Below are 259,482 nucleotides of genomic sequence, written 5' to 3'. Positions count from 1 at the left end.
AAGGAGCATTTTTGACTGCTTTTCAGACACATGGGCATCGAAATACATGTACCTTTTTGTCATACTGATCCAACTTCTTGGAATGGAATGAATAAAAATAATGTCAGGTTTCTCTTTTTCTTTTTTAAAATTTTATTTGTTTTCAAATTAGCTAACTTACAGTGTAGTTTTGGCTTCAGTAGATTCCAGTGATCCATCACCTACGTATGATACCCAGTGCTCATCCCAACAAGTGCCCTCCTCAATGCCCATCACCCATGTTCCCCTCTCCCCCACCCCCCCATCCACCCTCAATTTGTTCTCTGTATTTGAGAGTCTCTTATGGTTTGCCTCCCTCTTTGTTTTTATCTTCTTTTTCCTACCCTTCCCCTATGATCATCTGCTGAGTTTCTCAAATTTCACATATGAGTGAAATCATATGATATCTGTCTTTCTCTCACTGACTTATTTCACTGAGCATAATAATGTCAGTTTTTAAAGCTATAGATTCAAGTTTATGAATCACATCCTTGCTAACACGGAGACAACAAAATACATCATGCTACGTATTTGGGATATTTGTACCATTATGGAGACCAATACCACTCTTCATTGGGTGTCTGGTTAGTGCAAATAATGTGGTTAGCAATATACGGTTAATGGAAATTAGAGAGGTTCCATATTGGAAAAAATCCTGCAAAAGAAAATGGGTGGGGGGGGCAAATGTTTAATAGTGAACAGTGGTTGCAGTGTGTGTGTGTGTACACAAGAGGATCAAGCCACCCAGGGAAAAACAATAGTATGTGTAGATACTGATTGTGTAATGTGTACTTCCTTCAGAGACCTTACTATTTCAAGAAATGTGTCTATCCTAGATGTAAAGACGTGGGGTACCTACACATTCTTATGGGAGCCATTTTCTATGGGATCTTTATTTATGTATGCTGGGGTTTTTTTCTCATGGCACCATCCCTCAATGCTACCCTATGTCCAAACACAAGCACCATCCTCCCTCTTACAGCTAATTCCTGCTCATCTTTCAGGCTTCGGGGCTACCTCCTTCAAGGTCTTCTTGGAGCCCCCTCCAGTCTCACAGTCTGGGGAGGGCGTTCCTCCTCTGGCTTCCCAATGGGTCACACGTGTCCAGTCGTAGCACTTGCCCTACCTACCTCCACACTGATCTCGTGATTTGCTCACAACATGCAACCTGACGTGCAATCTATGTGTGCTGGCTAAATTAATTTCAGGTTTCCTGATAGGTACTTTGGGAAAATATGTTGTGTGTATGCGTGTGTGTGGCCTTGAGAATAACGCCACAATTCCTATGAGCCTAACATTAAAACAACCAGGGTGAGGAAAGTCTATATTATGACGGCTCTGTTCCTACCCACTGCCTTCAAGCGCCCCGCTCCTCACCCTGTCTGATGACAATGCATGCATTGAGATTTTTCCTCCTCACCTGGCTGGTGTTCTGATATTCTGAGGAAGATATATTTTAATTTTAACATTAAAGAGTAAAAATATATTGGGCACCACTTGACTCCCATCAGCCACGTGGAATGTCATGTTTTTGTCAACACGTTCAGGGCCCAGAGACTGCTTACAGAGCTGTCACGCGGCCTAATGCTCTCACACGTGGTGTGGAGATGTCAGAGCCAGCTCAGTGAATTTGTATTTATAGCCGGAATGGACCTTCCGAAAAGCTGAGAAAACTCCTGCACTGCCTACATGTGTGTGAATCCTCAGGGCCGTGTGAACACCACAGGAAAGGGCCTCTGTCCTTTGCTCCCCCTGTGACCCTCTACGTGGCCAGGCAAGATGGCGAAATGGCCGCCATTTCTTGAGAGCCAGTGTGTACCAGCACTTTTCTTCAGTGATCTAATTTAATGATCTCCCAAAAAAACTTATCTCTTTTTTGGATGTTTATTTATTTATTTTGAGAGTGAGCAAGCAGGGGAGGGGAGGGAGAGAGGGAAAGAGAGAATCCCAAGCAGGCTCCGCACTGTTGGCACAGAGTCCAACGTGGGGCTCAAACCCACAAACCGTGAGATCATGACCTGAGCCAAAACCAAGAGTTGGATGCTTAACTGACTGAGCCACCCAGGTGCCCCAAAGCTTATCTTTTTTTTAAATGAGGAATTGGGAGCTCAGGAAGATTAAGAAAGAAAGATTTGGGTTTTCTCCCCAACCTCCCAGCTGAAAAGTGGTAATTCTTGAACCTCCAAATCAGACTGTGCTCCCTCCTTCTATCCTTAGATGGCACTTGAGAAATTCTCCAGAGGACAGGGCAATGCCTCATCTGCATGGAGTCTCATTGGAGCACAGGGTGGCTTCCTGGCCTCCCCTGGTGTCAGCCACCCCAGCTATAGACTCCAACCCCTGAGCTCCAATCCCAAATCCGAAGGCTGAGCCTCAGAAAGGCTGGTCAATCTCTGCCAAGTATTTATTGATTGATTGATTATTTAAAACAATTTTTTAATGTTTGTTTATTTTTGAGAGAGACAGAGTGCAAGTGGGGGAGGGACAGAGAGAGAGAGGGAGACACAGAATCTAGACACCGATGGAGCACAGAGCCTGACACGTTCTCGAACTCACCAACCGCGAGATCATGACCTGAGCCAAAGTCGGATGCTTTAACGGACTGAGCCACCTAGGCGCCCCTTTGTCAAATATTTAAACAGACAATTTATGTGCTTTGAAAGTTACCTTTCTGGAGTGGCTGCTTTAGACTCATGTGTAGATGGTCAGAGAGCAGCAGTCTCTGGGACTAGGCCAAGACAGGGCACTAGAGGCCAAGGGGCTCCAGAGAGAAACGGAGAGCACCCTGTTTCTTGACTTTCTAAGTTTTGGGTTCTAAGCCCTCATGAGGCCCAAAGAACTCTTACAGTCAGCATTTGAGATAACCCCATATCCTGATAATGAACTCTGATTTTACTCAATTGAATCCTGACTATGTGTCATGTAATTTTGGTCCCCAAGTTGTACCCTATATCCAGAAGGTTCGGTGCCCCCTGGTTCACCGCTGCTGGGTGCAAACTGCCATTAATCACCATGGCTTCCAGAAGATTGCCAAGGGTGATTTAGCTGAATGATGCAGCCTATAGTCCCACTTGTGGTAGACTCAGTACAGTGCCTCCTACAATGGCCTCTACTTCCTGTCTCACTTCCTCATGTGCTAGTATGTGCCTTTCCCCTCAGACTACACTCATCCCGGCCTTTAGGGGATATGGATGTTTTACTGTCACCGTATTCAGGGTAGCTTTTGGCTCTGAAGCCTGAGCCTGGGCTTTCAAGGGTGCATCCTGGTGACTATCCAACTGTTAAGGCATGAGTGCTAACTACGGAGGACATCTTTCTCTTTAAGATTCTGGGGAATGTCTTTGATCTAGGTTGGGTCACCTGTCCACCTCTTGTTTAGGGGAGAAGAAGCAACCTTCATTTATGGCCCCCATCAAGATCATGACGAAGGGGACACCACTCTTCAAAAGGGAAATAGGGTGCTGTTATTTAAAAAAAAAAAAGCAAGGAAACATGGCCTCCACATGTCCACTGGTACCTGAGACTTTGATGTGTACCTTTGGCTCGTGCTCACCTGTTTCCTTATTATACCGAGGCAAGTGGGAAGGGTTGCTTTCTTCTTTCTCCACCTATGCTGCAGCTGCTTTTAAAGTTGGATTTCCCACCTTCAAATGAGATTCCCTGTTTTCCTAGAACTCCAACTCAACCTGCATTTAAAAAATAAATGTGTAGGCTGGCATTGTAGGGTCCCTTCAGGGCCTACCATGTCCTTTGGCACGAGCTGGATCCCATGAAGCCCTGAGGGTACCTATTGTGTGTGTCAAGCTTCTTTTGTTGCTTTGGCATTTCTCTCTCTCTCTCTCTCTCTCTCTCTCTTTTTTTTTTTTTAAGAAATATCTTGCCTGGATTTAAAAAACAAATTTTTTTTCAATGTTTATTTATTTTTGAGACAGAGGGAGACAGAACACAATGGGCAGAGAGAGAGGGAGACACAGAATCTGAAACAGGCTCTAGGCTCTGAGTGGTCAGCACAGAGCCTGACGTGGGGCTGGAACTCACGGACCGTGAGATCATGACCCAAGCCAAAGTTGGACGCTTAACCGACTGAGCCACCCAGGCGCCCCTAGATTTTTTTTAAGTCTATTTATTTATTTTTGAGTGAGAGAGAGTGGAGGAGGGGCAGAGAGACAGGGAGGGAGACAATCCCAAGCAGGCTCCACACTGTCAGTGTGGAGCCTGCCATGGGGCTCAAACCCACGAACTGTGAGATCATGACCTGAGCCGAAATCAAGAGGCAGACGCTTAACCGCCTGAGCTGCCCAGGTGTCCCTCATGGTTTTTTAAAATCTTCATGAAAGGTCTTCAAGTTCTGGGTGTCCCTCTCTTCCTGGGCAACTGTCGCATCCTAAAAGGCAGCTATTAAATGTGTTTTGGTGACCCTAAAGGCTTGTAGGCTCAAAGATCCTGAATGAGAAACAATGGTATTGTCTTCAGCTTGAAGAGGTTTGCTCCCAGAATGTCATGGTCACCCAGACTCAGTGATGGTGACGAAAGGCAGATGTATGTGGTCTGCTGGTGCTGAGAGACAGTCCATCATCAGCGGTCTCCCTGGCTGTGCGCCTCTTCCAGACCCTCCTCAGGTCTTTGCACAGAGGTGGGGAAAGAGCCACGAGTGAGGACCTTCGCAGGAGGTCACAGCCCCCTCCCCACCTTGCGCCCACAGACACATCCCAAGCCTCTTTAAGCCAGCATTATGATTTTCATCTCCAATTGTTGAATAAGTGCAACTTGAAGCTTAGATGCCTTATTTATTTGAAAATCAAATTTAACTCCTTCCCACACAGCCCAGATGTTCCCTCACTTTGCCTATTTTGATTTCCTCTTGATGGGAGTGATGACTGATGGAAATTAGGGCCCGTGGAGGTGTCCTTGCAAAACAGCCTCATGCTCCTTGAAGGATTCCTGACCTGCAGACTCCCCATCTCTTCGTCCACAGCTTCCCTGCCACCTCTAGACCCTGGTGATCTTGCGCCTGAACTTGGGAGATGTGTAAGCCTGCTAATTCAGGCATCCTCCAGCAGCCTGCATATGCCAGCACATCACAGAGACGGATGGAGAGCCAGAGTAAAAATAAACCTAAAATAAATGGTATTTGAAGACCTTGAAACAGATTAATTTAGATGTGGTTTGAAAAGGAGTGGGTTGGCTTTTTTTTTTTTTCTTTAATGTCTTAGCTGGGATTTGGGGATTTTTTTTTTTTTTTAATGATAGAGCAAAAAGTTCAAATTCTATCCCTTTAATTTCTTACTCTAAATTGCTGCAGAGTGTAATGAAGGCTCAACTTGGCTCAAATATTTTTCCTTTGTGCAGATCGGGCACTCAATTAATGAGAGGACACTCCCGCTGCTGGGTACAAGAAAGATTGTTCTCTTCTAGCTCCCACTGCAGAGAGGGGGAGAGGCAGATATTAAACACCGTTCAAAAAAAAAATTAAATAAGTAAAGTGGAGTCCTGGTCCTTGAACTACCTCTAAGAGATATCATATTACATTTTTTTCAGGGTTTCCTAGGAAACCAGTTCAGTGTAAAAACGTATTCTTTGTCTTCTGCTCTTTGCAAAATTGTTTGAACCATCATATCTCATAAAAGGTTGCTTCACAGGCAATTTGAACAGCATTTAAAAAAAAAAAAAAAGCGCTTAATCTGCAGTTTGCTGCCCCAATGACGGCTACACCTTTATCGGAGGTTTGAATGCTTGATTGTATTTGCTGTAAACGGATAAGATTATGCCATTATTTCTGAAGTGTCTGTGAAATCAAATCTTGTTGTCTTTTTTGCCTTCAAATCATGAGTCTTTCCCCCCCCTCCAACACACCCAAGTTGCACTAAAATACCTCCTAAAATAGTTTTAGGAGGTTCTTATCAGCACTTACACAGCAGAGCATCAGCGAAGGGAGAAATAAACCTCTCTCTCTCTCTCTCTCTCTCTCTCTCTCTCTCTCTCTCTCCTCTCTCTGATATTCAGCACACATGGGCTTGGTCTCCAGAGCTGATGTGCTTATGTGTCCCCAATGTCACCATCAGCTCAGAGTCCCCTAATGCTTGCTCTGCCATTATGATTTATATTACGTTACATATATTACATTACATGCATAAATTTCTATCATTACATAGTCAGTTGTTATCGTTGTGCAAACGATGAAGATTCTTGAAGGTGCGGTGGAGTGGGGAATCTCATGAGGGTCAAGGATTTAGGGAATTGGAAAGTTTGATTGCTTTTAATACTTGAGATTTCAGCTCCTAACTTTATGTCCTATGTGAAAAACCCTCGGAAAACAGGACGAGCGTCGCCAAGTACTGACGTGGGCGTGCACGTATGGACGATCCGTGGGGTGGGCTGCATGTTGTCTGGGTTATTGGAAGTGTCCCTAAGGGATTAGTGTGATTCCCATCCCTGGTGTCATTAATCACCTAGCTCCCTACAGGGTTGGCTGTCTCTTGGTTTCCAATAGGCTTTCTTTGTCATGTTAAAAGAAAAAAGAAAAGAAAAGAAAAGAAAAGAAAAGAAAAGAAAAGAAAAGAAAAGAAAAGAAAAGAAAGCATTCCCTAGCTCACCTCCCTTAATAAGACACAGGATGACTAAAAGCACTGGCTATGGGTTCCACCCAAATGTACACCCTGGGTCTGCCAATTACTAGCTCAGTGAATGTGGGAACGTTCTTTAACCTCTCCATGCCTCAGATGCCTTACCTTTCCAAAAGAAGGAACAAAGGGTAGGATTCTCATAAGGATTGAGGGGGCTAATGCTGGGGAAACACATAACCCAGTACTTGGCATCCAGTGGTGAGCGTGGGATTCATGCTATTGCTATTATGACGGCCACGGCAATTCCTTAGCAATAATATCGTTTCTGTATGGATGCGAGTGGAGACTCACCCCTTACCATCTTATGTCTGATGATAACTTAGTTTAGCAAATGATTTGTGGTGCACCTACAACTTATCCAGCTCAGTGTGGACTATGGACTTATAAAGGTAAAAATAAATAAATAAATCGGGGCGCCTGGATGGCTCTGTCGGTTGAGCGTCTGACTTTGGCTCAGGTCATGATCTCATGGCTTGTGAGTTCAAGCCCCACTTCGGGTTCTGTGCTGACTGACGGCTCAGAGCTTGGAGCCTGCTTCGGATTCTGTGTCTCTCTCTCTCTCTGCCCCTCCCCCAATCACACTCTGTCTCCCTCTGTCTCTCAAAAATGAATAAATGTTAAAAAAAATTTTAAGGGGCGCCTGGGTGGCGCAGTCGGTTAAGCGTCCGACTTCAGCCAGGTCATGATCTCGCGGTCCGTGAGTTCGAGCCCCGCGTCAGGCTCTGGGCTGATGGCTCGGAGCCTGGAGCCTGTTTCCAATTCTGTGTCTCCCTCTCTCTCTGCCCCTCCCCCGTTCATGCTCTGTCTCTCTCTGTCCCAAAAATAAATAAAAAACGTTGAAAAAAAAATTAAAAAAAAAAAAAATTTAAGGTAAAAACAAACAAACAAACAAATAAATAAAAATACAGTTCCTGCCCTTGATATGCTAACAGGTGAATGGAGAAGCATATCTTTCCAATACATGGTGCTACACATTCGAGATCTTTATGCTTTGGAGGGGAGGAGGGAAGGGGAGCCAAATACTGCCTGGGAGCTCAGGGTAAGCTTGGTAGAGACAGGTGGTGATGTAGCATGTGCAGTGGCTGATTAAAATTTATTTTTGTAAAATGTGTATGTGCACCTATGCACACATGCACACATATATTACATGTATGTACTATGCAACAAGATTTAGGTGTTCTTCTGTGTACAGAATGTGGCAGATTGCTGACTTCCTGCAGTATGCATTCCCGCTCCATTTTTCATTTTTGGTTTTTTTAAAAATTATTTTAGAGAGAGCATGCAAGTCAGGGAGGGTGGCAGAGGGAGAGGGAAAGACAATCTTAACCAGGCTCCACGCTCAGCACGGAGCCAGACACGGGGCTCGATCCCACCAAGTGTGAGATCATCACTTGAACTAACATCAAGAGTCGGACCCGCAACTGACTGAGCCACCCAGTTGCCCCTCCTTCCTATTTTTAAAGCACTATGTGTTCCCAAGTGTTAGCAGGTCACAAGGCAGTAAAGTCTACACTCCCCAGTCTCCCTTGCTGCCTGATGTAGCCACAGCTGTGAGTGTACTTGTGTTCCTAGGATGTGAACTAAGGTATTCTGTGCCACTACGGAATAGCCCCTAAAAATGGCTGGGTATGCTCCACCCACTCTTTCCTTTGCCTTCCCTGTTGTTGGAGAAGTTGGCACGAAGAGAAATGTCTTGATCAGAAGATTAAAGCCACACGTGGAAGATTACAGAGCTGCCCCACCAGTGATGGATCCCGTGCTGTGGGGCTGTTGCTTAAGAGTGACACAAATTTCTATCTTTTGTTCAGCTGCCTTGTTCTGGCAGTACTTTGTTGCAGAAGTTAAGTCTGTATGTGACAGAGTATGGTATCAGGCAGTGAATTAGGCACTGGGTTACCCACTTCTTGCCATCAAATCTGTTGCCAACGAGCAGTGTGTTTTTGAGCAATGTCTCAAAATGATTTATTCATCTCCAAAAAGAGGGGCTTTCAGCACCATGAGATAATGGCTATCACTTACATTTTTGGTATGATGCTTTACTCTTTTTTTTTTCTTAAAATCTTTTAATGTTTATTCTTGAAACAGAGACAAAGTGTGAGCAGGGGAGGAGCAGGGAGAGAGGGAGGCACAGAATCTGAAGCAGGCTCCAGGCTCCGAGCTGTCAGCACAGAGCCTGAGGTGGGGCTCGAACTTGGGAACCGTGAGACCATGACCTGAGCCAAAGTTGGACGCTTAACCGACTGAGCCACCGAGGTGCCCTGCTTTATTCTTACAACAAAGTAGTTTCTCTGTCTCTCTGTTTAAAGTTTAAAGTTTATTTATTTATTTTGAGAAAGAGCTAGCACAAGCAGGGGAAGGGCAGAGAGAGAGAGGGAGAGAGAGAGAGAGAGAGAACACCAAATAGGATCCACGTGGTCAGAGCAGAGCCCCTCGCGGGGCTTGGACTCACAAACCCTGAGATCATGGCCTGAACTGAAATCAAGAGTCAGACACTTAACCAACGGAGCCACCCAGGTGCCCGTGTCACAAAGTAATTTTTCTCTTAAAAGAAATGTCTCAAGTCTCTGGCCAGGAGATGGGACAAGGTTTGGGGCTAAGCAGTTACTTCCATCCAGGTTAACCGCAGCTGAGATTCTGAGGTTGGAATGGCCCTGGGACCAGGCAGGGCAGCAATGTAGGTGTGTGCAGGGAAAAGGGCCGTGAGAATCGGCTCAAAGAGCAAGTCAGCAAGCAGATGGGCAATCCAAGGCCTCCAGGCATCCTGTACTGGTGGCCAGGAGCCTCCTGGACAAAGGGGGTGAGGGACCTTATAGTTTTGTTCTTTGTAGTGCATTCTGGGTCCAGTCTGGGGTCCAGAGAGTCCTGCCCAGCGGCACCAGTTCAGGCTAAGGAGATAGGACTTCCCAGATAGCACAGGAGGCCCAACTGAGTGATGGTAAGTTCTGTTCTCCCCAGACCAGCCATGGGGGAATGGCAGAGGACGGCCCTGAGGTGTTCAGAGCCCCCCAGGCCTCCATGCAGGCATCCTGTGGCACAGATGGCTATACGTGTGACAAAGAGCCAGAACTCTATCCGGCCAAGCAGGGCTTTTGTTTAACCAGGTCTGGCTGGCTGCTTTTGTTGGCAGATAAGGAGTATTTAGGGGAGAGAGAAAAGAGACATTTTCATTATCAGCAGGATGGGGGACTCAGAGTCATTTATTTAATCTGAAGATTTCGAGGACTGGGATCTTGTGTGTGAATGCCAAGTTGGAGAAGAAGGACATGGTGGGATTTGGAGTTTTTCAGGCGCCGGTAAAACATTCACCTCAGTTGACTTTTACACACTCCTGTGGGGTAGGCAGCACAGCCATGATTTAAATCGATTTTGCAGCTGGAGAAGGTGAATTGTGGAGAGTTTGAAAGACCGCCCCGCAGTCACAGAGGCCAGCTCAGACTAGAAGCCAGGCCCACAGACTCACCACGGGTGTGCTTTCTAAGCGACTTTGTCTTGGGAGAAGCTGAAACTCCCAGTTGCCAGATTAGGGATGACTGTTCTAAGAGCCTCTGGGGACTGGCCTCTGTGGGGGCTGGTCTCGGGGCACCTCACCCTCACGACGCCACCACCACTGAGCCCTGGTCTGTCCCTGGCCCAGGCCTGTCTGCTGTTCTGGCCAAGTAATTAGAGAGGACCTTTTTGGATCACTCTCTCCGGAGGACAGAAAGAGCCCTTTGGTTTCTGGATTAGAAAGCTCCCCAGATTGAATGACGAGGAGAAGTTTTTGATCTTGCTATTACAGTCACCTAATTAAAACGAAATGCAGATGGTCCAACACCTAGTAATTTTCACCTCACATACTTTGGATCCAAATACAGCCCTTCCCTACTGACTTACACTGTTTAAATTACAAAGTCAGAAGGAAATATGACTGTTTACCTATTTCAATTCATACATATAAGTCTAACACGTTCTTTCTTCTCCCCAAGCAGGAAATGTGATCACAGATCTTCACCCTGGAAACAAAGAGGGATGAATCTTTGGTTCTTAAATAAAACACCGGTAAGAATTTAAATCAGCCAACACCTATGTCAAACTTCAGTAGACAATTCTGTTTCCTGTACACACAAAAAATGTATCCTTTCCCAGGAATGGAGAAGGGAGGTCTTCAGAAGAACTTTAGCATTTGATGTTGTCCTGGAATGCATCCTTTGGAGTAGAAAACTTCCTTCACAAAGTCAATCGGTTATTGACGGGCACCCTTCAGATCAGGGAATATCAGTTGTTTCAAAGGTTGCTACCTTTACTGAGTACATAATTAGATGGATATCACTGTGTAACAACTGTAATTACATATATATCTTGTACCAGTGCTACCAAAGTTGGTGGCAACAGCCCTGGTCTTTACTAAAAAGCATTAAAAAAAATTTTTTTAATGTTTATTTATTTTTGAGAGAGAGACAGACAGAGTGTGAGCAGGGGAGAGGCAGAGAGAGAGAGAGAGAGAGAGAATCTGAAGTAGGCTCCAGGCTCTGAGCCATCAGCACAGAGCCCGACGCGGGGCTCAGACTCACAGATCGTGAGATCATGACCTGAGCTGAAGATAGTTAACCGACTGAGCCATCCAGGTGCCCCAAAAGCATTTCTATGTACTGGGAAAAGGCTTTATGGGAACAGGGCTTCAAATGGCAAACAAACGAATACAAAGCAGAAAGAGAACAGTGCAGTTCTAAGAAGAATGGCCTTTTCCCCCTCCCTCTGAGTGAAATTGCCTAAGGCTATCCGTCATGGTGGCTAATGGAAGATGCTGGCTTCTTCTGAGGGCAGAAGAAGCTAGTTGCGTGTAGTACCTGGCTGGGCCACACTGTTCCCAGGGCAGGAGGGAGGCCAGGCGTCCCACTGCAGAGAGGTGGTCCTGCCTCTGCTGCATCCTGTGCATTCACACCAAGTAGCTTATTCATTCCAGGAGGGCTAGTCTGTGGCCAGAGCAACATGGAATATGGGCAGTGATATGGAGGAGGAAGATAGGTACTGAGGTAGAGGCCACTGCTACCTTCTGTCTCCTTCTGGGTGATTTTTTAAAATGTTTCATTTATTTATATTTTTGAGAGAGACAGAGAGAGAGCACAGGTGGGGGAGGGGCAGAGAGAGAGAATGAAATGCACGATATGAAGCAGGCTCCAGGCTTGGAGCTGTCAGCACAGAGCCCAACACAGGGCTCGAACTCATGAACTCTGAGATCGTGACCTGAGCCGAAGTTGGACGCTTAACTGACTGAGCCACGCAGGCACCTCTAGTTCTCAACCAAATGGTCCCATCATCGACATCAGAGAGGAAGTTGCTTTGTTGACCTGGTACCCATAGTGCTGAAGTGGTCAATGGTGCCAACGTGGAGAGCAAGAGTGATATTTCTTACTCGTCAATTACTTTCTATGAAGGGAAGGGGGAGCAAATTCTTTACCCTGGTAGGTATAGGGCCTTTCTTCTCTGTTACCAATTAACCCTGCGCTCTCTTAAGCTCCTTGAACTTCTCTTGTGATTCAGGTGGCTTGAGTAGGATGAAGAATCTGTAAAAGCTGGCCTTTCATCCCCTTTTTTCCCACTGAGGGTCTCTGTCACTGCCCCGGAGGTGGCAGGGTGCGTCTCCAGAAGGGAGGTCACTGACTTTGGCTTCAGCTCTCTCTTTTCCTGCTTTGTTGACAGTTCGTAATAACACTGCTGGCATCAGGACTTTGCAGACGCAGGAAGGAAGAGATGTGTTCTTTAATGATGGAAAAATCTTAGAGCACAATGCCCTTAAAATAGAATGTGTATGCCTAGCCTTTATTTCGGAGGCTTTATTGTTGTAACCGTGTCTCCTGGGAAATGCTGTGGGTGGCTTTTCCCCTTTGGTGAAGCGGAGTGATTGTGTAACCTGAGTTGTCCCCAAGGGGGCCAAGAGGGTGATGTCAACACACAGGTTTATGAAACATGACTCCATTTTCATGTCGATCGGTGATCCAATAGATTCCTTCTCTCCAAATTCCCCTCCCTGTAAAATGAGGATGCCTCAGACATGATGCTGTTATGAGGATCAAAGAATACCATGGACAAGGTTAGGTCTCCAAACTGTAAAATGCCACCAATGTAAATTGTCATTGTTACTGACCATTTCTCTTGTTGAAATTCATGCTTGTGCCCTCTGTGTGCAAAATGTTCCGCATCCACACCAGAGAACTGATACTAAGTTTGTTAAGATCGGCTCCCTTCCTTACCAACCCTGTAAATGTGGTTGAGGGCAGTTGTCATGCTGAACAGGAGAAAACAGAGCTTTGGGCTCTCACACAGATTTTACATCATCTAGTGCATCCTAGGAACCCCCTGGGAATCCCGCCTGAACCTCTTTCTTGTTGGTCTCCTGGCATTTGGTGTTGTGTCCAATGTCACCTTCATCTGTTTTTTTTTTTTTTTTTGGCTTAAAATCATCAATGAAAAATGCTTCTCATTTCATGGTTACCTATTTTTCTCCTTCATTAGCATCCCCTTATTTGGACCATTATTGCAGCCCATTAACAGGACCAATGACTTGTTCTAGGGATGATCTTAATGATTCCCGACGGAGTCTACTATGTGAAAGTGATTAGAAGAATCAAAAAGTTGCTGGTCATGGGAGTCATTGTCCACAGGGCTGAAAGGGACCCATGTCCAGGCTCCTCTGCAAAGTGTTGGCTTCCATTCCTGAGACTACGGTTTATGACACTTCATTTAAAAAATTGTTTTAAAAAATGTTTATTTTTGAGAGATACAGAGACAGAATGCGAGCGGGGAAAGGACAGAGAGAGAAGGAGACACAGAATCCAAAGCAGGCTGAGCTGTCAGCACAGAGCCTGACGTGGGGCTCGAACCCATGAACTGTGAGATCATGAACTGAGCCGAAGTCGGATGCCTAACCGACTGAGCCACCCAAGAACCCCTGTGACACTTCAATTTTAACTAGAAAGTGCTGAGGTGAAGCCCACATTGTACCAGGAAATGGGATGAAAGAACTTCCAACGGGTCCACCTTTAGCAAACACGGGTTCTGACCTCCGTGACATTTTTGGTATTAGACTCTGGAGGAAAAAAGCCTCATGGTAGCATTTGTGGGCACATGTGTGTGTGGATGTGTTTGCAGAGGAGGGATGGGGAACTCCCCACCACTCAGCTGCCTCTCTTGATTTGCTCAAATTTCATTTCCATTTGCTAGAGGGACATCTGCCCATTTTTCTGCCCAGCCACATTTAATGCACATCAGTGCAGCCTAGCCCTCTGTTGAGGTCAACCGCCCCCACCCCCAGGCGTCCCGGGGGGGTTCGAGCTAAAGATACACAATACTCTAAATGGAATATTGAAGATCCCCATCTGTCTGGCGGTCCCGATCAATGTGAGCCCTTCCTTCCCAATTCTGTGCAAGAGACATGACACCACCTGGTTTTAAGACAAGCGTGAGATGTGGGTTTCTAAGGGTTACTGGGTGCATGCACCCAGCTGTCACACTGCTCAGCCAGGATGAGGATTATGGTCTTAATCGTGTTATTTTGTTACGAAGGCATTCTTTTAAATTCCCCTCACCCCTTTGCCTCCAGCAAAAAAAATATACCAGTGCCTGAGAATGTAGGTGCCTTTTAGATCACTTTTCTTTGACTTGCTGAATGAATTTTTTGAAAGAGCTTTTGTTCAGGCTGTTCAAACCTAGGCGCTGTGGTTCTGGGGTACTTTGTGTGCCTTCTGCCAAATGATAAGACTGAACAACAAGACCTGTTTGTGTTTGCTTGACATGGCGCTTGAGGGAGGCAGGCAGGTCTAAGATGCCAGCTCTGGCCCCATAGAATGCCTGGCTTGTTGGCTGTGTCGGGACAGCCACTCCTTGGGGCCAGCAGTCTGAAAGCACCCTGTAGACACCACTAACCCTGCAGCAAGCAAGCGAGAGAGTAAACACGACAATTAAAAAGCTGGCTTATCAGAGGCACTCCTCGAGTCTGAGCGAGGACATCCCTGGGGCCCCGGCTAAAACACAGGCTGCACCTGTTCAGCCTGGGACTCCTCTTCACCAGACCAGAACAAAGCTGACTGGGGCAAAAGCCACCATAGCAGGTATCAGGTTGCACTGAGGGGATTGTCAGCTTCAAACCAGTGTGACTCAAGCTCCAGCCTGCCCCCTCCACTCAGCCCAGTTGAAGGCATTTGGGATCCCCCACCAGGGAAGGGGGAGGTGTGTACAAAGGGCTTCCTGAGAGGAGGGAGACCAAGTGAGGGGGGTCATGTCTTCCTGGCTAATAATGTTCTAATGTTGTAAATGAATGGAGGTAAGAGACAATGAATTTGTTCTTGGAAGAGCTGCTGTATCGCCAGCTTTGGGGTCATGGGCAAATCCTTTCATTTGGTGGATCTCAGCTTCCCCGTTTTTTTAAAAATGAAAGTCAGGGGCGCCTGGGTGGTTCAGTCGGTTAAGTGTCTCACTCTAGATTTCAGCTCAGGTCATGATCTCACAGGTTCGTGAAAGGGAGCCCCACAATGGGCTCTGTGCTGACAACTCAGAGCCTGCTTGGGGTTCTCTCTCTCTCTCTCTCTCTCTGCGCCTCCCCTGCTTGTGCTCTCCCTGTTTCTCTGTCTCAAAATAAATTAATTTAAAAAATTAAAAATGAAAGTCAGACTAGCTTTCAGTTCTACATTTAGTGACAGCCAGGCAGGGCAAACCTGTCGGTCACATAAGGAGAAGGAAGATCTTCAGTTTAGCAAAAGAAGGGACGGTTGCAGAGCAGATTCAATTCTCTTTTCTAAAGAATCTGAAGTCAGACATGGGAGATTTTGCTTGTGGCGCTCCCACCTACTTGGTATGCCATTTGGCGCATTGCCCGGTGGTCCACAGACTTTCTGTGGACTGATCCATTTTCCACATTGCTGCCAGGTAGATTTCTAAAGCACAAACACATGTGTTTCCTGCTTCATCCACTCCAAAGATACCCTGCGGCCCATCAGCTAAAAGCCTAGCGCATGGTAACCGGGCCCCTCTTCCCTTTCTCAGCCTTGCTTCTAGCAGGTTCCTCTCAACGACCCTGCTCAAGGCCCCTAAACCTTTTGTCTCCCAGTCACAGCACACTTGGCTACTTTGTACAAGTTATCCCTTTTGCCTGGTCTAGCTGTCCAGAGAACTCATTCTCTGAAGAACCAGCTCAAATGTAGCCCTTGTGCCCCAAACCTTTGGGCCACTTCCTCCTGGGCAATTACAAAGAGCCTGCCCATCTCTCCGTGTAAGTGATGAGGCAAGAACTACCTTCTAGTCAACTTGTGTGCCTGACATGCTTGACCCTCTGGATGGGATTCAAGAAATGTAACTGGCAGGGGCGCCTGTGTGGTTCATTTGGTTAAGCGACCGGCTCTTGGTTTTGGCTCAGGTCATGAACCCATGGTTCGTGGGTTCGAGCCCCGCGTCAGACTCTGGGCTGACAGTACAGAGCCTGCTCAGGATTCTCTCTGTCCCTCTCTCTCTGCCCCTCCCCTGCTTGAGCACATGCTCTCTCTCTCTCTCTCTCTCTCTCAAGATAAATAAATAAACTTTAAAAAAAAAGGGAAATGTAACTGGAAATACCCTAAGGTGACTGGATGGTTATACGTGTGAACTGAAACCCACCCTGCAGCTTCCCACATGCAGACTGACCTAAAACACTGTTTCAGAAAGTCAAAAGTAAAATACTGTAGCTGCGGACTTATGTAAATAAGTGTTTTAAAAACACTCCAGAGGGGAAAACCTTATCTAGGCATTTCGCAATGCTTTTCTGCAAAATAAAAATCAAGGGCTGCGTCCTGATATACCTCCAACCGTGTCTTCTGGGTTCCAAGAGAGAGAAATGCTAACAAGGAGTAAAATCCCGGCACCCTTCATCTTATTAATATGTAAAAAGGCTGAAGTCACATCTGTGCAAGGATCTATTTTTAGTGGACCCTACATACTAAAATCCTAGCCTTGATCTCTTAAACTATCAAGCCTACCATAAATGTTTGATGATGAACAAGCCCATAAAAAGAAAATGCGTAAAATGAATAGAGGGAGTCAATGCGTGCTCTGCCTTTTAATTACCGGCGGTTTCTGCTACAACTCCGCTCCAGGCTGGGTGCAGGCAGAGAAAACACATCAATAATTTGGGTGGTGGTGGGTGATGGGGGAAGGGTGTGAGTACTGTAAACAAATGGGTCTAACCACATCGTTATGGATGCTCTGGAAACCCGACAGAGATGGGAAGAAGAGTAAAGTCCAACCCCAGAAGGGTGGGGTTCCAAAGGGGAAAATTAAGAGATAAATAAAAGCATTCAGGACACAAATGATAATGTAGAACAGTCTTGTTTTATTACTTTTAAGTCATAAAGATCCTTTTCCTTGTTTTTTTTTTGTTTTGTCTTTTTTTTTCCTTTTTTTTCTTTTCTTTTTTTTTTCTTCCCATTTTACAACATACATTAAGTCATGAATCAGATGTTAGGGGATGTGGAGATGGAAGGAAAATTGGTGACGTCACAATATTTTTACAACTTTACAACAAATATAAATCTGAGTTTGTTGCATCTACCAGTGTCTAGCAAGGGTGGAAAGCAAAGGCACACTCAGGTTTATGGACCCTCCCCCCACGCGCAGTGGGGAAAAAAAAAAGGGGAAGGAAATGCTTAAATGCAAAAGACCAGCTCAATACAAGTGGGCATTTCAGGGAGAACACAGCAAGTGAGGAGTTGTGGGGATGTGGAATGGAAGTTTTGAAACAGGTCTCCATAACACGGCTGAGGCAATGATGCCCACGCAAGGGGGACAAGACAGTGGGTGCTGCGTGGCCAATGCTCTTGGGAGTCAAGTATGGGGGAGAAGGTAGCAAGGGGGTGTATACCCATCACTTTCCTAAGTAAGTTCTGCATTTCCAAAGAAAAGTCAAGGTAAAAAACAATTATCCCAGTTTCTAGAAAAGACTTCATGGTTTCAGGGCACGGAATTCTCAGGAGGTGAACATTGATTCCGCTCACAAAACAAAATAAAAACAGGACAACACAAAACAGCAAAAACCTAGCCCGCACGGCAGCAAAGCTGCAAGGGATGTTTACAGGAAAGGAAGGCCATATGCACATGTCCTCATTACACACCTAGGTCTCTGATTATGGAGGTACCACGTTTTCACCAGCCACCTCAAAATTGTCCAAAATAGTCTTTTTTTGAAAGCTTTTTTCTTTTAAAGACAAGACTAAACCCAGAAGATCAAACTGGAAATAAAAAGAAATAAAGAGGCCACCAAATATACTGTTTAACTGTTTAAGAACACAACAACCCAAAACAATGCTCACCGTTTACAGTATGTTGACAATTTTTTTGTTCATGATAGAGTAAACAAAAGTCCCCTCTGTGTGCTCCAGCTAATGAAAACCAGGGGGGAGCACACACCCTCCCACCCCGCCCCCGTACAAACAATAACAACACAAGAATGAAGAAAGTTTTTAAAAAATTAAAAATCTTCCACCCCAGTCAATGTTTTTGCAGCATCCGTTGTGATTGGCTTTGTACTTGGAGTTACTCATCCATCATAGCAGGGACCAGCCCGCCTGCATCTATTTCCACGTCATTTCTTTGTGTGCAGCGCACGTGTGTGCTGAGCCCATGGCTTGGAGACACCTCCCAGGTGCCTGGCAACCGCACACAGCATGTTCTCCAGCCAGAGGACACAGCAGAAATGAGGAGCTGGGACGTTAGACCCTTCTCTGCTGGCCAATGAGGATATCACCATGTTGAAATGATCTGAGAATATAAGGGAAGGAGGGAACGCTGGAGGGAGAAAGGGTATTGCCACCCACAACACTGGGGGCCATGCTTGGTAGCACAGCCAAGGGGTGGGTGGAGTTGGCACTAGAAGGAAGTGTGAATCGGAGGGCGTGGTGCCGCCCAGCTCTCCCAGGCTGCAGGATTATTACCATCACCACTACCTTCTTCTTCCATCTGCTAGATGCTAATCTTCCAGAGGGCTGGAGTGGGGGTGGGGGGAGGGAGGGTCAAATAAATATCTGCATTTATTTCAAAAGGGGGGGGGAAGTGGATCATAACGACAGTTTACAAGTGTACACAACTCAGGGTGTAAGGCACAAATTTACATGTGGAAAAGAGGCTATTCACAGATGTAACCCCACGAAAAACCCGTGTGAGCAAACCATTAATTTATGCAAGGTAGCAGCCAGCGTATTAATTAGTTCACACCTTTAGTGGATTTTGTTTGCGGTCTCACATGCAAGGTGAAATGAGATGGGTATCACAAGCTGGTGCCTTCACAGAAAGTAGGAACCACTGACAAAGCCATGTTGGCAGAAATGGGACGCGGATGTGTCATTCTAAAAGTTCCTCTCCCGGTTGCTTTCGAAGTTAGGATCTGGAAGGACTTTTAAGCTAATTAATTTTTTGCATGTTACAGGCCAGAGACCTGGCCAGCAAATTAACTGGTTGATTTGAATAAATATTCCCCTGTCAACTTTTTTCCTTTAGCTAGAGATCAGACAGTCCAAACACAAAGCTCAGAATTCCAGCTCCAACTTATTTACTCAGTGAATTTATTGTAAAAATAAACTCAATTATTCCAGTTAATGGATTTCACGTTAAATAGTTTAACTTTCAAGGGGCTTTCTGAAGAGCTGTTCATAGGATGGTATATGGAAGAGTCCTTTCCTTAAGGAAAAAAAAAAGGGTGAACAATAAATAAAGAGTTACTTGCGTTAACGGTCACGTTATTTCATTAAAAGAGAGGAGCAGAAATCTATGACATAGTTGCCCAACATGGCATTAATCTGCTAATAACAGAAAGCTGTAACACTGGTGGGCATTTCACAGTATCTGAGCATAGTAAACTTCTGCCATTGTTAAAGTCTGAGTTAGAATTATCAATGAATCCTTTATTTTTTTGTCTTTTGAATTTTCATGATTTTTAAAAATGTATTTGTGTTTTGCAGGTGGAACGCCAGCCCTGCTCGGCAGCGCCCGGTGCGGTCATGGACAAAGACGTTGCAGTCGTTCACCTGTGTGTGCGTGTGTGTGCGCGTGTGTGTGGGTGCGCGCGCGCGTGGGTGTGAGATCCTGTGCGCGTGCGCGGATGCGCGCGCGCATGCGTGTGGGGGTGGGGGTGGGTGGCTATGTGCTTTTGGCTCATGTTTGTGATGATAATTTAAGTCTTTCGTGAGTCCGACCTGTTGCACGGTGTTCGGGGAGAGTGAAGTCCGAGAATGGAGGTGAGTCCCGCGTCGCAAACCTTCACCAAACCACGTGGCCCAATTTCCCAGAGTCCCCCGGCATCCCCGAGGGGGACCCAGCGTCCTCTGCTCCGCCGCGGCCATCTTGGTCTGGTGGGTACTCAGGCAGTGGAGGGCCTCGCCGAGCTGAGCGCGCGCCTGGCCTTTCCCGCTGGTTCGACACCTGACCCCTCCCCCTGGGATTATGTACACGCGTCATTGGGCTTCATGGATGTGGAAAGGGGGGCAAAGGAGGGTTTGGGGGGTACGTCCGGCTTTAGCGAGGGTGTGCGCTTCAGCCCCGACCTCGTCAGCGAGTTGTAGGCGTTGAGGCTGGGCTGCCGCGAAACAGTCACGGCCTGGCCGGAGGGCGGCGCGCTGTGCACCTGGATCGAGTCCACCCGCTGCGGGGCGGGGGGCGGGTTGTCTCCCCGGCCAAAGCTCTGGTTTCTGGACAGGTGGGAGGAATTGGAGCAGTTAGTATTGTTTCTTTTGAGAGTGGTGGCCTGGTGGCTTCTCGTGAGCGAGTTCGTGGGGTAGCTCCTCTTATAGTCAAGGCCGTAGGAGGAGGAGTGGTGCATTTCCAGCCGCTTGCTCAGGCCGTTCTGAGACAGGGAGGCTCCCGGAGGGCCCAGGGAGGCCTCCCGCTGGGGGACTTTGGGGGGCAGGCTGTCCAGGTTCTCCACGAGGTTCACCCCGTGGTTGGGACTCTTGCTGCTGAGATGCTCCTTGATGGTCTTATACTCCAGGGTGGCCGCCTGGTCCTCCAGCGCCATCTGGGCCACCTCGCTCATTTTGGGCTGGTCCACGTACTCATGCGGATAGCCCTGCTGCGTGATGGGCAGGACCACCACGCTGGGGATGTGGCTGGGGGAGGCCCGGAGGGGCAGGTCCGTGGGGATCACGGGGGAGCCCATGGGGGGCATGTCCTTGGTGCACGCATTGATGAGGTTCTGGTTCCTCTCCCACTCGCGGCTGCCGCGGCTGGGCTTCCGCTTCTGCTGCAGTGTTGGGGTGGACTCCGGGGTGGGCAAGGCCGCCAGGTCTAAGTGGTGCTGATCAGCCTTGATGAGCATCTTGGCCGTGTTGCTGGGAGTGGCGAGCTTGCCGTTGTGCATGAGTGGTGTGAGGATGGCCTCCGGCTTCGGGTCTTTGGACTGGCTGTCCCCAAAGAGGCCGCTGAGCTTGGTGACGCTGCTCATGGAGCCCCGGCGCGAGTGGGTGAGCTCCTTCTCTTTGCGCTGCACGGCGGACACGTCTTTGCGCCTGTGGTCACAGACGCAATAGACGATGATGCCGGAGAAGACGGCCCCCATGACAAAAGCCAGGATGACCGCAATGGCCAAGAGGGTGACGGGCACGAGCTGGTCATGGCCTTTGAGGTAACTTTCCCGAATCACTCCTGCAATAGACATCGCATACAGTTTTAAGACATGAAAGCACACCGCGAGGCTTATTTTGGTTTGAAGTTCACCCCGTTAATTAATAACAGTAATAAGTGACAATAGCACCTCTGCACAACTTGTCTTGGGGCGCAGCTTGCCAAACGTTAACTAATTAACCCCTCCCCCCCCCCCCCCCCGTGAAGTATGCAAATAGACTTCCTTTGTTGCTTCTTTGTGTTCTGAAAAAGTGCTTTAACCTCTGTCAAGTATATGCTCTTTCTACTTTGTTTCAGCCCCTGGAATATGATGATTTTTCATTTCCAGAATTTGTTCCTCCTCCTTTCCCCCTTCATCTTTTTTCCATCTTACCCTCATAACATTGGGATAATGGAGATATTTTGAGTATGGGAGAGGAAGAGGCAACAATTTTATGCCCATTAAATGAACAAATGGCACAACCCTCTAGGTTTCCAGGGTCTTTTCTTATGACTTCTTTGTGGGGCCCGTGGCCTCTATCTGGAGAAAAGCTGTGTTTGCATTTCAGGCAACTGGAGGAAAGAGCACGTGTGTCATTTACAGTGAAAGAAAACAGTTAAAGCTCACATTACAAATGTTTATGCTGATTTTGTATCATCCTTCTCAAAAAAAAAACCCCCACAAAAACCCATGTGCACTCAATTTCAGGTAAATATGCTGAATATGTGAATGAAGCTCTTCCTTCCTTAAACTGAAAGAATATTTAAGGGGAAGAAAAAGACCATTTGGGCCCTGTAGTGGGTTTGAGAAGCGTCAGGTCTCATTATTACAGTTAGGGTTTGCTGCCACGGTGAGATTCTTCAGCAGAGCTAATCTCTTCAATTTAATAAAAATTATGTGACTACACCCGTCAATAATCTTACACTACATTAACCGAGATGCTGTATTTTTGAAGAAAGTTGCTTTCTCCCTGTTCCTGCTTAATCAGCCACCAAGCTGAGAGACTCTAATCAAATGGAAACACTGAAGCTCTTGGTTTTTAATACCAAGTGAGAATACACATCACAATTGTCAGATCTTAAGTGCTTGATGCGGTAGCTAAAAACAAAATCTCAAATACCTCAATTCCTGCCTCTGGAGAGTGAAAGAACATGAATACGTTAGAGATACTGCATGGGCTGAGGAAATATAAACATTGTTCCTATTATGGAAATGATAGTAAGACAGAAAATGTACCTTCTTTGGTCTCAGGAGAAACATTTTTCATCTACTAAATCAACTCTTTCTGGAATATGTTTAATGTTTTTTACTGGCAGATATTGCTGGCACAGAATTAGAATGAAGCAAAATGAAACTCTTACCCCTTCCTAAACCCACAACATGCAACCCTTCAACTTCTGCTGAGATACTTTGTAACCATCACAGCTGAGACCTTGAAGAAGTGCAACTTTGTCATGGGATCTTTCTGCTAAAATATTTTGATTGGTGAAGCCGTGGTTTTAAAACTCAGAAGCCTTTGCCTTTGGAAAAGAACATTCTCTTTCTCTTTTCTTTCTAAACATTCCTCCTCCCCTCAGTTGTGACATCACAGTTGGTTGCTGTGGAAATGACTGTCCTGTGACAAAGGATTGTGACTTCAGGGGCCAATAAATAGAAGCAGCAGATATCTCTTGAGAAACAAAGATTCTGTGATTAAACAAATGCCCTTGGTAATGAAGGGCAGGGCAGGCACTTCACCCAGGGAAAAAGTCTGTAAGATGGCAAGATTCTGAATAATTTCCAAATGTGACACTTCTCAAATATTTCCAGATTTATCTTCGTGAACTTTTAAGGTGGTAGAAACAGAGAAGCAAAAAACAGCAGGGGATTCAGCTATAACTCACACCTTTTATATCGTGGAGCTTCCCAAACGGTGAGGTGCCTTGCATTCAAATCTGTTTTAATACCTAGTCACAGAGGAACTGTGCTAATGAAAATTTCTTCCTTAAATTTGCATTTCCTTGTTGTAATGCTGAAATAGCAACTGATTTTCTTTCGGTTTTGATTATGTTTGGTGTTCTATTGAACATCATTTTTAACCACTTACATACAATGGCACAAAAATGTACACCTGTGAATAAAATGGGTTTGATTTCCCTCATTGACTTGGTGATCTCAGTGAATTTTAACCACAGGGTAGACCTCGCCCATTGGGTGGGGGGTGGGGGGAACTAGGTAAATTTTTCTTAGTGGGTATTTCATGGATCTCTTCTTGGCAACACTATTTATGGGGCTGTGTCTTCCCAATAAATGCATACTTATAATAGGTAGTTATCTACAAGTTGACTTTGGTATTTTACAATTTAAATTGCCTCTCAACTTGAGAGGAACTGGGAAAGAAGAATAAGGCTAAAGCAGTCCCATGTATTTTATTCATTATTTAATTGGGAAAAATGTAAAAGTTTCAAGGTTATCCAGGGCTGCTTTACTTTTAGTTCCCAAATATTCCTCTTTGATGTCTGAAGGTCCTTGACTGTCTTAATCTCATGGAAAGCACTTGCACTTTTACTGGGAAGAACATTTTTAAGGGAATAACATTTGAGTTCAAGTTTTTGGTTGTTAACAAATCAAGTAGGGTCTGACCTTTGAGAAAAATGGTGTCTCACCCCTCCCCCGTCCCCCTCCATCTCATTTTGTTATGTGAATAGTGCCCTTAAAAAACTTGCATCCCTTCAGTTTTGAGATCACTACCATGAAGCAGGTGGCTTCCCTCATCTGCTTGTGTAAATTCAGAAATCCCATGTCCAAAGTTGGAAATAGATCAGAGATTAAGTTGAAAGAGCAGTCAAGAAGACAAGTTCTAAGTTATTCTTGGAAAATGCCTTCCAAACTTTAAGTTTTTATAAGCTTTCTGCTTATATCGTGAAAAGGGCAAAGGGGCATTCATGGAAATGATTGCATCAACTTTGTGACATTGGTCACTGTCAAGAACTAAACACACTGGGTTTGTCAGAGGGGTGGGGGTGCAACCAGCACTAGCGGTCTCCGAAGGCCTGGGGTCTTAAGCTCCCACTTGCTGTTGTGTGACCTTTCTGGCAGGTGACTTATCCTCTCTGGGCCTCAGTTGTTTCATTTGCAACTCTTAAAGCCTTCCGGGGTTCTTGCAAGAATCTAATGAAGTGACGAATAAGAAAGAACTTAAATGCTGTAGTTTGCTGGACAAATCTGAAGGTCAAAAGAAGCCACAGAAGAGAAGTGGGTTAGTAGCTCACTGAGGGCATAAGAGTAATAGTCACAGCTGCTCCATTTCATTCCATTTGTTATGTATGGGTCTCCCTGGGGAGGAGGGCGGACCTGTCCTTCCCAGCTCCAGACCTTGTGCTGTCCAAATGCTGCCAAAGGGATGATGTGTTGAGGCAACGTAAGAGAGCACATACCTCTGTTTCAGGACTGCCTGTAGGTTCTGCATTGTGAAGTAAGTAAAACAACAAAAGCGGGAAATGTTGAACAAAACACGGTGATTATAGACTTCTGGTGGACTAATAATCTTGGATTCAGCTCCTTGAGGGCAGGGACTCTAGTTTATATGCATTTATAACCTTTACTATCACCAGGGATCTTAGTTGGGCACTTGATAAATGATTATTGAATAAATGGGTTTGCAGTACATTGTAGAGACCCTTTTAAGTGGGCCTCTAAAGTTGGTGGGTCATTTTTGGAGTGACCATAACCTGAAGTCACAGAACCAAATTAGATCTCCGTCCATAGAACAGAATATAATAATACTAACATCCATTAGACAAAACAAATTTATAAAGGTGCTCCGTGTATGTTCAAAATGATAATGAGGAACTATTTGAAAAATCAAAAGAAATTCATTCTGGGATAATTCCAAAAGAGATGTTGAGGGTAAATGAGTTATTTGTAACAACTGGGTGCTCTGGTGGAATTAAATAATTGAATAATTCAAAAAAAATACAACTCTTTAAAGGGAGCTGGCTGAACATCATTGCTTCTGATGTTGCATGGAAATCCTGGGGAAGTGGAGGGGCCTTTGTAGGGTGGCATACTCCATCTCCAGGTATCTCGCTCCCCGCACCCCCCCCCCCCCCCCCCCCCCACGCAACTAGGAGGACCAATAAGAGTTGGCTTCTCTATCCTGGGGCATTGAAATGCCTTCCTCTACCAACTCCTGGGCCTTTTACTCTCACCAGTCGAAAATGGGGCATATAATGAAAACAGTATCTGACACAGCCTTTGCATTGATTCATTAACCACCAACTATTTCTCACCAGTCATGAGGTGCTAAATGGTTATTCTTTCCACCTTCCTATTGCAGGAAGCAAGGCACACAATGGCTTAGAGATTTCTCTGAAATCATGTCTTAAATTGGCAGAACTGAGAAAGAATAGAATCTTCACTTTTTTCCCCCTGAGGTGAGAGAGTTTTTAGATGCTGGAGGGTTGCAGAGGGAGGTCTCAGAGGGAAAATTTTAAGCTCTTTGGAGGCTGAAGCCATGAAAAGATTATGAACAACCCCACCCTCCAGGCCCTGCAAAATGTAATTAAAATAAGAACAGTTACAAACTTCAAGGAAGTCCAACACAATTCTAACTTTTCCCACGATGACCACATGAAGGCATATTGAAATTTCAAACACCAGATTGTTATATATAATAAGGTTTCCGGTAGCCCTTCTCTTGGGTTCTCTACAATTGCCTAGTCTGCCCTGGAAGCCCAGTGCCAGGCTCTGGGACAGCAGACCTCAGAAAAGATGCCCTCTTGGACTGTAATGTTCTTGGTGCCTTCAGCAGGCATCTACTGAGCACAGACCAAAGCACTGTGCCAGGTTGTGGAGAGACAAAGGTGAAGGAGGCACAAACCCTGCGATCCAGTTAAGGGAGAGGGCAGGTGCTCACATGTGAGCATCCAAAGTGTTTGGAAGCATCAAGAGATACACTGCTTCTGCTTCAGCCTAGGAAGTGGCGTTTAAGGCAGGCCTTAAGGATGTGGAGGATGGCAGCTGAAGCAGCAGTAAGAACCAATGCACAGAGGGAAGGAAGTGAAAGCTGTGTTCATAATGGTCGATAGTTGAACTCCCATCTAGTCACTCATGCTATAGACACCAGCCACTTGGCTATCCTCTCACTTGCTTCTGGACTTTCACATAGTCTCTTCCCTCTGTCTGGAATATCCCTGCTCACCTCCCACTCCTCTGACCCTCTCCTTTAGGCCTCGGCTTAAAAGAGGAAGCCTTCTCCAACTTCTTCCAACTGGGTTAGCTCTTTCCTAAGTTCCCCAGAGACCTTAACTTCTCTCTCTTAACTCATCACTTTTACATTACTGTACGTTTGTTCTTCTCTAGGAGGGAGATATACCCCTAAATTCCCAGGCATAAAGGTGCTCGGTAAATATCTGTTAAATAGTGAATGAATGCATGAGTACTTGTAGAGGCAACAGAAGAGTGAGAGCTGATCACCATTTGGAAGCAGGCTGTGAAAAGCCTTGAATGACTGAAAAAGACATGGTGGACAAGCCAGTTTTGGAAGGAAAGTCTTGGTTAACTTACCTGCAATTCTAAGGGTTGTCTTGCCTGAGAAGGCTGACTTTCAGCTTACTCTGCTTGACGTTGACTCCATTATTCGAAAAAACTAATGGCTTCAGAGTCAACAGCTTTGCCTCAGAAGTACAGGTAGTCCGCCTGAGTTTACTATAACTTTTTAAAATTAAAACTTGTTCTCCACTATACTTATCCGCTGTATCCTACAGAAGCTGGGAGATGTCTGTTCTATCAAAGCATGCAACAAGACACACAAACGAAAGTACACAAAATCACTGCACCTGTTAAGCTAAATACCAAGGAGGAGCCCTCCCCATCCCCACCAATTACCTTGCTAAGTATAGGAGCCCCTGGCAGCTAGGACCTTGAAATGGTTAAGTGTGCACTTTCCCCTCTCACCCCTGTTCACTGGACTGCCTGTTTCGGAGCTGCTGTGATATGATGGATGTGTCTGTCTCCATAGTGAAGTGATTAATAGGCATCTGTGTAAAGCAGACCCGATGGCCACAAAGACAACAAAGCCTCTCTGTGTCCTTTAGAGACATATGCAAAGGCAAAAAGGAGAATGGACATTTCCTTCGCCGCGGAGCCAGAGAGAGTTTCGTGTTGGGTCTGAGAGCTAACAAAGATGGCAAAACACCAAGAAAAGCCCCCGGAGTAGGATCCCCTAAAAATAAACCCTTGATTTTCCTTTATAGTAAGACAAGCCTGCAATTTCCTTGAAATCCTCATAACAACTTGGGTGAATGGAATCTAACAACCCAATTTTTCTTGTTTGAAAATCTTATTGCAACAGAATGCCAGGCTGACAGTCCTACAAGGCACTATGAATGAATGAACCAATCATAGGCCAGGCATCATGGATGCTAACCACAGAGGACAGGCTGTAATCCCTGTTAAGGAGAGAAGAAAACAAATAGGGGAAAAACCCTCGCTGGAGACAATTTATCCTCAAAGCCATGCCCCACCCGATGGAGATGACCATACTGAAAACGCAGTGGGAACTCTCTGTGGTTATCTCGGCAGGAAGGAGCCTTCTTCTTGTCTTGGGGCATAACGTGATCCAGATGGCTTAAGAATAAACTGAACCGCCAGCAGCCTTGGAAATGGGCTCAGAGTTTATAACTCAAACTTTCCTTTTCCTTTTTGTTTTCCTTTTTTTTTTTTTTTTTTTCCTGGCAGGCTGAAGATTAGGTACTAGGAGGCGCCATGGTCTTCAAGATGTATGAAGTTAATGACTGATCATGCCAAAGTAGAGGCAGCTTCCTGGCTGCTTAATATCCTCAGTTCAGCAGCTGTTTTAAAACTCACACATTGAAATAGTGCTTACTGTGGTTGTCTGTGGGTGAATCTACTTCCAGTTCTCTCACCTTTGAAATTGAGGCATTTTTTAAATTGTTGTTGGGATGCCATCACAGGTAGAAAAGGGAGAACGAGCATGAAGTTCATTCCATTTCACATTTTTTAGAGGAGAAATAGCTTCATTTTCCCTTGTGTCAGTGGGAATCCTGGCATCTCTGATCCTTCTCTGCTGTACCCTTTTAGACACGGCACCACCAATGGGAATGCTACCTCCGTAGCATGGATTGAAGTCTAGATTGGGAGTCATGATGAGATAACTTTTAAAAGCCATATCCTGAAATGTGGGTCAGTGTTTTCACGTGTTAGAACTATCACTGTCTTTGTAAAGGTGATGATCATTTCAGATGGGCAAAGTTTTAGCAAAATTTGCATGGTTTATTTTCCTTTTTTTTTTTTTTTTTTAAAGGTTTTCTTTCTTTTTTTTTTTTTTTTTTTTTTTTTTTTTTTTTTAAACGTTTTTTTATTTATTTTTGGGACAGAGAGAGACAAAGCATGAACCGGGGAGGGGCAGAGAGAAAGGGAGACACAGAATCGGAAACAGGCTCCAGGCTCCGAGCCATCAGCCCAGAGCCTGACGCGGGGCTCGAACTCATGGACCGCGAGATCGTGACCTGGCTGAAGTCGGACGCTTAACCGACTGCGCCACCCAGGCGCCCCTAAAGGTTTTCTTTCTAATTAGACTGGAAACCGAGTGTCCAAGGAGTTTCTTCTGAAACCAGACAAAACATTTCTATTTCCGACTTTCTAATCCCATCTTCTTCCTTTGCTCTCACAAGGCATCAAAACCACAAAATGGGGAAGTGGATCTCCCACTAAAATTTCACTAATACTGTTAAATTCAGGTGATTCTTTGGATTATTTTCAGCGCTTTGATTTTTTTTCTCCACAAAGCAAAGACGACACAAATAGGAGGAAACAAGGCTGTTTGAATACTAAAGCTGCCAACTTAAACTTGCTGGAGATGTCATTCTTGGGATCTGGATTATGAATGAGGCTGGGTGTTACTGGTCAAGAACATGAACTGGTCAAGAACATGAACATAACGACCTGGGCTTAAGTCTTGGCTTTAGAACTAATGAGCTTTGTGATCTTGGACAAGTCACTTAGTCCCTCTGAGCATTAGTGGTGTTGGCTAGCAGATGGGTGTCATTGGAAGGATTTAATAGATTAAATGAATGAACGCATGTAAAGCACTTGGCATTGTGCAGGGCATTTGTTAATGGTCAATGTACTGTAATGGAAGTGTTTCTAGAATTTCGGACAGGTTACCTGCCTTGTACAGGGTCCAAGGTAGACTGTTTTAATGTGACACTTTGATAGGGTTTGATTGTGTCAGCCAAGAGTAGAAAAATCAAGATTTAAAAAAAAAAAAACGGGACACCTGGGTGGCTCAGTCGGTTAGGCGTCTGACTTCGGCTCAGGTCATGATCTCTCAGTTCATGGGTTCGAGCCCCACATTGGGCTCTGTGCTGACAGCTCACAGCCTGGAGCCTGCTTCCAATTCTGTCTCCCTCTCTGCCCCTCCCTCACTCATGTTTTGTCTCTCTCTTTCAAACATAACATATACGTTAAAAAATTAAAAATAAAAAAATAAAACAAAATATTAGAGAAGGACCTTAAGTAGGATAACACATAACAACTTGGAAAGTGTCCCAAATCAGTGCTGCTCGATACCAGCATCACCTGGAACTTGTTAAACATACAAATCCCCGGGTCCTACCCAGACTTTCTGAATCAGAACCTCTGGCGTTGGGGCTCAGAAATTTGTGTTTTAACAAGGCCTCCAGATGATTCTTATTTTCACTACAACTTGAGCAACACTGCCCTGCATGACACGAATGGTATGCCAGAAAACGAACGTTTAGTTTTAAAGTCCAGCCTCATGGACTACTGAGGCAATGCATTGCCAGACTTTCAACATGATTTCTAAAATAAATAAATAAATGCGGTGCTCCGTGGTCAAAGTATGAGGCTTTCGTGGGTCTCGGGTACGACCATTCTTTACTGCGGTTACCGTATTCTGACAAAGAATACGAAGTTGATGTGATTTTGTTAGACAAACAAATCCCTCACACTTTCCCTTGGTACCTGACAGAAGCTTGACATATGGCCGAAAACACAGCAGCGCTGCTGTAAGAGAACCAGCCCAATTTGCTAGAGCCGAGAGCTGTTGGAAAAATGCCTGTGGTCTCTTTATCTGCCCCAGCATGAAGACACAGAGGGGAATTTCTGAGGCTCCCCGTCTCTGTCACAGGGGCCATCAGGTAGTGGTTGGTACTACAGAGCCCAGATATGTCCTAGATTGGGTAGGCCCAGTCAGAACTGAGTCGCAGGGCCAGAGGAGGCAGGTCCTCTGGGGAGCTCACCTCCGTTGGAGGCCTGCAGTCTTAGGTCAGGTCACCTTGCACCGACTCCGCTCAAACAATGCATCGCCACCAAGCAACCTTAGATAGTGGTGGTTCAGGGCGTCTTTCCTCCTACTTTTGCATGATCAGGCGAGAATAAGCAGCTCAGGAAAATTCTCTTATATTTCTGGATTGAAGGAGGGACTGGAGCTCATTCCCCAAACCGAGGTCCTGCTTTATAATATTAAAAATGCCTAACACAACAGTGTACTCAGCAGAGCTTAGTGCCTACAGATCTGCTGAGTTGAACTGAATCTGCAAATCCATAGAATTATATAAGACATTTTAAGTTACATTAAATTTCTGCTGTGTGCTTTTTAAATCATGCAGTGTAAGACCCATCAGCACTTAGGGTATATTTATTGCCTTAACAAATGTCAGATGATTGTGTCCAGTGTTATCTATTATTTATGAATAACAAGAGCCTGCAGGACTGGAAACGATAAGCTTTAATATGTCCAAAAGGTTAGGCATAATGCAGATTGCTGCCCTATAAATTTCTTGACACTATTTTCCCTCCTAATAAAGCACTGTCAATGGTGACTATACCAAACTTCCATTATTTCTATACAGTTCATGACTGCCTCTGCCTTCGGTGAAGAAATGTAATTGCAGAAACATATTTAAAAAGAATGCATCCTTTAAAAATTATGAAGTTTAACAAATAAGTGGAGTGGGGAATTCCTATTATCCCATTAAAAATGAATCTGTTCACAAAGACGGTTCCCAGGCCGTAGGCTTACAAGAGCTTAAGAAACATTAATTAAAGATGACAAAGCTCCGCACTGCCCGTAATTAGCTTTCTGACACCGATTAAGATCCCGTCTGCTGTGCACTCGGTATGTTTGAGGATAGCCCACCTAATTTTCACTAGTGTACTGGAGGGCCTTTCTGTCATTCAAGGTGCTGGGAGACTTACATGTGCTGCAGCTTGTGTGGCTCCGTGCAGGCCGGCAACGCAGCCCAAACGCTTTGCAGGCCTCTTGACCTGTCCCTCGCACTGCCTGTGTCTCCCTGGGCCCGGTGCGCAAATACAGCTTTTCCGGCCTCTTTCTCTTTATGGTAAGGATATGAGTTATGCATTCTGAGCAATGCTTGCAGCTTTTGGGGCCGTTCTCATGTCCAATGTCAAGAAAGAGAAGCTGTCTTCAGGAAATTTCCCACTTTCCACTCTTTTGCCCTTACTGGACCACTTTGTCTATGGAGCAGTGAGGTTTGCAAAGTGAAACTTGGAACAAGCATTTTTTTTTTTTTGGGGGGGGGGTCTGTTTACTTTTAAACTCTGGGACATGAGCTATCAGTAAGTTTTGAGATAAAGCTAATATTATGTTTCCATTATTACACATGATCCAAAATACAGATGGACTCTTTACCATTTTATTGTTAGGACAAAACAAATTTTAGATGAACACCATGCAGTTGAACCAGTTAAAGAGCAAATTTTTAACGACTCCAGATGTTCAGTTAATAAGATCATGCCTAACTTAGTCCCTGTAGTCCTTGAAAGTTCCATTAAGCTGTCATAAAACTTTGCCATTGTGCGTGTTTTTGTGCAAAAGATAGGAGAGAATGGAAAAAGATTGAGGGGAAAGGGTGGGGGTAAAATGAATTCGTGTCAAGGGTGATGTGGCTTGAAAAGTGGCTACAGATTAAAGGTAAGAAGCACCTCTAGAACGTGAATTGGTTTTTTAAGTTTAAGTTGCTGATTTTAGAAGAAAAAATTCAAGTCTCCAGAATCATAATTTAAGCCCTTCATTTTTTTGAGACAATGGATGTTAGGTTAAAAAAAAAAAAAGTTTTAGTTGGGATCTCTAGAAAAGGAGAATTCAAATATTGGCGTGCAGATTCAGGCAGGCAGGGAGATGAAACACCTTTCTACATGGCTGACATTTAACTTTTTTTTTCTTCTTCTACCCTTTCCACAATAATCTCATCAAGACCTTAGATAAATTCAGCAAGTTGTCAGGAGGATACAGAATTAATTAGATCAAATCTCCGTCCCTGCCTACACTGCTGCAAGTACAATTCGAGCCTTCCACACGGGCTTCCCAGTCCTTGCCCTCCTCCCCAGCACATGCTACATGGAAACTTCCACATCACCTATGGGGAAGCCCAGTGCCTGACCCTCTTACTATACTGCTTTCCTCAGTTATTCAAAGGAAAGCCAGAGACTACAAATTGATTCCTTTTCTGGTAGGTGATGGAGAAGTATTAAATATAGTGAAAATAAATGGTGGCTCCTGAATTATATTATCATTCTTTCTCAGGTTCCCCCCCCCTCCCCCCACAGTTTCAAAGTCTGATCTGGGTGAAAACTCTGTGCCATGTGCAACCAAGTTTTTCATGAAAGAGGCAGAGAAGCCCAGATTTGGAGTTCAGCTTGCTGGGGGCTTTACCTAGGATAGAGCTCTTTGCTTGGCAAGGAACATCTACGAGGTAAATGCCAACGATGTGTAGAAATAGACATGTTAGATCCAAAACGAATGCAAAATTCCAATTCCCAAACTTACTGTGTATGTGTAACTAATAACCTAATACTGTTGAGTGATCCCTTTATTATTTGTCTGTCGTCCTCTTGATCTCTACCTTTCCCTCCCTCCCACCCTCCTTTCATCCCTTTTCCCCACTCATCCATCTTCCTCTCCCAACATTGCCTGTAGCTAGAGCCCAACCCCCTTAGCATGACTTTTAAGGCTCCAGACCACCATTTCAATGTCAAGTCCCATTCTGGACTCTGTAGACTCTCTCACTTTGGTCACAGCACATCACTTGTCTCTTTATCATTCATTACACTCTCTACTTGCCTAACTTCATGTCCTGGTCATGTCACTTACTGAACTTGAAATGTCCTTCTTCTCCCTTTTATCCTTTAATACTTTGCCAGGCCTTTCTCTAGCCCCGAACTTGGATCTGAGTTATGTCTCTCTTAATCCACTCTCAGAGCTCTACTGGCCCCTCTTTCCTTTACCTCTCTTACTCTCAGACTTCACTTTTGCCCCATTGGCTAGCCAGGAGGTCACCTGCATGTGCCCCCCTGAAAAACTATAATCTCCTTGAGTTGAGGACATATGTCGAATTCAGATCAGTATCCAATGTAACACTCATTTTATAGATAGCACCATTAGCTGAATGTCTGTTGAACATATGAAGAAAGAAATTAAGGTTTTTGGTTTGCCTTTCTTTGAGACTGGAGCTGTTGTCACCATTATTAAACATATTTTCTGGTGCTTTCTGAATTCCAGTTAATTTCCTCTAACGCCATGGAAATGGAAAACAAAAGCAGCCATATAATTTAAAAAAAATACATATGGTTAACATCAACTGTTATAGTTGGTAAAAACCTGAGGTTCAATAGAATTAGAAAGAATCAATAGTTTTGGGGCTCTTGGGTGGCTTAGTTGGTTAAGCATCTGACTTCGGTTCAGGTCATGATCTCACAGTTCATGAGTTTGAGCCCCGCATGGGGCTCTGTGCTGACAGCTCGGAGCCTGGAACCTGCTTTGGATTCTGTGTCTCCCTCTCTCTCTGCCCATCCCCCACTTGTACTGTATCAAAAATAAATAAACTTAAAAAAATTTTTTTAAATACAGAAAAGCATATAAATAATAATAATAATAATAAAATAATAGTTTTAACTATGCCCCTGTTTAGGAACAGTTTGTTTTCTGAGCCTTTCTCGGTTAAAAGTGGCATTTGGAAGCCTGTTTTCCAGTGATAATCTTTTAATTTTAAATCTATCACATTTCAAACATGTATGTAACTTCTGGTGATAATTCTCTGAAATTATATGTAATAATATTTTCACAGAATGAAAATTTTAATTTCTCTTATAAAGGTTATTCTAGGTTTTCTAAGAGTTAGAGGATAGTTGTAATCTAGAGATTAGATATATATTCACTGAAGTCAAATTATCAGCGGTCTCTTTGAATAGGATAGCCAGGTAATATACAGAATATCTGGTTAAATTTCAACTTCAGCTAAACAATAACGTTTTAGTATAAGAATGTCTCATGCAATCCATGGGACATAATTACAGTAAAAATCATTGGCTTATCTGAAATTGAACTAGGAATTCTGTATTTTATCTAGTAACCCTACTCAGTCACCGCTAAATAATGTCCCACAAACATTCTTTAGACCCATCTCCACCTTGGAGATTACAATAGTTTAACAGAGAGTAATAAAAATGATACTAAACCTTTATGGGGTGGGTATAGTGCCATTTACAAATTGAAATATTAATGGACTGAATTTCAAGAATTGTATCTTGTTTTTTCATCATCAGCAGCAATAGCAACTCAGAAACGTGTTATGAACTTTGAAGGCTAGCTTTCCTGTAACATTCAAAAACAGACGTAAGTGAACTTGAATTCAGAATGGTTGTTGGAACGACGGTGGGCAGTTCCCTGTCCGCGTCATGTCCCTGGGCTGTGAGCATGCCCATTGCCACCCGGTGCAGTCAGTCATGGAGTGTGGGGTGGGAGCTGGACCCCCTTGCCCCTGCCTGCTCTCTCGTAGTCTTCGCCATCAGACTGAGCCCTTTTCTCTGAATTCTCAGAGACTGCCCTCCCGTCACATTTAAAACTGACTGTGGTACTATAGGTTTTACTAATAAAAGCTATGCAAATTACCACAGGCTAGGTCTTTTTGAAATAAAGCTCAAGCTGTTCAAAAAAGCCTGACTTGGGCAGCATTTCCTCAAACCTTAGAATATGAATCCTGTACCAAACATACCTCACTCCCTGCCCTCCCATTCTCTGCACCCTTCCCGTCAAGTGGCAGGTTGAAGGGAAGGGCTAAAGAAAAGGGGCTGAGAAACCTTTATCAAGGGCTAAGTTCCTTGACATCAGCCAAGCTGTCTTCAGTTGTCTGATACTTTCTTCTAAAGCCTGCCGTGCACACTTTTGCCTTGCCCACACAGGCAGTGGTGGTCGGAGAGGCTTTCTGGATGCACTTTGGGGTGTGTGTGTGTGTGTGTGTGTGTGTGCGCGCACGCTTTGTCTGGCAGTCCACTGGTTCTTGGATGGGAACCGTGTCTATCTCTTGTGTAGCCTCTCACTCCTTACTGGCGTCCAACACTGTGCTATGGAGCCAGTAATAAATTTTGCTTGAGACGCCTCAGAAAACATTTTTGTTATGGTAATGTTACTGAGGAAATGGCAGAGAAAATCTGGCCCAAGTTGAGGAGTCAGGCAAAGAAGAGAAGCTTGTTTTTCTTCCTTTACTGTTGTCATCAGTGATACTTTTCCCCGTATGTAAGATCACCTACATAAGACTTGATAGGAGCCAAGAAATAACTTACCCCATTGAGAGAACTGGGGCCCTTGAAAATCCCTAATCCATTAGGTTTGAAGCATTGGAGGTTGTTAAAACGCAAGCGCACTCAAGGCCAGGCTCTGGTATCTACAATACTCACCCCAAACTGGATTTCTCAACTTGTTAATGAGGAAGGCCTACCTCTGAGGGGTTGAGAGTCAGAATAGGTAGGGTTTGAATGAGAGCACAGGGAAAAAAGGGTCAAGTGTAGGTTATTGCCAGGTCAGGGGAACACACTGTATCACGCACGGGTCCTTTCCAATTCAGAAAAGGAGACTGGCAGCAGAAATGCCGAAGCTCAGCTCTCCCTAGGCCACAACTTGGGGAATAACTCACTGCAAGCATCACTCGGGCGCTCACTGCTGGTCTAAAGTCTCACCAGACTCTTAACAAGGCTAGAGTAAGTGATTTCCTTTTAGTCTAAATCCATTTTGCTCTAAACAACTACTTGACCAAACTTCTCATCCCCACTCAGAGAGCTCAGTAGTTGGAAGAGCACCGGATCGTATCACTGCAGTGCTCAGAGCCCAGCCATCCGCAGCGTGGTGGTTCTACATCTTGTCTTTCCAAAGGCAGAAGAGAGTTTAATCCTCACCAGGCTCCTATAATTGCCCCGGGCCAGAGTTACCCAGAGCTTAGTCAGGCAACTACAGTACCACAATTTCAGTGATTCCAGTGAGACTCACCGACCATACTCTTTGCTTAGTATTTTTATATCCCTACACTTCCTGCATTCGTGTTTACTTAGTATTTTATTTAAATTACCTTTAAAGTAGATTTCAGATAGAAACTTTGTATCATTATCACAAATGGGAAAAAAAAGCACGTCACTTTTCATAGATAGGAAGTAACCATAAAAAAGTAATTAAAAGCAAAACAGTGTTAATTCCAGCTAGCTACAGCTGCCTGGCGAAGCCCCTAGCCGAAAGCCTGTTTTTTTCTTGTCAAAGCAGGAGAGTAGCACGTTAAGGGAGTTGTTAATGATAGAGCCTCAAACAGACTTCTTCCTCAACCTAACCCAGAAGACTGAAAGAGAAACAAAAAGGGTGTGATGTGACCTTCTTCCACAGGATTTAGTACTCTCAAATGCCAGGATCACCAGAGGCACCTAAATCATTGTCCTACTTGGGGGGGCCCTACTGCTGTAGGTGACCCTGCGTTGGAGGAATTGTTGATAAACTCTGTGATTTTAGCAAATTCTATTCAGGGGGGCGCCTGGGTGGCTCAGTCGGTTAGGCGTCCGACTTCAGCTCAGGTCACCGTCTTGCAGTTTGTGAGTTAGAGCCTCGCGTCGGGCTCGGGCTCTGTGCTAACAAACAGCTCAGAGCCAGGAGCCTGCTTTGGATTCTGTGTCCCCCCCCCCCCCCCCCGCCCCCCGCTCATGCTCTCTCTCTCTCTCTCTCTCTGTCTCTCAAAAATAAATAAATGTTTAAAAAAATTTTTTAAAAAGAAAAAAAAATTCTATTCAGGATTGTTAGGAAGGGTGGGCAATATACTCCTCATCATACTTTATGTATCTTACTGTAATATTATTTCCCCAAGTAAAATTGCTCACACAGATAGCTTGTACATTGATTAAAACATACTCAGCATCTACTGTATGTTTTAGTTTAAATTATTCATTTGATCTCGAATTTAAATTCTATTTCTACCTCTTTTTCTTGTCTGCAGTGAGTGTATCCTCTTGACTAAATGTAATTGGTGACATCTCACTTTAAAGGTATCCCGAAATATATAAGCATACGACAGTGCTGGCATTTCCACTCAAATGGGAACATCTCTGTATAGATTGACCATTTTATCTGTTTTCTGACAGCTCACAAGAACTCTCGCAAGTCTGAAGTAGGGGATTTCCTTCTGTTCTGATTTATTCTTGGGACCTAACACCAGTGGCCAGCATTTACATATTATATTGACGCTACACAGCTTTCTTGGCAGATCGGTACATGGCTAATTCCCTCACGTATCTTCCAGTCTTCTTGGAAATAAGGTTTTATAGTATTATTACTATTGGTCAGAAACAAGAGGCACAAGAGTGGCTATTAATTTTCAGTATTGCCTAACCTAAAAAAGAAAGCTCTTACTTCTTTTGCTGTGGAAAGGGAGGTGGGGGGAGACAAGCCAGATCTAAAAATAAAGTGGATTTTCTTTCTTATTCATATGTAACTAGAGCCCCTTTGTAACTACTCATTACCACCTCAATGGTTATAAGATGAATAAATAATATATATTTTTAAATGTGGCAAAACCAAGAAAGAAGTAGCCAGGGCTGCATCCAATTTATCAACTTGGTGATTAAAGGGCTGGCTCTAGCGGCTCCAGACATCTAGGGACCCAGAGATAAAACAGTGCAGTTGGCTGTGTTTTTACTAATGAATCTAGGGCTTGAAAGATATCAGGCAATTTTAAAGAAAAGCAGTAAGGACAAGAGACATTAGACAAGGCCAGTAGGGTAATGAAGGGCAAGGCCAGTTACTGAGAGAGAAAATTACTTCATTTTCTGTGATAATGCTTCTCCGAGCCTCACAGGCCTCTTCTCACGCTTTGTTAGTATGCCTGTATGTGTACATACAGCCTCAGAATGCTACTTACAGTGTAGAAGGAAAGAGCCTTGGAACATTCCACAGAAGGGCAGAGAGAGGGCTTGGGTCTATTATTTTGAAAGGGGGAGGCTGAGAACAATGGTAGCAGAAGGGGGTTAGATTGCAAGGTGAGGATTGGTGCTTTGACAGAACGTGAGGGACGCACAGGATTAAATCAGGACAAAAGACACAGCGAGGAAAAGAAAGAAAACAGCAAGCAAACATACTCTGGAAATGCAGCATCTTTTGGAGGATGAGGTGGGGCAGAGCGGGACCAGCCCAGTGGTGTTCACCATGTCTGCAGAGCAGAGCTGTGGGCTCCTTTGCTCACTGGCCTTTATTCAGCCAGAATAAAAAAGGCATGGGACACTTGACTCCTTAGCTAGCTGGTGAGCGGGACACATTTTCTGCTTAGTGGGGAAATGTGTGATATTTTAGAAACAATTCCAGAGTATATTTAGCTCCTAAAGCTGGGGCACACAAATGTCACATTCCCATGAGACAATTGACCCAGTGAAAAGAGCACCTGCCAGAGGCCCTCGCAAAACCCAGGAAACCCTCGCATCCCAGGAGATGCTGCACACACGGATGTGACATCATTAAGGCACCCACATCAGGGAATGAGAAGAAGCGAGGAGATCACAGATTGGGCCAAGTTAAGGGACGTCATAATGAGTCAGAAAAGAAACTAGACTTTTCCAACAGAGGAACGCCATCACCAAGTCCAACCACACAGTGCTTGGCAAAACAGAACAGAAGTTTGAAATAAATCGTGAACATTAAAACAGAAAAACAATTCAGAGCAAAATGGAAATTAAAATCATAAAAATCATGGTAAAAGGAACATTAAGCTACATTAAAAAATTTTTTTTTTCTGCATAACAACCCGTTGTCATTGCCCCATCAAATACATAATCAACTGTCAAAAACCAAACTCAAATTTGACAGGGCAAGGCAAGGAGTTAATAGCACAAGAACAGTGATCATGTTAAACACCCATGCAATCACCTCTGCCACCATTGTCTGACAATTTGTAGACTGCTTCCAGCTTTGTCAATATTCATAATAAGACCCAAGAGAATGAACAATGCCGAATTTTAAAATGATCTGTCAAAGTGTTAATTGGACTCTTTGATAACCTCCATCCCTTGGGGGAGTTAACGATTGGAGAAGATTCATGCCACCCGTCTCAGTGAAGTGAAGAGGAAATGATTGTAACCAACAGCTAGATATTTGGCTGACATATTTAATGCTTTACTGGAAAGGCCGTTTGGTTTTTCAGAAAGTTGGCAGTGGGCAAACACGAAGCAATTTTACAGAGCCGTCTCTTCTTGAGAACTCGGCCAAGACTCCCACATCTGCGATCTGGAGCCACACATAACAAATAATGGCACATGCTAGGGCTCGTGGCCTGATGTGATAGTTCTGTGCCACCACTGAGGAGCCTGGCGCTTTCTAGGGAATGGTAAAGGGAGGGATGCCTCCAACTTCAAGAGGCTGCTGAGACAAAAGCTGCTGTTTTTAAGCTTTGGGGCAGGGAATATGAAAAGTTATAGAAGAATAATCAAAGTGATTATGGGAACGTGCTTGAGCACAAGTTAAAAGGGCTACAATCTTCACTTTTTAGCACGTAGAGCAACAGAGCGTATGGCACTCTCACGACGTGAGTTGCAAAAAAGAGGGTGAAAATTGAGCATGTGAGTCTGCCTGGAAAACATCATCTAAAAGTCAAGATGGAAATACGTATAGAGAAAACCCTGAGGGAGGACATGACAGACGGTCTTCCAAAGGGTCACCATGGCTGGTCCGTCCTCGAGACTCAAACCCTTGCTTGGATGAAACCCTTGAAAACATATAGAAGTGAACAATTCTGAATGAGGGGAAACAGCTCGCAACATAACTGGGCTTTTCAGTCTCTGATTTACAAGACTGTTTTTTGGACAAGTAAAGGCCTCTTTGGTTGCAGCTGCAGCTAAAGTAGGATGTGTTACCAGAAGCAGCCACTGGCGAGGAAAGAGGACATTTCCTGTCTCTAGTTGAGCAAAGAAAGCAGGGGAGAATTTAGGACAGTTCACAGTAGAGTCCCTTTCATTGAGTGCAGCTTCCTTTCCGTTTTAAATGCATAGCAATTCTGCTTGATTAAATAACATATTTTTGTCTTAGCTGTTGTCCTCAAAGGGCAATTACAGTACGTTGCAGGACCGCGGCTCTATTCAAATTCAGCACCACGTGCGAGTGAGAGATGCCACCAGCCAGAAAAGGCTCTGCCCTGCTATTTCTCCACTCACCCATTAAAACGGGCCTTTACTATGATGACATGCACACGCCGGGGCCGGCCCTGCATTCCATCCAGTTAGGGAATGGGAGAAGAGGACCCAGCGTTGAGGCCTGAGCTCAGAGGAGCCGGGGTGGGGGGAGGATCTGCACTGGGCCAAGCTGCTCCCCTTTGGGATGGAGGAAGCTCAGAAGGATGTGTTATTTGTTTTGTGTGGTTTCTCCTCGCTGGGGGTATAATTTAGGATCGAGCCTGGTGCAGAGAGGTGTTTTTTGAGGAAGCTTGGGAGCATCGGGTGCTGGGGGTGCCTGAGATGCTGCTGTGGCTCAGCTGGAAGCAGTTACACAGCCCTCCTCACTTTTCCCTCCCTCTTCCCCCCCGAGGAAGAGGCATTTCCAAGGCCTTACCCTTCTGGTCTTGGTGATTACGGGAAGACACCGCCCCCAAAGAGTCTGTGCTGTCGGGTGAGTGCAGCAGGTCCTTCCAGTCCAGCTTTCCCGCCCTAGACTCATACCCCTCTTGAGCCGCTGCATCCGACGTGGTGGTGCTGGGCAAGAGGGAACTGGAGTGCCCTGTTTTCATCATAAATACAGTTAGGGAGAGCATCAGCGGAGACCCCCACATTCCCTCGGCACAGAGGCCAAGAGCGGGACACCCGAGCCGGCAGTAAGCCTGAAAGGAGACGGCCCGAGAAAGAACAGGCTTGAGGGGTTGGGGTTCAGCAGGAGACTCCCCGCCCTGGCCGTTAGATGATGAAGGGCCAGATCCTATCTGGGCTGCTCTCTGGGTGAGCCTGGGAGACTCCCTCAATCTCTCCGGGCCTTCGTTTTCCTTGTGCGCGAAATGGGCATGTTGCTTCCCTCCCTGCGTTGGGAGGATAGAATCGACATGGTGGTGAAAGCACCCAGCAGTGTCCGACACACAGAACACGCTCAAGAAGTCCTAGTGTCCGGCTTCGGTCTTCCCTCAGCACTGGTCAAGGCGGGACGGGTCTGCTCTGGGGGGTCACCATGTGTGACTGGCGGGGCAGGTGCATGGTAGTGTTACAAACAGCGCCGCTGTCCTGAGCCTTTCTCACGGAGGGTGTGTCTGGTTTTCAGCTTCGACTTGGCCTCATAAACTTCCTATTTCTGAGAGAAGTGCCCACCTGCCTCCACCACCGGTTCCCTGGGATGGCAGTGTCAGCTGCCCCTTGTTGCTCTGGCTGTGCCTTTTGTGTGTCATTCCAGCAAAGCCAGTTTCACGGTCTCATGACTCCTACCTCGTAAAGGTTGTTCTTGAGGCCACACTGACTGACGTGATTCAGATTAGAAAGGGAGAGCTTTTTGGGATCCAGAGTAGCCTACCACAGGAAAACATCAGAAAAAGAATGGCCAGGTTGGGAGTTAGGGCCGACACTCTGGATTTTTCCTGTGAACACATTCCTCTGCTTTCCTCCCATCATGCCACAAGGCTAAGTACAAGTGGCACCAGGTGCTCTGGTATAAACTGTCACGATGATTTCAAGAAGCCCCACTACCTGTTCTCTCTCGGAGAAAGAAAACTTTGCCTCTCTGTGATTTCCGAGTAGAGTCTATGAAACTGTCTTACCTATAGCAGCCTCTCGAACAATGTTTAAAAAGATATCAAGGCAACTACTGCAAATTTGTAACCGGTGCCTCTGGTAGAAGGTAGGGTGGATTCACAAGTGGTTCCAGCCTTGGGCTGCGATCACCACGTATGTGTTCAATAAAATACTGGTGACCAGAAAGAAAGATTAGAATGAGCAATACTCTGCATTCTTCTGTTTTACAGTTAGCATGGGAAGTTGGATTCCCAGGAGACTTTAATACTGCACGCGACAGGCAACATTTTGTTCGAAAGATGGCGGGGAAGAAGCAGGGAAGCTAGGTGGCTCACCTAAGCTATATTGATTTCTCTGGAAGCACCACCCTTAAATGCCACCACAGAACTTGAGTAACATTTAAGAAACTGCTTTCTATGTAGAGTTTGTTTGGCTTCTGCACAGCCTCAGACATCAGCTTTGTTGCACAAAGTCTGGTTTATATCCAACTGTTAAGAACATGTTCATTTCAAACTCAGGAATGCCTGCACCTAGACTTTATTTTTTTATTTTTTTAATTTTTATTTTTTTACATTTCTGGGTTTTGCTTCTCATCTCAGTGCTAAGAGAACAGAGAGGTAGGGAAATTAACCTGGACTTGGAAATACAGAATTTCTTTTATTTCTTTTTCGCTTATACTGAGGTCTAAAATGTAGCCTCCGTTTTCTACTCATGAATTCTGCACCGCTGTAACAAAATATATGGCCAGCCTAAGAGAGCATTCAGCACCCAGCATAAGCAAACAATGAGACATTGCTTTGTAGGGAGTTAGAAAGGCGGGAAGGAAAAAAAAAACCAAACAAACCCTTTTCTCCAAGTAGCAAGAATTTCTTTTACCTGAATTGATATGCATTTTGAGTACTTTCAATTTAACTGTGTTCAAGGGGCAATTTTATGGTAATGCCCTAAGTATGGTTTAGGGAGAACATTTCTTAATACGGTAATCTAGGGGAAATATATGCCTAAGGGACACATTCTCCGTCGAAAGATTTCCTGGACCATATGCTGCAAATACATGGAAAACTCATTGGTAATGGAAAGCTATGGCTATGAGAGGAAATTAATGTGGACCAGATGGTAGTTAGGTAGGAAAATGCTTTACACAAATGTGAGAAATCAGCTCCTTCCTATGGCTGAAGCGTTAGTCTAATACCCACCACATCCCCATTTTCTATATGTAAATCTAGAGAAACCATGCATCCGATGTACTCAAAATTAAAAAAAAAAAAGTCGAGCAGCATGAGGTTTGTATTCTTTGGAACTTATGCGTGAGGACAGGTAACACGTGCCACTGGTGAATCAGAGTCAAAGAAATTCTCAAAAGTTTTAGGACTGCCTTGTAAAAGCATCATTAAACAGCAGTCCTTAGTTTGAAATCAAAGAGGTGTATTAGTATTGCTACTTCTCTAAACTTAAACACGTTAAAAGGAAATCACTTATCTTCCTTTTTAACATCTGACGCTACAGGCTATATAATTTTTTGTGCATTCGTTACGAGACTCTGCAACCAAAATCATGCTACAAAAATAGGCAGTCATTTGTAGATACGGTATTACAAGTCAGTAGGTTTGGACCTATAATTTTGTCCTGTTAATCCACTGTGAAAGGTCATATTTTAATCAGTGGACCTTATGACATCTTCTTCTTCTTCTTCTTCTTTTTTTTTTTTTTTTTTGAAGTAAGCTCTCCACCCGGTGTTGGGCTCGAACTCACAACCCTGAGGATCCAGAGTTGCACGCTCAACTGACTGTGCCAGCCAGGTGCCCCTGATATATTATTCTTATAATATATAATGAAATAGATAGATTTAGAAGTTAACTTTAATATGCATCATATTGTTTCTCTATATCTACAAGTCTTTGTGATTCCAGAGGTTAGAGACCCTTCAAACTACTATAACTTATTAACAATGACTGTAGCCAATTAGACACAAAACAAGAGACATTAAATCAACACAGGAAAGGGAGAAAGAAGGAAAATAGTCAGGGTCCAATTCACTAAAAAGGGGGTTCTCACATATGTAACTGGTGTTGCACAGAACTTTTGCCAAGCGGAGAGTTTGCATGGTTTATTGTAATGATTCCTTTTTCTGGGTTAGGCAGTTCGAGCTTTGTGGCTCTCTTTATGAACCTGCACTCAGCCCCTGAACATTTTATGGGGACATGCAAAGGACACAGCTGGAAACAGTGGGTGTATTTTGGACTTTGTGGTTGGCTTCCTAGTCTATATCCATGCAGATAAAAATAGTAATTTGGTCCTTCCTTTTTAGTATATGTGCTGCCGAAGCGAGCACTGGTCCTTCCTTTTTAAAAAACAATTTTTTTAATGTTTGTTTATTTTTGAGAGAGAGGGAGTGAGAGAGACAGTGACAGTGTGAGCGGGCAAGGGGCAGAGAGAGAGAGAGAGGGAGACACAGAATCTGAAGCAGGCTCCAGGCTCTGAGCTGTCAGCACAGAGCCCGACACGGGGCTCGAATTCGTGAACCACGAGATCGTGACCTGAGCCAAAGTTGGACGCTTAACCGACTGAGCCACCCAGGCGCCCCATTGGTCCCTCCTTTGATGGGAGAAATACAGTGTCTAGTCCAGTGCCTGGCACCACAGAAGGCACTCAACACATATTTGCTGAGTGAATTAAATCTATTCTAGGTTTTCTAACGGCCAAGTAAGCATTTCTTACAATAGTTTGTGAAAAGAAAGTCTCTGTGTTTTCTTTCATAAGTACTGTCTGGATGAGTTCTCATTTTGGCGGTCAATCATCTAACCACTTAACACTGGACGGAATTAGCCTAAAACGGACAGGGTCGTTAAGGAAAAGTCCAGCTCTTCTTTTTCATCACAGAAATCACTGATCAAGAGCTGAGGACGAACAGGCATTATGTTAATATGGAGGAATTAGTAAGTTCCTTTCCTTTTGTAAAGGAAATAAGAGAGAAGCATAGATTGGAGAGTGATTTTTGTTCACAAAAAGCATCCCATGATTTGATTATTCTTTCTTATATGAGAAATTACCTGGGAGTTAAAATTGGTCTTTGTCCAGTTGATGAATGCTAGGGAGGTTGCTGGTTCAATTAGACTTAAGACCTGGATTTCTCAATATCTGATAAAGATTATTCAATTACAGGAAATGATTGCAGAGTATGATATTGGAGGAAAGTAGATGCTAAGTGGGTTCTCTTGTTGACGGGCGAGCTAAGCTAGATGACATCTGCCTCCTGAGAAATTTTTCTTCATCGCTGGTCTTCAGTATACTGGCTTGAGTCACAGATGAGAGAAGGCTAAAGGTGGATGAATTCTGTGGACTCGTCTGCTCCCCACTGCCTCCCTCCACCAGGAGAACAGGAAGGAGAAACCAGGCATTGTTTTCCATAACTGCGCAGCTAGCTCATTTAGGACCACATGGTCTTTAGTACTTTCAAAGAGGCTTTTTATTTACGCCAGTTGGACACAGGGAGGAAGAGTGGACATAGCGCTATTAAACATGTTTGTTTATTTTGAACTATTTCTTCAGATTCTAAACCTGCCTTGCTCTCTTTTCTTTCCCTGTTTCCCCCTTCCTTTATTACCTCTACAAACACCATCCTAGAACTGTAATTGTTACAGATTTTTAACACAAAAACTATAAAATGTGCATCTGTGAAACTCTTAGGTCCCCATTATAATGCAAAGCTTATTAAATCTACCATCACACGTGTTTTTCATATTATATTTCAAAAGCACACGGGGGTGCCTGGGTGGCTTAGTCGGTTAGGCCTCCAACTTTTGCTTTCAGCTCAGGTCATGATCTTGAGGTTCGTTAGATTGAGCCCCACATAGGGCTCTGCGCTGACACAACAGAACCTGCTGGGGATTCTCTCTCCCTCTCTCTGCCTCTCTCCCCTCCACTCACACTCAGTCTTTTTTTCTCAAAATAAATAAACATTAAAAAACACACGAATGGTTTATCCTCGCAAACATTAGGGAGAACTCTGAGAATGGCAGTGATGCACTTCTAAAGTTTTCTTCTAAAGAACTCAGAATGTTTTATTTATGGACTTCATGGCTTTGTTTAATACAGTGTGTATTTCAGAGTGGAAACAACGGGAGGAATGCTGTTTGCACATCATTCCCCCCACACCACTCCTCCCTGTATACATTCTGAAGAACTGTCACTGAAAATATGTCTAAATAGTCATACTCTTTGTGAACTTAAATTTCGATGGCTAATTTCCATGTGATATTGGAAAGGTTTGCCTAGTAAGGGCTGGTGTCTGCATGATGTCTAGATTTTTTTTCCCCTGCAGAGGTTACTGCCCTGAAAGTCAGCATTTTAGGGAATGGTATTCTTACCAGTCAAGAGCTACAGCCTATTAGTTACAAGCACTGTTCTTTTATCTTGGATGAATTTGTGTCCAAAAGCAATTACTTCTCCCTCAAGAACTCATTAAACATATTCACCGAATTCCCTAAGGTTGGCAAGTTTCACGTTATGTGGATTAAAAATGTAGGAACCAGTCTCATACGTCAGTTGTCTCTCATACAGTGATTTTTGAAGCACTGTGAAATTAAGAAATAATTTTAGTGAATTGGGGCCCTGAAGTAACAAAGAATCTGGTCCGTGATGTTTAGGGATGAAAACTATAAACTACCACAGGATGAGTGGCTTAAAATTACAAAAAAAAAAAAAAAAATCTATAAACTGACCATATACTGTGTTGTAAGACATTTCATGATCTGGAAGAGGAGTTGAAATGTCTATAAAAAAATAATGAGGATAAAAAATTAATTAAAAAAGAAACCTAAGGTTTGAAAATACTCAAGAGGATTAGTGGAAGAGGATTTCCCACATAGATTTCCATCGATATTAAATCATGAGTAATATCTTCCTTACCATTCAGGGCCACGAAGGAATCTGGAAGACAAAAGGGAGGAGAAGGTTACTTAATGTGTAACACTGTGCTTAGTGTGACTTACATTGTAAGTAGGAATGAGCTAATACAGAATTATGCTAACATATGATCCCCACTACTAAGTAAGTGCTTTTTAATTTCTGCTTGTAATACAAGACACTTCGTACTGGGTCCGATTTCATACCCTCCTATCTCTTTTCCGAGTGAGTTTCCTCAGAGTCACTGCCTTTGTTTTCAAGACTCAAAGAAAAAGCAAGAGTTTGTAGAAACAATGGGAACTGCCATTCTATGTGCCTTACTCTGTACAGTGGGGTGTGTATGTGGGCGAAATAAGTGACACTCGGACCACACTTGCAAAACAGTTTTCTTTATATTCTCTCTCATTTCATCCTCTCGACCATGCTGTAAGGAACTGTCCAGTATCACAATGTTCTGAATTCATCATAGGTTTTCACTGGGAAATTAAAAACAAAAATAAAAATACTCATATACACGTACAGGCAACGCACACATGTGCATGTGTCTGGGTCTTATCACTGGCTCATTTAGCTTGCTTGCTATCCAGCCTCTGACACCAACTCTTCATGATTCCCCCATTTCCCTTTACAATCCTGTTCAAGAGTCACCATGCACATGTTATCTGAACCCTCTGCGTGCCTCTGTGTGAATAGATGTGTCTCATAGAAGCAGGTCATACTCCAGCAGGAGCACAAAGAGCAGAGAAGCCACTAGGAAAGGCAGCAGAAGGTCAAGTGTACCTCCTGCCCTAAGCCGGCACCCTAAATGTTGCACTGGTAATAGAGTTCAAGGTTAGGAAGCACATGAAAACACGGAGGCTTGAACACTGAGATTGAAGAGTAAATCGCTGGCTTGGGGCATGAGGATCTCCCCCGTGTTAGGTACAGAGGCTTCCGTAGGTTCCTTGGCCCGAACACACACATGTGGTGTGAGCCCTACTGGTGTTGTGGACACGTGATGGAGACAGTTAACAACCATTTTCACATTTCTCACGTGTTTAGTTATTCAGTTCCCGTTGACACTCCTATTTTCTACAGATGCCCATACCACCAGATCCTAAAAATATGAAGCAAATTATTCACTGAAGTCAGCTAATTTAAGTTCGCTCACATAGACACATGCACAAACTGAAACTTGTTTCCCTGAAAATGGAACCATGAGGCACCAATGTGATTGAGATCCACTGATCAAACCTCAAACTGTCTCACTGCACACAAGTAACACAGATCTTTTGGTGATGCCACTGTCTCCCGTCTTGATTTCTGAACTCATAAATTCTGTGTTTGAAGACATAAGAAGAAGCTTTTGCCAATATCGAATATTTGGAAACAAAATAAATACAGCAAAAAATTTGGAGATGAGGATGCCCATAGCCCTCTTTGGTTATATTTGATCTCCAAAAAAAGATACGGTAGAAAGTTGAATGGTACCTTAGAGTCAGAAATTTCAGTACTTATGGCTCAAAGATTTAAAACACTGCAAACTAAGTATTTTCTAAGAGAATGGCATTCTTCTCTAAATTAGCATGAATAAACATTTTCGGGAGAATACCCATATTAATCAGATCGCAGGACAACTGGGCAGACATTTGACCAGGACCTTTTATACTCAGTTCCAACTAAAATGTTGCCATTTAATAATTTTGGAAATGAACTTGGGGCTAAGCATAAAAGGTTAATTCCTATAAAAAGGTTATTTTGAGTCACCCTTTACTTGAGTGGGTTCTTTCTGAAAATTTTCTTTACTGCAAATGGTAATAGACATAAATCTCATTAGAAAAATAATTACTTTTGTTAGTCGATAAGTTCAAGAAGAACAAAACACTCCCATTCAATTAAAAAGCTAGAGTATAGCAATCAATCTTTTTATTATTTGGTTAAAAATTGCGGGGTAAAAACACGTTTTTTGAAACTAGTTTTTTAATGGAAATGTTGATCTAACTTCTCTGCTATAATTACTATCCTCTAGAGTGAATACCGTGGAATAGGCGCCAGCATTTGTAGCAACGACATCGACAACACTGGCTTCATAACACGCTGTTTCCTTGATGTGTAGAAGATGATTTCTGTTACTTATGCATATTTTAGTGCGAGCCGCACTAGGGCCACATGTGGGGTGACGTTTCTAGGCCGTCCGATAAAAGGGTCTTTGCACCAAGATGTGCGTGGATAAAAAGCTTTACTTACTGTGACAGTCTCCCAGGCCATCTGTGTTGCCACGTTCTATGTCCTGTTCAAAAGTCAGTCTTAAAAAAAAAAAAAAAAAGAGAGAAAGAAACAAATTCAACATCATGAGTCGTTACTCCAGAATGAGTCTGAAGTTTCACTAAAGAAACCAACACAGTTTGATAACTTGAGCAGCAGGTGCAGAAACAAGAAGTAGATAACAGCTTCAAAATTTGTCTCCGAAGTTTACAGAAATGAGTCTTCTGTGACTCTCCGTGGTTTGAGCAGTTAATTCTGATATTATTCAGGGAGTTAATTAGTTTGCAGATTATTTATATCCTTCTTTTACAGATTGAGCATTTCTTAAGCGTTTAAAAAGTTTAAATGTCAACATAACTCTTTATAAGTGATACAGAAGTCTCTAAATTAAAAAAAAGAAAAGGTCTTTTCCTGTGTACTTTTTGTTTGACCCCAGCACTGCCTTCCTAGACCTTTATTTTCTTGCCTAGAAATAACCTATATGAGAAAGTGTTCAAAGGAACAACTGGCTGGTGGCTACGGAGCTCCCTTGAGGGGATGGGACATTGTGGTACATTTGGCTGAGACCACCTGAGACTCTGTGGCCCTGTGACTCTGGAGTATTACCCTCATGCTGACTTTTCTTTCAAGTCTCCTTGGTCACCGTCGGGCTGAATGAGCTTTATAACAAGACCGATTGTAATATATATATTTTGATTTTTAAAACAAGCACACTAGAATCATCCATGGGAGAACTGTCCTTTTGGGGGAGAACTCTGTATCGCCTCTCACGACGTAATTGAAACTCTGTTTTGCAGCTGCCTTTAGAGTTTATTTTATGGACCATATAGGAAAAGTATCTTGAAAGTCACACCTTGATCTAATAATACACCATGTTTGTTTTCCAGTGTTTTTTTTTTCTATGTTAAAAATCAAATTCGGGGCGCCTGGGTGGCGCAGTCGGTTAAGCGTCCGACTTCAGCCAGGTCATGATCTCGCGGTCTGTGAGTTTGAGCCCCGCGTCGGGCTCTGGGCTGATGGCTTGGAGCCTGGAGAGCCTGTTTCTGATTCTGTGTCTCCCTCTCTCTCTGCCCCTCCCCCGTTCATGCTCTGTCTCTCTCTGTCCCAAAAATAAATTAAAAAAAAAATGTTGAAAAAAAAAATCAAATTCATATTCAAAGGATAAGGATTTTCAGTGGTAGTGAAAGCCAGTATTTATCAGTCCCTGAAGACCACTCTTCAAGGAGAGTTCCACCATGTTTTAAGCAATGAAATATATATGTAAATCCTTAAAGGAACAATTTTGGCATTCACATATTGACTTAAAAGTGATATTTTTAAAAGTTTGTTTTGAGAGAGAGAGAGAGAGAGAGCGTGCACACGTGAGCAGGGGAGAGGCAGAGAGAGAGAGGTAGAGAGAGAATCCCAAGTAGGCTACATGCCCGTCCTGGAGCCCGACCTGGGGGCTCGATCTCATGAACCGTGAGATCGTAATCTGAGCTGAAATCGAGAGTCAGAGGCTTAACTGACCAAGCCACCCAGGTTAAAAACTACATATATATTTTAATATTTATTTATTTTTGAGAGAAAGAGAAAGATAGAGCGTGAGCAGGGGAGGGGCAGAGAAAGAGGGAGACCCAGAGTCTGAAGCAGGCTCCAGGCTCCAAGCTGTCAGCATAGGACCCGACACAGGGCTCAAACCCACGAAGCATGAAATCATGACCTGAGCCGAAGTCGGACGACCAATGACTGAGCCACCTAGGCGCCCCGACTTAAAAATGATTTTTAAAAGTCAGTCTTACTACCTTTGGTCACACTTTGAATGTAGAAAAGAGATAGGTCATTTGTTAGCTTCCCCTCCTGTGCTTTGAGATCTTTTCTCCTTCATTTCGAGGGTCCCCATGAAAAGATACAAAGCTCTAGTATGTCAATATTGCTACTTGTGGAGCTGATATAGTGATACATAGTGAGTCGACCCTTCACATTAGTCAGATTTCCAAGTCAGACTTCACAATTATCATTGGCTCTGTTTGTGGAAATACTTTCCCTCAAATTTTGCCTGTGGCAGTCATCAGATGTGCCCTCCTGTCTGTCTAGCTATTCTGAGATAGGAGAAGAGGTCCAGAGTGCCATGAAGACCTGGGGAACGTGACGGAGTGGCTAAGACAGAACTGTCCTGCCATATGGCACCTTCCTTGAGTTGCCATAACTTGTCAAAAGACGTGCACTGGATTTCACATCCACTAAAATAACGAAAAGAAACCTTTTAACTAATGCCATTCAAGCCCTTAAAGTCAGGGTAACAATTTTAAGCACCCAAATCACAGGTGCGATAGGCTGGCCCGATCTAGCTGATCTATTGGAGAGCTGCCAAGAATTGATTGGCTCCTTAACGAGTAATAGGGTCGACTGTTCCTCAGTGCAAGAGAATGGTTTATTGGATGCATATGCCATACTTGCAGTACAAATGCGTCGCTTAACAAATGCTCCGTGAGCTCTTCTCGGCCCTGCATGGTCAATTAGAGGAGTCACTTTTGCTGTGGCTGGGCAAACCGCAGCACTAATCTAATTGGTACCCTCCTGCTCCTTTTCTCTGCTGCTCTTATGCTGCAGTGATCAAGGCGTGCATCTTCTTGTCCCGCTCTCCAGGGAATACTTAGAAGCCCACAGTGTTTCGTTTCTCTGTGTTTTTAATCAGTCTGAGGATGGGTGATTAATCAATCGGAAATCTGCCACATGTGATGGCGGGGTGTTGCATGAAATGGGGAGAGGCAGGAGGACCGCCAACAGCCCCACTGATGAGGTCTGTGCACAGAAGGCTGAATGGCAGCGGCATGTGAGAGCACAGTCAATCGTACATCTAGAACACACTGCGGCTGGGGGCCACTTTACGCTTTTCCACACTTCCGGTTCCTTACCTGCTGCTGGGTGACAGATGGGCACAGGAACCTCCTTCCTTTACCCACCCACAGTATGGGTCTCTGGAGGCGATACAGGTTCTGCAGGAAAAAGATGACCATGAGCTACCCCGGACTCCCCTCTAAGCACCGTGCCCTCTCATGGTTGGGGAGGCAAAATACATACTTTTTACACTTCCCGTGTCGTTCACAGCGGCCCAGGGGAAGCTTTATCACACAGGTGGAGAATGCAACGTACAGAGAGCTGCTGGCTTTGTCTAGTTGCATGCCCATAATCCTCTTGTCCTCTACCCCATCGTAGCTGCACCTGATTTTATAAGGCAGGATCATGAGTCAGTTCTCTTTTTCCGGCCACCCCGCCTCCCGGCCCACAAGGTGATCCCTTAATCTGATCTCACTGAAGGTGATACAGATCCTAAAGATGCCCCCCTCCTTGGCCCTGTGTGGTGTGTCTCTATATAAATGCACATTTATTGGTAAAGAGAAAAATAATGCTTTTTTCCCCCCCGAAAAATACTAAAAGCCTCCTAAATGCTTAGACAACTGAAGTCTGCTCTTCTCAGATTTTCCTTTGAATGAAAAGGATCACAGTGACAAAGAATGAGTAAGAAAGAGCCCAACAGTCTACGTACTTTTCAGGGTTGTAAACGCTCATCTCCTCCAGGAAAAGGCTGTCATTTAGGAAACCACTGTTTCCTATCCTGGCCAAGAACTTCAAGATGATCCCCTTCTCTGATCCCAGGAAAACCACAGTGTGATTCTGATAGGGCCCAGCAGCACTGTCCACTGCAATTTTGGTCAGGCGGTATCTAAGATGACAGGATCACAGTTTTTATCTTTGTTGGTCTGTCATTCAGGGGTCCCCTTTTCCACTTCAAACAGTTGTGACTTCGCTTTCTAGTAATGACCTCAAGAAAAATGTATGCATATAGATAATGTTCTCAAGCTGTTCTGGTCCTTTCCATATGTGGAGCATTAGTGTGGCTCCAAGGGGAGGAAGGAGGTATGCATTTGCGGAGGCCAAGTTACAGAGCAAAGAGACAGCCCAACCATCTGAAACCACTCAGCAATTATCTCTTCCATGAGCACCAGGGAAAGGCTGATGTGTCCCGTGAAGAGGGGAAGAAATGATAATGGAACTCATTTAACATTTCAGTTAACATGGAAGAGAAGAGCACGGCTACCAGTTTTACATACTCTTCCTTGGAGGTGCAAAGCCTTGTCAACGAAATGTCAGACTGGAAAACTTTCCAAGTGTGTGTAGAGGGGCTGACAGTTCTGAAGGATGGGCAGGTAGGGTGCTGATGATACCATTAATTGATATGAGGATGTACAAGCCAAACCAGGTCCACTTAAAGCCAAAGGTAAAGGGCATCATCTTTCTCTGGTACCTCTCAGCTGTTCACCATGCCATGGATACTGATTTGTGCCAAGCACCATGGCAGAAACCAGAAAACATGAACCCTTCTGCAAGTTGTATACCACAGTTTTCATTTTATGGGCAAGAGCCATTGTAATACTCTAATATCTTTCAGTAAAATCACTGTTTAAAAATGGTGGTGGGACCCCTGGCTGGCTCAGCCAGTTGGGTGCATGACTCTTGATCTCAAGGTCATGAGTTTGAGCCTCACGTTGGGCATGGAGCCTACTTAAAGTAAAAACGGTGGTAGGGTTGAATGACATTTTGTTTGATGACTGCCACTGCAGGGTGGTACTTGGGAAATCATGCTGGATCATTCGGAAATCAGGTCTAAATTACAAGAAGGAGAATTTAACACTATCACAGATTTCTAGTCAACTATCCCCTCTCTTCTGGCCACGACTTGAGGTTACAAATGGTGCAGTATGAATCCCTCATACCATCATTCTTGTCCAAATGTGCCGTTCATCCCTGGCCTGACAGCTAACAACCCAGGGGCAATACTCCGATGGAATCTGGAGCATGTTTTGCAACCATGTCCAACCAAGCAGGTATCCACAGCCATTGACTGGTTCTCCTTCACTGCTTCTCTGCTTTTGCACAGAATAGGCTAACCCGGAAGGAGATATTTTCATTACATCTAATCGCTGGCATGTGTCCAGTTAGCCTGAAAATATCAAAACTCTACCCACTGGGAATGTGGTTATGGGGGTTTTGTGGCAGGCACCCAACTGGCCAGCCTTTCACAGCTGAATCAATGCCCAGGATAACAGAAGATGTTTGTGGCATTTCAAATCATGATCCACTGATAGGTTTTATGAGCATGGGACAGAGTAGGGAAAGATCCACTTAGGACATGATTTGCTTGACACCCACCTGACCATCGTCCTCAGGAACCATGGCCTGTTGATGACGGAAGGCACAGCCTCATCCATGAGTGGGTGCGTTTTGATGAAGTTCAGGGTATCATCAGGAAACTCATTAGAGGTTGCATATTTTTCTAAGGACGATGAGCCAGCGCAGCAACCTGGCCTAAAAAGAGACAAAGGGAGGGAGCTTATTTCGTGCCTTATGGCAAATTCTTTGAACGAACTGCTTCCCTAAGCATCTGGCACGCAGGAGAATGTACCGTAGGCTGAGAAGAGGAAGTTGAACAATGCAGAATGCCACCAAAAAAATATGCTTGGATTTTCTCCCTGCCGCCTCCTCATTCCATAGAGAAGCTCCAGCGAGGGCAGTTCAGCATCAGCTGGGGGCAGCTTGGCTTCCCCCCAGAAGCACAAACAAACCTCATAAACAGTGATGGGAGCTTAAAACAAGTGAGGAAGTATGTGCTTTGCACCTGTGCCAGAGACTGCTCTACCTGTCCTAAAACCCTGCTGGAAGTTCTTGAGGCATTTGTTCCACACAAAGAGAGAATTAGCTGACGCTTCCACAAATGTCAAAAACAAAGGCATTCATAAAGCCGCCAGGCAGCAGTATATACCAGCAAGGCTCCACCTCACCCTCTCTCATTACCTGGGGGTCAGAGAACGGGTGGGTTTTGTTTTTACTGTTTTCATTTTTTGTTTGAGTTGGGCAGGTATATGAAAAGCCAGTTACACTGAAGATTGTCTCCTGAAAGGTCATTTCTTTATCTTTGAGCAATGACAGTGGAAATTCATTGCTACAAGAAACTCTGTGGTCTCGGGAGTCAGGGGACAACTTAGTAAAGTCAGGTCAGGGAAACACCGACCACAGCCCTTGTCCACAGCCCTGCTCTGCCTATGGGTTCCGGAGAGTAAAACTAGACGCTGACAACACTGGCGTGATCTGGCCTCATGTGCACGCTCTTTTGTGGCACCGACCAAGCCAGCTCCACGAGACCATCCTGATGTCGGCAAGAGGAGGGAGAAAGCACGTGGAAGGGCGGGGAGAAACACATTGCCACCAGTAGAAAATCAGAGTTTATGTATCCTGGTGATGGCTGGCTGTCGCCGTCTCTACACACCGAGGAGACCCTGTTATTTAAGGACTCCCTGAACCGTCATTCCTCAAACTTAGCTCCCCTTCCTGCTTATCTAGAAAGTAGCTACACAATGCCAGGCAGGGACTTAGCGAATCTTTCTGAGGTTGCCAGAGTGTGCTTTCTGCACCTAGTCTGCTCTCTGTGGGTAACAGTATATACACACCCCGGATAATTCAGGTGATGAAGATGCATGAACCTCAGAGGTTTCTCCCCTGGGTTTAGTGGTTCATGTTATCTGAGTCCGCTCGATTGGATGAAGTGGGCTACTTTGTGTGTGTGTGTGTGTGTGTGTGTATGGTGGGGGTGGTGATTGGAGGTTGGAGGAGAGAGTTGGAAACCAAAAGGTTTAGATATTGGGCTTCTTTGCAGAGGCACACCAATTCCATGGAGGAAGCCAGATGCACAGGATGTTTCTATGGAACTTAGATGCCAAATGTTGTAATGAAAGTTTGAAGCGTGTGCCACATGATGAGGGCAGGCATGGGGTTGGGGGGGTGGAGTTTCATCCTGTCTGGGTGGGAGAGAATGAATTAGCTGATTTAGTGTGAAGATTTGATGGAGGTTACATAGGACCAGGAGGTCTCCGTGTGGTCTCGGGACAACACGTTCCCCACAAAAGCGATTTGGGGGCATGTTTCGGTGGAGGGATATGCGCTGTGTCTGGATCCAAAACAGATTAGAACCTGGTAGACCAGGGAAAACCTGATAACACAGGGCGCTCACTGGTCTCTACCCGCCGTTGCCCTGGAGTCCTGGACTGAGCTCCCATCCAGCCTGGTCACAAACTCCAGGGATCACCATTTATAGTCTGCATTTTATTAGAGTGCAGAGACATGGGTCTGTGTGGAAGGGAAGGGAAGAAGGGTGGAGTAGTGCAAATGATCCACGCAGGTCTGTGAACTTGCACAATACACTCTCTAACTCTCTGAGCCTCAGTTTCCTCAGCCACACGCCAGTGGGGCTGGCTGGACCAGATGCTTCCCATCAGCCTAGGATGACCTTGGATAAGCCACAGAGGTAGAGGTTAAGCAAAAGACTAGAGTGTCATTGTTTTGAATGGGTTAAGGGGATGAAGGCAAATGGCCTGATAGATCTTTCTGTTGCTCTGGTAGTTGTATTGCCGTGGCCAGCATGGAAGGCGCTGGTGGGCAGTTCTTAAGATGTTCATTGTCTGGGACCAAGCTGCCCATTTCTTGCAGTTCAAAACGGTCGTATAAATATTTACACGTACCTGGGTTTGGGCACTCTTTCATCAGGAACTGGTGTCCAAGTGGAATCTGGAGACTTCTGTTCTTTGAACCTCCCAGTGAACACATTGGCAATGTCAAGCATGTCATAGGCACAAACTGCAGACCCAGGGATGCTGTAACAGAACATTTCATACAGTGTTCCTCTCACAACAGTTAACGCGTGCAGCTTGGAAAACATACTACAGAGCCACTTCCCTGTTACTGGCGGTTGGAATTTAAAGTTCACACCCTGATCACTGTGAATGTAAAGGATCCCAGTATATAAAACGAATGTTTCTCTGAATCACATTTGCATCCGTGGCCTTAAAGAAAGGACTGGTTGCAGCAAACTCAGAGAGAAAAAAGACCCCTACATGTTTGTATGGCCTTGGGAACCGCATTTGCTTGGAACTGGTAGTTTAGAAGGTTGATGAATTCCCGGAATTTTCAAGTCACTAACCCAAAGAGAAAATCTTTGGAAAACATTTTTCATCTCTAATATTGGTGCATTGTCCACATATTGCTTCTATGAATTTGGTTTCTCCAGCCAAGGACAGTGAGAACGTATGTGTGGGGAAAACATGCTTATTTTATGTTAGTCACTGTTGGTTTCAATTTTTACTTCCTATTTATTTGCATGAGAGTAAGCAATTTAAGTCTCTAAAGCATGAACATTTTGCAAATAAAGTGCTCTATTAAGTGCTAAATAATAATAATGGCGGTAATCTCTACCTATAATTGCCTCCTTCCTTGCTACTCCTGAAAAGAATTGGGATTTTTTTTTAATCAATGGAGAGAAGGCATGAATTATTCATTAATCTTGGTGAAACTCTTTGAACCCCCACCCCCTTTTTTTAAAGCTTATGTATTGCTAGAGAGAGCAAGAGGGAGAGCATGAACGTGTAAGTAGGGCATGGGCAGAGAGAGAGAGAGAGGGAGAGAGAGAATCCCAAGCAGGCTCCACACTCTCAGCACAGAGCCCAATGTGGGGCTCTGTCTCAGGAACCACGAGATCATGACCTGAGCTGAAAACAGGAGTTGGGTGCTTGACAGACTCAGCCATCCAGGTGCCCTGAACCCATGTTTGTTTTGAAGTATGGCTGTTCCTTGATTTTGATCAAAAGAATTTCAGGCACCAGCTGGCCAAGAGTTTTAATCAGGGCTTCAGGTAGTGGGGCACTGCATAGGCAGGAACATCCTGGGCAAGACACGGGTGCTTTGTATTGTGGGAACATCATCCAGGGCAGAGAGAACGATTTAGTCTTGATTTTGCAAATGTTGAAGGTTTTGGAAATCACTTCTTACACGATTAGGAGAATTTTATGCCATCTTTAATTTCATAACACAATTACTGAAGTATTACTAATAAAGCAAGAATTAGGGAGAGGATTAGAAAGCTTATGTAAGACAAAGTAGCAGGATGGATTTTAAAGTATGTGGAATATGTATACATCGTGCACAGAATTGAATAGATAAGACTGTGATCCCCATTGTTTTTGATGTCACAGCCCTAGCCTTATGTATTTAATTTGGTAAGACTCTCTTCACATCTCCCTTTCCTAAAAAGTTCACATATTTACTTTAAATATTATGACATATAGGGGTGCCTGGGAGGCTCACTCGGTTAAGCGTCCGACTCATGGTTTCGGCTCAGGTCATGATCTCGCATTTTGTGATATCAAGCCCCGCATGGGATGGGGCTCTGCACTGACATTGTGGAGCCTGCTTGGGATTCTCTCTTTCCCTCTCTCTCTGGCCCTCCCCCACTCACTCTGTCACTCTCTAAATAAATAAATAAATAAATAAATAAATAAATAAATAATATTATGACAAACAGGATAAATATTAAAGTATTTTATGAGGCACCTCATAATAACTAAGGATACCCTAGGGTTTGATAATCTGCCCATGGTTAGAATTGCTTGTGAAATCCTTTCTTTTCCGTTCCTGCCTTTTCTCCCTCCCTCTTTCTGTTCATCTTTCCTTCATTCCTTTCTTCCTACCTTCTGTTCCTTCAGCATATATATTGACAGAATCCAACAGTAAATGCCCAATAAATAACATAGGCTCTCAGCTGATATACACTGGATGGACTGGCAGACCTGGCTGGGAGCAGGGCAGGTATAGGCTTGGCACATCCAGGAACTACCTCTTAGCTTCAGCCCGTGAGGCCGTGGAGCTGAAGGCGAAGACGGGCTTGACCACTGGGGGGCTGGGGGGGGGGGGCTGTGTGCTCTGCTGGGGAACGTGGGCTTTTTCCCATTGGTAAGGAGGAGCACCTCAAAGACTTGGAAGAGGCCTTCATGACCAAGTTTGCATGTGTGGAAGACGGGGTGGAAATGGATGAAACCAGAACCACTAAAACCAGAACCACTACAACTCTAATTTGCAGATGAAAACGGGTATGTATATTTTTGTCAGTTTCTGATTTTTCTGAATACTGTTTCTGAGGCTGCATAGGCATGTATTAATTGGGTGTTTCCTAGGGGCCTTTAAAAATTTTTTTTTATTAGTTTTCTTTATTTTTGAGAGGCAGAGAGAGACAGCGCATGACAGGGAGGGGCAGAGAGAGAGGGAGACACAGAATCCAAAGTAGGCTCCAGGCTCTGAGCTGTCAGCACAGAGCCCAACGCGGGGCTCAAACTCATGGAGTATGAGACCATGACCTGAGCCCAAGTTCGTTGCTCAACCTACTGAGCCACTCCTAGGGGCCTTTTAAGAAAATCCCTTACATAGAGTTTCTCTAATACATGAGAATCTACTACTGTATTGTAATTACCCAGTGCACCCTTGACACCCACCTCGGCCCCCTGGCCAAACAAACTAGAAACACGCTCAAATTCTACCAGCCCCTGTATTCCTGAGTACCAAGACAGTATTCTTTTTAAACAATCCTAGCTACGGGGATTCCGAAGTATGAATAGTTACAGCCTAAATTTTTGTATCTTTTCTGTTTCTCAAGTCTAAAACCGTCGTGGATGGTTAAGACTTACTTAAATCGAACTGAATACTTTTTTTGCAGCATGGATTCATATTTGTACGTATTCAGTGGAGAGTTCTTGACTCTTGCCCTCTTTTTAACTGAGGAACATCAGAGCATCTTCCGGCATGCTCTGTTTTGGACTCTTCCTAGTTCTTACACATTTCTTCCTGTATGCCACCCTCCAGTCTCATCATGCATTTATCTGTCATCTAGACTCGTATCAGGTTCTTAAAAGTCTCATCCAGAATAACAAGTGTAACAAAAAGTATAATCCAGAATGAAACCATGTATTCTCAGATTTTATGTCCATGCCCACCAGTCACAATCATTTTTACGCAGCAGTGCCAGGACTCTAAAGTTCAGGAGAGCTCAGTACCAGAGAATCTCATGCCTTTCTTCCTCCTGTTTTTTAATCTCCACACATTTCTGCTGCCCCAGGAACACTTTTTAGTGCATCATTTGATTACTCAAAGTCTCAGCGTAAATAAACACAAATATAGGAATGAATAAGCTGATGTTCAATATTTCTAGGCACCGTGTTTGATGACTTCCAAGTCCTCACTCAAGCCCCCCAGAGTCCCTGGTGGTTGGGGTCCAGGTTCCTCTGACAGGATAATAACCAGGGTCCCTTGTGGGGGGATGAGAGATGGACTTGTCTGAACCCTAAATTTCACTCTGTAGCATTTAAGTAAATTTTCAGTGTTTTGGCTTTAAAAGTTACCGATTCAGTCATAGAAATAGTAAAAGTCAAACAGAACGTTAGATGAACTCGAAGAGGGAAGTGGGAGGAGAAACATTCTTGAGTTCTAAAGCTGCCTCTTTCGACTCCTGACTTGGACCAGGTAATATAATTGAGTTTAGTTTCTTCAAGTGTAAAAAGAGGGCAACGGTATTCAGTTTCCATTATTACTGGAGAGATTTTGAAATAACACATAAGAAGTGTTTGTACGCCAGGCATATAAATAGAAGATATTGTTATAATTTATTTAATTACTTCCCCTAAAATCCTAAGCTAATATTGCTTCTAACTGACTATTAATTTGATGAAAACGGAGCACTTAAGCATCAATTTTTGCATCAGTTGTGAATCTTGTGCATTAGGAGAGAACCCCTAGGGGCAAGGGAAGCTGGGAAGGACGGATTAGGTCAGCAGAGTGAGGGCATGGTTACCTGTTGTAAGGTGTGGAAAAGGTTGCCAGGACAACATCACGGCCATTAATACGAATCACATCTGTGACTGCCTGGAGTATGTTAAAATAAAAATGAGAGTCTCCGGGAACTGAGCAGTTCAGGCGAGCCTTAAGGAAAGACGTCCACTGTTTTTCCAGGACTCTTTGGGACCCTCCCATGTCGTTCTTACAAACCTGAGCCACTCTTGGAAAAACTACCTGCAGAGGAAAAACACACAGGAAAGATGAAATGCACTCACTTCTCAAGATGTTAGTAGAATTTGCCTTTCTTAGAAAACAGAAGCAACAACACCACGGTGCTTAATTTAATCCCATGTTTCTAAAATTAGTAGCAAAAAAAAGCGGGGGGGGGGGACTCATTGGAACAGCATGTTTTGAAAGATAAGGCTGTGGCATTTAATACAGAACCATAAATCCTTCAGGGGATCAGCTCCCAGCCAGATAAACTCATTTCCATACAGACTGCTTAGCTTTTTATTTCCTCAAACAAAAGCACACTCTGTATGCAGCATCTCTGCCATCCTCACTGGCTGTCTCTGGGCCCTGAATCTCATACTCTGAATTCCTGTAACCCTGCAGGCCACCCTGGCACTGAGTCTGTGCCCTCCAACTTAGTGACCTTGACCTACTCTCTGGTAAAAATAACTGAAGTGGACATCCTGTAAGTGTTCTGTTGCTTTTTGCAGTAAAAGACGATCAGGGCTCTCCTTTTGCTTAAAGATACTGGTTATCTACTCTCTGTGGAACAACTGAGTTAAAAAGAAAACAAAAACAAAAACAACAATGAGTTTACCTGGAAGGAAACCACATCTCAAGATACGTGAAACTCAGTGTGAAATCACCCAGATAGATATCTGTGGATTACATTTTCAGTAGAAATATTTAAGAGGTTCCCTGCAATCTGGGACTGGTCTGGAAAAGCTTACAGGGCTCTGAGGCAGAACAGCGTTTCACATCCACCAAACTTTGGCCGAGTCTTCTCAAAGCGATGACCTTGCGATTAGATTTATGGTTCTTATATCAAGGTCATCCAGAACAACACGGGGCCAGGGGAGTCATCCACGCCTCTTACCTTTCCCATGGTGTTGTACTCCACTGCTATTTCCCTGAAGAAGAAGTAGATGTAGTCTCCATAATCCACTGCTTGGACAAAGTACGGTTCTGTGGACACATGGCACTTTAATTGGGGACATGTCACACAGAGTTAAAAGAACTTCAATCAGCTGCGACCAAAGACATGATATTAATTAAAAGTGTAGGGCCATTAGACATTGGGTTAACACGAACCATTTCTCATGACCACACCAGCAAGCGCTGGTGATTTCAGAAGGCATTTGAGCCTACAAAATTCTGTCTTTCAGAAGTGGTTGCAATTAACAATGAAGAATAAATGAATTTTCATATGTCTGTAATTTTATTTTCCACAACGAATGCTCCTATTACAGAAAGGATTTTTTGTACGCATCTCCTCGTGAACCCTGACTCATGCCGGGTTGGGAATAGCGTTTTCCCTGCTCCCCACCACCTCTGATCCCTGTTCCCTTCCATGAATGGAGTGTTCAGTTCTTTTCATGTTAGACTCTGAAATGAGCGCTTGAGGCAGGAAAGATGACTGTGGTGTGTTCTATTGTAGTTGCATTGGTAGTTGTGTTAATACTCCAGAAACTCATGGGAAATGAGAAGGGGGAAGTAAATAAATCATTTGGGGCAAAAGATGCCATTTCCACCTTCCTGTCTGTCAGAAGCTATTACCAAAATGAAACTCCAGTCTGGTCTGTCCAGACTCTAAATCTCCCTCAAGATATGAGTCCCCACCCCTCTCTTAATTGTTGGTTCACCTTTCAGCCATTTGGAATCATGCTTGACGGTCCGTAGGGTTGGGCTGTCTCCCAGACTCCGGTAAATGACCGCATCAATGGCAAGGAAGTCAGTCACTGTGGCTGAGTATAGTTTTCCATCTTAGGAGAGAAAGAAAAGAGGTGAACGGGGTTGGGGCACTACACTGGGCGTGGGGGAATAATAGAGACATCCCCCAGATTGCTTTCCTACATCAGGCAAATGAGATAGGACAACTGGGGAACATCCAAGAGTCGCTGGGAAAATACTTGGCCCACATTCCTAACCATTGTAAATTAGGATCTTGAGAGATGAAACATTTTTCATTTTTAAATTGCATGGCAATTTCTAAGCAGCAGCAGCAGCAGCAGCTCAGGGAACGGGGTAAATGAAAAATGTTGTTTGCTTCACCTGATTAGATGGACCTTGACCGAAATCTCAAGGCCAAGGCCCCCTGGACACTGCTACTGCCACCACACCATGGCAAACTGGATTAGATGGGAGCCCAGGGAAAGACAGAAGCTGATTGTATCATCAGAAATTTTAAGTTTGTGCAGAAGTGATAGAGTCCTTCGCCTGGGCAGGTGAGGGGAGTCGGGGTTCATAAGCAAAAAAAAAAATGCTGACTGAATGGCTCCTTAGATCATGAGAGTCACTTCATTCATGAGAGCCACTGAGCCCTACCAGTCTAGCTGAAATAAGAGATATTTGCTTCAGTATTTCAGAGTCATGAACTGAAAATGTTCTCACACTCAAGAGACCAAAGCAAGGAGAAAAGGGGAAGGGTCCTGATACCAAGTTGAATCTGGCCTTTGAGAATTCATGCTTTTTTGGGGTATGTGCTTTAGGGTATATTTAAGGCGAAAGAGGATGAAGAAAGTTGAAGATTAATCCCTACCACTTTGGGCTCTTTTCCTGGATTAGTAAACATCCTGCACACAAGTAATCAAATGGGTCCTTCTAGAATAGTAAAATCTATGCAGTATGTGAAACAAACAGTAATTATGTTCAAAAATAGAAATTAGTTCCTTGGTTCATTTTTTGAAAATTTTTAAACATTTATTTATTTTTGAGAGAGAGAGAGAGAGAGAGAGAGAGAGAGAGACTGTGAGTGGGGGAGGGTCAGAGAGAGAGGGAGACACCGAATCTGAAGCAGGCTCCAGACTTTGCACTGTCAGCACAGAGCCCTGCACGGGGCTCAAACCCACGAACTGTGAGAGCATGACCTGAGCTGAAGTCAGATACTTAACCAACTGACCCACCCAGGCACCCCATTTCCTTGGTTTGTTTTTAATGGTTACCTATGTTGAGTTGTATGTCAGAGTGGCTTATATACACTGTAGTTCCATTAAGTGTAATTTTTTTTTTTTTTTTTTTTAGAAAAGTTTATCCGGACATATCTAAGCAGAGGTCTTGATGTCTGCTTTTGATCTAAACTGAAATTTGCTCAGGTTCAACTTGGAGCTGTCTTGACATCTTCATTATTGACAACCATTTATCAGTGAAGATTGGTTAGATTTGAACCACAGATGGCAAACCTCTCTGTTGATAAACAGATCTACAAAAATCACAGCTTATCTTAAACAATCATGGCTCCGGGTCATGCACATATGCCGGGTGCTGGTGGGCAGTGGGAGGGCAGTGTGTGTGGATTTTCCTCCCATCCACTTTCCATTACACCTTTTCTCTCTCTCTCTTTTTTTTTTTTTTTAATTTTAGAGCATGTGTGAGTGGGGGGAGAGGGGCAGAGGGAGAGCGGGGAGAGAGAGAATGAATCTTAAGCAGGCTCCACGCTCAGTGTGGGTTCCAGTGGGGGCTCGATCCCATGACCCCGATCATGATGAGCTGAAATCAAGAGTCGGACACTCACCCCACTGAGCCACCCATGTGCCTCTTTGGTTATGCGTTTTGTTCTACATTCATCACTGGGTATCTCACCAGGACTTTTATTTCTAAAACAGAGCAGTGTTCTGCCCCTCGTGTTAGCATGACAACCATTCAGCTGCCAACAAGGATCTTCTATTAATAAGGGCTGAGCTTTTATGGGATTTCAAACAGTCCATTGAAAACCTGTCCAAGTGTACCTATAGGGGGAGGAAGAGGGGCTCTCACAGTGTCATCTCCTGGGGCACGCTCTGCGTAACTGCTGGAAGGTTGGTGGCCTTAGCCGATACTCTGACCCCGTCCCCTTTCTATCTCAGGCTACAAGTCCTCTCTTCGGTGACAGTTAAATTTCCCACTGTAGCCCACATCCTCCATGGTGCCGGCAGGCTCAAGGGTCAGAAAGGTGCTGCAGCTGAAGTTACTTGAGAATCCACTGAAGCACTCTCCGCACGGGTCTTGCTCCTGGCCTGTCAACTGACAGGTTCACAAGGCTTTGTGTTTTGTACTGCGCCCCCTCCTGCTAACACTGTGCCCGAACTTTGGGGGGCGAACCCGAGGAACCCTTCCTTCCTGACACAGGCTGTTTCTCCAGTCCGTGACTGTAGATTCAGGCCCCCAAATGCAGGACACTGAGGAAGAGGTTCGAAGAGCTAATCTTGTTTCATCATCAGAGCCCTGAAGTTCCTCAGGGCACAGATGTGCCAGTTTTTAGCTGTGGTGATGGAAATTATAGCTAACCGCTTTATTACGTGCTATAACAATCACTATTATACCAACACTTCTCGGAGCTACACCCACCTCCACACAGCTGGCAATGAATTCCTAAATAAATTCCTAATTAAAACACACACACACTCGAGAATCCCAATCTGGAGATGATGGCTTATTTGCTGCTGCTTTAGATCCTTTGCAGGGGAAGGAAGGGGAGAGGACGAGGAATGTGTATCACCCTAAGCTAATCAGCATCTTCCGCTGCCCTATTATCTTTCCATCACCAATGAGCACGTACCCTAATCCGGTCAATGACATTTGCGATGTTTGCTGGAAACTTGGGGGCATGTAGCCTCACTGCTTGGAGATCTACCTGAGGCTCTACCTTGTCTCCTTCCTTTCCCTTTCTGTATGTGGACAGGAACACATAGCCATATGTGTTGTAGCCATAACTGGGGACAGCAGTCCCCGACTGTGAGGGCGGCTGGTCTCTCTCAGAGAAAGAATTGAGATTTTGAGAGCACAGAAGTGAAAAGGCCCTGTGTCCTGGATGATGTCACCAGGCTGTTGAATCATCCCACCCCCAAAGTCAATCCTACCTTGAAAGATCAATCCACACTGCTGGTCTGAGGTGGGATCTTTTATTATTTGAACCTGAACATGCCCTAGCGGCCAATGTTGCACACTCTGTGCAAAGCTGAAGCAAAGTTATCCTTCTCTGAAGGCACAAAAGCACAGGTAAGAGTGGCAGACACTCATTTCATGAAGCAAAAGTACAGTTTCCACATGAATTTCAAATGGAAGAAGGCGTTCTTAATTACAGTATTCACCAGAGAATCGAAACACAACTGTGACTCTGCGAATCCTCCAGAGCAGATTCGCGGTGACAGGCCCGTGAGAGCAAATGCAATGAGAAGGAACCAGGTGGTTTACCTGCAAACAGGGCAACATTGGCATGTTTGGCATCATAAGGGCATCTGGCCATTCCACTGAATTCATCCCCGAAAGGTTCCAGAGTATCCATCTAAATGAAATAATAGGACTTAATTAGGAACAACAACAACCAACAGTAGTCATGGCATAAAGCACATCATGTGTGCTTTAATTCATATGCCTAAGTGCAGATAATCCTGAAATGCCTTCTGAGATAAGTCTGTTGGTTTCAGATGAGGAAACTGAGGTTTAGAGAGATTACAGCACTTGACGAAGGTTCTCTAGCTTGGAGAGTCTGAGAGTCATGTTTGCTTGACTCTTAACCATTGTAGTAAACAGGTTTCCGTATCCTTTTGGAATGGCCTAGAAACAAGTGTCGTTTCCTTGGAAAAGGAATGTTTAAGGCAATCACTGGGAAAACTTCCTCCCTTCCTCCCTTGCTGCCTCTAAATGATCTGTTGAGTCATGAACTCTATAGAGAATGATCTGTCTTTGGTTTTGTTTTGCCTGAGGAATCCTGCCCCTTTGGTTAAATCCCAGCAGAAGATGCTGGAATCCCCCTCTGGTTAGCTTGCAGGACAGTGTGGCATCAGCAAAGGAGCAAAAACACCAACGCAAGCAGAGCTCAGGTGGCCTTTTGCACCAACTTCAGAAACATGTCCCAGCCTCCAATCATGTAGATCAGAAGGAGAGGCCTAGAAGGTGCGGGGGTCACACAAGTGAAGTGCAGTGAGGAGTGGGGCGGCCATATGACATGCATCCGTGTGCCCACCCTCAGCCTTGTTCCTACGTGCTGGGGGTTGTAACTGGTCTGTCAGTGAAGTTTGTTTGGCCATCTTAGTATGTTAGGAAGGAAGGAGGGAAGGGATGGAGGGGGGGAAAGAAAGGAAGGAAGGAAAGGAAATCAAAGGAAAGAAGAAAGATAAGCAGGCAAGAGCTCAATTTTAAAATGAGACTGCAGATGAAACCTGACTTCTTATTTTTTTTTTTTTTTGACCAAGTCGAAAATTCAAGACCTTTTTATGCAAGTGGCAGCAACCAGCTACAAGCTAAGTAATGGCCACTCTGCCATTTTCCCCAAACAAACATATGGTCTCCAGCGTCAAGGCCTCTTTACCCATAAAATACACGTACACCCTGCTTGTCTTACTCCTGCAAGTTACCTGTGTAGCTTCATAGGCATTTGTGAGTGTGGTAAAGCCTTGCTGGTGGTTCAATTACTCATCAATTTCTACTTCCCTTTCCCCCACATCGCACTGAACTACATTGCCCCCCACCCTTGCAGTCAGGTGTGATCACGGGATGAGCTCTGGCCAAGAGGACATGAGTGGAAGGCTGTGTGCCACCTCTGGGTCTTGCCTCTCAAAACCTTCTGGGGTCCTCCACTCTTGCTTGCTTTCCACATTCTGCCCCACTAGATACAGAGGATCCGGTACAGCCTTCCAGGATCCTAGGAGCTGGCAGAGGTAGGGGCAGGAGGAAGCTTAGCCTTCTGATTAGCCTAGTGGAACAGACCCTCTGTCACTGGCCTGCACTCAGCTGTGATGCGAGCAGGAAATTTGCTTCTCTTGCCTGGCCACTGACACTCGTCAGAGGGCGGCTCCACCCTGACCAGTACTTGGGTGGTTCCCACCTTCTGCCTTGAGTTCTTTTTCCTCACACCGCGGGCTCTCACGGCATTTAAATCTTCATGCCACAGGGTCCGTGAAGTGATCTCCCCCACCTCGTTGATGTTTTTATAACCTTCCGTGGTTCAATCTTCTCTTTATAGTTTGAGGGGATCTTGTTTACATCTGGCGGTTTGCTGTGTTTGACAACAGATACGAAACTGGGAGAATCTAAGACGGCAGTGATGCTGAGGGGGGACCCACCGAAAGGCCGTTAGCACTAAATCAGGGTGCCTTAAATCACGGTGTTTGGAGGTGTTGCCCAGGAAGGCAGGGAGGTGCTTCCTGAACAGCTGTTAGTGTTGTCCTGTCGTTTATGCTTTTTGCCCTGAACCCCCCAGAAACTGTTTCAGAGATATGTCAGGCCTTGTCTCCTGTAACCACTTTGAGATAGCACCTGTCTCCTCTCTCTGTATATCTCCTGCACCCTATTTGTTTAGCTGAGACATCTGTAAGTGTACTCCTCTCCCTTTAGCACATTTTTATGAAAGTCTTTTTTTTTTTTAATTTTTTAATGTTTATTTATTATTTTTGAGAGAGAGAAAGAGAGCATGAGCAGGGGAGGGATAGAGAGAGAAGAAGACAAAGAATTTGAAGCAGGCTCCAGGCTCCGAGCTGCCAGCACAGAGCCCGACGTGAGGCTCGAACTCACAGACCATGAGATCATGACCTGAGCTGAAGTCGGACACTAAACCAACTGAGCTACCCAGGCACCCCTGAAAGTCTTTTTTTTTTTTTTTAATATATTTTATCCCAAGAAGAGCATCCTGCTGAACTGTGACAGACTTTGTGGTCTGTGGGTCTGGCAAGTACTCAAAGGTAATGCTTAGTACACAGTGATGCAGCGGAAATGCTTTTACCCCAGGCAGTGCACACTGTAATCCTGGCAATGGGGAGGCAATATACAAGGGAGGATTTAGGTTTTTAAATGAACCTACTTCCGAAAAAAAAGAAAAAAAAAAGTAGCCTCAGCTATAGCCAAAGGCAAGGAGCAGGGAAGTATTAATGTTTCGGTTTGTGAGTCTGGAAGGGTCCAGAGACAAAACGATGCCATGGTGAAATCCTCTTTCCATGAAGTTAGAACTAATCCTTGTAGTAGTCTCCAAATCTCAGACTTAACAGCAGCCCCTGGGAAATTAAATCACCATAGGGTACAGATAATTACTTCTGCAGAAGTTCAAGAGGTTTGGAGAACAGGAGGGCAAAAGGTATGGAGTGAACTTTTAGATTTGTGGTGGGTGGCCTTCAGAATTCTTTCCCAAGTAATCTTGTTTGGGGGCTGTAATCTCTCTGAAACATCCAGCTTACTTCCGTTGAAAAAACTGTATGAATTAGGGCATGGTGGAGACCAAAAGAGGTGGAGACCAAAAATTTGTCACCCTCCTGCTTCAAGTTGATGCTTCTGTGCTGAGACTTGGGGCTTTTTGGGGGTGGGGGAAGATTGGTCATCGGTTTTGCTTTGAACCTTTAGTGTTGATCTGTTCATAAACAGCGCTTAAGGGAAAGAATGTCTGTTCTCCCTGCAGCCAAACACATCATGTCTCATATCATCCACTGTGCCCTGGGTCTGAAAAAAACACTGCTCTGACTGATGTCAGGGGTGCTTGCTACCATTCACAGTGCTAGGCATGGAGACAGATGGGACTGTGCGGGAAGAACATCCGTGTGTGCTTTCTTGGGAGGCCCAGGCTCCAGAACATGCCTCAGCAGAGGTGACTGGAACAAGCGAGAGGTGGACGTATCGCCACAGGTGAGGCATTCCGGGGAATGGAACATGTGTGGGAAGAATGAGCTAGACCACTCCCGGTCTGTGTATCACAGTGCCGAGAAAACCTGTAATTTGTCATAAAAGATAGCTTTCCAGCTAGGGAATTGGTTGGGAATTGTGAAAAGCATTAATCTTAATGAGTCCTAAACAATGACATACGGGGACAGAATATTAAGTGGGAGAATTAAAGTCACAACATCAGCTGCACGCTGTCACTGGCCCGAGCTAGAGTTTGGATGGACTGCCTTTGTTACAGACCGAATGGATCCAGCTCATTATTAAAAAGTTTGCTATTTTAGGGGAGTGTGTTTTACATCTATTTAGATTTTGTAAAATACTGCATTAAGTGATCACCCACCTTGATACGGAATTCTCTTACTTTCTGTGCCTGAGGCGCATGCCTCCCCTGCGTCACCCTAATCCCGGCCTTGCTGGTGCCCCTTCCAAATGTAAGATGGACGATGAGCCTGAGGGTCACACAGACCCTGCCTCTGATGTCCGTGCTGAGGCTGAGGGTGTTTTAAAACTGTCGAGACAAAGGGTGGTGGGCCCTCTGGTTTTGATATCCGCCCGTTTCTCATTCTCTTTTGAGAGAGAGAAATGAAAGCACGGGAGGGGTAGAGAGAGAGGGAGAGGGAGAGAATCCCAAGCAGGCTCCACACTGCCAGGGCAAGAGCCCAACACAGGGCTCAAACCCCCGAACTGAGCCAAAGCGGGATTGCCCAACCGACTGAGCCACCCAGGCGCCCCTATCATTTCTCATTCTTTATGCCCCTCAGGGTTCACTTTATGCCTGGTGAAACCCAATGTGTATTTCTCCCCATGTCTCTCCCTAAATCAAGGCTCACCCATGCATTTTCTTATTAGCTCTATTCACGTCCCATTGGCAGGCATTGCCAACCGCAGAGCCGGGGGCCCTCCTGATGCTCCAAACTGAAGCCTCGGGCGCCTTCTCGCTACCTGCCTCTGCCAGCCCGCCGCTTTTCTGCTTCTGTTCCCTGTCTGAACCCGTGGCAGCTCCATCCATTCGCTCACCCAAGAGACAGCCTGGCAGTCCTTCTTTACTCCTCTCTCTCCTTGTCCTGTGCTTCTCATCAGTTTTTACATCCTCCTGGCTTTGGTCACTTAAGTATTTCTTGAATCTCTTCTCTTCCCTTCATCCCTGGGGCCACCTCCCTCTCTAGCCTGTTGTTTGTTATTGTCACCTCACAGCCCGGCACTTCAAAATCAAATGAAGTTTCTCAAGCTCAACACACTGTTTCTCACTCAGTGCCTTTGTTCATGGTGTTCCCTCTACCCGGAATGCCCTCCTCCCTTCATTTGGCTAACTTCTGCTTCCTCTTTAAAACAAAAATTAGGCATTCCATTCACTCTTTACCCCACCAGAATTAACAGAGCACCTGTTTGGAGGTATTGGTCAGATTCCAGACTGTCACAGACATGGTCCCTGCCCTCACAGAACTCTAGGCTGTCTTCTGGGCTGGAGGTGCTCATGTTCCACATGTGAGAACAGCAGGGGGAGCATTTGAAGAGAAGGGTCATCTACATCCTTCTAGAAGCTTTGTCTGATTTCTCACCTTAGGCTAAGGTTAGTACCTTTCTCTTGTGCCTCCATAGTGCCCTGTGTTATGTCACAGCAACAAGCCCATGGAGTTGGGAATTCTCATCTCCCCGTCTGGCTTCCTTAAGGACGGAGGCCTCCTGTTTGTCCTTATAACCCCAGTCAGTGCCTGGCCATGTGAGCAACTCCGTACATGTTCGCTGAAAGGAAGACTGTGGCAGAAAGAAGGGGCAAGGAGAGCTAACAGATGCCGAGCCAGGACCTCGGATCACTGGCACGTCTTCAGCTGGCGGCTCCTGCTTCTTCAGCACTGCCCCTGTCGCTGCTCAGAACCGACTAGATGTATGAATGCTTCAAGAGTTCATTTTTTTTTCCCCTTGCATAAAGGCCAGAGTAGGTAAGGCCACAGTCAAGTAAGTGGAGTGCTTAGTGGAACTAAATTTCCTTGTTCTTCGAAATCTTATCTAAAAGAAAGTCTACAGTTTCCATGGCGTGCTTTTGAGATGCCTTTTAAAGTAGGAATCATTCCCAACAGAAGTGTGTTTTTGTGCTCAGAGAGGAGATGGTGGGGTGGGAGGGAGGCAGGGAGGGGGAGAGAGGGGAAGCCCACATGGTGCCTATGGGAAAGTCTGCTGGTGTTCTGAACAATGGGGAGTAGGGTCTTACAGAAACAAACTTTGCTGGGCAGGCCCCTGCAAGGTGTGTCGTTGAATCCTGCATAAACAGGAAGCTTAGAAGCCTGCTCAGGATCACTCGCGGGGAGGGACACACGAAGTCCCAACAAGCGAGAGGCACCCGACGGTGTTGAATTACCCGTCTTAGGTCGCTGCAGGTACAATCACAGTAAATTATGAAATACCTCCGGCCCCGTGTGGTTCCAACAGACAGAACAGCAGTTACCTTATAGTTTCTGCAGGAAGGGTTGAAGGCATTAGTTCCACAGACAAACAGAGTATCATCACTTTTCTTTAGAAGAACTTTAATGAAGTTGTGACACTCGTCCTGAAAAATAATTCAGACTCATTTGTGTCCAGTCAGTTCAGTACAGAAAACCCGTTCTTTCCTGTGTACCGTGATCTGCCGACTGTAAGGTTAGAACAAAGGTGGCTGTGGGGCTCCTCTGTTACACACCCGAGTTCCTCCTGATTGTCTACCAAAAGGTGATGCTGACCGCAGTTGCTTTTTTAACAGTGAAAACGCGGCAGGCGTAGAGAGGAGCGAGCGTGTGTTTACGCCACAAAAGGACGACAAGCCTGGAAGTGCAGCCTTCCATTATATTAATTTTAACACCAGATGTCCCGGGGTCCCTTGATGTTGCAGGGCTCCCGGCTGAAGTGTGTTTTTATGTTGGTCTAGGACTAAGACACAGCCCCCCGCATGTCTGCGGCAGCTTTTTTCTGCACGCTTCTCCAGCCTCCCTGGGGGCTCTGGGTGTGCGCGGTGGGCTAGTGGAGAGTGCACTCAGAAGAGTGGGGGCAGCCAGCTTTGTGGCCGTAATCCCTGGCGCCCCGACGTAGTTCATGATGCGGCCCTAGCAGCTGTCGTAATATTTCATCACGTTAAAAGCAAACTATTTCTGCAAATTAAAGCCTTCAATAAGTTGATGGAAAAAGCAATTACCGAGGGAAAAGGGACTCTCACGATCCATTCCGCATCACGGTCTACGGCTGGAGATAACCGTCAGAAACTTAACCCAAAGTGGCAGCTGCAGGAGAAATGAAAATTGCCTACCTTATGTTTCCCCTTCATTCTGCATGTGTCTACATCAGCCTGTCTAGATTTCCATGTCAGTTTCTGCAGGGACCAAGAAAGAAATCAATTAGAGTCCAGGGGTGGTTGGTTGCATTTGATTTCAGAAGTAAGCGTTCCCTTGGGGAGACGGAGGCTGAACATATATTTATTGAAAGCTTTCCGCACCCTTTCTCCATGATTAATTCACCATAACAACAAAAGATCAGAGATGAGAACTGTTCATCTAATTTTGAACTCCTATCTATTCATTAAGCTACGGAATGATCTTCTTCTCTTTTGAGATAAAGATGAAGGAGAAAGGAAAGAGGAACAAACAGCAGTGTGGAAATTTCACGTAGAATATCCCAATCAACTCGCTAAATTATGCTCGTTTTGATAAAATACATGTCCTGGCCCTTTCCTTTCAGTTGACAAATCAGTTTTCCTAAAGCATGCTTTTTCTTTAAAATATGGAAGTCATTTACTTAAACATAAAGGGGACATTCACTTTAGGTGGACAAAGATTGAATTCAGGTTACACCCCACGTAAATTCATGGACCGAAGGAATCGTCTACTTCTATGGCAGGTTTTAATAACTAAAACACCTCCATGTGGAGTTATATAGGGGAAGCTTAGGTTGTATTTTATGTCTGTCTGAAATGGATAATCAAATTCCTGAGCCACAACAGTCAAATCCTAATACTGTAAGACATGGAAATGTAACATGGAAACATTTGTGGGGCAAAAATTTTACATAGGAAAACTGATATTTTCCTGGACAAACATGGCAGTAAAGGAATTTAGAAATGACCTAAAATTCCCAAGTTATATATGCACACATATTTAATGAATAAACTATGAAGTATGTAACTGTTTCTGAACATGTATTAGCCTCAAATTAGGATTCCACAAAATGTTCCAAATTATTGGCCATGTCATCTCAATCAATGCAGTTAAAATACGTATTCCCTTCAAGAACTATCCTAAAGTCCTTCATGCTAGAAAGATGGTTTTAAAACTACTTACTTTGCTACAATAAATTTCTTCTGTGTGTGAGGTGTCCATATCAACAGTATAAATATGATCCCTGTAAACAATGAAAAATTAATAGTGTCAAACACAAGAGTCGAGATAGTTAATGTTCTCCTGAATGAGTATATATCTCATTCAAGGCAGATAAATCCATATCCCTGTTATTAAAAAACAAGACATTCACACGCAAGAAAAGGGGAACCGCTCAGCCTCTGAGAGGTGCCGATGGACCCACTCTGCTATTTCTGACAAATCATGGGATCTTTCTGGAGGGGGCACCTTTTAAAAAAACCTTGCTGTAGTGTCCCTCATGCCAGAACTACAATATCTGTATGTGTGTAGTTCAGGAGAGAGGACTCTGAAAGTTAAATTGACCCCCAAAGCCAGAACACAGATGGGTTCATGTGCCTTTACAGCATCTTCAAATCCACAAACCGATCACTTGCATACCACACTTGTTCATCACCAGTGGGGAGGGGCGGGGGGGGGGGTGAGGAGACCAACAAAAAGCAAATCTCTGGCTGTTTCCCCCTTTACAAAACGTGTTTTCAGCCTTAGCTTTGACAATTTGATTGACAAGTTGGGAGATGGTAAAGGTGAAATTATTTCCAGAAAGCACTATTTTCTTCACACAACGATGGTCAATTAAGGTCTAAAATGTACTTGAGCTAAAGTTTACATTTCTTGCTTCTGTTCACCTTCCTGTTTTGCTGAGAATTTGGTTGTCTTTACGATTTGCTGCCCATCTCCCCCCTGGAAGGGAAGAAACAGAATCAGCAGCTCAGGTGTGGGGCTATATTTAAACATCCCCTTCTGTGTGAGCGGAGTACAAGGGCGTTTTTGTCTGGAATTCAGAAGAAAGAAAAGAAAAGAACTATGCTCAACTGGAAAGATGGGGGGCTTGTGAGGGAAAGCAAAACAGCTCGTTTTCCCTTGAAATAACATTGACTTTTTCTAAAATGCAGGAAGTCCTGAGGCTGGAAAATTACCCACAGCTTTAAGCCAGGACCTCAAGGCTCCCACATGGAGACTTTCAAGCCCCCTCATTACTTAAGAGAAAGTGGAGGGAGGGGGGAGGAAAAAAGGAAAGAAAAAAAGAAAGGAACGATCTGCTGTCAGGATTCACTTTAATTTTTTCCCCCCACGGTTCCTTGGAAATCTGTCTGCTACTGCTTTTAGGAAAAGTACAACAGAGAGAAACAGAAATCAAAACTGGCTCTCTCATGTGAAAATAAAAGTTGGGGGCAAGGCTGTTGGCTTATAAAATTTCCTTGCAACTGTGAGCGTGTGACCCTCTGTGTGTGTGTGTGTGTGTGCACACGCGCGCGTGCGTGGTCGGGGAGAATGGTGAGCCTGTTTTGTTTTTTTTTTTTTTGTTTTGTTTTGGTAAATTGCTGAATTGGGAAGTTCTTGGAACCTCAGTAGGGTGCCAGAATCACCCTGCCCTTTAATTTCAAGGCAGTTTTATTGCATTCTTTTATTACTTGTTTGACTTTATTGGTGGTGCTGTGGGTCAGGCTCATTATTGGGATGGAATTGCTTATTACTTCAGTATCAGGTTTGCAGTGACTCTAGTGTTTTCCTTACCCTGCCTCCCCTCAAAACTTTTAAGGAGGAGCTGAATATATGAATTGTAAATTAACAACTGATTAATATGCATTGGCAATTCCTCAGAAAGCTCTCGGATTGCCCCCTTCTGGCATGGCCTGTTTATGTTAATTAGCAGTTTCAGAGATTAAACAAACAAACAAAAAAAGGATCTTCAAAATGGATAGTAATAAAGCCGAATTGAAAGGGGTTCCTGCCATCAAGGCTCACTCAATCTCTAGGTTCTGGATAGGCCTTGGCTTCTGATTGCTGACTCAGATTGTCTGGAAGAGCAGGGAAGCCTTTTAGAAATAGAATTCCCTGAATGAAACCTTTTGGGCAGTGGCAATCTTTTTCAATATCCAAGAGATCCCACTGCCCAGCGAACAGAAACAGCGCTTTTATGCTAAATCTAAGACCAGAATGGAGGGCTATTCCCAGCTACCCGTGTGTTCATCTCAGGGTTCACAAGCCACTCTGACTGAATTAAGTTATTTGAACACAAACTGACTTAATCCAAGGACTTCCCTCTTCCTCCCCCACAGTGAGCAAAACTGAACTGAAAGTTGCCCTGGTTTGAGCCTGGGGGAAGGATATGACTTTAAGTCGGGTCCCTTGCTGCCTAGGAACCTGGATCCCTCTGGGCAATGCTGGGAAGTTGAAGGGCGAGGAGAGACCTTAAACATGGTGGCCAGGGAGCTCCTTGAGGAGTTTTCCTAAGGGTGTGGATCGAAGGGAAGGGGCTGTGTGTGTAGAGTGGAAGTCAAAATGTCAGTGTGAGGGCGTTTTACAAATTTGACCTTTCACAAAAGGCAAGTCTGTTTCATAGTCTTTTTTTTTAATTTAATTTATTTTAAAGTTTATTTATTTATTTTGAGAGGGAACGCCGAGTGGGAGAGGGGCCGGGAGGGAGAGAGAGAATCCCAAGCAGACTCCACACTGTCAGTGAGCCTGAGGTGGGGCTCAAACCCACACACCCTGAGATCGTGACCTAAGCCGAAGTCGGACATTTAACCGACTGAGCCAGCCAGGTGTCCCAAGTCTGTTTTATAGTCTTAAAAAAGCATGAATGTGTTTCTCTCCTTTTTTCCCTTACGTTTCTGGTCTCTTCTTTCTGGGGGGCGGGGGTTAGGATAACACTGTCTTGGTTTTAACAAGCTGGAATAACGGTCACTTTTTAAGTTTGTGTAGCACTTGGCTCATAACTCAGGGGCCACCCCGGACCTGCAGTCCATACCTGCATTAAATCATCAGGTGTAGGGACAGTCCACTAGAGACTCAGTTACAAAGTGAGTCATTCACAGAAGATTCTTGACTCAAGAATCTCACAGATCCAAAGCATAATCATTTGTTTTGACCTGCCCATAGATAATTGGGTACAAATGTAATCTTCCAGTCCTGCTACATTTAGGAAACTAAAAATGGTATTTAAGAAGGACCTGATACTCTTTTTTTTTTAACATTTAAAATGTTTATTTTACTTTTATTTTAGGGAGAAAGAGCATGATTGGGGGAGAGGGGCAGAGGGAGAGACAGAATCTAAAGTGCCCCATGGGATCGATGGGCTCGATCCCATAACCCTGGGATTATATCATGACCTGGGCCAAAATCAGGAGTCGGATGCTCAACAGACTGAGCCACCCAGGTGCCCCAGAAGGACCTGATATTCTACCAGAGAGGCACCTGCTGAGGCCCTTATGAGAATGCTTTCCAGTGAATACCCACACTGGCTGTGTTCTTGGGCAACAGCGGTTAGAAGGTTACTGCCAGATAAATAGGATCAACTTTCCTACTCAGTAGGTGCCTAGTACAGGAAGTAAATTCCCAGAGTGTAGAGCAAGGCCAGCCCATTTCAAATCCTGCCTTTGCCACCGTGGCCCAGGCATTTCACCTTTCTGTACCTTGCTTTCTTCCTGTAAGACATGAGGATAATAATAGCTCCTTCACCTAAGGTGTTTTTTTTTTCCTCCAGGATTGAATGAATTAACATTTATAAAGAATTTACATAGCATGATTTATATAGAACGTACGAGTAGTATATACCATATAAGTATTTGTGAAGTAAAATTGTTAAAAAGTGTTTTGGCATTGCTCCCTAGGATGTTTTGTGGGATACTCGAAGAATATTTTAATGTGGCCAGTGGTTTTTGGTTTATGTTGCCTAGCTTGTCATTTTAGAACACCTAAGTGCTTTGGAAGAATCAAGCACTGTTGTTATTTACCTGTTCCTTATCTATGTTCACGGGCATACAAGTATCACAAACACACTGTCTATGTTTTCTTCCCACTGTGAAGTGATTAATCAGTCTAGACCCAAGTTAAGATCACAGTGGAACCCCACAAGATAGCGTTCTTTGTTGCTCTTCATTTAGAATTATTTTGAATGAGCTACATACCTCCAAAACTGAGGATCATACATTGTTAGAATCCAAAGGAACTTCTCTTGTTTTTAAAAAAAATTTTCTTAATGTTTATTTATTTTTGAGAGAGAGAGAGATACAAAGCACAAGTGGGAAAGGGGCAGAGAGAGAGGGAGACACAGACTCCAAAGCAGGCTGTAGGCTCTGAGCTGTTAGCACAGAGCCTGACGCAGGGCTTGAACCCACGAACCTTGAGATCGTGACCTGAGCTGAAGTCGGACGCTTAACCACCAGAGCTTAACCTGCACCACCCAGGTGCCCCAATCCCAGGGGATTTCTTAGGATAATCTAATCCAGCGTCTCATTTGACAGAGGACACTTATGGCCAGAACAGTTGTGGTCCAGGTAAGTTAAGAACATAATGAGGAAAAAAGCCTAAATCCACGTGAGCACTGTTGAAGCTGTATTCTTACCCTGCCATTCAGCCTTAAGACATGGTCTATTTAGATGACAATACCCAATGGATGAGTATTTTCTTACTAGATCCAAATCAAAAACTTTCTACTGCCATTCTATGGCAGTAATGAGATACACCATATATTCACTACAAAAATACTAACAGGCTTAATACACATCCACACCCATATCTTTATAATAAATGTTTACAAATTCAAGTTAATTTAACAAGTATCATACTGGTCGCTGGAGTAGATATTTGTGTATATGTTCAAGAGAGTGGATTCTTTGAGTCTAAGCTCCAAAATATGCAACTATTTCGCTCTAAATCCACCTACAGTTAAACAGACACAGAAAATCTTGCAAGAATGATGGCTTGACAAAGTAAAGTAGCCTTCAAATTAAATAACACATTATTTGGGAACGTCATGATCTTTTAAGACGAGGCATCACAGGCACATTCGATCTTAGGACCTTCGTCGGATGCTGAGGACAGACATGAGGAAAAGGCAACTCACCTAGCAGCAATGTAGAGGGTTCTATTCATGATCATAATCATCTGGATGTCCAGCCTGTGCCTCTGTGTGGTGTTCCGTCCTGGCTTGTGGCCCACAAACACCGGATACTGTTTTGTATCTGTGAAAAGAAGAGATGGGGCAAGAGAGGGAAAGGAAATCAAGCCAAGAATTGACAGGGCAGGGAGAGGAGGGGGGCCCGGCCACAAAACAAAACCATATTTGAGTCAGTCCATGCCACCACTTTCCATTTCCAATGAGTCTGTTATTTTAGGAAAGCCTGTGATAGACGGTGCTCTGTAAGGGACGATCAAGTTACAGTTTCATTTCCAGATGATAATAAGCCTGGACTTCTGTTTCTGAGTGTCACAATTTCTGACTTGTCCCTCTTTCTGGGGGTTAAACTTGCAAGTGAACCCTTTACATGAAGGTGCTCTTTTCTTCCTGTTTTCTTTTCATCTTCTTTAGAGTGCTAAGCCCGAGGGGCAGCCTGCCAAAGATCTTGTCTCCGGACAAAACTATTTCAAAGCAGCTTTCCCATCAATCACCACAAAGGCAATGTGGTCTGGAGGCGAGAGCCCTCATCCAGGAGCCAGAAGAAAAATACAGTCTCCACAGGCGTCCAGTTGGAATAATCTACTATTGAAGGCAGCCCTGCTAGGTTGGTTGGCATTCTAGGAACTGTGGGAAGTTCACTCTTGAGTTAAGCAATTGGCTTAATCTCACAGAAGCGGGGGGCTTCAACAGGACAGGGTCAAACGGAGTGTAGCCAGTCGGGTGATCTGGAATTTTCCCTGACTTGGAGAGTCAATGAATATATTTCTGCTTTCCTACAGTTCTCTTTAGCTGAGAGTGGGCAATTTGCAATAATATCTGACCTTTAGAAATACCTACATCTCAAAAATCTCTCTACCTTTAAACCTATAATCTCCAGAGCACTGGCAGTCCTCCAAAGAAACTCAGGAGGAAAGAGATGAGTCACGTTTAGAAATGTTTTTTGGGGGGGGTGTAAATAATAATTTGAAAACCATTCAGATTTATGCTCAGATCCCTACACTGTAAAAAACATGTTTTGAGAGACAGAGTGTGCACATGTGTGCGAGAAGGGGAGAGGCAGAGAGGGTGGGAGGGAGAGAGAGAGGGAGAGAGGGAGAGGGGGGAGGGAGGGAGAGAGAGAGGGAGAGAGAGAGAGAGAAAGAGAGAGAGAGAGAGAGAGAGAGAGAGAGAGAGAGAGAATCCCAAGCAGGCTCTATGCTGTTAGTGTGGAGCCCGATGCAGGGCTTAATGCCATGAACCATGAGATCATGGCCTGAGCGGAAATCAAGAGTCAGATGCTCAACTAAATGAGCCATCCAGACACCACAAACCCCCCACCCCGACACACGCATACACATTAAACCCCTGTAGTATCTGAGCAGTACTCACAGTGGGTATCAGAGAGTAAAATATACCTTGGTATATCAAGCTTGGTATGGGAGTATCTTGTGCTTCCCCCTCTACTGCTCTGAAATTTCATTTACCCATTCGTCAAGGAGCTCACTAAAACAAATTCACATCTCCCTTCTGTCAAGAATGTGAGTGTCCATGGACATTGGATTTTCAGCAGCACATTTGTGCTGGGGGACTTCTTCACAGGGGCACCAAAGATAGAATACCTATCTTAATTATGATTAGAGATTAAGAAATGTGTATTAAGGTTAGGGCCCTTGAGTCAGGTGGACTGCCACTTTAAGAACAATGATTTCGAATGACACAGTTTGGTCCTTAATCTCGCCCTGACTTTTGTTTGCTCTTTATTTTCTCTGTCAGGTCTTGCCACTTCACCTTCGTGTAAAATTATTTCTCTTTTCAACCTAGACTGTCCAGCAGAAAGCCAGGCATTGATGGATCTCCTTAGTATCCCATATAAATGCTAAACACCTTCCTTATGGTTTGTTGAGTGTTTGTTTTGGGATGATTACTGGGAAAATAGATATTTGGGTAAAAGACTCTCTTTCACCTTTACTGTGATAAAACATTTTGTCTTTTGGAGAGAAGGGAAAGAAGTAGTTAATTGCCTGTTCCATCCCACACTCAGGTAGGACTTCCCTCCAGTAGTCAACTGAATTCTTAATTGTGTGGTTTTCTCCCCTTGACACCGAGGCAGAGACTAAAAGGAAAGTTATACATAGTTAAAATAGATCCTCTGTGAATTCAGAATCACTCTTAAGGCTAGCAATGATAGCTGTTCTAAGTGTAAAAGAAAAGTTAATTTGTGTCCCTAAGTCCTCCAGAACTGTCTTATTTCCTGTTCTTATCTTGTAAAATGCCCACGCACTAACTACATACGAAAACATCACCACTGGCAATACACAGAAGGTAGTGACATTCTCCCATGGCAGGTTTTCGGGCATGATCATGAATGGCCTCCTTGCAGTGACTTGAGACTTCATCAGAGGTAGAGAAGCATTTCACATCCACACACACATGTTCACACGTGTCTCCACACCAGTATTTAACAGAGTTACAGAACAGCCATCTCACCAATTTGACGAGACGCCTCTGTCACCTGCAAGTTAAAGTGACTAACAGTCTCCTGTTGTATTAGATTTTAGAAAATGTTGATGTTTTGCTGGCTGATGCAGCCTACAGTGCCCACCAAGGAAGAAAAGGACAGTGAAACTGTGGATACTTACAGTTGCCATGCGAAATACTGATTGGTTCAGAATCTTCTGGGAAACCAGCCCCAGCAAAGTGTAGCAGTGTGAAATATAGCAGCAAGGCTTCTGACCTCATAGTAGTTCAGCGGGGAGACTTTATTTCTCTACTTCACCCTGCCAAAGAGCAAAGAAAGAATTTTTTTTTTCAAGTCAGCTTTATTCACCTCCATGAAATGAAATGGCCTTGAAGATAAATTTAAGAGACCAGGGGCCTCGCCTTCATATCTTTTCCATTGTGAGTTCACGGATTATTGTGTTTTACATAAGAAACCTGTAACCACTACCCACTATGCACCCTCCTTCCCCATGCATCCGAGCCCTTTTGCAAAGCCCCTTCCAAACACGTGGCCCAGAGCCCGAGTTCCTTTGTCCTGAGCCATTTTAAGGCCATTATAGGTGGCCGTTCCACAATTACTGCATTCCAAAAAATGGACAACTGAGCACGCATTTTTTTTTTTAACGTAAATACTTTTCTTCTGAGCAGGTATACGGCAGCAGGCCATCCCTCAGACATGTTTTGTTTGGCCAGCTCAGGATTTTTAAAAAATTTAAAGTAGTTGTCAGTATTGGAAAAACTAGGAGGTTTCTTTCTTTCTTTTTTCTTTTTTAAATTTTATTTATTTATTTTGAGGGCGAGAGCTTGAGAGCATGCACGCCAGCATGAGCGGGGGAGGGGCAGCAAGAGAGGGAGAGAGAGAATCTCAACCAGGTTTCACACCCAGCAGCACAGAGTGGGACGTGAGGCTCATACTCATGAACCATGAGATCATGACCTGAGCCAAAACCAAGAGTTGGATGCTTGACTAACTGAGCCACCCAGGCACCCCCCAAAATTAGGAGGTTTCTAGTAAAAATCAGAATATCTGACATACTGACCTAAATCACAGTTCCCTTCAGGCATCACACCCCAACACACACACACACATACACACACACACACACACCAACACACACACACATACCCTATAATGGGGCCCTGTTTGCTAACTTCTGTTATCTGCTTGACCCCTTAGTTGAGATGTTCACCCTTGGTTTATACAATTCCACAATAATTCTAGAGTGACCTTAGACATAAAATCGCACAATCTATGTCTAAAAAGAAAGAAATGGATCCTTTAGACTCTGAAGGATACTGTAGGGAGAATCTGAAACCACATCCTGTAATGGTATTGTTGATTAAAATCATCTCTCTGTATATTTTAGTCTCAAATACTGCCTTGCAGTGAAACAGTAGTGAATAAAAATGCCAGATATACTGTTCTGCGCAGGTGTATTTTCTTAAAGATGCTCTTTATGTGTAGAAAATTCTCCTAAATCTTAGAAATAAAAGCAATCCCACGTAGGGCTGCTGGATACAGTGAAAGAAGACTCATAATACAGTAAATATCACATAATTCTCAGGCATATTTCAAGTGAGTGTTGATCTACTGGGAAAATAATGTAAAATGGGGATATCTTTTCATCTTTCCAAAGTGGTAAAGCCTTTGAAGTAGCCTGCCAAAGATGATCTTTTTGAACAAAGCTATTTTACAGTAGTCCATCAATCATTTAAGATTTGTGTGCAGAAAAGTCAAACTTAGTAACTTAGATGTCTTTGAAAGTTAATTTGGCAAACAAACTGCTAACTTAACGCTTTTTAGAACACCACTTAATATTAGATACCTATGTCTCTCTTCTTCATGCCAAAAAAAGCATTAACAAGTCCCAGACTGTTGCATCGCAACTTACAATTTCACAGACACAGCTGGGTCTTAATCATTTCTTCAGTTGAAAAGTACACATTAATTAATTTGCTTTATCTTGAAGAAGAGGCAGAGAGCTTGCGAGCAAAGCCCGAGCAATTCTGTATCTCCCATCTCTGATGTGTGGATTAAAATTAAACCTTAAATGAGGACTTGCTCACAAGGGCAATCCATTACCAAGAGACGTAAACATGTATTTATAGACAGGTTAAAAGCAATCGTCTGTTCATTCATTCACTTGCCAGTTCTTCCTATTCTGGAGAAACTGAACCCAAAGGGAAGAAGCTCTGAGGTCCCCTTATTTGTTTCTCATGGCATCTGTTCAGTTTAACACTAAAGAAGAGAAATCAATAACAAGAGTAAGTAAGACATAAACCAGATACCAGTCAACTGTTGCAGTTTTAGATGAGAAAGTACACAGGGAAAAGGAAGTGGCAACATGTACCCAGGGCTCAAGAGCAGTATTATCGTAGAATACAGAAGCATATTACCTCGGAGAGTTTGCTGCACATAATGGAAGAATAATGGGAGCCTCAGAACGCTGATTCTCATTGCTTTAGAAATCTTTGGGAATATATGTATACGTTTGCAGACTAATTTGTCTTGACATGACAGATGAGTCCCTAGCCTTCCACAATTGGCATTCCTCTTTGTACAAATGTCCTACAAGCTAACGAGACCGAGTCCTGCTATTTTAATGTACCTCCCAATTTTCATGTTTCCCATCCTAAGAGGGCGTGGGGTAGACACAATATGCACAGCCCCAGGAGCCGGCAGGCAGAGCAGTGCTTGCAGAAGAAACACATTATGCACTTCCATGACTTCTCTGAATCCTTCACACATAGCCAGGACCATGGCTGAGATGGGTTATTTACATGTCCCCCGGTTTACGGTAGGGCTGTGCGCCAGGAAAAATAGCCATTTTATGTGTCTTTCTCTCATCATATCATCAGGTTGTTAACATGTACATCATACGGGAGAAAGTGTTCGGGCAGTACCGCGGGCAGTCTGCACGAACACTCCACAGTTGTCTTCAGCTGCGGTTTTGATGTATTATCCCCTTCCTACCCAACCTTGGGCTCTAACCCTTGCAGATATGTAGGAAATATATTTTCTTGTTGAAATGATTACTTTGTGGGGCGATCCCAAGTCAATCACGTTGTCATTTCCCGTTCTGCGGAACGTGAGCTGTGTCTCCCTACTAAGACCACAGCAGTACAGAACCAAAGACCAAACAGGAGCTTGGCGCTGAGCTTAAAACTCTTAACCTCGCTGGGATACTGCAATTAAAGAGGTTGTTTAAGTAGGTTTTGAAACTTTGAAAAGCGCTACCCACAGAGAGCATATTTATAGGTGTCTGCAGACATTTGCCGATTTCCCTCTCTTGGACGCTGCTTACAGAGTCCAAATATGATTTAGGTTTCAGCAAATATCCAGACAATTAGATAATGGGAAGGCTTTCAATGTGACGATTCCAAGCAGAAACATCTACTTTGAAAGTAAGCTTATTCTGTCTGAATTTTCCATCTAATTGTCTCAACTTTCTACCATTCTTAGCCTGAAGAGAAATGGCCTTTGTAAAATGTACCATTACTATGAAGTTATAATCCTAGTCTTCTCCAACCCACAGTATTTGTGGAAAACCTTAAGAGCACTCTTAATTTTAATAGGCATCTGCTCAGTGAATTTATTAGATCTATTTAGATACATCTAAAACTGATGAGCTGACTTTACTCTGAGTCACATGGGCAGGAATTGTGTTGACTTACTACATGGTGTCAGCTCAGATACCAATTCTCTTTTACTGTAATTTTTCCCCTACGGTTTTTAAGACCAAATTGAGTAATGGATCCATGATGTGTGACCCGTGTGGCTGAACAGTCTGTGCAGAATGCTTGATTGGCCAGGAAAGCAGCCTTCAGTATTCCAGATCGAGGGCCAAACAAAAGGGGCTCAAAGGAAACCTGTCTGAAAATCTCGTGACTGCATTTGTGTTGATACTTGGTTTTTCAAATGATCAAATATTTTCAGGAATTGGTGCTTCCGTCTACCTCCCTCCCCCGTACCCTTGTCATACAGCAGGTCACCGTGGCAGCAAAGCATGAAACAGGATGTCACTAGAATTGGGAATGATTATGAAGTCAGAGAACGAGAATTGCCACATCTTACTTCTGATTCATCAGGTTGATTTCATAAGCACCGAGAGGATTGGGGAGCCATGACAGGCCTATGCAGCCAGAGTACCACTTATGCTTAACCCCTGATACTAGTTCCAATCCTCTGCCCAACTGTTCCCCCAGTTCCTGCCCTGGAAAATTCTACTTGGGCTCACACACTGCTGGTATCTAGGACTTGGCCAAAACTTGGCTCACAGAGCAGGGAAACAAAAACAAAAACAAAAACAAAAACAACTAAGTTGCCAACATTTAGAAAAGAAAAATAGCAGATTTAATGTACAACTCTGGATTTCTGGCTTCTTAAAGATAAATCTGAGATCTGGCTTAGCTGGCCAACATTCCACATGGCCAATGCTCTGGAGCCAAGCAGCGGCTGCCCAAAGTACAGCGGCTAGCCCTCTCCCATTGGAAACATTCCCACCACATTCTGTTGTCTTAGGAAGGCTCTTCACCCGCTAACCTCGCTTCACCTGTCTGACCCTTGAAGCCTCGGCTCTGAGGGCAGCCTCCATGCCCAGGAAAGGCACATCACCTCTGCTGCACGAATTATTCTGCTTGTTTTTACCGTATCCGCAAGCAGTGGTATGTCAGTCTTAGCCAATGAACCCAGTGGGACCCAGTGTCGGTACACGCAAATGAATGGGTGGATATATGCCGCTCGTTTTAGAGACTCAAGGGGGCTGCTCCACACGCTGCCAACCCGTGCACCTGCAGCACAGTGTGCCTGCCCCTGCACCTGGACTTGGCTGTACGGATACAGCTTGTATCACAGTCTTCTAGAATGTTGGCATCCAGTGAATGTTTTAATAATACGCGGTAATGGTGAGAAAGATAATTTACCTGGAGACTTGCAAATGCAACATGTTCTGGATAAGAGCTCTTAAGTGTGTCCTAGAAATAAAGAGGAAATGGTGGTAGTGGCAGGGTTCCCCCCCCCCCCCGCCGCCATGAGGCAAATCATTTACTCCCATGTTTCAGTCATTCTTTTCAAGAGCACATTTTCTACTGACATCATAAGAAGTTTTAAAGGTAATCAATAATTCTCGCTGTCATTAATAGAAGGAAGGGCACACTAACAGGGTCACCCTGGGCAAGTCACATAGCCTTGCTGGCTCTGTTTCCTCACCTGTGAAAGGAAGGGATATCAAATGTAATGGCCTCTGGGACTCCGCCAGGCTCTGTGAGTGCAGGTGACTTTGCCCCAATGAAGAAGGGAGTGGGTATGTGGCGGTGATTAGGGCCGACAGTATGGAGTGACCTTGAGCCTGGATGCTCCTGTTGTGAAAAGTTCCTTGAGCTGGAGCAGAGGAATCCCAGCATGTGATGCTGCCTGCTTTCAACATCAGGACAAGCAAGGTTCAAGTCCCATAAGTAGTTCTAACCTGGCCACAGGGACCATACCTATTACTATTTAATCCCATTCAGATAGTTGGGTTTTACACTAAGGGTAACACTTCTATTTTTATTGCTCTAGCTTAAAAAAAATATTTTTAAAATTGAAGTGTAAACTGACATATTAGTTTTAGTTTAGATCTACATCATAGTTATTTGATATATATATGATATATATCAAATAGCTATGATATATGTAATATATATCATATATATCAAATATATCATATATATTATATGTTATGTGATATATATATGTGTGTATATATATATGATATATATATATCATATATATATGATATATATATATAATTTTAAGTAGGCTTCATGCTCAGCGTGGAGCCCAGTGCGGGGTTTGAACTCAAGGCGGTGAGATCAAGACCTGAGATGAGATCAAGAGTCAGATGCTTAACTGACTGAGCCACCCAGTGCCCCTGATTTGATATTTTTATACATTGCAACATGATCCCCATGTTCAGAGTAGTTACCATCTGCACCATACAACATTATTGCAATATTATTGAGTATATTCCCTGTGCCCTGCATTACATCCCATGACGTGCTTGCTTTATAACTGGAAGTTTGAACCTCTTAATCCCCTTTGTCTGTTTCACCCGCCCCCTTACCCGTCTCTCCTTTGGTACCCACCATTTGTTTCCTGTATCTATGAGTCTGCTTCTATTTTGCTTGTTCATTTGTTTGTGTTTTTTAGATTCCACATATGAGTGAAACATGGTGTTTGTCTTTCTCAGTCTGACTTCCTTCACTTAGCAGAATACCCTCTACATCCATCCGTGTTGCAAATGGCAAGATTTCGTAATTTTTTGTGGCTGAGTAATATTCCACTGCACGTGTGTACACACATACACCCCACTTCCTTGTCTTTTCATCTCTTGATGGACACTTGGGTTGCTTCTGTATCTTGACTATCGTGCTCCAGCTTCCTGACATCATCACCTTTGTCTTTATAATGTGATTGTCTTTAAAAATCTGAATTGAAATATGTGAAAACAGGCTATTGCTCATAATGTAGGAGGGTAGAAAGAGCAGAGGGTCAAAACATGGGCTTTTGAATCCCACTTACCAGCTGGGACCTTTGACAAGATAAGATGCCGAAGATCACCGGGCCTCAGTCTCCTCATCTTTGGAGTGGGTAAAAACAGCGTCTTAAGTTGGGTTGTGAGATAATGCACATAAAAAGCGGTAGCCCTCCATAAATAAATGTTTATTCTTCTGTTGAGAGACTAAAAGATTACCTTTTAATAGCTTTTCTTGGAACTCCTTGAATTCTCAGGTGGGCCCCAGATTAGCAACTGGGGTGTTCTCCTTCTTTGGTGGGAGAGGAATCCCTCTCGCCTTTCCCCTTCCCTTTTCCTCCTGCTCTTGCTCCCCTCTTCCTCCTTCCTGGTCCCTGAGCTTCCTATCTCTGGAGGTGGGCATCCGGGAGAGGTGGAGAGCCTGCCTCAGAATGGGGTTAATTCACTCTGTGTGATTTGTTAAACGTGCATCCCAGCACTCACTGGAGTGCAAAGGAAAGTAACAATGTGGACAATAGGAAAGGGATGGGGTGGGAGTGGAGATCTATCGAGCACTGTCTGCATGCAAGGTAACCATGCATGTTATTTTAGTTAAACATCGCAGCCACCCAGGGAGACAGACCGTATGGTCTCATGCACACAAGGAAACTGAGGCTCCGGAAGGTTAGGCGACACGGCCAGGTGGCACACCGTCACTATTTACGACACCAGCAGTAAGAACGGGAAGTGCAGACGCAAACCCAGGTCTGTGTGACGCCAACGTTGATGTCCTTCCAGTACATCAACGAGAAAGGAGAACAGAAGGAAGGCTGGAAAGAGAGAGCTGCTGACATAAATAGAAACTGCACTTAAGGTAATAGTTGAATATAGGTCGATGCATCTCTGCTCACGTGGACAGAGTGGCTGAACGTCCCTAATGGCTTCAGTAATAAAACTATAAAAGGAGTACACGAGTTGCTTCCAAACATGTCGGCATGCAAAGGCTCATTCCACTTTACAGCGCTGTGATTGCAGGCTTAACGTGACAGAAAGACGCAAATGCTTCCAAGCCACAGTTTTAGGAGAAATTGATTGTCTCATGACAACATTGTGTTAAGTGGAACCACTTGCCAGCTTACAGCCTCCTCAGCAGCGATGTTGTAAAGCCGATACATCATAGAGAACAATGTCTGTTATGAAGGGTAAGAACAAGGCCGCCTGCTTCAGGAGCTGATAAGATAAATAGATCTGGACACCCCTCAAGTCAGGGGAAGGAGCCTCTGCCCAGAGAGAGGCGGGAGAGCAGGTGCTGGTGCAGAAAATCCAGCTTGCTGAATGCTGGAGACTCGTCTCCCAGACACCCAACTGCTGATTATTCTCGCACCATCTCAAGAATTACAAGTGTTGAAACAGCAGGTGTCCCTCACTGGCCTGGACAGCCCTGTTTCAAGGGCTCCGGCATTAAGAGGCTGCTGCTGTCCACAGGATGCATGGCCGGGGCCACCAAAGAACACTTCCCAGATGGAATTAGGAGCAACGTGGCCCCGGTGATCCTGGTTGAAACCATTCAACCCAGTCTTTAGGGACCACGTCTGGCCACCTGTTGGGTGATATTTGCATTAAGACATAAGGTTCATGCAAATGAGAAAGATAGCCCTGGCTTCTTCATCTTTTTTTTTTTTTTTTTTAGTTCATTTATTTAGTTTGAGAGAGAGAGAGCATGAGCAGGGGAGGGTAGAGAGAGAAAGGGAGAGAGAAAATGCCAAGCAGGCTCTTTACTGTCAGCCCAGAGCCCGACGTGGGGCTAGAACCCACGTGCCGCAAGATCATGACTTGAGCCGAAATCAAGAGTCGGACACTTAACCGACAGCCACCCAGGCACCCCTAGCCCTGGCTTCTTAATAAAGACTCCGCTCTCTCTCTTTCTCCTCTTCTCAGCCATCAGCAGAGACATAAAAGCACCCACTTCAAGGGAAATGTCACAGACCTAACTTCAGCACATCTTGGAGAGTGATGTTGGCATTCAGTGGAGCATAATAATAAACACTGTGTATAACAGATGTTCCATCTTAGGTCTAAAGCCACTGTCACAAAGGAGCAGAAAAACAGCTGTGAATTCGGAAGTCTCCTTAGGAAAAAAAAATTTATTGGAAAAAATAAAGTTTGGTTGTAAACCGATTGAATCTTTTAAGGGGAGAAGGGATGTCTTAGCTTTCAGGAGGTTCTGTGTTACGACCGTTTTCTTTGTCTTTACCAACATGGCCCCCTCCTCCCTGACACCCGCCTTCCCCAGCCGCCCCCCTGCCGAGCCAAGGCATTCAGTGCACTTTGCTCAGATGTTTCCAATATACTCTTCTGCCTCACCAGGGCTCCGTGGGCATAGTCATGACCTTAGCAGGCCCGAGAATACCGTAGCCAAGTGTCTTGACCTCAGAAAGCTGCAACAGTCCCAGCCATGCTCATCTATGTCACACACCAGCTTCTGGCCAACTCCATGTTTGCAGCCTTTACAGTATTGCTGAACTCCAGTATCTGCCCGGAGGCAGAAACAAATCCCCCCTTTGTTTTACCATTAAGGAAACTGAGGCCCCGAGAAGTGAGGTCACTCGCCAAGTGTGGCACAGCTCAGAAGTGGCAAAGCTGAACAGCAGTCGAGGACTCCTGACTTCTTCCTTGAGCTCTGTCCCTACATTACAGTGCTTTCAGAAAGGAAGCCAAGACTCATTCATTTCTCCTGGGCTTCCTGCCTGATGTTCATTACTTCCATTGCCCGATTCCCTGCTTGCTCTCAGGAGCCAGGCTCTGTGCTAGATGCTGATGAGACGGAGATGGAGAAAAAGGTCTCCTCACCCCCTAGGAACGTCCTCTTTAGTAGATGGACCCGACAGCTCCTCCCCATTGCCCTGAGCCACCCAGGCATAAACAAGTATCAATAAGGTTTCAGAAAGACAGACAAGTCCCGTGGGAGAAGAATACTGTCCAGAGGGGGAAGGTGTTGCAGAGAGAGGTATGGGGCTGGGGTGGTCACCCAGAGCCTGTGGTTGGAGAAAGACTTGGCATGTGGCACGGTGGTTCACTGTGGACCAGAGGTGCCAGAGGAGGTGCCAGAGGGAACTGAGAGATCTCAAGGAGGACCCGGTCTGGAGAAGGGTGTATTGAAATGAGCAACTCCGTGCTGATTGGATTTTCAGACACCATTTCACTCTTTGCTTAAGGAATTCCAAATATTTGTCTAAAGTAATGGATGGATATTTTGCACTTCACCCAAAGTTCAGTTTAAAGAATTTTAGCTGAGAATGAAGATTGGACCAGATTCCTTTTCCCTTCTAAGAATAGGACCCAGGAAGCAGGAGGGTGGCGGGGGGCGGGGGGGGAGCTCTCAGTAGAAGCTCAGAATATTGGTATTAGTTCGTTCGAGGTGCGGATTATGTGAGTTCTTTTCATATTACTCTCCCTAGTTTTCTGTACATCGGTAATTTCATTAAAAATGAAACAGGGCAAAAATAACGGGCCTAAATTGGAGGCACTTTCCTGTCACCCTTAGAAAGATATCTGCAGAGTGACGTTGCAGAGAGCGAACTAGAGACATGAGTGTCTGAAGTTTTCCACGAACCTTTGTCAAAATCCTGAGCTGATTTAAACTAAAATAGAGCAATTTCTGGCCTTTGACAGGACGCGTCTCCCCAATAATTTCTCCTCTGTTTGCTCTCAGTGTAGTTAATGGAAAGCAGGCTCTCCCAGCCACAACCCTCACCTTGCTGCTCTTCCCTGGGCCTGGGATTTGCCCCAGGCATAGCTGGCTGCTGGGATAGTGTTCTTTCCCCTTCTGGAGTGGAAGCCGGCTTCAAACATGGCTCAGAGAGAAATGGAATCCACCTGCAAGCCTCCTCCTTTGAGCTCTGAACAACAGCCCCAAATAACAACATCACCAGTCACAGATGATTGACACTTTGAGCCCTACAAATTTTTATTGCTTTTTTTTGTTTGTTTTGGTATAACAGTCTCCAGATCAGGCAGCGGAAACCATTTTCTTGAACTACCCTTGTTGCATCAGGTTCTCTGGTGTTTGCCGCTAGCATGCTAGCTTTCATTCTTCCTATTCCTTGTCTCTTTCAGTGAGGTCCGATGCTCTTCCAGTAACGTGAAAGCCAAAACTAGACTTTGTGAAAGCCAAAACTAGACTTTGTAGTTGACTACAAGCTTCTCATTGTATATAGAGAAACATAATATCATTTCAGGATCTGCTCCATAATAAAACGCGCTATTCCTGGCTGGTTCTTATCATCAGTGAAATATCTACGTACACAGTGGGTTATCTGTGTGTCTACGTCTAGACACATCCAGGACAGACATGAGATGGAAGCATTATCCCTGGACTTTCCTCAGTTTTCTTATAGTCTTTAGGAAATTCATTTCATTTATTAAAAAGAAAAACAAGTTCTCTTTATGTCCTAGGGAACCGGATGAAAACTGCAAATTTAAAGTTAAATACATTTAAATTTATTATTGCATTTGGTAGACATTGCTGAATTTCTGAAACGAATGATACCTTTATTGCCTTTGTTCATATTCTTTATTAGGCTGGCTTGATTTACTTAGAACAGGTATCCGTTTGAATTGGGGTAGAGAGAGCACCACTTTCTGGCTGCCTTTCAAATCAAGCCAAATCTGGTGATCACACTCCCTGTCATCATTTATTTATAATGTGAAATCCTACCCTCAAAATTAATAACTATTTTCAAACATCCTGAAAATATGCTTCCTTAAGGCCAGAAAGACTAAGTTCCAGGAAATTATGGGTTTGTTTAAATTTCTCTGCCACTTAATGACTCGATTCCTTACATAGGTGACTTAAAGTTCACTGCACAGAAACAGATTTAAAAAGTCCTGTTCATTGAGATGAAGGTGGTTGGCATCTGGATGAACTATTTTCATAGCAGTAGTTGTCTTGAAAAATGCCTCACTTTTTCTTAAGTTTACAGAAAAACAAGATTTGATTTTCTGTTTCTTAGATCTAGATGAAGCAAGTCAGTTTTGAATTATAGGTATACACTCCCTTATTTGCGATTACAAACGAAACCAAACCAAGAGAACAGACCCACCTGAAAACTTATAAGTTCTTCCCCATTTATTTGGTGACTAAATTTGACACAAATTGGCATGACGCCATTTATAGTCTTTATTTATTCTTGTTAGTATGAATACTTACACATGTCAATGCAAAAAACATTTTTTTTTTTTGCAGAAAGGATTTTAAAATTGAAATGTAGTTAACATACAGTGTTGTATTAGTCTCAGGTATGTGACATGATTCAACAGTTCTAGACATTTCTCAGTGCTCACGGTGATAAGCGTAGTCACCACCTTCCATCAAACAACATTACTGGCAATCTTATTGGCTGTATTCCCTGTGCTCTGCTTTTCAGCTCTGTGACTTAGTTATTTTGTAACTAGAAGTATATACCTCTTAATCCCCTTTGTCTATTTCACCTCCCCCATTCCCACCCCCTCTGGCAACCACCAGTTTGTTCTCTGCATTTAAGAGCGTTTTCTTGTTTGTTTTGTTTAAATCCCACATAGGAGTGAAATAATATGATATTCGTCTTTCTCTGTCTGACTTACTTCGCTTAGCATCATACTCTCTGCGTCCATCCATGTTGCAGTTGGAAAGATTCCATTCTTTTTTTTTTTATGGCTGAGTGATACTCCATTGTGTGCGCGTGTGCGTGTGTATACACACATCTTTATCCATTCACCTCTGGGTGGACACTTGGGCTGCCTCCGTATCTTGGCTATTGTAAATAATGCTCCACTGCAAACAGTGTTAATGGCTTGGTTACTGGATGTTGCCCCCACTGGGGTATATGTCCCATGTCACTTTTCTAAAATATGAAAAATTAAAAATTCTCAAACACATCTATTGCAAAGGTTTTGAGAGAGAGACTGCAAAACTATATTCCTTTGTCCCTGAAGAGATTAAAAACAGGATGAAAGGGGCGTCTGGGTGGCTCAGTCAGTTAAGTGTCCGACTTCAGCTCAGGTCATGGTCTCGTGGTCCATGGGTTTGAGCCCCACGTTGGGCTCTGGGCTGACAGCTTGGAGCCTGGAGCTTGCTTCGGATTCTCTGTCTCCCTCTGCCCCTATTCTGCTGACACTCTGTTTTTCTCTCTTTCTCAAAAATAAATAAAATGAACATTTAAAAAAATAAAAAAAAATAAAAAGATGAAAAATAAGGGCAAAGGAGGTGCTTTACAGCATGATTCCCAGCACCGGCTTTGCTAAACCCAGGAGTTCTCTAATGTCCCAGGTGTGCTGTGAGGGGCTCGCAATGAAAAAAATGTAGTCTCATTTCCTCTTTTTTAAAAAAAATGTGTATCCTATTATACTTGAAACAATAATTCAGAGGTTAGGAATTGCTGACTGAGCCACCTCGTCTTGATTTCCTCCGTTCTGTGCTCATAGTGACGGGTTCCTGTCCATACATGGGGCTGACAAGAACAGGCTTCCATAGAATGAGTGCAGCGGGGTGATCTTGGTAGAGAGGGTCGCAAGGACTGGTGGTTGAGTAGTGGCATCTACCACTGGGGCGAGTGGCAGCCTCACCTGGGGCAGCAGCACCCCTCGCCCCGTCTGGGTGAGCTTCATTTTCCTTCCCACCCGCCAGCCAACGACCCCCTTCTCTCTCTCTGGGTGTGTTAAAGGGGTAGACTTCACTGCCATTTCTGTGCAGTTGGGGGTGGTTTCTCCAAAGGAGCCTTCATAGTGTGTGCGGTCTGTAATCTTTCTCTCCCCTGTGGAATGACCCCGGCCAATGGCTTTTTCCAGTCCCTGTAATCAGAGGGAACTGTGGGCTGGCAGTTGCTGCTTGAGGTACTTGCCTTTAATTTTTAAATACCTGCAACTGTCCTTTCATAGATAACACCAGTCCACTGAAGGGCTCATTAATAAAGTGAAGCATTTGAATTTCAAGAATATTTTGGGAGGACAGCTGTTATCTTGGGCAACAGGTGGGGTTTGCAGAGGGGGAAGGCATACTTCTTCCCTTCTTCCCTGAGAATCTCCCCGCAAATTGTAGCCCCCCCCCTCCCCTGCCAATGGCCCACCTCGTTTGATTCTCACAACGTGGGCACTGGGCATCAGGCACAATGCTGATCACTTCTACTTCTGAGCCAAAATGGAGGCGGATGGCTAATGGTGGATAACCAGGACACAAAGTTAATGACAGCAATCCAGATTGTCTGGAGGGAAAACAGTCCATGGTTATCACCAATTGACCCCCCGATCTAAGAATGAGTGAATAAGTGAATGAATAAACAAATAAACTGCAAATCCCATAATTAATAGCATGGCAGACAATCAGTATAATTACTGTCTGTGAAAGAGACCAGAATCAAGAGAAAGTGAAATTATCCAGGAAGCTTGAGTGTGACAGGCAGAAGCCAAAGGAAAGTGCTGAGGGTCAGACAAAAGAGAAGTGAGGAAACCCAGCCCAGCAGACGTGCCCAGGCGGCTGGTCACCCCAAGACAGCACAGAGTTCCCTGCACGCACACACATGCACGGCTTTCTTGGGGAGGAAACGGTGGCATGGGAAATGCATAAATGGCTCTGAAAAGCTACCCATCATCTGGTTACTGATAAGCATAGAGGTCCCTGTGGGTCATACAGGCTTTCTCTCTGGTAAGGATGCTAAGGTCTGAGTAGTGAGATGGAACACACACGCGCGCACGCGCGCACACACACACACACACACACACACACCCAGAGCTGTAGAACACCTGGAGAGGGACTAATGCATGAACTTCTTTTTGAAAGGGAGAGTCCCCAGGTTCACTGTGAATAAGTAAAAGACTAAGGCAGAATCATTTTCTACTCAAATGGTGATATTCTTCCTGTTCAGTTAACATAGTCTTCAGTTCTCCAAAGAGTAAAAAAAGAAAAGTCATTCTGAAGTGTTATGCAAGAGTAGGCAGATGTGTTCCTCGCATATCTATTTAATCAGCCCTTTCCAGCAGCACTAAGGCGTGGAAGAAAGGCAGAGGCTCCTCCAGAATTTTCAGTGAGGTGGGAACAAGGTGCTGTATGCCCCCCAGGGCAGGATTACCTAGGCTCGGGCCCCACGTCACCATCTGGCGTGAGGACATACCTCTTCCCTCACACTTTGTGAGGTGGCCTTGGAGGCCGAGACTCGTTCTTGGTAATTTTCCCCATTTTTTGCAAGTGGTTTTATTCCAAGGGGGCATTGTTTTAGTGTGTCACAGATTCGTTCCTTAACGTGTCGGGAGTTGTCAGTGGGAACGGGACACCTGAGATGACAGCATACAGGCGTGCTGGCAGGGAGAGAGGACTTGACTTTCAGCATTTGGTTAAATGAGCAGCGGTCCCCCTTCACTCATGGATTCATCCATTTATTCCCTCAACAAATGGTGGAGTCTCCTGTGCAGGCAAGGCACGGAGCTGGGATGTGGGGGATCCTGAGATCAGGGACTCAGTGGTTGGTTCTGCCCTTACAGAGCGCCCCCAGACTGCCTTGGGAGGCAGCATCGGGTCAGCAAAAGTAGAGAGCAGCGTAAACGTAAAATACTTCAAGTTCAAAGGGATGGAGAGGTAACATCCAGATATTGATTTTATCACCAAACACATGCCATATCTATCCACCTCTCTACTCACTCCCTATGATGGTCTTTCAAAAGCGCAGTCAGGTCCCGCCTTCCGCTGCATAAATTCTCTAGTGGCTTCTTACTGCTTTCACGGTGTAATTGAAACCGCCTCTCCTGGGTGCAGGAAGCACCCCCTATCTCCCCCAACCCCATCTGGTTCCATTCCACCATTCCACACTCTCCTCCATCCGACCGACCTGGTTTTCCTGGTTTTCCATTCCTGCCTTCTGGACCCGGACCTGCGGCTCGCCCCCTGCACCACCTGGAACATTCTCCCAGTCTTCAGACAGCGGTTTCACCTTTGTCGTTCAGAAGTCAGTGAAAATGTCCCTTCCCTAACAGACCTTTCCTGACCTCGGAAAGCAACCCAATGCCTTTTTTTTTAAATCACATTCTTCCAAATTTCTGTAGCAGATTTATCCCTAGTTGGTATTTCCACATTTATATTCTTATTTGATTTTCATCTATCCCACCCCCCAACACCAAATAGAATGTCACCTTGGTATGGACAAGCTTGTCTTGTTAGTCACTGTATCTCCATGTGCAGAAACAAAGCTTACTACACAGTGAACTTCTGACACATACTCCTCAAATAATGAGTACATGTTACCCCAAGAAAGAGCATCAGAACAACTTCTGACAAACCAGAAGGGGCACCTGGGTGGCTTAGTCAGTTAAGTGTCCAACTTTGGTCAGGTCACGATCTTGCAGTTTGTGGGTTCGAGCCACGCGTTTGGGCTCTGCACTGTTAGTGTAGAGCCTGCTTCAGATTCTGTCTCGCTCTGTCCCCTCCCCTGCTCATGCTCTCTCTCTCAAAAATAAACTAAAAGGTGGAGACTCAAGGAGTGAGGATGGGTGTTTTTAGATACCTAGAGAAACCTGGAAGACAGTTATGAGGGTAGAGCTAAGATCAATGGGCAGAAACCATTAGGAGGTCATTGCTGCTCCAAATAATGTTTCTAGTAGTCCCAGTAACACAAACATGGACTGGCCTCCCCAGGGGGGTGGGAGGCCGGATGAGTGTTGAAGTAGAAGGAATATTGTCTGGGGCAGTCAGACATCGGATGTGGGGCTAGACCAGACAACATGTAAGGTCCCGATGGAAACCCTGATTGCCTCTGATTCTTGGATCCTCTGACAAGTTCTTCCTCCCACGTACTGAGGAAGCACTGCTTAGAGCAGGAAACCACAGATGGTCCAGGAAAATCCTGCTGTTGACTCAAGCTTTTGCTGGAGGCTGCCCATATAGCTCTGTGGATGAAATAGCCTGCCTGGAATCAAACAACCAAAGAGAAAGTCCTCAGGCTTTGGCAGGGCCTCATTCATTCAGGATCCCAGTTTGACCAGCTTGTGTAGAGATAGGTCGGTTGCAAGGCCAGAGATGGCGGTAACCTAATGAACGTGATGGGCACCCACCCAAGGCCTTCTAGGGTGGGAACGTCCAGCATCCATACTGCCCCACCTCATCTCATCTCTGCAAGGCTCAGAGGAGGTCTTGAAGTGTGGGATACGAAGTTAAGTTCTGGTGTGTGGCCTTCCTGGGGGTGAATGTCATCCACTGGCTTGTTATTAAGGCTCTATTGCCAATGACATACAGACCCCAAGAGATGATATAACTGCACTCTTGCCTCAAATCCCTTCCCAGTGACTCATAACTTTCTCCTGACACCAGAACAGCTGGGCCAGCCAGCTGGAGAGAACACATACAGATGTTACTGGCCGGGGCTGGAGGGGGCTATGGGGCACTCATCTGTGCAGCCAGCCCACAGTGGGCCTCAGCGGGCTACAGAGTGAGGTGTTTCTCCCTTCACAAACAAGATGCAGGCGGGATGTCGGCTGGGTCGTGGCCTATCATCCTTCAGCACATGTGTCTTTTCAGCACAGTGCATTGCAGCTCTTTTTCTTCTGCAACTCAGAAAAGTTTTATTTCTTTGGGGACTAGCAGATCCTTGAGCCAGTCCAGCTGGAGAAGGTATGAGAGATAGTACTTTGGCCAGAACGTACCACCCACCCGGATATCTGGGCTCAAAACAGATCTCAAAGTAGGGAATGTGTGAAAAGTTCAGAAGTTACGGGAGGGGGTAGTGGAGGTGGGGGGTGGGGCACAAGAAAGAGATGATCTTTGTTTCTGGAAAAGAAAAAAGGATTTAAAGCAAAGACATAAAAGTAGATGAGTTGATTGTACACCAGAAAACCTGAAATGTGAATGTGTAGAATCCTCAGTACAAATGCCATGCTTAGGCAACGTCTTGCACGTTGGAAGTCCTTGCTAAATATTTGTCGAATAAAAAAATTTTTTTTAAGTTTATTTATTTACTTAGAGAGAGGGAGCACGAAAACACAAGTCGGGTAGGGGCAGAAAGAGAGAGAGAGAGGGAGATAGAATTCCAAGCAGGCTGTGCGCTGTCAGCCCGGAGCGTGACGCGGGGCTTGAACTCACGAACTGTGACATCATGACCTGAGCCAAGATCAAAGTTGGACACCCAAATGACTAAGCCACCCAGGTGCCCCTAAATATTTGTCGATTTTGACTCAAGAGGCTTTGGGTATTTTTAAATATACCACCTTGCGTTCTATGGTGATTGTGAAAGGGGCATTTTTTAAAATGCAAATTTAGGGGCGCCTGGGTGGCGCAGTCGGTTAAGCGTCCGACTTCAGCCAGGTCACGATCTCACGGTCCGTGAGTTCGAGCCCCGCATCAGGCTCTAGGCTGATGGCTCGGAGCCTGGAGCCTGTTTCCGATTCTGTGTCTCCCTCTCTCTCTGTCCCTCCCCCGTTCATGCTCTGTCTCTCTCTGTCCCAAAAAATAAAATAAACGTTGAAAAAAAAAAAAAAAAATTTAAAATGCAAATTTAAATCCACCCCAAGACTGATTTTTTAAGTGTTGTGAATATTTCATTTCTGCCATACAAGCAGCTAATAGCACAGGTTTGTCTATGAAAGAGGGGGACTGGAGGTCACCTGTGGGAAAGGGACTCACTTTTTGTGTTGTACTCTTGTAGTTTTTAAAAAATTCGTTCCTTGTGCATGCATTTCATTTGTGGGGGGGACCCCAAAACTAGTTATTTCTTAAAAATCTGTGTCTCCCGAGGCAGACCCAGGACTCAGGCCTCCTGCTATGTGCCATTTCCCAGAATTTTCCCTAGGACCTCTCTGCCTTCGTAGTCTGCTCAACCAGTGATAATATTCTGGAATACAGGATGAGAGTGAGGGGCGTTTACAGGCATTGTGGTGTCTGTAGAGATAACTTTGTGAATTTTATCTGTGACACAGATGGATACATACGGTGGCTCGTAGTTTACCCAACACCGTGAACCCGCCTGCCTGCACGCCATATGAATGTCTGCCTAATTTATTAGCTTTCAAATAAAAATGTAACCAACTTAGAAAGGCAGGGCACAGTGAGGTCAAATTCAAAGAATCGAAAGAGCTCAAAGCAACTACCCTTCATATTTTCTACAAACAAGACTCCAGTGCTGAGTATGGGAACCTGATTTTCCCTCTATTTGCGTGTTCATTTCCGGGCAGGCTCCTACCCATCCCACTCCCCATGTCCTTTGGCGTCCATGCCCTCTCTTGGCATTCACCTCCCATGTCACAGGAAGGCCAAAGTCGGCTTCTGGAGCATCCCTAAATGATGTCGGGCTTTTTAGAAGCAGAATGGGTGTTCTCTTCTGGGAGTGGTCACCTTAGACTACATCAGAATGACTGTTGCCAGAGAGGAGGGGACATTGACTAGAGTAGAGAGAAAATAAGACTTCAGCAACAGAGCAAAGAGGGCACTGTATTGGAATATGATCAGGGAAAAGCATCCTTCATTCTACCCCAACATCCCTTTCTGGGAGGTAAGCTATAAGGCACTCCTCCTCCCTCTTTCCTTTCCACTGTTTTGTTTTGTTTTTGTTTTTGTTTTTTTTAAACATTTATTTATTTTTGAGAGAGAGAGAGAGAGAGAGAGACAGAGCATGAGTGGAGGAGAGGCAGAGAGAGAGGGAGACATAGAATCTGAAGCAGGCTCTAGGCTCTGAACTGTCAGCACAGAGCCCGACGCAGGGCTCAAACCCACGAACCGTGAGATCATGACCTGAGCCGAAGACGGACGCTTAACTGACTGAGCCACCCAGGCGCCCCTCCTTTCCACTTCTGTACTCCACACTGAGCCAGGTGCTGAGCAGAGGGGGGCCAAAGGCTTATTTCTCCATTCTCCCCAGGGTCCTTTTCAACCACTGTGAAGTTGCTTCTCTCACTGGGGAGGGAGACGGTGGTTTCAGAATCCCAATTTCAGCTCCAGCTTGAACTGCCCTTTGGATCATATGTGTTCCCTTTTCCTCACCCCACCCGCGTATGCCTCTCTGTGCACAACTAAGTGCAAACACATACCATACTGTGAGTATAAACCGGTGTTTTCCACACTCGCCTGTACTTTGAAATCTCCTGGAGAGCTTTGCAAATCAAAGGTGCCTGTGTCCCACACCCAGAGATTGTGACTGCATTCGTCTGGGGGTATGGCCTGGGCTTTGGAAATTTTCGTAGATCCCCAGGTGATTGTAGTAAGCAGACAAGTTGGGCGCCGCTGATATAAACAAATGGGATCAAAATTACAATCCTAATCCTTCAATTTCAGTGCCTTCAGCTCTGCTCAGGGATAACTGATCATGATTCAAAAAACTTGCGCCAGCTGCATGGCATGGCTCTTAAAATATCTAAGTCTATTTTGTGCCCACCTGCCCTCATGCCAAACCACTAAGAAAATATAATTTGATCCATTAAAAATGACAGGGAGCAAGGAAGAGACTTCTAGCATGGGGCTTATGATGTATTTTTAATGTAAACACGGACAATAGGTAGGTTCTCTTTTATGACAGAGTTGAAATAAAACAGACCTCATTAGCCCCCGCCCCCCCACCCCCCCAGATGCTGTGGAGTAGAGGCCATGTGAGTACTGTGTTAGGAACCCTATCTCGCAGCCTTATCAAAACGGCTTTTCTTCTTCAACTGTGCCCTGGTAACCTGGGAAATATAAATTTTGATTACTGATTCCTGCATTGTTAGTAACTGACGATATATCATCTGTAGCTGGTCACCAGTGTCAGCCCAGACTTAATTATCTTAGCTGAGGAGAAAGTAACCCCACGAAAGAACTGCTTTCCAATTAAAGCAGCATAGAATATGTGATTTGTCTCTCTGGTGATATTCAATTCATACTCCTTTTCATGATATCTGTATTGTCTTCTTTTCCTCATTACAAGCTCACAGTTGTGAATCTTGGGTTACCTTGCAAGAAACACATAAATATCAAGAGGGCAGGTGTCAGACCTTTAAAAAAATCATGAACAGTCACCACCAAAATACAACAGTAATCACAGTTTCCACTAGCAAATGCTACAGTTAAGGTTAAAAACCTCTTTCAATATCGCCATTTATTTTTACAGGTTTCTAACCTCTGTAGAATGTGTGATTATGTACACAGACACACACACACACACACACACACACACACACTGTTAATTCTTAGAAGATATTCTTTAGGGGTCACATGTTCTATGCTTTGTCTTAGCTGTTGTTTCAGTGACAAGGAAAACAGTTTTCTACTAGTACAAGAACCAATATTTTGGGTAGAGACTTAGGCAAAACACCTAACTCTTCATCTCCCTTGTCTTGTGTGTTTTCTACTGCTGTTCTTCCTTCATTCCAACTAAATGTCTGCCCACTTGCCTTTCTAGCTATTTCTTTATCCCAGGAGCAGGTACAAAAGTCCGTCTTCTCTGAGACCAACTCGACCCTGACCACTTTGTAAACACCGGCTTTGGAGTTTGGTGGTTTCAGAAAATAATTCCTGAGCACTTGCTGTGTGCCAGCCATGTTCTAGGCCCCGAGGCTTGCTCAGTGAACGATGGAGCTTATATTATAGTGGATTTCCGTCCTATTCCGTCTATTAGTGGCCACATGGCCTTGGGTTAGTTGATTTAATCTCTGTCAGCCACGGGTTCCTCCACTATAAAAGGGGGCTAACGGTGCTTTCTCTTCATACAGTTATTTTTAGGATTAAAAGTAAAGAGGCATGTAATAAACGTATGCTTCTGTTTTCTTCTCAGTCCCCTTTGAGCCTGAGGCTGGCATTTGGAAACTCTTAAGTGTCCCCACATTTCAGCATTTTGGATTTTGTACACGTTCACAACACTTGTTTCCCCAAAACACTTCACCGTTGTTTGCTTTTTCCCCTTTACCCCCAAACTTCCCAGCCACGGCCTTCTGCGTCTTATGTTGCTGATGCCCACATTTTGTTGCACTCATGGATGGCTGCCATTCTCAGATGACGGTACCTGCAGTTTGGTGCCTCACCAAAACTTTACGGAAGTTTAAATTACTCGTTTCAGGAAGGGAGGGGTGCACTTTTTTTTTTAAGTTTATTTATTTATCTTGAGAGAGAGCGAGAGAGAGAGCACGAGCTGGGGAGGGGTAGGGGGAGAGGGGGAGAGAAAGAGAGAGAATCCCCAGCAGGTTCTGTGAGACCAGCACAGAGCCCAATGCGGGGCTCGAACTCACAAACCACGAGATCAATACCTGAGCGGAAACCAGGAATGGGACGCTTAACGGAGTGAGTCCCTCAGGCACCCCAGGAGGGGTGCACTTTTTACAGTGTAGTTTTTGGGGCCACATCAGTGTCAAAAAGGAGCAGTCTGTCGTTACTGGTGTTCGTCATTACAACCTGGCTCGTATCTGTCTCCCCAACTACAATTACAGGCACCTCAAAGGGAGAGACGCGTTTACAAAAGACCACAGATTGAGCATTTATTGTCTGTTTTTGTGAGCAAGACACTGTCTCAGGCACCGTGGCCAATAGGGAGAGGAGGGAGGGCTAATGTACAAGAACTTGAAAGGAAGCAGTATTGAGAGCCCTTGGGCATCTTCTCATCCTAGCAGTCCGAGGTGAGGGGCTTGCCCTGGCTTTCCTGGCTGTGCCCAGGGTTAAGAATATACACCAGGGTTTCCATGAACCACCCCTGCCAATAAGGTTGAGCATTTCTCACAATTCAGTTGATTTGGAGGAGTTTACGAGAATGGCTCCTACTGGATTGTCTTTTGCCTTCTTTTCTCCTCTTTCATTGTTTTGCATCCTACACTGCCCTTCCCTAGGCTGGGTTTTTTTCCCCAGTGCCTTCCCCATTGTCCCCCTACCTCCTGCCCCATCCCACTTCTCCTTCCCATTCTCTTTCCTACCTTGGAAGTTCCTACCCTTCCTGTAAGACCTTCTTCAACAAATACCACCTCCTTTGTGAAGTCTTCCCTGATTCCCCACCCCTCCCAGCCCCTGTTAATCACTAATCTCTCTCTCCTTTCTTCCACATGAAAGTGCTCTATCAGAGCAATCAAACTGACATTATTTGTTTAGTAATCTGCCTACCATTAGGTAGTGAATCAGTGAATGAATAATCGAATATATAATCTCTGTCCTCAGAGAATTTACAGTGTATGGGGGACACAGATACATCAGTAACAAATTACAAAATAAAGTACAAATACATATGCACTGTTAGAAAAACGCTAGACGTTTTAAGTTTTAATTTTTCCAGAAAGGCTTAGATTTACTCATGTAGCTCATCTGGTCATAGACTGGAGCCTTGAAGCAGTTACTGCAAATTGCACCAGAGTTTCTTGTTTAAAGGCCTTAGTGCTAGCTGGTCTCAGAAGCTCTGTTACGTATACATACCCTGGTAACACACATCAGACTGACATAGCGTTTGCCTTTTACTTGCACATACAGGCTGTTGAAATATACATGAAATGTTAAGAGGATGGTATTGGTACGGTAACCAGAGCGCCTCCACGTTCTATGAAATCCCTGACCTAGTTATGTTACTGAAAGCATAGCTTTAAGTGCACATAATGCCCAGCACACGGAAGAAATTGTTATCTCGACAAAAGTAAATTTTGCATTCCCCAAGTTCTGTATTATTAAATCTGTGATCTTAATATTGCATTAGAGTAGATATTTTATTCAATTGTGTGGACAATGAAATCAGAACTCAGAAAGATATAGCTGGCCCAGAATCCCCTGGGTGTGAAAAGATGGTATTTATTTTATCTACTCCTGACAATGAAGTTTCAATTGTTACTTAAAGCTCCTACTAGCAAAATATCCATTCAGACGGGGGTTGATCCTTCACAGTCACACTTGACATTAAATATTTTGTCATCAGAACTAAGCAATTGAACATTCCTGCTCTAACAATGGGTGGAGTTGGATCTTCCAAAATGTTGGATAAAGAAAATTAAACATGGCCAAAAAAAGACAGTTATTGCCAAGTTAAACAAATGGATTTGGGGCTTGCTAAATAAATAAACTATTTCTGATGATTCAATGCAAGAAAATATGTGGACTTTTCCCCTATGTGTAGGGAAGTATTTCTCACCTAAGTGCTTTGAGAAGGTGATCTTTTATACCTAATAGGCCATGAACAGGTGAAGGTATACATGAGGTTGGAGAAGGAATTCTTTTCCATCTTCCTCCAGAGAACTGAAGTTCTAGCTCTGTGCTAGAAGAAGAAGGGAGATAACATGTCCTCAGGTCTCTTTATCAAACCAGTTGGTTCTAATGAAATCTAATTGTTCGTCTTTAACAGTCAGGGTTAACAGCATGGCATGAAAGCCAGTAACAACTTTCAGTTAAAAGTCAACCCTGAGACCACAAAACCTTAGATAAGATTAAATTTTAACATGCAAACAGCTCTCCACTGATAACACTCAAGTTTAAATACCACAAAGGCATATTAAAAAAGGAACAAAGACACCACTTTGAGAACAAAACAAAGGGAGGGGGGGTGAGAAATACAGATTTTTCTTTAATTAGCAACTTCTGCAGGATATAAGTTGCAGGTACAGTTTCCTGGAGGTCCTATCATTTGAGTGAATCTAGCTGTACAGCAGTTTGCACTCTCCAGGCTCACGAGAGGTTAAACACCTAATCACCAAATGGGTAGCCCTCTCTCCAGCTTCCTTTTCCTTTTTTCATTTCCTCTCTTAACAATTGGATACTATTCTTAAGTGATTAGCATAGCGCACGGTCTCTCTTCTCATTTTCCAACTTCATCCTTTGGAACCAAAAGTGAATAACAAGCCTTCGTGAACTTCCTGCCATGTTTCTCGCTTGTGAATAGAATGTGGATTTCTGGAAGCGCCCAGTTAAAGTATGCCATGTAAGCCCCAGTGTCCTGATGAGCAGTGCCTCTCACCCCACTCTGTCCTCATGGGCCTTTAAGGTGTGGTGCTGATATTGCAGAAGCAGTTTGATTATGAGGCAAGCCGGCTCAGGTAAATTAACTTAATGAAACAGATGACTCTGTATATGTCTAAGTATACCTTTGAAACTGACGAGGTTCGGATTTCCACTCAGCTAATGAGCCTGTGATAGGACCTCGGCAGAAGTGTCATCCTTCTGCCACTAAAAGCCTTTCTGCAGCCCTGCTTCCTATCTTTCTGTCGGAAAACTAGGCAGAACCTTACCAGCTGCCAAACTTCCAAAACGCAAACAGCAGTGGTTGCCTATCTGAGTTGTGATTGATGATACACAAAAACGCATGGACACTTCACAGATAATTCTGGCCCACAACAAATTAAGGATTTAAACCTTTGTGCTCGGTAGATAGCCAGTGTATTGTTGGGGACTGCTGTGGCTCTATAATTATATCCAGCCTGATAATCATCCATTCTACTGCTGTGAATGGCTGGTGCCCAGGGACTTTAATTTCACTGTCCCCCGCCACCAGATAATGCCTGACCCTGTGTCACTTTGTGCAGAACACTGAAGGAGACAAATGAGTTTTTCTCAGACTCTGTTAAATTAACTAATGGATTCTGGTTGTGAAGCTGGCATAATGATAAGCCTAGGCTCTGTTGGTACTGGGTGGACCCGTAGAGAGTCTCTTAAGGGTGTTATTAACCTCGGGCGTTAAAATAAAACAGCAAACACACACACACACACACACACACACGGACACGAAAGCGTTAAAATAAAACAGCAAACACACACACACACACACACACACACACACACAGACACGAAAGAATCTGGCCAGTGTCAATGGAGAATCTGTTTAGTATGAATAGTGATAAATTGAATGCTTTATATTTCAACCAGTTATTTTAATATCCTGAGACACAGCTATAAGAGAGCTGTTCCAAACTAGTCTCCCTCTAAGAATGAAGTAAACAATATTCATCAGCATCTCCCTGTTTTCCTTGAAGGCTGTATTTTATTCTCCTAATCAGAGGTGGCTTATATTCAATATGGCTGCACATCCGTCCACTTGAAATAAATGTTGTCAGTCTTAAGTATCTTTGAATGAAAATAACTACTAATTACTTTCATTCTCATCTAAAAGGCACTGTTACTTCCAATCACTGGTATAGGACATCATATTGTAGAGCAGGGTAACTGTACAAAATCTAATGTAGCTATAGAGACACTCCTTGTCACACATGGTCTTAATTTTTAATATGTATTTTTCTTTCAGTTCACTAAAATATTACGGGTTTCATTTTCATGCAGCTGAAAAGATAAATGTCCTTTCCCATGTTCCCATCAGAATTCTGTGTGTTCTGGGAAGTTAAAAAATTATAACTCAACTGTTCCATACTGTATTAAGACTGAAATTTGGCATCCCAGATGCGAAGTTGTTTCCAAGAGGAAACAGAATCTGGTACTTTTTTTTAGAGGAAAAAACATTTTAAAAGTTTAATTTATTATTCAAAAAGACTCTTACTTTTCTGCTTTGTTTTAAACAAAATTGTATACACTCTTGTATACAATTGTGTCCCCTTTGGATTTACAAGGAGTGAAAACTCATATTAATCTAAAATTTTTACCTTTTGGGGGTGCCTGGCTGGCTCATTTGGTAGAGCATGCGACTTGATCTCAGGGTAGTAAGTTTGAGCCCCCTGTTGGGTATAGAAATTGCTTAAGAATAAAATCTTAAAGGGGTGTTTTGGGCCGACTGGTGGCTCAGTCGGTTAAGTGTCTGACGCTTGATTTCAGCTCAGGTCATGATCTCATGGTTGTGAGTTCGGGCTGCACGTTGGGCTCTGTGTTGGGTGTGGAGCCTGCTTGGGATTCTCTCTCTCCCTCTCTCTCTCTCTCTCTGCCTCTCCCCTGCTTGGTCTCTCTCTTTCTCTCTCAAAATATTAAAAGAAAATACAAAATAAAATTTTTACCTTTAAAAATAGGCTAGGGAATATGCAGAAGTTGTAGAACTTTTCCCAGTGACCAAAGATACCTGCTTACCATTATTTTAGGTGGCGTATTTTCAGAAGGGCTCTCTCTGCTCAAGAGGAATTTATTTTTGCAAAAATAATAATACTTGATGTGTTTACCACGCATCAGACACTGATCTAACTCCTGTAATGGCTCACTTAGTCCTCAAGACACTTTGAGATGCCTGCTGTTATTACCCCCATGTCCCAGGTGAGGAGACTTCCCCAGGCCACATACTGGTAAGTGGGGTGGATGGACTAGAACCCTGGGTGAGCTGACCCCAAAGCCTACATCCTGAGCGATGGTGCACCCTGCCCTCTAATTAGAGTATTTCCCAGGTCTTAAATGCGCTAAACCTTTCATAGGTGCTTATTAGTCTGCGTACAGGGCATTGTACTAGACATTGGGCAGTGAGGATGGGGAAGGTCTGGAGGGGGGAGAAAAGAAACAAAGTTTTAAAAACACATGATTCCTACTGCAGTTTTCTGAGCCAGATGGAAAGGACTCAGTGACTGTAATATGATATAATGAACCCTGCCTTTTCCAACTAGTCCTTCCAATTTGAGAAATTGTGGGAAGATTAGTGTCCCTGAGGCATTCGGGTCCTGGTCGGGGGTATAACTGCATACCCAGGCCCAATCTAACTGGAGACATTTCCAGGGCCAACCCTTCTAAAATCACCCCAAACCCAGTGGTAAAGTCCTCACCTACATCACAATCCTCGTTACTTTCCCTCAATCTCCTGTGGACCTCAATAACAATGCCTTTGGATGTGGTTGCTTTGAAACTGCTGGCTCTCAGTGCTCTGTCACACATAAGCCAATTGTTCAAGTGTCATTAGCACAGACCCAGACAGAGATGACAGGTATAAACAGTTTGTAATTTACAAAGTGCAGGATCAGGTTTCTCCTTGCCCTTTGCCAGCAGCTCACAAACACACCTCAGCTTGGCCCTGAGTGTGACTGTCCACATGCTTTTTTAAAAAAAAAATGTTTATTCATTTCTGAGAGAGAGAGAGAGAGAGAGAGAGAGAGAACGAATGAGGGGGGAAGGGGCAGAGAGAGAGGGACAGAGGACCCAAAGCAGGCTCTGTGCTGCATACCGTCCACATTTTGACCACACTATTTTAAAATGAATCCTATGCACCTATTAAATGTACCTATTAGTTAACATTTTGGTCTTTTGAGTCCTTTTAACTGTTCACTCAAACTGCAAAGCTATTGGTTAATGTCTTCTTTTTTTAATAGTTATTTATTCTTGAGGGAGAGAACTCAAGCGGGGGAGGGGCAGAGAGAGAGAGGGAGGGAGACACAGAATCCGAAGCAGGCTCCAGGGTCTGAGCTGTCAGCACAGAGCCCAACGGGGGGGCTCGAACCCATGAACTGCGAGGTCATGACCTGAGCCAAAGTTGGATGCTTAACCCACTGAGCCACCCAGGCGCCCCACTATTGGTTAATTTCTAAGGTAACAATTCAAAATGCCCCCATGCCAACTAAATGAACACATGTGCCATAGAATACGACTGTTCTTCTACTCCATGCTGAAGGTTTTCTTCTTTGTCTTTCCTTTTTGTAACCTGTGGTGCACCTGTGCATTGGACATGGTGGGTTTGAAATGACTAGCCTCTAAAGAGACCCTGCCTTTGGTGCTCTGTGCGCAGATGCGGGATTTCTGACAGCTCTTCAACCTGCTTAGCTGCCTTCTGCATTTCTCAATGCTGACATGTTTCAGTAAAACTTTTGAGTAACTGGAATACTTGGGGGAGGGAGCGATTCTGGGTGAGTGATTTCCTGGCTAAACTGGAAGTTACTTAGAAAGCCCTTGTTATTGAAGATCTTTCCAAAGCATATCAGTGCACTTTCCTCTGGAGTGAGGCTGCACGTAGCTATCTGGAAGGGCTACAGAGCATACTTAGCAAAGCTACAAAACAACTCTTCAGCTCCTCGTCCCTTTCTCCTGCTCAAAAGCAGTCCCTCTCTGGATCGGTGAGGCAGCTGGGAGGCCAGACCCTTACTACTCTCTGCCAAACCTCTTTCCCATCTCAGGGCAGAGACCTCACTTCTACCAGGTGGATACAACCAAGGCCAGGAGGCCATCAGCCCTCCCTTTCCTTCCTGGCACCTCCAGGCTTCACGCCCTCTATTCTCCACTTGCATCCAAGGCTGCCCCTTCCTTCCCTGGCACTTGGGGTCATCTCCCCACTCTCCCCAAGGAGGCTGATCGGCTCTTTGCCCTTTCTCTCCCAACCCACTGACACGGCCAGAAACCAGCAAGACAGAATCCACTGGCTTATCTCAGTAAGCCTTGTTGATTATTCGTGGATACAGCCGGAGTTCCTTTCCTTCTGTCCATCCCTGCTGCCCCCACTGTTGTGCTGAATTCACATGTACAGAGCATAAATCAGACCTGTCACCCCGCTGCTTCCCAGTGCACTTGGAACTACCATGCTCCTGTGGGCTTAGCTCCTGCAAGGAGCAGGATACCCAGTGCTGAGCCCCACATGGAGCACATAGTTATTGAATGAATATGAATGAACACATCAAGACTTTATACTTTAACTGTAGAAGCCTTTTCGAGAAGGACTACATAAACCCAAGCAGAAACCTAACTTCAGTAAGGAACGACTAAAGAAATTCACATGTTAAGCTTTCTAGCATTTGAAATGCCTTACTGATCCTTACTCGTACATAAATCAGGCCCCCCATCCTGGAAGAGAGAAGCATTTAGTGTAATACAAATACCCGTCTTTGGCTAAGGAAATGAGGCTCTAAAGAAAAGCACAGACATTCTGTTGAGAAACAGTGGCCAGGGTGGCCCAAGGGAAGGAAGAAGGGCAGCGTGGTGCACCGAGTGACGGGGGTCCGTACAAAGAAGTAAGCTCGTGGGGGGTAACCTTGCCCAACCGAGGCTACAGTCAGACAAAGGAATAAGGTCATTGACCTGGCCGGGAAACAGGGATGCAAGTCTGCACACAGTCAGAGTTGGCTTTCCCGTGCTTAGGGCAAGGGGACAGGAAGGATTTGGGTGGAGATGAATAGAAATTGCAGTGATGAGCAAAAGGCACGGAGTCAGGAGGAGTTTGTTGTGAGAACATATGAGGAAGCAGCAGGGGGTTCTTGATAGGCAGGTGCTCTTTGGATGTTGAATGATTTGAAACTGATCAAGGTCATATGGCAGTTATCCTGACTTTGCAAACGGGATTCATTGAGTTTATGGTGTTTCAGATAGGAATGTGCACTGCCAAGAAAGAGGGCTGCCCTCAAGCTGAGGGAGAAAATGGGTGGCAGCCCATGCATGCATTAGCATGTAGTGATGTCCCGCTCATCCCAGCAGAGCTGATGCGGAGCCGAGGGAGAAATAAAAATATGTGGCACCTGAGGCGCCTGGTGCCTCAGTTGGTTAAGCCTCCGACTTCAGCTCAGGTCATGATCTCATGGTTCGTGGGTTCAAGCCCCACAATGGGCTCTGTGCTGACAGCTCAGAGCCTGGAGCCTGCTTCAGGTTCTGTGTCTCCCTTTCTCTCTGCCCCCTTCCCCACTCGTGCTCTGTCTCTCTCTCAAAAATGAATAAGCATAAAAAAAAAAGAAGAATACACAGCACCTTTCCACACTTCTGTGTTGTATAGATCTACAGCTTTTGTGTAGGTCATGTTTATAACTACAGAAGGGGAGCTCCTGCCTCAGAGGCTCCTCCTGTAAATGATTCTGTAACACAGGCTACACCCACTTCCCTCGAGTTTTCATCAATCCAGATTTTCCTCCACTGAGATGGATTAGAACAGGCATCCTCCAGAACATTCTAAACCAGAAAGAGACACTAGTCATTTTGCTCAGCCTTTTGTTTTTTAAGGCTTTTTTAAAAAAACATGAAAAAAACTTGGGGCGCCTGGTTGACTTGGTCGGTTAAGTGTCTGACTCTTGATTTCGGCTCAGGATGTGATCTCAGTTTGTGAGTTTGAGCCCTGCATCGGGCTCCCCACTGGGTGTGGAACCTGCTTGGGATGCTCTCCCTCCCCCGCTCTCTGCCCCTTCATTGCTCACTCTCTGTGTCTGTCTCTCAAAAATGAACTTAAAAAAAATTTTTTTTAACATGAAAAAAATTAAATGCCACCCCTGAAATAGCTCCGTCAACTCAATCCTGGTTACTCAGAAGGAAATGATGTCAGATAAAGTTGCCCACCTGGCTTTTAGCTCACCCAGCTCTGTCTGCAAGGGAGATAATAATTTCCTTTGCATAGGCAGGTTCGCTAGAATCGTCAGAAAACACGGAAGGCACGGTGGTGAAGCAGCAGGCAGCCCTAGGAAATTCGCCCTCATCGCCCTCCGCCTCCCTGTTGCAATTAGATTAGTTCTTTGGTATTATTTTAAGAGTGATTGGAATTTAATTTTAGTCAGGAAGAGTTGAGCCCGTTGTTTACTTACAAACAAACAAAAGAATCCTCTCCCCAGCACTAGGATTCCTGCTTGGCTGGTTTTAAATAGATGAGGCTGACCAGATATTTACCATCAGCTTGGTGAAGAAAGAGACATTGTCCCAGGGAACCAAAGTCATGGGAACTGAGTCCACACAGTGATGTATTGCTAACTGGGAGTAGACTATGACCAATCAAAGTCTCACTGTACATTTCACAGAGGTGGGACCGAAACAGGAAAAGAAAAAGTCCCTAAGTGCCAGCACGTTGGGAAGACATCATCATAATAAAATTGTGAAACAAATACTGGCAGGCAAACAGCAAAACAACAGTAATGACAAGCTGCAATATGCTTATCAGGGTTTGACCAAGAAAAAAGGGCCCCCGACCTTTCAGCGGACCCTGGCAAAAATCCCAGGTCCTGCAACTCCCAAATAGCACCATGTGCACGGTTTCCTTCAGGTACTGCATTGTCAGCGGCCAGATGTTCTCAGCAGTCAAGGAACAGCTGCACAATGCAAGCAGCCTCTGAATGGCCAGAGAGCTTTTTATTCAGGCCTCGTGTGATTTAAAAAAAAAAAAAACAAAAAAACAAAAAAAACCACTGGTGTTCTTTTGTGCCTTACAAAGGCAGTACTTTTCTGGCTGCAAGTTCAAGACTCATGGGCTATTAGGAGAGGCAAGATGGACAATGTATTAGCATGTGTGGAAAAGAAAAGAATAGGTGTGCCTTAAAATCGAGTCCATAATAAGAACAGCCCAATATTTGGAACACCTACCTGGCCAGAAGCAGTTTGGATATCAGTTAGAAGTTAAGTGTTTTGATTCCTGTGTTTTTGATGAAAAGCTTTTGGCAACAATCTCCCTCTCTCTCTCTGTCTCTCTCTGTCACACACACACACACACACACACACACACACACACACTCATAGAAACCTATCAATAGGAAACCACGGCATGCTTTCATAATAAATACGTTTCTTGAGAGGAGGGTGGGAATGGAAGATAAAATCACAGGACAGTTCGAGCAGGAGCTCATCGAATCCAGTCCCTCGGTCTGCAGAGAATCCGTTCTTCCAGAGAGGCCAAGTGGCTTGTGCAAAAAACACATAGACGCTTCACGAATAACCAAGCTCTGAACACCCCCATGGGGAGGACGCCCTGGGGCTTGCATGTGGTACCCTGTGTGTGGGACAGTGTTTAGGGGTCAGCACGGACCAGATCATGAGTTTTTGTTGTCATTCAGTCTGGGCTTGAATCCCTAGACTTGTTGTTTTCCAGTTGTATGACCGAGGGAAAGGTTCCTGTACCTACCTAAAAAAGTGGAAATGATAGTAACACATGCCTGTGGGGTTGCTGTGGAGATTAAATGAACCAGTAGGAAGCGCCTAGGTAAATGTGGGTTACTATGATCATTGCTATTATTATTAACGGTAGGGTTTTTGCCTTCTTGGCAATTTTAACACGTTTAGGAAAAAAGAAGGAACAGGGAGGACGTGCAAGATGACCACAAACAGGGTCACCTGGGTGGCTCAGTCGGTTAAGCGTCCAACTTCAGCTCAGGTCGTGATCTCACAGTCTGTGAGTTCAAGCCCCCGTGTCGGGCTCTGTGCTGACAGCTTGGAGCCTGGAGCCTGCCTCCGATTCTATGTCTCCCTCTCCCTCTGCCCCTCCCCACTTGTGCTCTCTTTCTCTCAAAAATAAATAAAAACATTAAACAAAAAAGGCAACCACAAACATATAAGAACACTCATATGGGTAATAAATGCAAGACAGATCACACGAGCCAAACGTGTCATTGCTTTATCTGCTCTTAAAAACACAGGCCACAGGCTTTGTGGGAATAGCTATCTTCAGTCGTCACCAATGAATCTTACATTTCTCCAGTCCATCTGCTTGGGCTCAGTGATTTGAGTTCGTTTATTCCAGAGTTAGTAACAGGCGCTTTTTGATTCTTTAAAAACATCTTCCCTTCCTCAAAATAATGTATTGTTGGGCATTACAATTTTTTTTCCTGGTGACTGGTGGGTGTCCTGAAGTGAGTGATGGGGATGGCCAAGATGCAAACCTTACCGCCCCCCTCCCCCCCAGCGATTGTCACCCTCACACTCTGGGATCATGAATTCTTTCATATCTTCCATATCTCATGGCTTCCAATGCTCTCCTAGCCCATTATTTTGCATGAGTTCTCAGGATCGTTCCGTCCAGAGGAGCAAAATTTCACTTAAGGGTTGCTAGATGTGGTTTTGCTTTCAACAACGGTTTGTGATATTTTTGCCTGCTATCTCAGTTGACATATTCTGTACCTGTTTGGATATACTTCATGGGTGCTTTACGTTCATCTTGGAGGGGCACTTGGTTGGCCCAGTCACCGGAGTGTCCAGCTCTGGATCTTGGCTCAGGTCACGATCTCGCAGCTCATGAGTTTAAGCCCCACATGGGGCTCTGTGCTGACAGTGCAGAGCCTGCTTGGGATTCTCTCTCCCTCTTTCTGCCCCTCCTCTGCTTGTGTACGTGCCCCCCCACACACACACACACACTGTCTCTCTCTCTCAAAAATAAACTTTAAAAAAATTTTGGTGTTGGCAGTGTTTTTCCATGGAAGTCATTCATAGGAAATAACGTTTTCAATGGTGGGTTCTACAATCAAGCAAATTTTTCTTCATTACATATAAGGTGTGGTTTTAACTATCTGCAACTTATCCTCACGTGCTACAGCCCAATGCCCCCATCTCTAGGAGTCAGAACAAATAGCATTTCTTTCTTCAGCACCAGACAACTTTTTTACAGTGAGATTTTAGTTGTGATCATCTGGGCAAACACGATGTGGTAGTTGTGCCTTCTAAAGCTGGGGTGGCATTGGGTTACTTTTGGAGTTTTTGTTTGGTTTGGCTGTTCTTTCTGGAATATGGGTCACATACCCCCCCTTTTTAAAAATTTTTTTTAACGTTTTATTTATTTTTGAGACAGGGAGAGACAGAGCATGAACAGGGGAGGGTCAGAGAGAGGGAGACACAGAATCTGAAACAGGCTCCAGGCTCTGAGCTGTCAGCACAGAGCCCGATGCGGGGCTCGAACTCACGGACCACAAGATCATGACCCGAGCCGAAGTCGGCCACTTAACTGACTAAGCCACCCAGGCGCCCCATAACCCCCCCCTTTTTTTAATGTTTTATTTATTTTTGAGAGACAGACAGACAGACAGACAGAAGCAGGCTCCAGGCTCTAAGCTGTCAGCACAGAGCCCGACGAGGGGCTCGAATTCGTGAACTGCAAGATCGTGACCTGAGCTGAAGTCAGACACTTAACCAACTGAGCCACCCAGGTGGCCCTAGGTCACATATTCCTAATTCTAAGGCTGTTCAAAGTCTATAGACTGTGGAGTATGCACATTATCTGACATGCTATGGAAAGCATTTTTCCTGTTTTGTGGTCTGAGAACAAAACAAATCATCGACGGTCATTGCTCAGAAGAATCGTCTTGCCCCTACGGCTGGCCAGCATGCCGGACCACCATCCATAGTCTTAGGTTTCATTCCAAAGAAATGACTCCCAGTCTTCCAACGTGTTAACCTATACCTTTCATTGCATTGCATTTTACTTTTTAAAACTTTTTAAGTTTATTTATTTATTTTGAGAGAGAGAGTGAGAACGAGTAAGGGAGGGGAGGGAGAAAGAGGATCCCATGCAGGCTCCGTGCTCAGCACGGAGCCCAACGCGGGCCTCAGTCCCACAAAAAGTGAGAACACGACCTGCACCAACATTGAGAACCAGACGCTTAACCAACTGAGCCACCCAGGTGCCCCTCATTGCAGTACATTTAAAAATTTCTCGGGGCGCCTGGGTGGCTTGGTCGGTTAAGTGTCCGACTTTGGGACTTCGGCTCAGGTCATGATCTCACGGCCCGTGAGTTTGAGCCCCGCGTCGGGCTCTGTGCTGACAGCTCAGAGCCTGCAGCCTGTTTCAGATTCTGTGTCTCCCTCTGTCTCTGCCCCTCCCCTGTTCATGCTCTGTCTCTCTCTGTCTCAAAAATAAATAAACGTTGAAAAAAAAAAATTTAAAAATTTCTCTAATGCCGACATGTGTGACTTTTTAAAAAATGTGTGCCTGATTAATTCTCCTCAAATCACACATAAACATAAAATGACTAATGATTTCCTTCAGTAACTGATGGGTTTCCTTCAGTAACTTGATTTTCATTACTAGAGTTGGTGACACCATTTCTGTCAGTGGCAGATGCCCACCTTGAATTATTTAGAGGTCTTTGAAGTCCACAGACTTTATATTTTAGTTTCTATTTCACTTCTGGCCTTTAACCTTTTGATTTTTATATAAAAGTTAATTATTTAGGTCATCAGTCACATCAGTTGTTCTTTCCAGTGCGTCATAAATTAACACTAGACACAGAATGCATTATATTGCTTTAGCTAATTTTTAGTGTGTTGAGTAAGCGTTCTTGAGAATTTTCTGATCTCCTTGTTAATTGTGTTAAGTCTTACTTCCCATTACAGGTTCATCTTGTTTCTTTGTGCTAAACTGTTTTTTTTTTTTTTAATTTATTTATTTTGAGAGAGAAAGAGCGAGAGAGCACGCACACAGAAGTGGGGAAGGGCAGAGAGAGAGAGACAGAGAGAGAGAGAGAGAGAGAGAGAGAGAGAGAATCCTAAACAGGCTCCATGTGGTTAGCACACAGGCTGACACAGGGCTTGAACCCACAAACCATGAGATCATGGCCTGAACAGAAACTAAAAATTGAACGCTTAACTGACTGAGCCACCCAGGTGCGTCTAAACTTTGTATTTTGTTAAGTAGAACTCCTTTTCTTCTACTGTAACATCTTGGTTAGGTAAAATACCCATCTTCTTTACATGCTCAGTCTGATATTTTCTTCACATAATAAGCTACGATTCAAAAACTCATTGTTTTCAAGCCATGTGGTTATGCTAACACTAAGATATATATATAGCAGTACAATTAATTGGAAATTATAATTCTATTAATATATATTAAATATGTAAGTAATTAATACACAATTAGAATGAATTAATCTATAGTAATTGGAAAAAGCATCCATTATCATGCTTTTCATTCGCATTCGTTTCAAATGCCGCTTTCCATGTGGTAAAGTGAGTAAAATACTACTATGATAAATGCAGGCCAACTGCACTCTGTCATTAAAAACTTTGCAGCAGGGAGGCCATTTTCTGGCCCGCACCTGTGTGTTGTCTCCACCAATGGAGACCACTGGATACACTGTCTATCACTAGATAAACTCCTGCTTCAGGCATTCACACAGATCCCCTGATTCCTAGCTTTTTTCAAGTCATTTCTGCTGGGAGGGGCTGGTCCCTTGTCAATACTCTGAAACCGAGAAGAAATGAACTCTTTTTTTTTTTTTTTTTAAACTTTTTTTTCAACGTTTTTTATTTATTTTTGGGACAGAGAGAGACAGAGCATGAACGGGGGAGGGGCAGAGAGAGAGGGAGACACAGAATCGGAAACAGGCTCCAGGCTCCGAGCCATCAGCCCAGAGCCTGACGCGGGGCTCGAACTCACAGACCGCGAGATCGTGACCTGGCTGAAGTCGGACGCTTAACCGACTGCGCCACCCAGGCGCCCCTAGAAGAAATGAACTCTTTATCTCCGTCTCTCACTGTCAGAACCATGACGTGGCAAGATGAGGGGGTGAGGCTTTGAAGCTGCACAGAGTTTTGCCCCACGATTCCCTGTTTGCTTGTAATCAGGCATATTTCATGGAGACCGATGTGTGTATGCGTGCGTTACATACCTAATTTCAAGAATGAGGGAGAGACAGAGGGAGAGAGAAAAGCTTGGCCCAAACCATCATTTTCCACTTGTGTCTTCCTTGGCCGTTTATTCTCACCTGACTGGCACCAAAGCCAGCCAACAACTTCTACTTCAGATCAGCATCTTTTGGCACTTAGGTGACAGCGTATTTCTGCATGGCTGAATGCAGACAGGAAAAAGTCTTGTGTAAATAATATTTTCCATTAGCAACATTGAACTGATGTCAAAGCCCTCAATCCATCTCCAAGACGGTGAAGTTCACAGTCATGCGAACAGTAAGACGGCGACGTGAATGACTCACAGTCGAGACTGTCCTGCCCCACTTGATACTAGCTGGGGCAAAATAAAGGAGTCAGATGTGGGTCATGTCTTCCTCAGGCTGCAAAGACTTGATAACATTCATGTGGATCAGCAGCAATGGGTGGTAGGGGGCGGAGGGCAAACACAGAAACAGTTGAATCACAAGCAGGCCTGGCTACACGACATGCTAATTAGTGATGATCGCCATGCCCATTGCATTTTAAATATTCAAAATCGGAATTCAAATGAACGCCACAGGTGTTTCATCTAAACATGTTGTGTCTGTTTTCAGAAGTCCTAGTACGTCTATGGTGTGTTGGGAAGGAGAGAAGCAGAGTCCTCAAAACTATTATTGTTGTATTTTTTAAACGATAACTAGCATCCGAGGTCATTCTCAAAAGGCAGCAACCCCAGACTAACAGGACTCCATAAAGGGTTAATTATGGTGAGTGTTCCTGTGCTCAGAGGCCACCCACACAAGTTCGTTTTGTCAGTACCAAGCTCGGAGTTATTGTCATTACAAGTTCAAACGCTAATTAACAGAGTGAACTTGGTAACATCTTCCACATGAATGGGTATCTAGGGCAGAAGAAAACTTTTAAGTTCTTCAAGATGCCTTAGTTATCCAGGTAGGTAGTCTCGTGTGCAGAAGTAGCAGCTCATGTCTTGTGTTGGTAAATGCATTGATGGTTGCCCATTTGCTCGGGTGGGGCGTTTGAGATCATGGTTTCTTCCATCCTTTACAGACCATATTTGCTCACCAGATCATGTAAAGTTCTAGGAACCACGCTACTGTAACTGACCCATATTCTGGTGTTTATAGAAGTCAGTAATCTGGCCACCTCTTTGGCAAGTCGAGTATCTGCTATAGGACATGCAGCATTTGCCTTTTCTTCATTCCCTATGGAGTTTTTATTTCTTCCCAGGAGCCCTGCCTCCCAGCGTCTTGATATACACTTATCATTTTTGGTAGCCTTTTTAAAGGACCTGACTGTCCCTTTGTCTTTCATTAACAGAGGTCAGAAAACACTTGTTTTCTCCCTCTTGTTTACCTTCGACTCTAGGGAATTTGCCACCAAAACGTGTCCATACATCTGTTCAAAGAAACTAAGGAAGCAAACAAGTAGATAAAATTAAAAAGGGCAAATATCACACACGAGGATGCCAGAAGAATTTGGACTTCTTTGGAGGTGGAGTTTGACAGTTTGCAGATCCTGGTAGATCAGAGCAAAACTTACGGGGGTCTTCATCACTTTATGCTCTGAACAGAGCTGGTTTCTGCATCGTGTTTGGGGACACAGGACCTGTCTCTGGCTGAGTGGTGAGAAATCCACGGTGGTGAGGGCCTTCCATTCAGGACTACTTCATACACTCTCTGTCTTCCACTCCCTAGACTGGTAACTCCAGAGGCTGCTGCGTCAATGCTGCTTGAACCCTTGCCGTGACATTTTTTTTGTTGTTATTTAGGGAGATGGCATCATTTTTCATTCTTAACATTGAAATTCTGTGCGTGTATGTCCGTTTGAATACTCACAAAGCCCAAGGAGCAAGCATATCATAAAGTTGAAGTTTTTATCCCCCTCTACACCCAAACAAATACTAGATTTTCTCTCTCTTTTTAAATGCTTATTTATTTTTGAGAGAGTGAAAATGGGGAAGGTCAGAGAGAAGGGTTCAGGGGATCTGAAGCAGGCTCTGTGCTGACAGCAGCTGAGCCTGATGTGGGGCTCAAACTCATGGACCACGAGATCACGACCTGAGCCAAAGTTGGATGTTCAACCGACTGAACCACCCAGGTGCCCTGCTTTTCTCTTTCAAGATGATGCGAGTTTCACCTTTTAACTACCATGGGATGATGCTCGCTTTTCCTGTTAGGCTTATCACTGAATTTCTTTAAGTCAGAGAAGTGTTACCTTCCTATTTTATAGCTAACTAAATTGTACAAACGTTTCTGGAAAACTCTCAGGACCCCTGGATTCAGTCATACCCCCTTCCTTCCCATGTGGCACATGAGTGAAAGGACCCAGCTTATGGCAGGTTCCCCACCACCTGGAACTCCCTCCTCTACTCTCACCTTTTCTGGGGTTATCTTCAAAACTGCACAAGGGTGTCAGCCTCCTGGTTTTTTTCTCTTGGTTTAGTTTCTGCTGAAAATAACTTTTTTTTTCTTTCTGGAATAATTCCCATTACTCTTGAACCAAAATAGGCTGTATACGCTTACCCTTAGCATCTAGGCTTGTTACATTTCTAAGTAAGGGCCAGAATTTCTGTATTACATTCAGAGTGGTCAAGACCGATCAACACACAGTCAAGACGGATCAACGTGTGATAACTAGTAGATCTTCCCCCAAAGGTCTATGATTGGACTACTTTCCTGACCTTCCAGGGCTGTTGAACGCAGATTAGGTAGCAGAAATACCACCCCCACACGCTGACACTAGTCTGTGCTGGAAGAAGCAGAAAAGTAAATAGGACAGTAGGATAAGGCAAGCAAATGCCTGGAGATAATGTAGTCAAGCCTCACTGCTCCTAATCAAGTCTCCAGCATGGTCAAATTCACGGCCACAGCAGCCCCTTTCACTTTTGTGTTGGATTTTGCAAGTTCTCTCTTCTCCTCTACTTCTCTCTTAAGTTCTTTAATCTTTTGGGCAACTCTTGAAGTACATCTGGAGGATCTTTGATTATATGGCAGCCCGTGTTCTCTGCTGCATTTCTCATGCAGATGAAATGTACCTTGTCGAGACAGGAAAAAAGAATTCCCTTTGGTCCCTAACATTTCCAAGAAATAACTTGGGTACTGGAAAAGCTGGAATAGACTCAAGGCTTTCTTTCAGTAATACGTTTACACTTCTGGTTTATTCCCGTCGAAGGCACTCCTTCCAACTGGGTGGCCTTTTCTTATCAAGGTTGGTCTCTGGAATCATTGAGGAATCTCCTTCCCCATCCTCTTTCCCAGGCCCGGGCACAATCTAGGGCATGGATGCAGTGTGCAGTTTCCTTGTGTATTTCTCAGAAGAGGCCTCTCACTGACTCTCAGGATGGGTTCTCCCTGCCAAACAGGACTGAGATCATATCATCAAAACGTTTACAAGGACAAAAACAGATTTGTAATTACTGTGATATCACCATTTCTAGTCAATGTTTCTCCAGCTTGGGATTTACTGCTTTTAGACTTTGGCACAAAAGGTGAAGTGGCAGAGGGTTTATCTGCAGCCTAACCCTTTGCTGTTATAATAGGAAACTATGTGAGAAGCTTTTTCCACACATGGACTTGATTGACCTAGAAAATGGCAGCCAGGGTAGGAAAGTAAAGACAAGGGCCAGTCTAGTCTCTCCCTGTATGCCTGGAGATGCCATTCAGATGTGGCAGTGGAATGCTCCGTGGAGGGCTGTCTTTTTATCCTCCCATCTTCCTGGCCCTGTCTAGCTCTGCTGTCCATGGAAACCACAGGGGTGATGGCAGAAACCCTCATTTGCCTTTTAGAATCAGAGAAACACAGTACTGAGCTATCTCGCGAGGCTGTTACGATTAAGATTGTGTTTGTAAAGGTTTCTTTATTTGGAGAGACAGAGAGAGTGGGTGTGCGAGCAGGGGAGGGGCAGAGAGGGACAGAGAAAGGATCCCAAGCAGGCTTCATACTGTCAGTGCAGAGCCCAGCTTGGGGCTCTATCTCACGAACCATGAGATCGTGACCTGAGCCGACATCAGGAGTCAGCCGCTTAACCGACAGAGCCACCCAGGCGCCCTGGTTCAAAGGTCTATGAAGTCTTTTAGAAGCAGGAAGCTTTCGTAAAATGAGAAGTCATTTCAGTAATAAGCATGTGCTGGAAACCCAGGGCGGGGTCTTGGTTTCCTGGAGTCAGAGGTCTGAAACCTGAGCATAGCCATAATCTGAAAGGCCGTTCAGATTGGTGTCATTCTCCTTATCTCCCAGCTGTCTTACCTCAGCTCCATTTGCCTACGTGGCCTTGGGGCCACTAGGCCAACACTGGGCTCCTGTGACTCTAGAAGTGCAAGCCCGTCAAGGTGCAAGTAACTACTTCCCTGAGACACTCTGATGGCATGCCTTATGAAAGACAAACTGCCGACAGATACGCTCACATCCCTACAGTGCAGTCAGCCAGCTGTCTCGAGAACCTGCTCCATTTTCCAAGACAGCCTCATGTTTTGTAATCCACGCTCGACGTGTCCTCATAGCTGACGTCTCTATGTCCTCTTGGCCAGCGCCTCTCAAACGTGAATGTTACACCGGCCACCCTGGTAACATGCAGCCTTTCTAAGAAGATCTGAGTTGGTGCTGCCACTGGCTGACAGGCCCCACTGCCAGCAGAGCAAGGCCTCAGACCCCTTGTCGTCTGGACCGGAGCGCTGTGACGACGGAATCACTGGGCGCTCTCTCCCGGAGCCGGACGCCTTTCCAGATGGCCTGGAGACCAGATCCTTATCCTCACACCACCACCCCCCCCCCTCCAGTTGACACCGTGGCAGAGGGAGAAATACAGCTTTGCAAACCCAGCGTTGGGCTCTAGACACGGGTCCTGAGCCCACCCACCCAGTTTTCCCTGATTCCACCTCCTCACAATGCAGCCAATTCCCACCTCTTTTTACTGTTCATTATCACTAGTCTGAGCAAACACAAGCTTCAGCCTGATAAGCAATCAACTGACTTTTCCATAAATATAGATTGCCATGAGAAACAAAAAGAAAAGGGAACAGGATGGAAAGGTGTTACATATTCAATTTATTTTCGGTTCTGAACCTATTTTTTCTCCCCCCAGACTTGTTGCCTGATTTCCATTAAGTCATCCTGTTTGCTCCCTGCTTTGGCTTTACCTTTGTGCTGCTACTCTAGGAAGATTTTTAAAGGATTTAAAAGAAATCTATTAGCTTAGAAGAAAACCTGTCCTTTTTTATTCCAGTGGTGTTACAGAAATGGTAGGTAATAGCGGGCCTGTGTACCAGGTGTTCTGTGGAGAGCCACGGCATAGCGATGCTGCTGAAAAGCCTCGTGTTCAGTTCTATGGAAATATTTGCTTTGATCCTGTTCTCCCAGGTCATCCTAATTGGATTCCTAGCCAAGGCATGTGCTAAACCCGCTCAGTGTATTCACGCTACATTCCTATTTGTTTGTTTTTCAGTATTCAAACATATGAAAGTAACTCTGAAGAATTAACTCCTAACCTGTCGACAGATGTGTGTGTGTGTGTGTGGGGGGGCATGTTATCAGAAATTAGCGGTTGGTATAAATTCTCAAGGTGAAAAGGCCTAGGTTTCAAAGCGGTTGCCATTTTCTTCTCCTTATTTAACTATTTGATTAATATTAATGTACTGATTAAGAAAAGGCCTTTGTTTTTATCTATTAAGGAAGCTTCTGCAACAGAAGCTTTTATTTCATAACAGTATTACTAAGAAGCAAGCATTAAGACTGGCTAATAACGTCTTTGGATCTAAACCAGAGGAGAGGATCCAATGATGTAAACTGCTATACATCTGATACTTCATAAAAGAAGCTGAATAATCCCTTGAGTCAACACCCATGAATGCAAAGCATTCTGCAAATAAGGAGGGAACATGATTAGCACCGTTAATTAAGGGATATTATACCGAGAACCTTGCAATATGTAAGTTACTCTTTGAGAGGGGCTAAAATGTGTTTAGGGGCTGCAAATGAATGCCATCTGCAAAAGCGTTCCACCTTATCACTGTGCATGCCCCAGTGCTGGGGCACTCTGGTGGCGTGGCTGTCCTGGTGATTGTGTAGGACCATCTCCCCTATCACTTACATTTGCACCTGCACACAGGGATGTCTGGCAGCTCTGGAACTTGACTGTCTAGTTCTGGGCTGATGGGTCTTGAGTTAGTTCCAGAGCTCTTGTCGGTATCCACACAGCCAGGCTTCGAGTAGCACAGCTAGGGCCAGTTAGAACGCCTTCCCCCTTGTTGACAGCTTTCTTCTCTGCTGTACTCGAGGTTTGATTTATGGACCTTAACTCTTGCTTCCAGGGAAGGCTGGCACACTCTCGATACTGTCCATTTAGCTGTCACGTCCATGTCGGCTCAACAGTGGTTCTCGAGACTCATGGCGCATTTCAGTAAATATCACATTGCTTGTCACACTGGAGCGGAAGACTCACATTGGGGTGGGGTACGGAGGAAAGTTTCAAGCTCCTGCTGTGGAGGACAGACGCGGTGCATGTCATTGTATACAGACAACTTTGCAAATGGGCTCTGGAGAGTCACCACGGCTGCTGACACATCTCCGGGTTTTCAATCGTCAAGAATTGCAAAACAGTCCTCCCCGTGTTTGTATTACACTCAAAGCTCTTTTCAGCGTGTAGTCCATAAATATAATGGTATGGACCATGGAGGCACTGCTGTTGTGCTTAAATAATACATTTTGTTTCTTGATAACTGCTTCTTCAGCTGGAGGGTTTTAAGATATGTTTCCTAAAATCCCCTTTTCCCTGGGAAACTGAGGCCACGGAACGAACGGGCCTGCCCACAGATTATACCAAGTCAACAGAAGATAGAAGAACACAACTCTTTTCTCCTTGGCTGTACCGTAGTACTTAAAGTACTTAAGTACAGTACTTAAAGTACAGTAGTACTTAAAACAGTACTACTCTGCACCGTTCTGTTCCATAAGCCACAGTGGATAACCACAACGGTTTTGTCATTATCCAGAAACAGTTTAAACTCTGTTCTTACATGAATGCTGCCTTGGAAACTAAAGGAGTAATTGGACAGGCCGAGTCTTCTCTGTGTGCAGTTTTGACTTCTAGAAAGAAGTGTACAGTAACTAAAGCCTGATGTTGTACGTACGATATTTTAAACCACTAATTTAAACGCTCTTGGTGCTGGCTGATGGGAAGCCCAAATAAGCACTTTTCAGGCTCTCAGTGGATCAACTAACTGAAACTAAAACTCTTTATAAGCTAGCAACAAAATGGACATGGTCTGTCCTCTTAGGGGTCTCTGAAAATTAGGGGAGGAGAATCGCATACTAAATTCCCTTAAGATAGCCAGGGATCTACTAAGAGGTTGCTTTATAACCTTGTACCCTTTGAAGACTGAGGAATTAGTGTCAATGGGAAAATTCTGTGTGTGACCCATAGCGTATGGAGATCTCAGATACTAGAACACAATTGAGGCTAAAGCCTCAAGAGAGATAAGAAGCAGAAGGATCTGAATGATTATGTTTATCTTCTGGAGAAGTCTAAACTTCCGTGAAACCCTCATGACATTTAGAAGGCAGGGAAGGATGGGGAGCCACTGTGGGGGTGGCTTCTGCTGGGACCCACAGTGCCCCCCTGTTGCCCAGCCTCTGACTGGGTTGGGGGGGTGGGGCAGGTCGCAGAGGCTAATTTTCTCTTCACCTCTGCCAACACTGACCAGAGAAACAAAATGTAAACAGAGTTGGAACTGGAGACACGTGATAAAAATGATTTTATTTACAATAATAAGTGAGAAATGACACTCTCCTCTTCTAATGAGGTATGAATATCCAGATAGTGTTAACAGAGTGTGGCACGTTAGTGCTTTTCTATTAACGGCAGAAATGCAATCCATCACGTATGCAAAATTCACAAGAGTTTTCCCCCGTGTCACTTGTACCGCATATCAGCTATAAATTTTCAGCGCACGGAATGGTATCCAAACAAGAATCAGAATGCTCAACCAACGTTCATGCACTTTCACAGACGCCTCGCCGCCAAAGCCTACCTACCTACCTTCGGGGTGGTGACAGCAGGGACTCAATTCGGTTGGCTGTGACTCGTGTCCCTGCTCACGGGCATCTTACGATCGTATTTAAATCAGTGATGGATCCTAACCTTGTACAAAGAGAAAAATAAGCAATGGCATTCCTTCAGGATTTGAGTGGAAAGGGGTTGGCGGTTGAAGAGTTTATCAGTCCAGAGGCATTTTCAGCCATTGTCATTTAAAAACACATGTTATAACCGTCCCTCAGTTATTTCAGGTCATTAATTTCTTTTTTTTTTTTTTTCAGTATATGAAGTTTATTGTCAAATTAGTTTCCATACAACACCCAGTGCTCATCCCAACAGGTGCCCTCCTCAATACCCATCACCCACCCTCCCCTCCCTCCCACCCCCCCATCAACCCTCAGTTCTCAGTTTTTAAGAGTTTCTTATGCTTTGGCTCTCTTCCACTCTAACCTCTTTTTTTTTCCTTCCCCTCCCCCATGGGTTTCTGTTAAGTTTCTCAGGATCCACATAAGAGTGAAAACATATGGTATCTGTCTTTCTCTGTATGGCTTATTTCACTTAGCATCACACTCTCCAGTTCCATCCATGTTGCTACAAAGGGCCATATTTCATTCTTTCTCATTGCCACGTAGTACTCCATTTTGTATATAAACCACAATTTCTTTATCCATTCATCAGTTGATGGGCATTTAGGCTCTTTCCACAATTTGGCTATTGTTGAGAGTGCTGCTATCAACATTGGGGTACAAGTGGCCCTATGCATCAGTACTCCTGTATCCCTCGGGTAAATTCCTAGCAGTGCTATTGCTGGGTCTTAGGGTAGATCTATTTTTTAATTTTCTGAGGAACCTCCACACTGTTTTCCAGAGTGGCTGCACCAGTTTCATTCCCACCAACAGTGCAAGAGGGTTCCCGTTTCTCCACATCCTCGCCAGCATCAGGTCATTAATTTCCATGGTATTTATTCCTGTGATGACTGCTGAGCCCCTTCGGTTTTATCTTAGCAAAATAAACGTATCTGCTACTAAAGGTTAGTTACAAGTTTCACACGGTCAGCAGGTCTGGATTATTTTAAGAAAGGAGAGATTACCAAGGGAAGGATCCTGTCCCAGGTTATCCGACACCACCATACCACCTTTTAGTCCGTGAACTTGAAACCAGGTCTGTGAAATAATGCTCTAAAGGTGCTAATGTTAATAGTATCTAATGATACAGAGAGCCCCGTGTCAGGCTCCATGGGCTTGAAGCCTTGCCTTTAACTGGGTTTCCTGAATCACTGCAGAAGCAAAGACGATATGGAAGGCAAGGTTTTCTCCAGTGACCTGTCCGCATGTGCCCAGCAGACACCTCTGGGGCCCCGAGACCTTCCACGGCATCCTGGTGCTGTGCACCTGACAGCGTGAACATCGTCTTTGGTTGACCTGGGCTTTTTTTTTGCACTGTATAAAAACGTATGACACCCTTTGGTCTGCACCAAAACCTGGGCACAGAAGCTTGATTGTCTGATCACCTCACACACGAGGAAAGTCCTTCTCAGAATGACTGATGAAATCAGAGGCCCCCAAGACTAACTGGTCATTACAGTCACCTGAGGGATATTTGACACTTATGGGTTCCCAGGCCTCAACCCTGGAGATTCTGATCAGGTAGTCCTCGGGCAACCCAGTTTCCCAAACAGCTTCGTGCCTACAATTCTCACCCTTAAGGACGGGAATCCAATATTGTCAAGAGAGGAGTTGGGTTAGCCCTGTTTTTAAATATTGGCATCCACTGGCACATTCAACAAGTAACTCTGAATGCAAACGTAATTAGGCTATAGTCTCTGTTTTGGGCGATGGGAAAAGCGAGGGGCTTTATGGAGTTTGTAAAGCCTCATTTAGGTGAGAGACAGGCCATGGCCAATGAAAATGTACGCAGAAGACCCTCAAGGAGGAATGGGGAAGAGGAGGGTGACAAAGCTTTGGGTGTAGAGAAGATGTCAAAACAGGCAGGCAATAGAAGCCAATTCAAGTGTAGAATCGGTTCTGCTTGATATTTTCAAATGAGTACACGCACACACACACGCATGCACACACACACATTCTTTTTGCAGCTTATGCCTCATCAGCATGCTTACATGAACAGATTTTGGGGAAAAAGAGTAAAAATAGGAAATACTTATCTAGCACTTACTATATAACAGGCCCTTAAAGCAATTTATACATATTGACTGGTTTATCCTCACAGCAACCCGGAGGCAGATACTACTACTACGCCGTTTTACAGAGGGGGAAACTGAGGCACAGGGAGGTTAAGTGGTTTGCCTGAGGTCATGCACCTAGTGCGTGGTGAACTTTGGACTTGAACCCAGGCCTCTGCCTTTCTCTGCAAGTGACCATGGACTCACTGCCTCTCTTCTCTCCTCTCTTGCACAGTCTCCTTCCCTCCTACCCCTAAGTTTTGACCTGATTATTGAATTCAGACATAATAGGTATCTCAGAGGATGTAATCACAACAAGCTTGCTCTATCAGCTTCCTGTTTGCAATTAAACGCAGGCCCCCTACAACAGCATCATCAATAATCCCACTCAGGAATTAGGATGTCTGGACTGACAAGTTAAAGTATCAGGAACCATCAGCTTTCTGACAGCTAGGGTAGGGCTTTAAAACAAATACCTGCCTGATGTTCACCACAAGGACTCTCCCCAGAGTCTGTCACAGGATCGTGTCTACAGATCTGGACTAGGTCATTTCCATTAACCTGAAGAATGGTGACAACAAAAAGTGCAGACACCCCTCCCCCCCCCCCCCCAGCCCCCGGTCACTGACACCAGTCACAGAATTACTGATTCACCTGGAAAGACCACTGCAAGGGGAGCCACGGTCTTTGTTCCTATTCTTTAAAATTTCCCAGAATGTGTAAAATAACTCTATTCAGAGCCCGAGGCTTTCTCTGATGTTCACATTTCTTTAAAAAAAAAAAAAAAAAAAAAAGATTTGGTAGCCAACTGTCCTTTTCAACATGTTTCAGTTTGCCAAGCTGAAAGTTACAAAGTGCAAGAGGTGGGCAGAAGGATAAGAACACGCAACTTTACATCGACTCTCTTTTTATTCAAGAGGAGAATATTTCTCCACTTTTCCCAAACCAGGGCAAAGACAGGTGCCACCGTGTCTTGTAAGGACAAAATGGGGTGGTGCGTATAAAAGATCCATGGGGAAGTCCGGCACCAGTGACTTAGCCCCTCCCCATGACAGATAACGGTTTGGTATGAAATGAAATCCTCCGAGCTTGGGCCTGTTTTCCATCGCTCAGCATAGCTGCACCAGGCCATGGAACAAGCCAGGTAAGAGCCCCAAAAGGTGGAAGGCGAGAGGGCCTGTGTCTTAGATGGGGCATTAGTCTGTATCCTATCTACCAGGAGACGGGTCCACCCACATCAACTTCTCAACTTGCAAGGGCAGGTCAGTTTCTCTCCCCAAACCCTTTTTACCCCAATGGGGGGAAAATCACTTACCCTTAGTTACAGGAAGGTGTTAATAATGGGACGGTTTTACCAATGCACTAGAAAACGATTTCATAAGTAGTGCCACATGTTGGCCAGAGGTGACCGAAATGGAAACCTGTTCATGCAGCCATTGCCAAAATACACTAGAAAGTTGAAGTAAGATTTATGTGGATCGGGTGTAGGGATAAATAAGCCACGATGGAGATCCCGTCTCCAGGAGAAAAGCAGCTCCCTGCACAGACAAGGGTCCAGGAGGAGTTGGCTGTGTTGGAGCCAGCACTCATTCATTGCCAAGAATACTTGTGAGTCACCGAAGGACACTTCTCCACTTGGAAAACAGGGGCAGCCTTACTAGTTTGCAAACCGCCTTGAAACCTATAGAGGAAAAATAAGTGTATCTCATGCATTCGAATAGCACATTATACGTTACGTAACTCTGTATCAGACCTGTTTTTTGGTGACTGTATCGGGAAGCTCTTACTAATACATTCACTTGAAACACAAGTCACCTCATTTACCTTTAAACACTTGCCAAAGCACCAAGTATAGTTTTAGCTGGATTTCTTACAAATCTCCCGCAAGGGAGGCCACTTCTGAACTCCTGAGTCCAGCCCCTCAAAGGTATTCGATCTTAAACACACCATCACGTTGACTGCTTTGGCTGGTCACGCGTGGTGTTGTTAGTGTCTGTTTAATATGGCAGCTGATGCCTTGTGGTCCCTTGGAAGTGGGCGAGAGCAGAGCCTTGGAGAGAAGTGGATTATAATTGCCTGCCGCAGGACTGTGTGGCGCTGCCTGTGACAGCGGCAAATGGGGAAAAGAGGAAAGCATTAGAGAAGGTCTGTTGTCCTGGTGAAGTGGGATTCCTAGAACACACTGTGCTATAAAATGCGATTTGGCTCCACAGTGCCGAGAGCAAACAATGGACTCAATAGTACCCAGCACTGCTTGCCGGGCATATTCTAGCTCCTTTAGTGGGAGCTGCCTTTCATTCAAGGGAGCAGGAGCCACGCTAAAGAATGGAAAGGAGGGGGGTGTTATTATTGGTCCAGAGAAATCCTGAGAGTAAGATGTTAGGGGGACAAAACCCAGGAGACTTTGAGCCAGGGCAAAGACCACAATGAGAAACCCTCTTACACCTACCATGCTTCCAGCAAGTTGATCATGTGGGGGGATACAGAACTACAGAAGTGACTAATAAAATGTGTCCAGGCTCTTTATCTGGCTTAGTGTAGTACAGAGTGTGTTTTAGAAAGCTCTGGGCGGAGGATGAGTCTTGATTAGATCTCTCTGTCCGGGAAGGCGTGGGGACAAGGAGGCTTTAATGGGTATGCGTAGGGGCTGCAGAGTGTGGGAAGGTCCCTGCTTTGTGTCCTTACCCACGTGTGATTGGATTCCACGGAAAACAAATAGTGAACAGGATCATCAGTGAAACGTTCTCAGCCGCCTAAGATGAAAACTATATCCTGCCTTAGAACAAAATTATTTGTCAGTCTCTAGCTGGGTAACAGATCGTATTAGCAATGAGTCAGGAGTTAAAAGTTTGCTCCCGACTTGCAAAACAGAGAGGAGAGAAACCCCCATGGAAAAAGTGCTCCAGGCACTAAAAGACAGTTTAACTGTTGAAATCAAAGACAGTAAATTATAAGCCTGTACATGTGGGAGCAAGTCCACCTAATTATGAATAGGGCATTGTCAAACCAGTTTGCCCCTGAACTATTCCCTTGAAACTAATTTGGGTTTCTTTTTTTTTTTTTTTTTTAATTTTTTTTCAACGTTTTTTATTTATTTTTGGGACAGAGAGAGACAGAGCATGAACGGGGGAGGGGCAGAGAGAGAGGGAGACACAGAATCAGAAACAGGCTCCAGGCTCCGAGCCATCAGCCCAGAGCCTGACGCGGGGCTCGAACTCACGGACCGCGAGATCGTGACCTGGCTGAAGTCGGATGCTTAACCGACTGCGCCACCCAGGCGCCCCTAATTTGGGTTTCTTAAAACTCCATTTTAACCAAAATGTTGGGACGCAGTTACATTGTAGCTATTACTAACCGTCACAGTCAAAGGTATGAAATGAAGGACACATATTCTATTTGAGGGTTCACGTGAAGGTAACGTGATTATTTTGACAGTATTTGTTCAAAAATTACCGCAGAGAAACCAAATTTGTGGAGAAGATTCTGTGCTTTAAGACTTGCCTCGGTGGCTGGTGGGCGAACTCCAAAGGTCCCTGATCTGGTCACCTTTTTGAGAAGTTTCACTTGTTAATAAGCACATGCCTACAAGCATACCTACACACGACATAAACAACAGATACTCCTTTTGGAGGTTTTCTGTCCAGGAGTCCGGGAACCCGAAATCCTGGAGTGTGGAGAAAGCGGTTTCCCACCAGGCCTCCCCGCTAAGCAAGGGAGGCAGGCTTGGACGCTGAGATGGTCACTGGCAGACCCAGCCCATTCCTGCCGTATTTGTTCAGATCATTAGGAGGGTGCCAATTAGCGCCTATTTCGGTGAAGGTTTTGTGTTGTGAACATCTGTCCACTAGCATCTGGCCATGGCCCAAGTCCATTTCACAAGAAACACCAAACAGCTGTCAGATGGTCCTGCGTTTGGATGGGTACCAAACGAACACAAAACTCCATGCCACCAGGGAGGAGGGGCCCCAGTTCCTATTATCCAACTCCGGATGTACCCGGTGTTCAAGCTCCGACTTGATAGCACATTCCCTAACTCCTGACCAGCAACTTACTGATTTTTGTGAATTAGGTTTTGCCCAGAGCAGTAAATACTTGGGATGGGTAGAGCCAGAATGAAGTTGTGTTTGCTGGAGAACTGATGATCAGTTTGGCCTTTGTTTTTCCTCTGTGATCACCCACCTTCTTTTCTGCCTTCTCATTACACCTCAGGGAGGTAGGGGCGAAGGCTGGGTCGGACTAGGGATTTACTCTGCAACCCATCCGCTCTGCTGTTTTGGGGTTCACACGTTAGTTAGGTTGGGTGGAAAACAAGAGTTTAAGGCCCATGAATCAATGTGACGTTTTCAGTTTGCTAGCATAAGTGCTCAATGCCACATAATAACTTAAAGTTGTGTTGCAGAAAATAACCTCTTCATATTTATACATTGGTTCTGAGTCAGGTATTAAATTAACAGATCTTTGGGCCCTCTTTGTTAGTGAAAATTTCTGAATTTTGTGATTTTACATATAACGTTAAATGCGATCGAAATTCCGCATACAGAAAACTAAGCGATAAAACCCCTCTGTATTATTTCCTTGGAATTTCTATATCCTCTGTTTCCAGAACACGAGAAGGTTGTAGCTTGGGACATGTGGCATAACCCTGACCAGCCCAGGCTCCTAACTGGGCACTAGACCCCAACAAAGGCAAATTTAAAATGGAACGAATCCTAGTTGCCCCACCCAACACTTTATTTAATATTTTGGAAGTATCCAGTACGATCTAATATATAATATAGCTTGATGCACATAGTAGGTATGCACTAAATATTTCCTAAATAAAATAATGAATGGCGATTCACTCAGCTATTGTGAATAATGCTGTGGCATACAAAAGAGCAGACAGGCAGAGACAGAAGCAGGCAGCAAGGCTCTTCTGGATGCTATCATCTTGTCATCATCTTGTCTTTTCAGTTTTAACTTCTATGCCAAGAACCATACCCTGCTGGTGACATAAAACACTGAATTTAGCCGGTTCTAGTAAGAGGACTTGTTGTCAAATTTTAATAGCTAATTTTTATTGAGTGCTTATTGTATACCAGACATCATTGTGGTACACACAGTCACACTGAGTCATGAGAATTGCCTTCGGAGGTAGGCACTGTTTGTATTCCATTTTTACAGAGGAGGAAAATGAGGCACAGAGAGGTTAAGTAATTTTCCCAACATCTTAGTAGAATAGGAAACTCCATAGCTCATACTTTTTTTTTTTTTAATGTTTATTTTTTGAGAGAGAGAGAGAGAGCACGCGCATGAGCAGGGGAGGGGCAGAGAGAGAGGGAGACACAGAATCAGAAGCAGGCTCCAGGCTCTGAGCTGTCAGCACAGAGCCCGACGCACGGCCCGAGCTCACGAACCGTGAGATCATGACCTGAGCCGAAGTCGGATGCTCGACTGATTCAGCCAGCCAGGCACCCCCAGAGCTCATATTTTAAGTACTCCCTGATGTCAGCCCTTTGAAAGAAAAGAAGTTGGCTCCCAAGTGTCATTTGACCCTTGACTTCACTGTCTGTGTGTCTAGCACTCATGTGGTCTCGTTCTTCCTGATGTGAAGCATCAAAACTATAGGGAGATCATCATGGCCACCAGTAACCACTTGCATTGAATTCGTGCCGTTCTGCTGCTATGAGCCGGATGTACTTGGGGCCTCGTAACGTTCCCTCCTCTACTTACCGAGGATGCTGACGCTGTACGTGCAACAGAGAGCTCCCGCGTCTGAAATGGACTCTGTGCACTTCCGGTAGACTCTGGAGCGTGCTTACTCTTCATCCGGGAAAACGCAGCGTTGGTGCTAGTGTCAGAAGGTACTTCCTGCCGTAGTCGAGGCAGCACCGTAGGCATCTCTTCCTGCCACCTTCAGAGAATAAGCTATAGACAGCTGGAACTTCATCTTGGAGGGTTTGGAATAGGGGAGCATATTGAAGTCTGAGAACTCTTCCCTGAGGGCTAATTACGCCATAGGCTTTGAGGCTGTATGGGGTCAAACATCTCGCCCCCAAGGGTGGTTGAAATGTTTTTCTTTACAGTTGTAATTTTTCTTTAAACTTATTACAGGAGGCCTTTTGGACATATTTAGAGCCTTTGTTACTGCATATTGCCCTTTTGCACACGTACACGTATTCCGAGTTTGACTTCAGTTCCCAGGTCATCCGAGTGTGTGTTTTTCCACGCGGTATCGTCCTCTGTGCCGTCAGCAGCTTTGGTGAGGGGCGCATTTAAATTTGTTCACAGTGTTTCCAAACCAGGCATCGTCAGCTTCTCTCTCTCTCTCTTTTTTTTTTAATTTTTTAATTTTTTTAACATTTTATTTATTTTTGGGACAGGGAGAGACAGAGCATGAACAGGGGAGGGTCAGAGAGAGGGAGACACAGAATCTGAAACAGGCTCCAGGCTCTGAGCTGTCAGCACAGAGCCCGACGCGGGGCCCGAACTCACCAACCGTGAGATCATGACCTGAGCCGAAGTCGGCCGCTTAACCGACTGAGCCACCCAGGTGCCCCATCTCTCTCTTTTTTTTTTAATGTTTATTTTTGAGAGAGAGAGAGAGAGAGAGAGAGCGCACGAATGAGCAGGGGAGGGGCAGAGGGAGGGAGACACAGAAACAGAAGCAGGCTGCTGGCTGCAGGCTCCGAGCTGTCAGCACAGAGCCTGATGTGGGGCCTGAACCCACACGAGCCGTGAGATGACGACCTGAGCTGAAGTTAGACGCTTAACCGCTTAACCGACTGAGCCACCCAGGCGCCCCGGGCATCCTCAGCTTCTTAACCCTCTATTTAGAGACCGTGTCTAGCCAGGCTGGGTTAACTGCTGACTAGCTGCTTAGAATCCCTGCCTCGTTTTTCACCTTCATGGGAGCTACACCAAAGTGGTTGTGTTGAGATGAACTAACACTAGAGGGCAGCCTGCAAGTTGGAAACAACAGGACAGCAAAGTATTCTCACAGTTGTAAAGTAATCTGGAGTTCAGTCTCAGCGTTCTGACACCCCACTGAGGTATGGTGTCCCCACGTAATATATAGGTATGAAATTATTCCTTAATGTTGAATTTGAATTGGCCTTTAAAATAAGACTTGAAGGCAAACTTAGGGAACTTGTCTCCCTTCTAGAAACTTGGTTTGTTAGGCCTCCCTGTGGAAATTCATCCTGTTCTGTGTTACTTCCATTATTTACTCTCTTTTTAAAATATGGAGTAAGGCTTTCCTGGTACAGGTTTTGTTTAGAAACCCCTGAAAGAAAGATGTCATGTGAAGGGTAACTAGAGAATGCCCATCTTTTTAGGATCCTTTTTTTTCACAGTGTTAATATTGGTTATTTTCAACTCTTAACGACATCGGAGGGTTCTGCTGGACAGCTGTACTTACATCGGCCCTTATCTAAAGGTTGATCCCATAAAATGAAACCCGAGATACCTCAGTCAGTGATGTAATGAAGATTTCTTTGTTCCAAAGTAAGATCTTATTAAACACATTTTTTTTTCCTTCCACTACATACACAGCATTCAGTTTTAGCACAAGGCGGCAAATAAGGCCTCGTGTCTGCTAACCCTGTCTTATTAAATAAACAACACAAGTTAGGTGTTATTTGTGTTTTGTGAATTACATCATCTATAACATTTTTGGTCGCATAAGGCAATTCAAGAGATTAAACACATATAAATAGGCCCAACATGGAGTGGGGTGGGGAGCCGTCAGCACTTGGCCACTCCTTTTGTAACCTGTTTTTATCGATGTGCTGGACGGTCCCTCAGTCGTTCTCAGGTTATCCGCCTCTTGTTACGGCATTAACCTCCCAAATGTTGAGAAAGTGGTCCCAGCTCCCAGACCAAATGTGACAGTTGAGACACTTTTTTTTTTTTAAGTTCATTTATTTATTTTGAGAGTGAGAGCATGAGCATGAGTGAGAGGGGGAGAGAGAGAATCCCAAGCAGGTTCCGCACTGTCGGCGCAGAGCCTGACGTGGGGCTCGAACTCATGAGCCGCGAGATCTTGACCTGCGCTGAAATCGAGAGTCGGATGCTTAACCAACTGAGCCACCCAGGCTCCCTGACAGCTGAAACACTCTTAATTTCAAAATCTTTAGTGCTCGCTCTACAAAGCTGGGTGTGAGCACAGTAGGGCTCTAGGGCCAAGGCTTTGGTGTTTGGCCTGTTACGTGTCCTTTAAATCTGGGGTAAGATGGCTGTGAAATATGAACTCTTTTGTTTGTAAACTGGAGTTCCTTCTTGGCCACTGCCCCCCACCCTCCTCTCAGTTCCCCAGTTATGACATCTTGGAGCCATTTTCCCTCCTTCTCCTTCCTCACCCAATGAGTCCAACTGGTCCCTATGTCCTGATGCCTGTATCTTACCAACCTGCTCAGAATCCGTTTCCTTTGTTCCACACACAGTGCTGGCAGATTTCTACCTCTAAAGGCCACCTCTGATGATGTCATCTTCTTGCTGAGAAGCTTCAGTTGTCTGCAGCTCCGGGTCCCTCTGGAGCATGGCAGAGTCCCCCACAGAGTGCTCTCAATCCCCTTCTGTCCTCAGCCTTCCACACCATATCCCCAAGTCAGCAGGAGGACCCCTTGCCGCCCTGGGGCCAAGTCCTCTATTTCCCTGCTTTGAGCCTTTGCTCACGCTTTTCCCTTAGCCCCCCGGCTTTTCTTCCCCTGCCCTCTCACCTACTGAAACCTCACTCCTTCAGGCAACCCAGATGCTTCCTCCTTCACAAAGTCCTGCCTGACCTCCCGGCTGGGTAGAACTCTCCCTTCCTGTCCTTCTTAGTATCCTTAGCTAAGTACCCCAGCTTAGCAAATGCACTCTGCTTTAGGGATGGAGAGTAATCAGACCTTACACCAGAGCGAGTTTTCACATATCTACTTTGCTTGTTAGAACGTGGGCCCAGGGTCTGGCCCACGTTGGGTACACAGTTGATGGGTAAATTCTGCACTAGGTCATCATTGTACCTCTGCGGCATATCTAGAATCTGCCTGGCGTAAGTGCTAAATATATGATCTGTTGGATTAAATTGATTTGCTGCTTTCACTACGCCTGATAGACTGGACCAGGCTGTCAAATGACCTTTGTCAGAGGGAAGATCCACTGACATTGTGCCATACGGTCAGTTTACTCCTTGCTAAAAACATGCTCTTGTGTCAGTGGGTACAAGTTATCAGCCCCTGGAGGATACTCCTGCCGGAATGTGTGGTTCACCCTTCTGTCCCTCCATTCTACCGTGCCCCAGGGACAAGGTGTACCTTAATAGTGCTGTTTATTTGGATCCCTTCTATCAAACAGGACTAGAATCCCCATTAAAAACATCCTCCATTTTGCAGTTCATCTCCTTTCAGATGACAACTCAAGACCCTACGAGCCTCTGGAGACAATGTCCTGAAATGGCATTCCACTGAGAAGCGGGGACGTAGGTCCATTTGCACTGATAACCTCAGGTGGAGTCCTTGGAAAGCTCCTTTTAAAAAAAATTTTGTTAATTTTATTTATGTCAATGGGGGAGGAGCAGAGAGGGAGAGAGAAAGAGAATCCCAAGCAGGCTCCGTGCTATCACCCCGAAGCCCGACATGGGGCTCGATCCCATGACTTTGAGATTATGCATTGAGCCAAAATCTAGAGTTGGACGCTTAGCTGACTGAGCCACGCAGGTGCCCTCTTGAAAAGCTGCCTCTCAACTTGTTCTGTCCATGTTCAATCTGCACAGTAGGAGCATCTATGGTTGGGAGGCTGTCGTCGTTTTTCAAAAATTTTTAAGTATTGAGCAAACAGGGCAGTGGGGTGGAGGAGCACAAAACTCAGGTTCAGAAGATTAGGGACCTTGTCGCAAGCCCTTCCCTCACTGGACGTACTCTTAGGCCAATTATTTGGCCTCTCTGAACCTCAGTTATCTCATCTTTAAATTGGGCATAATACCTGCCCTGCCTAACCTGGGTTGTAATGATGTTAAATGAGGCAATGTTTATAAACGCGCTCTGCAAAATATCCTTATGATATAAATAAGGTCTTTATCATTAATAATAACACTGTTAAATACCGTTCATGTTGGTGGTTATCAACACGCCTGATATCTGAATGTGATGTGGGACTCAGCAAGACTCCTTCCTAGGCAGAACAGTCCTGTCTTGGCACCTCGCTGCTGGAAGCCAGTGCATCCTCTGCCCAGAAGGTGCCACTCTGGGAAGATGTGTCTTCACTTGAAACACAGGCAGTGAGAAACAATGAAATATGCAAATATGCTATGATGACTTTTAATAGAAAGAGCCTTTGGAGTTAAGACTAGTAGGTATGGTTGACAACAAGCAAGAAAAGACATTGTCCTAGTCCTACTTACAAAACCCTTTCAAGTTCTGCTCAGCAGAATTTGCATTTCAATAACACTGTGATAATGTCAAGCTATTCACAACATTTCAAAGCCTTCTCTTGCACACCTGGCATGTTGTAGGATCTGCTGGGGAACTGGCTGTGGCTGTTTTCTAACAGCAGAGGCAATTATGTTGTCCTTTTCATTCTGGGGAGCGGATGTGTTTGGGCAATATTAACAGGTCTGATGTTCTGGACACGACAAAATACGGGAACGAAAGCTCCGCCCTCCACGATATCCCACGAGAATTAATTAACCAGCATATTCAACACACTGAACTTCCCCTCGTCACAAATGAGAGGAAACACCTTGTAGAGAAAAGTTGACTTTTGAATAGAAAGCCTTTCCCTGTACTCTGTACATCCCTTTAAAGAGAAAAGTACCCAGTAGATGCTTGCGACCTTTTCTCTTGGCGACCCTGAAAAGCTACTCTCGTTTCTACTCTGTATCATCAGCAGCTCCCCTCCTCTGAACAAGCCTGGGATCTTGCGTTGACTTTACTTGCACTAAAAGTAAACGTGTATTGCACACAATGGGACAACCATCTCAAAAATTATTCTAGATAATCACTATGCTAGAACACAGCACAGCAAATGTGACAAATCCATTTAATTTAGGTAATTTCTCCTTATGATGCTTACAGATCGGTAAGCTTAATTGTAAAAGTTAAGCATTTATAATTCATAAGCACAAATTATGCTAAACTAGATGTGTTATGTGCTATTGGAGTTTTATGTAAGCTACAAAATGATTATTCACACAGAAATTTAATTAATACGATACTTATAATATAATTAATATATTATATCTAACTTTTATTAGACCCTCTAGTTAAAAGTCGAACATAAGTGGCACATTAACATTATAATTCAGCTTCTTGATATCTGTAGTAAAACTCATGACACAGGAAAAAGTACTTTTAACGAAAAGTAAGACCTCTTTTTCTCCCATACTTACCCTATTCCCTAGTCATTATGTTTAGCACACACTTAACAGGTACTTTTGGGCAAAGGAAATACCACTTGGTCCACTGCCCCCAGCATAGACTATCTTTCATTTGAAAGAACTCATGACTTAGACTCAGGTCATGATCTCACAGTTTGTGAGTTCAAGCCCTGCGTCAGGCTCTATGCCATCAGCTCAGAGTCTGGAGCTTGCTTTGGATTCTGTGTCTCCCTCTCTCTCTGCCCCTCCCTCACACATGTTCTGTCTCTCTCTCTCTCTCTCTAAAATAAATAAACATTAAAAAAAATTGAAAAAAAAAAACCCTCAAAGTCCCATTCCATCTTGAAAAGGAATGGCCTCTCATCCCCTTAGGAGCCAGTAAATACCATCAATTTTGTTAACTAAATTCCTTTAAAGTTAAAAATGCGTCCCCCGAAGATTGAAAGTACTCTGTACCACTTATAAATGTCAGTTGCCCCTCAAGTGATTCTTCTTTCTTTACATGACCATTTTGCAAATGATACAGAATCACATTTTTCATAGAGGAACCTAGTGTGTTTTGCATGGCAACATAATGGAAGCGTGTTCAAGTCACTGCCGTCTGAAAATGTTCCACCAAAAATACAGCCTCCAAGGCACTGACGTCTTGGAGGCACAAAAGAAAATCTGTAATCAGAAATCATTAATTAAGGTTAATTAAAGTCCATATTGTATCTGACAGACATTCACACAAAAGTACTGCTTGCTTTTCTTTAGGCTGCATGTGCGATACGATGTCCGCCTGGACACCAAAGAGTAATCACAGTCTCATTATTGTCAAGAGGACAGCAACTTGAATTCACACGAACTCTTCTTCCAAGGAAAAAAAAAAAGCTTCTGATTGGAAATATTAGTACCACTGTCCTCCCCATCACTATGCCTTTAAGAAAAATTAAAAAAAAAAACAACAAAACTTACTTGTGAGACTACCGTAAAATGAAGAAGACCTATTTTCTATCCTGCCAAATAATCAGAGGTCCATAATACTGAATTTACAAATGCATGTTTTCTTTGCTTCCCAGAGATAGTGGGAAGGGGAGGGGGAGAAAGGGGGGTGCTGATAATTGCGGCCTATGGGTAAGCCAGACCACATGATCAAAATCTGCTGTGACACTTAAAAGCTTTTCTCCACGAGGAATTCTGGTGCCCAGAAGCCTGGTGAAGCCAGTAGCAATTAAGGCCATGTTATCCTTTTAATTTACTTGAAATTATTGGCCTCTAAAATCAATCATTTAGTGTGGTTGGGGAGGGGAGGGGTCAATATAATAGACACGTGCATTAAAAACGCTTGTTGATCTTACTCAAAAATTTTGGCAGGCTGGGACTGGGAAAATTTTAAACGGCTGCTTTGAAGCTCCCACCCTGAAATAAAAACTAGTCATTTTCTAGTAAGGGAGGGGGGGGAAGTGACCAGTTTTCTAGATTAGGGCCATTGGTAAATGAATTCAAGGTTTTCTTCCCGTGAATCTGCCTGGGTTTTTTGTTGGAGGCCCCGCATGTCCTGACTTCAGTGCTGTGTGCCTCAAGTGTGAGATTGTTTTATGTTTTAATCTACAAAGGAATGAAATGGCTTGGCTTGGACTGGTAGGAGTCCTTGAAAGTCCACTTGAGAGATGGGAACTCCAGCATTACGACGCGTACCAGTATCTGTTCCACATGGCCAAATGCACCTAACAAAGGAAAGCTGTGTTCTCCATCATCCACAAAACACATAAATCACTGGGTGTGTGTGTATCTCATTCTTGCAGCAACTTCCTCCTCCCTGTCTTTTCTGGACTCGGTCACCCAATACATACACCACCAGGCAGCTTTTCCTAATCAACCCTGAAGTCACAAACCTAACAACAAAACCTGCCAAAGATGAGAATTCCAGAAAGGAAAAAAAAAAAAAAAAAAAGCTCATGGACTCCAGAGCTGACAGGGCTGTTAGCCCTGTGGGCCAGGGTCGCAAAATACAGCGAAATGATCTCTAGCTCCTCAGGAAGGTGCATCAAGCCTAAGAGAATCATAGAGGTTAAACCTGAACTTAAAGCACGGACCGTTTCCATCGCCACGCCAAAGCGTGCGGCGCTCCTGAGGTCCTTCCGTGTAGTCAGCAAGCTGCAGAGCCCAAACCGAATCATGAACCTGACGTTTTGAGCAAAGCCACGCATGCCCTCATTTACCTCCGCACTTGTGAATAGCCTTAACGAAGAGCTCGCACCCTTCGGCTTTCTTGTAGAAAGATGAAAGTGACATCGGCCCCTGGACGGTCATTTCCCCCTCCCCCCCACCAGGAAGACTGAGCAAGAGGCAGATCCTGGAGTAGATATCAGCTGGATGTGCACATAACAAGGTCCAGAGAGACCTTCTCAGAAGTCGCCTCTTTTAATCCAACACTGAATTATACGAGAGGCGGTTTTCGGTGCTTTCAGAGCACCACAAAGTGCCAAGATAACTGCGAGGCTTGCACGCCCCAGTATATCTCGAACCTTTCCCAAGACACCCCAACACTATCTGAGGCACTGAAACTATGGCAACCGAATAAGAAAGCAGCCTCCATGATTAATAGATGAAGATCCCAGCGACAGTGTCTAGCTAGGGCCATCATTCATGATGCGAGAAGAATTAGCACGGAATCCATCTCGCAGACCACTTACAAGGATCCTTCCTATAAAAAAAAAAAATTCACCTAACTGCCATTCGGCCGCACGCACTCTGGTTTCGAATGCCGCAAACAATTTGGTTTCTATTTCTCACTCCCCATGCAGGGATGGGGATGTTCTCAGTGACTCAGATGCTCACATTTTTGGAATAATGAAAGGCTTAATAGATTGGTTTTCCACCTGGGTATTTGAGGCCTAAGCACAAATGCATTCAAACACCAAAATATGTGAATGAAGTCCTGTGGTTCTCAGGGTAAAAAGGAGGAAAGACAGTTGTTGGATTGTTTGGGTGGGTTTTTTTTTTTTTCTTTTTTTTTTTTTTTGTGGGAAGTAGTTTTTCATACAGCATTCTGTTTTCAGGAAAGGAACGTTGCCATTCACCAGCTCAATCAGCATTCTCTCAGTTTCCTCGTTGGAGGACAGTAGGAGTCTGGGGGAGGGGGAGGCAAGGGCTGGAGTCGCTGTAATATTAATGAGAAGATGGAAAATACGTTCCTTAAAAGAAGATTCAGGAATAGGAGAAAGGAAAAAAGGATGGAGCCTTCACAGAAAAGCTTGTGTATAAAAGGCTCATCTAACGTCAGGATGTAATTACTATATTCTTAATTTCTTCCCACTTCCTAAAATGTTTACTTTCCAGCGGCATGCTGTCACTGTGTTCAGTGACACAGCCCGTTGTGTTCTAGAAATGCTTCACATCAAATCATGGCAGAGGCTTGGTCTGAAATACGTTGGCGGGGGCAGAAGGGATAAGAGAGGGGTGAAGAAGCAGCAGTTTGTAGAGATCCTTCTAAATTGTTTTAATTGGCGTGGATTCTTTAAATTAAATATTCTACAGATGGCAATTACAGGTTAGTTGGAAACCACCAGAAAGTGCTGAGTCACATTAAATGAAAGCCTCTAAGGTCTAAGGGCTGTGTATGGAAATACCTGTCTAACAGTTCTTTCAAAGCAACAGCCATCACACTTGCTGCTGGAAAGGGCCTGGCCCTTCGGCCTTTGGGGTGTGTTAACTGTGGATTTATTTCATTCTCTTGACATCCTCTTTCCACGTACAAAGTTTAAGAGACAATTTTTTTTTTTCTCCTCGATGAAAATAACTAATTGTAAGCCATGGAGGGAGTCTTGCTTCTCCTGGGTGGAGAGGGAGACCATCAGGGAATTGTGATAGTACCAGTTTCTTGCCCCTGTCCCTGTGCCTTTTAGAGGTGCTGCTGAGAACTATTGTCTGAATCAAATGTCAGGTAATATGGCAGTATACCAGTCAGTACAGTAAATGCTGTCTCTCTTGGGGTCGGCCAACTGCTCCATTTGGTGGGAACGGTAGTGGTTTGCTTCTGCACGGAGACTCCTGCTCTCCCAAGCGTAGTTCACGCGTGGTGAGAGAAGAGTGACACGGCAAGTGTATGGCCACCAGGAAGGCAATCTGGGAGAAGTCCCAGCCACCGCCTCCTGGAGCACTCAGCGGGGAGACAAACCTCTCTCCTATGACAGGTATGGCCCTTGGGGTCAATTCAGCTCATCCCTGAACCGACATTATGGGCTGCTCTTGGATTCTTTAGTTGTATGCAGGTTGTGTATTTTATTTTTCAATGTTGGGAAGTGAAGGCTATCATATTTAAAAAAAGAAAACAAACTAGCCATCCTTTGGGCTCTTATGTGATGTAAAGTCTTGTGCTGCCTGCTAGGGTTTTATTTGTGTAATGTCTTTTCTTCCACGTTTTTGGTGTGGTATTTCAACATTGAAAGTTAGGAAAAGGATCACGACTCCTCTTCTGGTGCAAATGACCCTTTCACACGCTTCCCAGCTTAAAACCCTTGTCCCTGTGGCCAGCTCACAGTGTGAATGTTCATTTCTAGTCCAAAGGCTGTTTCCTTTGCATCATCTCTGTCTGCTGCACTTTTGTGGCCATTTCCTTTGTACTGTCCCACCAGGGCACTCTCCATGACTACCGTCACCGAGAAAATCATAACATCTAGTATTTAAAGAGCACGTATCGTGTGCCAGGCATTGTGCTGTGAATTTTGCAGATGTTATATTTCCTCTTCTTAGCATCATACCAGCATCTTACAGACAGAAACTGAGGCAGAGACGTAACTGGTTCAAAGTCACGCCCTTTGTAAATGGCCAAAAATGGGATGCGGATCCCGGTGTGTCATGTGTGCCTAAGAAGCATGGCCTCTGCAGTGCCCCTTTACCTGCCCACTGCCTTCCCCTGACAGTCCCTCCACATTTATAAATTGTATGTCACAAAATCGTAATGAGTTCTCCCCTGTTACAGCAAGGATCAAAACTCCTCTCCTACTACCCTTGGTTCACCCTGACATGTCTGTTCTACATTAATGCTTACATTGACATGAACTGTTTTAGGACTTACCTCAGCAAAAACAATGCTCTTACTTTTTATAATGCCTGGCAGAGTGCCACCCCCCGACCTTGCCCGATTTAATGGTCACACTGAAAGCTTTCATTACTCCAGGCGGTTGGCATTCTCATTAATAGGGCTGCTATACATGCTCTATGTAGACTGTGAATTTTCAGTGAACTTGAGGATCTTATTTAATTTCATAATGTGGTTTATGCTAAAATGTGACATCAACAGCATATAATCTTTTATGGTTTAGAAGACGATGAAGCAAGGTCTCTGCTAGGCTGGAGGCAGGAAGGTCTGGGCTGGGGAGAAGGGAATTAGCATCAGACTTCTCAAGTTTCCAGAGCACATTTCATATTTTACCAAAAACGTTCACATTTGTGACTTTATGTTATCTTCCTAGCAGTCGTAGAAGGTAGGAAGCACAGGTTTACTATTCGCAATTTTTATTTAAAATACTGCAGCTCTCAGGGCACCTGGGTGGCTCAGTCGGTTAAGCATCTGACTTTGGCTCAGGTCACAATCTCACAGTTCGCGAGTTCGAGCCCCACATCGGGCTCTGTGCTGACAGCTCAGAGCCTGGAGCCTGCTTCCGATTCTGTGTCTCCCTCTCTCTCTGCCCCTCACCCACTCACGCTCTTTCTCTCTTTGTGTCTCAAAAATGAATACGTATTTTTAAAAAATTAAGAAATAAAAATTAAATAAAGTACTGTAGCTCCAGGGAGGTTAAATGGCTTGTCCAAGGTAGGAAGAGTCTTGAACCCAGGACACGCGACTCCAAGTGCAAGACCTTTAACAACAGTTATCACTGTACTAGTAGAAGTACAGGGCAGAAATGTGGGTTCATTAGCAGACCATTTCCTCCTGTTAGAAAGGTGAATTTTCAAAAGTACTACTAGCAAACTCCAGAAAAGCAAGACAGTTCTGTGGCCAGTGGTTAGAATGCCGACCGAATGAGGCCAAAGTCAAAAGCTCAATCCCCACAAGTGCTGGCTGTCTTCCTAGCTCTGTTTCTTGGCAAGTTGCTTTTTTACCTAACTCAGATTCCCTCCAGCTTCACCCAGGTGTCCCACAGATGTGTGCTCTTGGCCACAGAGGGGACTGGGTGAGAGTGTGGGAATGAGCAGGCTCCAGTCCGTCACCAAGACCGGGAAAACAACCCACAGTGAATGCTCCACTAATGGTGCATGAGACATATCACCTGTGTGCATGGAAGACCGTGTTATACACTCACTCACTCACTCACTCACTCACATATGCAGGAAGTATTCCACTGGATGAAAACGTAAGAAAGGAAAACAAGAGCAGACAAAAGAGGTAAAGACTAGTGTTTGCAAAAAGATGCACCTTGTACTGATTCATCAATGAGTTGATTCAGCTCATCTCATGAATAGCCTATGATGTGCCAGGCATGGGTTTTAGGTGTTGGGAGATACAGCAGTGAACAACACATGAAAAGTCTTTCCTCATGGCCTTGCATTCGAGTGGGAGACAGAAAAAACATATAGTCTGTCAGGCTGTAAAAAGTGAGAAGGGAAACAAGTGAGGCAGTCCAGGGAGGTAGGGAGTCTTGGGGGAAAGGGTGAAGTAAATAAGGCGATCAGAAAAGGCTTCACTGTGAAAGTGACATTTGCACAGAGACCTAAGGATATGAGGAGAAAATCACATGGCTGTCTGGGGAAAGAATCATCCAAAGCCATGGAAGAGCAAGTGTGAAGACCGTGCAAAGGACCCTGAAGATGATCCAGCAATGGCACTACTAGGGACTTACCTAAAGGCTACAAAAATACAAATTCAAAGGGGCATGTGCCCCCCAATGTTTACAGCAGCATTATCAACAATAGCCAAACCATGGGGAGAGACTAAATGTCCACTGACTGATGAATGGATAAAGAAGATGTTGTGTATGTATGTGTGTGTATATACATACAATGGAATATACACATATACATACAATGGAATATTACTCAACCACCAAAAAGAATGAAATCTTGCCATTTGCAAGGACATGGATGGAACTAGAGTATATTATGCTAAGTGAAATAAGCCAGAGAAAGATAAATATGATTTATTCACATGTGGAATTTAAGAAACAGAACAGATGAACATTGGGAAGGCAGGAAAGAGCAGAAAGGGAAACAAAACACAAGAGGCTCTTAAACGATAGAGAACAGACTGAGGGCTGCTGGAAGGAGGTGGGTGGGGAAGGGGCATCAAGGAAGGCACTTGTTGGGATGAGCACCGGGTGTTGTATGTTAGTGATGAATCACTGAATTCTACTCCTGAAACCAATATTGCCCTGTATGTTAACTAAAATTTAAATTAAAAAAAAAAAAAAAAGGACCATAAAGAGAGCACGCCTGGCATATTCACATAGCCCCAAAGGGGGGGGGGGTAGTCAGAGAGGTGGGGATCAGAGCACAGACATGTAGGGCCACAAAGGCCATAGGACACACTTTGGCTTCTGCTGGAATGAGATGGGAAAGCATTTGAGCAAAAGTGATCTCATCTGGCTTCGATTTTTTTTTTTTAAGTTTATTTATTTTGAGAGAGACAAAGACAGCACGAGTGGGGGAGGGTCGGAGACAGGAGACAAGAGCATCCCAAGCAGGCTCCACACTGATAGCGCAGAGCTCGATGCAGGGCTGGAACCCATGAAACCCCAAGATCATGTGACCTGAGCAGAAACCAAGAGTCACCTCCTAACTGACTGAGCCACCCAGGCGCCCTCTGGCTTCAAGTTTTTAAAAAGTCACTTTGGCTGCTGTGTTGAGAAACGACTATAGGGGGGCAGGAGCAGAGCAGGGAGACTGGTTGGGAGGCTGGCACAGTAAAAAGCAGCAGGAGAGAACACTGGCTTGGTTACTCTGAGGGCCACAGAGGTGGGAGATCTGGAGGACGTCCTCAGGCATTCTGAAGGAGGGGTCAGCAGCCTTGCAGGCGGAGCGGCTGTGTTGAGGAGAAGAGAAGAGTGGAGGATATAACTGTTAAGTGGTTACATGCAAGCAGCTCTAACAGTTACCAAGATGGAGAAGATGATAATAAGAAAAGCATATTTGGGGGGGAAAGATCCAGAATCGGGTGTTCTAAACATGTTAGGTGGGAGATACCTATTGGATCCAAGAAGAGCTACCTAACTTTTGGCATTTACTACTTGAGAGACCCAAGAGAGAGAGGTCCCGGCTTAAGAGGTGACTTGGGAAACATCCGAATACTGATCCTTTTATGGGGCACTCTCCATTACTGCAATTAGAATGACTCTAATCGAAAGGTTTTGCAAGAACTCACCTGCTTCACAAAGCAGGGTGCCCTTGGGTATATACTCCACTGTCATAGTCCCATTCTGAGGAGCCTGTACTGCCTCCTCCCCTTGACGTTTGTGTGGTGTGACATCTTACTTGCCCATTTCAGAGGGATTAAATGCCTCCCGCCCTCCCCTACCTTACCACATCCCCAAGAGGCAACCGCGAGGTTGCCAGCAGAGCATAGCTCAGTGGATGAGAAAAGCCTTCCCTGTGGAGTAGAAATATCTCAGAGGTGACTTGGCTCTGGGGTACCTCAAGAGAGTAGGGGGACACTGATGCGGGAGGGCACAGCAGGATGTTTCCAGGCTCCGCCTTCCTCTGGACACGTGAACTTCCAGGCACACCCGCTGTAGGAGGAGGACAATAAATGGTCTAAACCTGGGGCGGGGGAGGGGGGAAACCATACAGAGATCCGTGCAGCCTCTCTCTGGCTTTACATACTGCTGCAAACGGCAGATGCTTAATTAAAGCCTTTGCAATTAGTTTGGCTTGTTCCGTGATTCCTTTCTGCAAACAAATAGGATGGGGAGAATATATTCGCTTTTGGCAATCTAGTTCCAAAAAACTTCTTTTCCCATGATCACTCTTTTGTCCTCCTCGGAAAAGAGCTGAACCACTCTGTACACATAGTAAAGTATCCGACTTACCTCCTCGTTCAAAACAGTATTTTTCCTTCCATTTCATATGGGAGTGCAATTACCCGTTTGCTTTTAAAGCATGAGTATTTATTTTGAATTTAATACAAGTTCTTAATTTGGGTGTCTTATTTTTATTCAGGGAAGATAACAGTCTTCCTAATTCTTGCCATCCTTCTGATTCAACATACTAAGCAATGTTATCCGCCTACTCAAAATGCAAATGCTATATTTTTTTAATGATGGGAAAAGCATTCACTAGACTTGGAAAGAACTTGAGGGCTGTGTGTTTGTGTATGTGTGTCACTGTGTGGGTAAATAAAGAGTTGCACTTATTGCCACTTGATAATAACCACTTATTTGAAGCCACGGGGACGGGGGGGGGGGCGGGGAGGGGGTACCAGGTCCACTCTAAGTGGAGAAATGTGAATCATGTGTGGCTATTTCTTTCATTGATTTACCTATTCAACATTTGAGTGTCTATATGCCAGTTCTTAGGAATTTTTAGCCTATTTAAATGTAGATGTTGTATGCAATCAATATATTCTGCAGATGGCTCCTGAGACCATGATTTTGGGGGTCTGCTGAAAATTTACATATGTGGATTACATGCATTATTGAAGAGTGTGGCCCATCTCCACAGGGGGATAGTTGCAAAACATAACACGCTTTGGGAAGACTGTAAGTAAGAAACAGGAGCTACAATGCATCTTTATATCAAATTGGTAAAAGACAACCCAGAAATGAGGTTTTAAGACTGATATTCCATTCTTTTCTGCTTTCGGATTGTTTGGCAAAGTGCCTCATTCAAGAATATCCTAGAACCGGGGCGCCTGGGTGGCTCAGTCAGTTGAACATCCAACTTCGGCTCAGGTCATGATCTCGCGGTTCGTAAGTTCGAGTCCCGCATCAAGCTCTGTGCTGACAGCTCAGAGCCTGGAGCCTGCTTCAGATTCTGTGTCTCCCTCTCACTTCCCCTCCTCTGCTCATGCTCTGTCTCTCAACAATAAATAAGCATTAACAAAAAATTTTAAGAATATCCTAGAACCAAAATAATAATATGGGGTGGGGGTTACTCAAGTTTCAAATAAAAGTCATCAGGTAAACAAGCATGGGTAAACCAAATTGAAATAGTGCAATTATTTTTTAACAGATAGTTTTAGGTTAATAGGTGGAGACACTGGTCTGCCACTGCTTTTAAGGTTAGGTTAATAATTAACTTTGGTGCCTGGAGTAGTTTAATCAAAGCTTACTGCAAATCATAAAACTCCATGCAGACTAAACAGGGTATTAAAAAAATAAAACATAAAATGCTTGCCATCTTGACCTCTGGTAGCCACTTGGAGGAGGTGTAAAAATACGATTATTTTCATTCAGAATCGGGGACAGGCATCTTTACTTCTGGGGAAAAGGCCTAAATAAAGGATTCATGTGTCAGGAACCAACAGTCTTTCCCCTGCCATCAGAGAGGACTTGACGCCCCAGAAATATGTCCGAAGGAAGACCGACAATTACCAGGATTAGAGGAGGCAGAGGCACTGACCTTCCTACCCCGGAAAGACTTAACAACCAGCGCTGGGGGGCATTACATAGCTTTCCTGAGACCTGCTGGCAGAACGCCACGGCAACAGGGTGAAACATCTTTTCAGATTTGAGGCAAAGAAAGTTGTGCGTACAAGTGCAAGCATCTGCGTGTGTGTGTGTGTGTGTGTGTGTGTGTCCGCGCACGCCTGTGTTTTAAACCTTTCATGGATCCCATTCAGCAAGTAGCAACTTGATTTCCATCCAGGGGAAGCAGAAAGCGATCCCCCCGTGGCAGTAACTGGCCACCGCATTCTCAAAGCAGCCAGCCACCTTTCTCCCAAGGACCGACTCGGAAGGGACGTTGGGGCTGCCCACTGCCGATACAGGCCGGAGGCCGCGGCTGCAAGTGCTTGCCTTGGCTGTGAAGACAGCAGTTCCTCCCCCGCTCCATGAACACCTGGCTCCCGTCTCAGCTCCTCCCTGGAAACCCGCCGCCGGCTGGAAAACTGCGCGTGGCACGGGCTGGGGGGGCGGTGGGGGGGGGGGGGGGGCTGGGGATGCTGCACTTGGAACTGGTACTTACAAGCCAGCGAGTCCGGGCTCCTGCCCACAGGCCACCCGTGCGTCAGCCGCTGTCCAGTGGCCGCACCAGCATCCTAAACCCTCCCCCTTAACTTCCCGCCCACCACCCTTCCTCGACTGGTCCAGCTAGTGCAGCGCGGAGACCCTAACCAAACTGCGCACGGTGGGCGCCACTGCCTGTGGGCCAGCACCTAACTCCTCGCATTCTGGGCGGTCCACCCGCTTCCCTCCGGGTTCGGTTTCCCGCAGACTGCACAAGCTGAGCCCCAATCCTGTCGTGCCCGCCACCCCTGGCTTTCAGAGAAACTTTCCAGAAGCGCCTGGTCGGGTGACCCCGCGGTGGAAAAGGAGGCGGCGCCGGGCGGAGGGGAGTCGAGGGAGCGGGAAAGACAGCCGAATCCTGTTTCCTTTCGCGAAACGCACAAGTTCGGGACTGCTCCCTGGCTCCCCCTTTACCACTCGGGTCGTGGGAGGAGGGAGCGGACCTCAGGATGCTGCTTTGCACCGTGTGCCACAGTGGGGAGCTGAGAAAAAAGAGAATCTGGAGAAGAGACACTTTCCACCCCAGCAGGGTCTTACAGGGTGGGTGGGCACTGTCGGGCTAGCTCCTGAGCGCCCCACTGTCCGAGAGGGAGCTCTCTAGGACGCAGCGAGTAGTTCGGACCTCCAGAACCGGTGGCCTGGGCAGAGCCCTGGTCTGGGTAGCAAGCTCTGGGTCATCTATTGCCAAGTCTTCCCACCCTTCCCCCTCAGGGACAACTCCTTTCCCTAGAGAGACCTCGTGGATTTTGGAGGAGAGCGCAGCGGCCGCCAAGCCCCGGCGTGGCGGGCTCGGTGCTGGAGGGGGACGCAGCCGCGACAGATGCTGTCCTCGCCCGGCCAGAAGGGAGCTACAGCGGGGGACAGAACCCAGGGCGGGGGGCGCCGCGCCACACCGGGAGAAGACCGTTCCTGGGCACTCTCACTCGAGCAAACAAAGCCCGGAACCTCTGGTGCCGGCGGCCACGAAAGCCGGGATGTCACCAAGTGGCAGGGCGCACGGGTACCAGGGCCATTACAAGTTTCCCCGCACTCCACAGAGCCCAGCCCAGACCCCGAGCGGACAACAAAAGATTCTCTTCGCTTTCCCACCGTCTCTGTGGAACCCCTTCTCCCACCCCAGAACCCAAACCTGGTGCTGGGCGAAAACAGCGCTCTGCTGCCCAGCGTTCGCCACCCCTCGAGGGCAGAACCCCTTCTCCAGCCTTTGCACCAGGACTGGGAGCTTCTGAAAATCCCACCCTCTCGGGGCCTCTCTGCTGCCCGTTGGCCAGAAAGTGAGGACGAGCCCCGGGTCCTGTACACACATCCCCCAGCCAGGCAGCACCGCGCGGTCGCGGTCCCGGGCGGCGCCGGGCGTGTGCGCGGCGCGGGTGGGGAAGCTCGCAACACGGAGCCGGGCGGTCTCCCCGGCACAGGGCGGAGAGGAGCGGGCCGGGCTCACGACTGCTCCCCAAGGGCCCGGCAACGCACGGGAGACAGACACCAGACAAAATAAAACGCAGCTACCACAAAGCCGACAGCGCGTGCCGGCCGGCCGCGGCCCCGGGACCCGCTGGCCGGAGGCGAGCCGCCCGGAGAGGTGGGGCGCGCCGGGGCGCCCCAGCCGTACCTTTTCGGTGCATCGACGGGCAGGCGGCCGGGGCTCGGAGCGCGCTGGTACAGCGAGTATCCCATTTAGTAATCCATTATCGAGGAGATCTCTCCGGGCCGCAAGCTGCGCTCTCTCCTTTGCAAGCCTTTGTCATTCCTACATGTGTGCTTGTCTCTTTGGGGGTAACAGTCGCGGCGACTACTTTCTGGGATGCAAACGCGCTGTGTTCATCTCCAATGACAGGCGCAGAAGGGGAGAGGAAAAAAGAAAGAAAGAAAAACCAACAAGGAAGGAGTGAATGTTCAAGAAAGTCTTCTCCAGGTCCAAATTCCACTTGGATTCCACTCCGGTGAGTCCCTTCGGTGGTGTCTGCGCGGATTAACAAGTCATTTCAGGGTGGGGGGCGGGGTGGGGACTGGGGCAGGGGGCACGCTGTAGCCCCGCTCGGCGACCGCGAGGGCTGTGCCGCGGGTGTGGCGACGCTGGCCGCTACCGCCGCTCCTAAGCGGGCATCGCGGGCGGTCGGCCCCGCGGAGAAGCGCCGCTACTGCGTCCCGAGCGCCTGGGCAGCCGAGTGCGCGGGGAGCGGAGTTGGCTGCAGCCTCACCCGGTGCTGCTCACTACTCCTCTGTCACTGGAGAGGCCGCGGCTCCCGGGCGGAGCCAAGTCCCGGACTGGATTGCGCAGAGCGGACTCTCCTCCCGCAACCCCGCCTCCTTTGGCTGGCGTCTTCTCCGACCCAAAGGAGGGCTGTGGTGTTTGTGTGTGAATGTGAGTGAGCGTGGCCGAGAGGGGGAGAACCTACGCGGCGTGGCTGCAGGTGGAGCCTTGCACCGACTGGTCAGCGAGGCTTCCTTCCACCACGGTTCCCGGCCCCGCCGCGCTGTGGATGGAGGTCCCCGTGGGATTGACTCGGGCTGGAGCCCGCCCCTGCTTCCCCCACCCCCGCATCTGCTCTAGCAAAGAAGAAGAGGAAGGAGAAAAAAAAAAAAAAAAAATCCCGGACAGCATTGCTGAGCCCTGCCAAATCAGAAAAATAAATAAAAATAGACGTAGTGCAGGAGCGAGTTACAAGAAAGGATCTGTTCATCGATTTTCTTAAATGGAAAAGTTTTAAAGGATGAGGGTAAGTGAACGATGAGCCTTTCTAATTCTGATTACTGTATCAAGAGGTAGATTCCAGAAGTGACGCGCCCAGATGAATTGGATGAAAGCCGATGCGGTTAAAAACACACACATCGAAGATACGAACACTATTAGTTAACGCGCATACAACATGTTAATAAAGCATGTTAAGTAAGCACGTAAACCGTAGTACAAAGAATGGTGTCACCAACGACAGCCACAGTCCGTTTTGAAACTTAGAAAGTGTGTGGACTGTCCTTGGAAATGTAAGTAAACTTCAGAAAGACGACGCAGACAATCCCAGTGAGAATCCAACAGCTTCGTGCGAGAAGTAAATCGCAACTTCTTTACACGGCGCTATTGTTACGATCACACCAAGAACGGCAGGCGCAGCCCTCCTCCACCGCGTGAACTTGCGGTCGCCAAAAAGCTTCGCAGTTACAGGTTTATGCCAACTAGTCAGGCCACACCGTGTCCCCCTCCCCCGGGCCGCTGCTCGCTCCCCGCCGCGCCCGCACACTCCGCTAACCACTGCGCGAGGTGGCCGCGGTTCCCCAGTGGGCTTCGCAGATGGTGCGGACTGGAGCCACCGCCTTTAAAGAAAGTAGCACTGGGCCACCAAGCAGTTCTCGAAGCAAAATTTCCCAGTCATGGGTTCGGCCGTGAAAAGCGCTGGGAGGAGGATCAGGGTCCCAGTTGCCCTTAGGCCGAGTGACCTCCCTCCAATAAATGTATTAGAAACTGTACCTGTTCCCTAATGGGGACGAGCGCCCACGTTCTTTTTTCTACTGTTTCTGCTGGGAACGCAAGTTACGCAGACATCTGCTCTTGAGGACTCACGAAGAATAAACGCACATGCGACAACACCCTGTATGTACCATATTTTTCTTGTCTACAAACCACCTGGAAAAGGTGGCGAGAACGGTGAGGGAGTCAGTCTCTGCTGTTCGCCAGAGCTGCCAGCAGGGGCCGCTATCCCCACCTTAAGCAAAAGCCACAGATCCCTGGTGGCGGGGGGCGCGGTCCTAGGTGCGCGCGCAACCCTCGCAGCACCGGAGCCGGCTCCCGGAGAGGGCACAGGGGCGTGGGGGCTGGCGGGCTGGGCTGCGCCCTTCCGCCGCGCGGGTCTCTCTGGGATCCGGTCCGGACTGGGGGAAGTGCCCTGGCGGGCCGGGCCGGCTCGATCCTCGGCGGCGCTGTTTAACGCCCTGATTTTGGCTAGTGATGGCAGGGCCACTGCCAAACGGGTCTTGGAGCTGGTCCGTGCGCCCTTCCCCCTCCCCCGGCTCTCCCCCTCAGCCCCTAGGTCGAGACCAAGAGGTCCCAGGGGGTTCTCCTCCAACACCTCCACCCCGCCGGGATCGTTGAGGCCCCTTCTTTGCTCCCTGCCGCTGCTTTACATGCTAATTGTGTCTGGGAAAAAAGTTCTTTAATTGGCAGAATTAGGCAGAGCAAACGAATTGTTTCACAGGCTGAACCGAATTAATTCCGGGTTTAGCTTCTTTCCTGGGAGAAACAAACAATTAAGCTGTCTTGTTTGCTTTATGGATATATTGGAAATGCCCCACATCGAGTTTCAGGATGTGTTTTTAAAGGGAAATTATTTCCATTATTAATACTTGCATGTTTAATTTGCAGTAAATCTGAGCCAAGAAGGGACAGATTAAATTTACCTAATTTTAAATTATGGAACACAAGAAGAAAAGAGTTGGAGTTAACTTTCACCGGGCTAAGAAATGCCACCCAGGATCATCCTGGCAATTGCTAGATCCCGAGGTTTCACCATCCAGTGAGGCCCCCATCAGTGAGGGGCAAGGGGACCCCTGCCAGGGGAGAGACGCTCCTGGAGCTGGAAGACATGGAGGTGGGCTCTGCTTGACATTACTTAACAGCTGGTGACCTTGGGCAGGTCGCTCAGCTCTCAGAAGCCCCAGTGGACTCCCCTGTGTCCCCTGGACTCACTTCCGAGAGATTGTATGATTAAATGAGATGGTGAGTGAAAGCCACAAGTCTAGGGCCTGGTAGGCACTGTGCTGTAAAGGTTCGCTTTAGCGTCGCTGTCATCCTTATCATCATCCGCGTCAGTCAGATGGAAGCACCAGGGAAAGGGGAGGCTTGTTTTGTGTCAGTGCTGGGGACTACCCCTAACAACTCTTCAGTAAATGCAACTGTGATGATAACACCTGCACCCCCCCCCCCCCCGACACAGATCACCTGAAAAGAGTGTGGAGGGCGTTTACAAAGGTAGGCTCACACAGGGATCCTTTGAAAGACCACGTCTAGTTATTTCGCCAGAAACTCTGCTTGAAGACGAAAGGCAGAGTTCTCTTGAGAGAAGAGGGATCTGTTGGTGCTTAGTGTTCACCTTCTTGTGGGCATCCATTCCTGAGGGACCCGTGGGGAGTGCTGTATGTACGTTCAGGCCAATATTAATCATAATCAAGAAACCCCTCTCTCTGCAATCCCTTCTCCAAAGTTCCCTTCAACCCCCTGCTTTAAATCAACAGTTTGAAAATCCATTTGTACGTTAGAATTACTGGTGAGCTTTTAAATGACACAAATACCTAGGCTCCAGAGATTCTGAATTATCAGGCGAGGGGAGGGTAGGACCTGTGCATGGTTATTTTCTTCCAAGCTCCTAGATGATTCTCAGTGTGTAACTATGGATGAGAACCACCATCGCAGTGAATCTCATCTGTGTCCTAGAGTCCTGCTCTTCCCTGGCCTTTTCTGGTGGGGCTGTTCATTTTTCCTCTTGCCCATTTATCCTGGTGTTGGGAAGTGAAGTCAGTGGCTTCTTGGATCATTTCTCCTTCTCGCTAAAACTCCTAGAGCTTTGGAGGCTGTGTTCTACAAATACGCTGATGATGTCTGTTGTCTGCAGACCTCATTGTATGCCAGTTTTCAAAGACTTAGCGCCAGGCTACATGTTTCCCTATCTGTTCCTCCACTTGTCACCATTCCTGGAAGTGTTAGGGTCCACCTAGCTGCTAACCCTCTGTTTCCTCGGCTTCTTGCATTCTGCATGTACATTCTTCTTTTCCCTCAGTCTCAGGTTTGTTATCAAAAAAGGCTCCATTAAATCGCTAATTCAGAGCTCTCACTCCAGACATAGCTTTCTCTCATCACTTGCATGCTCTCTGCACAGCTCTGATTTCTGGAAGACCTACAAGCTGTTGGTCCTGCCACTCGCAGTCAGTCTGTCTGTCCATCCATCCATCTAGCCATCTAGCCATACATCCCTCTGTCCGTCCATTCCCCTGTCCATCCATCCATTCATCCATCCATTTATCCATCCATCCATCCATCCATCCATCCATCCATCCATCCATCCATCATCCATCCATCCCTCCTTCTATCCATCTCTCTGCCCATCTGTCCATCCATCTATCCATCCATTCCTCTGTCCGCGCAGCCAGCCAGACATCCCTCCCTCCATCTGTCCGTCCCTTCAGCCAGCATCCAGCCAGCCATCTGTCTGTCCTTCTTTCATTTCCCTCTCCAGCCAACAGAGCTTTGTAATAACGGTTTCTCTTAGCAAGCACTTTCAGCTTCCTTGAAAACCAAACTGTCTTTTGTTCACCCCCATCTGACTAAGAACCAATTCTGAATCATGTAAATATCAGCCGTCTTTGCCCTCACCCTAGGCAGCTGAAGCCCCATAGAGCGAAATTTCAGTTATCAACCTCAGTTGGTTGGGCACTGCCTCGCCATCATCTTCCCTTTTCCTCATTAGACTCTAACTTTCTCCGTGTAACCAGATGTTTTCACCTTGGTGCCTCCTACTTCCCTGAAAACAGTCTATCACATGGGAACTTTCTGCCTCTGTACTCTTTATTTCATCTACATCTCCTCCTATGGGGGAGCTGGTGCCTCTCTTCCAGTCTGAGACCAGTCCCTCCATCTGTTCGATCCCTTACACTTAGGAATTCTTTGCTGTCTCTCCGCCTCGCCTGGATCTCTCCATCAGCAGGTCACCGAGCTTTCCTGTCTTAGTCTTAGAAACAAGCCTCCCTAGGGGGTGCCTGGGTGGCTCCGTTGGCCGAGCATCTGACTCTTGATTCCCACTGAGGTCATGATCTCACAGTTTGTGAGTTTGAGCCCCGCATTGGGCTCTGCACTGATAGCATGAAGCCTGCTTTGGATTCTCTCTCCTCCTCTCAAAATAGGTAAATAAACAATATGCCCCTCCCCTCCTTGTGCACAAGTGCTCTCTCTCTTCTCTCTCAAATAAATAAATAAACATTAAAAAAAAAAAACCATGGTGTATAAAGCTTCACTTCTGTATTAGTCCACACTGTATCTATCTCCCTCTACTTCTTCATAGGCAACATTTCTGCAACCCCATAGTTCATTTTCTAGCTTTTACATATACCTTATGTACCCAGAACCAATCTACAGCAATCTTTTTGGTGGTTCCCCCCCTCCCCCAATTAACATAAATAAAGTCGTATGTACTCTTGTCCTGGAATTCATCCTCCAAACTGTAGCTGAAGTGACCTTTGAAAGATGAATATCTGATCCCATCAGTCCCCTGCTTAAAATACTGTTTGCTATCCCCAAACCTCCATAGGGCCTTCAAGGCTGTGCATGATTTGGTTATTGCCCACCCCTCTGGTCTCTTCTCTCTGCCATGCTGCCTTCCATGTTTTTCCTCCGAAATGTTGCCCGGTGCTCCTTTGTAACCACAGACCTGCCCACGTGCTTCTGCCTGGAATACCACCATCTCTCTCTTTCACTTCTTTACCTGGTTAGCCTATACTCATCCTTCACATGTCCACCCAGACACCCTTGTATCAAGGAAGACTTCTCTGATGTTCTAGAATACATCCTACCCCTCCGTTATGTGTTCAAAGTACCGTGCCATCTTAGCCCACGTATCACAGCTGGAGATAACTGTCGGTGCAATTCCGTGTTTGGATGCTTGTCTTTTTGTGTTAGAGCAGAAGCTCCTTTGAATCCTGGGACTCCACCTCTTTTGTTTCTCTTGCACCTCCAGGGTCTGGAAGAGAATAAGGGCTTGCCCACAAAAGAGAGGTGCATTTGAAGGATTCAGTAGGGGAAAAAATAGATTTTTTTTTTGGTGGGATAGAATCATTTAAAAATGGAAATAAAAACACACAACTTTCTAGTTGTTTTGAGCTTCCACTTCATTTGTTTATTAATTTACTTATTTACTTATTTATTTATATGGTTATTTTTGAGACACACACACACACACACACACACACACACACACAGAATCCAAAGCAGACTCCAGACTCCGAGCTGTCAGCACAAGAGCCCGACACGGGGTTCAAATCAGGAACTGTGAGATCCTGACCCTAGCCGAAGTCAGAGGCTTAACCGACCCCAGCCACCCAGGTGCCCTTTGAGTCTCCACTTCTAACGATGAACAAAAAAACTAGGCTTTGCCCCAATGTAGAACTTCTCATGTGTAGCGTCTGATTTCTTTCTCGAATGAGGAATAAAGGATTTACGGACGGAAGTGATACGTAAATAACCACAATGACCAAACAAGATGCTTGAAAATGAAAATACACGGCAACGCAAGTAGAAGCGGTAACTCTGAAAGACCCGTAGAAGGAGAGAAAATGCAGTTGGAATCCACCGGGAACACTGTGCAGCATCTCCAAGGCCCGTTCTCCCAGCAAGCCAGAGCGTGCTAACAGTGATTTACTGTCTGCCCCTCCATGAATAGCTTCACGGGTGGTGCCCTCTCTGGGGGTAACAATCACTCCACTATACCACAGTGATGCCGGGGCCCCATTCACTTCTGATATCAAATTATTGTTTGGGAAATGAGGAGACTGGTAGATTAGAAATAAGGTAATGAATGAACAATAAATGTTAAGTAAACCAGCACTCCATTCCCTCCTCCCACCCCGCCAAAGCCCTTTACGTTTAATTGAAGTCTTTGGTTATGTAATACAGAGCCAGGGCTGTCTCTGGCCTTGTTTTCATCTTGCTGTTCCAACGTAACTGCTCTCGATTGTCCTTCTTGCTAACATTTAGACTGAAAAATATCTACTTGGATAAAAGTGTGTTTAAAAACGCAGTTACCGAAACGTAATGTATACCTCTCGTAACCAGATAAACCAGATGATTCAGCACCACTTTGGAATTTGCTATTTGGCCAGAAGAATGATGAAAAGCAAAATATAACTTTTTTGGGGGCGGAGAACTGTTTTCAAGGCCTTTGCTTCCAGGTAGTGGAAGGCGGCTGGAAGAGGGAATTGTTCTGGCCCATGTTTAAATATAAAATTAGGCTTCCAAATTTGTTCCAAATCTAGGTTTTAGATTATGTGAGAAAACACTGTACTGATATCAACTGAAAGCCTTTTTCCAGGCTGTTCAGGATGAATGTGTATTTAAGAGTAATTTTATAACCAGAGAAATGGAGACAACTGAGGGTGTTTTGTTTGCTCTGACTTTAAAACAGAAGACAGCTGTTTTAAACATCTACATTGAGGCTGGATAATTGCGGACAATGAAAGTATACTTAAAACATGATATGTTTGGATCTGAAGTAGATTTTTTAATGAAGTATAAAAAAATAATGTCATTACATATAAAGCTATCCTCTGAAAACTCCCCTGTACAGGTTAATTATGAAACATAAAAATCATTTCCTAGTGTCTCACCCTGACGGTGAATTTTGTACCTCGGCAGGTCTCTAGTTAATAGTCCCATAAAACATTGACGATGCTTAACGAGCTGGATTTAAGAATGTTTGCGGAGGCAACTCGCAGGTTGAAATGAGCTTAAATATTACATTTTGAAAGAAATAACGTGTTCTTCAGTACTTCCTGAAAGTTTTAGATCATTCGCTATTTTTTAATGCTCAGTTTGTACTTGACCAAAATTTAAGTGGAACAATTGGTGTCACTCTCCTTGTAACGTGAACCCTCTGAAATAGTTTATTCATAACCCGCTACTGATTAATACAAACTAGAATGCTGCGTTTTTACATTTGAACTGAAAACCCACACGCCTGTTTTCTTAAGAGGTCCTGTGTCATGAGCTGTTATTAAGACTCTTATGAAAACACACATTCATTTCCTCATAATTCCTTTCTTTTCCATGCTTCAAAGCAATGGAGACATTTCCTTTCTTCAGATAGCCTTTTAAAGCCTTTTCTTGTTTAAGCAAACTTCTGAAAGTCCCTAATCCTTGCCTGTAACTCACCATTACTGTGCCCTTCTCTTCCCTACCCTCCAAACAAGATCACAAGCATAGATTTTTGAATTATGACGGTCCAATGTTGACATTGTTTCTCTGGGTTCCCTTGCCTTAGGGAATTTTCCCTTTTTTGCTTTAATCGATACATTACTTCTTCTGGTTGCTTTTTTTGGTGGGGGCGGGGGGGGCAGGGGGGAGGGGGCAGGGTGGTTAGAGAAAATGTTTAGCAATTTTCTTACAAAACACAACAGAGAAACTTTAATAAGAATGCTGTACTGTACGGCAGTGTTAATTCACTCAGTGTGAAGCCACAATCAGCCTGGCACTCTCAGGTTCCTATCAGTGAGTTGTTGGGTGGTGGTGACTCAGAGATGATGGTACTTGACTTATCAGTAAGATGGTATTTGACTTATCAGTATTGCGTGTCGCATGGAGCCCGATGCGGGGCTCGAAGTCATGAAACTGCGAGATCACGACCTGGGCGGTAACCAAGAGTCAGCCGCTCAACCGACTGAGCCATCTGGGCGCCCCGCAGTGCTGTGTCTCTTGATCACAAAGCAACGTCATCCTTCCAGCTGCTCAGGCCCAACCGCTGGGAGTCATGCTTGACTCTTCTCTCATTGGTCACATCTGATTTGTCAGCACATCCTGTTGGCTCTGCCTTCAAAATATATCCAGAATCTGACCTCTTCTCAGCTCCTGCACCACCACACGGGTCTAAGCCACCGTCCTTTTCTCCTGGAGTCGTCCAGGAATTTCGTAACTGGTCTCCCTTCTTCTGGACTTGCCGTGTTCGGTACCCTACCCGACCCTCTAGTCCGCAAACGGTGGCCAGAATGATCCTTTAACGTTTACGGTGGAATCCTGTCACTCCTCTGTGCAAAACTGTCTGGAGGTTTCTTTCCCATCTCTTTCAGAGCAAAAGCCAAAGCCGGTGGCATGTGGCCTTCCCTCCTGCTCCCCTTCACACACTTCACTCTAGCCAGCCTCGGCCTAGAAGCTTCCAGCACAACCACCCTCGGGCTCTTGTTTCTCCTTCCTCAGTTACCAATAGGGCTCCTCCCATCTTTGCTCAAATGCCAAGGCTCCTTGACCACCATATGTAAAATTATAGCTCCTCAGGCTGTAATACTCCCTCCTCGTCCCCTATCCTGGCTTTGTTTTTTCTCCTAGCTCCTACTCTCCTAGGATCCTGTATATAATTAATTGTTTATTTTTTATTACTTAAAAACTTTTTTTTTTTAGTTTATATAATTTTGAGAGACAGAGAGAGACAGAGCAAGAGCAGGGGAGGGGCAGAGAGAGAGGGAGACACTGAATCCGAAGCAGAGGCTCCAGGCTCTGAGCTGTCAGCACAGAGCCCGATGTGGGGCTCAAACTCACCAACTGTGAGATCATGACCTGAGCGGAAATCAGACACTTAACGGACTGAGCCACCCAGGAGCCCCTATATTTGCTTGTTTAGTGTCTGTCTCCTGCCAGCCAGTTGTAAGCTTCCTCAGGGCAGGAAGTGCCTTTCATATACCACCATATCCCCCGCTCTTAGAACAGCGCCTGGCCCATTCTAGAAATGCGGTGAACATGTGTTAAGCGGATGAGTACAGGACCACTCCTTCCCACGTTTAACGTCAGTCACGCCAGGGTCCCCGGGTCAGGTAACATTTAGGGCAAAGAGAGTAGCTTTCTGGCCAGAAATGCCCCCAAATAGAGTTCTCTTTAACCGGTTCTCTGCCCAGTGTTACAATAGGCGGCCTGTGGTAGGTGTGGTTTTTTGTTTTTAATGCATTTCGCTTTGGAGCAGTGCCTGCTGTTTCGTGGGAAGAGTAGGAACAGGTAGGCTGAGCTAGGAGGTTCCAAGGGAGCACATGTCTGCTATGGACCAGGAGGGTTTTTCTTGTTGCTTGGTAGTGACTCACATCATCACATCCAGAGACCAAGAGGGAAAGGAGAGCTGGTTTACATCCTAACCTCCAAGTTAGGAGGCTGTGTGTTGGCTTGGGTCGCCTGGCTGTCTGGTTGTCTTTCTTACACAGCACATGTTTGTTTTCTCACAGTTCTGGAGCCTAGAAATCCAAGACCAAGGTTCTGGCTCATTTGGTTTCTGGTGAGCACTCTTCCTGGCATGCCTTCTCTACCTGTGCCCTCATAGGGCCTGTCCTCCGTACCTGCGAGCATAGAAGGAGTGAGCTCCCTCTTTCAAAAAAAAAAAGTTTATTAATTTTGGGGGGTGGGACATATGTATGCACATGTGGGGGGGGGTGGGCACAGAGAGAGCGGGAGAGAGAGAATCCCAATCAGGCTCCAGGTCAGTGAGGAACCTGATATGGGACTCTGGCTCGGGGCTTGATCGCTCCCTTGGTGAGATCGTGACCTGAACCGAAACCAAGATTCAGACGCTTTACCGACTGAGCCACCCGAGTGCCCCTGAGAGTTAGCTCTCTTGGGTCACCCTTTAAGGACGCTAATCCCATTGGATAAGGGCCCCACTTTGATAACCTTGTTTGACCTTAATTACTTCCTTACTCTGAATACAGCCCCCTCTGGGAGTTAGGGCTTCAACATGTGAAATTCAGGAAAGTACAAACGCTCAGCCCCTAACAGCCTCCCTTCCAGGCTTAGCTGAATCCTGCGAATCCCCCAGCCTACGGTCCTCTGTGTAGTCTTACACAGGGGAGGGGCCCGCAGGGCTGTCTCCCATTCAGAAGCATTCTCAAATAATCTCTTTTAGACTTTTCTTCATAGAACATTCATATACGCACCCACACCATATATGAAAAATAATGTATAACATGTATATATATAAAATATGTAGAATATATGTAACATATAAGCCACTGTCTTTCTATTTTACAAATTAAATATTCGAAGAGTGCTTAGGAGCCTGTTTTAACACTTTTCATCTTTGATTTCTTTCTTAAGTATGTATTTTTGTGAGAGCACAAGCAGGGGAGTGGCAGAGAGAGATGGGGCTACAGAGGATCTGAGGCTGCAGAGGATCAGCCCAGGGCCCGACACGGGGCTCGAACCCATGAACCGTGAGGTCACGACCTGAATCAAAGTCGGACACTCAACCGACTGAGCCGCTCAGGTGCCCCTACGCTTTTTCTTTTAATACAGTGGAACATCTCGCTTCTCTTGACATCACAGGGACGGCTTTCTAGATTTGGGGCACGACACCCACCACGCTCACCACTCCTGTCACTTGGTTGTCATCCACACATTGGCCCTTCCTTCCAGCGATCCTTCCATGTTTTAGTGAACATACAACTGTGTACAGCTTCTCCCCCAGCTGGGTTGCCAGCTCTCTCCTCCATTCCAGACCTCCCTTCGTTGTCCTTGTCTCTTTGAGACTTCTCCTTCCGCATGAACAGTGACCCCCATATCCTCAATATCTTCACTGACTAATCCTGCCACCTGTGGTTCTCCCCTAATATGGCATACAAAAGGTCCCTGGGCCCTTAATGGCCCTTGCAGGGTGACAAGGACTTCATCCTTCATTGGGGTAGAGCCAAAACATGCAGACTACTCCCCAAACAGATCATCTCCCAGGGTAGGGCTCACAGGGGAGACTCCACATAAGGGCTGAGGCCTGGGTTCTTTAAAGTAGGGGCCTCTGGTGAATTACAGTGTGGGGAGCTGTAGTAGGGGAGGCAGCCTGTGTGCCAAAAGCACGGGTGGGACCCTGGAAACCCACCCACTGATTCTGAGCCTTAGCTCTTTAGCTGAGATCACATGACCTGAAACCCAGCACAGAGCTCACAAAAAAGACCTCACTCAATATGGGTGGCAAGTGCATTCTCAAAGCTTCTTGGCTGTTAGGAGTGGTGCAGCCTAGAGCTGACTTTTTATTTATTTTTTAATGTTTATTTTTGGGAGAGAGAGAGTGAGCGGGCAAGGGAGCACAAGTCGTGGAGGCGCAGAGAGAGTGGGAGATACAGAATCCAAAGCAGGCCCCAGGCTCTGAGCTGTCAGCACAGAACCCAACATGAGCCTCGAACTCACAAACTATGAGATCATGACCGGAGCCAAAGCTGGATGCTCAACTGACTGAGCCACCCAGGTGCCCCTAGAGCTGAATTTCTCATGGTAACTATGAGAGGGTCCATGATTGAGGCTCAGGTTTTCTTGAACCCAAGCTGAGATACAGGGATCTGGATGCTCTCCTCATCAGACTGGCCATAGAGACATCTCCCAGGTTTCTTTGACAGCGAATTTGGGACAAAGACTCTATTTTTGCAAATACACAAGAAAAAAAAGCAGTAAGAATGAAAAAGAGAAGTGAATCTAAAATCATGAGAAGTTTTCAAAAGGACAAAAGTGGGACATTATGAAAGCAGCAGCCTGCAGGGCTGAAAGCTTTCCACTAACACAGAACACTGGTCATGGCGGATATTTTTCTAAGAGCTTTGTTGGGGGGAGAGGGCAGGTGCCTGGGTGGCTCTGTTGAGCGTCTGACTTCAGGTCAGGTCATGATCTCATGGTTTGTGAGTTTGAGCCCCACGTCGGGCTCTGTGCTGACAGCTCGGAGCCTGGAGCCTGCTTCAGATTCTCTGTCTCCCTCTCTCTCCACCCCTCTCCCACTCACACTCTGTCTCTCTCTCTCAAAAATAAATAAACATTAAAAAAAAAAGAGCTTTGTGTGTATTAACCCATTTTGTCTTTATAGTGATTCTAATAAGTAAGTATTTGTGTTACCCCATTCAACAGATGAAGCAAACAGATATTAAGAAAATATGGCAAAGTCTTGTGGTTCTAATGTGATTGAGGCAAATTCAAACCCAGGTCTCTGGAACCCCACCACCGGCTGCACTGAGACACCAGGCAGAGGAACCGTGCGTGTTACATGCATTTGGTTCCTTGTTCCAACCCTTTCGAGAAACACATGGAGGTCCAGAACTTGCTCGAAGCATGTGGTGTTTAAGGCTGCTGCTAACTTAACAAAATAGTGTCTGGTTCAAAATGTGTGTAGCATTATGGCGAATCTTCCTCTATCACAATTTCAGAAAATTGTTCAAATGTAAATGTGTGCTCATTCAACCAAAAACCAAATTGGAGGAAAATCTTAATTATGGAAGAGATAAAGTGGGGGTTGATCATTTAATTTATAGAAAAGATGATTTGCTTTTGAGAAGAAGCATTCATGTTGAAGTAATCTCCCGAGTCAGGTTCTGTTCTTTCAGAGAGTGTTGGGTATAGCTGTATAGATTACCTCATTTCCTCTTGAGCTGGATCCAGAAACAATGAGATAGAAAAGTGTAGAGCTTACAATCCTTACAAAGAGCTCGGTCCATTGATTGGGACAACTGACTATCCATTTAGAAAGTAGTTAAGTTAGCTCCTACCTCACATCATTTTTTTAAAAAAAAATTTTAAAGTTTATTTTTGAGAGAGATAGAGACAGTGTGAATGGGGGAGGAGCAGAGAGAGAGAGAGGGAGAGAGAGAACCCCAAGCAGGCTCCACACTGTCAGCACAGAGTCCTACGCGGGGCTCCAACTCATGAAACTGTGAGGTCATGACCCGACCTGAAACCAGGAGTCTGACGCTTAACCGACTGAGCCAACCAGGTGCCCCCCTCACATCATTTTTTAAAATAAGTTCCAGATGGACTAAAGATCTAAAAGTAGAAGAAAAAATACAAGAACGTTAAATGAGTATATAAGAGTACTTATATGGTTATGATCTTGGCACAGAAAAGTTCTTCTTATAACACTATAAGCAAAGTCATCCAAGGAAAAAATCAGAACTTTTGTCTATTTCCCAAATAAAAACTTCTGTAAAGCAAAATGTACCATAAATAAAAAAGGCAGTGGGCAGATTGGGGGGAAAATATTTGCAACCTAACAGACAATAAAGGATTAGTATATATATGGAGGAGTCATACAGATTGAATAAGACAATGGTAAACAGTTTGATAGGGGAAAAAAAATGGTCAAAACACATAAGGAGGTGATACTTATGAGGGACTGCTTGGGAGTTAGCCAATAAATATTCCAGAAAATGCTCAGCCTCCCATCCAACAGGGAAATACAAATTTAAATTGTAAGATAACATTTTGGGTACTCATGAGATTGGCAAAGAATATTCAAGTTGGATAATTTCAAATGTTGGCAAGGAGGTTCAAGCAGTCTCATAAATTACTAGTGAGAATATAAATAGGATAGCCACCTTAGAGGACAATTTGCCAGTGTCTGTTAAAATTGATAATGTGCATATATTGCGATCGAGCAATTCAGCTTCTCAGCACCAACCCAAGAGAAACATTCACCTTTGTGCGCAGAGATGGTGTAAGATTTTTATTGCAGAATTGTCTGTAATTGGAAAAAAAGATCAGAAATGACTTAAATATTTATCAATATGGTAATAGTTATTTAAAGTAGCTAATGGGGGTGGTGCCTGGCTGGTTCAGTCAGTAGAGCATGTGACTCTTGATCTCGGGGTGGTGAGTTCAAGCCCCACATCGGGTGTAAAGATTACTTTAAAAAAATAACAAAGTAACTAGTAGGATCTGGACATTTTATTTTAGAATATTATGCAGCAGCTAAAAAACAACAGACACTCTGAACATTGACCATTGACCAAGACATATTTTATAAAAAAAAGAATTTGAAGAGGTCTACGCTCAGGAAGATTTTAAAAACTGCACAGAATAAACCTCATAAAATCAATAGTTTTCTTTTTTTTTCTTTAAAAGGGAAAAGTCTGGATATATTTCTGTACCTGAGAATTGATCATAGAGTTCTAACTGGGGGAAAAGCATCTAGGTGGGGAAAGGAAGGGACTCTTGTTATGGACTGAATGTGTGTGTCCCTCAAAGTTCTTATGTTGGAGCCCTGACCCTCCAGGACTGGAGTAAGGAAGTAATTAGATGAAGTCATGAGGGTGGGGTCCCACTGATGAGATTAACACCCTTATAGGAGGTGATACCAGAGAGCTCGCACTCTCCTCTCTCTCTCTCTCTCTTTCTTGCTCTCGCACTCTCTCTCTCTCACTACCATGTGAGGACACAGTGAGAAGGCAGGACATCTGCAGGCCAGGAAGAGAGTCCTCACCAGAAACTAACTCTGTGGAAACTTGGTCATGCACTTCTGGTCTTCAGAACTGTGAGAAAATAAATGTCTGTTGTTGAAGCACCCAGGTCTGGGGTATTTTGTGATGGCAGCCTGAGCTTTAGGCTTAGCTGACGAGTTGGCTATTCTAAATTCATTCTACAGTGAGAATGTATTTACCAATGACCTGTGTGATTACAGCGTTGACCTTTGGGGGTACCTGGGTGGCTTAGTCGGTTAAGCGTCCAACTTCAGCTCAGGTCATGACCTCGTGGTTTGTGTGTTTGGGCCCCACTTTGGGTTTTGCACTGACAGAACGAAGCCTGCTTCAGATCCTCTGTCTCCCTCTCTCTGTGCCCTTACCCCGCTCACACTATCTGTCTTCATATTTTTTTAAGTTTAATTATTTATTTTAGGAGTATGAGAGAAAGCACGAGTGGGGGAGAGAGGGAGGGAGAGAGAGAATCCCAAGTAGTCTCCATGTTGTCATTGTGGAACCTGACATGGGACTCCATCTCCTGAACTGTGAGATCATGACCTGAGCTCAAATCAAGCATCAGATGCCTAACTGACTGAGCCACCCGGGCGCCCTGAAACATTAACTTTTTAACGCGAGTCTTGTCTTCCCTCTTCCCCTGTAACTGGCCTTCTCCCTGCTGCCTTTATCTTCCCCTGAGCAGTATCAATCCAGGTGGACACTTGTGTTCTGAGCCTCCCAACAAAAGTTTCCAAGAGGCTCTGAGGAGATAGCATGGAATGCCCTTGAGGTTAGATCACCGAAGCAAGACAGTGTGAATTGGTAAGGGCATGTGTGGTAAAGGAAAATCACTTTGTCTTCACATTAACGGAGAAAACTCAAGTGAAAAAATCACTTTCTGTCTTCTTTTACTGTGTACAGAGCACACTCGATGTTTTAAGCATATTACCCTAACAGTGATGACTAACGTTTATTTCTGCCTCAGGTTGAGGCAGGCATTCCCTAAACATTTCATATACAACCTTTGACTTAATCGTAAAAAAACCATCATAAGGAAACTGAGATAGTCATATCTATCTATCTATCTATCTATCTATCTATCTATCTAAGAGAGAGACAGAATAAGTGAGGGAGGGGCAGAAGGAAGGGCCAGAGAAAGAGGGAGAGAGAGAATCCCAAGCAAGTGCGAAGCCCGACACGGGGCTCGAACTCATGAACGGCGAGATTGTGACCTGAGCGGAAACCAAGAGTCGGACGCTTAACCGACTGAGCCACCCGGGTGCCCCAAGATAGTGATTCTTAAATCGTAAAATTTGCTCACTAGATTTTAGTTCTTCTAAAACAAAGTTGTACCGAGATTGCCAAGAAATTGAAAAGAGGAAACAGCTTTCTTATACTCCTCCATTGTAAACACAAACATGACTTCCATTTTTAGGTGCCCCTTCCTAGGCTTCATCTCTGTATGCTTATCGTCATATGTACGTAACTTTGTCCGTACCTTGTTTCACTTAGCACCCTGGTTATATAGACTCTTTGAGGTTGTTGGTTTGTTTGTTTCTTTCTTTCTTTATTTTAAGGTTGTATTTATTTAAGTAATCTTTCCACTGGACATGGCGATTAAACTCACGACACTGAGATCAAGAGTCACGCTGCTCCAGCTGAGCCAGCCAGGTGCCCCCACAGTTGTCATTACAATGGCCACTCAGTTCATTATGTTGCCGTGTTGTGATTCACCTACCTGTTCCTCTGTGGTTGATGTCTGTCCGTTTCCAACTTGTTATAGTAGACAATGTTGAATAAACATTCTCATGCATGTGAAGTGCTAGGTTTAAGTTAGTTCTCTAGGGTAAGTTCTCAGGGGTATTCATAAGGGCCCACATGACACAGTAGTTTGTATTCCTGTTGGTCAAAATTGCCCAATAGCTTTCCAAAGACTTGTGCCAATTGATGGAGCCCTAGATATGCACAAATACAACTACACCAGTTTTACTGCAGCTTCATGGGTATTGGTGAGTATCATTTCAGGGTTTTTGCTAATGTAAAAACCTTAGCGGGGTGGTTCCTCAGTTCTTCTAAGACTACTCAGTCAGCTGATTGATAGCTACACACACGCACATGCACATGCACACACAGAAGAAGGGAGTCCACAAAAGACCAGCAGAGCCAGGAGGAAAGAGTGATCATAAGTCCTGGTGATAGTGTTTGAGTCTGTAGACCCAGCTGGACTTGATGCCGGTTACCCTCGGATTCAGGGCCGCTATATACAGTTGAACAGTTTGTGAACTGTGGAGGGTTCCCAGCCAAAGGGGCAAGTGGGGTTGAAATCCATTTGGTCCACTGGGGAGCAGGGCTGCATCTACCTAGAGGAAGGGACTTGTTCTGTTGTGTTGTGTTTCACACAAAGGCTTCCATTACTTGCCAAGCCACATGCTTACTCAGGAGTCCCTTTTCCCATTTCTCAGAAGGGGCTTCGTGGGCTGCCGATAGCTTTACAGTTGTACGAACCAATCAATTTCGTCCCCCTCACCCTGTTTTTAAGTTTATTTATTTTTTTAGAGAGAGAAAGATTGAGAGTGAGAGAAAACCAGCAGGGGAGGGGCAGAGAGAGAGGAGGACAGAGGATCTGAAGCGGGCCCTGCACTGACAGCAGAGAGCCTGATGCAGGGCTTGAACTCCCTGAACCATGAGATCATGACCTGAGCCAAAGTCAGACGCTCAACTGACTGAGCCACCCAGGCGCCTCTCATCCCCCCTTTTATTTCAGTCATTTTGAGGTCTGCTTCTGTCACTCGGAACAAAACTAATCCCTATTAATACATCAGATCAAGAGACTTTAAGACTAGGATAGACCTTAAAAATTCCTGAGTGCTTATTATGGGTACTTTGCAGGTGGAATGACATGGGGGGTTCGTAAATTGCCCAGGGTGGTGCTGTATGTTAGGGACAGGCCAGTGGCAAAAGGTTAGTTCCCAAGTTAGCATTCTTTGCAATGTAATGTACTGCCCCTCTTTACCACCTGTGATGGCATTTTACAAGCTTGGGTTTGAGAGTCTAACCCTGTAGAGACGTCTTTTCTCCTCTGGGCTACCCTGTTTACATTCACACATCGATATTGGCCTCTTGGACCTGGCTTTGTGGCCCAACTCTTTACACTTCTCCGTGGCATGAAGATCTGAAAAACAAAACAGAGAATGTGGTTGGATAAATTAATTACTGTGTATAAGCAGTCAACTCAGAAAGTGCCAAAACACAGGTGCCTGAGTGGCTCAGTCAGTTGAGCATCTGACTCTTGATTTTGGCTCAGGTCTTGATCTCAGGGTCGTGGCATCGAGCCCCCTGTTGGGCTTCATTCATGCTGAGCATGGAGTCTGCTTAAGATTCTCTCTCTCTTTCTCTCTCTCTCTCTCCCCCTCTGCCTCTCTTCCCTGCTCACGCATGTGTTCTCTCTCTATAAAAGAAAAAAGAAAAAAAACACTATGAATACTATGACCAGGGCAATTAACATCTGTGCTCTTTAGTCCAAGATTTGAAGAAGTAAATATATTTAGATAGATTTGGTCCTATCGTTTAGCTGTTATTAAATACTATGTAATTTGTGTGTAGCCTGAGTAGAGATTCATTAAATTGGTCCACTCAGACTCATAGATAAGATCTTGGAGGGAGAGTGACCTGGCCTGTGCCCAGGTAGATGCTGGAAGGCAGCAGTCTGTCTTCTGATCTCGACCCATTTGGTCGGTCATTTCCCCCTCCTTATTTTGACATTCCTGAATTTAATGTATCCTGGAGTATCTGTCTTCTGCTCTGTAGGCCTCCTGAAGCTGGAAAAAAGGAGGGAGATTTCAGATTTTTGATAAACGCAGAAAAAGGCTGCACGGTCTCTCTGGGTTTCTGTCAAAGCCTGTTACGGGCTCTTCTCAGACAGAGAGAGTAATTTTCTTCCACCAGACAGCCTTCTTCCAACCCAGATTTGCCCTGTGACAATAGAAAATCAGATTCTGTGCCAAATTCTATAGATATCTTCTTGTTTTGAGGCCTAGTTTCTTTGACAATGACCTTTGAACAAATTACTTTTTAAGAAGTTAGGCCTCTTAGCTTCTGCTCGTTGTGGATGGAATCCAGTGGAACAGAGCTGTCACACTGGCTCCTGCTCTTACCTTATTTTGTCAGTGAAGTAGCTTTCAGAGAAAGGCGTGGAACGGGTGCTGTCGAAGGGGAGCCCTCTTCTCTCACCAGGAGCCTGCCCCTGCCCCGGCGTCTCAGGAGCACTCCACTCTCCACCCTCTCTGGGCACCATGTTCCAATCACTCCGTCTTCATCCAGAATTTTCTTCCAGATTCCGCCCTGCCTTTGCTCCCTCTTCATTGCCCCCAGCATCCACTAAAGATTTGTCTGCACACGGCATCTCTGCTTCTTAACTTCTGCTTACTGTTTATACCCTTCTCTGTAGGTGTCTTCCCTCACAGTAAACCTCTGAGCAGTTACTACGCTTTCCTGCTGGCTTTTTCTCTTCCATCCAGTTTCCGAATGTTGGGATTCATTTGGGCTCTGTCATGCCTCCTCCACCCCCACTTTTTTTTTTTTTTTTTTTGCCATTGTCTACATTCCTATGCATGGATTTTTCTTTTTAAGTTTATTTATTTTGAGAGAGTGAATGAGCAGGGGAGGGGCAGAGAGAAACGGGGTGAGAGGGAATCACAGGCAGGCTCCACGCTGCCGGCGTGGAGCCTGATGTGGGGCTTGAACCCACTGACCCCAAGATCACGAGCTGAGCCGAAACCAAGAGTGGGACACCTAACTGACTGAGCCACTCAGGCGCCTCCCCCCCCCCCCCCCGCCCATGCATGATTTTAAAGACCATCCCTCCATGATGATTCCCGAATGCATCTTTAGTTGACAGCTGTACTCTGAGCGTCATATTCATAGACTCACCTGCCTGCTGGCTACCGTGTAGAGGCTGCCTAAGCATCATTACCCAAAGAGGATTTGACTTTTCTCCCCAAACGCAACCCACCCTCCATCATCTCCCTCTAAGCTTTCAGACCAGAATCCCAGGGATGATTCCTGTTTCCTCCTCACCCCTCACAGTTAGTCTAGCAGCACATCTTGCCCATTCTTTCTCCAGCATATGAGACATCACCCTCTTCTTTCTCTTCTGTTCCACTGCCACCAGCTCCACTGAAGGCATATCCATTCTCAACCGTCTCATTGCAACAGATTTCTAACTGGTTCCCCTGAACCCTGTCTTGTTCCCCTCTCCTCCACTATTCCAATAGCATCTAGAATAAAGATATCATATCATGTGATAGCATTCTGTTGCAGAAAACCATGTAATCACTTGCCATAGACCTTAAATCCTTACCATGATCTTCAGGACTTGGCCAGTCCTCTGGAGTATAAGCCTCAGGAGGGCAGGGATCTCTTCTGTCTCATTCTCTACTTTATCCCCAGTTCTTAACATATGTAGTACATGGAAGGCGTTCAATAAATATTTATGGAAAACATGAATGACAAACACTTGCTGTGCGTGGTTACTTGTTTAATGTGTATTTTCCCAATGAGATGTAAGCTCTGTAGAAACAGGAGCCATGATGGGGCGCCTGGGTGGCTCAGTCGGTTGAGCGCCGACTTCGGCTCAGGTCACGATCTCATGGTCCGTGAGTTCGAGCCCCGCGTCGGGCCCCTGTGCTGACAGCTCAGAGCCCGGAGCCTGTTTCAGATTCTGTGTCTCCCTCTCTTTGACCCCTCCCCCCCCCCATTCATGCTCTGTCTTTCTCTGTCTCAAAAATAAATAAACGTTAAAAAAAAAAAAAAAGAAACAGGAGCCATGAAGTTTCTCATTTGACCCTTTACACCTCATAGCTAGAAAAAGGGCCCATCGTTAATATACAAGAATTAAAAATAGTGGACTGGCCGTATCCATGGCCCTATGGCTGTATCTCAAAACATACTGCTGCGTGAAAGCAGTATGAAAGGAAATTGGATGTATATAACACAAACTATTCTTAAAAAATTTAAAATATATGCATGTAGAACAGTTTTCCAAGAATATAAACAAAAAGGAATACATTAACATATTAGAACGGCTGCTTCTAGAAGGGAGGGACGGGCATGGGAAATAGGATGAAACAGAAAAATAAAGTGAGTGAGGACAAATGTTTCTTAAATGTGCAATGAATGCAGGTGATATGAAATTCCACAGTGAGTAACCGTGAATAAGGAACAGCAAGACAGAAGGGATGGAGATTATGCAGCTCCATTTGTTGGCGTGCCTGGGTGGCTCAGTCGGATGAGCATCGACTCTGATCTCACGGTTCCTGAGTTTGAGCCCCGAATCGGGCTGCTTGGGATTCTCTCTCTCTGTCCCACCCCCACTTGTGCTCTCCCTCTGTCTCTCAAAATAAATAAATAAAAATGTAAAAAAATGCGTTTGTCAGTTGGGAATTCCCTCCAAGGTTTGGGGAATAGCGATGGCAAATACTGCCAGGCAGTTACGGTCTGGTACTTCATAAAAGACGAAATTCCTTAGCACAGACAAAATAGAAAAATTCTGAGTCTCCCTAGCCTAGGACGTTCCAAATACCAGTGCAAAATTGTTCTCTCAGTCTTAAAGGGAAAAAGTCCATGAGGGGAACATTCTGTGTTTTTTCTCCTCTTGTGCATACTAGTTCAGAATGGTCCAGGTGCGGTATCCTCAGAAAAGTGGCTTCCAGATCTGATTTTGCTGATTTCCAGGAAAGCTCCATGCATGCCACCTAATTCTTCAGACAAAATTTGTTTTCATTGACTTTAATTAGGACAAATAAATATACATTATGCAGCACTTGAAAGAGAAAAAACGGATCATCACATCAAATTAATGAGGCTAGCCATGATAAGTAGGGCACTATTATGTTACGATCAAAACCTTAGGCTCTATACGATGTCATAGTAAGGTTTCAGGCCAATTAACAATTTTCCAAGGTCATCATATGATATATTAGTGGCTCAGCCTGAGCTCGGAGAGCCTGCACTTGTCTGTTAGAGAATCAAGGCCCCTACAGCACTGGTCGGGGAGAACAGAATTTAAAATCTAAGCAGACATTAATGTAGAAAGAAGAGGCAAGCAGGCAAAATTGTAGTAAATCTCATTATAATTAAATTTAAGAATTTTATCCAAGAAGACCAACCTGGCTATCACACACAGACACACACTCACACTTTGTGGCATAAATTAGACAAATATAATTCTAAAGACATTTTACAACTGCAGCTTTTCTTACGAGGTCCAGTCTTGGGTGACTGCGGCTTTGTTGTGTAACTGATTACGAAATATTTGCAAATTTGGGGGATTTGATTTCCATACTTCACCAGCGAGTCTCACATATCAGTTTCATTGCAATCATAAATTTGCCTTTAGCATCGGGATTACCACATGGTAGGTTTCTCGATCATCTTAATCCCACCGTCTGCCCACCGTCCAGATAGAAGAAGGAACAGATATTAACAGGGCATCAGATTCCATTTATAAAATATGACCAACATATTTTGTAGCGACAAACATAACCAGCGTGTTTTTACGTAGTTGCGGTAACTAGTTGGTTGCAACTAATCCTAACTCCTTATTTGTTGAGTGCTCACCTGGCTCTGGGTTGGGTTAGTCAGGCTGGTCTGTACCAGTGGTTCTCAAACTTGCCAGTACACTGGAATCACCCTTGGGGGGCTCCTAACAACTCAGATTCCTGGGCTGCTTAAAACAGATTTTCTGGGGCGCCTGGGTGGCTCAGTCAGTTGAGCGGCCGACTTCGGCTCAGGTCACGATCTCACGGTCCGTGAGTTCGAGCCCCGCGTCGGGCTCTGTGCTGAGAGCTCAGAGCCTGGAGCCTGTTTCAGATTCTGTGTCTCCCTCTCTCTGACCCTCCCCCATTCATGCTCTGTCTCTCTCTGTCTCAAAAATAAATAAAACTTAAAAAAAAAAAACACACAGATTTTCTGTGTTGCCACGTCAGTGGTGGGGCCTAAGAACTTTCATTTCCAGCCAGTTCCCAGGTGTTGCTGGAATAGAAAAACTCTAAAATCTCAGTAGCGTAACACAGCAAAAGGTCTGCCTCTTGCGTGCACAAAGCTCCGTGTGATCTCTGGCAGCCCTCTTCGATCTTATAGTTAGACCATCTGTATGCACAGCCTTTAAGGATGTAAGAGGCACTGAACCTTCTCCACTCCCCTGGGGCGTGGATCCCTTGGCTCCCCGTCCACTGACTGGAAGTGAAATCCAGGAGCGCTGTTTCTGCCACACAGACACTTGACACTCAGCATCCTTACTCTGCAGCACAAAGCTGAGAGGCAGGTGTGGATTCAGAGAGAAGAAAATTGAGTCTCTGAGAGACTAACCACTTTCCGAGGCCACTGCTAGGCAAGGGGTGGAGCCAGGACTTAAATCCGTGGCCGTGTAACTGCAGAGCTAGTACACTGTCCTCTTCGGAATGCCACTCTGAACGTGCTGAAGTGGCTAATTCAGCTCAAGGCTTGGGACAGAATAGACTGCCCAAGAGGTTTATCCAACATCAATAGCATGGACCCACAATTGCAGGCTTGTGGCAGACTCCTTCCACAATCCCTATCTATATTTAGAGTGCCTCCAAGTAGAATGAAATAGCTTATGTATTTTTCACAGTGGCTTATGCCCCTGCAGTGGCTAGGTATTTTGAGAAAGAGGATCCTAAAAAAAAAAAAAAAAAAAGATATTTAGAGGAGAAACCTCTAGAAGATGGCAAAGGAAAGGTCATCATGTCATTACAGATTCTTGCTCAGTTGGGATCACTGAGCAGTCTGCCCAGCTCTTGATCTGGTCTCTCGTTTTAAGAAATGCATCTCTTATGCATAGAAATCAGTTGCATTTCTATACACCAATAATGAAGCAACAGAAAGAGAAATCAAGGAATCGATCCCATTTGCAATTGCACCAAAAACCATAAAATACCTAGGAATGGACCTAACCAAAGAGGTGAAAAATCTATACGCTGAAAACTATAGAAAGCTTATGAAAGAAATTGAAGAAGACACACAAAGGAGGGAAAAATATTCTATACTCCTGGATGGGAAGAACAAATATTGTTAAAATGTCAACACTACCCAAAGCAATCTCTGTATTCAATGCAATCTCTACCAAAGTTTGTATGGATTGCTTGGCTACCCTGAGTAGCCAAGCAATCCTGAAAAAGAAAACCAAAGCTGGAGGCATCACAATCCCGGACTTCAAGCTATACTACAAAGCTGTAATCATCAAGACAGTATGGTACTGGCACAAGAACAGACACTCAGATCAATGGAACAGAATAGAGAACCCAGAAATGGACCCACAAACGGATGGGCAATTAATCTTTGACAAAGCAGGAAAGAATATCCAATGGAATAAAGACAGTCTCTTCAGCAAATGGTGTGGGGAAAACTGGACAGCGACATGCAGAAAAGTGAACCTCAACCACTTTCTTACATTATACACAAAACATAAACTCAAAATGGATGAAAGACCTAAACCTAAGATAGGAAGCCATCTAAATCCTTGAGGAGAAAGGCAAAAACCTCTTTGATCTTAGCTGCAGCAACTTCTTAACACATCTCCGGAGGCAAGGAAAACAAAAGCAAAAATGAACTATTGGGATCTTCATCAAGATAAAAATCTTCTGTGCAGTGAAGGAAACTATCAGCAGAACTGAAAGGCAACCAACATAATGGGAGAAGACATTTGCAAATGACATATCAGACAAAGGGTTAGTATCCAAAATCTATAAAGAACTTATCAAACTCAACACACCAAAAATGAATAATCCAGTGAAGAAATGGGCAAAAGACACGAGTAGACACGTCTCCAGAGAAGACATCCAGATGGCCAACAGACACATGAAAAAATCCTCAAAATCAATCATCATCAAGAAAATACAAATTAAAACCACAATGAGATACCACCTCACATCAGTCAGAATGGCTTAACATTAACTCAGGCAACAACAGATGTTGGTGAGGATGCGGAGAAAGAGGATCTCTTTTGCATTGTTGGTGGGAATGCAAGCTGGTGCAGCCACTCTGGAAAACAGTATGGAGAGTCCTCAAAAAATTAAAACCAGAACTACCCTACGACCCAGCAATTGCACTACTAGGTATTTATCCAAGGGATACAGGTGTGCTGTTTTGAAGGGGCACATGCACTCCCATGTTTATAGCAGTGCTATTGACAATAGCCAAAGTATGGAAAGAGCCCAAATGTCCATTGATGGGTGAATGGATAAAGAAGATGTGGTATACATATATAATGGAGTATTACTTGGCAATCAAAAAGAATGAAATCTTGCCACTTGCAACTATGTGGATGGAACTGGAGGACATTATGCTAAGTGAAATTAGTCAGAGAAAGACAAATACCATATGACTTCACTCATAAGAGGACTTTAAGACACAGAACTGATGAACATAAGGGAAGGGAAGCAAAAATAATATAAAAACAGGGAGGGGGACAAAACATAAGAGACTCTTAAATACAGAGAACAAACTGAGGGTTGCTGGAGGGGCTGTGGGTAAGGGGATGGGCTAAATGGGTAAGGGGCATGAGCACTGGGTGTTATATGTAGGGGATGAATCATTGGAATCTACCTTTGAAATCGTTATTGTGGTATATGCTAACCAACTTGAATGTGAATTATAAATAAATAGGTAGATAAAAGAAATCCACCTCTTTCCTCCCTTCTATCCTCAGTGTACCTTCCCATAAACAACACATTTTTGATGTTTTAAATACAGATCTTAGGTGGGCCGCCTGGGTGGCTCAGTCGGTTAAGTGTCCGACTCTTGATTTCCGCTCAGGTCGTGATCTCCCAGTTTGTGGGATTGTGCCCTATGTCAGGATCTGTGCTGATCTTGGAGCCTGCTTGGGATTCTCTTTCTCCCTCTCTTTCTGCCCCTTCCCAGTTCACATTCTCTCTCCCTCTCTCTCATAATTAATAAACTTAAAAAAATACAAATCTTGGGTGAATCAGAACACAGTGTTCAACCCTGCCCTCCCCACACCCACCTTATTTACTAGTTCTTTAATTCCAGGTAGAAGTTCAGATTCAAGACTGCTTTAATTGACCCTAGAAGCTTAGGGTCTCCTGTTTGTGGATTGTGCACACTCAGTTCTTTGGCCACTTCACTCCTTTGTGTTGGCTGTTCTGCTCTTTAGAAGAGTTTTCCAGAGAAGTTGGTATGTTACAGCAGCCAAAGTCATTCCTTCTGTCCACCCATCGATGCGTGTTTGCATCTTTCTAGTTCTTACAAGAGAATCAGTGGCAAAAGAGGTCTGAAATACTGGCTGGAAATGAAAATTTTCTGTGGCTTTGCTTTCTCCTTCTGCAGACTCATTGAGAACTTGTAACGTTTCCTAGTTCCACCCATTCTATAGGTGAAAGGTCTTGTTTCTAACACATCATTCAAACTTGTGTCCACTTCTTTGAGGGAGAGTCTCTAGAAATTTCTGATCTCTTTTAGATGGTCTTTAAAAAGCATTGTTTCAGCATTTCTGGTGAAATGTAAAGGATTGTGTAATCTGTAACATTTTATTGCATTTTGCTTACATGATAATAAAGTCTGTATTTTTAAGTCTATACACTACTTAAATACTAAATGAAAGAAACTCGTTCCCGGCATGTGTCATTTAAAAGGCATCACTGACGGTAAATAAAAAATTAATGTGGTATGGGAACTTGTTCATTTTTGGTTCACAAAAGTAAAATTAGCCATATCATAACAAAAAATACATATCAAAGTTTGTTGGTTTTTTTTTTTTCAATAAGATATCATGAAACCACTCAACCTGAACATGCCCATGTGGAAAGAATATTAAGAGTTCCTGAAAATTCCTGCAAATGAATAGGCACATTTTAACTATATTTGGAAATACAGTGATTGGCCATTAAGGAAAATCATGTTACTAAATGTTGTGGTGTCTCTATCCATGATCCAGTATGACTCTTCTAAGAAAGGTACTTCTGCTTACTACGTTTGGTTATTCTAAAGATAATTTGAGCCTTTCACAAAATTTTCTGACAGCAAGGCCAGAAAATATGTATATGTGTTTTCCAGTCATCTAACATGAATGGATATATGGTTTATCAGGCTTGTTTCAAAAAGCAAGGCTAAAGAAAAATGTGTAGATGAAAATAAAGTGAAATGAAACATTTTAAAGTTAAAACAGATGAGGAGAAAGAGTTTATAGCATATGTAACAAAGAATGAATTGGTATCGAGAATGTAGCTTTTAAAAGTGTCTATAAATGAATAAGAAAAAGAACAAAAAGAAAAATCTGTGCAGATCATAAGCCGACAGTTATCAAAATAAGTTCAGGGGCGCCTGGGTGGCTCAGTTGGTTACATGTCAGACTCTTGATTTCAGCTCAGGTCATGATCTCACAGTTCATGGGATGAAGCCTCACTTTGGGCTCTGCACTGATAGCACAGAGCCTGCTTAGGATCCTCTCTCTCCCTCTCTCTCTGCCTCTCCCCCACTCACAGTCACGCATTCTCTTTCTCTCAAAATAAATTAGTAAACTTAGGGAAAAAAGGAAACAGTCTTAAAAAAAAAAAGTTCAAAAAAACCCTGAAAGGTAGGTGAAAAAAGTGTCAAATTCCCCAATGATTAAAGTTATGCAAATTGAAACAAAATGAGATACCATTTCTTGGGTTAATTTTTCTTTTTTAAAAATTTATTTGGGGCGCCTGGGTGGCTTAGTCGGTTGAGCGTCGGACTTCGGCTCGGGTCATGATCTCACGGTTCGTGAGTTCGATCTCCACGTCGGGCTCTATGCTGTCAGCTCGGAGCCTGGAGCCTGCTTCAAATTCTATGTCTCCCTCTCTCTCTGCTCCTCCCCGGCTCATGCTCTGTCTCTCCTTCAAAAATAAATAAAAACATTTAAAAAATACATTGAAACATTTATTTTATATCTGGAAATTTGTACCTCTTAATTTTCTTTACCTATTTTACCTTTCCCCCACCCCTCCTCCCTGTGACAACCACCACTGGCTTTTTTTTTTAAGTTTATTCATTTTTATTTTGAGAGAGAGAGAGAGAGAGACCGAGCATGCGAGCTAGAGGGGCAGAGAGAGAGAGGGAGAGAGAATCCCAAGCAGGCTCCGCATTGCCAGCATGGAGCCCGACACAGGGCTTGAACTCACAAACCAGGAGATCATGACCTGAGCCAAAACCAAGAGCTGGACGCTTAACCAACTGAGCCACCCAGGAGCCTCAACCACCAATTTGTTGACTATGTTTATGACTCTGTTTCTCTTGTGTTGATGTTGTTTGCTTTGTTTTTTAGATTCATATATAAGTGCACTCATAGAGTATTTGTTTTTCTCCAACTTATTTCATGTAGACTAATACCCTCCAGGTCCATCCATGTTGTTGTAAATATCAAGATTCCATTCTTTTTTTAAGGCAGAGTAATATTCCCGTGCGGGCGCGCACGCGTGCGTGTGTGTGTGTGGGCATGTGCGTGCATATCCCATCCTCTTTATTAATTCATCTGTCAGTTGGCACTTGGGTTTCTTCTGTGTCTTGGCTGTTATAAATAATGCTGCAATAAGCATAGAGGTGCATGTATATTTTCAAATTAGCGTTTTCATTTCTTCACATAAATACCCGGAAGTGGGATTACTGGATTGTGTAAAACTATTTTTAGTCTTTTTGAGGAACCTCCATACTTTTTCCACAATGGCCACACCAGTTTGGATTCCCACCAACAGTGCACAAGAATTCTCTGTTCTCCACATCCTTGCCAACACTTGTTATTTCTTTTCATTTGGGTACTACCCGTTCTGACTGGTATGAGGTGATACCTCCTTGTGGTTTTGATTTGCATTTCTCTGATGATGAGTGACATTGAGCATCTTTTCCTGAGCCTGTTGGCCATCTGTATGTTTTCTTTCTTTCTTTCTTCTTTTTTTTAAAATTTAGATTCAAGTTAGTTAACATGTAGTGTAGCATTGGTTTCAGGAGTAGACTGTAGTGATTCATCACTTACGTGTAATACCCAGTGCTCTATAAGTACCACGTGCTCACCAGTGCTCCACTGGGGTTCCTATATATTTTCTTGGGGAAAATGCCTTTTCAGGTTCTCTGCCCATTTTTAATCAGATCATTTGTTTTTCTGTGTGTTGATCTATAGAAGTTCTTTGCACAGTTTGGACACTAGCCCCTTATCAGATATATCTGCAAATACCTTCTTCTCTTCAGTAGGTTGCCTTTTTGTTTTATTCCTGGTTTACTGTACTGTGCAGAAGCTTTTTCGTTTGAAGTCATCTCAGTTCATTTTTGCTTTTGTTTTCTTTGTCTCAGGAGACACATCTAGAAAAATGTTGCTGAGGTTGATGACTAAGAAACTATTGCCTATGTTTTCTTCTAGGAGTCGTATGGTGTGCAGTCTTACGTTTAGGTCTTTAATCCTTTTTGAGCTTATTTAGTGGTCCACCTTATTTCTTTTGCATGCAACTGTCCCCTTTTCCCAACACCATTTATTGAAAACACTGTCTTTTCCCCATTGCACGGTTTTGCCTTCTTCATTGTAGATGAAATAACCATATTCCCATGGGTTTATTTCTGGGCTCTCGGTTCTATCCCATTGATCTGTGTGTCTGTTTGTATGCCAGTACCTTACTGTTTTGACTGTAGTTTGGGGGTTGATTTTTTGTTACTGCTTTGATCACAACTACATTGACTACTTGAGCCACGTAATTTGGGGGAGATTCTTCAAAGTGTGCAATTCATGCTTGGACACTAAACTGTTGATAATGGCCCTGTGAGCAGGACCTTTCATTCGAGGATGTTACCTACTTGGTAGGGAGACATAGTCCAGAACATTCCTGACGTTATATATGGAGGGCATTTTCATATGGGGGTTTAATCAAAAGCCTTCTTGAAATAATGGATGTGTTTCAATTAATATCAATCAGGGCCGTTGCTCTATCACAGAAATGGGTTGAATTCCACAATAATACCACTATCACGATCAATAGCAGTACTAGCTCTCAGCTTGACACTGTGAGTCTTCCTACTCCACTTCGTTGTACACACACCCCCGCGCGCGCACACACACACACACACACACACACCACTAGCATCCAAATTATGTTTCAGTGGGGTCTGGTTTTAATAAGTATTAATTTACTCATTCATTCATTCATTCATTCATTCAGCAAACATCCACTAAGTGCCTACTCTCTTCAGGTGATCTTGTAGATGTGTAAGCCAAGGTTAATGAAGCAAAGTTTCTACTTTCATGAGGTTTGCATTCTGTTGCAGGAGACAGACAAGCAAACAAACAGGTGAGACAGCAATATGGTTTTCAGTAGTAGCCAGTCCTATAAAGAAAAATAAAGCAGAGTAAGGCACTGAAAGCAAGCCAGTGGGGAGTAGGGAGGCAAGGTTATTTTAGAGGGGTGTGCATATATTCGCTATTGCTGCTGCAAGAAATGACTACTCTTAAAATAACACCATTTATCTTACTCTTCTGCAAGCCAAAAACCCAAACTGAGTCTTACCGAAAGTCCAAAATGAGTCTTGCTGGCCTAAAGTCAAGACCTCTGCAGGGCAGCCTTCCTTCTGGAAGTTTTAGGGGAGGGCAGTCTGTTTCCTGGCTTTTTCCAGCTTCTAGAATTCATTTCATTCCTTGGCTCATTCCTAGGCCAACAGCCTAACATCTTCAGATCTGTCTCTGACTCTTACTATTGGGGAGGTCATAGAGAGGATGTGGCCGCTGGTTTACTCAGGAGCTGGATGAGGGCAATGGGAGGCTCTTTACCACAACACCTGTCCTTGGAATGTATATTCTGTCCAGTGTTCCCACAGTATGAGCTGTTTGAAGGACACAACCTTGAGAGAGAAAGGTATTGTTGGAACCATTTGCCTGGTATACATGACTGAACCCAGTTAAGACCTCTCTACAAAATTTTAAGACTTTGATGGCTGCTACTTATCTCATGGGTGCTTAAGACAAGCCTTGTATGTTAGTCCCTGTGCTTATTAAAATGGCCTACCAATCTGGAGTGGTCTGCCTCTTTCTCCAGTTTCTCCTTGCCCTCCGTGTATGGAGGCCAATTTGCAAGCCCAACACTTACCCTCTTGTAAGGACCCTTTGGATTACATTGGGCCCACCTGGATAACCCAGGAAAATCTTCTGTCTTGAGATTCTTAACTTATTCACACCTGTAAAGTCTCTTTTGCCATGTAAGGTAATATATTCACAGGGTTCAGAAATTGGGACTGTGGACGTCTATTATTATTCTGTCACAAAGTAGTTGGGAAAAGTCTCTTTGGGGGTCTGACCTTTAGCAGAGACCCAAGTAAGCCATGGGAGATGCTGGTAGAAGGCAGAAAGAGGGAGTATAGGAGCTCTTTGACAAGACAAGTTGGGCACATACACAAGAACAGAAGAAAGGCCAGTGTGGCTGGGACAGAGTAGACGAGGGGCAGGAGAAGGCAGGGTCTGAGGTCCTTAGGAAAGCGGTCGCTGGATATGTGGGCTTTCATAGGTCCCCCTAGAAAACAATTTGGGATTTCATTCTGATTTGGGTAGCAGGCCTACTGGAGGGTTTCGAGGCAGGGAGGGGTATGATCTCATAAGTTTGTAGAAGTCAGTGAACTTAGAAACATTCCGTTCTTAGCAGAGGTTTCAGGAGCAAACAGGACTGCTTCCTGGGCTCTTTGGTGAGTCAGTCAATGAAGAGAGCAGTAGGTTCTAGACAGAGTGAGATGTTCTTCATGTCTCCTCCCACCTCTGAGGGACCAAGTCCTGTGTTCAGCAGTGTGGTTGGGTGGTAAAGGTGTCGTGTGGGAAGGAGAATAAAAAGTGACGCCTCTGCCTGGGTGGCTCAGTCGGTTAAGCATCCGACTTCAGCTCAGGTCACGATCTCACGGTCTGTGAGTTCGAGCCCAGTGTTAGGCTCTGGGCTGATGGCTCAGAGCCTGGAGCCTGTGTCCGATTCTGTGTCTCCCTCTCTCTCTGCTCCTCCCCCATTCATGCTCTGTCTCTCTCTGTCTCAAAAATAAATAAACGTTAAAAAAAATTTTTTTTTAAAAAGTGATGCCTCGTTAGTAGATAGGTTAGTAGAAGAGTGGGGGTGATCTTGGTTGGCTCTTCTCCTTTATTATTTTTTTTTCCAGCACAGGTAAAGGACAAAAGCTGCCGAAGGGTTGGGAATATCGGCTTTCTGGCAGAGACCCAAAAAAGTGTGTATTCCCTAAAATAGTTTGTTAGAGAGGATTGTTCTTAATTGAATTAAACAATCACTGTCATCCTGGTTTATCTCTCAACACAGGAAAGCACTTTAGCGATACAGAAATATTTCTGTAATGGTATACTTTGTAAAGTACTATAATTTTACCTTGCAAATATCTTGGTCTGGCATGATGTTCTTGTCACACAACTGTATTGGTTGAAACTTCATCATTATTACTTATATTCTTCTAGCAATTTTGTATTTAGTATTTCTATGATTTGAGCTGGCGTTAAAATGACATGGTACACTCTAGTATTGGAAGCATAATTTTTCTCCTTTTAATTATAAAGGATTTCAGGAAAAAGTGTGTGTGTGTGTGTGTGTGTGTGTGTGTGTGTGTGCTTGAGTGATCTTTGAGCAAAGAGAAAACCAAACGTTCGTCCGAACATGACATAGTTCACTACCTCCAGGAATCATGCAATAGGTATCTTAACACCAAGATGTTTTCTCCTTTTTTCTGTTCTATATTTGTGAGAGAGATTGAGAGAGAGGTAGGGAAGGAGGGAGGGAGAGGGGGAGCATGTGAGAGTGGGGGAGAGGGGCAGAGAGAGAGTGAGAATCTTAAGCAGGCTCCATGCTCAGCGTGGAGCCCGATGCAGGGCTCGATCCCACGACTATGAGATCACGACCTGAGCTGAAATCTCAAGAGTAAGGTGCTCACCTGCCTGAGCCACCCAGGCATCCCTTCTCTTTTCTTGTGGAAGCTCTTTCTCCTTAAGTATGAAGTCATCAGGTTAGGACCAAGGACAATAACATTCTCCACTTTGCAGTTTCAGCTGGTGTTCCTGTTTGTATGATCTGGGGCTAAATGACTTCTACAGTGTTGTTGGGGGAAGAAAAAGCCCTCACCGAGAACGTGCAAAAGACACCCAGACAGGAACGTCATGGGTTAACTGCTGTGTTCAAAGCAAGACTTCATAAAGGCAGAGCATCAGTCAGGAATTTAGGGGAGCAGGGAGAGAGGGTTGCATTTGTCTTGGCAATGTCCATAGTATTACAAAAAGAAGACTGTGGACCAGTGTAGACCATAACCATGCCTCCCCAAATAGCCAGAGTCAAGGAAAGGGTGTAATTGCCATAATTGTAAATAAGTGGCTCAGAGGAGCCTGTATTATATCACAGGGGTTTTATATACATTTATAACATTGAACAGATTGTTCAAAATCAATTGAAAACAATAGAAAAAGTGTGACTAGGTAAATGAAAAGCTGCTCCTGTGACCTTTCCCTTGAATTCTGCCACAGACATGGTCTGCTCGATTGAACACAAAGCAGTATCCCAGCATTTGAAGGTCATTTGACACCATCAGAGGCTTAGACGTTGGGTTTTAATTGGAAACTTCAGTTGTTAAGAAGCCACTCACTTTTCTTCTTGGGTCGGAAAGAAGATCACACTCATTAAAAGTTTTATGGTAGAGATTGTGCTAAAGAGAATAGTCAAGGCACAAAAAAAAAAAAAAAAAAAAAAGAGAGAGAGGGCGTGCAAGAAGAAAAAAGTACAAGAGATAAAGAAGATAAAGAAAAGAGATAAACAGAGGAGAACCTAGAAGTATTAAGAAGAAAAAGTGGAACCAGGAAACTTACGTTGGAAAAGCTATGGGGAAAGTGGGTTCTGCGTATTACGTTAGCATTGAGAACACAGCTAATATTTGGCTCTTTAGTTGAAATAGGCTGACTGCCAAATCCAGATGAAACATGAAAAATGTAATCAGTTATCCAGATGTTTCCAAATATCTGGATTTTTGGCATCAAACAGATAAAACATCTCAGTGATGGACTGAATTTTCTGCTTTGCTTGTGTATATGTTGACATCATGTGACAGCCAAAGATGGGTTGGCACCTGTCCATACGAAATATGTTTCCATCTTGAACCTGTTTAACATATAGTAACACTTAGGGCAGCCTCTACAGGCATGTGTTTGCTCTGGCTCTGACACAGCACTCTGCCGCCACTATCTTTGTATATCAGAAGGAGAATTAATGTTAAGCACATTGTCATCACCCATGAAAGGAGGTGACAGTGTTTTGAAAGATATTGCAAAATACTTGGAAAGAATCAGAATGCCTCTCTTTCAACAGCTTGATGTTCACTGGTGCTCAAGAATTTGGAAAATCATTTTGATTTCATTCTAATCCCTGGGAAAGACTGAAGAACACATCCCGAAGCTAGTGAGAAAACGGATCAGCGGAACCCTTTCCGCAAAACCAGATAGAAAATAGTCTGGGCTTTATGGGCCACGCCATCTCTGATGCTGCCTTTCGACTCGGTCGCTGTGCTGTGAAAGCAGCCGTAGATGATCCATACGTCACTGAGAGTAGCTGTGATCCAATAAAACTTTACTTATGGACAACAAAATTTGCATTTCATGTAATTTTCATGTGTCATAAGGTATTTTTCTTCGGGTTTCTTTCCGACCCATCTAAAACTATAAAAAAAAAAAAAACCAACAACACCAAAAAAACCACTTGTTACCTCTCAGACTGCGCAAAAACAGGTGGCGGGCTGGATTTGGCCTGCGGGCCCTAGTTTGCTAACCTCTGCCCTAAAATATGAGAGCTCTAGATGAATAAAAATGCAATCATAATAGTAAACATTTGCAGTATGTTTACAATGTGCCAAGTGCTATACTAAACACTTTACGCGTTCTATAGCAATTTAATCCTCAAAAGAGCCCCATGAGGTAGATACACTCATTTCCTTTACTATATGAAGAGGAAATGAAACCACAGAGATTCAGAGCAATAGAGCCACTGTGTACCATTGCGTGGATTGCCTACTGCACGTGGGTGCTCGGTCACAAGGGAGCGTGGGGGTCAGCAATGAGTTCTCCAGCCTCCTCTGGATTCCATCTGCCCAGAGGGACACGTGCTTCTAATTTGAAGGGGGTCTTAAGGGCTAGCCTTTGAAGTAACTTGTTCAAGGCTACACAGTCACCAAGTGGAATCGGAATTTGAACGCAGGACCCGGTCCCTAAAAACTCTGCTATGCTGTTGAAGCAGTTCTTTGCCTGCCTTTTGAATGTGTTTTATGTTCCGTGTGTTTTCTCACTTTTTTTGCTTTTGTTTGTGTTTGTGTTCTTTGGCCCAGCTCTTTGTTTCTTTATGAAGTCTCCCCTACTTCCGCAGGACTAACAAATTCAAGTAGTCTTAGGTGGCTTTGTTCCTGGAGTTGGACACGTTTGTCTTCGCAGTTGCCTCATGCAACAGCGTGGCCAAGCGTCAGAAGACATTGAACAGCGGTACCACCAGAACATTACAAGCGTGAAAACATTCCGAGGATGGAAACACTTGTTTTCTCTTCACTTTTGTAATTCTTTCCCATTCCAAACCAAGACGGCGAATCTCCTAAAGGACAAGGGCAAACAGCAGCTTACAATAGCAGACTGAAATATATCACAGCACTTTTGCCAGTGACGCTGCTTAGACGCGATGAACTGTCTTACGCCCAGTGTCGATGCCAAAATGAGTTCCACTCGTCAGAATGTTTCCTTCCGCTCTTTCATGCCCCTGTTTCTTTTGTCCATCTGCCCCTGAATGCAGGCCCATTCTCCTTTTTCTCCTGGGTTGCACAAATGGTGCCCCATAGTGCTGCCTTGTTCCAGTATCACTCCCTGGCTCTTCACGATCCGTTATGCCAACGTCATATTAACCTTAGAATATAACTTTCTTTTTTTTAAGTATATGTATTCACCCTGAGAGAGAGGGGTGTGGGAGGGGCAGAGAGAGAGGGAGAAAGAGAATCCAAAGCAGGCTCCAAACCGTCAGTGCAGAGCCTGACACGGGACTAAATCCCACAAACCGTGGGATCTTGACTTGAGCTGGAATCCAGAGTCAGATGCTTAACCGCCTGGGCCACCCAGAACCCCCATGAATATAATTTTCGAAAACTATTTCACAGTCAGGGTCCAGACTCCCAGTGGGTATCTTGTTGCCTTTGGTATCTGATACAGACTTCTGAGACAGACACTCCAGACCATCCACAGGGCGGCCTCTCTTTATTTTTCTGGTTGCTCACTGTTCCCTCGGTTCAGTCTGCCAGACGCGTCTCCTCATTAGCACCCTTGAATGTGCTCACCTTCAACTCTGCGTGCTCATGCGTGCCATCACATTGCCTGGAGAGCCCTGCCTCGTACCCTGGTCTTCCTGTTTTTACGTATTCTGTTGAGATCCCAAGTGAGATTCTGCCTTCTCCAGGGTTTCACTTGGATCACCGTCCTATCTCCTTCACCATTGGGCTTTCTGTGTTTGTTGTTCTCAGGTTCGTTTAGTCTCGGTAGCCCGTATATACACGAGATCCTACACCCTATGGTAGAATTCACCGCATTGTCTCTCTTCATCCGTGAGCCCCATACCCCAAACCCTGGTCTACAAGAAGTACCACATCTTTTCACTTTGTAGACCTCATCTTGAGATCCGACTATGATCCGACTATCTGCCCGTGCTGTTGGGCTTGTAGAAGAACAAGCCGACAAGCAAAACACAACCAGGAAGACACTGGATGCTCTGTTAATGCTCCAAGACAGGGTAGCCCTGAGAGCTTCTCATCTCTGTGCTCGGTTTTAATGGTCCTCTGCTGTTCCCACGTCCTGCTGGGAGCCCAGGAATCTTCGTGAAGGCTGCTTATATTTCTGTCAATGTGCACAATGTAGCCGTCCCTCTTGGGGCTGGCAGACTTCCTAGCAGGCTGCTTAATGCAGGGCACAGCTCTGTGCTCTTGGGACTGGTCCCAGACCCCCGCCTCTTCCACATTTCCCCAAGCCCAGGGACCTGGGAGAGTTTAGGGGAACTTCTCCATTCCTCTGTCTTTGGGATGTGAATAGCCCATCTCTTTCCCCATGGTTTTAGGCTTTTATAAAACAAAGACACAAAAGCCCGTTTTTTCCAGTCTATTGTGGGCCCTTCCTGAATGAGTGGAGATCTGGTCTTATGCTGGAGTGGGGTGGAGTGGGAGAGCTTTACTGGGAAAAGAAGAAAAAAAGAAAGGAAGAAAAATACAGAGGAGAAGAAAATTAAGTGAATATTTAAAAAAAATATTAACCTCCAGGCCTTTTTTTGTTGTTTTCCATTATGCTTTCCACAACATTGGCGATAATGAAAAAGGACCTTAATAAAAACTGCCTCATTTAACTCCTTGAGCTTATAATTTACATTTACAGTGAAAGCAGTGTGTTTCTAGCATTAAGAAGCAAAGCAAACGATCATAGGAGGAAAAAAGACATAGGCAAACCAAGAATCCTGACTCTTAACTGTAGAGAACAAACTGATGGTTATGAGGGGGAAGCTGGGGTGGGGGGTACGGACGAAATGGATGATGGAAATTCAGTAGTGCTCTTGCTGCGATGAGTCCTGAGTATTGAATGGCAGTGTTGAATCACTAAATTGTACACCTGAAACTAGTATGACACTGAGTGTTAACGAACTGGAATTTAAGTAAGAACTTAAAAAAAATTGGCGCCTGGGTGGCTCAGTCCGTAAAGAATCCAACTCTTGATTTCGGCTCAGGTCATGATCTCGTAGTTCCTGAGCTCAAGCCCCACATCAGGCTCTCTGCTGTCAGTGCAGAGCCTGCTTTGGATCCTCTGTCTTCCTCTCTCCCTCCCCCTCCCTCACGTGCTCTTTCTCTCTCATTCAAAAATAAAATAAACATTTAAAAATTTTTAAAAAGTAAAGCTATCATCTTAAAAAAGAACTTAAAAATACTTAAAAAAAAGAACTTTTAATAACATTCTTTTAGTGACTTTCACAGCTGAATTAGATTTGACTAACATCATTACGATTTAAGCACAAAAGATGTCCTCTTCCAGATAGGTGGTTTTTCATCCTCATATAACATCCTTGTGTGTAGGAGTGAGGAAGAAAGGTAGAGTCTGTTTACAAAGAAGCAGCTTTGGCTCTCAATGACATCAGCAGGTAAGTAGGTGGCAGTGAAGTCTGTGCAGGTAACTGGCTGGAGAACTCCCTGTGTTTACCTCATTCCTTGGCGTGATTCATTTGCAAACACTGTCCACGTAACCTCTGCCAGGTACATCCCTGTGTGAACATCTTGCTTCATCCAGATGAATCCTACGTACGTCCACTGGGTTTCAGTGCAGAGTGCACTCAGAGAATGCCCAGTATCGATAGTGAGGGATTTCTACCTATTTCCTTTATTTTTATTTATTTAAAAAAAAATTTTTTTTTCAACGTTTATTTATTTTTGAGACAGAGAGAGACAGAGCATGAACAGGGGAGGGGCAGAGAGAGAGGGAGACACAGAATCGGAAGCAGGCTCCAGGCTCTGAGCCATCAGCCCAGAGCCTGACGCGGGGCTCGAACTCACGGACCGCGAGATCGTGACCTGAGCTGAAGTCGGACGCTTAACCGACTGAGCCACCCAGGCGCCCCTCTACCTATTTCCTTTAAAAAAAAAAAAAAATTTGGGAGAGCGCAAGTTGGGGAGGGGCAGAGAGAGGGGACAGAGGATCCGAAGCAGGCTCTGCCCTGATAGCAGTGAGCCCGATGTGGGGTTTGAACTCCTGAACCATAAGATCGTGACCTGATCTGAGCTGAAGTCGGACGCTCCACCAACTGAGCCACCTAGCTAGGGGCCCCTCTCCGTGTCTCCTTAAAAAGTGACCAAAATGGCAAATGCTTCCAGCACTGGAGCCAGATCCTTAGCTTGTGTTGCACCAGGGGCACGGTGCTTAACCTCAGGTGCCTCTGTTTCCTTCTCTGAAACAAATATAATTGTACTGTAAGATTGTTACGGGGAGAAGGCGAATTAATACACCCACTACCCATGATACTACTGGGCACACAGTAAGCCCAGTATAACATTAGCTTTTTTCGTTTTCGGGTCTATGTTCTCTCTTTGTTCTCTGTCATTCCCTTCCTGATCACACATCCTTAATCTCCCCAAAACACTGAAAAGACCCTGCCTGAAATTCTTTACATTCTGTTCAACATAATTGGAACTGCGAGGGTATAGTATGATATATCATTTTAGGAAGCTTAGACTCGGTCTCCTTAAAGCTATTACTTTGAGAGGGCAACTACTTTCTGATTTTTGTGTTCCATGTGGGTCTTTAGGCAACTGGGTTTGCAGTCAGTCTGTAGTTGTATCTGTTTAAGTGTGTCTGATGTAAAGAATCAAAAACTCAACAGAGGCTCCTGGGTGGCTCAGTCAGTTAAGTGTCCGACTTTGGCTCAGGTCATGATCTCACAGTTCGTGAGTTCTAGCCCCATGTCTGGGCTCTGTGCTGCCAGCTCAGAGCCCGGAGCCTGCTTCGGATCCTGTGTCTCCCTCTCTCTCTGCCCCTGCCCTGCTTGTACTCTGTCTCTCTCTCTCCTTCAAAAAATAAATAAGCATTAAAAAAAATTTAAAAGAATAAAAAACCCAACAAAGACAGTCTTCAACATTAGAAGCACATAGATTACTGTGTCCAGCTGGTAGTTTACAGGTAGGACAGACCTCTGGATTACTTCAGGTCAGTAGTTCAACAATGTAATCAAGGTTTCTTTTCATTTTTCCTCTTTGCTCACCACAACAGCAGATTCACCCTTAGGCCGGTCTTACCTCACAGGGGTAATCTGGCTGCTAACAAATTCTCAGGCTGCTGGCTTTCACAGGTATCCCTTGGAGAGATCCGAGAGGTGGCCATTCTCATAAGCTCTCTGAAAAGAGCAAAGATGGATCTTCCTTGGGAGTTACAGGAAAAAAATCGCCTCCAGTCTTACTGGCCCACAGTTGTCTATCCACTTGGTGGACGATCCACTTGAGCTGATCAATGTAACCATGGGAGGAGAACTCAGAGATTAGCTGAAGCCCGAGCTCCATAGCATACCCTCAGTGGGCGCAGGGGACAGTCACCTCCCTGCAAGCACAAGGTGCTCACGAAAGGTGTAGCTACCTGGAAATGAAACGAAATCAGGAGAGTTACCTGAAGAAGGGGAAATAGACGCTGGGGGGGGGGGGGGGGTGAGGAGGGAGGGGTGATTTCGATATCAAATATAGTAACTATGCCACCTGACCAGAAGCTAGATTTTAGCTCGTCTAAAAGCATTCTTCTGCTCTCTGCTAAAAATATCACTTCAGCTCATCACACTCAAGAAAACCGTTTTTGTTTTTGTTCGCGTGTCTGTTTTGTTCCGTGTCAATAGCAAACACCACGATTCATACGTGTCTTGGCCTCATAATGTTGTAATTGGCTACAGTGGTCGAACTCTGCCCTCTGCTAATTCCTATTACACATTACTATAAAGGGTTAAGTGCATACCAACTAAGGCCTTTTCATATGTTTTACCAGTAATTATTTATGGTGCCCTACTTTTCAAAAGAGAATTGTAGCGGCCTTGAGACTTTCCTAGTCTGGATATGCATTTGGATACATTCACTTACAGTTCGTAACAAACCTGATGAACTAGCAGTGAGTGAGACACAAGTGTCGAGGGAGACAGATGCTTCAGCCCTCCGGCCTCACAGCTCCAGTGTGATAGTCTGCTGTTCTCAACGTTTTTCCCGCTAAGTCACACATAAAAGAAGATGTGCACTCTGAGGACGGGCTCCCATGTGTGCTTCTCGGTGCATCCGCGTCTCCATGACCCGCTCCCTCCCCCTCCGCAAAAACTCATCAGGATGCAAGTGAGTGCAAGACATGTTTTTACAGGTACAAACTTGTATCTGCCCTAATTTATAAAAAGAGACGAGTTATTGTTAAACTTTCATTTTTGCCTTATTCAACTGAGGCTAGACCATGCTGCAGTAAGAAACAACTCTCAGGGGCATAAGGCAACATTTTGTTTCTTTCAGTACAGGGAGTCCCTCTGCCCATTACGGCCACCCAGCGACCCTGCTGGCCAAGATGCTGTCTCCAAACAGCTCACGCAGTCTCGCAGAGCTGGAGTAACGAAGTCCCCATCACCAATCACAAGCTCGTTCTTCATGTTTTTGCTGTGGAATGACACACATCACTTTTGTTCCCATTTCATGACCAAGGAATGTCACACAGGCCATGCTACGTGGGGACAGGGAAACGCTGTCCTATGATATGCTCAGAAAAGGGAAAATGGAACATTTGTGGAAGCTCGAATGACCGCTACAGATGTAAAAAGAGAAAAATTAGGGCACCTGGGTGGCTCAGTTGGTTAAGTGTCTGACTTTGGCTCAGGTCATGATCTTCTGGTTTATGAGTTTAAGCCCCTCGTCAGGCTCTGTGCTGAGTGCTCAGAGCCTGGAGCCTGCTTCAGATTCTGTCTCCCTTTCTCTCTGCTCCTCCCCTACTCATGCTCTGTCTCTCTCTCTCTCTCTCTCTCTCTCTCTGTAAAAAATAAATAAAAACATGAAAAAAATTTTAAAAAAAATTTTATGCTTCAGGGCACCTGGGTGGCTCAGTCAGTTAAGTGTCTGACTTCAGCTCAGGTCATGACCTCATGGTTCATGGGTTCAAGCCCTGTGTCGGGCTCTGTGCTGACTGCTCAGAGCCTGGAGCCTGCTTCAGATTCTGTCTCCCTTTCTCTCTGCTCCTCCCCTACTCATGCTCTGTCACTCTCTCTCAAAAATAAATAAACACTAAATTTTTTTAAAAAAATACAAAGAGAAAAATTATTAAAAAGAAATGAGTTATGACATACCCTACTGCTCTGTTCATGAATTGTGCCTCCTGCTACCAGTAAAAGCTCAGTTGGGCAGTCCCTCAGCTGAGGAGCATTCTTCTTGTCCCGTTGTCTCTAGCTTGCTACCTAGAAAGCAGTACTTCATGGATATTTTGCTGGCATTCACTTATTGCACATGCTGGTCTAGCGAAACTTAGAATTGTATGTCTTTACACATATGCACAAGCTTAATACATAGATAAACACAGGACTAGTCTGTCACATATGCTCAAAATCAAAAGATGAAAATAGTCCTTCAAGAAAACAGTGGTGAACTGGACTGAAACTCAGTTTAAATAGCTACCTAACATTAGACAGTGCAATCTCTATTCTATAAATACCCACATATGCATATTTATAATGCTTAGGAAAAAAATGGAAATAGATTCGCTAAAATACTAACAGTGATTCTATGTGGTTATAATCATGATTGGAATATTAATTTCTCTTTTACTTTTCTTTGATCTGGATCTTCTCAATTCTCTATAATGTCTTCAAAAGAAATAAAACTGTTGTTTTTGTGATTAGGCGACATAAGTGAAGAACAACCAGAGGAGGCCAAATTCTAAGATGGCCCCAGGACCCTTGCCCCTCAAGGTGCATGTTTTGTACATTCTCTTCCTCTGAGTGTGACTGTCATGGATTGTCACTCCCTTATCATTGTGTTATGTTTGTGGCAAAAGACATTTTGGTGATATAATTAAGGTCCTATCAGTGGATTTTGAGCTAATCAGAAGGGAGATTATTGTGGGTGGACATGAGCTCATCAGGTGGGCCCTTACAAGATGGCTTCTTTTTGAAAGAACAGTCTGCTGCCATGGTGGGAGTGGAGGGGGCCATGTGGCAAGGACCAGAGGGTGGCTTCTGGGAGCTGAGAGCAGTCCCTGCCTGACAGCTTGCAAGAGAACAGGGACCTCAGTAACTCAGCTGCAAAGAAATGAATTCTACTCCCCGCCAGTGAGGGGTAGAGAGGGCTCTGCACCTCCAAGGAAATAGCAACCCCCTTCTACGCCCTGATTTCAGCCTGTTGAGGTCCTGAGCAGAGTTCCTAGCTAACCAGTGCCTGGACTCAGCCCCTGGGCATGGAGAGATAATACATTTATGTTGTCTTAAGTCACAGAGTTTGTGGTGCTTCATGACACCGTAATAGAACCTACACTGTCCTTTCAACAGCTGCCAAACGCTTCTACCGTTCAGTAGATTTTATTTGAAATCAGGAAACAGTGAGGTTGAACGTACATTTTCAAGAGAAGAAAGAGAGGCGCCTGGGTGGCTCAGTCGGTTGAGCGTCAAGCTTTGGCTCAGGTTGTGATCTTGCGGTTCGTGAATTTGAGCCCTGCATCAGGCTCGCTGCTGTCAGCACGGAGTCCGCTTTGGATCTTCTTCTCCCTCTCTCTCTCTGCCTCTCTTCTGCTTGTGCTCTCTCAGAAATAAACATTTTTTAAAAAGAAGAAGGAGGAAGAGATTCTTCAAATAGAAATCAGCGTTGCAGTAGCTTTAATGAGAGGTTACTGGGAGAGGCACAGGAGGGGACCTGGGGCAGTGCTGGAAATTGTCGGCATCTTGGTAAGGGTGCTTGATCTAGACGCTGGTATATACATATATTAAAACATATTGAGCAGGACCCTTTTTAAAAAAATTTTTTTAAGTTTATTCATTCATTTTTAAGTAATCTCTACACCCAACATTGGGCTCAAACCCGTGAGCCTGAGATCAAGACTCATACACTCCTCTGAGCCAGCCAGGTGCCCCTGGTACTGTATACTTAAGATTTGTGTGTGTGTAACTTGTATCGCAACAAAAAAAATAATGAAAACCCAGTGAGCTTAATATTCAGTCATTACCATAACTCTGTAGGGTAAAATCTGTGCTTATTGGGCCTGGTAGGCCCTCAAAGAATAGTTTTGTGTGTGTGGTAAGATATACAGAACATGAAGTTTACCATTGTAATAATTTTAAGTGTACAATTCAGTGACATTAAGTACATTCACACTGTTATGGAGAGCACCACTGTCCATCTCCAGGACTTTTTCATCATTCCAAACTGAAAAGAAATATGTTTTTTATTGAGATACCTGGCTCTATTTTCTTTCTGCCGTGCATGACAAGCCAAGAAACGATGTAGGGTAGTTATCAAGGCACTCGCTAATAGTATGCTGAATTTATGTATGAGGTTGACATACGCTCTCATAGGCTTCCAAGTTTTAGTGAAGTAAATATTCTTTGAAGACGGCTGTTTATTTTACTCAATTTTATTTTATTTTTTATTTTTTAATGCTTCTTTATTTTGGGAGAGAGAGCGTGCACGCACGAGCAGGAAAGGGGCAGAAAGGGAGAGAGAGAATCCCAAGCAGGCTCTGCATTGTCAGTGCAGAGCCCAACATGGGACTCGATCCCATGAATCATGAGATCATGACCTGAGCCAAAGTCAGACATTTAACCAACTGAGCCACCCCATTGCCCCTATTTTACCTAATTTTATAAACCAGGATTTTTATTAATCCCTTTCTAGTCCCCCCCCCAAAGTTTCCTTGCCCAAACTGCTTTCTCTGTTGTAATAGTTACTTGTGGTTCTCAAAACCGAGACCTTTGACCCTTGTCCCTGTGCCTCACCTGAAATGCTGTCCCATCCTATGCCTGCCAGACTTCGTGAACTTATTCAGAAAATTATTTTGGGCACAGAATGTGTGCTAGGTGCTGGGGATAGACTGGTGGATGTGACTTAATGGACTTAGTCCTGTCATCCTGGCCCTTGTCTTCTGATATCAGCTCTTTGTGAAACTCTCTTCTGCCTTCCTTCTGTATTCTTCTCACCCTCCACCATTGGCTGAGGCTCTTTTTAGAATTTATACACACACCCCCCTTCAGAAAAATCCCTCCGTGGATCACATTTATTTATATCCCTGTCTCCTCTGTTTAACTGAAAGTTCCTTGAAAATTGGGCTCTTCCTCGTTCGCCTGTGTGTCCTGCGTCCCTAACACATTGTCTCGCCTGGTTGACTCTCATTGAATACTCTCTAAATGACTGAGTTGGTGTGGGGTAGGGATGTTAAGGTTATAATTACATTATAGATGCTTACCCAAAGATCATGGCACCTTCACATCTGTAAGCTACTACAAAGTTTAGTTAATAGTTAAATGGGTAGACAAAACGAGGAGGGCACATTTAAACTCTCCTTGCGATGGATTTATATTATTAATTAAACAGAGGTACGTAGGAACCTGTGCATGTGTACTTCTTCCTCTAGAAATTGGCTCCCTTTCTTATTAATTAAGCTGGAGATTGCACGGTATAAATCTCCCAATGGTTATTCCACTCATGTCATACATATTAATGAGGGCGAGTGTGGTGTTGGTGGTGGTGGTGGAAATCACTTATTCAGCTGTGGGAAAAATAACATCAGGGCTCAGACCCCCTGCTGACTTTGCACACAGTTTTTCAAAGCTTTAAATTGGCATGCTAATTAAGTGGCTGAGCGCATTAAATAAAGAACACGTCATAGCAAGGGTTAGAAGCGACTCCTTGTGTTTCGCAAGGGTTAGAAGCGACTCCTTGTGTTTCTTCACTTAGCATCTCGTAGGTAAGGGTAGACAGTATAGACCCCTGCTCCACCTCTCTTTCTGTCAGACGTCGTCTGCCTTTTTCCAGGTTTCCATCACAATCGTAGTTCAGAGGAGTGTTCAGAGTTCCCAGCAGCCCCAGGGAGACTACTTTTGATACAAAATGTCAGTTATGCTTGTCGCTTTCATACTGTGTGTATTTAACATTTAAAAACGTGGGTGATAATCTTCTTAGCTAAGAATGTCTGAAAACACCTACTCTTGACTCTTGAACAGGAGGGTTAGGGGCGCTGATCCCCACACAGTCAAAAATCCAGGTATAACCTTTGATTCCCCCAAACACTTAACTACCGCTGTTGACTAGAAGCCTTGCCAATAACATTGTCGATTAACACAGGTATGTATGTTATATGGATTATATACTATATTCCTACAGTAAATAAAGCTAAAGAAAACAAAATGTTATTTCAGAAAATCAGAATGAAGTGAAAATACATGTACTGTACTCTCCCGTATTTACTGAAGAAAATCCACTTGTGAGGGGACACGTGCAGTTCAAACCCGTGTTACTCAAGGGTCAATAGTATTCTGGAAAACACATACTCAGATTTGATGATTGTGCCTACAACATTTACTCACTTCCAGAAAGAGAAAAAAGGTTAAGTCCCCAAGTCATTGTTTTATCTGGAGGAAATGATACGAGCTCTTCCTGGAAATGAAATATGTGTTATTTTCTACAAGCCCACATGCTTCGTCAGCTGTATTTGTATCCGGACTAAGGTTAAGGATGGCAGAACTGAAATATGGCAATGTTAATTTCACAGTCTATCCACCTGCTGTTTTTTTTTTTCTTTTCTGAATGTTAGTACGCATCTTTCTTTAAATCACAGGGAAAGCATTTATGTGAGTACGAATATGCAAAGATGACTTTTTTTTCTAAGTTTATTTATTTTGAGAGAGAGAGAGCAGGCTCGTGCAAGCAGAGGAGGGGCAGAGAGAGAGGGAGACAGAGAGAATCCCAAGCAGGCTCTGTACCGTCAGCATGGAGCTCAACACAGGGCTGGAACTCACAAACCGTGAGATCATGGCCTGAGCCGAAGTCAGATGCTTAAGCGACTGAGCCACTTGGGTGCCCCTAAAGCTGACTTTTAAATTATTTCATAAGGACGTTGAGATGAAACAATTCTTCCCACGGGAAAACGGGTGACTTGGTATTGCCATTTTCTTCCCTACCTTTTGCTTTTCCGAATGTTACGGGCATAAAAATGTAGAAACAACTCATGCTAAGCAACTGCTGGTGGATTTGTGAATTGATTGAATGTGTTTGTTTAGATTGTGGCTGGACCAAAACCTAGAACCTAGAGGTCCAGGCATGGGCAGCGTCTTGGCCAGTGTCACACAGCCGGCTCGCAACACGGCCAAGGGCGGACCCTCAGTGCCCACTGCCAACTGGATTATCATGCCACTGGAGATAAGAGACATAACTGCAAAAAGGAATTTCCCCCTCTCTTTTGTTTCCTTATTTTTTTTTTCACCCAAGTTTTCCTCCATCTGTATCTTGATATGGTATATATTAGCAGTAATAAAAGAACTCACTTTTGTTTTCATTTCTAATTTTTCTTGATGCATCCAATTCCCGCCCCCTCCCCCCGCCCCCGGCTAACGCTTTCCACCCCTGCTCCTCAATATTCTGTTCCTCAGGGAGCTGGATCTGTTTTTCATGTTTTCTTGGCTGAATCAAGACAGCAGGAAGAATTGAAATGCTGACTTTGTCTTTTTCCTTATATTACCACAAAAGTAGAGGGAGATGGGGTAGTGGGGAGGGAAGTCTTAAATAACCGTAAGAGGGCGCCTGGTTGGCTCAGTCGGTTAAGTGTCCGACTTCAGCTCAGGTCATGATCCTGTGGTTTGTGAGTTTGAGCCCCAAATCAGGCTCTGCAGTGGTGGTGCGGAGCCTGCTTGGGGTTCTCTCTGTGCTCTCTCTCTCTCTCTCTCTCCCGCTTCCCCACTTGTGTTCGCTCTCTCTCTCTCTCTCTCTCTCTCTCTGTCAAAATAAATAAATAAACTTAACCTAAGAAACCGCTCCTTTAAAAAAATTTTTTTTAATGTTTATTTATTATTTTGAGAGAGAGAGAGAGAGAGTGCATGCACTAGTGGGGGAGGGGCAGGGAGAGAGGGAGACACAGAATCTGAAGCAGCCCGAGTAGGCAGCACAGAGCTTGACAGCGGGCTCAAACCCATGGACCACAAGATCATAACCTGAGCCAAAGTCAAACACTGAATCGACTGAGCCGCCCCAGGCACCTTCTATAAGAGGGTATTTCCAGCACACCAGTCACCTTGTGTTGCTGACTCACAGAGGGGATCCTGTTTTCTAATGACTGTATTGAACTGGATTCCATTTTCACCCAGTGACACCATCCTCGAAGCTGGCACCTCTGCTAGAGAAGAGAGGGGACGCGCCACACGGCGAGGGGATGTGATATATCCGCCATGTTCTTGGAAAGAGCGGAATGTACCACACAAGGGCCGACTCCAGATCTGATCTGGGTAAGTCATGACCCCTTTGGGCCTTGTGGCCTCATCTACAAAATGGGGACAAAAACTCCTCCTTCTCCAGTGAGGCCGTGGCGGTTAACCAAAGCGCTAGGCATAAAGCCTGGCCTGCAGTCTGTTAGCGTTTTTGCCGAGGGGCGCCAACAGGCAAGGCACAGTTTCTTGGGAATATTCGCAGGTTCTCTCTGAACTTCTTAGTCACAAAACGGAGCTCTGTTTCACCAAGTTTTCTTTCTTGTGGCTTGAGGGAGGGGAACGTGTTCATGCCTCTGGGAGGGGTGAAGGAGGAAGATGGTAGGACCCACATAAGACATCGGGGGCTCAGCCGAGTGGCCGGAGTCCCAGCCAGGCTCTAATCCTCGGGAAGAAGTGCGGTGCCAGGCTGGAAACTGAGGCAAGAGCCAGAGACCCGAGTGGAGCAGGGCTTCTTCCAGTAAATTCCACTGCCCACTGGCTGGAGGTTCTGAGCTGACTCGTGCTAAGGATTGCTTCCCAGTGGCATCACCGACTCCTTCCAAACTGGCTTTGGTTCCAAGTTCTGATGGGGGCGGGGGTGCCCTCCTGTCATCTCTGTCTGTGTAGCGACATAGGCCCCCACCCTTCACACGCATCCACTGCTTTCTTGGGTGTTCCTGGTGGCCCCTCTGCTCTTACCCGACATTCTAGGCTCCTACCTCTGGGTGCACGGAAGGTTTTCATGTTTCTAGAACGCTATCTCCTTTCATCCCTATGCTGTCAACACTGGCATTTGCAAAGCCACCTCTGTATATGCAGTGGAACAATGTCAGCACCGCCCGTTCCTGTTGAGACAGGAAACCCCACCTTGATACAGAGATTCAAGAAGCGGGTGCAAGTCTACACGGATCCTCAACGACCTGGAATCTCTGGTCACTGAGAGATTTCATGGGATACGTCTGGAGGGCATTTCCATGTCACCTCAGGCCCAGAGTTCCACCCCCACACTTGGCCCTCCCGTCCTGGTCAACCCCCACGCCGTGAGAGCCGCACGATCCTTCGGAGAAGTAGACGATGCCTCTTATGCGGGCAGCCTCTTTCTGCGTGGACCCGACCCACGGGGCTTCATTGAACCTGCTCCCCCTTCTTGTGCTCCTCCCAGTGTGACAAGAGGGAGAATGGGGCTCTCCATAATACCGCGTGAAAGCGCCGAGAGGAAGTGGAATCTAGGGTAAAAATTCATTTTTCTTGTTGCCATATTTCTCCTGCTTGTTAGACTTTCTTTGCACCCTCAAGCTCTTGTCAGCGACCCATTTGTGAATGGAGACGTTTCCGCTTTGAAGTCATAATTTATCCTTGCAAGAGCTGCTAAAAGAAGCACTTTTAAACTCAGATCTGAGCGTAGGCTGGGAATTATAAGTCACCTCCGAGCACTTGGGTAAATTGCAAAGAATAGAGTCTTTTTACCTCAGGGAGTCAATTTTAACTTACTGCTTTTTTTCCTCTGAAGATACTTCGCTCAAACATTTTCTCCCCCTTGCTTTCATTGCGAATCTTGACTCAGGCTGTACAAATTAGCCATTTGCGATTTATTTATGGCGTTTAGTTTGCTATAAGTTAACTGGTGACTACCTTAGCATTAACCATCTAGCTAAACAAGAGTTTTAAAAATTAGCCTATGGAAAGCCTAGGGAAACACTAAATTTTTCCAGTCTCCTCCAAGCAAATTACAGTTACCACCAGCCATCTCTCTAACATGGCGTCAGAGAGAGGATATAGCAGAGGCGGGTAAACCATGGACGCTAGCATCCATATGCCTGGATTCGACTCATGCCTTTAACCACTAAGCTGGCTCTGTGACCTAAAGCAAGTTACTAAACCTCTCTGTGCCTTGGGTTCCTCATCTGGGAATGGAAACAATGCCTGTATGCAAATAGGAGATGCATTAAACTATAACTCAAGGCAGAGTGGTGCTTGAGGCCTAGAAAGAAAAACAGAAATATGCTTTCTTCTCATTATGTTGTCTTCTGAATGTGTAGTATTTGAATTCTTAGAGGAGCAAGACATACAGATAGGCCAGGAAAACATATATTTGTAAAAACAGGTCTCTTTTGCTTTTATATTACATTAACTATAAAATCGGCTAGGAGAAGCAGATCAGATTTTAATACAAAAGTGCTCCATAGATGGAGTCACTGAAAATGTGTTTGTGTGTGTGTGTGTGTGTGTGTGTGTGTATGTGTACATGTGTGAAGTACAATCAGCTGCCTTATCTGTGTGGATCTTCTGGGTCTTATGACAGTGCTGTTTTGAGCCTCCTGTTTTAAAGTTGGAGAGAAATGTCTTCAATGTGTGAGATTGCACAGTACAACCCGTCTGAATGAACAGGGCTATAGTAAGTGGCCAGCCAGCGTCTCTGGTGGCTCCCTTCACCCCTTCCCTACCTTTCCACACACTCTCAGGAGGGAAGGACAAGTAACACATTTTATGTGAGCTTTACAAGAACAGAAAAATAATAAAACCATGTATCTATCTCCATATGTTACTGCTTTTCCTACGTACTGAGTTTTCAGGGTAACTATCCTGTTAAATTTGTCCGTTGCTGACGAAGCTATTCAGGAGTAAACAATACCCTCTGTCATTTGATAGGCAGCCAAATTTTCCTCAGAAGATTCTTTTGGAACCCCCTAAAATGTCCCTTTGTTGGAATCCACAGAAAGTCACAAGAGAACAGCTGAGCTGTGTAACTGAGTTTAATTTATTATGTGCGCACGCGCACACACACACACACACACACACACACATCCTTGTCCCTCATTCCTTCACATTTTCCTGGGGTTGGTTAGCAAAAAAAATTGAGGCTGACTCTCCTAATTTGGGGCCATGACTGCTCTACCTTTCCAGGAGTTCAAATGCATTACGGTCATTCTTTCATCTCCAGTGTGACCTTAGCAGAGCTGTCCTGTCATACCCATTTTATTGCCAGAAAGTCCAAGGAGAATTCCAGGGATTTGGCCACATCGGGGGTAAAACCTATTAATTACCTGGCAGTTGCGATTCAGCCACAGACTCAAGCACTTCTCCAGTTGTTGGGGGTCCCTGGGGGGAGAGGTGGATATAGGGAGAGGTTTGCACAGTCTCAGCCTGGAGGCTCAGAGTTCTGTGTCCAACACTGTTTCCTTCCTTCTGATCCTGCACAAAGGTAAGGTCCTCTCGTATCTTGCTTTCGGTGCCCACACAGATCCTTCCCTTCTAATATGTATCGTGTTGCAATCTTATATTGGTTTTTATGATCACCTGAATAATCTGTCTCCTCTGGGAGGGCAGGAGCTCCATAAGGAGAATGTTTTCCTAATCACTGTATTCTCAGCACCTAACCCAGTGCCTGGCATACAGTTGGTGCTTAATAATGACTGGTTGAGGGCTGTCCTCTCTGTGCCTGTTTCTTATGCAACTTCTCAGTGTCCTCTACGATACCACTGACTCAGTGAGTGCTGACAGTGGCCAGATGGGATAGGGGAGGTGGACATCATCACATAGTCCTCCGGGCAGGCAAGTATTTTCCGTCAACCAACAGTTTAATGAGAATTTAATAGATTTGCACTGTTTACTTACTTTGCACTCAGTGCTAAAAATTAAGGGAAATGGTAAGAAGTACAATTGTGGGGCACCTGGGTGGCTCAGTCGGTTAAGCCTCTGACTTTAGCTCAGGTCAGGATCTCACAGTTTGTGAGTTCAAGCCCCGCATCAGGCTCTGTGCTGATAGCTTGGGGCCTGGAGCCTGCTTCAGATTCTGTGTCTCCCTCTCTTTCTGGCCCTTCCTCTCTCTCTCTCTCTCTGTCTCTCTCTCTCTCTCTCTCAAAAGTAAATAAACATTAAAAATTTTTTTTTAAAAAATTACAATAGTGTCAGGGTACCTGGGTGGCTCAGTCGCGTAAGCGTTCAACTTTTGATCTGTGCTCAGGTCATGATCTCACCGTTTGTGGGCTTGACTCCTGCATCGGGCTCCTCATTGACAGCGCGGAGCCTTCTTGGGGTTCTCTCTCTCTCTCCCTCTCTCTGTGCCCCTCCCCTGTGCGCTCTCTCTCTCTCAAAATTAATAAATAAGTAACACAGTAGTAGAGTCCTTGCCTAGAGAACTTCCAAATCTAGCTGGCAAGATGGGTCCTACATGGCATACTAAATGCTAACCAAAACACCCAAACCTGAGACTGCTTCTCAGGGTAATAAAATTTCAAATAACGGAGAAGATGGTGTTCTGAGGTGGACAGAAAAGGTTCATATGGAGTTAGAACTTAGCAAAGATGTGTAGGATTGAGATGTATCAAGGGGCAGAGGTGAGGCTTTGTATATGGTGGGGTGGGGGGAAGAGGCAGCATGGACAAGGGCATGGAGTCTGGCCTGGGCACGTGACCACATGAGCACGGCCAATGTGCGAAGAGAGGCCACTAACCTGGCCAGCCTGGCGTGGACTTGAGAAAGAGAGAGGGCATCAAGGCCAAACCATGGAGAGCCCAGACCTGTGGTTTGTTATCTTAATACCACCCTTTGACCAGCCCTATGGGGGAAGGGGGGTGACAGTAATTTGCACCGTAATGGAGGTTGAAGGGAGATACGGGAACTCCTACTGGTACCTCCAGCCCACACTCTCCTCTTGGTTTTGATTCCACCACAGTCAACACTCAGTTCTTGGGCTTAAAAATTTCCCATTGTTGAACGAGCCTTGTCTCTCTCTAAGGCAGTGACTTTCAAACTTGGGTGTGCATCGAATCCCTTTGGGGTCTTATTTTAAGTGCTGATGTCTGGGACCCGTTTCCTACCCCACACCCGAGTTCTGATTCGGTAGGATTCAATCACGTCTTGGGGATCTGCATTTTTGCAAGGGCCCATCGTGCTCCATGGACCATGCTTGGCGAATATAGCCCTAAGGAGTAAGTAGTCATAGGAGCAGTAAAAATGTCAGAAGTTGGGCAGCCAGCAAAACACATTTTAAACACATATATTTTTTTAAGTTTTATTTATTTTGAGAGAGAGAGAGAGAGACTGAGACTGCACACCCCAAGCAGACTCCACACTGCCAACACAGAGCCTGATGTGGGGCTTGAACTCATGACCTGTGAAATCACAACCTGAGCCAAAACCAAGAACTGGACGCTTAACCGACTGAGCCACCTAGGCACCCCAAAGGCATTTGTAATGGAAGCAAGCTGCACAGTGAGTTACTAAGACACTGTTCTTTGATGAAATTCCAGCACCGTCCAAGCCATTCTTATCTTTCTCATCATGTGGGAGGTTACCTTAACTTGATGAGTAGTGTGATATGTGCAGTAGGCATGGAAATGATCCGATTTCCAGAAGCCCGGGTAGAGAGAATATTAAAGCTCACCTTAATCCAAGGACATGCTGAGAACAGCCACTTGAATTTATGTTTTGCTATCAGCTGGACCCAGAGTAGCTCATTTTACACCACAATTAGTAGCAAATTACAGTCAGACTGACTTTCAAAAGAGCTGGTTACATTCTGCTAGGAAACAATTTAAAGGATCAGATTGGTACCGCCACTAAATCAAACAGGCTCATCTGGCTCCTGAGACCCAGACCTCCCAGCCTTCATACCATTGGACTCCCCACAAGGTCACACCATTTGAGTGTGACCCCTGGAATCAGCTGACAGGACGTGGTACAGATTGGAATGTGGGGTCCGGTTTTATATGAGTGAGCCTACTCAGGGCCTGAATTTGAAGAAATTGTAAAAAAAAAAAAAAAAAAATACTATTCTTCTACCTAGCAGGGTAAAACCTCCATAATACCTACTGTACCAGAAATCCTTATTTTCTCTGTGTTTGCCACTTTCCTGCAGTTTTATAATGAGAGAAAGCAGAGCTGAGAAGTCTCCTAGTGAAGAAAACACATTCTGGACTTAATCCCACTTTCCTTTTTTTTCTTTTGAACCTGCCAGCAAAAAGCGTTTGGCCTCATTGTATGTGATACTGGCTGGAGAGAGTCAGGTGTTCATTAGGGAATGCACAGAGCTTTCGATCTTAAGGTTAAATGAGTACAACGTAGCTGCCCTGACTCTACCATGCCACATCACAAAGCACCTATAATGCCTAGAGTTAGGGAAACAAAATTCCCCACCATTTGTGAATCTCCAACAAAACGCACCAAAGGCGACCCTCAACTCACTTATGGGCAGGCAACCTTCCATGTCCCATAGACAATACAGGACAGGGAAAGAATGTTGTTGAGTTGAAACTGATTTTGAATCCAAAGCCAACACCCTTTTCAAAAATGTAAAACATGTTGCTGTTTAGAATATCTACGAGGCACTGAATGGGTAGGTTGCTGGCAGTTCTCCGGGACCACCCAGTTTTTGACTCCCACCCAGCTCAACTTCCAGCTTCCGATCTCCAGCTCAACTTAAAGGAGAGACACTTACCCTAAAAGACATCTTGCTTGTCTTCTTCTTTCATGTTCTCTAATCATTCACCACTTAGAACAGATGGGTTGGCCATGCTGAGGGTAGCTACAGACATATTCTGAGTTTTCATGTCCTATATTAATACACCGAGGAAGAAAGTGACAGAAACCCTGGACCTGAGCTCTTAAACATTTTGGAAGTGGATGGAGGGAGATCTGTGTCCACCTTCCTAAGCTGGGCCTCTCGGCACCCGAGAGTGGGGTGGGTGCCCATTCTGAATGATGCCTGGTTTTTTTTTTCACTCCCTTCTGCACATCATAATGAAATCTCTGACCTGACAGTTGTCTCGTTTCACCTGTATCAGATATGAAATAAAGGGTAAATTCTCAAGGTAAAAAGGAAATGAAATGACCCATTTCCAAGATGGAAGGGGAGGCTAGAGTCCTCCTATCATTTGATAAGTGTGCATTACCTCCAGAATCTGTGTGTCAAAAGTGAAACTCCCTGGCATATTTGCAATCTACACTTGGATGTGTTTTCAAGGTCCCAGTAATTTGGACTCTTCAAGGAATCTGGGTTGAGGTGCAAGGCTGGAGAAGGGGGTCTGTAGGATGGGGATCTGCTTGAACCTCTCCTCCATGCTTCCCTTCCATCTGTCCACTTTTTGTCCTCTTGCTCAACAGAAGGTGCAACAGCAGCCAAGGAGGAAGCAGCATTTCCAATCTCAATGCAACATTTTTAGGTGTGCCGTTGAACTTGTTACCTACACACGTTTGTTGAGTTGGCTCTATTCAGGTCGAATTCTGAGATTGCCTCTGGGATTGGAGTCTTAAAGGGAACCGGAAAGAACCCTTGTGATCCCCTCTAGGGCAGCCTTCTTAGTCTTCTGGGGATTCTATAGACTGTGATCCAACCTGCCATCCAGCTCTGAGGTCTGCCATTCCTTTGCTGCTTATTTCTTTTCTCTCCCTCAGTCATGGATCACCTTGGTTTTCCATGGAGTCATCAAAATCATGGCGCCCAGCCTACTGACTTTACAGCGGACAACGCCATGGCCTGTGAAACTTGAGTGACTTCTGTACACATCTGCGTGTGCTCCTCTCCTGACTTTTCCATCCCTTACGTGTGAGTATGTGTGTGTGAGAGAGAAAGGGCTGATATTTATTGGGATTCTGTTGCGTGCCAGACTAGAAGCTTTTTATACATTATCTTCTTGAGCCTCTTATCTGCTCTGTGACCTAGGTGTTACTATGACGTGTACTGGAGGAGAAAATAAAGGCTCAAAGAGGTTAAGTAATTTGCTCAAGATTGCGCATCCGTGGGGAGCTGGGATAAGGCTGCCCATCTGACTTGGCCCAGGACCGTTCCATTATACCATGTCTCTAGGGCCCTGCGTGGGGCACTGCCCATACCTTTAGACATAGGAAGCTGCTTCTCGTGGGGGATGAGAGGATGGCTGGGCAGAAGCCGGCTCATGACCTCAAAGGATGTGCATCTTACCTCTGCAGCTTGAGGCACAGCAGGGGGCTCACGGTGTGTGTGTGTGTGTGTGGCCTGAGGACAGCAGTCTGGTGAGAGGGGATATTCTGCTGCTCTCACATCACCTGCCCCACTTCTCACCTTTCCCCTTTGAGGATCTTTTCCTTTCTAAATTGACATCAAGAGGAGAAAAGGATCTTGCAGGGGTGTTAACGATAAGGACGCTAGTATTATAAGGACATGGTATTATGTCAGATGACAGAGATGCTTCCAGGGAGCAGGTTGGGGATGGGGAGGTGGAGGGAAAAGGAAGAAAGCAGGTGTCTTCTCTTTGGGGGATAAAACTCTCAGGTCACCCTGCCTGTCGGGTACGTACCAAACAGGAGGACATGATTTCCCAAGCCCTTGGCAGAAGGGGTTTGTGGGGTTCAGGTTTCCCAGGCATGAGTGTAGAGGCTGGTTTCCTCATCAGGTGGCCCTCCAAATGGAGGTAGGAAAGGAGATAAGTGAGGAGGGAATTTACACTTATTGGTCAGGTGCGTTTCAGGTGCAAGGCTCCTGGCTTTACCTGCGTCTCTTCAGAACCAGAGAAAACAGTGCTTCCTGCCTTCAGGAAGGGCTGATTTGGACCTTGTGCGTCCTTCTGCTAAGACTATATCTGTGTGATAAATGTTTTCTTTCTTTTTTAGTATTTATTTTTGAGAGCGAGGGAGGCAGTGTGTGTGCATGTGTGTGTGTGTGTGTGCGCGCGTGCGTGCGGGTGCACATGTGCCCAGGGCAAGGGCAGAGAGGGAGGGAAAGAGAGAATCCCAAGCAGGGTCCACACCGTTCACTGTGGAACCCGACGCAGGGCTTGAACCCACAAGCCATGAGATCATGACCTGAGCTGAAATCAAGAGTCAGACGCTTAACCGACCAAGACGCCCAGGCACCCCAATATTCAGCAAATGTTTTCTAACGGGGGACCTCTCTTGGAGGAAACCCTCTGAAAAGTAAAACCCATAGTCCATGATTTCTTCTGTCTTCATTCATTATGTTTGTCTTTCAAATCCCACTTTTTTTTTCTTAAAAAAATTTTTTTTAATGTTTATTTTTGAGAAAGAAAGAGAGCGAGCGTGAGCAGAGGAGGGGCAGAGAGAGAGGGAGACACAGAATCTGTAGGCTCCGGGCTCAAAGCTGTCAGAGCCCTAAGCAGGACTCAAAGTCACGAACCATGAGATCATGACCTGAGCCAAAGTCAGATGCTCAACTGACTGAGCCACCCAGGCGCCCCTGAATCCCACTTTTCTTTAAAGTGGGATTTGACTTTAGCGCCTTTTTAGGATGGCAAATTGCCAAAAACCTTTGTTTTTGTTTTTGTTTACATCTTTGCAGAACAAAAAGTTTGCAGACTGGTAGAGCTATTTGAATGCAGGTAATACCAAGGAAAAGTCCGTAGAATCCAGCCAAACGTGGATTTGGATTTCGCTTTCAGGAAGCGTAGAAAGCAGCTTTCAGGAGGTCAGAGGAAACTGAAGTTGTTTTATTATTTTACACAGGAAAACAAAACCCCAAGACACAAGAATAACATCACACAGGTTCCCAGTGCTTTTAGTTGTCATGAATACCCACTGCTCTTTTCCACACAAACCTTGTTAGGAATCCAGATTTATGACTGCTGCTTTGATGACAGTGGAGAAGTCAATCCACTGGCATGTTTTTGGTTGGCCAGATTATCACTAAAAGAAAAAAACCAGAAAACACTACAGAAGTGTGCACTCCTGATGGCCACGCCAGGTTTTTGCATTTCTTTGATAATTCTTTCACCTTGTCCTCCTTCAGTACAGCTGGGGCTGACCTACTTTGTTCCTTCATTATGGAGTTTTGCGTAGGTAAGAATAAGATGAGGAAGCTCTGATGTTAAAACTCGTCCCTGGAACTCAGCAAGGCTTCCCAGCCTCAAATCCCTGGGCCGGCCTCATGAATTTTATTTATGCATTCATTTATTTATATGATGTCTGGTGCTGAGACCTGCATGAAAAATTAAAGCACAAATTCATCAGAAGGACCCGCAGTGGTGCAAGATTAAAATTTGAACCCCTGAACTCTCTGACACCTTCTGCGGTAGAAAGAACTAGATCATTACTGAGCTTCACAAACAAAGGAAGCTCTCTTCTTCTCCCCCAATAAGGGAAGGGGCAGACCTGAGAATACTCACACCGCTCAAAACATCACTCACAACATCCCAAACCAAAACAAAAGCAGTGTGCCAAAGGGCCAAACAGACAGGCGAAGAAATCAGCAAGCCCTGGTGAGTTGCCAGATTTGGCTTCTGGCTGTTTGCCCTGCGGGGGGATTACGTAATTCCCAGACGAGAGCCCTCCCCTGCCTGCGAGTGAATTTCAGCCTGTCCTGTTAGGCTTTTCCTCCTAAGGACTGGCAGCCAAAATAGGTGAGAATCTCACTTCCTCTGATGCAGTGAGGCTGCTGATTGTTATTAGGTGATTTTGTTGTTAGTGTCCCTGGGATGGGGTGGAAGGGAGAGCCATGTTTGTAAGATAATAGAATGAATTCCACTCCTCTCTTTCAAAAAATTAACTAAATGGCTTCTATTTTACAGTTCTTTTCTTTTCTTTTCTTTTCTTTTCTTTTCTTTTCTTTTCTTTTCTTTTTAGTTTATTGATTTGAGCGAGAGAGGGAGAGAATCCCAAGCAGGCTCCACACAGAGCTCGTGAACTATGAGATCATGACCTGAGCCAAGAGTTGGACGCTCAACCGACTGAGCCACCCAGGCTCCCTATTTTATTATTTTACACAATAAAACAAATGGGCAGAATAAATGGGCAGAACGTACACTCCATGGACAGTGGGTGGGGGTGAGGATCCTTCAGTTGCCTGGGTCCAGCTCATGGCTCAACCAGTAGCCATGTCCTCTCCATGACCTCCCCCAACAAGGTCCCCTGTGACCAACTGAGGAAAGAGGTAAAAGGCCAAAGAGAGTTTTCAGATGAGTTGGCTCTTAGTGTTTGTTGTAAGCTGACAGTAAGCTGCTGTCCTGTAGCTCCGTTCAGGGGCTGCTTGAAAGAAAGAGTGAAGAGAAATCCTCTCAACAGGGATTTGGGAGATGTATCTGATTAGCCACTCTGTGCTGAGAGACAAGTAGCCAAAGGAACAATAAATATGGGCTCATGGTCAGTAATCAAGGGCTTGTCTGGTTGATGAGGGTGATCCAGAGGGAGAAAGATTGGAGGAGATGTGACAAAGAAGTCTGGGGAAGAAGGATATGGAAGCATCTATGGGAGGGAGCATGATATGGTGCAAACTTCCGATTAAACGTGAATGCTCAACAGAGAGCATCCATTCACCATGGAGGAGACACTAAACAACCAAGTTGAGAAAATGCCTTGGCCAGTGATGTCAATCCTTGGACACTCCAATACTGGCAAAAGGGGCTTCGTGCCATGGTGGCAGGGATGAAAGCTATGCATGGGTTTCTAAACAGCATGGGTTTCCTCTCACCACGGGTGATCTGCCCAACATTCTAGGGATAGAGACCAATAATGAGCTGCTAACTTGGCATCATTCTCTGTGGAGACTTGTCGGTAAGTGATTACATTCAACTGCTGCCATCTTGAAGGAGCAGCAAGTCATGTTGACTGAATTAACACGGACACCGGACATAGGATTGCTTTTTCTGCCCGGAGGCATCCGCCAGCATGACTGTCAAAGGGCTTGTAGAGCGCTCCATTCACTGACACAGGATCCCACGTCATTGGACTGAGAGACTCAATTGTAGACATAGAGGTGTGGCAGTGGGCGCATGACCGTGGGGTCCACTGGCCTGGTCACCTACTGTGTCACTCAGAAGTTGCTGGCTTCATTGAAACAGCTTCTTAACAGCCACTGAGGATTCAGCTTAGAGATGATATGCTATGAGGATGGGCCCCATCCTCAGGACACTGAATGCACCCTACATCAACCACCATGATATGGGGCTGTGTCACCAGTAGGTAGCAAGTGTGAGTCTGGAAACCAAGGAGGTGTGGCTTTGCTTGTATCATTCCCAGTGACCCACTTAGGGCAGTGTTGCTTCGAGTTACTGCATTTCACGGCTTTCTGGGTTTAGATACCTCCCTTTCCAGAAGGAGAACATTTCCATCAGGAAACTCAGCAGGTGTCACATTAAGCTTTAAGCCCTATCTGCTGACTGACCTTTGTGCCAGAGTCTTCCAAGCAAGGGAAATAATCTCCATCCAAGCAGGGGTAATAGACTGGGATGATCAGGAGGAGGTAGGGCTACTGTCACATCCTGGGGTGTCTCTTGGAACTCCCTTACCCATTCTTTTAAAAGTGTATTTATTTTAAGAGACAGCGACAGAGCCCACGAGGGGCTTGATCCCACGAACCATGAGATCATGACCCAAGCTGAAGTCAAGAGTCCTTTGCTTAACGCACTGAGCTGCCCAGGCACCCCTCCCTTAACTCATTTTTAATAATAAACAGACAAAGGCAGTGGCCACAGCCTGAGAAGGGAATGGTGACCACGGGCTCAGAGCATGTCATTGATGAAGGTCAGGGTGAGCCCACCAGGTCAACCCCTTAGACCCACAACGGTGCTAGCTGAGAGCGAGACGCGTCTAAAGCAATCGCACAGTGGAGAGATGATGTGTATCGGTGACCTTGAGACCAGCTGCCCCAACAACAGCCGTGTTTCATGTTACTAGCCTTCCTTAAGAGGAAATTTACCCAGAAAAACAGGCCAGCCAGAATCCAGGGGCAGCTGTTCCCAGATCTTTGAAGAACGTGGATCCACGTGGCCCAGGGCTGAGCTGCCAGATCCCCCTTTTGGACAGAGGAGACCATCCCCACAGCTTCAGAGAACGTTCGTGACTCGGTGACCCGGGCCTCTCAGCCGAGGCCCTCTCCGGGAGCTGCCTTCCGCTAAAGAGAGCCAAGGTCACTCTCCCCCCAGGTCACAGCCCGCTCCCCAGAGGCAGCCCCCGTCCAGCGTGGGGTCAGCGTAATGGCCCATCTCCCTTGCACCGAGCAGGACATCTGGGAAGGCTCATCCCAGTCCTTGGATCAATTGAGGACTTCAATTGCCACGTCCCGGCCTTTCAACCCCTCCCTCTGCTTCTTCCACCTCTGTTACTCCCTCGCACATGCGGGGCTTGCGAATGCTTCCCAGTGGACTTCCTGCCTGCTGATCTCTGTCTCAGAGCTTTTTCCCGACGGCACCAACTTCACCTCAGAGCACTTTCGCCCGCCATGCTTTTGACGCACTCTCCCTGAATTATCCTAATTTGAGAGTGTCTTCTGAATCCTGCTGGGACCCTCACTGATGGGAGCAGGGACCCAGGGGAGGCCTGACTGGTAGGGGTGTCTGGCCTGTTCTACGGTTCTAAATTCCATGTTAGTACAAGCACCCGCTCTCAGATGGAAACCATATCCTTAAACCTACAGAATCAGCTTGATAAAGATATTTTGGCCTCTACGTTAATTCTGTGTTTAAATTCACGGGATTTAATCCCGTTTCATTCCTCAGGGGAAGCTACTCACTGGTTTCTCCTTCAGAAACCCAAATTCCGTCGAGCACAACTTGTACCAGGTTTGACTCACGCAAGGATACCTTTCAGACAGTGTGTTTGTGTGGTATGTTTGTGGGGTGTATGTGTGGTGTATGTTCGTGTGGGTAGGATGTGTGATGTGTGGTATGCGTGGAGGCATGGGGGTTGGTCTGTGGTATACGTGTAGTGTGTGTGTGTGTGTGTGTGTATGTGTGTGTCTGTATGTGTGTGTGTGCGATGTATGTGGTATGTGATGTGGGGGGCATGTATGATGCGGGCATGGTGTGTGTTGTGTATATGGTGTGTGATGTGGGGCGGGGGAGAAGCATCTAGCAAGCCTGAGCTCCTTTCAGTAGGACAGCTGTTATCACCTCTGTTATCACCTGGGCCCTTAGAGTTCAGGCAGGTTGATTGGATCTCTTTCATTCTCAAGGTTATTTAAGCCATTGATGTATTCTGTGTCTAAAATCTCTTTTCTAAAAATTATTTCTCATTACATAATTAATAAGTGAATTCATTCTCGTTCTTGAAAAAATAATTCAAACATTCCAGATAAGGCTAAAATTCCTTTTGGCTGTCACACCAGTCCCCTCCCCGGAAGACAGACCATTACCTTCCAGACCTTTTCCAAATTGGCAGTATCTATTTAAATTAAAGTTCATTTTCTTTGGCCTGGAAATTCTACTTTTCAGAAGTTACACTTACGAAAACCCATTGAATGTGCAGGAGAATGACTGAACCAGGATATGTCTCGCGGCATTGTTTATAATGGCAATAAAGGTAAACACCTTGATGGCTGTCTACATAAATTGTTGTCTATTTATACAGTGACGCTGTATGCAGTAGTGAAAACAGTGAGGTGGGTCTGTGAGTGTTGACGTGGAATTATCTTCAGGAGGCATTGTTGAGTGGAGAAGAAGTTGCAGTTACTAGAATTCTATTTTATCAGGGCTATTTAGGAAAATGATTCCCTGATAGAGATGACCTGGGTTAGGGGCACCTGGGTGGCTCAGTTGGTTAAGCATCGGACATTGGCTTAGGTTGTGATATCACAGTGAGTTTGAGTCCCCACGTTGGGCTCTGCACTGACAGCGCAGAGCCTGCCTCAGATCTGCTGTCTCTCTCTCTCTCTCTCTCTCTCTCTCTCTCTCTCTGCCTCTCCCCTGTGCTAGCTCATATGCACGATCTCTCAAAAAATAAAACATTAGAAAACAAAAAAGAAAGGAAGAAATGACCTGGGTTAGGGACTCAGGAGCAGGGATAAGAGTAATGAGTCCTCTCCCGTGCCTTTTCTTTCCACTTTCCTTTATGACTTCTGCCTTCCCCTTTGCTCCCCATTCTTCCCTCTCTGAATCCCCTGGCTTCGTGGCTTAAAATTGGGAGCCCAATCTACCTACTCTGAACCGTTTCTGTTTACTGTCATCAACAACCAGCGCGGCCCATCCAAACTGGTAGTCGAAGTGTCAAAACAAATGGATCCATTGCCCACACCCCAGCTCACACGATCGGGTGAATGAATAATTGAGCAGCGGTAATAGTATCTGTTTTATGGAAACCTGCTTGCTTTGGCTCCTATAAAAGCCTCAAAGATAATCCAACAGTTTGGCAAAGTTACAAAAAATATATATGGAGAGAAGAAACTTCAAGGGTGAGTGACATTATGAAAGTCTAGGGTTTGCATTAAGGAAAGTGCACGCTGTGGGGCACCCGGGTGGCTGGGTAGGTTAAGTGTCTGACTCTTGGTTTTGGCTCAGGTCATGATCTCATGGTTCTTGGGTTCAAGCCCCACCTCAGTCTCTGTGGTGATGGTATGGAGCCTGCTTGGGATTCTTTCTCTCTTCCTCTCTCTGCCCCTCCCCTGCTCATGCTTTCTCTCTCTTGCTCTCAAAATAAATAAATAAACTTGAAAAAATAAACAAATTTTTTTTTAATTTAGATGTCCCAATTTTAAAATATATCCCAGTTCTTAAAAATTTTAACAAATAGATGTCCCAATGCTAGAGGATCTGGGAATAAAATTGTATGGAAAATGGTCACAGGAACTGGACCTTTGTAGCTGAAAGAAGAAACCCAAGGGTACATACTTACCGGGTATATACAGGGCATCAGTTATATTTGCATTTAAGATAAACAATTAATATTTATTAAGTATAATTATGCCCCAGATATTGCATGGGACAAACTCATGCCAAAAATGTTATTCATTACTTATCTGAGATTTAAATCCATCAGGGTGTCCTGTATTTTTATTTGTTAAATCTGTCAAGCCTGCCAGGGATACATGTGCAATACTTAACTGGCAATGACTTATAAACTTGAGAGTGCATTATTCCGCATGCTTCTTTGTCTCTCTGACTCTAAAGTTATAATTGATGACCAATACTTTGAACTCAAAAAGTGTTGGATATTAAATCAAGGACACATTTCCTAATAACCGGAGTGTCCTGCAGGGGAACAGGTTGTCCGAAAAATAGTGCATCTCTGAGCCAAAGATAATAGCGTATCAACATTTTAAATAGCAAAAAACTGGGAGGAACATGGAAGGTCATGGGGAAAAAAAACTGTTTTAAAAAATTGGGGGCAACATCTATGCAATAGAATTTTCCACAGGTAGACTTCTCTAGCCTCTGAGCCTTCTAGCTACTTTATGATAGGACTGTTAGTAGTGTTACAACATGACTGACCATTGCCCCAACAAACCTTTAGGACTCCTTGGGGGCTCCTCGTGGACTCCAGGATGGTCTCCTATATGTACGTAGTGAATAGATTTCTAAGTAGGTTGTTAAGGAAAGAAAGAAAGAGACAGAGAGAGAGAGACAGAGACAGAGACAGAGAGGAAAGGAAGGAAGGAAGGAAGGAAGGAAGGAAGGAAGAAGAAAGAAAGAAAGAAAGAAAGAAAGAAAGAAAGAAAGAAAGAGAAAGAAAGCAAGCAGCATGCATGGAAGATCCCATCATTTGGGTAGATTTTTTTAAAAAAGAAATATTGGGGCACCTGGGTGGCTCAGTCGGGTAAGCATCTGATTCTTGATCTCAGCTCAGGTCATGATTTCACAGGTTGTGAGTTCGAACCTAGCGATGGGTTTTGTGCTGACAGCACAGAGCCTGCTTGGGATTCTGTCTCTCCCTCTCTCTCTGCCCCTCCCCTCCTAGCTCGCTCTCTCTCTCTCTCTCTCTCTCTCTCTCTCTGTCTCGCTCTCAAAATAAATAAACTTAAAAAAAAAAAAGCAGAACCTTAAATACAGGTAAAAACATAACTTCTTTAGGCTAAATACCTAAAAAAAAAAAACCTTTAAGAGTATTTATTTTAGGGAAAGGGGTCAGTAATTGAGGATAGGCAAGGAAGATTTCGTATTTATTTTATACCTTCATGGATCAAGTGAAAAAATAACTGTGCACTGTGAAACAGGCTGGGTCCGTACACTGTAGGAAGACCAGGCTGGCATCCTCAGCCGCGGGTTGGGACTTGCAGTAGGAGGTCACGTCACTTTTTTTTTTTTCAGTCTGAAGAGCGTACAGACTTGAAGAGCCCCATGAAATAGTTGGGGTAAAACCATGGATGCCTTCAGGCCCTCTCCACCTCCCTGCCCACCTAAAAGCTCAGGCGAGAAGAAAGGGTCTCCCAGTGTGGCTGTGGCCGGCTGCACACCTTTGCCAGCGGCATCTGAGGGTAGAGGATGCTTAATGGCTGAGCCCTGGGACTGCAAATCCATAAGCACTTCTTGGCCTTAGGTTCAAGAGGGGCCCAGACAGTTCAAAAAACAGGAAAAAACCCCACATTCATATCCCCCCTCTTGATAATAGTTCAAATCACATGAAAGTGCTGTTGCATAGGCAAACAACAACAACAACAACAACAATTGGCCCCAAATCACCTGTTTTACATGGTTCAACTAATACATCTGGGCATCCCTATTAACTTTCTCCCTTGATCGGTTAGAAAAGCAAATCAAAACAACCAAAGCATGTATATTTCCAGGCTTCCAAGTGTGTCCTGCCTTTTATATTACATTATTATTTAGTGCAATGATATGAATAACAGCCAAAATCGTATAACATTTTCTGTATGCCAGGTGTTTTAAGTGCTTTATGTACATACGGTCATTTAAACTTGATGATAAACCCATGAGATGGTTGTGTTTATCCTGTTTTGCTGGTGAGGAGCCTGAGACACACAGAGTTTACGTGCCCTGCCTGGGCTGGTGGAGCTCCAGGTACTTGAGCAGGCAGGTCCCTGAGCCCAGGCAAGTCTGTCTCCTTATCACACTGCCTCTCCTTTGTTCTGGCCCCCGAGTGTCTGCTGTCATAAACCTATCACCCAGCTCTGCCCAGCACAGAGTTCGTCTCTCCAGATTCCACAAGGGCACCCCTCATGCACTCCAGGATGGTTCCCTTTTTCTTTTTTTTTTTTTTAATTTTACTTATTTTGAGAGAGAGAGTGAGCACAAGAGAGGGAGCGGGGGAGGGGCAGAGAGAGGGAGAGAGAGAATCCCAAGCAGGCTCCACACTGTTAGTGCAGAGCCCCGTGTGGGGCTCAAACCCAAGAACCCTGAGATCATGACCTGAGCTGAAATCAAGAGTTGGACGCTTCACCGACTGAGACACCCAGGTGCCCCCCAGGATGGTCCCCTTAAAACATTCGGCGAAAGATAGGAAAAAGCAGCACTGGGGCCGGCACCCACCTCTGTGGAAGACTGGATCTGTGGAATGTCCTTTTAGCAACAGCCACCTCATTGAAAGGCACCTTTTAACTTACTAATCAAATCTTGGTATCTGTAACTGAGGGAGTTTGGACCCCACTATGCTTCCTTCCACGAGACTAGAAGAGCATCAGTGCTGCCATCTTGGCCTTGGCTCATTCCTTCCCCGGGGGAATAGAAGATGCTGTGAAATTACCTGTTTGGTGAGTTTATCCTTCCTTCTTTCTCCTGGAGAAGCTCTCTTCTCTTCCACCAGAGGCATCTCTCCATACTCACTGGTTCAGAATCTGGGCAGGGAGGAGAGTTTCCATATCACAATTTTTTAAAATCTTCATTTTATTTATTTTGTGTGTGTGTGTGTGTGTGTGAGAGAGAGAGAGAGAGAGAGAGAGAGAGAGAGAGAGAGAAAGCAGAGGAGGGGCAGAGAGAGAGAGAGAGAGAGAGAGGGAGGCAGAATCCCAAGGAGGGATTCTCCATGCTGTCATGGGACTCCAACCCCAGGAACCATGAGATCATGACCTGAGCCGAAGTCAAGAGTGGGACACTTAACCTACTGAGTCATCCAGGTACCCCTCCATACCACAGTTTTTGTTGAAGTATTATAGTATGGGATTTTCTCAGCAACACATCTCAGAACATCTATTAGAATTCAATTTCTCCTTTGTTCTCAGGCCGTGCTTTGGCTTTGCCAAAACTTTCAAACGCTGATTGAATGCCTGCATTGCATATAGTCAGTATTTTAGTAGGCAGTAGCTGCCACCTTAATGTGAACATTTGTGGGGCATCTGGGTGGCTCAGTCGGTTGAATGTCCCGCTCTTGATTTTGGCTCAGGTCATGATCAGAGTTGTGGGATTGAGCCACATGTCAGCCTCCACCCTGGGTGTGGAGCCTGCTTAAGTCTCTCTCTCCCTCTGCCCCTTTTCCCTGCTCATGCTGTCTCTAAAACAAAAAAACAAAATTTAAAAATAAATGTGAACATTGGAGATTTTCTATTTGAGACATGAATAATTTGATACTAAAATATTATAGACCTCCAAGCTGATTTTTTTAATTTTTTGCTTTACATTATTTTATTTAAATGTTTTATTGATTTTTTTGAGAGAGAGAGCATAAGCAGGGGAGGGGCAGAGAAAGGGGGACAGAGGACCCAAAGCGAGCTCTGTACTGACAGCAGCGAGCCCGATGTGGGGCTCCAAGTCATGACCCATGAGATCATGACCTGAGCCGAAGTCGGACGCTCAGCCACCTGACCTATCCAGGTGCCCCCATGCTGATTTTCAAATATGTGATGGTGTGATAGATTTTTTACTAATTTTTGTGACTTTTTTTTTTCTGTAGGCCATATACTTAATTTTGGAACAGAACAGACACCATATTCACTGTAGTGTGATTGAACTGTGGGCTCGCTGATAATATGAAGGAAGCTGTTTCCCTCAAAAACACTTCCCAGTTTGTTTTTTACATGAAGTAGAATGAACCTATGGAAAAGTATATTATAATGTGACTATCGCCCAGATGAAGAGGGAGAACATTACCAGCACTCTAGAAACTCCCTAGCAGGTGCTTATAATAGCAGCCACCACTAACTGAGCTATGACCTTGACCTCTCACCTCCTACATTAGTTTCGCTGAGTTTTGAACTTCGTATAAATGGCAATCATACATTTTGTGTATGCATACAGGATGCAGTTTGTGGCGTCTGGCTTCTTTTTGTTAACACCGCCTTAGTTTCTTGATTCTACACATAATTCCGTGATGGTTTCCATGCCGTTCTTGGAGGCACGGAGGGAGGCAGGAAGGGAGGGTGGGGAAGAGCATGAGAGGGGACGTTTGTTGGGTACCATTTGACTGTAGCTACTCTGAAAGTGATCTAGTCCATGAAAAATTTTGGAAGAATATGAACAAGCTACATTAGCCAGTTCATGACTACCTTAGACCTTGTTTACAGGAGAGGGTGAATTAGCTCTAAATGAAAGTCTCGTTGAGCTGACTTGTTTTGACTTGTGCCGTTGGGCCGTGGACACATGATTCTGATGCCTGTGTTCCTTAAAAGGACCCCAGGGGATTGGCCTGGCTGGGTTTTACAGTACCGCCTCTGAGTCTCCTTTGACTTAAAGTTATATTCCTGGGCCCCAGGGTCTACTGTAAGGACATGTTTCCCTCTAGGTTTTCATCATAGTCACAGTTCATAAATGGATGACAAGGTAAGAGCATCCCTTTCCATGTCACATGTCCTCTTTGTAACGCTACGATGTTTTAAAGATCGGGGAGACTATGTTTGTCTTGGCCATATGTAGACTACAGAGCAAGGCTTAATGATGGAGGCAGCCATGTTTATCTTTCAATGCCTCTGAAATCCTTTAACTTCTGTTTCTGAGGACACACCCCGGGCATTGTATTTCATGGTCTGGGAGCCTTCATGTTGCTTATTGGTCAGGGCGGACAGGGAAGTTAGGTGGTGTTCTCAGGCTTCTGAGTGAGAAAGCTAGAATTTGAGTCTAGCTGTCTGACTTCCAATAAGATGGCTTTTTATTGTACTTCACTGCATGGAGGAAACACAGTGATCACAATCCACCTCTTCAGTTTTTCAGGTGAGGAAAGATTATAGAACTCTTCCGAAGTCCAGTATCCCCCCTTTTTTATTAGATTTTATTTTTAGTAATCTCTACACCTGATGTGGGTGTGAGACTTAACAACCCTGAGATTAAGAGTCGTGTGCTCTCTGGATTGAGCCGGCCAAACACTGCAGTCCAATGCCCTTTGACTTTTTTTTTTTTTTTTTTTTTTTAATTTTTTTTTCAACGATTTTATTTATTTTTGGACAGAGAGAGACAGAGCATGAACGGGGGAGGGGCAGAGAGAGAGGGAGACACAGAATCGGAAACGGGCTCCAGGCTCCGAGCCATCAGCCCAGAGCCTGACGCGGGGCTCGAACTCACAGACCGCGAGATCGTGACCTGGCTGAAGTCGGACGCTTAACTGACTGCGCCACCCAGGCGCCCCAATGCCCTTTGACTTTAACACCCTGTCTCTTGTCTCCCTCACCTCCTTGCCAATCCCAACCCAACTTTGCTATGAGCTCCTACCAACACATCAGAATGAGTGTGTGTTTTAGCTATTGACTGCACTATTCTGGACTAATAATGACTGAGTCTAAAGGTGGCACTTGTAAGCCAGAGAAGGAAGGGTGGTCATGCCTTGGTATTGTGTTGGGCAAGCTACTTTGGGACAAAAGAAATGCCACAATGTCCCTAAAATCACACCATGTAAGTTCTCTTCTACTCTCTTTTTCTTTCTTTTCTTTTTTTTTTTTTTGAGAGAGGGAGGAAGGGAGGGGGGAGAGGGAGAGAGAAAGAGATAGAGAGAGAGAGAGAGAGTGCAGAACCTGATGCAGGGCTCAATCCCATGACCCTGGGATCATGACCTGAGCCCAAATCAAGAGTCAGACACTCTGGGTGACTAAGCCACCCAGGTGCCCCTCTTCTACTCCATTTCTGCACAGATTTTTGTCTTCACACTATTCTTTCAAAAATTATTCATTGAGCACCTACTATGTGCCAAGCAGTACTCTAGGGGCTCACGACATGAGTCCGTGAACAAAACAGACAAAAGGCTCTGCTCTTCTGAGGCTTATGTTCTAGCAGGGAGTGATACAGAACAAACAGTAGACATGATAAATAATAAATGGGGAAATTAAATAGTCTGTTAGACAATGATAAATGATACCAAAGAAACAGAGCAGGGTAAGAGAGATTGGGAATGCCCAGGGGCAGGTCACTGAAGGTTGAAATGAGTGTTCAGGGTAGACTCACAAAAAAGATGGCATTTGAATAAAGATTTGTAGGCAATAAGGGAATAAGCCATTCACATATTCGAAAGAAGAGCAGTCCACAAAGAGGGACGAGCCAAGGCAAAGACCTTAATGTGGGATCATGCCTGGAACATTCAAAGTAAAGAACAAGGCCAGTGGAGGAGGCGGGGAACAATAAAAGGTGAAGTCAGAGAAGTAACCAGGAGTCGGGCCATGTAGTGGCTTGTTGGTCATTGTTTAGACTCTAGTTTTCCCTCTGATTGAAATGGGGAGGTGTTGCAGGGCTTTAACCAGAGGAGAGACGGGATATGACTGATATTTTAACTAACCATGTTGGTTGCACTGTTGCTAACAGACAGTAGGGAGGCAGGAGCTGGGGGGGGGAGGGGGCGGGGAGGAGACCAGTTAGGAGGCAATTCCAATAGCCAAGGGATGGTAGTAGCTTGAAACAGTGGAGAGAAGTGGTCACAGTCTGGATACAGGACTTCCCGATATAATGGATATGAAATGTAAGAGAAGGCAAGAATGACTGCAGTGTTTTTGGTGTAAGCATTTTCAAGATTGGAGTTTACCATCAACTGAGGTGGGAGAGACTACACGAGCACTACTGGGCACGTTAAGTACAAGCTACCTCCTAGACATCTAAAGCAGAGATGTTGAGTCTGGAGTTTGGATGAGAGTTGTGGGCGGAGATAAATTCTGGGAGCTCTTTCCCACGTAGAGATGGTAATTTAAAGCTTTGCGACTAGAAACTGGACAAGGTAACGAGGGGAGATGGAGAAGAATTCAAGGTCTAAGCTTCGAGCTCCAAACATTAAATGCAAAGAAGAAGAGGAGAAGGAACCAAGAAAGGAGATACAGAAGGAGAGTCGGGGAGGTAGTTGGGGGGAGGGGGAAATATAGTCTTTTGGAAACCAAGTCAATTACGGATATGCATCAGATGCTGCCGATGGGTCAGGCAATATGGGGACTGGGGATTGGAAATTGGATTTGGTCCTGAGATGGTCCAAGGGTGACCTTGACAAGAACATTTTGTGGTAGGGGTGAAAACCTGATTGGGGTGAGTTTAAGAGACGCTTTGAGAAGAGGTAGATAAAACAATAAGTATAAACAACTTTCAACTACTTTTTTTTTTTTATGAAGGACAGAAAACAAATGGGCCGTTGGTGAATTATGGTGAAGAGAGGTATCTTTTTAAGAAGGGAGAAATACCAGCATATTGACACAACTACTGACATTGTTGGTGCAGGGGGACGGGGGTGGGACTTCTGGGAGCATCATGGTAGGTGGGACTAGAGTCCAGCATTGGAGCAGCGGGACTGGCTTTGGAATGGGGCATAGATGGTCCATATATGGCAGTGGTGGGAAGACAGAGGGCCTCTGCATGGAGGCCCGGCTGGATGATGAGAGGGGAGGGGTCTCTGCAGCTCTCCCTTTGCATCGTTTTGTTGTTCACAGAAGGAAGGAGGTCATTGACTGAAAACAAAGATGTTGGAGAAGAATTTGAAGGTTGAGACGAGAGGAGAAGGTATGAAATAGACACCTGTGAGGGAAGGGAGGGACACGAATGGGTTAGGGAAGCATGACACAAGTGCCTCCTTGATGTTCACGGTCCTGGGTTTGAAATGACACCTGTCAGCGTGATTGTGTGTTTTTCCCTAGGGATCTTTAGCTGTGTACATGAAAGGTGGAGAACTGGATCTTTTCTCCTCCGGAGAAATTTTTTTTTTTTTAATTTTTTTTTTTAACGTTTATTTATTTTTGAGACAGAGAGAAACAGAACATGAACAGGGGAGGGTCAGAGAGAGAGGGAGACACAGAATCCGAAACAGGCTCCAGGTTCTGAGCAGTCAGCACAGAGCCCGATGCGGGGCTCGAACTCACAGAGCGCGAGATCGTGACCTGAGCTGAAGTCAGACGCTTAACCGACTGAGCCACCCAGGTGCCCCCGGAGAAAATTTTAAATGCAGCAATGTAAATGTTTCGAGAATGAACGATTCACTTCAAACAGTTATGCCTGCCTGTTTGCCTTGCATCGTCTTCCCCTCCCCCCACTCCTTTCCCTCCCTCCCGCTCTCCCTTCCTTCATCCCTCCCTTCTTTCCAAAAGCACTTGTGAGTGTCTCCTAGGTAGCTAATACAGTTGGCCCTTGAACTCACAGTGTGAGTCCACTTACACGCGGGTGTTTTTCAATAAATATATTGGGAAGTTTGGGGGAGATTTTGCCACAATTTTAAAAAACTCCCAGGTGAAGCACATAGCCTAGAAATACTCTAAAAAGTAACACAAAAATTGGGAATTATTGTTAAGATCTCAGTATATAATACATATCACATGCAAGATATGTATTGATCCACGCTTTATGTTATCTATAAGGCTTTTGGTCAGTTGAAAGCTATTAGTAAAGTTTTGGGGGAGTCAGGATTTCTATGTGAATTTTCACCTGCATCGGGCCAGGGCTTGGCTGTGCTGTTCAAGGGTCAGCTGTAGTCCCATCTGAAATTGGTTAAAAAAAACCCCACATTTCTTCAGTAAACTTTATTGAGCATTTCCTAAGTGCCAGGAGCTCTGTAAGGTACCGTGAAGATCCAAAAAAAGGAAAGAAAACCCTAGGAGCTCATCGAATGGTGAAGATGGCCCATGTTCCATGGTAATTACAGTGTAAGATGGAAATCTGTAAGCCTCAGTTCGAAAATAGAGCGTTGTGAGAATTTACAGAAGGAGAGCTTATTTCTAGCTGGAAAGAAGAGATCCCTGATGATGTGACAGATTGTATCTTCCAAGGGTGGCCACACAATCTCTCCCATCCCACCTGGTCTTTTATCAGGAGACTTTGTTACTCTTCCCATTCATAGTGGAAGTTGGTGTGTTCTTCTCTTAAATGGGCTTGTCACTCATTTGGGCCCAGCAGAAATGGCGCCATGTAACTTCGGAGGCTAGCCCAGAAAATGAGATTGAGTTCCCACCCTGTTGGCTGGGATATCATGGAAAAAGTCCTGAGCCAACACGTGAGAAGTCCAGTTGCCCTGAGGCTGCGAGAAAGCCCAGGCCACATGGAAAGCCTACTCATGTATGCTCTGGTTGACATTCCCAGCTGAGGTCCTGGCTGACAGCCAGCATTCTCGGTGGACATGTGAGGGAAGGCACCTTCACACGATTCTCGCCCCCATGACCATGGCTTCCCAGCTTGGGCATCAGACATCCCGGAGCAGAGTCAAGCCGTCCTCGCTACACATTCCCGACCCATGGAATTTGGGAACATTAGAAAATGATTGTTTTCCACCACTGAGTCTAAGAGGGGCTTGCCAGGTTGCAGTAGTTATCAGAACAGAAGATTTCTTGAAAGAGGGAATATGTCAATGTTTAGGTGTGAAGACAGTGTGATACTAAATGAGGGTGGTGATTTTATTGTGCAGGGAACCTGTTGAATTTCCCTTTCACGTTTGATGTTCTGGCTGTTGAACAGTCTTGTGGAAGTATCTCTAGATATTTATTTATCTGATTCCAGGACATTTCGAAGGTTTTGGAAAGCGGTTCTTCCTTGCTATTTCATTCCGTGATGACCCCGTACCATCAAATACACTTTAGCAGAACCGAGTCTTGAAGAGAGTTAATTTCCTTCCTTCCTTCCCTCCTTCCCTCCTTCCCTCCTTCCCTCCCTCCTTCCTTCCTTCCTTCCTTCCTTCCTTCCTTCCTTCCTTCCTTCCTTCCTTCCTTCCTTCCTTTTTTAATATTGTATTTTTGAGAGAGAGACAGAGAGCAAGTGGAGCAAGGGGCAGAGAGAGGGAGACACAGAATCCAAAGCAGTCTCCAGGCCCCGAGCTGTCCGATGCAGGGCTCGAACTCAGGACCCGTGAGATCATGACCTGAGCTGAAGTCGGACGCTTAACCAACCGAGCCACCCATGCGCCCTGAGAGTTAACTTTCATACAAAAAGTTGACAACTGGGGTGCCTGGGTGGCTTGGTCGGTTGAGCGTCCGACTTCGGCTCAGGTCATGATCTCGCAGTCTGTGAGTTCGAGCCCTGTGTCGGGCTCTGTGCTGGCAGCTCAGAGCCTGGAGCCTGCTTCGGATTCTGTGTCTCCCTCTCTCTCTGCCCCTCCCCTGCTCATGCTCTGTGTCTCTCTCTCTCTGCCAAAAATAAACATTTTAAAAAAAGTTTAAAAAAATAAGAAGTTGACAACTTCCTTAGCAGAGTTACTAGTACATTTCTTATAAAACTAATAGCACTAAACAGTACTCTTTACATGGCCACAGAAAAAATTTTTTAGAACACACACACACATATAGTGTAATTTAGTTTGAAATTAATTTTTGTCATAACCGTAATATTTTTATTTTGATCTTTTAAACTTTTATGGACTTAGCAAAGGAAGAAAAAAGGAGACTTTTTCAAGAATGGTGGTTGAAGACTTATTAGCGGCTCTTTTACCTGACTTGCCTGCCTTTTGTTCCACAGTAGATTCCTAGGTGACCAAATGGTTTGATTTTCTTGATCGTCACTCTTCTGTCCTCCTTCCTCTGGCTGCAATGATCTGTTAGTGTTGCAGCTTTCACCATTAGGGTGTTTTCTTTGCAAGTTGCTGGGACTAACCCTGGCCAACTCAAAGAACAGGTTGTTTGTGTCTAAACATTGACGGGGTTCTAATAGTCCCTCTTTCAAGAAATCTTCTGTTCTGATAACTATGGTGACCTGGCAAGCCCCTCTTAGACTCAGTGGTGTAAAACAACCCCTAAGAGGGCATGGATGGGATTTCCTACAAGGGTGTGGGAGAATTTCCAGAATCAAAAGGAAGGCTGAGAAACCAGGCAGGGCAGGCAGAGGAGTAAGGAACTGTCGGAAGACTGGAGACAGGGAGGCCTCTTCTGAGCCTCCACTGCAGGCTGATGGGCACCAACCCTTCTTAGGTACCATAACCTTCTGCTCAATCTCCGATTTCTGTTCAGGGTGCCTGTGCCCAGGGAGGGTGGATTCCTTGATGAAGCTCCCTTCTTGTCTGGATCCAGAGGGAGGAGTTTCCCAAGGTAAATCTCTACCTTTTAGCATCAAAAGGGAAACGCAAGTGAAACGGCACAGAGACCGGATGCCCGCTCCATCACTGGTTTCTGGAGGCATCTAAATGGCCAGGAGTAGACTGGACCTCCTAGGTCTTGAGTACATTCATTTGATCCAAGTGCTTCTGTTAACTAGCAATATACTTTATTTCAAAAATCATCTCCCAGTGCCTACATTTTGAAAAGAGTTAATACCTTTTAAAACAGTTTCATATTCATTAGCTCCTTCTTTACTTAAAAACTTGATGAGGTGGAAAGAACTAGAATTAACATTCCCTCCTGTGAGATGAAAACCAGAGGCAGTGGATATTTAAGGCACTTGTCCCAGGTCACCCTGAGGCCTCAAAAGCATAATCAAGGCTCCGGCTGAGTTTGACTTTCATCCCTCAGTTCTTCCTCTGTTTTTTCATGAAGCTGTTTCCTGAGGTACAGTTACTACACTTCCTTCCCCCCCCCATTCACAAAACTCTCAGTGTTCATTAGGAAGCTGCACCACGGAAAGAGAAGTGCTCTAGAAGGGTAAGATGCAAATCTTGACTTCACCACCTACAGTAATCTCTCTTCCCTGAGCCCTGGTGACTCTCCCCTCCAGGGGCTAATAAAAGAATAAAATGGAGAGATCCATATTATTGGGGGGGGGATTATAAAGCAAAGTGTCATGTAATTGGGGAGTATTATTATTCTACTGATTCATGCTCTAAATTCTCTTTCTAAGGGTAGACATCGAGCGACATTATCACTGACTATTATACCGCGTGCTAGTTCAGCATGTGAGTATTATCAATGCAAAGGGGGTTCCCCATGCGATATCAGTGTAGATGGAATCAGTGCCTCCAGTCCCTCAGGCCTGAATCACATCGTCTGCAGTTTGTTTTTCCTTCTACCTGTTAAGCATGCAGTAGTAAAGATGTTCGATTTCCAAAGAATAATTAAGCCAAGGACGCGGTGTCCCATCTTTGATGAAATGCAGATTTCACATTAAATTCGGATCCTTCATTTTTAAAGGTTGAGTAGAATAGCGTCTAAAAAAAGAATTCCCCCTGGTTAAATTTAGGCTGCTGGAAAAAAAAAAAAAGAGAGAAATTTAATGTAAGATTATTCTTGGTACAGAAACATTTTCGCTTGGCTGTGAAATGGATACATTTAAAAATGGCTGCAGGCTCTTGCCTTTGGAATTGTGTGGGGGATGATCCAACAAATGTGAATAGACCTGTTCGAATCGGTCACACTGCTTCCCTGCCCCTAATGAACGGTTTCACGTGTTAGTGCCAAGTAATGGTGTCTGCTTGTAGGTGTGCTCCCCCTGCGTGAGTGGGTCCAGCAGAGTTGGTGGTAATCTTACACCCAATGGCCTCTCCATGCGGGCTGGGCTTACCCCAGTTCCTGGACAGGTAGGACGCTGGTTTTGCCAATTTCAAATTATGAGCCTCATCTAGACACGCCTAGGCACGGAAGTACTATGTGGCACCTCCCGCCGCTTCAAGAGACATACCAACCTTTACTCTGTTGCAGAGAGTAAATTTTATATATATATATACGTATATATATATATATATATATATATATATATACACACACACACACACATACACACACTCACAGGTACATATGTATATATATAATTATGCATATCATTATAGCAATAGATGACACTTACTGAACTGTTACTGTGTAGCAGGTACTAGGTTGATAACTTTACACATTTTTATTTTTGTAATTAGTTAACTTATTTATTTATGGTTTATTTTATTTTATTTTGAGAGAGAGAGCGCACGCATACAAGCGGGGGAGAGGGACAGAGGGGAAGAAAGAGAATCTGGAGCGGACTCCACGCTGAGTACAGAGCCCAACGTGGGGACCCATCCCACGACCCTGGGATCGTGACTTGAGCCGAAATCAAGGGTCAGACTCTCAAGCGGCTGAGCCGCCCAGGCATCCCCTGCGCATTGTTTTTAAATTCATGCTGTGAACACAGAAGTTCCTGAAGAACATAAAATGACTCACTGGGGCCATGAAATAGTCCAGCCATTTGCTCTACAGAAGCATGTTCGTCACCGGCTGGGAAAGGACAAAAGAAAAGAACATGATGCATCTTTCCTCGAAATCTAGAGAGTTTTGCTTTCTTGCTGCTTTACCAAAGAAGGAACTCTAAACGAAAAAACAGGGAATGTTCTTTCTCATCCTGTCCCATTGCATTCTATCTCCCAGACTGAAGGAAGGCAGCAAACACTCTGGCGAGCCCCCCACCCCCACCCCATGCCTCTAACTCACGTGCTCTAATAGACTCAAAAGAAGAAAAGTCATCGTACAGGAGAGCATCTCTCTCCCCAACCCACCCAGCTCCTACCAGGCAGAGCTGTTGGCATCTGACCATCAGGCAGGCTGTCCTTTGATCGGGACTCTTTCCTTCGGCCACTTGCAAAGCCTGGTCACACAGTCGGCCTCAGAGGACCTTCCTGGGTGGGGATTGGGAGGCCATAAAGTGATTCAGTTGCTTTTCCTGCTGTGGGCTCTGGGGCCTCAGTCATGAATGATGACTGTTGTTGGAAGAGTGGCTGAGTTATTATAATAATACCTGTCCTTCCACCCTGCAGGGATGTCGTCAGTGTGAGATGACATAAAGGATATGAAAGTCCTTTGAAAAGTATAAAAGACGTAAGTCCAAAGAATAAAAGAACAAAAAAGCATTATGATTCCAATGATGTCAGAGCCTTCCACCCCAGGACAATTGGAATGTTCAATGACAAGCCAAGTTTTCTCTGTAGGCCCCAGGGTTTTCACCCAAGTTTTTAACAGATTTGTCTCAAGCTAACCACGCTCTTAGGGAAAAAAGAAGAATGGAAAAGAGCAGTGAGCTCCCCGTCTTGGGTCAGATCCTGCTGTAAATGTTCTCTCTCACACACACGTGCATGGACAGACCCAAACCTACGTGTGCACAGGACATACGCCTACGAAATATAAAAAGGTTGTGTAAATACCGAGAGAGGGGGGGAAAGTGTAATCCAGATGTAGCTGGAACCTCTCTGCTCTTATAGATCTGAGTCAGATTACCCGAGTCTCTGAGCACCCCAAGTCTCTGCAAGATTGCTACAAGTTCCCCAGGTTTCTGATGGTTACACAAGTTTTTCTCGTTTCTGTCTTGGGGTTTCTGTGGCCGACAGGCAGACTCGTTACCGTGTGACCTAGAGAGACAACACAGAGAAATCAGCCTCTCTGATCCCAACAGTCCCCATTTTCCATCCCAAACATGAGGTCGATCATGTAGGAATGGGGGAGAGTGCACTGGGTGTGCAGGTGGGACTCCGTTTGTTCGGCAACAGTGAAGACAGTACTCCGTTCCGGACATATCTTGAGTGACCACTCCTTTCCAGGAGAGATTGAGAGCCTCTTTCCAAAAGCTGACTCTTCTTCCTGACCCTTCTCATTTCCCACATCCCTCGTCCCTTACCATTAAGGGAGCCAAAGAACAGATTTCATTTCCTCGTCTCAAGCAGGGCAGCGTCCTTCCACCACCCCCAATTCCCTGGGCAAGGCTCCTCCTCTTCCAGAAGGCACTCTTTCAAATAATGAAGAGGGTTTCCAACTGGATCCAGAGAAAAAAATTGTCTTCACTTCCTGACAAAAGTGTGAAAAATTTACATATTCCTTAAAAATTCCACAGCCTCTCAGGGCCGAACACTGATAACAGAATCATGTTCAATGTGTTTTGACTATGACGCTAAATAGGTGGCTTAGCGAAATCTTTCGGTTAGATGCAATTGTGTGGGAGAGCTAACGGAGCTAGACTCATTCCATGTTGCTCTGTTATTCTATTGAGAGAAAGACGGGGGAGAAAAAAAGCTTTATTTCTGTCAGTGGAAGAAATGATGAGCTGTCTAAAAATAACATAAGGAGAACACCCACTACTCCTGTCCCTTCTCAGATGTCACATCGCATTGATCTTGGTGAGCCGGGAAGTCACTTAGTGCATCCTTTAAAAAGTCATACTGTCCAGGGAGAGAAGGACACCTTCTTTCACTTCCAATCAGCCAACCCATCACTCCTTTTCTCCATTGGTAGGGTTGCAGAGGAATGTAAAAGGTATGAGTCATGTTCTGAAAATCCAAACACACATGCAGAGCATATAAAATGAACCGCGAGGAGAGCAGGAATTAGAGACACAATGCGGCCCTTTGTGAAACATGGCAACATCCCTGGGGACCAAGGTTTCTGAGTGTTGTTGAGCCGAGGGTAATGACAGGGTTCAGGGTTTGCCAGAGAGTGTGTGATAACACGGAGATTTTTAGGAAAAGTGCAGTGAGCCTTTAATCAAGCGTCAGAGGGGCTCGCCAATGGTGCCCATTCTGTCAGTTGTTTATGCGGTGGGTGGGCCTCAGTCAGAACGTCGCCCTTTTTCGCTATGAAAATTTATGGAGCGTTTATCTAATTTTTTTTTTCTCCTTGAGGGAAACATTTGCAAAATGTTAATTACACAGGTTCTAGATTTACCGTTCCTGAAAGATGAATTCTGGAACATTACTTTTACCTGTGGTCACCTCTCTTAACTGGGAATTGAGTTTCACTGACTTGGGATGTCACCCTGAGGGGATGTCTGTGACTCCGGAGGAATCCCTTGGGATCTACCACATTTTGGAGTTGGGGGAGGTATTATTCTGGGCTGCAGGTTATGGCTGTTAGATGGATAACACGTCAGGAGGATCGCAGCCACGCACAAATGGAGAAATTTTGACTTGCTATGCCTTCCATGTAACAGTTATTACGTTTGTGGGGGTTTTTTTTGTTTCTTTTTTTTTTTGTAGATAATTGTTCAATCATAGAGTGTTATGGTGGAGTCTTTGATCTCATTCCCCAAAGTTAACTGTAAAACTTTTGTATGAGCTCCCGTATTCCTGGATTACAAAATGGCACCAGCAGACAATTCTTACTGTCATGGATAATTGCCAGAGAGAGGGGAAATAGGATAGAGGGCTGGGATAAAGAATGAAAGTAAACACTTAAGAGGAACATAATGCTTTAGAGGAAGGCACAGCACTGTAATAGTGTAACGATTCCAATCCCAGATTCATGGTGATTTAATGAAATAAGCAGCATGCGTTGGCCCTAAACATATGTTGACAGAGGCAGATTGAATATCAGAGATTTCTATTGTAAAGTAGTGATTTTTGTGTCCAAGATGTCATTATCTTCCAAAGATATACACTCCTTTGAGGTCTGAAAATATAGGTAGTTCCCTTTTAATGCTTCTTGAGCTTTGCACTCATTGTTTTATCTTGGAAGACGCTTGTGATTTCCATGCACAGACACTGTCATAGGATCTGCATTTTAACAATCAGCAGCCCAAGACTATTCGATAGAAAGGCTGGAGGAGAATGAGAAGGCTTCTTATTCTGGCTGTCATAGATGACTGTTGGGTTTATAAAGGCCTTCAGATAGAATGACAAGGAGAATTCAAAACCCGATGCTTTGATTAGAACTAATTAGAACGAACCCCTGCTCTCTTCTTCATTTGCCAGGTAGCATACCTTACCTTAATTTCTGGGGGAGGGGTGGAGAAAACTCTGCCCAAACAGGATGTACAGCTGTTGATTTGGAACCATGTCGTACAACAGAACTAAAGGAAGGGGTTGAACTCACTGCCTTATCCTGAAACACGTCTCCAGGATTGGTCCCATGGTTTTTACCACGGATGGCAGAGAAAGGCAGAGCAAGAACAAAATTGTGTTAATGTGGCCACCAATGCCATCCTGTCAGTATCCGCCAAAGCTGGGATATCACTTAACCCACCTCATATTTTTCTTTAATTTTTTTTAATGTTTATTTATTTTGAGAGAGAGAGCACAGGCAGGGGAGGGGCAGAGAGAGAGGGAGACACAGAATGTGAAGCAGGCTCCAGGCTCTGGGCTGTCATCACAGAGCCCAACGCGGGACTTGAACTCATGAGCTGGGAGATCATGACCTGGGCCGAAGACTGAGCCTCCCAGTTGTCCCTTAACCACCTAATATTTTAGCCCACTGCCATGACTTGAAATTCAGGGCCTTTTCCACACAGGACTAGGAATCCCTCTCTGATTTTGCTCTCAAGACAATGATCCCCTCATCTTATATTTGTCTGTTGCTTCCTCCCAAATGTCATCTTTGGTCCATACTTCCAGGGTTGGGCCTTGGCTTTCACGCACTACATGGTATTTGGTGTTTTAAATTATACCTGCAATTCTCATGGCAGACCTAGGAAGTCATTACAGAATGAAGGGAGTCAGCAGCTCTGATTTAATATTTTTCTGTCCCTAGGTCTTAAATCCTTCTGCTTTGTCCAAGTCTTCATTTACCCCAACACTAGGATAAGATTTCAGAGGATACTTTTCCTCATGAAATTCTCCATGTTTTTTTTGACTGAAAGAAAAGATTCATTCACCACAGAATTCATCCAAATTTGAAGAAGAGGGTTAGAAAGTTCAGATGTTATTCCAAATGGATATTAAAAAAAAAAAAAAAAAAGCCAATCTATCAGTAATGAAGGTAATATAGAGCTAAATAGAAAACAAAACGGTTCCCTTCTGGAAAAACAAAATTCACAAGATTTTTTTTTTTCCTTGGATATCAGCCTTTTCAAGATTTGGAGTTCCTAGTCATTGAAAAGCTTTGCTCATTTTCTATCATGGTAACATATATAGATAGTACAGTAGCTAATTGCAATTACCCTAGATAAAGACCAAAAGAAAAAGAAAAAAGGAAAAAAGATTTTCTTCCCCCATTTCTTAGTTTGTGCACATTCCATTCCAGATGGGGCCCATTATGTGATGTTGTATTTCAAAAGGGAAACATGTCTTAAAGTTGCTGAAAAAATGTCCATTAAGGAAATAAGAGCCGCTGCAGGAAAGACACGTGTTATCTATTTCTTCAATTAGTCGCAAAATCCTGGTAGTATTCCTGGAGAACTGTGGGGGTTCTAATTGAAATATTCGAATCCCCACTCCTCCCCAACCCACCAATGCTATTGTGAAAAGGGAGAAAGAATCATAGGATTCAATTCTGGGGGAAAAACCATTTCTGATTTTGTAGCTAAGAGAATAGAGTTGCGCAATTTTGCTTAATGTGTCGTTTATTAAAAGTTTTTCTCAGTAGGACAGCAAGCAATTATGTGAAGCAGCTGGGTTACAGAAGGACCGATCACATGTTATTACACGCAGAGGAATTATGGATTATGGAAAGATGAACAATGTAATTATGCTCACGGAGTGTCACTTATTAATTTTTTAAGGTGAGATTTGCAATAATTTCATAATAGCTATAAAAATCAGAGCAAATGCCTGGGTTGCTAAGGGTCTCCAAGATTTAAAATTGGTACATGGCTTTCATTTTGTTAAAATGTGGTAGAGGGCATGATCGTTTTCAGCGCTGCAAGGGGAATGAAATCCTACAAATGCTGAGGCCAAAATCTAAAACTTTTAATCAAAAATCCTCGTTTCATTAACTTTCTTTTGTCACAACGCTAGTCCCTTCCTGGGTTACTGTAGTGATGGACTCATATAGGATAACCCACAACTGTCTTTCATTTCCTCTGAGTAATTATGCAAAGTGAAAAGCCGCCTGAGTCCCCAAGTCAATTAACACCTTTTCCGGCTCCACTACCGTAATTATTTGAGAAGCCTCACCTTTAAGAAGCCAAAAGACAATCGCTCAAAACTCAGGGCCACCTTAGCCTTTTGGGGGCCCTGCTCTAAACTGTTTAAAATACTTTTTCTCAATTATTCTTTCCATTGCCTCCTCCACCCTCTTGTTTCTAGTTTCTTCTTAGCATTATTGCTAATTAGGTTCGCTTTTTCAAACAGGCGGAGGACAGTCTGTGTTGCCAGGTAAGTAGGTGGTATTTGCAGTGAGCAATTAAAATGAGCTTTGCTGGAAGGAAGGAAGGAAGGAAGGAAGGAAGGAAGGAAGAAAGAGAGAAAGAAGGAAGGAAAACTAATAACAATAGTAAAGCAACAACAACAACAGATAAGGGTAAAAAAACTGAGGTGACAAGAGAAGTTAACCTGCAGTAGTAAGCTGTGAGGTGACTTGAAAATCCGCATCTGTAGGTGAGTGGGTGGCCTGAGCACTGGCTTTTGGCCAACTCACATAAAAAAAAAAAAAAAGCACAACAAAACAGAAAAACAACAAAGGAATACAGAATCATCATCTCAAATCTGATAATTTTTTAAATTTCCCAGCTGCTACATAGCTTTAATTTTTACCTTTGAGTATTTTCCTCTGAATGGTAATAACTTCATTTTTTTTTTAGCTTCCCAATGGAATTGATACTCACTATTAAAATGTGAAATTGAGTAAAAATCTCCAAAAATCCCCAGTGAAAAATTCTGCTAACACTGAGTGTCTGTGCTCTTTCCAGCACTTTCCATCTGACACATAAATATGGATGATAGATACAAATATATATAATTATACGTATACATAAATTTATGTATATATAAGTATACATATATGCATTTTTATTAAAAATTCACTTGTTCATAACATATATATTGAGCATCTATTATGTTCCAGGCAATGGGATACCGTGGTGACCAAAAACCGACACGGTCCCTCTTCTTGGGGAGCCTAACAGCCTAGTTCAGGAGAGAGAGATTAATTAAAGAAACCTGTAACATTACAAATGTGGCAAGTGCCATCCATGAAGGAGAGGTACGTATTATAAGACTTTATGCTGGGGACAAGGGCTTAATCCAAGACGCCAGGGAAGGTTTTCTGGAAGAACTGATGACACTGAATTGAGATTTTCAGGAAGAAGATAGATGGTGCCTTGAAAAGATAGGGATGTCAAGGAGCAAGGATTTCCTTTCCCCTTGGGGTCCATCTAGCTGGACTGAGAATCAGACTGATAGGAGACGAGTTGACAGAAAATCAAATTTGGTTTCGTACATAAGGGGGGGTTTACACAGACACAAAATTCCACGAGGCTTAGAGGCCATCCTGAGCCAAGGAGAGGGGTGAGGTCTGAGGATACATAGGCAAGAATGTGAGAGGAGATGCTTGCAAAATAAAGGTTGCCTTATGAAGTAAGTAGTCTCTCAGGTAGAGAGGAATCTTTTGTTGATAGTTGTCTTCCTGGTATAAACTCTCCTTTCCTGTGTAAATTTAGGCCTGGGGTGGGGGGTGCAGGGGGGAGCGGTAAAGAGCCCTTCTTGAATCCCCTGGGCTCTAATTGCCTTTAACTCAAAACTGTGTTCAATGCAGGAGTGGCCTGCCCTTGGCCTCTACAGGCGTGAGGGGAAAAGAGGGTCCAGGACAGCTGAGCTTTTTAGGTAGAGGAAGCTGCTTGGTAAAAGGCTTCATGATAGGAGGAGGTACATGCATTTGAGAAAAATAAACAAGGCTAACATCCAGAGAGTAAATCTGTCACCATGGGAGACGAGCTCAGAGTGGCTGGTAAGAGCCAGACTTTGTAGGGCCTTGTAGACCCTGCTGGCACTCGGTTCTCACCTCCAAGAGTAATGGAAGCAGTGATTCAGGCATGGAGGTGATGTGTTTCATCGGGCTCTGCCTGGTTTCAGTGTGGAGGACTCACTAGTTGCCAGGGGGTTCAATTGGGAGTCTGTCAGGGTAGAAGGGAGAGAGAGATGACCCTGAACTAGGGTACTGGCAGTGGAACTGGAGAGAAAAGAACTGGTCATGTATTGCATGTAGGGCTAGGTGACAGAGAAGTGTCAAGGGAGGGACACCTGGGTGGATTAGCAGGTGGGGCGTCCGACTCTTGATTTTGACTCGAGCTGTGATCCTATGGTTTGTGGGTTTGAGCCCCGTATCTGGCTCTGCGCTGACAATGCAGAGCCTGCTTGGGATTCTGTCTCTCTCTGTCTCTCTCTCCCCACTCTGCCCCTTTCCCACTCACGTTGTCTCTCTCTCTCTCTCTCAAAATAAATAAATAAACTTAAAAAAAAAAAAAAAGAAGAGTCAAGGAAGATTCAGTTCCATCTGCCCAGTTTCTTCTATGGTTGCCTTTCAAACCTTCTGCCATTTGACTATGGTGCTGTTACTGCTTTGCCGTACCTACTTCTAGATTGTGAGGTATTATCCCTTTTTCTGATACATGTTCCAAATATTCTCTTCTCATCTATTCCTTGTCTTTTTGCTTTACAGTATTTTGTTACGATCACAAGTTTGTTTTGCACAGTTATATTTGTCAGTCTTTTCTATTTCTTCTAGATTTTGCATCTCCTAATGCTTTTATGATAATGGTTGATTGTTTTGGGGGGATTGTATTAGAAGGTATGGATAGACCTTATATTTCTTACCCATCTATCCTAAGATGGGTAAAAAACTACATTTACATTGGTTATTCTCCTTCCCCCATTAATTTGATGTTTTAAAGTTTACTTATTTATTTTTGAGATAGAGAATGAGCATGAGTAGGGAAGGGCAGAGAGAGAGGGGGACAGAGGATCTGAATCAGGCTGTGTGCTGACAGCAGACAACCCGACATGGGGTTCGAACTCACGAACTGTGAAATCGTGACCTGAACCACAGTTGGATACTTATAACCCATTGAGCCACCCAGGTGCCCCACCCCTGACTAATTGGAAGTAATTTCCCATATATATACACAAAACACACAGACACATACATACACGGGAGATATTTAGTACATTATTGTGATTAGCTGTTTTCATTGACTTTTTTTGTGCTAATCACACACTATCTCATATAGCTTTACTTAAACAATTTTTAAAAAAATTATTGTTAATTATTTTTGGACACTTTCTGTTCCACAGAAACCCAGAGCATTACCTTGTCTGTTCCATGAAAGAAACCGTGGGTGTTTTACTTGAGATGGCACCAAATTTGTAGATTAATTTGAGAAGAATTGACATTTTTATCACGTCGATGCTTCTTGTCCAGCAAAGCGGTATGTCCCCATTTATCCAAATCTTCTTTTATGCTCTTCAGTAAAGTTTTATGATTTTATTTATATAGGTCTTAAGGCAAAAGTCTTTTGTTTGACAGGAACAATCTTACAGTTTCCCACTTCCTGACTTCAGTTAAGGGTGTATAAATAGACCCATCTTCTCTGCTGAAAATATCTAGGCTGATTTTGAGAAGTTTGTGTACCTCAGATCATTAGGATGTGTCTTCTCTTTCTAGAAGGTTTGCCATTTGTTCCAGGCAGGAGGATGTGGGGAAGGTGAGTTTTTGTTTTCTTGGAATAAATACCTTTATGGGGAATTTTGAATCCGTCTCTGTGCAAGGGATGGCCTGCCTGCTCTAGGACAACGTTTAATGTGGACAGAGGCTGTGAACCTATGGTTGTATGTCTACATCTTTAGAAACACGCTCTCTAGTAATTTGGAAATATTTCAGCATAATTCTTCCGCTGGGACATGTTCAAGGCCCAGCTGAAGAATCACTCACCCTTATTCTTATATGTTTACCTGCTGATCTTTCTCTGGCCAACGACCTCTTAGATTCGCTGAAGGGTGGAGGAAATCTAGCCAGAAACCCTTAAGAAACCGACCCAAAAGTTCATCTTCTCTGTTTTTTGAAAGACAGTCTCTTCTTGCTCCCCCCTGTTCAGGCAAGGAGAGGAGTCACCATTAGATGTTATGGCTGATAATGCACACAGGGGCATGCACACAAAAGATTAAAGGCTCCGAGCATGTTTCTCCACTTGATGGATCCAGCATTCTTCGTCCAAATAGCTCTGTTCGAAACTGTTCTTTCAATGTCTGGGCTATGCTTGTCTCTGATAGCGCCAACTTAATGTAAATTAGAGAGACGTGGTGAATTCCCTGGGAGAACTGACAGGAACAAAGTTGGGGGTCCCTGAACCTCTCTGTCTCCTCTCTGTTTGTTCTCAGCCTCTCCGATCTTGCCTGCTTGTGAAACTCCATCAATGGTAACTTGTGTCTTCGTTGTGTTGGCTGGAGCCCGGGCTCTGCAATTTGCAGCTTACTGTCTATTTCATTTGGGGTTAATACTTTCCTATTATACCTATTGTCTGGCCCTCACTCTCCTGCCTGGTACTGTAATACACTGCTTTCAGTATTCTAATGGGATCGCATGGGTCTGCCATCACTAGCTCGATTTTTAATAGGAAGCTGGGACAATAAAGGCCTTGAGAAAGCAAATGTGAGAAATGCCTGCTTCTGTCTGGGGACCTTAGTGCAAAATGAAAACAATAGTGTCTTTTTGCTTGCTTCTGCCATTCCCATTTTCACCAGTAAAGAACTAGCGCCTTTCCCTGTACCATGGGCACAAAGAAAAATGGCGTCAGCCATCAGAGGCTTGTACTTCAAGATATAAAATATGTTTCCTTGTAAACACCTAATTGCCACCCATGGTCTGCTTTCCTTTTGCCAATCCGTACTCAACTCTAAGCAATCTTGGTTCAAAGAGCATACCTTGATTAATAATAGTAATAATAATAATAAGACATGGCATTTTAAAAGAGAAATCCAGAAAACCTAGTGGCAGGTAATTACTAACAACTCCTTTGTGCGTTAATTGAACTAAGCCGATGATGTGGTACAACTTCATGGGGACCAGCTCCATGCAGAGCCGGCCTTTGAGGAAGGGGCCTCTGGTTCTTTCTGGATCCAATTAATGATGCTCTCGTTAACAATAGACAAGTTAATGAGACTTTCAACAGCATTTGGGGACACTTAGGAAAGAAGAATCCTGAAGAAGGAATTAGGAGTTTTTACTCTCCAAAAGGATGAAAATAGGAAAGTCAGAAATGGTCTTTATTTCCACTGTTAGACAATGTCAGGTACCCAGTTTCTAGCTTTCTTCATAGGGTCCTTCTTATCCTCCTTCCTGGTGGTCATCCTGTTGTTCTTGCTGACTCCTTTTTCCTTCCTCGGGGGCTTAGTGATACTATTCTCTGCCTTCACATACCCTCTCCTTCATCTTGTACTGAAAGAAATAGACTTTTAGTTGTTTAGAAAATTCTGTTCCTTCTGTCATGAGTCCTAGCATTTTGGCTTGATGCATGGTTGACTACTTAGAAACTACATTTCCCAGGCTCCTTTGCGGCTAAAATTCCAAACTATAAATTAGGCTCCACTGATAGAAGGTCTCATAGGAGATTTCTAAGAAGAGAAACAGGGGCTTCTTTTCCACTCTGGCTGTCTTTACTGCCCAGCAAGGTCATGGCTTTCTTGCCCTGGCTTCTGGTCTTTTGTAGCTTGCTGCTTGTCAGGAAGCAGTGGGGGTAGTGGCCACATCTTGATCTGATCTCCAGTCTCTAAGCACAGCCTCTTGAGTCTATTCTCCTGCATCCTGCTGCACCAGGGGCCTCAGACGCCTGCCAGGGCTGTAGCTGGGCCTCTACGTTCGCAGGCCCTGTGCTAAGCCAGTTCTGGGTTGTTCTGGGACTCATTCCAAGAAGCTCATCTCTCACTTTCTAGTGAATTTGTCAGCCTCTCAACTCCTGTATTAAACCCATTCTGCTGAAAACATGTGGGGTGAATTCTGGTTCCTGCACTGACCCTACTGCAACTAACAGTAATTATGCCCAGTCTGATAGAATTTGAGGGCAGAGACTGTCCTTATACAGTAGGCCCTCACAAAGAACCAACAAGTTCCACGTGCCAGCCTTCACGTGAGGCACTTGACATACATTCTTTCACTGGCTCATCCCAAGCACCGTAGGAGGTAGGCACTGCTGCCATTTTGTTGACATCCCGATCCGCAAAAGTGAGGTTAGGGAGGTCAGTAACCTGCGTGAGGCCACAGAGCTAGGCAGTGAAATCCCGTCCTCCTTCAAGCCTTGTGTCTCCTCCCAGCTAGGACCAAAAAATGCTTAGAGTGTCAGAAATAACTGCTGCCTACTAAGATCTCAGGATGATTTCCTTCATTTCCAAATGGGGAGACAGACTGACCGGGAGACATGACCTCACCTCTTTGACTCTTCACTGAATAGATGCTCTGCAGTGCTGCATTAGACTGGCTCCCTACATGCATGGCAGAGTTTTATGCCTCCGTGTGTTGTGGGGGATGCAGACCCATTTGTTCCTCAGGCTCCCCTTTACCTGGCTTGTTCCACTCTATGAAGGAACGGGTGCTATAAATCCGTCTCTCATAAGGACTGCCAGTGGCTAAAGATTTCATTATACCGTATCTTTAAAAAAAAATAAAGTCCCAGTGCATGTATTATGAAAATTCCAGAGGACCGCACAAGGCAGGAGTGGAACTGAGGATCAGGACCAGTCCTGTAAGCAGCCTGCTTCTCGCTCTTACCCACATCCTGTGTTTCCATTTACTTGCCCGGGGGTGCTTCGAGCCACAGGAGAGACCCAGGCTCCTCACTGGAAGGCTCTCTTCTCTCTCATTCTGCCCAGGCCATTGTGCTCAAATGCTCTGTCTTGACTCCGGTGCTACACCTGGATCATCAAACCAGAATGCTGAGACCTGTGGTTTGGGTTCTGCGCTGTTGGGATTCTAGGGTATTTCAACCATCCTAACCTAGATGAAGGCATTTTCCACGGGTCTAGCTTAGCTTCTGACTTTATAGTAGGGGTTGAGGTTGGGAGGCAGGCAGGAAGCTCAGAAGAAAATATTAGCTAACCTTGCTTGGGCTTTTTTTTGTGCACCTAGGCTCTTCAGAAACCTGATTGATTGATTGATTGATTGATTGATGTTTATTTACTTTTGAGACAGAGAGAGAACAGAGCATGAGCTGAGGAGGGTAGAGAGAGGGAGACACAGAATCCGAAGCAGGCTCCAGGCTCTGAGCTGTCAGCACAGAGCCCGACACAGGGCTCGAACTCACGAGCTGTGAGATCATGGCCTGAGCTGAAGTTGGACACCCAACCGACTGAGCCACCCGGGCGCCCCTCTTCAGAAACCTTGGAGAGGAAGGACTGGAGAGGCCAAAACAGAATTTAGGTGCTATTACAGTTCCATTTCATGATTATCCCTTATTAGCTTTCTGTAGGACTACCTCCTGGAAGGTCTTTGCTAACGCTTACAATCCTCTGCTAGCCCGAGTGAAATGTATCTTCTGTTGAGACTCAGCTCAGTGATTACCAGCGCTGTGAGGCCTCTTTAGACCTGGCAGACAGACTGAATCCTTTTGTTTTTAGCAGCCCACGAGCTTGTCGACACAATAGAAATAGTACCACAGCCCTTAGCACAGTGCACCATAATGAGGTGTTTACTTATCTGGGTTTCCCACTACACGTTGACCTCCTTACAGGGAGTGACTACATCTTATTTGTGTCTTAATCCTCCACAGCTACATAAATATTTGCTAAACCCCATAGGATTCCCACCCCAATTCAAGGCAGTGCAGGGTTCTGTGATCTGAAGGAGCTCTTGGTTTTAAGATGCACTTTGATTTAATAGCTGTTTGGGGGTGGATATATTCGATGCACACGTGTGCATATTCCCTTAAGTTTACTGCTGATGAAAGGGGATTCTGGAGCCCAGTTCCGTGGCGTGAACACTAGGGCTTCCCCCTGGCAAACCCTGTGGTCTCGGGCAAGCGCCTTAACTCCCGTGCCTCTGTTTCCTCCTCGCTAAAACAGGACTGATAATTGTATGTACCTCATTGTGTCGTTGTAAAGACTCATGAACTCTTGTAGAGCATTGAAAATGTATCACGGCACACAGCCTGTGCTATTTAAATGTCTGCTATTATTATTATCCTGATGTCAGATACAGTGAAATGCAAAATAATTTAAAAAAATGTATACTGTAAACCCAAACAATTTAACATTCTTAAAAGCTGGCTCCAACCAATTCTTAGTTCAGCAGCGGCCTCCAGAGTCAGCCCTTCTTCTCTGGACACATAGAGGGTCACCCACAGGGTCCTTGCCTGCTTTTCTCACATTACCGTTTTCCTTCCTTCTCATCAGCCTTTATTTTCACCTGAAGGGCCAGCCCAGGGCCTTGTATGGTTCATAACATCAGCTGGCAGGGAACGTAACAAACAGTAAACACCTAATAAAATAGCAAATGAACAAATGAATCACCACCAGAGCCCACACACAACACCTGGAGTCGGTGACTGGATAGCATCCATTCAGATCCTTGGAGTTACAACCAACGGGTTAACAAGCCAGCCCCCACCTTCTTGCTGCAACTCCAACAGGCACAGACTCCTATTTTGGGGACAGAGCTAAAGGGGTCCCAGGTTGTACATATGTCTTGTGCCTGTTTCCTCCCTTCTTTGCCTTTACCCTTATCCAAGCTGAGATGTGGACAGATGTCTCCATGCTTGTCTTCGTTATTAATCTAGATTTTTTTTCCCTCTTTTTGCTTTCTGCCTGCCATCCCACTGCCCTCACATCCTCTCGTGCCCTGTGCGCATGACAACTGTCTCCCCATCCTCTATACGTCCAGAATATTCAATTGACCACATAGACATTAGATGTTGTCTTTCTTACTTATGTGCCTTGCCCCGTGAAGGTAAGAGTTTGCCTGTGTTATCACCTCACAACTCTTCCAAGTGCTACCACTGGACACCATTTAACTAATACTTGGGCTGAAATATCGGTACTGCCTTGTGTGACTTGTTTTATGAGAGATAAAGGGTATAGGTCATATGGCCAAGTATAGTCATTCATTCTTAGAGTTGTTAAACACCGATAGAGCCTATGTGACCGGTTGAGTGGCAGAAGTTGACGGTCTGACTGGAGACACAAGATTAAAAGCTATTAAAACACATCATTACTTGCAAACTTGTTTGACATGGCAGTGTGGATGTTTGAGGAAGGGCCCATCCCCTGGGGGAGGATTTGAGTGGTCATAGATGACTTTTACGAAGATGGGGGACCTTTCCTGACTTTGAAGGACTGGAAGGTTCAAGCCAGTGATGGGCAGGTAGTCAGGTATTCGAGAAGAGGAGCGTGGCAGAGAGGCAGGAACGAGCATGCTGTCTGTGGGAGTGAGACCAGTTTGACGGGAATGAGAACAGGAGGTTTGAATGCTATGTCCAGGTATTTGATGTAGACTGAATCAGGTTTCTGAGAGGGGAGTGATGTGATGGAATCAGTCAGGAGAAGATATCTAATTAAGGTTTGAAAATACCATTGAAGGATAGGAAGCCTAGCCCTGGGGAGGCCAGCTGGGAACCCCACGGTGAATGGGTCAAGAGGGCAGCGTGGGAGTAGAGCAAAAACATGGGCATGAAGACACTCATGAAGAAAAGCAGAAACTCACAGATCATCCTTCTTGTTATTTGGTTAGACTCCCAGCACATTTTCTTGCCTGTGGGAGGCCTAGAGTTGCCTTTATTTCACAATTAGTCTGCCCCACCCCCATCACTCCTTACCCCAATTTATAAGCTATTCGCGTAGAGTGCAACCATGTCCTAGTGTGGTAAGCGGTATGATGGTTAACTGTACCTGTCAACTTGCCTGGGCTACAGGTTTCCCAGATAGCAGATTAAACATTACTTATAAGCATGCCATGAGGGTGTTTCTGAAAAAGGTTAGCATTTGAATTGGTGGACTCAATAAAGAAGATTGCCCTCCCCAGTGGGCATCCATTCTGTCAATGGCCTAAATAGAACCAAAGGTGGAGGAAGAAGGAATTCAGCACCACCATCCCCTCTATTTTCCTCATTCCTTGAGCTGAGACATCTCATTTCATCTTCCCTTGACCTTGGACTGGGATTTACCCCAACAGTCTCCTGATTTTCAGGTCTTCTGGCTCAGATTGAATTATGCCGCCAGCTTTCCTGGGTTTCCAGCTTGGAGATGGCAGATCTCGGGACTTCTCAGCCTCTTTAATCTCTTAAACTAATTCCTCATAATTGCTCTCTGTCTATATTTGGGTAGGTAGATAGGTAGGTAGGTTTGTAGGTAGGTAGGTAGGTAGGTAGGTAGGTAGACTGATTTCTGTTTCTCTGGGGAATTCCAGCTAATACAGGTGGGGAAAATTCAATCATACAAACCATGGGTTTCTTTTATTGGCTTACGTGGGGATGGTGATGGGCATTAATGAAATGACCAGGGAGACCCACACAGCTGGCTGGCTGGACTTTCTGTGAATCACCTTTGTTCCAGTGCAATATGGCATCATGAGTGACAGATGTCTAAAACTCTTACCTTCTCTGCCACTCCCCTCCCCACTTGTAGCAAGAAGATAAGAACTAGACCTGGATCCAACTAATAATATCCCTTCCCCTATTTCCCTTCATGCTCAATTTTGTTGTGTATCTTTGTGACTTGTTAATTCCCCTAGAAGACAGCTTATTGGAGCTGGTCTGGTAAGGACTTGGCTTTCTCAGACACATTAGAAATTTGGCAAACATCATCACTGATATTTTTTCCCATAATTCTGAACTTTAAAGGTATTTTAGCCTGCCATGATGGTTAGCCTTCCTTAAAGCTGCCAGTTCTCTCTGCTGTCCTTTGATGGTGATCAGTCTTCTCTCTCCCCTGAAGTTCAGCTTCCTTTGAGATTATGCCATGCCTTTACCCTTTTCTTCATGCCACTAAGCAATGGTCCAAAGAGATGAATGAGTAAATGACTCCCCTGGAGTGCGAATTGCAGTAAAGAGCTCATAAAACACAACATAACCTTTTTGATTGATGGTGATTGTTCAAGAACTAAAAATCTGTGTTCACAAGTATGGAGAGAAGGCAATTTGTAATATGAGGGTAGATGTAACTTAAGCCTTCAGTCTAGTTATATAGACTTCAGGTCAAATGAATGGAAGATGGGCAAGTTGGCATTGTGTCATGCCAGAATTCTGTCTACGCAGAATTGTAGACTTGAGGGTTCATCTACTCAGATCTTCCCATGAACATGAAAAGGAACAAGTGCCTTGCCCAAGATAACTGTTATCAGGTGATGGTGCCTGAAAAAAGTCCGGGATGGGCGATCCCTAAATCTGCTCTCGGGCTGCTGCATTTGAGACCACCTCCACCAGAGACCCGTCCGGAGCTGTATACCTGCTGTTAGACCTTTCAGTGCCCAAACTACTCTTGGTCCAAAGTCTTTGGCCAACAGCTCTTCTAGAGCTTTGCCAGGTGATGAAACAGAGAAAAAAGAAGTGTCAGCAGTAGAAGAAAGATTATGGATGGAAGGAGAGGCCAGGAAGTGTGGGACTGGGACTCCCTTAGAGATACTGAGAACCAAGGTCCTGGTGAGCCACCTTGTTATGGACTGAACGTGTGTGTCCCTGACCTGCAATGTGATGGTATATGAGGTCAGGCGAGTGGGTCCCCATGATGGGATTTACAGTAGGATAAAGAGACCCGGAGTTCTTTCAGTGTACATCTGAGGACACACTGAGAAGGCAGCTGTCTACAGTTGCCTTTTGGACCTCCCAGTCTCTAGAACTGTGAGCAATAAATGTGTGCTGTTCAAGCCACCCAGTCTATAGGATTTTGTTGTAGCAACTTGAGCAGACTAAGACACAGGTCTATGAGCTGAGTGTTTGAAGAGCCCTCTTCTGCTGCTGGAACAGAAAAGAAATCAAAGTTTCCAGTGAGCCAGGTATTCTAAAGGATATTTGCCAATGTATTCAGAGATTTTTGTTTTCAGGGACGTATTTGAACTGGGACATGATAAAAGTGGACCCTCCCTCCACCCCCCCCACCCCCCCCCCCCCCGCCCCCCGAGTGTGGAAAGGCAGGGAAAATTGTCCTCAGAGAGAGAAGAAAGAAGCAGCCTCACAGATCAGTGCAAAGGCAAGAACTGAACCCTCGGAGCTGGAGGTTGGAATATCTGTTCGTGCCAGCTTGCCAGTCCCGGCCTTAATCCCCATGTTCTTCCTGTTTTACTTAAACTAATTTAAGTGAGTTTTGATTCTTGCAACCAGATCGTCCCTGGCTAATATCTGGAATCACTAATTGCAATTCTTCACCTTCCTTCTCCTACAGACCGAAACCCCTTATCTGAGAAAATAAAGGAAGCCCAAATAACCAACAATTCTGCAGCAGCAATAGGGCTATTCAGCTGTTCGCTTTTGTGAAATTCTGGCCTTGTTACCTGTTTGCAAAGTGGCCGACGTGTCTGTCATCTATACGGTTATTTCTATATCAAAATGCACTTTAAGTTCCTGACATCCAGGTTAATAATTTTTTGAACTTGCTTAAAAATTAATGTCTGTGTACCTGTGTGAGGTAGGTTGGTCCATTGGTAGGCTAATGGTATAGTGTAGAGACCAGGGATGGGTTCTTGGTCTCTGGTGGCTCAGTCACTAATAGCTGCAGTACTCTGGCGAAGTTTTTTCAAGTTCTTTGAATATCCGTTTCTTTGATAATCCCTAAAATGGCGACAGCGATATTCTCACCATTGGATTGTTATGAGGAGTAAATGACAGTCTACATAAAACATCACTGTTTGACACGTAATAGATTCATAACGAATGGTCAATTCTTCTCCTCTCTCTCTCTCTCTCTCTCTTTTTTTTTTTTTTTTTACCGTGGCCAGATGAGTTCTACCCATTGACATAAATGATCATTTTCTCCGTTTGTCAGAACTTCAAATACATCCACTGTGTGGTTTATTTTTGCTAAGTTCAAAACAGATGAAAGTTGACTTTCACATGACTGGTAACCCTCTTTCAAAGTATATTGTCTCTTGTATTGTTTCAAAAAAGCCCTGGATTATTCCTGACCTTAGGAAGAGAAGACAGTTTCTTTTTTATTTTATTTTATTTTTCCCCAAAAGCAGTTGACTCAATGTAAATCATGACTCAAAGAGTTACTGGTAAATGATTTCTGTGTTTTATAGAATGATGGCCACAGCATGGAGGTGTGAGATGTTTAGGCAAGCGACAGGAATGGTACCCTCTTAGATTCTTTTTACAGTCGGCTGGAGGGATTCCGATTTGATTTAGGTACGATTTAGTTTGTAACGGGATTAAACTTTGCACTCCATTAAAAACCAATCAGCTGACTTGCCCCGCAGGAATTCTGGTTTTATGAAGAAGACTTCATTTCAGAGCGGCCAAACCCTCCCCCTTTTTTTTTCTTCTGGACGAGCTATTTAGCCTACAGCTTTCCTGGTTTCCCTTATTGGTGTCTCCATATCTTAATTTGAATAAGGACATGAGTAAATTATAGAATCCCTGTTGGCTATGGTTTTGTTCTTTGGAGTGGAGATGAATTTCTTAAAAGTTCTTCTCATCCCTTATCCTGTGAATTCTACCACTGGAGAAGTTGAGAATTACTACAGAGGGTGAAAGAGTATGGGTTTAAGAAGAGAATTGGAATCTGTTTTCATAGCAGATGTAAAATAATTACCATGCCGAATATTGGGAGAAACAGTTTGGTGACTCAAAACGGGACCAGAGAACACACATGATTGATTCTGAGGATGTAAAGCCCATACCCTACCTCTTCTGTACCTTTCATGGACCTGCACATATGTCTGGGCTTGATAAATGTACCTTTTGATAATATAGCCTATCAACGCATGGACTGTAGTCAAGCTTTTACATGTGAGTGTGCCTCTGGACATTTATTGGAGGAGGTCAGTCCTCATAGTTTTGGAAGAGTAATAATATTAACAGCAGAAATAAGACTTTAAAAAATGGCAAGAATAATGAGGCCCATCACTCTTTTTTTAAGCACTTAACTTTATGCCCAGTACTGTACCAAGTATGTGGGATGCTCATTTGCCTTGTTCAATACTCAGAGCCATCCTATAAAATAGGTTCCATTCTTCTCTCCTCTTTTCCATTGCTGAAAATCCCATTAAGTTACTTGCCCAGGGTCACGTAGCTAGTAAGTGGCACAGTGAGCTTCAAACCTGGGCAGTCCATACTCCTGGGCAATATGTACTTGGTACCCAATTGCACAGAAGATACTGGGTTAGCAAAGTCAGACTGAACTGATTAGTGATGTGGGAACTATTTAGCAGATAGGAAATTTAGAGCAGTTGGAAATACCTCTGTTAGTGACAGATGTTGTTGAACATGAAAGTTCTTACAGACTGCCTGCTTCATTGGTCAAACTCAATTTTAGAAAAGGTGCTGATTCACCGACACAGTTGTTTTGCATTATGACCAGATGCTTATTCAATACTTGAGAATGTTTCCTCTTGATTCAGTCTAATGGGAAATTAACAAGTGATCTGGGGGAAAAAGCATAAAAATACGAAAGGGCCGGGGTAGGGTACAGATAATAATCTTGTTCATAAAGGAGCTGCCAACTGCCCCCCCCCCCTCGCCTCCCAAGGCATCCCGGTTGCTTTGTCTTGATTGACACAAAACTCTGTTGTTTGAGTTATGGTTGCCAAGTGACTCTTTGGCATTTTCATAGCCAGGAAGTGCTGGGAAATACGGCTCCAACATTTCCTTGTATTATTTTAGTAGTAATTAGGAGTAAAAGTTATTTTTAGCCTTCTGGCAGTAATTATTTATGGCAGCTTCTATTTTAACTTTGTAAATAAAGTTCTATTTCCTGGATGCCTGGGATGAGAAGTTTATGACATACACTAGAAGACCGAGGAGATTTCTGTGTGGTTTTTATGAGACAAATTCCGGGATTGAGGAGCAGTAAATTCTTCATGGAAAAACATTTTTCAGTGGGAACATATATGGGAAAAGTTGCTCACTACAACCCATTATTACCCATGAAAACACAGCACTTTCCTTGTTTTGATTGTCTAACATGTACAAAGATTGGTGATTTCTATGGAATCAGGAAAATCCCCACTTTGTTCTGGCACATTAGTATATGTTGCTTTGGCTCTAAATCTTGGTTACACACTCACTCTTGTTCTATTTTAGTACACTGAGTATATTTCATCTTTGACTCAAGCAAGAATTCATGAGGATATCACAGGGTGCCTGTGTATTCGTTTTCTTGCTGTTGTAGAATGTTACTCACTTTTTGTTTCACTGACCCTTTTTCTCTTTTATAATCTCCTTGGCCCTCACCTGGGAAGGAAGGGCTTGGTTAACATCAAACCATTTGTTATATCTAGGGTACACTTGCTCTGTGATAAGCACTGTGAAAGGGACTCAGAAGTGAACCAGACACCGTCTGTCCCCTCTAGGATATGGTAGCAGAGGAGTCATCAAGGGAAGTCCTACAAGGGAAGGAAGAAGATAGAATGAGAAAGAAGAGGCCTTCTTAAAATACGCATAGTCACTTGGAAATCCACTCTGCTTCTCTCCAAAGTTTTAGGGTAGAAATATTGACTTCTTGTCCATAGAATCTGCGGCAGAAATATCAATGAATTAGGGTGTATTGACTTCTACCTTTGGGAACTTTCAGAATTGAATGTTTCATATTCCGTTCCCTTGGTAGGTTAAAAAATGCTTTGCTTACTTGACATATTGCCTAAGTTAACAGTTTCTGAAAGGCACTAATTGACTTATCAGAAGCAATTTCTAAATGCACAGCAAATGCAAAGTCAAAGAAATCTGCAGGAAATTCAGTGCCGTGCGCTTTTAACATGCCCCTAAAACGTGGTGTTTAAGCGTGTTTTTTCCTCCTGGGTTAAGGAGACGAGATGGGCTTGAAGCTAATACAGAACAGAACCATTTATGGTTTTGTTTGTGCTCTGCTCCATTCTCGTGGCCTTTAAGTACACTTGTTTGTATTTGGGTTGAACAAGGGAGGTGATTATTTCTTCAGCATGTGACCCTTTCCGTTTCAAATGTACACACAGGCTTTTCTCATTCATCTCTATGAGGTCATAGAGATATGCCCTCAACCAGTAAGTTACTGAAGTTTGGACTTAGTTTTGGAACCGGGGGTGGGGGTGGGGGTGTGGGGGAGGGTGTACCAGTCAAATCTCCATCCACTCAGATGTTAGCATGCCTCCGTTCCTTACTGGCTATTGGCTGGAGGCTTCAGTGTTCTCAACACATCCATGTGTCCAGAGGGCAGCTCAAAACATGGCATTTTGCTTCCCCCACAGGAGGTGATGTGGGGAAGGGGGAAAGACGGAAAAAAAAAAAAAAAAAAAAAAGGAAAGGATTGAGATTGGATGAAAAAACAATAGAGTGCCCCCAAAGCCACAGTCTTGTAGCCGAATCTCAGAAGTGACATATCATGACTTCTGCCATATTCTGTTGACCACACCGATCAAATCTGATACGGTTGAGGAGGAGGCTATCTGGGGGCTGTGAATCCCCGGAAGCAGGGATCATTGGTGGACATCTTGGAGACTGGCTATCATAGGATGCTGTTTACAGTTCGGGAAACTTTCTGGTAAAATTTTACTGTTTGTACTATGTTGGTAAAGTGTATAGTAAGAATAGGATGTTCAGTGTTGCTTATGTTTAGTGTTATCTTTAATTGCGGACGTTTGAAATGGTGGGACTATGTTGGGTCCGTGGGTGGCTCAGTCGGTTAAGCATCTGACTTCGGCTCAGGTCATGATCTCACAGTCTATGGGTTCGAGCCTGCATCGGGCTCTGTGCTGATAGCTCAGGGCCTGGAGCCTGCTTCAGATTCTGTGTCTCCCTCTCTGTCTGCCCCTCCCCCTCTCACGCTGTCTCTGTCTCAAAAATAATTAAGCATTAACAAATTTTTTTTTAAAAAAACAAATGCTGAGACAATGTTTTATTATTATGCTTGCAGTCTGATGCTTTTGAACGCAAGATTTTCAACTTCATTAAACAAATAGTTGACAGTGCATCTCGGAGAATGTCGGTTTATAACTGGTTGCTGACACACATATTGCATCCATGGGGTGAAGTGTCCATATAATGCATGCACACTTTAACATAGCTTCATATACCTGGGAACTTTTTGCTCATATTAATTTATGGGATGTAAACTTCCTTATTCTTTACTCTCCCAAAGTTAATTATATTTTCTTTGGAATCGACTCAAATTTGCTACAGCTCTGTGCAAGAATAAATACGCAAATGGCCTATATTGAAAGTACCTTACCTAAACCCATTTGATGGACATGCGCTGCTTGAGGCCGTGGTGCCTCGGTTGTGTTTTGTGGAGCAGAAGCAAGTACGTGTGATGATAGGTCCTGACCCCACACTACATTCCATCAGCTATTTTTTTCTGTTAGTTAATATCGTTTGGGGAATGGTGTTTAGATGGGCTATGAAAGAAGCAGAGACATTGAGAGATAATGAAATCGTGTTAGGACACTAAACAAAGCCTTGTGTTGTGGAACAGAATAAACGCTCGGGAGCTTGAAGGGTTGGAAGAGAGAATGTGTTCTGGCCATTAAGTAAATCACATTGAGCTTGGTTTTCATTTCCTTTTATCCTGGAATGGATGAGGAGGTTGGCATCCTGGAGAAACACAAATGCGGGTTTGAGGTGATAGGGAGGGGCTCTGGGATTTGACACCTCCTACCTTGAGGTTAAGTGGTAATAGGAGGTAAACCAAGTGTATGTGATAGGATATCACAATTTTGGGGCACCTGGGTGGCTCATTTGGTTAAGCGTCTGACTCTTGATTGTGACTCAGGTCATGTTTTCAGGGTTTCTCAGTTCAAGCCCCATGTCAGGCTCAGTGCTGACAGCACGAAGCTTGCTTGGGATCCTCTCTCTCTGCTCCTCCCGGCCTTACTCTCTCTGTCTCTCAAAAAAAAAAAAAAATGTATCAGTTTCTTCAAGAGAGTACTCTGTCCAGCCCTTGGAGTATGACAGCTGTTGTGGGAAGGAACATGGCACATGATTATGACCCTTCTTCAAGGGTACTGTGTCTTTCTTGGGAAGAAGTTGTTTAGAGTGAAAGATCTCATTCAGAATCCAGTGATGGACTGCTCAGGCAGGGTTGATGAGAGCAGGCATATCTTGAGGCTATACTAGAATCTCTAGCAATGTTGATCATATACCTTCTGTAGCTTCTGGAATCTCAGGTTCCAGAAGGTTTTATTACACTAACCCTTTGTCTATAGTCTCTGATGCTATCTAGTTGACTTCTTGGATCATTGGCAGAGGTGAATCACCTTTAGGGCTCTTTAGAAAAATAATCCATGATTACAAATATAAGTTAGATGTAAAAATATAGGGTGCCTGGGTGGCTCAGTTGGTTGAGCATCCGACTCTTGATTTTGGTTCAGGTCAAGATCCCAGGGTCGTGGGATCGAGCCCCACGTGGGGCTGTCCCTGAGCATGAAGCCTGCTTAAGATTCACTCTCTCTGTCTTTCTCTCTCTCTCTCCCTCTGCCCCTCTCCCCGGTTTGTGCTCTCCCTCTCTCTCTCTCAAAAAAAAAATTAGATGTAAAAATAAATATTAATTTCAAATAAGAAAAGAAATCACAACAAATCATACATTTAAAACAGCTATCAAATACCACTAACATCACAAATCCAGTTAAAAAAAGCCAGAATAGCTTCTGGATCCAAGCATTGTCCAACTTTTTTCTCTTTTCCAACCAACAAACGTTTGGTGCTGAACACCATGGGAGAAATTCATCTCATAATATTATTTCAGACTTTGTCCCTTCATGAACCAACACTGGGAGAATTTTCACTGTGGGTGATTGGGCCATCTCTGAAGTCACTGTTATTCCGGCATGACTAGTGATCACTTAACTATACACAGTTAAACCCCTGAAAACCTCATAAATATGTCATCCTAAACCCAAGCCAAGGCATCGCCAACTCGACTTTCCCTTCTTAGATACTCAGCATGAGCACAGCCACTCTGGGGCCTCCCAACATGAGGGGAAGTATGATGGAGAGTAAGTCAGAGTGGACAATAGTTTCTTTCCATGGTAATTAAAGGACTTTGCTTTTACAAGTTTCATAAAAACACATGACCATGACAATACATACTTAAGGTCCCTCTCAAGGTCTGTGCAAAGTGAGGGGTCTTGAAGCTTAAATGGCATTGGCTTCATTGGAGAGGAGCCCGGGTGGCTCAGTCGGAGGAGCGTCCAACTCTTGATATCAGCTCAGGTCATGACTTCATGGTTCACGGGATCAAGCCCTGCGTCTGGCTCTGTGCTGACAGTGCAGAGCCTACTTAGGGTAATCTCTCTCCCTCTCTCTCTTTGCCCCCCACCCCCTTCAGAATAAATAATTTTTTAAAAAAGTCATTGGCCTCTTTGGAAATCTACCTCAGATGTTCAGATTTAAAACTATCGTTTGGAAACGTATTGACTGGCAGAGACAGACTGATCCCATCTTGGCCTGACCTAAGATCTTAACCCTTTCTGGATTGGCAGCCTTAGAGCTGTGAATACTTTAGCTGTCCTCACGTCCCAGCTCCAATATACCTTTCTCTGTTGAATTCAGCATTTAGGCCCTATGTTTTGGAAAATGACATGACAGATTGATAGAACATGGCCAGGATTGGCTGTAACATCATTTTCTTTCTTTCTGACTCTTCCAGCAGACCTCGAACCCTGAAATGGGGTGAGGAATGCTAGCTAATTCAGGGCTTACTAGCTCTCTCATTTTACATCTGTGGTGATGATTTAAGGGTATTTCAATTCTCTGGAGACAGAATTGAAACAACTGAATTCTTTCCAATATAGACAGGAACAAAGCATGATCACAAAGTGAAATCATTAGCTCTCTGGACCTTGGGGAACATAAGGATTAACCTTATGAATTTTAAAAAGCAGGCTTGACTTGTCTCTGCCTCCCGTCATAAACATTTCCAACCAAGTCCACGTGTATTAAGCATGCATCTTGCAGTGTAATAGATAGCCCAGGTTAGATTTTCATTTAATCCATCAAATGTGTCCATAGCATAAGGAATTGTGTGTTGCAGCCACCCCGGGGAAAATTGTGCTAGTCATGATCAGACAAGCAGAGCTCGGGCGACTCTGGGTGTTCAGGCTCTCACATTCCTGTCTTGCTTCCCATTTTGCTAATTTCAACTAATTATCATCCTCACTGATCTAACGCGTCACACAAAAGCTTAGCCTCCCCCTCTCCCGCCCGAGCCAGGTCCCAGGTGTAGATTTCCTCTGGGTTTTTATTGCAGTTCCTTCCTCCTTTCTCTTATCCATTAATCAATTCCTAGGTGAGCAAAAGTCTCCTCTTTCTAGTCCAATTCTGAATTTTCACTCCATGCTGGCAAGATTTTCTTATCTATCCTGGAGGGAGACTCAAGCAAAAGTCAGATCTCCTGCCGTACGGAACACCTGGCTGAACTTGGAAGGTAAACTAGGCAGCATGTGACCAGCGTAAACCAGGAGGCTGGGTGGTGTTTTTGTTTTCTTCTCCTCTTCTCTTCTTTCAAGCTCTCGTGTGCTATATTACCCCAAATAAAATCATGCACAACTTATGTATATGTTTAATTCAAAAGCGTTCCGTGTGAAGATAAAACTCAAATTTCATCTTAAATAGATCTATTCATTCTGTGCTTTGGAGACCAGCCAGGAATGAGCTCCAAATGTGCGTCTCTTGCAACCAAAGAGTGACTTAAACCTATATTTTCAAATGGCCAACAGAACAAGTTCCAAATGCTCTCAAGCTGTGACTAGGCTCATACAGAGAGATAAACAGAGGCCCCAAACTGTGCGCTGAATATATAAGTCATCAAAGCCATTTGAAAATCAATTCAACATTTGACAAGGAGCCAATATGGTTCCCCTGTGATTAGAATGACATGCTCAGGCTACTATTGTGGGTAAGATTCTGACAGCAGTGTTTTGTACATGCTGGAACTCATACAGAATTCCCCCCCCCATCTTCCTCCCCCCCTTTAAGGAAAACCATAATGAAGCATTACAATGATGTATCTGTGAGATCACTAACACATGGGCGCCATTCAACTATGAGGGCATTGATTAAATCCTAGGGACTGGGCCAAAGAACCCTAGACCCCAGAGTGTATGGTATGGCCCCAACCACATTTATAGCGAGCAGAAAAGGAACCATCATCTCCGAATCTAGAGGTAATTGCAAACAGGCTTCTTGTAAGGATGGGGAGATTTTGTGTTGTTGTTTTGCGGGGGAGAGTCAGGACAGGGGCGAATGATTGTCACAAAAATATCGTGGCAGGTCCTTGTGTTTTAATCTTTGTAAGAGAAAACAAAACAGAACTTGCTCATCAGAGGCCCATTTGCTGTTGATAATCTCCCTCTTTATAGGAGTTACGGTTCTAAGTCTTTTTTCCTTATTCTATAAAGTTCTCTTGGCCCTTTAAGGCATAAGAAAGACCTGGTGCAAAAATGGGGTGGAGAAAAAACAGAGGGCTTGTCATATCTCTCTTCAGTTTGTGGTTTCATTGCGATCTTTGCTTAATTCAGTTTTTTCCCTTGGAACTTCAGAAATAATTACCTCTGTTTCTCCGGGGGGGGGGGGGGGGGGCGGTGGGAACCAGAAAAGACAAGTGTCCCATGGCTGTGATTTTGATGCTGAGTCACTATCTCATTGCAAGAGGCACAGAGCCAAATTTTTCTCCTCTGCCTTTCTTTCCCCGTTCTTTGAACCTCCGTGTCGTCACCCACGGTCACTGCTCACGAGCTCTTGCCAGGCCTGGTGTGGCCAGTGTACCGTCCTCCTCCTTTTTCTCTTCCTCCCTCTCCTTCTGCACCTCTGCACTGGGTTCCAGTCACAGGATGCCATGTTGGCTCTGTCTCAGTCTACCACCATATCCCAGGACCTCACACTGCAGGAGGAGACAGGGGACAGAGGCAAAGGCACCACACACAGCAGACATGCCACAGAGACTTTGTTAGGCTCAGGTCCCCTTGGTGGACCAAGAGCCATATGTATTCCTGTACCTAGATAAGGAGTACAGAATGTTGCTAAAGATGCTGGAGCAAAACCTGGGTGAAATTTTTACTAAATTAAGGTCGCTCATGTGATTTGGGGTGGTTCCCTGTGGAACATTCCCAGGAAAAGCCCGGTCATAGGAAACTGCTCTGCTTTTCTCCAATGATATGAGGAGCAGGTTATAACAACCCCAAAGCGGGGTTCATGCCAGATCATGCCAATATCATGTGAAGTAGTCAAACTTTTTTTTTCCACGACCCGTGAGGCCCTAAAAGAGCTTCCCCACCTTTCTGAACTCATTCTAGGCACTTCCCTGCCCTTCCTTCCCCTCCCTTTTATGTCCCAGACACCCTCTGCCTAGAATACTCTTCTAACATGTCTTTCCTGACTTCTTGTCATCCAGTTTACAGCTTAAATGTTACCTCCATGGTCAGTTGTTCTCGCCTCTTATTCCATTTATTTTCCCCCTTGGCAATCATACCTCTGTGAATTTATGTTTTCATCTTATTGGATTACTTGATTATGTTTGTCTTCCTCTGGTAGAATAAGCTCTATCAAGGCAGGAAGCTTGTTGTCATTTACTGCTCTGTCTCCTACACCTCAAACAACGTCTGGCATGTGAGAGACACTGGGTAAATAGTTGGGGAGAGAAAAAATGGATGGATGAACGTGGAATGACCCAACTGTGGGCCTTTCTCAAGGTGACCCACCCCAACTTGTGCCCTACCTGACACATTGTCATAAATTAAACCGGCCTACCAAAAATTAGGTGTTTGGCCAGATTTGGCAAAAGCTTCTTAAGACCCTACCTGTGTCGGGGCCCCTGGGGGCCCAGGCGATTAAGCAGGGGTGGGGCTCGGCTGATTAAGCATCCAACTCCTGATTTGGCTCAGATCATGGTCTTACAGTTGTGAGATTGAGCCCCATGTCAGGATCTGAGCTGATGGTAACAAGCCTGCTTGGGATGCTCTCCACCCCCTCCCCCGCCCCGCCTCTCCTCTGCTCACTCTGTCTCTCAAAAGAAATTAATAAACTTTAAAAGAAGAAGAAGATGATGAAAAAGAAGACCCTACCTGTGCAAAATACTGTCAAAGGCAACGAGGAGGCTCTAAAGCTGATTGAGAGATTATGCCTGTTACCAGGGACTTTGGGCTTGGTTGAGGGTGGGGCTCCCTCTCTGGAGGCAGTTTATACCAAAAAAGACAAAATAGAGACCCAGCATTTATCCTTCTCTGTTCATGTTCAAGTTCCCCACTTGATGTTTCTTACTCCTTTCGTTTTTGAATCTGTTCACCAATCTTTGGACCCACGGCTGTATCTGTAGTTTTGCTCCAGCCTCAAAATGGGTCTCCCTGACTCCACTCCAACCTGGCTCTCAGCCACTCTCCACACTCTTGCTAAAATGGTATTTCTAAGCCTGAAATCTCTGCACATCACTCCCCTGCTCCAACCCTTCCTTGATGCCCCACCCTGTAGCCTTCAATGTCCTGTGTGAAATGGCCTCACCAGTGTCCCAGCTCTGTCCTCTCCATGGCCCATCCCTATACTGTGCCACAGCCACAAATTTGCATATTCATTTCTCTCAGTGGTTCATGATCTCACTCGTCATATGGCTTCTTCACAGATAACTCCCTTAGCCTGGAGCTCCCACTCAGGTCGTGACTCTGTTCTAATGACCTATTCTCTGTGCAGACTTCCGTGCCACCAAAGTCTGTCTGGTTAGACACCTACCCCTTACACCTAAAGTTCCCATACCTGTCCTCCCTTAGAGCATTCGTGATTCTGTCTGCTCTTTGCTTGTCCATTTCTCTCATTAGAGTCAGAACCTCCTTGCATATAGGCACAGTGTCTGGTTGAAAAGGAAAGGTAGGGGCACCTGGGTGGCTCATTCAGTTAAGCCTCTGACTCTTGGTTCTGGCTCAGATCATGATCGCACGTTTCATGGGATCGAGTCCTGGGTCCGGCTCTGAACCG

The 259,482-nt window shown here is 44.8% G+C and overlaps 1 protein-coding gene and 2 long non-coding RNA genes across 7 annotated transcripts; 1 reads left to right on the top strand and 2 right to left on the bottom strand.

Annotated features, from left to right (window-relative positions):
* Positions 1-17,907: 17,907 nt before the first annotated feature.
* On the bottom strand, positions 17,908-153,354 carry SEMA6A (semaphorin 6A). 3 transcript variants are annotated; one of them, XM_058738464.1, is made up of 20 exons: positions 152,644-153,354; positions 81,870-82,007; positions 79,198-79,315; positions 74,271-74,331; positions 73,244-73,306; positions 72,413-72,514; positions 66,517-66,607; positions 62,991-63,110; positions 62,225-62,313; positions 61,133-61,350; positions 56,982-57,113; positions 54,619-54,774; positions 52,955-53,131; positions 52,489-52,629; positions 52,323-52,403; positions 49,408-49,466; positions 47,185-47,205; positions 46,998-47,048; positions 41,120-41,284; positions 17,908-21,275 (listed from the first exon to the last, which is right to left on the bottom strand). In XM_058738464.1, exons 2-20 carry the CDS (start codon positions 81,967-81,969, stop codon positions 20,077-20,079), a joined length of 3,144 nt encoding a protein of 1,047 aa, XP_058594447.1. In that variant the 5' UTR covers positions 81,970-82,007; positions 152,644-153,354; the 3' UTR covers positions 17,908-20,076. The 3 variants fall into 3 exon arrangements, with proteins under 3 accessions (XP_058594447.1, XP_058594451.1, XP_058594452.1); XM_058738468.1 differs by lacking the exon at positions 46,998-47,048 and having other exon boundaries at positions 152,644-153,350; XM_058738469.1 differs by lacking the exons at positions 41,120-41,284; positions 46,998-47,048 and having other exon boundaries at positions 152,644-153,347.
* LOC131516906 (uncharacterized) lies at positions 21,144-49,393 on the top strand. Its single transcript, XR_009264289.1, has 4 exons — positions 21,144-21,255; positions 23,044-23,146; positions 43,995-44,075; positions 49,190-49,393. It is a non-coding gene; the product is annotated as an uncharacterized LOC131516906 (long non-coding RNA).
* A 65,939-nt stretch (positions 153,355-219,293) lies between the features above and the next one.
* Positions 219,294-230,627, bottom strand: LOC131516877 (uncharacterized). Of its 3 annotated transcripts, none has more exons than XR_009264283.1 (4): positions 230,296-230,627; positions 229,953-230,006; positions 228,833-228,970; positions 219,294-219,368 (listed from the first exon to the last, which is right to left on the bottom strand). It is a non-coding gene; the product is annotated as an uncharacterized LOC131516877 (long non-coding RNA). The 3 variants fall into 3 exon arrangements; XR_009264284.1 differs by lacking the exon at positions 219,294-219,368 and adding an exon at positions 224,061-224,436 and having other exon boundaries at positions 228,833-229,006; XR_009264282.1 differs by lacking the exon at positions 219,294-219,368 and adding an exon at positions 224,061-224,436.
* Between the last annotated feature and the right edge of the window lie 28,855 nt (positions 230,628-259,482).

This window comes from Neofelis nebulosa, chromosome 1, assembly GCF_028018385.1.
Source record: "Neofelis nebulosa isolate mNeoNeb1 chromosome 1, mNeoNeb1.pri, whole genome shotgun sequence".
NCBI classification, from domain to species: domain Eukaryota; kingdom Metazoa; phylum Chordata; class Mammalia; order Carnivora; family Felidae; genus Neofelis; species Neofelis nebulosa.
Note: the sequence above shows the minus strand (reverse complement) of the source record. Positions and strands in the feature narration are given on the sequence as shown.

Excerpts from the sequence above, each read along its gene's own strand:
- SEMA6A (XM_058738464.1), bottom strand. The coding sequence starts at position 81,969 with ATGAGGTCAGAAGCCTTGCTGCTATATTTCACACTGCTACACTTTGCT. Across the intron at positions 73,307-74,270 it reads AAGAAATTTATTGTAGCAAA|AAACTGACATGGAAATCTAG; the intron begins GTAAGTAGTTTT and ends TGGTCCCTGCAG. Across the intron at positions 53,132-54,618 it reads TTCCTGAGGACGATGGTCAG|ATACCGCCTGACCAAAATTG; the intron begins GTGGGTGTCAAG and ends CTGTCATCTTAG.